Below are 288,358 nucleotides of genomic sequence, written 5' to 3' on the forward strand. Positions count from 1 at the left end.
TTTATATTTTAGTAACAGTATTCTGCATGCCATTTCAAAATCAGTTCTTCAAAGCCATTGACATGTGGCTGCATAGCAAATAGAAATCCTATCTATTCCATAATTTGTATAGCTATTAGTGCCACTTATGGAATAATTTCCCCTCTATGGTTGCCATGGTTTTTGTCCTTCAGCACAGAACATGTTAACAGTTGTCACCTTAACACACAATTCTCCAATATTACATGGACATCATTGAAAACACTTAAATAGATTGTCACGTTCCCCGGACTTTGTTATTGTTTTCGTCTCGTGCCATGTGTTCCCTGTGCCCTGCCTTTCCTCCATGTTAATTGTATGATTGTCTGCAGCCGTGTCTCGTCAGTGTTGTCAATTACCCCGTGTATTTAAGTGCTGTGTTTTGAGTTCTGTTTGTCCGAGTGTCAAGGTCCCTACCCGATGGCGATACCTGTGTTTATCCTGCCTGTCTGTTCTACCTGCCTGCCTTTTTGTATCTTTATTTTACCATTTTGGAGATTAAACCCATTTAAGTTTATTTTGAGCCTCGTCTCCTCAGTCTCGCGAAAGCGCAACCGTGACAGAACGCTCGGACCATCAAAGTGTAAATAGCGGCGTATTTTCCCCCTTATTTTTTTTGTTTTTTTTTGCCATGTTTGCCCAGTTCAAAGACCCAAACTTCCTCATCCGCCTGCTGGAGCAGGGGGATTGCTCTCTCGAGGACTATACAGAACTATTCCTCGAACTGGCCAACGACTCCCGCTACCCGGACTGCTCTCTGCTCGAAATCTATTTCCGCGGACTTAACACCTCCAGCCAAGCGCAGCTGTCCGGGAGCGGTCCTCGAGAGAGCCTCGCCGCATACGTCGAGTGGGTGCTGGTGTCCTGCAAATCAACCATGATGGTTGCGCCTGAGGACAACGACACCAGCCCCACTCCAGATCCAAAGCCTAGCTCAGCCCTTCACCGCATGGTCGAGCCCCAGCCTGAGCCCACCACTGACACGGGGGCGGAGTCGAGCGCGACCCATCGCCAGAGAGAGCGACAGAGCCGTGGAGCGTAACAGGACCCGAGCCGAATACGTCAGACCAGGTGCGCGAGCCAGCAACGGAGCTCCCCGCGGTGGAGACAGCCTACTACGATGAAAGCGCGGAGTGGAGTTCCGCCTACTGCACATCGGCTGAGGATGAGCTGATCATCCACCTGGGGCTGCTGGATCTGCAAAGGGAGCTGGATGATGTAGACTTGGACTTGGACTTAGACTGGGCACCTCCCCTGTATCCTGAGTTCCTGTTCCCGTTCAGCTACCCCGTAAGCCCGCTGGTTCCGCCCAGCCGTCCCGTAAGCCCGCTGGTTCCGCCCAGCCGTCCCGTAAGCCCGCTGGTTCCGCCCAGCCGTCCCGTTAGCCCGCTGGTTCCGCCCAGCCGTCCCGTTAGCCCGCTGGTTCCGCCCAGCCGTCCCGTTAGCCCGCTGGTTCCGCCCAGCCGTCCCGTTCCAGTGCCCGCGCCCGCCCGTTGCGCTGGTGTCCTGCCGTCCAGTTCCAGTGCCCGCGCCACGTGCGCTCTGTCCCGTTCCAGTGCCCGCGCCACGTGCGCTCCGTCCCGTTCCTGTGCCCGCGCCACGTGCGCTCCGTCCCGTTCCTGTGCCCGCGCCACGTGCGCTCCGTCCCGTTCCTGTGCCCGCGCCACGTGCGCGCTCCGTCCCCGCTTCCTGTGCCCACGCCACGCGTCGCTCCGTCCCGTTCCTGTGCCCGCGCCCTGTGCGCTCCTCCAGTGCCGCCTCAAGTTTTCCCACCCTCCCACCCATGCCACACCACGTCGATGGATCCCAGCAGCCCCTGCGCTCATCCTCAGCAAACCATCTGGAGCTCGCCACGGGTCTGCCGGTCTCCATCGCCATCGAGGTTGGAGGATCCCTCGCCTCACCGTCCTGCCTCCGAGACCCAGACTCCTCCTCGGCTCGTAGACCCGTCGGCTCCCCCTGGGCTCCTAGCTCCCTCCTCTACACCGTGGTCCGTCAGTCCACCAGCTCCACCAGGCTCCATCGTCCCTCCGGCTCCGCCTTGGTCTGTCGTCGACCATCCGTCGCCTCGGGATTCCTCTCCTCGGCCGCCTCGTCCCTCCATCCCACCGGCTCTGTCAGGCTCCTCCTTCCCTCCGGCTTCACCTCAGTCCTCAGTCGCTCTGGCTCCGCCGCGTCCCTTCCCGTCCCCCGTCTCCGTGTCAGTCGCCGAAGCCTGCGGCGTCGCCTTGGACCTCCAGCGCCTCAACGTCACCCTGGCTCTTCGGCTCTCCGTCACCACCTCAGTCTCCTCCTCCACCTGCTCCGCCGCCGTCGGTCGGCCCCATGGAGTCGATGGCTGCTCCTCCTCCATGGCTTCTCCCTCCGTCGGCTCCACCTTGGACCACCATAGCTGGGCTCTGGATCTCCTCCTGCTCCGGACTCCTCCTGTCTCCTTCCTGGCTCCTCCCTCCATCTACACCTCCTTGGACCCTTCTGCCTTCTGCCTGCCCCATCCTGGCGATCCGTCCTCCACCAGAACCTCCTCCCAAGACCCGGTATCCCCAAATCCTAGTCATTTTGGTTTTTGTTTGTTAGCCTTTAGGTGCGAGGACGCACCTTCCGGGAGGGGGGGGTAATGTCACGTTCCCCGGACTTTGTTATTGTTTTCGTCTCGTGCCATGTGTTCCCTGTGCCCTGCCTTTCCTCCATGTTAATTGTATGATTGTCTGCAGCCGTGTCTCGTCAGTGTTGTCAATTACCCCGTGTATTTAAGTGCTGTGTTTTGAGTTCTGTTTGTCCGAGCGTCAAGGTCCCTACCCGATGGCGATACCTGTGTTTATCCTGCCTGTCTGTTCTACCTGCCTGCCTTTTTGTATCTTTATTTTACCATTTTGGAGATTAAACCCATTTAAGTTTATTTTGAGCCTCGTCTCCTCAGTCTCGCGAAAGCGCAACCGTGACATAGATAAATAAATGGGTCCCACTTTATAAGGTGGCCATGGTAGTTAGGATGGCCTTAACTAGCATGTACTTACATTTAAATTGATCATTTGATACAATGCACTTATTGTGTACATGTTTTTACATTGTACTTTACTTTAAAAAACCTTGTTATGACATCTGCAATAATTACATGTAAAATTAAACTGTTGACCAGTCTCTCACAGATTAACCCACTCTTAAACCTACCCATACCACTAAACCTGTCCCTAGCCCATATCCACCTCAACAGCAGCGGAAGTGTTTTGAAGTACAGTATGATTACAATAAGTACATTGTATTTATTTTTTAATATAAGTACAGAGTAAAGGCCATATGATATAATAATAAAGGCTGTCTAATAATAAATGTTAATATAAAAAGAGAATTTATTATAATTTGTTCACAAAGACAGTATTGTATAAAATATTGTGTACATAATCAGTGCTCATTGTTGCAAAATAAACCCAGGCAGGGTAAATTATTTATTATAAACTGTATATTATCACATTTTATTGTAAACAGCAAACAAACAAACAACAGACAGACAGACACATATATATGAATGATAGATAGACAAAATGTTTTGAGTTTTATTTTATGATCAATATTATATCAAGAAGATAAAATGAAAGATAAAGAAAGATAAAATGTAACTATGTCATGTAAAAAGAAAGCGTTACTATGTTATATGCACTTATAGTAATAACAATGGATTAGGCTTAATTACAGTTAATTAACAATGAACCAAACCCAAACTCTTAACCCAGTGGTTCCCAACCTTTTTTAACTCACAGCCCACACAACCAAACACATATGTTTCCGCGGCCCACTGCAAAAAAATTTAAATGAACCTGTTATTTGTGTCGGGTTAGTAACTGAGCTCCCACACATGTGAAACCTAGCGCTAGGTACTCGCTGCTATATTTTCTTCTTTTAGGTTTATTTTGAGTCTTTTCTGTGTCCTGCTTACTTGTAGATGAAGTATTTTCCCTTTTCAGCGATCCCGTTGTCAACCATTTATCCATGTTTACATCTGTTTTGGCATGTATGCAGCAAAAATATGTTACATAGCCTATTACATAGCCTATTGTTTTTACAACAGCAGGTTGTTTTTAAACCAATCAACGACCTGGAATAGTGAACGCATAGTAACAGTTTATTATTATTTTTTGTTATTTAATTAATTATGATATTTAATTATTACTACACATTTTTACGTACATTAGCAATATTATTATTTCTATTGATAATAACTGGCGGCCCCCCTGCAATACCGTTGCGGCCCACTGGGGGGCCGCAACCCACAGGTTGAAAACCACTGTCTTAACCTATATCAAGTACATCAATCAATCACTTTTATTTATGTAGTGCTTTGAACAATACAGATTGCGTCAAAGCGCTGAACAGTATCAAATAGGAGAATAGAGTAATGACAAGATTAAACACTTTATGTTTTTAAATGCAGAGCCTGTCTGTGTAATCAAATCTACAACAATTTCTAGAAATTAAGTGTCTAGGCAAGGCAAACTAGGCAGGCCAGAGGTGAGAGTGGCAAGGAACCAAACCCCCATCTGTGACAGAATGGAGAAAACCTAGGGAGAAACCAGACTCAGGCTAATATGGTCATATATTCTGGTTCTAGTAAGGACTCTAGCTGCTGCATTTTAGAGCAGCTGTGGTTTGTTAATCAAGCATGCAGAACCACCACCCAAACCATTACAATAATCTAACCTTGAGTTCATGAACGCATTAAATGATAAAAATGCACAGATCACAATTTAGGTATGTTTTTGAGATGGTTTTACAGATGCCAGTCATGTTTTTCAAAGGAAAGATTGCTATCAAACAGCACACCTAGGTTCGTAACTGATGAAGAAGAAATAACAGGTGGGGTATTACATGTGGGGTTTTTAGATATGATAATTAGCATTTCTGTTTTTTTTTTTTTTCAGAATTTAGCATTAAGAAATTACTTGGTATTCAATTTTTTTATATCGACTATGTATTTTATGTATGTATTTGGTGTGTTTCACCAGGCCGGGAAGAGATATACAGCTGAGTATCATCAGCATAACAGTAAAAGCTAACACCTTGTCTCCTGATAATGTTTCCCAGAAATAACATGTAAAGCATGAAAAGTAATGGCTCCAGTACTGAATCATAAGGTCCTCCATATTTCACTTGTGATCTATATGATACCTCCTTATTTACTGCTACAAACTGATGGCGATCAGATAAGTATGATTTGATCCATGCTAAGGCACTTCCACTAATTCCACATTTTTTAGTCTATTCAAGAGAATGTTGTGGTTGATAGTGTTGAGTTTTTGGGGTCAAGATGTATGTTCTTATTTTATTTTAGTGCTTAAGGTTTTACAACAGCCAATTGGAAGGTTTTGGGAAAATATACTATTGACAATGATGAATTAATAATAGTCAAAAGAGGATCTATGACTTTTGAAAGCAACAATAGTTTAGTTGGAATAGGTCTAATAAACATGTTGTTAGTTTAGATGATTCAACAAGTTTGTGCACTCGTTTATTTTCTCAGCACACAGATACTCTTTCACCTAGATATCATACTATAGAGACTGTGTCTATTCCCCCGCATTAGAAAATTCAGAAAACGTCCAAACTGAATTAAAACAAATAGAAACTGCAAATCATAAAACTTGTTGAATCTCAGATACGTTTCTCCGAAAGCACTTTATATAAATTACTTGATCAAGGTTTGATTTGTTTGACAGAAACCTGGATAAACCAGACAAATACATTTACATGATTCTACCACCCAAAATTTGGATTTAAGTTTTGGTGCTGCATATATCATTCTCTAGAGAAACATGCTTGTGATAAATTCTGTCATGTTTGTACTGGCTACTGTATACTACTGTGCCACCAGGGCACCACACAGACTTTATTAAAGAATTTGCTGATTTCCTGAGTTAGTATTGGCTGCAAATAATATTGTCTTAATTGTTGGATTTTAATATCCATGTTGATAATAAAAAGGTGCATTAATATCAATATCTAGTCTTGTGTGAACTCTGTATAGCTAAAACTGTAAACCCTGCACCTTGTTACAAGTATTGTAAAACCATAACTTCCACCACAAAAGAATGCTTTGAAAGTAATCTTCCAGATTTATCTCAATTCCTTAGTGTATCCAACACTGCAGAAAAACTTGATGTAACAGAAAGTATGTACTCTTTTTTTTTTCTAGCATTTTAGATAAAGTTACTCTGTGGTGTAATGAGCACACTTGCACTGAGAGAAAGATAGCAGCCTGGAAAATTAAGCGCAGCTGAAGAAAAACAAAACTAGAAGTATTTCATTTAGCCTGGCAGGAAAGTACCCTATCGTGCAGTAAAGCATTAAAAACTGCTAGATCTGATTATTTTTTGTTCATTTTAGAAAAAAAAAAAAACCCCTGGTATTTATTCAATACAGTGGCTAAATTAACAAAAAAATAAAGCATATTGGCATTAATGGAAGTGCCTTAGCTAGACTCCACTTGGTGCACCACTTAGACATCCAGCCATTGAGAGAAAACAGTCTGATGTGTACCTCATCACCCCGGTAAGCAGGGAGGATTCTAGAGCTTATTACAGTTTCTGACATCATACTTGCAATATCTCTTTAATGTTATTTTTTAGTGATCTCCATCTGGTGATCTGGTGATGAACATCATTAGCACTAACGTGAATAACAATTTTACTAAATTTATGTTTGACATTAGCCAGCACTTTTAAATTTAACAAGATGTCAGGCACTAAGGCTGCTGGTAAACATTGGACTATGATGGCTGGTATCTCTATTTTCACGTTCTGTACAATAGAATCCCCAATCACTAGAGCGCTTTCAGTGGGTGCCTCATTGAGTGGGGAGAACCTGTTTGATGTTCTGATCGGAACGGAAGAACGGTGTTTTGACCTGTGACAATTCTGTCTCACAGTCACCCAGTTGCCCAGATGCATAGGCTCTAATGCTGGAACCGACCAATGTACATGATTCAATAAACAAGTCACATTCAAAGCAGTATCTACAGCCCTCACATTCTTACTGTCCTCAATTTAAACCTTTTCTGTCAGCCTAACTATTTCGCCTAAAAGGCGAAGGTCTCAGCAGACAAGAACACTTCAAGTACATTAAATTAATTAATAATACTATGTAGTTATTTTAATACTTACACTGTAATAATACCATTTTAAAATAAAGTTAAAATTTCTATTGATATATAACTATAATTTCTAATTGACTGCTAGACTTTGAAGAAAACAAAATTGGCCCTCATTCACTTTTTCTTTTGTCAAGTTTATTCGTTCAGTTTAGGTTGCAACTCAATTCATAAATACAAACTGTATACATTAAGGTATAATAAATGTAATATGGACAGCTGACATATTTATTTGCATCAATAGAGTTCTCTCTACAACCAAGTATGTTTTGCATAGAATATGCGAGGATTTCCGTCACTGTAAAAAAAAAAAAAAACATTAAAGAAGTTTCAAAAGTGTTTAATGTCACAGATTTTTTGTGAAGTGGTCACCAAAAGTCTGACCCAAACGACCCAAAACAGGATAAAATGCTGCACACAATTTGGAACAAAAATAAAAAAATAAAACAACAACAACAAAAAAACATTACTTAACTAAATATGTTGGGTTTAGGCTGGGGCTCATAACATTACAGAACTAAATGCCTTGGGTTTAAGCTGGGGCATTTAGTTATACAATGTTAGCTGTTCATGTAATCCAAAATCACAATTTATTTACACATACGTATACATTGTGGAGACTTGTCCAGTATAGCTGTCACACAATAAAAGCTAGGTTATGCTGAGGTGTAGTTTTATTATCAAAAAATATATGAAACATTGTGCTCCATATACAAAATTGTACATACACATTTTTCAGAATCGTTCAATGTCTGTGTTAAGCAACATCGGGAGAAAAGAAGAAACTAAATGCACTCTCTCTCTCTCTCTCTCTCTCTCTCTCTATATATATATATATATATATATATATATATATATATATATATATATATATATATATATATATATATATATATATATATTTTTTTTTTTTTTTTTGGGGTAACACTCTATTTTGATAGTCCACTTTAGACATTTTACTAACAGTAAGTAACTGCAACTATGTATAAGCTAGCAGTCATTCGATTATTAGTAGACTGTCAATTTAATATTTTCTAAGACCTTTCTACTTTGATGGCTCCTCAACATTCAACAGAACCTTTGTAAGTATATGTCACCTTATTCTACTAACCATTTTGAGTTAGTAGACATGCAGTTACAAAGTTACTTATAGTCAGTCAAATGTCTAAAGTGACCTATCAAAATAAAGTGTACACAATTTTCTGTAGATGAAACCTTTATTTTGCACAAAAATTCATTGAACGTGATATGAGCACATTAAACAATATAATTATCTGTCCTAAAGTCCTGCTTTTAGTTGATTTATTCAATAAAGGGGAAAACATCTCTTTACTATTACCTCAAAAAAAAAATCAACACTGGGCTGTCTTGTATGTCATTGGTTTCTGTCTTTTAGAATCATGCAAAGATTCATTACAAAAGCTCTCACACACACACACACACACACACACACACCACATCAAGTTTCTCCTGAAAAATCAAAAGAGAATGAATATGATTAAGCCCTTCTGTGATGCTGTGTTATTACCTACAGACTTTTTTCTCCTTTCACTACCTATAACATTTAGCATGTTAATAGGATGTCAGCAGTTCCTAGGGGCTTTAACTTTCAAACAATGAGCACAGATTTCACTCCTCATTGCTTCAGATTTAGTTGTCAAGTGGCTATGGATATATAATATTATATATATAAAATCCATTTTATTACTAGATTCAGTGTTTTATAGGGTCACTTGAGATCTACAAAGAGAAATAAAACAAAATAATACATATACACAAATTCCTGGGTGAGTTATTTTAAATTGTAATAATATTTCTTTATCGTGTTTTACTGTATTTGTGATCAAATAAATGCAGCCTTGCTGAGACTTTCAAAAACATTAGAAAATGTTACAGACCTCATTTTTTGAACATTAGTGCATATATGTATAAAAACAATCTTGGGAACTGTGATTGTTCCCAAGATTGAAGAAGTATGAATGCATAATGCCTATATTTTCAACAGATTCTTTTTATACGACAGAATGACAGCTTTACTTTGAATGTCTCTACTTTGTTTAGCACATTTTAGTGTTCAATTGTACAGTAAGAAGGAAGTTCATACATCAGAGTGTTTCTCCCAATTTCAACTTTTCTTCATTGTCTGCCAAGCCAACAAAAAACTTTAAAACTTCACTTGAAACAAAATCTGAATAATTCTGAATATTTTCCCACACATATTGAAGCAGAAATCAGTACATAATGTGTGATTTTGGTGTCACTGGTTTCTCAAAAAGGAAAAAAAGAAAAAAGGCAATTAAGCTGCAAAAATGTAGTTTGTTTGTGGGAGCAAAAGGCAAGTAACTTAAATGCAAGTATCCTTGTGTAAATTAAAGTGAGTGGGGTGTGCTTCTTGCCACGAGTGCATTGAATTAAGGCACAGGCGCTGTTCTTCTTTTTTGAACAGAGTGGGTGTATGGGTTTTATCCCAGTGTAAGCACAGTTTGGGTATAGGTGATCACCGTCTTGGGAAGCATCCCAGATGGAGAGTTGTAGATGTAAAATGTGAGCAATAACACAATTTAATGTAAAACTTTATTTTGGTAGTCCACTTTAGACATTCTACTAACAGTAAGTAACTTTGCAAATACATTTCAACTAGCAGTCATTAAAGTATTATTAGAGTGTCTGCTTAAAACTTCTCATTATTCTGATGGGTCCACAACATATTGACTACATACTGTAGTTGCAAATTAATGAGAGTTGACATGTAGTTAAAAAGGTACTTATAGTAAGTGGAAAGTGGACTATCAAAATAAAGTGTAACCCAAGTTAGTGTTACAAGTAGACACAAAAAAAACTGAAGAAAACTGTTATATTATTTATGTGGCATACACAAGATTAAGCACCCATGGTACTTAAAATACAAACAATTTAATAATAACAATAATTTATATGTTTAATTATTCTGATTGGACTCTGGTAAAAGTGATCAATGCATTGGAATGACAACTGTCACAATATGTCGAATGGTTTTCTGGTGATCACCTTAAAAGTTTCTTGTTCAAACATTGTTTTACAAAGTATTTTCATGAATCTTGAGGAAATCCTTTGCAGTTCTTGTCAACATTGGCTTCTTCAGGAAAAGAACAAGTCCTCTGTATGTGTTGTAATTGTGTGTGTGTGTGTGTGTGTGTGTGTGTGTGTGTGTGTGTGTGTGTGTGGAAGGGATTCTGTGAGTATCTAGAGGCATAAGTTGCTGCTGATCTGGCAAGTGGAGCCAATTCCTGCTTGTGATAAGAAGAGTTTTCCATTGGGACAGACACACACCTCAAAGACAGTCTGTCTAGTTCCAGAGGGGGAGGCTTTTCCCTCTGGCAGACGTAGGAGCTTGATTTTCCTGGCATCCAAGCTGATCTTAAGAGAAAAGGGAGAAGGATTTTACTTAATTCTTTCATATCATAGAATTTGCTGATCTTTCATAACATCCCTTCAATTAATTTATTCCATTTTCTATTTAAATATACTGTATGTTAAACCTTAAACAATCACACTGTATAAAAGTGTGAGTGTAATTTATATAAACATTTACTGCAGAATCAAAGTAAAATAATAGTTTGGGACCTTAAAAACTACATTTTCTGTAAATTAAATTAAGAAAAAAATGAGGAGGAAAAACTAATTAATACATTATATTATTTATGAGAATGATTTTTAGTTGTAAAATAGTAAAAAAAAATAAAACTAATTAGTAATAAAATTGTTCTCACTACAAATAAAGATGTAGGACTAAATTAATTTAAGTAATAAGAGGTCTAAACAAACACATACACACAAGGGCATTTCCATAATGGTGAATTTGAGGGTTGAGAGAAGACAAACTCTAGTTGTATAATTCTGACTCCCTGTGGTTGAGATGTTTATTCATAGAAATGCTTGTCTATGAGTGAAAAGGAGGAAAATTCAGTTTTTACAGGCATTGCATGGGTTTCAGAAGAGTCCTTACTGCATGTCACATACTTTTCACGTACTTTAATAAAACTGTCTTATCAGTCCTTTAGGATGCACTTTCAGGGGAATGTTGAGTGAGAGGGTTTACTGGATTATTCATTAAATACATAATGAATAAATGGGTATTAAATTAATTGGAATGCTACATATATCTCTTTCACATATCACCTCTTTCAAGCATTGTTGTCTCCTGTAGATAATGAATGATGAACAATAAGCAGGAAAGTCAGACACACATCTGGCACACAAGACTTGAAGCCTCTGGCTGTAGGTGCTTGCAAGAGGGGTTGTGGATGCTGTCAGGTGATGTGCTTTGGTTATATGTAGGAGGAGCAAGGTCCGGGTCCTCAAGCTTGTGCTGCAGGTGTTGAGGCAATGTTACCTGTCATATTGAAGTGAATTGGTCAGGTCAATTGTTTTAGGTATTGTTAACCCATAGGCTATTCGTGGTACCTGCGGTTTGGAAACGCTGAGTTGGAGCCTCACTTATGAGAGAGCAGGTGGTTCCAGGGGTCACAGGGAATGGTTACAGACATTTTGTAGTGCAAAAAGAGTTTCAGACTGACCTGATGGTGATGGTGACAGGGGGCTTTTAGTCCTCTGTTCCAATTGAACATCATCAGAAGACTGATGTTTGTGGTGTTGCTTTGCTCTTGTGGCTGCTGGCCTGAGTTGTGTTGGTAGAGGTTTTGGTGTTGGGCAGTAGGGTGTTGACTGAGGACTACAGGATGCTCCTTAATTGGAGGGGTCTGACGCTGTATTAGGTAAGGAGTCAGAAGTATGTCCTTCTCAGCATTTCTCAGTTGAGTTCTGTTCAAGGAACTTTAAAGTTACAGTAACTCAAAAGTACAGTAGGTGTGTCCAGCTGTCCTTGTGCAGCTTCCGTTTGGCACATGTGGACAGCCGGTGTTTGCGGGATCCTTTTCCATGACTCCTCCCAGTGGTTGGTCTGGTACCATAGCTGTTGCCATGGTAACAGTTATGTGCTAGTCTTTTGTTGCTCTATCCTGCTTGTTCAACAGATGTCTGAGCCTTTTGAAGTATTTTGATTCTGTCTTGAGTGTCAGTCTCTTGTGGGATTTGTTGAGTAAGGTTGTTTTTACCATCTGTTTCAGATCTGCTAAGTGTAAATTCAGTAAGATTGTTATTCACCTTGGCGCTAATGATGTTCGCCAATCAGAGATCATTAAAAACTTCGCCAGAGAACTTCGCCAGTCAGAGATCATTAAAAATCATAATAAAGAGGTGTGTCAGTCACTGTAATATGCTCTGGCCCCTCCCTACTTACTGGGGTGATGAGATACACAGCAGACTGCTGGGTCTCAATGGCTGGATGTTTAAGTGGTGCCTGCAGAATAACATAGGTTTCATGGACAATTGGATGAGTTTCTGGGGCAGACCTGACCTGTTAAAAAGAGATGGTCTTCATCCCTCCTGGTTTGGTAGCGCTCTTCTCTCTAGAAATATGGCATATAGTCTTCGTACAGACAGACCGGCTAAACCGACCATGAGCTAGCCGCCTAACATCACAGTAGGCAGTTAATTCTGAACACATAGATATTCTTTCACCAAGATATCACACTACAGAGACTGTTCCACAAATTAGAAAATGCAGAAAACATCCAAACCACATTAAATACAACAATTTAGCTGATGTTCAACAAATAAAAAAGAAACACAGAGAAGCAAATAAATCGTGGCTTACTAAATATCAGATCCCTTTCTGTGAAAGCACTTTACATAAATGATTTGATCAATGATTAGAATCTAGATTTACTTTCTTTGACAGCAAACCTGGCTATAACCAAATTAATACATAACTTTAAATGAGTCTACTATCCCAGATTACTGTTATAAACATGAGCCACATCCAAAAAGCAGAGGTGTCACTACAATTTATAACAATATTGTTCTCAGAAGGCAGGCTTTAAAGCAGGCTTCAAAACTGAAGTCATGGTGTTGCTCATAACATTATTTAGAGAAACACAAGCTGGTGATAAATCCCCTGTCATGTTTTTACTAGCTACTGTATACATGCCACCAGGGCACCACACAGACTTTATTTTAATATCCATGTTGATAATGAAAAATATGCATTGGGATCAGCATTCTGAGACATTCTGAACTCTATTGGGGTAAGACAACACGTATCAGGACCTACTCATTTTTAAAATCATACTTTAGATTTAACACTGTCACATGGAATTGATGTTAATGGTGTTGAAATTCTGCAGCAAAATGATGATATTTCAGAGTAGTATCTAGTCTTGTCTACTCCATATTCTCTGTTCATGGTTGTATCTCATTATTAATGTTTCATATTAGTCTGTTTCTTCCATATTCTGTTTCTCAGTTTATATCCAGATCAGATGGTGGATCAGCACCAAGAGATGACCTTCATCAGGAGACCAGAACATGTAGTTGAGCTCCATAGAGGGATCACCGAAATCAGATGCACACACATTGTAAGTCCTTTGCGCAGTCTGGCATGCTTTTAAAATTAAGTGCTGGGCGTCGAACTTTCTCAGTTCTATCACAGATGGGGTTTTGGTTCCTTGCCATTGTTATCTCTGGCTTGCTTAGTTGGGGACACTTAATTTGTAGCGATTATCGTTGATTTGATTACAGAGACCATCTCTGCATTTATTACAAAAAATTAAATGTTAATCTGGTCATTATATATCACCATCACTCTATTCTCCTATTTCATACTGGTCAGTTCTTTGACGCAATCTGTATTGTTAAAAGCGTTATATAAGTAAAAGTGATTGACTTCATTGATCTATGAGGTGGGCTATGGTTATGATTACATTGGTTGGCCCAGCATGGTTGTAACTTGATTCATGTGTTGCTGGTCCTCTTCCTTCATTGTCCAGTTGCATTTGGCTTTCGTGCTGCAGGCTGACAGCATCCCAGGGCTGTTCTGGGCAGATTTCTCACAATGGCTAATCAGTCCTATATTCAGAGTTCATAGCTAAAGGTTAAATGGTTCAGCTTTGGATATGATACAGATTGGTGTTTCAGGCATAGCTTGTAAGGCCTTAAAAAATGCACTGGACAAAATTATTGGCACCCTAAACTTAATATTTGGTAGCACCCCATCTGGAAAAAGTAACTTTCTGTAAACATGAATAAGTTTTTTACACCTCTCTACTGGAATGTTGGACAACTCTTTTGCAAACTGCTCCAAGTAATTCAGATTTGAAGGATGCCTCCTCCCAACTGCTGCTCTCTCCACAGGTGTTCTATGGATTCAGATCTGGCCATTTCAGAACTCTCCAATGAGAGTTTTGTTTCTGAGTACATTTCTGAGTGCTTTGTCAAGTGTTTCAGATCACTGTCCTGCTGGATCACTGTCCTGACACTGTGTTAAACCCCAAAATTGTTTGGTAATCATATGATTTTATGGTACTGTTCATACAGTCAAGCTATCCAGTGCCAAAAGCATCAAAAGAAACCCCAAAACATTTGAACCTTTGGACTGTGTTGTTTTCTTTGTAGGCATTATTTTCCTTTTCTGGAAACATCCATACCATAACATCCCTTTTTAATTGAGATAATGCTGACACTGCTGTACACTTAATCTGGGTACTTTATCCACCATTCAAAGAGTCCTTTGTTGTAATTTTTCATTATTTTGCTCCTCCGTCCATGTCCAGGGAGGTTAACTACATTGCCATGAGCTTTAAACCTCTAGGTTAAATTGCGCACAGTGGACACAGAAACATCAAGATCTCTGAAGATGAACTTGTAGGCTTGAGATTTTCCATGTTTGTCCACATTTTTTTCTCTCAAATTCTTTTTTTGTGTTGTTGCAGTACAAACAAAAACAGTAAGAAAGTGAATACCAAAAAATTTGCAATTGGAACAATTTTCTGAGAGAAGTGTTGAAAGTGCCAATATTTTTGGCCATGTCTGTATACGCTATCTGGAGTTGGCTTCTCCTGTGACAAATTATTGTCATGGAAATCAGTGCACAACACGGGAGCTTGTGGAAATGCCACACCTCTGGGCTCGAGGTGATCCAGAGTAAATAGAATCTATCTTGGTGGTTCATTCTGGTCCAAGACTGCAGATGAAAGTCAATGTCTCATTTGTGGGCATGGATGTCATGGTCTTCTGGTGTGAATGCAGGGATGTTTTTGGCTATTCAGTTGAGATCTTTAGGCTACGCCTCATGTGCTATTTCAGGGCTTACCTGAATTAATCCTTTTTCTTCTGCAGCAGAAAAGGTTTTCAAGAAGTTAACTTGTGAGGTGTCAAGCAGAGAGCTTTGGCTCCTCCCCTTGTATCTGTGTACAGGGATGAGGGAGTTTGTACTTATGGCTGTGATGTGCAGCAGGTTGTTTTTTTCTTTAATCCATGAACAGATGGTAGGACTGTTTCAGTTCCTTCTGAATCACGTCAGGCTCCTCTTTAATGTTGAAGAATTCAATTCAAAATCAGGGTTTAGACTTCAGTTCCCACTGCATGCAGATGGCCTTCTGGAGCCTTAAGTGTCGGGACACACCAAGATGACGGTAAGGCTTTTTTTGGTGTGTTCCTCTCACCGTCTCTTGTCGGGCACAGTTTGCCCAATTCATCAGGGCTGCAAGGACCCTAGTGAGCTTTCTAAAACAGATACAAGGAGCAGATCCTGTTAGTGGTGCTCTACTGTCCCACCTGGATTTGATGCACCTTGTTATAGCCCCTCCTTGGCTGATTCCTCTGAAGAAGGATCCTCTGACTCTTATGCTTTAAAGTGGAATCTGTTTATTGAGTGGTCTTCCTTTTACCAAAACAACCCCGAAGATGCCCAATGAGAGTTGTCGTTCTTGCAGCAGGGCTTGGAGCAAAGGCTGTCTCTCTGTACCATCAAAATTTATGGGGCTGTGATTGCTGCCAACCAGAATAAGGGAGGTTGGTAGGAAAGTTGCTATTGCTCATAGCACTACAGCAGTGCTCATTTGAGCATTTGTAGGCAGTAAAGGTACATTTTCATTCAATAAAAACTCTGCTCTTGCTTGCATTGGCCTCAATCAAGAGGGTAGGGGACCTGCATGCATTTTCAGTTGGCAAATCGTGGCTAGAATTTCAGGTAATCCTGAGGCCCTGGCCCATCTATGTGCCATAGGTTTCCACTGTTGCCTTCAAGTGGTGAGCCTGCAAAAGCTCCCCTGAGCTTTCCTCAGGGGAGGCAGACCCCGTCCTAACTTTCTTTGTCCTGTTCAAACCATTCAAGCTATGTAGACCGGACACAAGGTCAGCAGAAGGAGAATGCTGTCTTTAAGCAGATGATGGCCCATTGGATAGTCGATGCCATCACTCTGGCTTATCAAGCAAAGACTGTGCACTGCCCACTCAGGATGCAACACACTCTACTAGAAGTGTTCAGGCATTTTACCTTTCAGCTAAATGCATTTGATTATTGAATTCAGAGAAGTCATTTTCTAGCTCAGTTTAGATACATTGGTCTCTCTAAGTGAGATCCCAATTCGTTGGTCATCATCCAGCGTGATGTCTGTGTTCCCTCCATTAGGGCACGAGGGTTAAATACGTAAACAAGACACTGTTCTTTGTGTGACAGAGTCCTCTCTCCTATGCAAATAAGTGTCTGGGTGTAAAATGAGGCCTGCAAGACCTGTCAGCTGCAGTAGAACTGCAGGCTGAAATCCAAAGGTGAGGATGCAGAGATTGCTGAGAGAAATTACTGATGAAGGACATTTCTATGACTGTGAATTTCAGGGTTGAGTGAGGACAAACTCCAGTGGTTTTAGTCTGACTTATTTTGGTAGAGAGCAGATTTCTCAGGCTGGGGAGGCCGCATACTGCTCTAAATGTAGGGGCCTGCATGGCATGCCTATGTTGGCTCAGGCTCTCCATTAGTTGCTCCACACAAGCAGCAATCAGAAAATTTAGAAGAAGAGAGGTGGCACATCTCCTCACATCTTTTTGAGCAATCATTAACTGAGCCCTTTAGGCTGCTCTTTCAGAGAAAGGGTCCTTAGACCTTTACAGTTTGCTTGCTGAGTGATGGGGTTTGCTGGATTATTCAATAAATATAATGAATGACACGTCTGATTAATCCAAACGCTACACTTATGCAGTGATAATTTTTACATCCAGGTTTATTCTCCTCTTTTACCATTTAGAACTCTTAAACTGTAGTTCCAAAAATACCAGAATTGTCATTTCATTGAACAAAATATCTCATCTCACAAGGTGTTTGTCTACAGTCCAGTCCTCTAAACTCAAACCAATTGTAGCAGTTTCATTGACAAGCACACCAGTGAATCTCTATTAGGCATACTTTTAGCCCCTTCCCCAAGCTAAACCTGTCTCATTTTCACTTTCTATTTTTCATGGGACCCCTGAGAAAGCATGTATTACCAAGACTTGAGAGAGGAGCTAGTCAAAGTATAAAAAGGTAAGAGGAGTCATTACTGACAGCCTCAAGGACGCATTCTCGTCTAATGACCTGGAACACTTTTTAAGCAGGGGTCTTCCCCAGACATCTACTACCAAGCAATTCTGAGGGAGTTTTTTTTCCTCTGATGCACAAAACCTCTAGTGTAACTGAGGCAGGACTGTCAAGGGGGCCTCAAGCCAGTGGAGGTGTCTGTTTCTACTGGTAAAAAAGGAGTGACAAATGGAAATGCTGAGTGGTACTGGAGTGGAATATGCAACAGATGGGAGAAAGTCAAGAAAGCATAACATGAAACTAAACAAGAGCTGATTCAAGCCTGGTCCTTTGTCCTCACTGAGGCTCGTTAACTATCAATTTGCAAGTCAAGTGGCAAAACCCAGTAGTAGCTATTATACATTTTTTAACAGTGATGTCCTCCATCACTCTTAAAAAAAAATGCTACATTGGTTCCAATACTTTTTTGGCAGGGATAACTGTAACACTTTGGTTCTTTAAAATATTTTTCTTTGCTTTAATATGTCAGCATATATTAGCTGTGCTAATTACATTTTTACAATTTTTTCTTTTTACAATTGCATCTTAATTATGCTGAACCTAATTAAAATAGAACATGAGGAGGAAACATGGATGTGAAAGGCACATTTGTTTTGATGACAACAAATGACAGATGGAAGTGTCACAATTCAGAGTACATTAACTACAGTATCAGACCCACTGGCAGTAACAGCATCAGAACAGAATAAAGGACAGTTACCTCTCCGTCTTTTGACTCCAGGCGTAAATCGCTTCTACAAGTTGCTTGGAAATCACCTGCGTCAGCTTCTATTTTCACTCCTTTAGGCGCTTCCATGTATAGTGAACGTGTAGGAGACTCCAGCCTGAGCAGAAGACATTTACATTTAGACATATAGCAGATGCTTTTATCTAAAGCGACTTACAAATGAGGACAATGGAAGCAATTTAAATCAATAATGATCAATGCAAAGATATGTAAGTGCTATAATAAGGGCAGTACTATATACAGTGGTATGCAAATATTTGGGCAGCCCTTGCAGAATCTGAGAAAATAACTAATATTATTATTGTTATTATTATAACAATAATAATAGTAATACTAAAAATCTGTTTATGCTGCTGTCAAGAAAAAGAAAATGAACTAGGACTGGCTTGTAAGAATAGGAAAAGCAGAAACAAGGAAAAAGCTGATTATAAATAAATCATGACTGCACATCAGTAAAAATCGTAGGGGATATGCACTCGGTATGAAACGCGACAAAAAAAGAAAGAAGCATTAGTACGTCCTTATGCACCTGCACAAAGTTCATCTAATGATTTAGTAGTCTCCATTTAATGTGGGATGAAATGGAGACTACTAAATCAAAAATGATGATTTTTTTTAGTCAGAACTGTTGTTTACGTTTGTTAAAACATTATCCATTCATGTTATATGTATCTACTATGTTTACCCTGTTTTGTGATTCATTTATACACACATTAACTATTTTTATTCTTGTCTCTCATCAGAATATATACAGTACATTCTTGAGTTTTCTTAAATTCAGAGGATTCATTCAGCAGCACTAATTTGCGTAATTTATTTCTTGTTTACTTTGAAATAACTGAAATAGTGTTTCACCGAGGCATAATGTTAGCCTATATATAATCAAAAATTAAATATAAATCCAGTCTTATACAATGAACTATAGAAACACTTTATAATTTTTCCTCCTTTTTCTTTTTTATTCAGCAGTTAAAAAAGATGGGTGTTCTCTGTATGTTTCATGAATATGTGGACCGCTGGAACAGCTGATCTCTGTTGCTGGTGTAAGGAGGTGAATCAAAACCTGTAAATGCAATAAGACTAATCTGAGAAGGGATATCCAAAGGAACAAAAGGACTTCAAAAGGAGAGTAAACAACACCACCTCCCCCTGTTGTGTTTATGACACCCTCTTCACCTCTGCTCTTCCTGCTTCCCCTCCTTCTGCCCAAAGGACTTGGCTTAAAGTTCATTAGGAATAAGGCATTATATGTCATGTGTCTTATGAACCTATTGTTCTTCACTCTCATGTTTGGTCTCATTTGAAAGGTCTCAGTGCGATTGGTAAATTGATCTCAATTTCACAGTAATCACTTGTATTATGGAAAAGATTAAGAACTTGGTAGAACTGTGTTCTGCTGAGAAGGGGGTGTGTCCTCCTTTTGGGTCAGATTGGAGTCAGATAAAATTATGTATAAGGTCAGTACTATAATTGGAAAACCAAAAGATTAATAAATATTAGTGATTTTTAATGAGACACAAAGAAAAGACCGAACACGCATTGATCTTCCACCAGGGCCTCTGGATTCCATTCTGCAGGAAAAGGGGGAGCCTTACACTGGCTGACAATAAAATGATCTCTCTGGACGTACCCCATGGAGTTGTGTAAATAAGTGAACAATTGTGGAGAAACATCAGAAAACTCTCTAAAACATTATTTGTTGTTTTTTCCTTTTATTTTCTCTTGAAAATTCAGAACCTTGCCCTATCCAATGATAATCTTGTTGTGCTGGATTCTACAGACTTGGACAAAATTGTTGGTACCCTTTGGTCAATGAAAGAAAAACTCACAATGGTCACAGAAATAACTTTAATCTGACAAAAGTAATAATAAATAAAATTCTATAAATGTTAACCAATGAAAGTCAGACATTGTTGTTCAACCATGCTTCAACACTCATGAAACAGACCTGGACAAAAATGATGGTACCCCTAACTTAATATTTTGTTGCACAACCTTTTGAGGCAATCACTGCAATCAAACGCTTCCTGTAACTGTCAATGAGACTTCTGCACCTCTCAGCAGGTATTTTGGCCCACTCCTCATGAGCAAACTGCTCCAGTTGTGTCCGTTTGAAGGGTGCCTTTTCCAGACTGCATGTTTCAGCTCCTTCCAAAGATGCTCAATAGGATTGAGGTCAGGGCTCATAGAAACTTTACAATAGTCCAATTTTTTTCCTCTTAGCCATTCTTGGGTGTTTTTAGCGGTGTGTTTTGGGTCATTGTCCTGTTGCAAGACCCATGACCTGCGACTGAGACCAAGCTTTCTGACACTGGCTAGTACATTTCTCTCTAGAATTCCTTGATAGTCTTGAGATTTCATTGTACCCTGCACAGATTCAAGACACCCTGTGCCAGACGCGCAGCAAAGCAGCCCCAGAACATAACAGAGCCTCCTCCATGTTTCACAGTAGGGACAGTGTTCTTTTCTTGATATTTCATTTTTTCGTCTGTGAACATACAGCTGATGTGCCTTGGCAAAAACTTCGATTTTTGTCTCATCTGTCCACAGGACATTCTCCCAGAAGCTTTGTGGCTTGTCAACATGTAGTTTGGCATATTCCAGTCATTTCAACAATGGTGTCCTCCTTGGTCATGTAGTCCACTTTGAAAAACGACATGTGCGATCTGACACTGATGTTCCTTGAGCATATTTTGATCTCTCTTAGAATATTTATTAGAATATTCATCAATTTTCCTCCTGCGGCCACTATCAAAGAAAAAAATAATTCTTCAAGGAGTATGTTTATGTTTGCAACATGCTTGTCTATAATTTTCTTTCTGATCTCTTGAGACAACTTGAGGATCCTTCAACAAAAACACAGTGATTACCTGAAGCCATTATATAGAATGGCTGATTACAAGGTTTAGACACCTGTGATGCTAATTAGTAGACACACCTTGAATTAACATGTCCCTTTACCACATTATTTTCAGTGTTTTCTAGGGGTACCATCATTTTTCCATGCCTGTTTCGTGTGAGTTTATTTTTTTAAATAATTTTTTGAAGCATGGTTGAAAAACAATGTCTGACTTTCATTGGTTAACATTTATAGAATTTTTATGTATTATTACTTTTGTCAGATAACAGTTATTTCTGTGACCATTGTGACTTTTTCTTTCATTGACCGAAAGGTATCAACAATTTTGTCCAGGTCTGTATATGTTAAATGAGTCTGTGCATTTTGCAAATGAGTGCATTCTGAATTTTGTACACACACACACACACACACACACACACACGCACACACACACACACACAGATACAGATACATCAAAAAAAAATATATTTTAATATAGTGAAAGTTTTCTTTTTTTATAACTTATTTCAAAAAGTGAAACTTATATGTTGTAGACTAATTAAATGTAAAGTAAAACATTTCAAAAAGTTTACAGCTGAAAATCCAGTATAGGATATTTATAGAATATTTATTAGAATATTTCATACTATCAAAGAAAAAAAATAATTCTTCAAAGTATGTTTATGTTTGCACTTAATACTTGGTTGAGGATCCTTCAACACAAACGTGAAGCTTTGAATCTTTTACTTTACATGTAATGTATTTAGAACTCTCGCATACCAAAGTTTTACTTTTTAAAAAATTGTTAACTTACCCCCTCTTTTATTTGAGAGAAATATTAGAACAGAAGAAGTTAGCACAACCTGCATGTCTTTTACTCGGCTGAGGAAATACAACATTAGGCTGTGTTAACATTTGGCGTCTTTTCTGACAACAAAAAATTGCTTTATTAGAAAAATAAAACTGTGCTGCAGAAATGTCAAGGAAGTGTAAAAAGTTGGCTCTTGCATTGGCTTTTGAAACTAGCGTAGATAAAATGTAGATTCACAACGATGTTTCTTGTGCTCCGAGACTAGTATGGTCAGTTTATCTATCAGCAGCTTCTCCATTTTTTTCTTGCTGTTATGGAAACAACTGATCTAACTACTCGTGTGGTAATTGGTTAACTGTCAAAAGAGTGCTTGACGTAAGGCTTTTTTTTTACAATTTGAACTTGAAAAGACACTCTGAGTGGCAGAAAAGTAGTTCATGGACAAGCTGTGCAAAATCATGTTCATAATCAAGCAATTATTAATATGTATTTTTGACAATTTAATACTAATTTTAATACGTATGACAGAGAAAATGTCTGCTTCCATGTCCTGGAATGTGCGTGCTTCCACTTTCTGCACAAACTTGGATATACCATCATAATCTCACATTGATTAGTGTTGCAGCGTTTGACACTATTCATCACAACATTCTTTTAAATAGACTAGAAAACTATGTTGGCATTAGCATGGTTCAAATCGTATTTATCTGACCACCATCAGTTTGTAGCAGTAAGTCATGAGGTATCGTATTGTTCACAAGTGAAATATGGAGTACCTCAAGGCTCAGTACTAGGGCCATTACATTTCACATTGTTACCTCGGGGAGATATTATCAGGAGACATGGTGTTAGCATTTATTGCTATGCTGATGATACAAAAACATATCCAAATTACGACCAATGCTCTCAACATCAATTGAAGAAACATTAATTCACGCATTTATGACCTGGTGGTTATGAGTGGTACTGGCAGAAAGGCAAATACTTCAAATACTACCTGTGTGGCACACAATAAGAACAGATCATACGGCACTCCAATGGCTGATGTCCTTTAAGGAGCCTGAAGGTCAAGTGGCCCAGTGGCTCGAAGAACTAGTCCTACAAGTTTACAGTAGTGCATAGAGCTGGGTCTAGCCATACCAATGCTGATGCCTTGTTGCATCACGCTTGTGAATTGTCATATTAATCCTTATAGCAATTAGCAAGTATTTCCGTTTGTCATGCATCTGGCAAAATGCTTTTGTTGAGTAATACATTTACCCCTTGAAAGTTAAGGCAAATATAGCGTCCCTGTTATTTGAGCAGTGGTTTCCCTTTGAACTTGGCAAAAAGATAATCTATTTACATGGTCAATTTTTCAATTATTATTTGGTAAAGTTAGCGAATGTTTACACTCACCGGCCACTTTATTGGGTACACCTCTTTAATTGCTTGTTAACTCAAATTTTTAATTAGCATATCACATGGCAGCAACACAATGCACTGTGTTCTCTGAACATCTGAACCCACAACACGTCGAACCTTGAGGCGGATGGGCTACAGCAGGACCACACCGGGTGCCACTTCTGTCAGCTAAGAACAGGTCACTCCGAGTCACGTCGGATGACCAACGAATTGGGATCTCGCTTTGAGAGACCAATCTACTTCGAATGTATCTAAACGAGCCAATTGAAGATTGGCATGCGCTAATCGCATCCAGCTGCCGCTGATCACAGCGCGGGTATAAATAAGCAGCGGGTGCAGCGCATATTCAGCTTTTCGCTTCGGAGCCGAGTGTGCCTGTTCTGCTCCAAAGACGATCTACGAGTGTTGGAGTACGCGTTTCAGCGGAGGTCGTTTTCCTGCGTCGAGTGGATTGCCACAATCAGGCTGCACTACCCCCCTATTTGTGTGCAAAACGGCTATCCCCTGTTGCCTCAGCACTAAAAGAGCATTTGCGGGTGCGTCTTTTTAAAGACGACGTTACGTCTGGCAAACTCGACGCGACTTGGTAGATAGCGTGGGTCTTGCTTCAGACGACATACACCCGTGTGTTTCTGGATGCGGTTGTTACCTGGTGTTAGGTGATGGTCACAATCGTTGCCTCGTGTGCCTGGGATTAGCATGCTGAGGTGGCGGTTGTGGATGAATCATTTCCTTGCGGGGAGGTGGTCATCTCGGAGGAGGCAGACCCAGCCCTGATGCTGCTTGTCCCGTCCAAGCACTAAGATGCTACGTTGACCGGACACAAAGCTTCAGGACCTCAGTCCAGCTCTCGTTTGTCACAGAGGCCGGCAGAAGGGTAGTGTCGTCTCCAAGCAGAGGATGGCTCACTGGATAGTGGACGCCATTACCCTGGCCTGCCAAGCACAGGGTATGCCCTGCCCCCCTCAGGTTGCGATGAAGGTTCTCGATGAATCTGTGAGAACCGGTGAGGGCTGGGAGCCATGTAAAGTACCCCAAGAGGACTTTATGTATGTATTTCCACGGCATAGCCTTAGAGCCCCGTGTTTCCCCGGCAGACCTTCTGCCTGTCTAAGAGGGTTCAATCACCTCCAATTTTCCATATGCAAACTGAAATACTGTCCATATACGTATTCGTTCCAAGACCTCCTACGGGAAGGCTGGACTTCTGCACGTCCCTGTTCACTAGAACGTGGGACGTTTCCCAGTGTTCCAGTCTTACGAATGGGTAGTGTTTACAAAAGTAGCTGGCTTCTTGTGGTCGAGCCCCGGTCTACGCCGATAGACTGAGGGGGCTTGTGGGCTCCCACAGGACACTGGAAGAGGCACCGTCCATGGCGTTCATGGTAGGGATCCCAATTCGTCGGTCATCCGACGTGACTCGGAGTGACCGACTGAAAGGGAACGTCTCGGTTACGTATGTAACCCTTGTTGCCTGAAGAAGGGAACGGAGGCGTCACGTCCCGTCGCCACAGTGCTGCACCTCTGCTTAAGGGGCCGGGTCACTAACTCGGCTCCTCAGCGAAAACCTGAATATGCGCTGCACCCGCTGCTTATTTATACCAGCGCTGTGATCAGCGGCAGCTGGATGTGATTAGCACATGCCAATCTTCAATTGGCTCGTTTAGATACACTCGAAGTAGATTGGTCTCTCGAAGCGAGATCCCAATTCGTCGGTAATCCGACGTGACGTCTCCGTTCTTTTCTTCAGGGAACGAGGGTTACATACGTAACCAAGACGTTACAATTCGCACAGGCTCACCAAAATTGGACAATAGAAAATTTAGAAGAGGACAAACAAAAATGTTGTCTGCTCTGATGAGTCTCGATTTCTGCTGCGACATTTGGATGGTAGGGTCAGAATTTGGCGTCAACAACATGAAAGCATGGATCCATCCTGCCTTGTATCAACGGTTCAGGCTGCTGGTGGTGGTGAAATGGTGTGGGGGATATTTTCTTGGCACATTTTGGGCCCAATAGTACCAATTGAGCATTGTGTCAACGCCACAGCCTGAGTATTGTTGCGGACCATGTCCATCCCTTTATGACAATAGTGTACCCATCTTCTGATGGCTACATCCAGCAGGATAACACACCATGTCATAAAGCGCGAATCATCTCAGACTGCTTTCTTGAACATGACAATGAGTTTACTGTACTCAAATGGCCTCCACAGTCACCAGATCTCACTCCAATAAAGCACCTTTGGAATGTGGTGGAAAGGGAGATTCGCATCACTGATGTGCAGCCAACAAATCTGCAGCAACTGCGTGATACTTTTCCCCCTGTACTTTAAAGACTTGCACACTCAACTATTTGCAAAATGGAGCTTTGTGCTTGTGTATTCTACCACTCATTCGGCACAAATCCAAATATTTCATATTTTTATATTTGCTATCTAACATATCTAAATGCTAACCTATTATTTATTATATCAAATAAAAGTTTTGTTCTTCTGTTGCATTTTAACGGTGACACAGAGGTGGTGTGCTGATGTTTGCTTCACTGTATTTTATTTTGATGAAATACCAACTGAGTTGTCAAGTTAGCAATACTGGAACTAATGTGCGTGTGTGTGTGCCTACTGATGTGATCACTTCAGCTGTCTCCTTACCAGCAGAATCACCTTCAAATACTTTTGTCTTAATAATAATGCCTAACCATATAAAGGTCTAGTTTGATACATTGTGCTTTTATAAAACAATAAATGGATGTTGCTTTCTGCCACTTGAGTTTCCTTTCTTTGAATTAATTAAGCATATCACAAAATTAAATTTGAAACTGAGCATATAGGCTATGTTACCTGTCACACAGTTTTTTCCCAATTGTTAATATGTTAACTAAATCAAATATATTTCAATAATTTAATCCTTGTATGTATATGTACTGCAGATTATATATAACATTATAATGTAATATAATATTTGTATTTTCACATCTAGGTACTGTCAAAATAAATGAAAAGAAACCGAGCATAGTATTTGTTGTTTTTTTCCCTGTTGTACTGAAATCATATCAAACTTTTTATATATATAAAACACACAAGCTCATATAACCAATAAATTAAAACATCACTTGGGGAGAACAGTGTCAATTCTTTGCTGTCTGAATAATTTAAAGTCACTGTTTTTTGCTAACTTAACCAAATGCTTTTAAGGGTTAAAAAACAAAAACATCCTAACATGTCTTGCTGGTCTTAGCTGGTCCCTCATCAATGTCAAGCTGGAAACTGTGCATGCTATGTCTGTGATCTGGATATTTAATTGATAGTTTATCATCATAAGATGATTTACTAAATGTTTGCCCTCAAATATTGATGAAGATATTATTAAGGTACTCAAATTAATTACATGACAGTGTAATTGGATAGATAGAGACGGTGAGAGAGAGAGAGAGAGAGAGAGAGAGAGAGAGAGAGAGACAATGGATAACAATGATTGTGTCTGTTTACTGTAGAAGACTTGGCTTATTCATACAATTCATACAAACTAACTGTAATAATGTCTTTATGTACTTTTGGAAGCTAAAATTTTTTGGCTGTGTGTACTCTCAATGGATGGATGAAAATAATGAGGGAACATCTTTATTTCTGTTTTTAAGATCAACAAAAGACCTTTGCAAAGACATTAGGGCAAGTAATTGACCTTTGCTTCATTGGTAAAGAATTGCCGTCAAATTACACTGAATCTCCAGACTTCTTCCAAACAATTTAAACACACCATAGTTTGTACAAGTATTTAGGCAGATTTGCCAAAGTGTCCTTAGAGTTCCACCTCATTTTGATTGACTATTTGCAAATATGTTGTCCATGTTTATCACAGAAGGTTTGATAAGCAGGAACACCTGTCTGTACTCTCAGAACCTGATTTTACCAAGTGTGACTTTTCTGGATCAACACTTTTTTTTACCCTGGAACAATGTTGTGATTAACCAATCAGATCTGAAGAACCAGTTTATAGTTTTTGTGAGGTTTAGGCTTATACTCAGAATTCAATGCTTGCACATGAATGTCATTAATCTGTCATTTTAAGAGATTACCTTAAATCCCTTTTAAATTAGGTTAGGTTTAAGTGTAGGGATATGGTCAAGACTACATTTATGAATTAAAATGTTCTTCCAATGTTAACAAAATATGTAAATAACACATCTAACTCAAAATCAGGAGGTGCGTTTGTGCTGATGCCTTTACTTTGCTTGCTCCATCAGCAGAACAGATAGAACCGGGTCATTAATGAGTTTGTGTGTGTTCACACACGCTATTCTCCCCACAGGCCATTTATTGCTAATTATTTCCTGCTAAAGGTATATTCCCTGCCATATCTGACCCAGCTGCCAATGCTCTACCATTCTGCTTGGGGTATTGGCATTGCGCTTCATGTGTTTGTTGTAGTTAATGAGAATCTACTTTAATTAGATTTTGATGAGCATCCAGGCATTGATCAGGACAGGAAAGCATGCCTGTACTAGAGAAGGAGGTACCAGCTAATTGCACATCAATCTTCTTTTGTCTATACATATACAAAATTGCTTGAATCAAGCCCTGGTTATAACCATTATTAGGTTCACCATGGTTAAAATTTACTTTGCAGTGCCAGCATTTTCTCCAAATAGGCCTCAGATACTACATACAGAGAAATTGTTTTGATATTTGAATTCTACAAAGGTAGAAAATAACACTTAAATTGGCTGTAATTGCTTACTTTTAGAGCAATCAGCAAGAGTGATTAAGACATGATATTAGAGCAGCTAGAGAAGGTTGGAATTTTACTATTGCTACAGTGGTATTGGTTTCCTTGCCATGACACTGACCAATAATACATGTGCAACAATGTATCTGATTATACTCTGCAAGCCTGCGATAATTGGGAACATTTGTCTGAAGTAGTGTGAACATCACAACTGTATTCCTTTTTAGAAAAAAATGGTGTTTGCGAGGATTTCCAATCAGGATTTAGACCGTACCATAGACTGCTCTCATTAGAGTTACTAATGACCTGCTTCTATCGTCTAATCATGGTTTTATCTCGTTATTAGTGCTATTAGATCTTAGGGCAGCATTCGATACTATCGATCACAACATTCTCTTGGATAGACTAGAAAACTATGTTGGCATTAGAGGAAGTGCCTTAGCATGGTTTAAATCATATCTATCTGACCGCTATCAGTTTGTAGCACTGAATGATGAGGTATCATATCGGTCAAAAGTGAAATACTGAGTTCCTCAAGGCTCAGAATCTATACATGTTACCTCTGGGAGATATTATCAGGAGTCATGGTGTTAGCTTTCACTGCTATGCTGATCACTACTCAGCTCTATATTTCAGCGCAGCCTGGTGATACACACCAAATTGAGAATCTAACAGAATGCATAGTCGATATAAAAAAATTGGATGATGAGTAACTTCTTAATGCTAAATTCTGAAAAAATGGAGGTGCTAATAATTGTACCTAAAAACCCCACATACAGTATAATAATCTAGAACACAGTCTAACACTTGATGGCTGCTCTGTTAATTCTTCATCATCAGTTAGGAACCTAGGTGTGCTCTTTGACAGCAATCTTTCTTTCTTTCAATCTTTTCTGTTTCTAGCATCTGTAAAACTGTGTTTTTACATCTTAAAAATATATCTAAATTACGACCTATGCTTTCAACCTCTAATGCAGAAATATTAATTCATGCGTTTATGACATCGAGGTTAGACTATTGTAATGCTTTATTGGGTGGTTGTTCTGCACGCTTGATAAAAAAACTTCAGCTAGTCCAAAACGCAGCAGCCAGAGTCCTTACTAGAACTAGGAAGTATGATCATATTAGCCCAGTTCTGTCAACACTGCACTGGTTCCCTATCAAACATCGGATAGATTTTAAAAACCTTTTTAATTACCTACAAAGCCCTGAATGGTTTAGCTCTTCAATACATGAGCGAGCTCTTATCACATTATAGTTCTGCATGTCCGCTGCGATCTCAAAACTCTGGCCATTTGATAATACCAAAAGATAGAATATCAAAATCAACTGTGGGCGGCAGATCCTTTTCCTATCTAGCACCTAAACTCTGGAACAATCTCCCTAACAGACACACTGCCAGTTTAAATCTAGATTAAAAACACATCTTTTTAACTTGGCCTACACATAACACACTAACACACTTTTTATTATTCAAATCCGTTAAAGGATTTTTACTTACTTAGATTTGCTGGAACCAGGAACACTACTCCTAAAATACAATGTACTTGTACTTGTGACATCATAAAAATGGCATCTGCGCTAATATTAGTTCTGTCTCTTTCTCAATCTGTTTTCACAGTTCGTATCCAGATTAGATGGTGGATCAGCACCCAGAGATTATGTTCATCAGAGACCAGAACACCTAGATGCGCCCCGTGGACAGATCACCAGATCCTGATGCACACACACACACACTAAGTCATTTACACTATCTGACACAGCTGCGTTTAAAATTGAACTGGGAGTTAAGTGCTGGGCGTCCGGTCAGAGGAGAACTGGCCCCAACTGAGTCTGGTTTCTCCCAAGGTTTTTTTTTTCTCCATTCTGTATGGATGGGGTTTTGTTTCCTTGCCGCTGTCGCCTCTGGCTTGCTTTGTTGGGGACACTTAACTTCTAGTGATTATCATCGAATTGATTACAGAGACCATCTCTGCATTTAATAACAAATTGTTCACTTTCGTAATTATACATCCCTGTCATTGTATTCTTCTATTTTAAACTGTACAGTGCTTTGATGCAACCTGTGTTTTTAAAAGCGCTATATAAATAAAAATGATTTAATGATTGATTGATTGATAACCTGGGGATAATTATCTTAATTATTAACACAAAATATTTAGATTTGTTTTCAGAGAAAATATAGACTTTTCTCTCTCTCTCTTTTTTTTGTTTACCAAATATCACAGATTTTTGTTCAGTTTTTAGTGTAATTGTAGTGTAGTTCTCAAAGGCACGATAGTCATGGTTACAGAAAGTGGTAGAGAGTGCCTGTCTAAAAACAATAAAACAACAAAAACAATTATGTAGTTCATAAAATGTAACATTTTTTGGAATATCTGAATCAGAATCCAGAATTTAACAATGGCATTATATACATCAAAACTATCTTACCGTAATTCTTTGAAGGGCTCAGCTCTCACATGTGGGGTCTCCACTGAGTTGCTGAACACTGCACCCTCAGCTCCTGCAAACACATTTCGACATGTACAGTCTCAATTATGTTCTGAATGAAGCAGGAAGTCTGCATGCAAAAATCAATGGACATAATCTGTGAAGCTTCAGTATTGATCCATACACTCTGACTGTGTTCCTGAGAAGGTGGCCTAAAGTTCAGTCACCAAAACCTTTTCACTAGGCTTTGTTGAAGCAACTGAAAACATTATGTCATGAGTTACAGCCTCAGTTCAGATCAACTTAGGCATAAAGATAGAGATGCTTCTTGTAATAATAATTATAATTATAATTATAAAGATTGTAAACTTTACCTTGAGCTCATTACAAGTGTGTTATTGTAGGAATATATAATATATATATATATATATATATATATATATATATATATATATATATATATATATATATATATATATATATATATACACTCCTGGCACTGCATTGTGCAAATAACAAACGGTCCTCATAGTAGCATGAAATTTTGTGTGTATTTAGAAGTCAATAACGCACACTTAGTCTTCTTTGGCCATGAATAGGAAAAATAGTAGTACAGGCAAATGAGTGGAAACACGAGGTACAGAAGTGTATGTACATGGTAGCAAATAAGAAACACTGCTATGCTTAACAGTTGTTTATGCTTGGTAATTGGTTTGTACATACAGACAAGTATGGGTAAGAATGGTCACTTACAGGAAGTGTTTGAACATGGTAACTAATTAGATAATTTACTGTACTTACTAATGTATATACATGATAAATATGTGTAGTACATACAGACAAGTGTATACAAACAGACATATCCTTACAATATCTGTATGTGGTAATAAGACACATTAATGTATACGTTCAAGTATGTACCCGGTGCTTCTAGAAAAATAATAGTCTCTAAGGAAATTTGTGACCTATATTTCCACAATAAGTTTGAACATTCTGGGTATTTATTTATTTTGCATTAAACTAAATCGAAGCAAATTTACTTTTTGTTCCAAGATTTTGTAATGTTTTATTTTCATGTTCAATATTATTTTAAAATAATAAAAAAGAAAATATAAAAAAACAAACAAAAAAAAATGCATTTCAAAATTGGTAAACTGCAATTATTACATTAAAGTCCTATAATGCAAATTGGCCTTTCACATATTACATGGCTTGAATTAACCACTGAACATAAGTACTCCTGACCTGACCGCCAGGGAAGCAGGATGAATGTAAAGGAAACTTGCTTTATTATAATCAACTCAGGTAGTGGCGCTCAGCCAGCACATCAAACACAAAGGGTATACGAACGTAACGTAAAGCAGGAAGATAACACTTCTTTCCTCAGTAGTAGAAGTATCACAGGAACGGGTAGTGGTCCAACAGGCAGACAAGGCAGGCAGACAGACAGGTAGACGTATGACCAGAGTTTACGGCGTGTGTCCTTAAGTTCAGCCGTCGAAGGACTGGCGTGAGTGTCTTTTGAAGGGTGGTTGGTGAATGGCTGCAGGTGCGGGTAATTAGAACTCGGGTGACTGAGATCGTGACCAGGCGGTGGCTTCGGCTGATGATGGAGGTGTGGATGGAAGTGATGGTGTGACATTACCCCCCCCTCGATGAGTGACTCATGGCCCTCTGGATTGATGGCGCTGGCGGCCACGCCCCCTTGGAGCCGGGCGATCTGGATGGGTCTGGTGGAAATCATCTAATAAGGATGGATCAAGCACTTCGTCCCTGTCGACCCAGGACCTCTCTTCAGGACCATAACCCTCCCAATCTATTAGGTACTGGAGCCGACTGCCCCGCCGTTGGGAGTCAAGGACTTCTTTGATTTGGTAGATGGATTCGACGGATTCTTTTCAATTAGGACACATTGAAAAGGTGTTAAACTGGTTGTGCTTTGACGGAGGGAGTTTTGTGCATATTCTGCCCAGGGTAGGTACTGGCTCCAGCGCTCCTGGTGTTGGTGGCAGTAGACCTGGAGGTATCGGATCTCCTGAATCTTGCGTTCAGTTTGGCCGTTGGTCTGAGGGTGATAGCCGGAAGATAGACTTACAGACACCCCCAGAAGGTGGAAGAAGCTCTTCCATACCCAGGAGGTGAATTGGGTTCCCCGGTCAGAGACTATGTCTTCGGGGAGACCGAAGTGTCGGACCACCTGATGGAATAGAGCCTCTGCCATTCCCATGGCTGTGGGTAGACTGCAGAGGGAGATTAATTTGCAGGATTTGGAAAAGCGGTCTACAACCACGAGGATGGTAGTATATCGGTGGGAGATCAGTCGTAAAGTCTATGCCTAAGTGAGACCAGGGTCGGCGGGGAATGGGTAGTGATAGGAGCTTTCCTTCAGGTAGACGGCGGGGAGTTGAACTGATGGCACAAACTGAACATCCCTTCAAATATCGACCGACATCCCGGGCCATGCGGGGCCACCAGTAGCGATTTCGGAGGAGTGAGAGGGTTCGGTAGCTACCTGGATCCCCCCGATCCCAGAGAGGTGTGTACTGAGTCAAGCGGAGCGTGGATGGGACATACACCTTCCCTTCTGGACCTCCTGGCGGAGCAGGTTCGGTGGTTGTGGCTTGTCGGATTTGATCGTCCAGAGACCATAGAATGGGCGCCAGAAAGACTGAGGTTGGCAAAATGGGTTCGGGATCCTCTGGCACTGGGTCTGGCTGATGGATATGAGAAAGGGCATCAGCTTTGAGGTTTTTGTGACCGGGTCTATAGGAGATTTTGAAGTTAAACCGTGTGAAGAATAAGGCCCATCGGGCTTGACGAGGGTTCAGGCGTTTGGCTTCCCTGAAATATTGCAAATTTTTATGATCGGTTATAATGAGGAACTGATGCTTTGCTCCCTCTAACCAGTGTCGCCATTCTTCCAAGGCCAATTTAATAGCCAACGATTCTCGATTCCCCACATCGTAATTCTGCTCCGCCAGGGACAGCTTTTTAGAGAACATGGATGAAAGACAGGAGGCTCGCCGTGCCACTGAGACAGAATGGCTCCCACGCCCCTCTACCTTCTTGGGGTCCATGCTGACACCCGTGGGAGTGATGATGTACCCGAGGAAGTGGATGGTAGATTGGAATTCACATTTCTCGGCTTTTAGGTAGAGGCGGTGTTGTCGGAGCCGTTGTAAGACTTGGGTGACGTGATGACGGTGTGCTGACAGATTGGGTGAATATATAAGGATATCGTCTATGTAGACCACGACAAACTTGTGAATCATGTCTCGGAAGATTTCGTTCATGAAGTTCTGAAAGATGGAGGCTGAGTTGGAGAGCCCATACGGCATAACCTGGTATTCGTAGGGAGTGATGAAGGCAGTCTTCCATTCGTCTCCTTTGCAGATTCAAATCAAGTTGTACGCGCTTCTCAGATCAAGTTTACTAAGAGCCTCCTGAATGTATTCCGTCATGGCCTCTCTCTCTGGGACCAAAAGGGGATACACTCGACCTTTAGGTAATTTGGCTCCAGGTAGCAGGTAAGGAGGTAAGTTTGTGGTGGCAGATTTACTAAAGACATCCCTGAAGCTGTGGTATTCATGCGGAATGGCCGTGTCGGAGTGAGTTTCTGGGCTTTCAACGCTGGTAGATTGGCATGGAAGAGACGGTTTCTTAGTGATGGGCGGAAGACAGTTAAGGTGGCAAGCTTGACCCCACTAGAGGATTTAACCGGTTTTCCAGTTCGTGATGGGTTGGTGTCGTTCCAGCCAAGGACGGCAGAGCACAACATTCACAGTAGCCTCCTCTAGCATGAGTAAGGTGATGGTCTCTTCATGGAGAGCGCCGATTTGAAGGGAAAGGGGTGGTGTGATATGACGCACCATACCGTTTCCTAGGGTTTTGCCCTGGATGTTGGTGATTTTATACACCGTGGGATTTCGGAGTCGGGGAATGTTGAGGCTGGTTAGGAAGTAAGACGAGATGAAATTGCCCGCCGGTCTGGTGTCCACCAATACCTTGACTGGGGAAAGTTGATCACGATATTGTAGGTTAGCGTGTATATGAGACAACCATGGATCGAACCCACGATTGCATGATCACATGATTACATATGATTGTCAAACCACAATGCACTAAAAAAACTGAGCTACACAAAACCTGAATTACAGATAAAAGAGTACAAGGAAAAAGCATGAATTATTCTAACAGGAATGGGGCTGAAAAGTATATCCATTTGTGACTTGCTTGGATGACTCTAGAACTTTTAGTTCATATAAAGCATGTTCCAGTGATCAAGATACAGATTTGGCCATTCAAAATGTGACTATTTTCACGCTGCAGCCTGCAATTTGGCATGTGAGAGCACATAGCTCCCCGCAGGCATCTTTTCTGATTTTTTTTTCATCTATTGTCACAAATTCTGTCATTACCAACATAGTTAAATGATTCAGTGTTTACCAAAGCCATAGCTCAAATGTACATTTACAAACAGTGTCGCAAATTTATGTGGCTGGAACTATAGCTCTTGACCATCATATAACCCCAGTTTTCCAGTCTCTGCCCTGGCTACTTATTATGTTCTGTATCAGTTGCAAAATATTATTACTTACCTAGTATTTTTTGGTATAATACCATAATTCTTTGACTATGACAAGACTAACATTCTGCAGTTAAACACCCAGAAATGATTGACAATGGTCTAATTGTGCCACACTAAATAACTGAACAAACAAACAAGTAAATAAATAAATGTTTAAGAATAAAGTCATTGACTATTCATTATTGATGTGAACAAAGTCATAGTAATAAGATATCAAAGTCATAGTTGTCTATTGTGAGAATAAAGGCATAGCATTATGTACGACATTGTTTTAGTCCCAAGTTACAAAACAAAGATAATACAAGATAATATTTTCAGAAAAAAAAGAGAATAAAGTTGAAATATTTCGAGAATAAAAAAAAAAAAAGAATTAAGTTGTAGCAAAACAAATATGGCCAGGATAGTAGATTAACAAGCTTATGTATGCCTGTTAAAAGGATCATATGATGATATTTTAAAGATCATTATTTGGTGTAATAGAGTATGTTGACATGCTTTAATGCTCAAAAACACACAATGTTTCAAATGCTATACATTATTATAACGTCTTTATGCCAAACCTCTCTCAAATATGTGGTTTTCTACTGAGACCCTCCTTCTGACAAGCAGTCTGCTCTGATTGGCCTGACACAGTGCATCATGATTAGGCAAACCCCACAAGCACTCTTCAGAGCATGTCTTTCTTCTAAACACACCTCCATGACGCGTTTCAAAGCAATTTCACACACGACACAAAATGCGCTGTGCTGTAAACCCATTCATTTCAATGACTTGTGTCCTGTGAGAACAAACTCCACATATGAACAGTCAAAAGCAAATACTTAACAAGATTTAACGTTAACCTACTTAAAGTTGCTGATTCAGAAGTGCCAGATTGTCAGAGCAGAGACAGAATTGACCCATTCACTTCAAATAAATTGCTTTTGCTTTGGCACAGAAACATACAGCGTCTGATATGGCTGCATCACTGCTATGGTTACTGAAACTTTTATAAAGAATATATCTTTGAGTTTGACACTTTAGTCTTTGCACTCTTAGGGATCTGTGCACTAACGCCTTTTAAATAGCATTATATGACCCCATTAAATATATCCAAAACAAAATGTATCTCATGTTTAATCATTACAGAGTCATCTGAGCCAGCGGCAAATGGCAGAGCTAATGTATTGGTGGATACATGAGTACAGAGCCGTGATTGCCTTGAGTTTGCATCTCCGAAATCGACAAGAGAGGCAATTTTTGGGCTAGGAATATACCAAATTCTTTGGCTGAATAAGCGACAAGACTTGATGAGAAGAGAAGGAGGTGGTCTATGCTGGTTACTATATAATGTCCGAAAACGCAAAATGTAAAAACGGCAAAACATTGTATTACATGTAGGCCTGTTCTTCTAATTCATAAAATATTACTGTGCAACTGACACTGCTTCAGCACAGATATTCCTTGCATTTTGGACTTGGACCCCTGGCTCCAGGGGAGGTTTTAAACCAAATGCATTTAAAAATAAAATGCTTTAAAAGTGTGGATTGGGTTGAACTGACAGTGATTTGGTGAGGCTGGTGATTGATATGGTGACAGGCGATGACAGTGTCCCTGATACCCCCTCCTTCAGGGAAGGCTCCTGATGCCCTATTCCAGAGACAGAGTCTGCCTCGAGCACAAGGAGCGGTGCAGTCAGGGTGAGCTTGGTGGAAGTCTGTGAGTAGGGAGTCCAGCACATCATCTTGGAGCACCAAGGATCTTTCCTCTGCCCTGAACCCCTCCCAGTCAATGAGGTTCCATCTCCTGGATTCAAGGATGTCTCAGACTCGGTACACATGGGGGTCTTATGATACATCAGGAGGAGGAGATCTCCCGATTTCCTATATTTCCACTTAATCTGTGTCAAATCTATTTGTCTAGGTCTATAGACAGGTTAGACCAGGGACATTGAGGGATCGGGAGTGGTTTGAGTAAGCCAGATGGTAGTTCCTTTTGGGGGTCTTAGACTGTGCACACACTTGATGGGACTTGACATGGGTTGTGACATCATGAGACATGGAGGGCCACCAGAATGAATTTCGGACTAAGTGGACAGTTCTTGAAATATCTGGATGTCCAGCTGTGAGAGAGGTATGGACCCATTGCATGACACGTTGATGAAGGCTCTCTGGGACATAGTGTTTTCCAGGTGGGCACTTTGCAGGGGCTGGTTCAGCTTGTTGTTCCCCTTGAATCTCCTCCATTATATCCCAAGAAACTAGGGCTAATATCACAGTGGGAGGTAGAATAGATTTTACCTCATGCTCCAGAGGAAGATCATGGTGGCGTGATAGAGCGTCAGCCTTGCTGTTTTTGCTGCCTGGTCAATAAGTAATAAGTGGCTTGACGGGGATTCAAACATTTAGCATCCTGTATATATTCAAGATTCGTATGGTCTGTGATTACTTGAAATGGGTGTATAGCTCCCTCTAGTCAGTGGCACCACTCCTCGATTGCTGCTTTCATGGACAAGAGTTCTTTGTTACCCACATCATAGTTTCTTTCGTCGGCTGTCAACTTCCTAGAAAAGAATGCACATGGGAACAGTTTGCCTGGTTGACCCTGTCTCTGGGAAAGCACTGCTCCAATTCTACAGTTGGAGGCATCCACCTCCACAATAAATGAATTCTTTAGATTAAGGGAATGCGATTATTCAATGGAAGCTTGGTTGGCTTTCTTTTGAGCAGGAAAGTTAAAAGGGCAGCGACAGTATTGTCACCTCTGATGAATCTGTGATAAAAATGAGCAAACCCCAGGAATCGCTTGACAGTCTTGGGTTGTGGCCATTCTGTGACTGCCTTCACCTTGGTTTCATCCATCTTAACACCTTGATGGATGATATGGTAACCCAGGAAGGAAGTCTTTGAAACATGAAATTCACACTTCTCCGCTTTTACATAGAGCTGGTTCTGAAGTAGTCTGGAAAGCACGGTCTTGACATGGTTGACATGTTCTGCCTCTGTTTTGGAATAAACCAAAATGTTGTCAATGTAAGCCACCACATATTTGTTCAAAATGTCCTTGAAGATCTCATTGATGAATGACTGGAATACTGCTGGGGCATTGGCTAGTCCATACAGCATAACAAGATATTCGTGGTGACCCCCAGAGGTCACACTCATCACCCTCCTTGATGCGGATTTAATTATACGCACTTCTGAGGTTGAGTTTGGTATATATGGTGGCCTCTCTCAGTTGTTCCAATGCTGAGGATACTAGTGGAAGGGGGTAGCAGAGGCCTCTGAAGTCGACACAAGGACAAAGACTTCCATGCTTCTTGCTGATGAAGAAAACCCAGCCGCAGCAGGTGAGGTAGACGGTCGAATAAAACCATAACTGAGAGCCTCATCAATGTATTCCTCCCTAGCTTGACTCTCATTAAGAGACAGTGGATAAATCTTACTCTTGGGAGGCGTGGCATTTGGAAGAATGTCAGTTGAGCAGTGATCTCATACTTGGATGAATCCACAATGTAGAAAGTGACGTTCTCCTGATGGAACATGCCCACCTGTAGAGTAACCGTCTGCGTTTGATGTGTAATTCCCAGTCCAATGAGATTATCATTGATGGTCTTGATTTTGATAGGGGTTTCACGAGGACGGGTGCGGATGTGGTATTTCATAACTAGTTGGTGACTGACGATGTTTAAGGCAGCCCCGGAGTCAGCGTTCTTAACACAACAGGTAGTTATTGCATAACAGATAGAATTGGTCAATTTTCACCCAGGGTGTGGCAGCCATCTTGTGAGGACACTCTACATGCGGGTGCTTGACGCTTGAGATTATTGCTCCTTGAGATTATTGCTCTTTATCCTTATCACCATATTCACAAACTCAGTAAATGAGGAGTCCTCTCCTTTGCAGGCCAGTTCTTTTTGCAACTCAGCGGTAAGACTGTGTTGAAACATTGCCTTCAGAGCTACATCATTCCATCCACTCTGTGCAGCAAGGGTTCTGAACTCGATGGCGAACTTTGCTGCTGTGCGTTTTCCCTGCATGATGTCAATGAGTTGACTCGAAATATTCTTGCCCCAAGCATCATTCATTATAAAAGCACATTTCCTTTCCTCACTATCAAACCTCTCTTGTTGGAAATCGAAGTAAAGTCGAACTTGACGAATGAAGCCCTTACAATGCTTGGCAGAACCATCAAACTTGTTAGGGAGAGTAAAACTTACTGTGGTCGGCATAGGAGGAGGCATGGCCCGGATGTAGTGAGTGAGATGTTTGTTTACTGACTGCAGTTTGGTGAGTTGTTCTTGATATCCCTTGAGCATCTGAGAGACTTCCGCTGGATTCATGTTAGGCAAAGTATTCTGTAATGAGGACACCAATGACAGCTGTGAATCCATGTGCAGAAGCTTTTGGGACAATCCAAAAGAGAATAGTCAGATAAAACAGGCAGAAGTTTGTTAACAGTAAGGCAGTCAGATTGGCAAACAGATTCAAGGGATTTCAAGATGGTAAAACAGGCAATGGGTTGTAACACAAATATCAATCCAATCAGGTTACCAGTATACAAGGGTGATCTGAAGAGACAATGGTCAAGATAAGCAGGCAAGGTCATACACAAGATAGCAGTCAAAATAAACATGGGAGAAATGCTTGGTAAGGCAGTGAAGCCGGGAATACTTCGCAATAAGTGTAACATGTGCTCTGGCTTTATGCAAACAGGAAATGAACGCAGAGGGAGTGGACACGAGTCAGTACTCAGGCGATGGCTCCCTCAGCTGGCGTGGCATTACATTAACAAATTAGAACATGGTGATATACCAATCAGCTTATCAACTCAAAACACCTGCAAAGGTTGCCTGAGCCTTCAAAATACACAATTATGGGGAAGAATGATGATTTGACAGTTGTCCAGAAGATAATCATTGACTCCCTTAATGAGGAGGGTAAGCCCCAAACATTAATTTTCAAAGAAGCTGGCCTGTTCAGAGTGCTGTTTCCAAACATATTAACAGAAAGTTGAGTGGAAGGAAAAAGTGTGGTAGAAAATGTTGCACAACCAACTGAGAGAATCACAGCCTTATGAGGATTGTCAAGCAAAATTGATTCAAGAATTTAAGTGAACTTCACAAAGAATGGACTGAGAAACAAGAGACCAAAAAATGCAGATGAGCTGAAAGCTACTGTCAAAGAAAACTGGGCTTCCACACCACCTCAGCAGTGCCACAATTCACTAAAAATGTTTTTTATTGGTCTTATGAAGAATTCAAATTTGTTGAGATTGTGAATTGGTGGGTTTTTGTAAAATGTGAGCCAAAATCATCACAATTAAAAGAACCAAATGAATGAACGAGCGTATTTTGACGAGCGTCCCAAGCAACCATCAGCGTCGCCTTGGAAACCAACAAGGAGCACCTGGACACACCCATTACCGGCTTATCGGTCACAGCTGCTTCTGTCAAGTTAGCAATGCTCGAACTGATATGTATGGGTGTGAGCCGATGAGATCACTTTAGCTGTATGCTTACCAGCAGAATAAACTTTAAATGCTTATTGTCTTAATAATAATGCATCACTGTATATAGGTCTGCTTTTATTTGTTTGATACATTGTGCTTTTATAAAATAAATAAAACAGATAGGATGTCACTTTGTGCTACATGAATATCCTTTCTGTAAAAAAAAATCACAAGCACTTCACAAAAATTAACTGATACTCAGCATATATACGCTATGTTACCAATTTCTCCAATTTCTCCAATTTCTCCACTCGTTTATCTGTGTCACATTCGTGGTTTCGCGGGAAGGAGCACTCGAGAAGAAAATAAACAGATTTAATTTCGAACGGGCAAAATAATAATAATTACAGGCAGACAGGCAGGCAGACAGGACATAAACCAAGTAAGTAACCTCGTATGGACATTGACGTTCGGACAAACGGAATACAAACACACAGGACTTAAGCAAGGTAATTAACTAAATGAACAAGACACGGCTGAAGACAATAATACAATTAACATGAAGGGAAGGTAGGGCACAGAGAGCACGTGGCACGAGACAAAAACAATAACAAAAGAGTCCAGAGACGTGACAATCTGTTGATTAAATCAAATATATTTCAAAAATTCATGTATAACAAAAATTATAGTCCAGATGTAACATTTCATATTTTCACATATAGGTGGAAAAATCTAATTTGTATTAAATCAAATCAAAATAAATGAAAAGAAACCCAAGCATAGTTTTTTTTCTGTTGTACTGAAATCGCATTAAACCATGACACCCCTACTAAGGTGAGTGCCGAACCGACATCTGTGTATCATGCCACCCCTAAAATACATACATCAACATGCCATGTGCCTGTAATAACATTGGAGTAATACAGGAAGCAGAACATGCTACATTTGAGATCAGATATACATCTGTCTTGTGGCACATTAGGCGGGCTTGTTTGTGGAGAATAGTTGGAGGCGGGACATAGCAGATTCCCTCATGGTCCTTCAGTTCATCTAAAAATATAAATTAAGAAGCATAATTTTGGTAACACTTTATTTTAAGATGTCATAATACAGAGTAATTACCTAATTAGGTACTTAGTAGTAGCCTTTGTACTTACATGAAGTTATGGAACAGCCTTGTATTTACAGTTTTAAATTTAATTGTACATGTAATAGGCTTGATACAGTATCTTATGCCTGCACTTTAGTGCAATGTCAAAAACAAAATCTGTAATTTTTTTTTATCCAGGGGAAATTGCAGAATTACAGTCTATTTTATGTAATTATATAATTTTCCCCTGTATTTCAAAAACTAACAGAAAAAAAAATCAGTAAAATTCTGTAAAATAACAGGAATATTAATATACCCAGTAGTATGTTTATTATAATTTTTTTTACATTGACTGTTCATTAGCATCCTGCTTTCTGTGCTCCATTAGTGTTACATCATTCTCTGGCTGTCTATACTCAAATTAGCAGTAAACTTCCAACAACACCAGTTCAATAAACCACATGTGGAGGTTGTGGAGGTATTGACATATCTTTTTTTTTTCAATCCCCCACCTCATTACAACCAGCACTTTCAATGACTTACACAACTCAAAATGACTTTTTCTAAACAAACTCTTGCTGAAACTCTGCATAGTAAATTTCCTAAAAAGATTGAAGGCATAAACAATAAAGCCACTGAGATTTGCTTAAACTTCCACACATCATCCCCATCACAAATTATTTTATCATTACGTTTCCATTTCACTGACTTGTGAACCTTCTCTTCCCTTCTAATCAATTCTGGGGTTATTGCCCAGGTTATGAGCCAGTGCTCAAGTGTTCTGAGCACTCAAAGATTCACCTAATGGATTTGTCCATTGGTACAAAAACCACAATCAAATCTGTCCCATTCACTGGGAAGTTCTGAATCTGAAATGATGCTTTGTTTACTTATGAACCTGTCAGGTGTGGCACCACGTGAAATGCTTTGGAATTACTCTCTGCTGAGTGACCTCTGGATGACAAGTTGGCACACCTGCAAAATACACCTGTGTAAAATGTGCTATTCAGTACAGCTAAAATGTATAACTGCTGCATAAAATGTATAATCTTATAAATGTATGAGATGGCAAGGGGGCTCATGGAAATGCCTATGAATAAAAATATAAAAATGCCAAATAAAAATGAAAACTTGTCATATTGATATAAAAAATTGGACTTGGCATATATATGACATGTGTTTGGCGTACAAGTAGTACTTAAATTCTAGACCAAAATTATGTGGTATTCCTATTCAAATTGTTAGAGAAAATAGCAGAACATATACAATAGCAGAGCCTGTGTCATTGATGCTGAAATAATTCAGTTGGATGAGGATGTGTTGCAAATATTATTCGCCGAATATATTACCATTGAACTGACAAAAATGTATGCTACAGTTTACGTGCATTTTATGAAAATATAATATAATAATGTAGCAATTTATTAGTACTTCTGTTTTATTGTTGTTCCTTTTTTTTGATAATTTGGAATGAAGACAAAAATACAAAAAAACATAAAATAACAACATGCAGTTGTTCAGATATCCATTCAATATCTATTATTTCCAGAATGTTACTGATAAACTGATAAAAAGTAGATACAAAAAGTAGGCTACTGTACATATGCGTTTTCCTGTAATACTGTAAAAATGTTGTACTTTCTCCTGTTTTATTGTTGGTATTCTTTTCTTTTCTTTTGGAATAAGGATAAAAGACAAAGAAATAAAAACATGCAAAAAAGTTCAAACATCATTCCAATATCCTGAATATTTCTGGATATTATGAAATTCAAGATATTTATAGTCTCAAAAATTTATACAAAGGGTAACACTTAATTAATGTTAATTAATTAACCTAATTGTTAACTAGAGAAGTTATTATGGACTAAAAATGAACAATACTTCTAAATCATTTATTAATCCTAATGTTAATTTCAACATTTCTGCAACTAATGCATTATTAAAAATAAAAAAGATATGTTTCTTAACATTAGTTAATGCACTGTTGTAAACGCACTGCTGCTGATCATGCTATTGAGTTCCGGACGCTCGCTGCTCAAAGCGGCTGGAATGATATCGCACTCAAGGCGACTTTCAAGCGGAGTCTCGCGGCAGAATTACAGACGGAATTGACATGTAAAGGTGAGGACTTATCCTTTTCTGATCTCGTCAACTTAACTATCCGTATTGACAATCTTAAGCGCCAGGCACCACAACGTAAAGTGCCGTTTAAGATCACGAGCAAGGAAAAGGATCAAGTACGACACGAGTTAATGGGGAGACCGGAACCCATGCAAGTAGACTCCCAACGTATCTCTATTGAAGAACGTGAGCGCCGGCGTCGTCTTCAACTATGCTTTTACTGTGGAGAAGGAAAACATTATCAGGCTGACTGTCCTCACAGACCCACCACCGCCAACCGGGTAAATATGGATCATTTTTACATGCTCAGCAACAAGGCTCTCATGTTACCTATCATGCTTAGAATAAACAATGTAAATGTTATGTTGACAGCAATGGTTGACTCGGGCGCGGCCTTGAACATCATCAGTCGTGAGGTAGTCGAAAAGTATCACATTCCTTCTCAACCCTGTGAATCTGTTTTAAGGATTAAGACCATTAATGACGATGACATCGGAAGGGGCGTTTCTCATAGAACCAGGACTCTTACTCTCCAGGTTGGCATGTTCCACAAGGAAGCCATTACGTTCTATATTGTTGATTCATCCAAGTATGAAGTAATCCTCGGATTCCCCTGGCTCTCTGTACACGACCCAACTATATCCTGGGGTAGAGGTGAGTTAACGCAATGGTCTCACACTTGTATTAACAGATGCTTCGCTGTATCACCAAAGAACTGCCTCACCACCAGTATAGAGAGTCCAAATGATCAAAGGAGAGTCAAGATACCAGTATGCTACAGTCAACTTTCAGAAGTGTTTAGCAAATCAAGGGCAACAGAATTACCACCTCACTGACCATGGGACTGTGCGATTGACCTCCTACCTAACGCCATGCCACCCAAAAGCAAGGTATACCCGTTGTCACTCACTGAAAGCCAGGCTATGGAGGAATATATTAATGAGGCTCTTAGCTTTGGGTTCATTAGACCTTCCACATCACCTGCAGCAGCTGGATTCTTCTTTGTTGGTAAGAAGGATGGAGGCCTGCGCCCATGCATCGATTATCGAGGCCTAAATAACGTCACAGTCAAGTTCCGATATCCCCTACCTTTAGTTCCATCAGCTCTAGAACAACTACGTGAGGCAAAGGTGTATACTAAGTTAGACCTCCGTAGTGCCTATAACCTGATAAGGATCAAGGAGGGAGACGAGTGGAAGACTGCTTTCATGACGACTAGAGGGCACTATGAGTACCTCGTTATGCCGTATGGGCTAGCTAATGCTCCAGCTGTATTCCAGTCTTTTATCAACGAGATCTTCAAAGACATCCTGAACACATACATGGTGGCTTATATTGATGACATCCTCATCTACTCAAAGAATGAAGCCGATCACATTGGACATGTCAAAGAGGTTCTTTCCAGGTTACTAAAACACCAGTTGTTTGTCAAGGAGGAGAAATGCGAGTTTCATGTGTCTCAAACTTCGTTTCTAGGTTACCAAATCAGTCACCAGGGAGTGAGGATGGACGAGGACAAGGTTAAGGCAGTTACGGAGTGGCCTCAACCCACTACTGTCAAGGAGCTACAACGGTTTCTAGGGTTTGCAAATTTCTACAGACGCTTTATCCGAAACTATAGTACCGTTGCTGCACCACTAACCTCTCTCTTAAAGGGAAAGCCATCCAAGCTGAGATGGAAAAAGGGAGCAATTAAGGCGTTTTCCAACCTCAAGGAACGTTTCACCACAGCCCCAGTTCTCAAGTATGGAGGGCTTTCTGTAAACACCTCGACATTAATGTGAGCCTTACCTCAGGTTACCACCCACAGGCTAATGGACAGGTCGAGAGATTTAATCAGGAGATCGGGAGGTACCTTCGAACCTATTGCCACAGAGTTTTTACCATGGGCTGAGTATGCTCAGAATTCACTAGTCAAGCTAGCTACAGGTATGACCCCATTCTTCAAAGAGCGACATCAAGATGCGGCTACCCAGTAAGAAGCTAAGCCCAAGGTATGTTGGACCATTCAAGATAATAAAACAAGTGAACGATGTCACATACCAACTTGAACTGCCTACTAATTATCGTATATCTCCATCCTTTCATGTATCCCTCCTCAAACCGGTCCACCCGGGAGCTGACCCTGGCCATGAAGCCCCAGAACCACCGCCGCCACTTGAGATTGACGGGAACCCCGCATATCAAGTGAGAGGACTACTGGACTCGCGGAGACAGGGGGGTTCGGCTCCAGTACTTGGTGGACTGGGAGGGTTATGGACCAGAGGAGAGATCCTGGGTAGCCGCTCAGGACATTTTGGACCCATCCCTTATAGAGGAGTTCCACAGAACCAGACCCGATCGTCCAGCACCTCGCCCTAGGGGAAGACCACATAACCCACATAACCCACAACGAGATCCATCCCAGGATCAACCACGGCCACTAGAACAACCACGAAACCAATCACGAGATTCTGCCCAGGACCAACCACGACCACGGGGACGCCCACGAAATCAATCACGAGATTCTGCCCAGGACCAACCACAACCACGGGGACGCCCACGAGGTCGTCTACGAAAAGCTCCAGGAGTCGCTCCTAGAGGGGGGGGTTCTGTAACATCCAGCCAGCAGAGGGAGCCCTCTCCCGATTACTGACTCGAGCTGCTCCCTCTATCACCACTTCCTGTTTGGTGCTATTTAACCGTAGAGCACCATGTGCTATACAGTATTGCCAGCCTGTCTGCCTTACCGAGCGTTTTCCCATTGTGCTATTGACTATCATTGTGTATGACCATTGCTCGCTTTATCGACTCATGGCTTTACGGATCTTCCTTATTTGTTACGGTAACCGATCTCTATTGAACTTTGTTATTGTTATTGACCTTTGCCTTCCTTCGACTTTGCCCACGGATATCCCTTTGTGTATGTTTGCCTTCCGGACTGATATTACTGTTGCCAACCCTTGCTTGTCTTTGACCATTCTCATCTGTGTGTGTGTTTCTAATAAACATCTGCAAATGGAATCGCAGTCGGCTTCCGCCTCCTCCTTACAACTGTGCACAAACATAAACTACCAATGAACAACTGTATTTTTATTAACTAGCATTAACAAGTTAATTAAAAAATGAATCAACTAAAGATAAATACTGTAATATATTATCCAATGTACACTCATGTTAGCTAATACATGAAATGAAAATCTAATAAATAAAATCTTAAAATGTTACCATATAAATGTATGCTTTATTTGCATTGTTGCATCATGTGTTATTTTACTATTAATATTTCACCGAAATAAAGTGCAGATATAAGTTTTATACCAGTGAATGTTTTTCCCATCATTATCGCCACATCAGAGGTACATGCATTGCATTTACTTTTTTATGAACTTACAGGTAGACTATTTTTTTTCTGTTATTTGGAAAAATATCATATTATAAGATTATAACATTTAGTGCACAAGCTATTTGGCTGTGACTTAACAACAAATGATAGTGACACTGTGTCAAATGACACTCTTCTTGTTTCCTTATAAAACAAACAAACAAAAAACATTAGTATTTGTAAATATAGTGTTACTCAAGTAAAGAAAACGTGGTGCTTATCCAGTCAACAGTTATTTATTTAGAAACGCCTGAGGCTGTGATGTGATGTTTTGTTTCCCTTTTTAGGTAACCTTGGTTACATGTAACCTGGGATGTTTCCTATTAAATGGGAGCTTGCACTGCATCATCTAGAGGACACTTTGGGGAAAAGATATTGCTCTGTGCTTTGAACTCCTTGTCACTGTGTAAAACTAGGAATGGACACATCTCTCACAGAGTGGTCATAATTGGCCACCCTGCTCAAAGTCTGTGAAGAGGCCTATCAACTGCCTGGAGATGCTGGCCATGTATCAAGGTTTAAAACATTTACCCCCAGACCTGAGAGATCACCATGTGCCCGCAGAACAACATAGGCTTTATAGACAATTGGATGAGTTTCTGGGGCAGACCTGACCTGTTGAAAAGAGATGGTCTTCATCCCTCCTGAGGTGGTGCCGCTCTTCTATCTAGAAATATGGCATATAGTCTTATAGCTCCAACATGACCAACTAGTGCCCAGGTCAGGAAGCAGACAGACCGGCTAAACCGACCGTCTGCTAGCTGCCTCACGTCACAGAAGGCAGTTAATTCTCAGCACATAGAGACTCTTTCACCTAGATATCACACTATAGAGACTGTGTCTGTTCCCCGAATTAGAATATGCAGAGAACGTCCAAACCAAATCAAAAGCAATAATTTAATTAATGTCCAACAAATTAAAACTACCTATAATTCAAATAAGCAAACGACAAAACTTTCCACAAAAGCACTTTATATATATATGAGTTGATCAAAGATCAGAAGCTAGATTTGCTTTGTTTGACAGAAACCTGGCTAAAACCAGATGAATATATTACTCTAAATGAATCTACCCCCCAACATTATTTCTATAAAAATGAGCCACGTTTAAAAGGTAAAGGGGGAGGTGTTGCTACAATTTATAACAATTATTCTTAGTACTTCTCAGAGGGCAGGCTTTAAGTATAACTCATTTGAAGTTTTGGTGCTGCATATAACATTATCTACAGAATCATGTGTTAGTGATAAATCTTCTGTCATGTTTGTACTGGCTACTGTATATAGGCCACCAGGGCACAGCACAGATTTCATTAAAGAATTTGCTGATTTTCTAACTGAGTTAGTACTGGCCGCAGATAAAGTCTTAATTGATGGTGATTTTAATATCCATGTTGATAATGAAAAAGACTCATTAGGATCAGCTTTCTTAGACATTCTGAACTCCGTTGGGGTTAGACAACACGTCTCTGGACCTACTCATTGTCGAAATCATACTCTAGATCTAATACTGTCACATGGAATGGATGTTAAAATGGTTGAAGTACTGCAGCAAAGTGATGACATTTCAGATCACTATCTAGTCTTGTGTGAACTCTGTATAGTTAAACCTGTAAAGTCTGCACCTTATTACAAGTATGGTAGAACCATCACTTCCACCACAAAAGAAAGCTTTCTAAATAACCTTCCTGACTTATCTCAATTCCTTAGCACATCCAATACGACGCAAAAACTTGATGACAACAGAACAGAAACTATGCACTCTCTTTTTTCTAGCACTTTAGATACACTTTGCACTTATAAAAAGATAAAAGAAAACAATCTGACTCCATGGTATAATGAAAACACACGCACCCTAAAGAGAGCAGCCCGGAAAATGGAGTGCAGGTGGAGAAAAACTAAATTAGAAGTATTTCGTATTGCCTGGCGGGAGAGTATCCTGTCATTCAGAAAAGCATTAAAAATTGCAAGATCTGATTATTTTTCATCCCTTTTAGAAGAAAACAAACACAACCCCCGGTATTTATTCAGTACAGTAACTAAATTAAAAAAAAAATAAAACGTCAACAGGTGCTAATATTTCCCAAGAGTATAGCTGCAATGAGTTCATGAATTTCTTTACTTCTAAGATTGATACCATCAGAGATAAAATTGTAACTATGCAGCCATCAACTACAGTTTCACATCAGATAGTGAGCTTTACACTCTTTCTCTATTATAGGTGAAGAAGACTTGTACAAACTTGTTAAATCATCTAAACCAGCAACATGTATGTTAGACCCTATTCCATCTAAACTATTAAAAGATTTGCTTTCAGAAGTCATAGATCCTTGTCACGTTTCCATGGTTTCTTGGGAGAGAAAAGGAGCGCTCGAGACTCGAAAATAAACTTAAATAGATTTAATCCAAAATGACAAAATAAATATACAAAAGGCAGAACAAAAACCACGAATACAACTCGGGAAAAGACACTGAGTAACATGTAGTAACGTTGACGATCCGACAAACGTGAACACAAAACACAGGGCTTATATACACAAGGAAATGAACTAAATTAACAAGACACGGCTGAAGACAATTAAACAATTAAACACCAAGGGAAGGCAGGGCACAGACAGCACATGGCTGAAAAAAAAAAAACAACAACAAAAGTCCAGAGATCTGACAGATCTGACAGATCCTATTTTGAACATTATTAATTCATCATTGTCATTAGGATATGTTCCCAAAACCTTCAAACTGGCTGTAGTTAAGCCTCTTATTAAGAAACCACATCTTGATCCCAAAGACTTAGTAAATTACGGACCAATCTCTAATCTCCCTTTTTTGTCAAAGATACTAGAAAAGGTAGAATCCTCACAACTGTATTCCTTTTTAGAAAAAAATTCCATTCCAGGATTTCCAATCAGGTTTTAGACCGTACCATAGTACTGAGACTTCTCTCATTAGAGTTACTAATGACCTGCTTTTATCATCGGATCATGGTTTTATCTCGTTATTAGTGCTATTAGATCTTAGCGCAGCATTCGATACTATCGATCACAACATTCTCTTGGATAGACTAGAAAACTATGTTGGCATTAGAGGAAGCGCCTTAGCATGGTTTACATCATATCTATCTGACTGCTATCAGTTTGTAGCATTAAATGAGGAGGTATCATATCGCTCAAAAATGAAATATGGAGTTCCTCAAAGCTCAGTGCTAGGACCGTTACTTTTCAACCTGTACATGTTACCTCTGGGAGATATTATCAGGAGTCATGGTGTTAGCTTTCACTGCTATGCTGATGATACTCAGCTCTATATTTCAGCGCAGCCTGGTGATACACACCAAATTGAGAATCTAACAGAATGCATAGTCGATATAAAAAGCTGGATGATGAGTAACTTCCTAATGCTAAATTCTGAAAAAACAGAGGTGCTAATAATTGGACCTAAAAACCCCACATATAATAATCTAGAACACAGTCTAATACTTGATGGCTGCTCTGTTAATTCTTCATCATCAGTTAGGAACCTAGGTGTGCTGTTTGACAGCAATCTTTCCTTCGAAAATCATGTTTCTAGCATCTGTTAAACTGTGTTTTTCCATCTTAAAAATATATCTAAATTACGACCTATGCTTTTAACCTCTAATGCAGAAATATTAATTCATGTGTTTATGACCTCGAGGTTAGATTATTGTAATGCTTTATTGAGTGGTTTTTCTGCACGCTTAATAAACAAACTTCAGCTAGTCCAAAACGCAGCAGCCAGAGTCCTTACTCTGATACCTTAATATGATCACATTAGCCTGGTTCTGTCAACACTGCACTGGCTCCCTATCAAACTTCAGATGGTTTAGCTCCTCAATACTTGAGCGAGCTCTTATCTCATTATAGTCCTGCACGTCCGCTGCGTTCTCAAAACTCTGGCCATTTGATAATACCTAGAATATCAAAATCAACTGCGGGCAGCAGATCCTTTTCCTATCTAGCACCTAAACTCTGGAACAATCTCCCTAACTATGTTCGGGAAGCAGACACACTCTGCCAGTTTAAATCTAGATTAAAGACACACACCAACACACTTTTTATTATTCAAATCCGTTAAAGGATTTTTAGGCTGCATTACTTAGATTTGCTGGAACCAGGAACACTACTCCTAAAATACGATGTACTTGTGACATCGTAAAAAGAATGGCATCTACACTAATATTAGTCCTGTCTCTTTCTCAATCTGTTTTCACAGTTTGTATCCAGACTAGATGGTGGATCAGCACACAGAGATTATGTTCATCAGAGACCAGAAAATCTAGATGCGCCCGTGGACAGATCACCAGATCCTGATGCACACACACACACACACACATACACACACACTAAGTCATTTACACTACCTGACACAGCTGCGTTTAAAATTGAACTGGAAGTTAAGTGCTGGGCGTCTGGTCAGAGGAGAACTGACCCCAACTGAGTCTGGTTTCTCCCAAGGTTTTTTTTCTCTCCTCTTTCTCTCTCTTCTTGCTTGGGGACACTTAACTTCTAGTGATTTAACGTCGAATTGATTACAGAGACCGTCTCTGCATTTAATAAGAAATTGGTCACTCTCGTCATTATACATCCCTGTCATTGTACTCTTCTTCTACATTATACTGTACAGTGCTTTGATGCAACCTGTGTTGTTAAAAGCGCTATATAAATAAAAATGATTGATTGACACCACAGCAGTGGTCTCTTACATCAGCCTCCAGGAGCGTCTGCATTTGTGCCCCTTGTACAAGCTGGTAGACCAGATTCTTGTGTGGTCCCCAGAAAAAAAATCTTCTTGCTTCAATATGGAAGCAGTCCTCTTTTGTTCTCGCTGACTCATCCAGCTCCACAGGGGCTGAAGATTTACTTCACAGTGCATAGACCACCAGCTTGACAAGGCAAACTGGCCGATTGGTACAATAGTTTCTCTACCCTCCAGTAGGGTATGTAACTAAGGTTCACTCTGTTACACAACAGTCCATCATATTACAGGCCATCTGTGCTTTTCCTTTCAGTGAGCCTGACCAGCAGAGGCTTAATTGTATGTATCCAGCTCACTGGGCAAATACACACGCAGAGCTGCCTTGTGCTATAGTCCCCCTAATAGGGATCTTCCTGCAATGAACCAGAATAGGATTAAGCTGCAAGCTTTGGAGAAGCGACTACGGTGGGGATTGTGGTATATCCATGTGAATTGGGAAAGTCTGTGATGAAGTCAATGGCTATGTGAGACCAGGTTTGTTGTGGTATGGGGAGTGGATTAAGAAAGTTATCTCAATTTAATAATTGACAACACAGTTCCAAAAGAAAAGACCTTAGATAAAGTACAACATGAAACAGCAAAAACACTCCACACTGCAGAGATTAATAAAACAGCTTAAAGGAAGTCTAGACACACCTGAAGCAGACCATGTCATACATACACTATGCAAAGCTAAAGGCATTCCATAAGATGAGACATGAGCTCATAGCTCAATGCTTCACAGTCCTCAGAGGAAACACACTTGTTTTACCAACCTCTCTGTTTCAAAAAGCCATCCAACTTACATGTGTAGGAAACATGAGCATTGTGAAGACTAAAAAGATGATACGATTAAGATTTGATTCCCTGGTATGAATGCAGAATTAGAGAAAGCTGTGCAAGGATGTATTCCATGTCATGCAGCCATGTTTCAACATTATACAAAACCCCTTAAGGTCTGATATCTCGGTGGAATTTATTGGTCCTTTTTCATCTGGTGACTCCCAATATAACTAATAGAGCATGATGATCATTCTAGGTATCCACGAGTCAAGTCTACAGTGGCTGTGATTCCAAGGCTGGACATATATTTACTTTATATACCCAATGGCATAACCCAAAATAGTTAAAACCAGTAACAGCCCATCACTCAGTAGTCACTGCTTTGCAAATTTCAGCTCATATCTTGGTTTTAAACTGAGAAAAGTAAGTAAGGCCTTGGGAATTTTACCTTTATAAAACCATTTTATGCTCATTGTCTTTTGAATAAGGATATTTTAAAATATTTAAATAATAAAAAATACTCTGAATGTGAAATTAAAGTTGCCATTAGGTCACAGTAAGTCACTGTAAATAAGTAAATCATCACAATTGAACTGAATAATTTAAACGGATGATTCAGTTAGGAACCAAACATTGTCATGTTGCTCAGAGATGCAAAATAATGTTGTGGTTGGAATAATTTTTTGTTGTCAAAATAGTTCAAATACAGGAAATATGGTGTCTAAATCTTAAGTATCTTAATTAAATTCTTTATTCAGGGAGGGATTATGTGCATATAGCAAATCCATGCCTCTGTCAATCCTGCGATCGCACCTTTCTGTCCTTCAAGGTAGTTGAAGTAGGCATTCAGCTGCCACCTGTACTGGTTTCACTGTCTCAGGTAGCTTCTCCGCCGGGTCCATCCCAGCAGACCTCTCATGCCTCATGTAGTGACTGTCCCGTGTGGCTCCCCGGTGATTTGTCAGAGCCGCCTCGGGGTGGTTTTGCCATTTCATTTGAAGCGTAACGTGAAGATTGGATGTTGATCACAGCATCAGGGGAAGTGCTTTCGTCAGCCAAGGAAGAAGACTCGAAGGGCTATGTTTGCCCAGATCCTGCCTCAGACTGCCCGTTGCCGAGGGCGCCCTCCTGCAGCTTCCACATTGGCTCCTCCCCCTTGCTGAGACCCCGTCGAGGCTGGCGCATTGAGCCTCCGTCAGGAAGGTCACTGTCACATACAGTACCCTCTATTGCCAGCGGCCAGGAAACTATGGTGTCGGGATGCGTTGCCTTCCCATGTGGTTCTGGCCAGTCCCTTCGGGGACAAGGGCAGTGCTACTGTGATGATTCAGGATGCGATGCCTTCTGTTCCATCCAGTCTCACTGCCCACCCCTGCACACCTTGAGACACACTGCTGCAGAGCATGCGTTGGTTCGACTGTGATAAATGCCTTGGGCGTATACATGGACCACACACAGAGCTTCAGGAGCTCAGAGCAGCTCTTTGTCTGTTATGGTGGTCAGCAGAAATGGAAGGCTGTATCTAAGCAGTGGTTGACCCACTAGATATTGGATGCCATTGTTTGGGCGTACCACTCCCATGCATTGCCACACGCCGCCTATCTGGCAGACATTTGCAGAGCTGTGGGCTGGGCGACACAAAATACCTTTGCAGGTGTCCCTCACACAGAGATGCGTGTGCTTTTCTCTCTCGGTCATGGTCCCCAGACAACGAACCCCGGTTGAGCATCCTCCAGCACCCCCGGCAGTCAGACTGGGCAGAGCAGTCTGATGACAGGCCTAGTGTCGATGTTAGCTGCCTGGGCTCCGGGTCAGTCCTTGCACTGGGCTAGGTCTGTCTGTCTCCACTGTCAGTCGTTTCCCCCCTTGGGCAGGAGCTAATGCAGAGATCCATGTCACATGTTGCACTGCCCTGGCTGGGTCAGTCCAATCGGTGTCTACACATACCACCTCCCTTCATTTTGCCAAACTGTAACAGCAAATAGAGAGTTTGAAGCATCTCTTGAAGGTCGAAATTCCTTCTCTTAAGAATCTATTTCTATCTTAGGAACGGTTTGGCCTCTCCAGCAGTAATGTACTCACCGTTGGTCCCTGCGGGTGCCAAGGTCAACAAATTTGCTCTAGGCCATTGGGAAGGTTACAACCTTGCATAGCATTTGTAATGCTGTTGGTTGTCATGGGGTTCAGGTTGTTCAGGTCACAGGTCGTGGTTTTGTGTTTGAGCTCCGTAGTTTTGACTACTAATCTTCGTTTTTTTTCGTGATACATAAACATTATAACCGATTTATTCTTTCTCTGACCAAGAGTAAACATACTTGCTATATCTTTTACATCGAATCGCTTCCAAAAGTTGTATATTTGACAGTTCTTTTCCATTTTCAAGATCACCTGCTTCTAGCTTGTAGCCCGTTAGCACCACTAGCGCGGCTATCACAACACAGCGCACATCACAACACAGGGTTTACTAAATCCACAACCTAACCTCTGTCGTCTTTAATAATGTCGACTGCGTGTCTACCTTTGAGTGCAGGGGAGGACTCACTCGAGCTGCACTTGCTGGTGTCGGAGCTGGAGGCTATGGAGAAGCAGATCAGCGTTCTCCAGCTGAAGCAGGCCCAGCTCAGGAAGCGGATAGCTTTGCTTGAAACTTCCCGCTCTGAGGCCCGTGCTTCCAAGGTTAGTCCGCGGCGCGACACTAACACCTCCCCCATCACCTCGACTCCGTGTGCTTCTCTGTCCAGGCTCACTGCAACCAGGTCCCGGACCGCTCGGGTGTCGTTCACCCCGATGCCCGGGCACCGGGATCCCTCCTGGTTGCAGCCGCGACGACCGCGAGCCCGAGCCCGAGCCAGAGCCTCCCCTCCGCCTGCCTTCGAGATCTCGACGCAGAACCGCTTCGCCACCCTCTGCGAGAAGGATCCTGAGGCTGTCATCATCGGTGACTCCATCGTCCGACACGTCCGCGCCACCGCGGTTAAGTATAAGGTTCGAACACACACTGTTTTCCAGGCGCTCGTGTTAAGGATGTCTCTGCACAGGTGCCGGAGATCGTGACCGAGCTCACCGGCGCTGTGGTCGTGGCACGCGGGGTGAACGACATCCGGCAGCGGCAGTCTGAGGTTCTGAAGAGGGACGTGAGGAGCCTGGTGGAGGGAATCCGCAGCGCCGCGCCCGAGACGCAGATCATCATGTCCGGACCGCTTCCCACGCTCCGTCATGGAATAGAAAGGTTCAGTAGACTTTTTGGTTTCAATGAATGGCTGTCTTCATATTGTAAAGAACAGAAGCTGCTCTTTGTTGATAATTGGGATTCTTTCTGGAAGCGCCCTAGGTTCTTCCGTGCGGATGGTCTGCATCCCAACCGTGCCGGAGCAAAGCGTCTCTCGGACAACATCTCCACCACTACACTCCATTTGACTAGTAAGTAACGAATCACACAACAGCAGCTTTGACAATATGACATGTAATGTAAATGTTAGACCCGAGAGTATGATTACCCACATAGAAACTGTGTCTGTCCCGCGAAAAATCAGATATATCAGGAAATCCCGCACAGGCCTTAGAAATAACCTAGTCACGATCAAAACAACAGTTAAAACCGGTCAACAGAAGCAATATTTAAAGTTTGGTCTCCTAAACATCCGATCACTGGCACCGAAATCTCTCATAGTACATGAATTAATTACAGACAAAAGTTTTGACGCGCTCTGCCTGACTGAAACATGGCTGAAACCTAACGATTACATCAGTTTAAATGAGTCAACTCCATCAGGGTACTTATATAAGCACGAGCCCCGCCGGTCAGGTCGAGGTGGAAGTATTGGAGATATATATCGTCAGGAGCGAAATGTTACTCAGAGAACTGGAATTAGCTATAACTCTTTTGAACTGCTTGATCTTAATGTTACGCTTATGGATGCTACAAAGAAATCTCTGTTATCTCTTTCTCTTATCTCTGTGTATAGACCACCAGGACCTTATGTAGATTTTCTTAAGGAATTTGCTGTTTTTATTTCAGACTTAATAATTAATAAAGACAGAGCACTTATTATCGGTGATTTCAACATTCATGTTGACGACCCAAATAATACAGTAGGAGCTACTTTCACAAATTTATTAACATCTTTTGGGCTAAAGCAAAATGTAATCGGCCCAACTCACTGCTGTAAGCATACATTAGATTTAATTATTTCGCATGGCATCGATGTTTTAGACCTAGATATCTTACCTCTAAGTGACGATATCACTGATCATTTCCTCATATCCTATAAACTCTCTGTAAGTGAGATTAACCGAGCCGCACCTCGTTACCAACTGGGTAGAACCATTATCCCAACCACTGTAGATAAATTCACAAATAACCTACCAGATCTATATGACCTGCTCCGCAAACCTGAGAAAGCAGATGATCTTGAGCAAATGACCAGCAGTATGTGCAGTATCTTCACTCGCACATTAGATACTGTCGCTCCCATCAAGTTAAAACAGATTAGAGAGAATAAAAGTGTACCATGGTACAATAGTCATACACACTCTCTAAAAACAGCTACTCGTTCACTAGAACGTAAGTGGAGAAAGACTAGGCTAGAGGTTTTTAGAATTGCCTACAAGGACATTATGTGCACTTATAGACAGTCACTAAAAGCAGCCAGAGCCGAGCACCTCCGTAAACTCATTGAAAGCAACCAAAACAATCCGAGATTTTTATTTAGCACAGTGGCTAGATTAACAAATGATCGGTCAGCAACAGAACGCTGCACACCCTCTCAGTTAAGTAGCAATGACTTCATACAATTCTTCACTAATAAAATAGATAATATCAGACTTAAAATAACAGAAAATCAACCCTTAACTTCATCCTTTAGTCCAGCCTCACTCAGTACCCAGCAAATTCAGTTACAGTGTTTTGCAACCATAGGACAGGAAGAGTTAAATAAACTAAACACTAAGTCTAAATCTGCCACATGTGTATTAGATCCTATTCCAACTAAATTTCTGAAAGATATATTACCAGCAGCTGGTGAACCTCTTCTAAATATTATTAACTCCTCCCTATCGTTGAGGTCACGTGCCCAACCCATTCAAATTAGCAATTATTAAGCCTATGATCAAAAAACCACAACTTGATCCTAATGAACTATCTAATTACAGACCGATATCAAATCTCCCATTTATATCAAAAATATTAGAAAAAGTTGTGTCAGCGCAGCTATGCTCCTTCTTAAAGATGAATGATGTCTATGAGGAGTTTCAGTCAGGTTTTAGACCGCACCATAGCACAGAAACCGCATTAGTTAAAATCACTAATGACCTGCTCTTATCCTCCGACCGAGGCTGCGTCTACTACTCGCTTTATTGGATCTCACTGCTGCATTTGACACCATAGATCATAATATTCTCCTGGAGCGTTTAAACACCGCTGGTGTACAGGGACAGGCGCTAAATTGGTTTAAATCATACCTATCAGACCGTTATCAATTTGTAGATATAAACGGAGACCGCTCTACTACAATGCCCGTAAAGTGTGGTGTGCCTCAAGGATCAGTTCTAGGCCCCTTACTGTTCTCTATATACATGCTGCCCCTGGGGAACATTATTAGAAAGCACAGGGTTAATTTCCACTGTTATGCAGATGACACACAGCTATACATTTCATCTAAGCCTGATAAGTTATCAGAAATGTCTAAATTAACAGAGTGTGTTAAAGACATCAAAGACTGGATGACTAGAAATTTTCTTCTATTAAACTCTAATAAAACAGAGGTGCTTCTTATCGGACCGAATTCATGTTTACAGCAAATTTCTGAGCTCAAACTACAATTAGATGGATGTGATATAAACGTTACTCCGACAGTTAAAGACTTGGGTGTGATATTGGACAGCAACCTGTCCTTCGAACACCATATCACTCATGTTACAAAATCTGCCTACTTTCATCTTAGAAATATTGCTAAGCTCAGACACATGCTCTCTCTCTCAGATGCATAAAAGCTAGTTCATGCATTCATGACATCTAGACTGGATTACTGTAATGCGCTGCTCGCTGGTTGTCCAGCATCTTCAATAAACAAGCTTCAGTTAGTGCAGAACGCAGCCGCTCGAGTTCTTACCAGGACAAGGAAATATGATCATATAACCCCAGTTTTATCCTCCCTGCACTGGCTGCCTGTTCATTTCCGAATTGATTATAAAGTACGGTTACTGACCTACAAGGCTCTAAATGGTTTAGCCCCCATTTATCTAACCAGCCTTCTGTCTCGCTACAACCCGTCACGCTCTTTAAGATCTCAAAACTCAGGACTCCTGGTAGTTCCTCGTATAGCAAAGTCTACTAAAGGTGGTCGAGCGTTTTCACATTTGGCACCCAAACTCTGGAATAACCTTCCTGCAAATGTTCGGGATCAGACACACTCTCTCAGTTTAAGTCTAGGCTAAAGACATATCTTTTAGCAAAGCATACTCGTAAAGATTAACATAAACCTATGCTACAGTACATCGTGATTCCCAATAGTATGAATGGCCGCTACTCTAATTATCCTTTGTCTCCACCTCGGGATGTACATCCCGAGGCATCTAGTTACCGAGCCTCTCCAGTGGACCCAGTGAGGAGATGACCTTCCTGCGATGACGTCGAGGAAAACTCAACCTTCTGTCTGGACTAATTCTATCTTGGACTTTCTGCATTGTAATTCATCCTGCTGTTTTGTAATGCATCCTGTTGTGTGGTGACTTGCTTATGTCTGTGGAATGATTTGCTTTTGTTATGTAATATTTTGCTTTTGTGAAGCTGCTTTGGAACAATAGCCATTGTAAAAAGCGCTATACAAATAAACTTGAATTGAATTGAATTGAACAACATAACTCGTAGTGACTGATAGACAGGGAATATTTTGGTTATGTATGTAACCCTCATTCCCTGATAGAGGGAACAGAGATGTTATGTTCCCTTACCACATCCTTGAAGCATCGCTGGGGGGACCAGGGACAGCCCTGGGCTCCTCAGCAAAACCTGACAAGTGGTTACACATGTCGCACATTTATACTCATGTGACGTGGAGTGGCTAAGGCTTTGTTAACCACTTGCCAAATTTCAATTGGCATGTTCTCTTAATCAGACCTAATAAGGGCTCCAAGAAAGACCCCAGTCTGTCGTCACAACATAACGCATTGAGATCACTGCTAGCGCGCTAGGGGGCCGTGTGCATTTCACATTCAGAGTGCCCTCCTTCCAGTTGTTTGGGAGGGCAGAACTCGAACGGATTGTTCTAGGCATTTGATCAATGTCTTTCTGGACAGATCTGATTGGGAGCTTTTCAGACATACCACACATTACGTGATGACATAATTGGCCAGCAGTACAAACATGTTTAGGCCAAACTAGCAGAAACCACATCATTCAACTTCATCGCGTGCATTGATTGGCGCATCTGAGACATATTAGACATCTAAAAGCTGATATAATGTTTTAGCACAAGTAGTAACCAAAAAATCAAAATTAAGAACAACAAGGGCTCTGACGAAAACTGCCTTTGTTGGTTTAGGTTGCACTAGTTCCTCTTCAATATAATGAGGGAGTTAAATGCAGGGCCTATGAATTCTGTACTACATCATTTAATTGTCTTCATAGCATCATTGTAGAAGTTAAGACCACAATTATTTTAATGAAATTATAAATCTAATAGCCCAATTTAGGCAGACTTCTACTAAAATGTCTTAATTTTTGTCATCCTAATTTTAGCCTGTGATGAAAGTAATTTTAAATTTTGAAAATGAAGCCATAAAACATGTAATTTATTTTGTAATCAAAAGAGAGTTTTTTAATTTTTAAAATTAAAAATGGAAGAAATAGCGTTTTGTGTGATTATTGTTTTAAACATAAGTTGTAATTGTTGTTGTAGTAATAGTAGTAGCAGCAGCAGCTAAATTTATTTTTATTTTGAAGTGTTGCAATGAAGACCTGTGTGTAGTCTATGTCATATATCTATGTATATGACAGTAGTTTTACTCAAATGGTCAAATGCTCCTGTAGTGACTCTCAGAGCATACATACTTGAACAGTCTTTTTGCAGTTAAATATTAACAGATACTTACCAGCGTGAGTCGATTTAAGTGCACTGACCAACATTTAATTCATCCAAACTTTGACAAATATTGTGACATTCCACGTTATACAGTAAATTCCATTTATGCAGCTGGATTCCACAATTCAGCCAGTGTTTTCCCCACGGAAACCATAAATAGAAAAACTGAAGTGTAGCAAGTTTGTAATTGCCACAACAGTGTAGGGGATTGTGATTTATTGCAACTTAAGCAACGTCTGTTGGAGCCTTTGAAAGACAACTGACTTGTGATCACTGAAGCAGCTCCAATTAGAAAGCGCTTTCTGTGTGAGAGTGCTTTCAGCCTTGGCGTTGATTGGTTGGATACGTGGCTCCCAACAAATCAGATGCATGGTGGGCGGAGATTGCTCTAGACCAAAGAGTTGTTAGTTCCAACAGGCTGGATCTGAGCCAAATAGTGCATTTAAAAATTTAAGAATTTTATTGGCAAATCAGTTTTGAAAATGGTCGATGCCGATAATCACAAAAATGCTCAATATCGGTCAAACCGATAATCGGTTGACCCCTAATTGGATATGCACCTAATGGCATACATTCATCTAAGTTAAATGCTTGAACCAATATTTTGATATGCTCTAAGTATTAAATATTTATAGATTTTATTTTCAGGCAAGTTGGGAGTTTGACAAATGTCATTGTCTCATTTGATGCTCATAAGTTTCTTCATTTGCGTATCCTTACATTACATATTGCCGATTGCCGTGAACATCTTTGTCTGCAGAAGCACAAGTGTGACTTGATACATTTGGGCCATTTTTGCTATTTTACCTGTGGGTTAATTCAGGTTTACACCCATTTGTCTGGGCCTTCTACCCAGAAGGCTGTGCTGTATCAATGCCTTAAAGAGCTTACATTCGGATGCTATCTGGGACAGCTGAAAGGTTTGTTTGAGCTGTGCCCTCTACTATACACAGACAAATTCACATTTGCCCCTTAGTCTTAAAATGTTTTATATTTTCACTGTGTGTCACAAACATACACTATATGACATATGACACAAGCTTTTCAAGTCAGTCACAGATCATCATTTTCATTTTCTCAAAATACTTTAATACATGTGATTATATAAAACACAGGAAAACACATAAGCAAAAAAAATCAAATTTACCTTAACCAAACAAATAAATAAATAATCTATTTGGTGTTGGTCATTACTCCCAAGATTTTGTCTATTCATAAAGCATAGGACTGTTTTCATCTTGCAACACAGAAATACCATAAATAAGAGAGGTTACATTCATCACATGTGCACAGAAAAACTATTCCTTTTTCATTAGTGATAGTCATAAAGTGTCCACTTTGCATCTTAATGCAAGTTGGTCTGATTCTAATATGCTATTTGCTGCAGACAGATAGTTGCAATTGGCCACCTGCTTCTCTGACACAGTTGCCTACATTGCTGTTAACGGATGGTACCCGGTTGTCTCCATTAATCAGCTGTAACAAGCTGTTGTGCTCTGACCACACTCTGAGCATTATACAGTCATAGCAGCCTGAAATTCTACTTGTAATTTACTCATGCTAATGTGGGGCTTAAAGGCACAATATGTACATTTTCACCGCTAGAAGTCGCATTTTCAAAGCAATAACAGAGGCAAAGCTGAATGATGCAATGGCAGAGCATGAAACGTTGGGAGATGTCATTTTCACAAAGCATGTTCACGGAAGCAAAAGATAATTTATATCTATTTAATCACCTAATCACCTATACATGACTTTGAATTACTAAAAAATTAACAATTAATACCCAAAACAAAAGCTCTTTCATTATGTAATCCATAAAGATACATGTCTTTCTAAATGCACAGGTCCAGTGAGAAGATTGCAATTCAGATTTTTTATTTCATCTTTGCAACACTGACTCAGAAAACACTTTATTGCAACTTTGTACTACTTTTTTTATGGAAACTTGAATGAATAAAATCCCTGGCCATGGGTTGCAGATTTTAGGCTTATTAAAAAAATATACGGTTACTTGTTAGGGAAATCTGACAAGCAACTTTATTTATTTATTTATGTTTACTCTACTTTTTACTCTACTTCCCGTAATACTGTGCCTGGACGCATCATCAATTGCAATCACCTGTTTCTCATCAGTTCACAGCTGAACATTGATTATTAATTAGTTTAATTATGTTATATACAAAATTTCCCTGACATAATTCAAGATAAATCCTTTGCGGCAGTCCTGCTGGTGCACTCAAGTGTCCAAATTCACTCACTCGCTTTCATTCATTCCTTCAACAACATAAACAAACATTATTGCGCATTAGTGTTTTTGTGGCCCTAACTTAACCTCCGGTAGACATGACAATAGAATCAATAACTACAGCTACATCCTTGTAATTATTTTTTTGATAACAAGCAAAAGAATTTTCTGTGTTAATCATACGGCTTTATTAAAACAGCAAGTTCATTCTCTGCCAGCCGGAGGTGCATTAAGTAAGAGAATTGGAGGATTCCCCAGTGGCGGCTGTAGACAAAGCAGCTTCAAGCATACAAACGCTTCCTTACATGCAGGATGAAATGAAAACTATATTTTCTAAAGACAGTCCTTCATAAATAAAGTGATATAAAATCATCCACATCTTGATTTGATTTTTAAACATGCATTACATGATTATTCAATGAAACCTTTTGTAAATATCGAACAGTTTTGATATCATGGCAGGTCGCCACAAATAAATATATGTATGAGAAACACATCCCACAGCACAATAACCTGAGACCAAGTTTATTAATCATTATTAGCTGCTTTTTTTTGTAGTCGGCGATAAACAAAACACAGACCGGAATTTAACTTTGGGCCAGGCAAGTGCGCCAAAGGAAATATAGCTCTTCCATGGTTTCTTAGTTTTCTGTATTTCCTTGTCTCCAGGTTTTGAGCCCTGAACTGTTTTTGTTTATTATTGCCTTGCCATTGTTGTTTACTGTTACTGACCACGCCTGTTTGACCACGCTGTCAGTAAAGCCTGCATTTGGATTTGCGTATGGCCTAACAGAATTTGGCAATTTTTGTAGGATGGAATGCAATTAGATGATGAAGGGCTACATACACAGCAATTTATTCTTTTAAACCTAATTTATTTTTTGCTTTTAATCAAAGTTTTTTTTGTGTGTGTGTGTAATTTGCAGTATAAAAACAGAATTGCTCTAATTAGAGCAATTTTGTTTTACAAAATTAGTTATAGCAATAAACATTTAAACATTTAATCAAGAAACATTTTAATAGTGACAAATTTATTCCAATGAACTGTGCAAACAAATCAGACTTTCTAAACAAATCTGAAGTTTACGGCATAATTTGTCATTTAGACAGAATATACTGATATGCTAACATAGTTCAATGTAGCACTAACTGTACCTCGATTTATGTGCCTGATTGTATTGCAATGGTCACTCAACACAGCAAATTTCCCATCCATAATTGCATTATGTTTAAATAATAATTAGCCATTTTAATTCAGAACATTTTTGCTGTTTTAAATGTTTCAATAGGTCTATGTCACACAAAAGAATAAAAAAAAACATAAAAATAAATTATAAAAATAAATTAACAAGAAAACAACTTTAACTGCTGTATGTAATTAAGGATAATCAAATTACAATTAGAGCTCTTACTGTCATGGTTTATATTAATTTGGATGTCTGAGTTCTTTGCATGGTTGGCTGACATGTGGCAATGCTAAGGCTTACTTGAAATCCAAATCTGGCAAAAGCCGATTATTCCATATGGTTTGTGAGCCCAAAAAAGGTGTTGGATCTGGTATACTCCAGATGAAAGTATCTGATGTGAGCCTGATATGGGCCTCAGGAGTTGTGCTATCTGGGGTGCTGCGATTCTGAATTGTATGAAGAATAGGATGTTGTAGAAGAAAGTTTAACACTGCAAACATAAATGTTATGTTTAGCTGAAGTAATTTTTGCTTCTTAGTATGGTTAAATTGGACAATCAAAAGTCAGCACAAACACATTCCTTAATAAAATGAGGTTAAATACATTGAAATAAACATTTGTCATATTTTACATATTTACTTGCAGGTTTGCATGTCGCTGTTTAATTTATTTAGAACAATACAGAATCTGTCTTTGTGCAAGTAAGATGAGTAAGTGCATTTTCACATTTAGCCTATTACTAGAGTAGCCATTATATTTGTACATTGCACACAATGCCTTTGCATTAATTCCCTATTGCTCTTAACAGAAAAAAATGGGAAAATAAAGTAAAACCAGTTACTTTACTACTTACATGAAAAATAAATCTAATTATTTAACTCACATTACTGAGTTGAATTTTTTTTTTAAGTAATCAATATTACAATTGGCCACTGTGTTTTGAAAACGTCTATATAAAACCCTCATTGACATACAAATCATTGTGAAATCATCCACTTGCCGTTTAGAATGTAGCTGCTGTCAGTTCCAAGTAGTTGGGCTGCTTATTTCAAAAGTTTATTTGCAAACATATTGTGCCTCATTTACAAAACTGCTATTAAATGCTCAGAACAAACATAATACTCTTTCAAGGACTCCTCTGGGAAGCCATTAAAATAAATATGTACTGGCAGCTGTATACTACATCCAGTTTAGACATCTTCATTGATTATAATAGCTTTAACATAATACAATTTCCACTTGCATTATTGTGAACAGACAGTCACTTATCCTGTATATGTGTTTGATTAAACTTTTTTATTTGGATATTCTCGTCAAGTGCTCCTTCACCCCTAAACCACATCGTGACAGTAATCGATTGTGAGACAGCATTATTTTTGTGTCATTTTATTTTGTTGTTGTTGTTGTTGCAGTATGTTTATACAATTAACCTCCAGTTTTCTTCAATATAATGCTGCAACCTCAAACACACATTCAACGTCGTACATGAGCTTGGATGAACAGACCTTCTGTTAGGGAGATAACATCCTCTGCAGAAGGGCCATTAGTCATTACTACAGTGAGCATGGAGTTCTGGACTACGTGAGTATGTGCATTTGGGAAAAAGAGAAAAATCTGCCTCTGGGATAAAAAAAAAAATCTATACAGAAACGTTCATGTGGATGTAAGCACATGGAATATGATTTAATTCTTCAATTACAGCATATGTGGCACAAAAGCAATGAGGATGAATTAATTGTTTTTTTGTTTTTTTTTACAAATTTAGTTATAGCAATAAACTTAAATTTAATTCGAGAAACATTTAAATAGTGACAAATTTATTCCAATGAACTGTTAATTTGTCATTTAAACAGAATATACTGATATGCTAACATAGTTCAATGTAGCACTAAATGTACCTCAATTTATGTGCTTGATTTTATTGCAATGGTCACGCAACACAGCAAATTTTCCATCCACCCATGATAAAACAGTAATATCCAGGGGCCATATTTCCTCTTTAAAGGAATCTCCTGTACATACTGTTATAGTACTCATACACATGCATGCACATGTTAATCTCCTTCATCCTATTAAATGTCTTGAAATTAAAGATTTTAAAGAAGCAATTTGAACAAGCCTATAGATTAAATTTGCAGTTTTAGTTACAGTGTTAAATCCTGTTAATTGAATTATCTTAAAAATAAAAAGCTATTTTAATTCAGAATATTTTTACTGTTTTACATTTCAATAGTTTTCAATAGGCCTATGTCACACAAAAGAATAAAAAAAATATGGAAAAATAAATTTCAAAAATAAATTAGCAAGAAAACAACTTCAACTGCTGTATGTAATTAAGGATAATCAATGTGTGTTAATTACAATTAGAGCAAAGATTTTTTTTTTTGTCTTGTGGGACTGCTGCTAACTGTGAAGATACTGGTGAGAGGAAGCACTGCAAGCACAATATGACACAAATTTCCTGTCACAGCTTGATTAAATTATCACAGTAGAGCATTGTTATGTATCGCCTCAGGTTCTCAACGTCACTTATGTTTTCTAGTCATTCTCCAGTAGAACTCTGGGACAAGGAACTGGGGTAAATGTCAGTGGTTTGAATTCTGATAGATCATGCTGGAACAATTTTATGCAGTATGTGCTTTGTTTGATTAAATGTATTCCTGTACTAAAGTGATACAGTGCCTGAAGATCCCAAATGGATAACTTATAATTGTTGGCAGGTGAAAGCTACAGTAAATGGCAAGTAAGTCAAAGTTGTAGAAAGTTTAATGTTGCAGCATTCCCAACATTCCACACATTCCATTCTTGTGAAATATTTTGCCTATTTAACACATCATTAATCAATTCCACACTTTTCCTGTAAAATCAATATATAAAATCAGCAGTCAGAAGATTTTATCTGGCTGTGAACGCAGTTTAAACAGACACTTTATTCCTACTTTGATGCCGTATTTGTCTTGATCTTTATTTACACCCTCAGAAAACATAAAGTAAAAGATTATAGGAAAAGGATAATAAACTATTGCCTACATATTGCCATTCCTTAAAAACCATATGACATTTTAATGTAACATTACCCAATTAGTCAAACATTATGAGACTCAAAGCTTGACATACCATCTTTCAGGAGTGACTTTGTTCCCCAAGCAAACGGATTTCACCATTTACATATATGATTGTTCAAATGAATTACATTTTCCTGAATTTGGTCACATTTAAAATCATGAATAAATGAATGAATGAATGAATCAATCAATCAATCAACAGACAAACAAATACTGGCTAAGTAAAATAGTCACAATAGTCTTTCCAGTTCCACGTCTGTGAAGCAAGCCTAAGCAGATGTTGTAGGATAAGTCCTAATTTGCTCTTATTGCTGTTCCTGTGGAGCTGAACAAAATGCAAACTGAATTTGACAGCTCTCCCTCCCCTCATGAGACATTTTGAATTTCCTTGCTTGTTCTGTATTCTTCGGAGCTGACACCGATACTATGGAAGTCTTTCATCAGATGAAGCACTGCTTATCTTAAAAGAGTGGCAAAATACTATGATCGAATGTCTCCAGCTGGGAATGATTCTCCGCTGCACTACAAGTGCATAAAAAAAAAAAATTGAGTGAATGAAAAGTGCTTTTTTTAATGTCCTAAAAGATTTTAAGGTTGTAAATATTTTAAATGTATTATATTTTAAATAAATAAATAATAAAAAAATAATAATAAAGCCTCCAATTGAAATCAAAAGGGATACATAACAGTTCCACAAGAAACTCTCCATTTTCATACAAAATGTACTAGTTTCTCAGAGAAGTCAGAAAATATTACAACATCACAATTATGTAAACAAAGGGGTAAGTGCAATCTTTCTGTGTAATATTATACTCTTAATAAACAATTAAAAGATGAAAATGCCATTGTCATGTTATCTAATTTAAAAATAATATAGCAAAAGATTTTCTGTCTATGTATCTATCTCGCCAATGAAATAATATTATTTAATAAGACTTACATGAGGTTCTCCGGTGTCATGAGCATGAGCATGGCGTATGCATGAAAGCTCTGGACTCACGCAAAATCATTTTGACCATGCAAGTCTTTTATTAAACACTTTTCAGCTATGCAACATGAGTGCTAACTACTTTTTTGCCATCAGATCACATAACCAAACATTTCTTTAATTTGCACCGTTTATACTGTGACGGGAGGAGCCAACGACAGGCACAGTGGGCGTGGCGTCAGGCCTCGGAGAGGCTTTTTATTATCAAAACAGGTACAAAATAAAGTGTCCAGGGGAGAAAGTGTCCAAATAAACGGGGGAACTGGTGTCCTCGTCGTGCTGCAGGGGAAGTGCAGGTCAGGTAGTGCTCCAGAGGGAAGGGTCCAGGTAAGAGGCGGAGTCCGGCGGCCGCACGCGCTCCCTTCTCTGGTCCGGGGCGCGAGGGGTGGTAGCGGCTTCTTCCGCGACATCTCCGTCGCTTCTATCCTCCAGTCGACAGAGTTGAAGGGGATAAACAGCTCGGCATCCTGGCCCGTCAGCGGTACACAGGTGCAGTCATTGCCTGGACTACGGTGTCTGACAACGCGCTCCTCTGGCAGCGTGGCGAGTTCCTTCACGCACCCTTCCTGGACCCACGAGGACACCAGCGTGCTGGCACAGAGGGAACAGCCCGGTCCCCCGAGGAGAGGCACGCTCGGTATTTAACGGCGGCGGTGACTAGGTTCAATTCACTTCAGGTGTGCCTCATCACATGCCGCCAGACCTGACCAATACCACGCCCCTCCTCTCAGACACGCCCACTCCCGTCGGGTGCCTGGTGAAGGGCATCGAATAAAAGACGGGGTGATGATGACAATAAAGGGGAGGGGCAGCCGACTCGTCACAATACTTATACAGGCAAAACAGCCAATAGGAACAGAGGACACATTGCTCCTAACATGTGATTGGTTGAACCAATGTAAGAATACTGTCACAAGTTCGGTCTCTGTGGCTCTTCCCGATCACCACCGGAGGGCTCCCTCTCCTGAGTATTAACTCCCCCACGAACTCCATTTCCCATCACTCCCCTCTGTGACCCACTTACCTGATCACCTGCCAGGTGTAGCTCATTATCTGGGCTATATAACTCAGTCACCCTAACTCTCTCACCGCAAAGTCTTGTCCTGCCTTGGTCGACAATTCCAAGCGTTTATCCCTGTTCTCTGATTTCTGTGTATGACCCTGGACTGTTTACTGTTGATTCTGATTCTCTGCTGCCTGTCTCTTGGATATTGGACTGTTTATCGACCATGTGATCTTCTGCCGCCCGCCTTTGAAACCCTGCCTGGTAATATCGTTCCTAATTCTGCCTTGTCTCTGATATACCTGTTCACCGTTACTGAAACCTGCCTGTACGACCTTGATTTGCTTAATAAATTGCTGCAAATGGATCCGCACAGCTCAGACCCCGCATTACAAATACTATCCCATTTCTTTTTAAATACAAAATAATATACCAAAAACTGCATAACTTACTGTCACAGGGTAAAGAATCACACGACAAGGATAGCTCAAAATAAATGCCCCGGAAGGGGAATTTATTTACAACAACATGAAAATGACAATTCAAACAGGTGCTCCGGTGCTGTGGGTGCTCTCTTCTTCCTATCCAGTGCAGTGGGTCCGTGCTGTGCTGAATGCTCCTCTCGATGCCTGGGTGACTGGCATGTATGTGCAATAGCATATCTGAATGAAGGCTTGAGGAACGAAAATCTTCTCACTTTTGAAGATTATTCCACACAGGTATGAAAGCTCATCATGGTGGTTCCAGAATTCAGATAAACTCAGGTCACCCACTTTGTATGACTTCTTTCAGTATCTGAAACTGTAGGTCCTTTTCAGTTTGGGCTCTGATTTCCTCTAGTTTTGAGTGATTGAATGGAAGGCTGCTATACACTGTGCGCACCTAAAAATCCAAAGTCTCATATCCTGGTCAGAAATTGTTATCTGCAACAGGGATGTCCTTACCTGCTCAATGTATAATGGTGAAGTTGTACTTCTGAAACTGAAGGTTCATCCTCTAAAGACTTGGGGGAACTGATGCCAGAGGTTTCTGCATTATTAGATTCAATCGGCTTGAGGTCACTTTCAACAACGACTTGGCAATTATAAATGTATTGATGGAAGTGCTTACAGCCAAATAGTATAGCAAAGAGTTCTTTCTCTAGTTGGACATAATTGATTTTGCTCTCACAGAGTGACTTCAATAAGTAAGCAATAGGTCTTCCAGCCTGCATAAGTACTACCCCAAGCCTGTACTATGAGTCATCAATCTATAATCGGAGCTCTTTGTGAGAATCAAAGTAGGATAAGACCTGGCCTGGTTCACTTGTGAGTAGGTCTTTTATCTTCTTAAAAGCTGTGTCGTGTTGGACATCTCAGACAAACTCTGATCATACCTACTCTCAAGCTATCCTTTGTCTTTAGGCGGTTCCATGTCTCTCACAGCAGTGACTTGATGCCCAAAAAAACTCACCTCTGTTGCTTTTGTCCGGATTGAACTTGACTCCTTTCTCTTTTGAACACTGAAGCATAGTATGGAGGTTTTCATCATGTTTAGCTTTGGTCTTTCCATTAATGAGAATGTTATTGACTATCGCCATGACCCCGTTCAAACCCAAAAGACATTCAAAACTAAGACAGCTGAGTAGCACAAGAGTAATATGTTTGGTTGGATGAACTACTGGGGTTATATGCGGATCTAAATGCATTGTACACTCACCTTGAAACAGTCCCCTTGAAAACATCTGCAAACTTCTCTAAGACTGTCTGTGTTTCTGTAACTGACATTACCATGCATCCTTTTAGCCCTAGGAAAGGGGATGCATTTGTGCCGACTACATAAAATGTCATAACCGTCTCAATGTGTTTGTGCTTGCCTTTAAGGTTGCATTTGCCTTTTTACCATCAAGCGTTCACCACCATAACCATGCTGATTAACAAGGATATAGAAGCACCTAACCCAAACATAAGCCTAATTCAGATATTTTCTGAAATATTACCCCTCGATTCTGATTGGTTGATTGGAATGTTGTTCCAGGATCAACAAGAGTGTTGATCCAGAAACATCTTGGTAAAATCACACTCACTGAGGTGAACAACATACTTCTGCAAAATGGTTTAATTTACTACATATTTTGCACTCTTTTACTTTTTGAAGAGCACTGAGAACAATCAGTATGATGATGATGCTTGTTTCCCACAGTAACCACATCTTTTTAGATATGCTAAAGGATCTCTAAGCTGCAAATTGTTGTTTTATCCCTTTGTGTGCTTGGCGTTATGTTGTTTTAAAACTGAGCCTTTTGATGTGTGGCCGGAGACTGCATGCACTGCATGTTCACGTGATGTTTTCATGCTGCTTGCAATGGTTTTTAACTGTGCTTGAGCCAACTCGTGAGATCTAGCGATGCCTATTTCTGTTTTTTCAAGCATTAATTCAGAGACCACATTCAAATGTTTCTCTCTTACTTTCAAAATGCGATTTTGTATCATTGTGTCACTATTTGCACAGTTACAGTCTTTAACAAGTAGATGCAAATCTGTCACAAACTGCACGAAAGGCTCAGATCATATCACCAAACGTTTCCTTAATTTGCTTATACTGACAGGAAAAATAGCCAATAGGAGCAGAGGACACATTGCTCCCGACATTGGTCGAGCCAATGTAAGAATACTACATCTGGTCCTCAACATGATGGCTGGACCATGTGATTTTGATTTTTCTAAATCAAAATTCAGTTTTCAAACAAAAGCAAATTTGAAATATCCGGTTTATTGAAGTCACTGTATTACATTAGTAACAGATTTGCTCAACCGAAAAAAATGCAAGAATGAATATTAGAGGAATATTGGTCCTTAAAAATCTTGCTTAGACTGACAAGTGTTCTGCATGTGTTTTGATGGCAGCTGAAGTTGTGTTTACCCTAGACTCACTCTCAGTTGCCATGGCATTAAACATAGTCTTATTACATGGCAGGAGCTCTCAGGATTAATTCTAAGCTACAGACTCATAAAAGAAGACATAGGCATTTATCTAAGCATTAGAGTAAAAAGATTTGCCTGACCTTAAAACTTGTTTATCATCACTGCGTGGCCCACCAAAAGCCTTCACAATAATTCAGATGTCTAGCATCATTTCAGTAACACTTGAGATAAAATCCGAAAAAGGTATTCTAAATACCCCTGTTCTCACTGCAGTCTGTGCAGAGCTAGAGTGGATGTAAGGTAATGAACTGTGGCTTTGGGAAAATCATCTGGGGGAAAAAATGAATGTACACAGGCTTGAGTAATCAATTTAAAGGAGGTTTAGTGTTACCCCTGAGACAAACTCAGCACCGTGATCAAATACAGCAAAAAGCAACCTTGAAAAATATATATATTTTACTTCTTAAAAACCAAAAAAACAAACATAAATATATATTCTCCATCTGAGGTTTAATGTTGGAAAGCATTGCCAAGTGCTTTTTGTTGACATACCAAATGTGACCAGAAACCGTGGGGCCTTTTGGCTGTGGCAGCATTCTTTCAACATTCTAATGAGGCTTGTGGACAACTGAGAAATGTGTATATTTTAAATTCAATATGTTCCTAAAACAACAACAACAATAATAATGATGATGATGTTCTATTGAACTATTTTATAATATCTGAAAAATAGAATTCATAAATGTGTCAATTTAAATGATAACTTTAAACGTTAGTTAATTTTAAACGTTAATTAATATCGTGTGTGTGTGTGTGTGTGTGTGTGTTTGTGTTTGTGTGTGTATTTGAAACCTCATGTTGCCCTAGTTTGAAACCTGTATCATAGACAATATTATTAAACATGCAATGTTTGGTGAGTTAGTTTTCTGATTAAACTATTTTTGCAACCAAAATATAAATTACATTTTAGTACATGTTTTAAGGACACTGCTGTCAGTTTGCATAATATCTCACGTCAATCTGTGCTTAAAAGCAGCCCTTTAAGAACAATAAGCAATACATACAGATGACTTCAAGCTAGTTTATCGTTGTAGACTGGGCCAAATAATTGTTCACTTACCCATAACTCGTAATCTCTCTGCACCAACTACCACCTCATGGTCATCAGCAGAGAACAGCAGCTTTCCTGCACTTGACTTTACCTCCAGCATTTTGCCTCTTGCGTGAACACCATGGGAACCTGCCAAAAAAAAGAAATAAAATAAAATAAAAACTTGTAATTTCTGACCAAACACTTTTCAATTTAGCTAATTAAACACATGCTTGTTCTAACACTTTCATTTTGTTTTGTATACAGCTGTTCTAACATCATAATTCAAGTGAAAGTCACTTAGCTAGTCCATTTAGGGTAAAATTACTTTCATTAAAATAAAGACTTGCTATCACGTTATTAACCAGGACTTAATAGTACATGCATCTATGCACATGCAATTACTGCCTAATGAAGTCTTCATTCACGATTATAAAGGCTACATCATGAGAGAGATGAGACTAACAACCTAACTATCAAATAACACTCCAACTATTTCAAAATATTCATTTTACCATGTCCTTTACAGTCTAACATCAGCTGCCTGAATTCATCTGCCTTCCGTAAGTGGACTGACCCATCTTTGCCTCTTGAGATTAGTGAATATTAAATTTCATGCTATCTATGCTAAAATAAATGCCCACAGATGAGGCAAGAAATCTTCATTCCAATTTATAGTCTGTGAAATTGTGGTAAACAAGACAATTGCAATTACTTCCATGAGAGTTTTAAATGATTCTTACCCTAAGAGTGTTTATATTTTTGTGCTTACCTGCAATGAGTTGAGATACTAATTGTTTCTTCTCATTGAGGATGTTGACAGACACATTCTTAGATGACTGCAGGAACAATGGGCTTCCCTGGCATGACAAACAGGAGAATTAATTAATTAATTAATTAATTAATTAATTAATTAATGCAATCGTATTAAAATCTATATGAAACATTATACCAATAGGTCTGTTCGACTTGAATCGGCGCTGCATCCACCCATCGATATATTACATCAAAGTACAGCGAGGGAGTTTGACAGCTGATGGTTCCATATGCTCGTATATACGTTCTCGCGGTACTTTGATGTCACACACAGATTGGTTGATGCAGCGCTGCTTCAAGTCAAACACATACCGAATATGTCTCAGGGTGTGCTAGCGATTAGATCATGTCTCATTCTTGAAGCAAAGTTTTGAGAGAATGATAATTGGAGTCACTTTTTTGGATCGCTTCGTTTAATTTTGAGAACGAATGTACAGAATGGCTCGTTTGCTGTGCAGTAGAGTGACAGTAACAGCACGTGCCGTTCGGTAAGGAATTTAAATTCTGTAGAGGGCGCTGTTAGCCTACTTGTAATAAAATGAAAGTAAAATACACTTAGGCTACTGTCATTACAAAAGAACTTCATTAGAGGTTCTTGTTAAAAACTAACCAAAATTTTAAATAATGTGCTTATGATTTTTGCACAGGACAGTTTTGTTTTGTTTTTTTCAAACACTAAAAAGCAAGTGCACAAATGGTAAGCTTTGGACTCCCTCAAGCACAGTACTATGCAAACACTTGATAAAGATTTTGTTCTGTGCTTACGGACCAATCATAAATGAACACAGCATGTTGATTTTGAGCACTGGACAGATTGTCTGCTCTAAGAATCATGCTTTCAATAAGCCAGCCATTTGCATACAGCAGAAAATTGTGAAAAAAAACAATACAACTTCTTAATTAAGTCTTTCGAAGTAACGGCTAGGATTAAATAAAATTAAGATACAGATATCTTTCATAATCATTACAACAATAATTCATGCTCCAGTTGACTCTTTAATTAAGGGTACTAGGGTATTGCATATTAAAAGCTGGAGATACAGTATGTCTGTAATGTAAATTATGTATTGTGTTTTTGTTGCTTTCTTTTCACTCAAGTGGAAAATTTGTAGATGCTCTGGTTTTGCATCTGGTTTTCATATGAAAAAAAGGACAGAAACAGAAAAAAGTCTATTGAGTTGTGTGTGAGGCTAGAGGAATACAGTTCCCCTTCTGGAACTCAAGCTGCAAGTGTCCACACTGTAAGTGGTTTCTTCTGCATACTCTTTGCTTTCCGGAAGACTCTCTTTGAGAAGGGAGCCTTCAGTAGCGTTCCCTGCGGTGATGGTCCTGCTTCCTCCAAGGCAGAGTGTAGCATGCACTCATGAGGTTTGCATGCAGATCTGGTGAAGTGAATGGAAAGGGGCGAGTCCCTATCTTCTTCCTTACCTGCTAGATCTGCCCACTCTCTACGATTGGAAGCCCGTTCTGTGGTTTGTTCTTCCTACAATAGCAATGTTTCCAAGCTGACCTGCTTAAGGAGTTAGACAAAGGGTCCTGAGCAGCCTCCGGTATTGGAACAGAAAGTGAACAATTTGTTAAAAAAGGAGGCCACTGAGGTGGTTCCTCCTCACAACAGGGAATCTAGGTTCTACAGCATTGTTCAAATGATTTCACATGATCGTTCTTCATTGTTCCAAAGAAGGATGGGGAGCTGAGTTCAATTTTCTCTCAACTTTTAACATGACTTCAGGGCATCCGCATAGTCAATTACATTGACGATTGGTTGATTTCAGTTAATCAGAGCAGATGGTGGTTCGACATCAAGATGTCGTTTTCGCACATATTTAGGATTTGGGGTTGAGACTGAATGCCAAGAAAAGTATGCTTTCTCCATCACAGGGGACCACTTATCTGGGCGTAATGTGGGATTTGACCACGATGCAGGCCATCTGTGCCCTGCTCGAATTGAGTCGATCCTCACTGCAGTCACAAAAGTGAGAGAAAGCTGGTCACTCACTGTCAAGCAGTTTCAGAGTCTGCTGGGTGTGATGATGGCAGCTGCATCCAACGTAATATCTTTCAGCATGAGACCCCTACAGTGGTGGCTCAAAATCAGGGGGTTTTCCTTGAGGGAAAATACATTTTGCATGATCTCGTGGTGATTCCTACATGTGGAGAAAGCCTTGGTTTTTGTCTCAGGAAGCTCCTTGTTTCCGTGTACCGTTAGGAATGACATTCCTAGAAGCTGACGCCGGTTTCACCAACATACTTTTATGTTTCATGGTCATTTGTATCACCCGCCCACTAGACTGATTGCACATGTGTTCAGAGTTGGTCACACTGGAGGCATTTCCAAAGTGTTGTATGGCACAGCATCTTGTTCCCTTGGAGAAGTATGGTTACATATGTAACCTAGGGACATTTTACTAGAAACAATCTTTCAAGTGAATTATGTTTTATTAAATTCCTAATGAGGTCATAAGGAAATGTATTTAGAATATATCAACTTTTGATTAAAGGTGCAGGCGTACAAGCTCCACTGGTTCCCACCCAAACTGTAAACAGTTGTCTATCTTTAGTTATTCATATATAAAATAAGTTTATGATAGTCTATGTAAATATATGAAAAAAATTTAAAAACCCATTTTGTGTATGAATGTTTGTATGTTGTGTATTGTGGTTACTGTGCCTATTATTACCATTTTAGTGTGGCGATTGTCAAATTCTTAGAATTAGCATTTTTTTCTACTGCAGTGGATGGGAGTTTCCTCTCATTACCAGTCCCATCTTGCCATTGCTATTGATCTCATGTCCTCTGTTTGTTTCTCTCTATTACTCTGTCTTTCACTCTGTCCAGCTTCACCCTTACTTGACAGATGCGAAAACACCATTACACTACACCTTATCAAGCCATCCATGCACTGATACATATGCTTTCAACCTTTAATGCAGAAATATTAATTAATGCGTTTATGACCTCAAGGTTAGATTATTGTAATGCTTTATTCGGTGGTTGTTCTGCATGCTTGATAAACAAACTAGTCCAAAACGCAGCAGCCAGAGTCCTTACTAGAACTAGGAAGTATGATCATATTAGCCCGGTTCTGTCAACACTGCACTGGCTCCCTATCAAACATCGGATAGATTTTAAAATCTTATTAATTACCTGTAAAGCCCTGAATGGTTTAGCTCCTCAATACTTGAGCGAGCTCTTATCACATTATAGTTCTGCACATCCGCTGCGTTCTCAAAACTCTGGCCATTTGATAATACCTAGAATATCAAAATCAACTGCGGGCGGCAGATCCTTTTCCTATCTAGCACCTAAACTCTGGAACAATCTCCCTAACTCTGTTCAGGAAGCAGACACACTCTGCCAGTTTAAATCTAGATTAAAGACACATCTTTTTAACTTAGCCTACACATAACACCCCAACATACTTTTTATTATTCAAATCCGTTAAAGGATTTTTAGGCTGCATTACTTAGATTTGCTGGAACCGGGAACACTACTCCTAAAATACGATGTACTTGTAACATCGTAAAAAGAATGGCATCTACGCTAATATTTGTCCTGTCTCTTTCTCAATCTGTTTTCACAGTTTGTATCCAGACTAGATGGTGGATCAGCACCCAGAGATTATGTTCATCAGAGACCAGAAAAGGTGGACAGATCACCAGATCCTGATGCACACACAATAATAACAAATTGGTCACTCTCGTCATTAAACATCCCTGTCATTGTATTCTTCTACTGTACAGTGCTTTAATGCAATCTGTGTTGTTAAAAGCGCTATATAAATAAAAATGATTGATTGATTGATATTATTACAACTGGACATTGTGAGAAAGAATTAATATATGTCCTCCTTACACTCGCACTGATAGGCTCTGACGTGCACTTACTGGTCTGGACTGGATTTCTTTGGCATACAATGGCTGAAGGAATTCCGAATCACCCTCCAGTTTCAGGCCTCTTTCTGTGATACGCAGATGGCCCATGCCGTCCTGCAAAAAGAGATAAAATATTAATAATAACAATAAGATTTTAAAACTCTAAAGTAGGATTAAGCATGATAAAATCTGTTTGTGCTGATAAAGTATAATATTGTAAATCGTGTAGTAATTTATTCTATAGAGTGCTTGTATAAAGCGAGCAGTGCATATACTTGTAGCTGTTATGTGTCTTCTAAGTCTAAGTCCTCTTTTGAGGCACACACAAGCGCACGATGCACCCCCCACGATTACACCCCCCACAATTTAGGTCAGCAGTTTTTCAAACTTTGGATTTCAGATTTCAGTGGAAAGAACTTCACTTTTACTGAAAATTATCCTATTTTCAAGCAAACAAGTTACGTCCTAGAGCAAAAATAGTATTTCATTTGTACCAGTTAAACCACTTAGTACATAAAGTGAATAAATCTTGAGATAATCATATATGTTTCACTTTCTGTTGACAAAAAACAAACAAACAAAGATCAACAGAATCAACAAACTGTCAGCACATTTTCTGAGCCAACTCCTAAAAATAAAACGGCTCAGTTTTGAAGGGATTTCTATTTGAGCTGTGCTTCAAAAGCCTCTACACTGCTTACAGTAGAAAGAGAACCTTCTTGCATACAAAGTTTTGCCCAAATTTTGCTACATTTTGCTAATGTTTGCTAATGCTAACCGTACCTATACTGTAACCGTAGCACTTCTCTGAAAGTAACTATCCAAATTCATTGCATATTTAGTAAAATTAATATTAAGAGCAATGTTGGGGAAAGTTACTTTTTTAAAGTAATGCATTACAATATTGTGTTACTAATTATATTACTTAGTTACCTTTTATGGAAAGTAATGTGTATTATTAAAGGCTGAATTTTAGTTAATAATAGTAATAATTGCATTTTTATTCATTTGATTATGCAGTTTTCCAGTGTTTTGCAAGTGGGAGAACAAGTAAGCAGGTTGAAAGTAAAATTTTACTTTTATGGTGAGAGAATGTAAACTAACCAAAGATAAAGGAGGGGGGAAGGGAAGAAAATGAGATTATATGCTGTGTGATGCTGAATCTTTCCGGCTGTTTTTCTACACAAAACTCAAAATGGAATCAAAGATGTGGCAGATACAGGCAGAAGGAAAGTCGAAGAATATAATGAATTATTCAGGCAGGTTTGCAGGAGCTGACAGTAAGACCGAAAACTCTCAGGTGTGTCTCTGCACGATCTCATACAGGAATCAACAAAGCTCTTCTCTCATGCCACAGTTTATGCAGCATCAAGGAGTAAATTGATTTCCGACACCAGTGTCGCTGCTAGCTGTTTGATATTTATGGTGGAAAAGTATGTGTGAAAGAGGAGAGAAATAGGAGACAAGAATTGCAAAGAAGGGTCTGGTTTAAAAAAAAAATCTCCTTTATTTGATACGTAGACATTGAGGAAAGACAGAAGGGCCAAATATGCTGCTAGTATATCAAACCTCAAATATCAATATCATGATGTCTTTTGTTCTATATACTTAAAGGACAGAAGTACTTGCACTGTCCAATCTATAAAGACTGTATATTTCCCCTAAATAGTGAGGTTAAAATATAAACTTAATGCAGGATCTAGAAATAATCTGATCGTGATTAAATATTTTTAAGCTTGGGCTGCTACACACTAGATCACACAACCAAAACAATTATTTAAATGAAATGATTATAGATGATAGTTTTGTTATACTCTGCTTGACTGAAACCTGGCTCAAGCCAAATTACTATATTGGTCTAAATGAGTATACTTCACCAAGCTACTGTTATAAGCATAAGCCCTGTCAGACTGGTCATGGCTGTGGTGTTGCAACAATATTCTCAATGTCACCCAGAAAACAGGATAGAGGTTTAATTCATTCAAATTACTTCTGCTTAATGTTACACTGTCAAATAAGCAAGATAAATATTTTCTGACTACTGTGTATAGAGCACAAGGGCCGTATTTCTTAAATGATTTTGCAGTTGTCTTCTCAGGCCTATTGGATAATGTTGTTACAGCGCTAATTGTTAGAGATTTTAACGTTCATGTTGATAATACAAATGATGCTTTAGGGCTTGCATTTAATGACTTAATAAACTTTTTAAGCAAAAAAGCAAAATGTCACTGGGCCCACTTGTTGTTTTAATTATACACTATATTTAATTATATTGCATGGAATTGATCTTACTATCATAGATATAGTACCTCAAAATGATGATGTTACTGACTATTTCATGCATGTTGAATATTACTGATATTAACTACATGGGTCTGCGTTATCATCTGGGCAGAACTAAGTTCCAGCCACCAAAGACATATTCACAAATAAACTGCCTGATTAATCTCAACTGCTCTGCCTATCCATAAATACAGATGAACTAGACAAAATTACTAGAAACATAGGCACTCAAATTGAAAAAGGTTAGAGAAAAACATATAGAACAACTACAAAGTTTAAATGAGTCAGCAAACAGCAAAACAATAATCCTAAAAACAGTAACTGCATAATTTATTCTTGCCGCCATGCATGCTGGGAACCTGCAAAGCCTTATCATTTCAACAAGAGGAAATTCTATGTTTCACTAGTAAGGACAACATTTGGGGGAAATTTAGTTGGTCTGACAAGGGTTTTTGTCTAGTTTAAAAACATATTTTTTTGTATTTGAGACTTTTTTGTTATTTGAGGTTTTTGTTATTAACTGGAAAATGTGAAGTTAAATTTTTTTTTACATTACAGTAAAATTATAGTACCACAAGGATCTGTCCTAGGTCCTTTGCTATTTTTAGTAGACATGTTGCCGTTTTTGTAATATTATTACAGAACACTGGATTAATTTCCATTGCTATGCAAATGATGTCTGGGTGTTTTATTACACAGCAACTTGTCTCTTGAAAATCATATTTTCCATGTTACAAAAACAACATTCTTCCATCTTAGAAACATTACCAAGCTACGAAACATGCTTCCTGTTTCTGATGCAGAAAAGCTTATTCATGCATTCATGACTATTGTAATGCACTGCTAGCTGGATGTCCTGCATCTTCCATAAACAAGCTCAAGTCCAAAATGCCGCTAGAGCATATAAAAATATGATCATATAACTCCAATTTTACAGTCTCTTCACTGGCTACCTATTAAGTTCTGTATCAGTTACAAAATATTATTACTTATCTATAAGGCCCTAAACAGTTTTGTCACCAAGCCAGCAGAGGGAGCTCTTACCTCTGGGTGATCGGTGATCACTTCCTCTGCTGCTACTTCCTGGCAGTGGACTATAAATACTGCAGCAAGCCACTCACCTGCAGGTTGCATTGTTCGCCTGTTTCATTGTTTGGATTGCTATTGGTTTGTTTCTTGTTTCCTGGTTCCCTGGTTTTGACCCTGCCTGTCTTCTGAGTTTCTGATTGTTTGCTGACCTGTCCAGTGCCCGCGCCTCGTGCAAAGCCTCCAGTGCCCACGCCTCGTGCAAAGCCTCAAGTTATCCCACCCTCCCACACCCTTGCTACACATCATCGATGGATCCCAGCAGCCCCTGCACTCATCCTCTGCCCTCCACCTGGAGCTCGCCATGGGTCTGCCAGTCTCCATCGCCGCCGTGGGTGAAGGAGTTTCTGATTGTTTGCTGCCTGACCTGACCACCGCCTGTTTTTGGATTTTGTGTTTGCCTCGTCTCTGAAACTCCTGTTTGCCCTGTTTGACGTCTGCCTGCTATGACCATGCCTTTGTTCAATAAAAGCCTGCATATGGATCCGCACGCCTCAGATCCCTCAATCGTGACAAGTTTAGCTCCTGCATACCTAACTAGTCTTCTACCATGCTACAATCCAACCCAGTTCCTAAATTCTGGACTTTTGTTAGTACCTTAGCCATACTCTCTCTCTGTTTAAATCTAGAGTAAAGACACTTCTTTTGAGCCAAGCATTCACTTAATGCATCTCATAATATTGTACTGCAGTTATATCTGATTAAATGCACATTATTGTTCTTTAGCTTGGGTTCAACAAATGTTTTTTTGCTTGGATGAAACAGCAGCTATGTTAAGAATGTCTCTATTTGTATTTCTGTTTTTGCCAAATAATACAAATCTAAATTCTCCAGGTTTTAGATACTAAGATCAGGTTCCCAGTGAATCTACCAACCAAGGAAATGTGAAAAATGTGCTATGTAAATAACAGTGATTGATTGATATGTCACATTTAACAAAACATGACAACATAATATATCCAACTTTGTCCCTAGTTTATAACAGCTGTTTTCATAAAACTATTTATCTTTGAGTGGTTCATCACACATTTGAATGTTTAAATGCAAACAACTACAAGGCCAGTCTGTCAGGTGGTTTAAGCTACCTATTCTCTCAACGTCAAATGCAGAAATGTTAATTCATGCATTTATGACCTCGAGGTTAGACTTGTGTAATGCTTTAATGGGTGGTTGTTTTGCATGCTTTATAAACAAACTTCAGCTGGTACAAAATTAAGCAGCTAGAGTCCTTACTAGAATTGGAAAGTACCATATTAGCTCCCTATCAAACATTGGATAGATTTTAAAATCTTGTTAATTACTTAAGTCCTGAAAGGTTTAGCTTCTCAATACTTGGGCAAGCTCTTATCACATTATAGCCCTGCATGTCCGCTGTGTTCTCAAAACTCTGACCTTTTGATAATACCTAGAATATCAAAATCGACTGTGGGTGGCAGATCCTTTTCCTATTTAGTACTCAACTTTGGAACAATCTACCTAACACTATTTGGGAAGCAGATACACTCTGTCAGTTTAAATCTTGATTAAAGACGCATCTCTTTAACCTAGCTTACACATACACTCACACACTAATACGCTTCTATTATTCAAAACCATTAAAGGATTGTTAGGCTGCATTAATTATATCAGTCGAAACCAGGAACACTCCCCAAAACACACAATGTACACATTACATTGTAAAAGGAATGGCATCAATGCTAATATCAGTTTCTTGCTAATATCTGTTTCTCAGTTCGTATCCAGATCAGATGGTGGATAAGCACCAAGAGATGACCTTCATCAGAGACCAGAACACCTAGATAAGCCAGATCACCAGAACCACACACACACACACACACACACACACACACACTATAAGTTCTTTGCACAAGTTTTTCTCCATTCTGTTCACAGAAAATGCTTCCTTTCCACTGTCGCCTCTGGCTTGCTTATTTGGGACACTTACTTTCTAATAATTATCCTCAATTTTATTAGATAGACCATCTCCTCATTTAATAAAAGAGTTTAATCTTGTTATTATACCATCCCTCTATTCTCCTATTTAATACTGTTCAGTGCTTTGATACAATCTGGATTGTTAAAACACTATATAAGTGATTGATTGATTGATTGATTGATTGATTGATGAGTGCATACTAGTCAGGGCATTGTGAAGTTTCTGCATTCACTGAACTGAGAGGACTTAACTTGTGTTGTTGCTGCATCCAAAAGCTGATCCTTTTTTTGTCTGCGCCAAAACAGGTTGGTACCCACTCTTACAGTGTAAGTGAGGGGCCCGGTCTTAGAAAATATTTCACCTGGTTGCCACTTTTGATGTGATTGTCTATTGTCTCTAGCAAGCACATTCTGTCCAACTGTCCAAGATCCTGAGGACTGATCATTTTGAATTTAGTTGACTCTGCTTGGCTTGACATGTTGGAGTAAGTCAGTTTAAGTAAATCTAGACATGAACAGAGACTTCTGCCCATGAAGAGTATGGCTGGAGATTGACCTATAGTTGCATGCAATGAGTTCCTATAGGTCAGAAGAAAGTTTGCAAACTTTTCTTGCAGAAGGTCTTTTTCTCCTTCTATGGCCTCCAGTGACTGTTTCAGGGACTGAATAAAGAGATTAGCTAGGCCGTTGCAGGGTGTTAGGCAACAGATGTTGTGTGCCTAATTCCATTGCTCTTGACAAATGATTGGAATTTATCTGGCAAGCCGGTGCAGGAGAACAATGTGTGGAGCAGTTCTACAGTCATCATATTTGTAGCATTTTTCAGAGGAAATACCTCTGACCATTTTGAATATACGTCCACTAGTACCAGGAACATTGTCAGAAAAAGAAAATTCCCACACATGTAAAGGTGCTGCTTGTGGTTATTGCTGAATCTGATGACACCCAGAGCATGTCTTAGCAAGATCTTCAATTTGACGATCTAGCCACATCCTTTGTCACCAGTCCTGGTCATTATTTTTATGGACAGAATTTCTAGGGGGTCTGATTTGGTGACCACAGGATCTTGTCTCTGCTTTTTGCGAATGAAGTTGTCCTGTAGGCTGCATCAAGCCAGAAACTATAGCAGGCACTGAGGTGGTTTGCCGCCTAGTGTGAAGCGGCTGGGATGGGAATCAACAACTCCAAGTTTGAGGCCATGGTTCTCAATCGGAAAAGACTGGCTTGTCCCCTTCAGGTTGGTGGAGAGTTGCTGCCTCAGGTAGAGGAGTTTAAGTATCTTGGGGTCTTGTTCACAAGTGAGGGAAAAATGGAATGAGAGATCGACTGATGGATCGGTGCAGCTTCTGCAGTAATGCAGTCAATGTACTGTTCCATTGTGGTGAAGAAGAAACTGAGCTGCGAAGCGAAACTCTTGATTTACCAGTTGATCTTTGTCCCTACTCTTACCTATGGTCATGAGCTTTGGGTCAAGAATGAAAGAATGAGATACCAGATACAAGTGGCCGATCTGAGTTTCATCCACAGGGTGACTAGGCTCTCCCTTAGAAATAGGACATGGAGCTCGGAGTAGACCTGCTGCTTCTCCACATCAATGTCTCTCAACTGTTCTGGGAGCACTTATGTGTTCCCCTGGAAGAGCAGGAGGAAGTGTCTGGGGAGATGGAAGCACTTAGACTGCTGCCCCCGCAACCTTGCCCCAGAAACATGTATATATTTATTTTCTTATTATATAACACATTTTTCATAAATATTTAAGTGCATTGTGCTTTTATTTATAGAAACATAATAATCGATAGATTAATTATTTGACAGCACTAATTTCTTAGAGGAGGCAAGGGAGGCAATGTCTCCTAAAAAAAATTAATGAGAAAATAATTGATATTACTAAAATGAAACAACACAAATATTACAAAAAATATGTCACTTCTTTTTTTAAAAATAAATTAACACTGTCCAACAAAGACACCCACAGACAGAGACCCCTTAGCATGCTATGGGTTTAGTCTCAGCCTCAGACGTCATGCTCACAGACTGTTGGCTTAATGTTTGATGAATGCATATGGCTCACTTATCTGAAAACAGTTTCAGAAAAGTCAGAAATTGGTGTCAGAATAGATTTGCTACAGGGGGCCTTTATTCACACACCAGAGCTGTGTGAGGGATATTTTATTATGTTTACATACACATTATTTAACAAGTTAAAAGTGAACCACCATCACTGCAATGATGGAGCTTAGAAGTGTCAGAACAATTTTTAATACAACACCGATTGGATTCGTCTTAAAGAAGAAAGTCACATGCACCTAGGATGCTTTGAAGGTAAGTAAAACACAGCCAAATGTACATTTTTGGGTGAACTAAACCTTTAAGGTTAACGATTAATCAATATATTTACTGTTAATTTAATAGACAATTGATTATGGAAATTTAGAAAATTGACATCCCTATGGTGAATATATGAAATTAAAGTTGAAGTTGAAATACAATGCTACATGAACATGTTCAGTCACCAAGTCCCACCCCCAAAAGTTCCAGACCTTTAAAAAAGTACTACTTCGTGAACAGGGACTTTCTAAGAGGCATTAATGTCAGAGCAAGAGGATAACAATTACACTGTTATGTCAACAGTTTTTCCTTTTTACCTGAAGAGACTTCCATCACAGAAAAACTTAGTAACAGTGTAAGCAAGCAGGGTTAATTGGTGTCCAAATCAGTTAAGATCTTTCCGTATAAGTGCATTTATACATAAATTAAGCTGCCAAAATGCCACCAATGAAAAAAAAAAAACCTTTGCGATGCAAAAAATGTGTCTTTACATTTACAAATACTGTCACCAGTTAACACTAGATAATTTATTTTGCCTGTGTTAAACTGTTATGTTTAATTATATTTTAAATAGCAGCAGTCACTTCACAGTAAGCTAGTGTGGTTGATGATAGACTGTACCAATCTGTATAAACTATATCAGCTGCTTTGCATGCATGGCAAAGTAGAGATGCTGCCAATCATGAGATGTGTATCCAGGCAGAAGAAAAAGTATCTAAGCTGACATGACAGCTGCAAAGCTAGGTGTCAGTGTTTCCATGGAAATGCATTTGGTCTGAATCCTGTTCAGATTAAGAAGCAGCATTTAAATACACCGAAGGATTACAACATTTAATTCCATGCCAATCCACCTCCGGATTATTCTAAAGGAGAATAGTTTGTGATCATAAATAATGCATAGTTGTAGGTTTGAATTTTGTGATATTATAGAATCTGCAGAAGAGAAGATGCTACAATATATATATATATATATATATATATATATATATATATATATATATATATATATATATATATATATATATATATATATATATATATCTCTCTTCTGCAGATTCCTTTTGAAATTACCATTATTGGATATAATTTTGCTTCTGAGGTAATAACAATCAGCCAATATGTTAATTATAGGAATACTAATAAGCAACTTTAGATTTAGTCCCAATACTAAAGTGTTATCACAAGGAACAATTTAAAAAAGTAAGAAGAAAAGTAAATGCTATTGAGGATTTATAATAGAATGTATTTAACACAATTATCCTTTTCAATTGAATTTTATCATATATGAGAATTATTGTCATATGAAATAGTGTTTGCTTGTTTGTTTGTTTTTTTGTCAACACCATCAGACATTTAGCCACACTTTACCACTGCAGTACATCAGTTTCAGACAAGTTCTGGTAAAAAAGGCATTTTACATTAAAAGTGTTTTAACGTGTATGTAAATAAATTAATTTTATAATTAAGACATTTTTTTTTTTTTAGAACAAGTCTTTTGTCTTTGTGTTTTACTGTCTGGTTAAGTGCTTTCTTAAAGATAAGAAGTTGAACCCTCTTGGACAAAAAAAAGCCTTTTTGGATCACAGATGATAGCCATTTCCCTGCTGTAGCCTGTGTGTACCCTCTGATGGCTATCGATAGAATTGCCTCTCAGCTTGCTGGAGGCTCCATCTTGAGATTTGATCAAGTTTTTTCAAAGTTAAAGGAAGACACCTTTATATAATCTATCATAGGAATGGGTTTCATTCCTCAGGAGATGGAGAAAATGAGGAGTCTCAGATAGAGACTAAGATGTTTTTGTTGTTACTTTTTTTAATTAACAGGAAATGTTGATCCAGAATTACTTTCTACATTATTACTTGCTGTGGCCATATTTCCTATAATTCGCCATCAACCTTGGCAGCACAGTAAATAAAAGCATTCACCTGGGTTACTGAAAACTGTAGTACTTTTATCACATACAAGTGCAAGTGGTTTAAAACTGTTTGGTGGTTTCATAGATAGGGTTGAGAGAAGTTAAACTTAAAGATATTTCTGCAAAATGGTAAACCGAGTTTATAGGACATGTGCATGAGCATTCCACATCGCAAGTGCAATGTTGTGCCAGGCAAGCTAAAAGTCATTTTAGCTGAAATGTGTAGTGAATTGTATGTATGGGTAGCCTATGTGTTTTGAGAAAAATGTAGGGCCTTTTTTTTTTTCCAGTGAGCCTAGGTTGCTTTAATTATCCAGGTGAATAAACATGAGGATTCATTTGATCTGACCCATATACAGTAGATGAATGAGGCTTCATTAATGCTTCCCCAAAGTACTATCACCACAGAGCACTGTCAGATCTCATGGATTTTCTATTGAGTTCATATTACTTTGGACTGTGCTGATCTATCTGAGGCTCTCTATGGAAGTGCTAAATCAAAGGATTGCAGAACGCACATTTATAAAGACATTTCAGGTCAAAGGACTGTGAACATATATTGGAAAGTCAACAGAGCTCTACTGAGCTTTTTAAAAACCTTACCAGAGTACAATCTTTTTGCTGCCTTTCTTGATTGTGAATTAGACTGACCATCAGCTGCACAGAGATTTAAGGTCATTTTTCAAACCTAATGCAAATTATTGCTGACTGATCAAGTTCTAGCCAGCAGGTGAGTGTTGTCTCGCTTCAGTTTCTCAAATGCCAGAAAGCAATCATGTGAACTATGAGGGACAAGGCTGCTGATGAGACACAATGTCCTGCTGCTGTTTGGGTGTGATCGGTCAGCTGAATGGCAGTCACCCATTCTCTGGTGGAAAGAACATTGACTGGGGTTGTCTGCTCACCAAAGTCATGTACGTAGGTCTTTCTCCCTTTTCAATCTAAGACGGAATGATCAAGATCCTATAAAATTCTGTGGGTGGCAAATTTATGGCTCTCTCACCACAATGCAGGTCACTTTATTGCATCAGGGCACAGGGAGATTGAATAGCCTTGTTTTCAAGGAACAACATTAAAAAGGAGTGTCCACTTCAAGGTCTTAATAGATTTCTCCACACACTAGGGGGTGTAACTCAGTGGGTGTCAACTAAATGCAGTCACCTTTTTCTTTTTTATTTAATTGCTGTGACTGTATATTTAGTCTGGTTCTCATATACCATGGTGAACAGATGTATGCTACTGTTAAAAATCATACAAACAATGTAATGGTGTATATATATATTTTTTTTGTTTTGTTTTTTAAATTAAATTCTCAGCCCCTAAACTGAATTGTTACACATTTTTTATATGTAATGTCATAAAGTATTATATAAACTTTAGTAGTTCAGTAGTTGAAGAATACATATTTCAATTTATTTAAAAATAATCTTGTTGACCCTAATATATAGGTGTCAGCTGCAGACTGCAGACTGGTGACAGTTCACACAGGGCTGGTCTATATGGAATATCCACTACGTGGTTCTGTGTCAGATGTACCACACATATGTTTTTTTACACATATTTACACTTTGATTTAAATGAAAACAATGTAGACGTGTGGTACAGCTGTTCATGATGCACTCAGTGGATATTCTCTAAAACGGTGGAATGGAGTATAAAAAAAATGTAATGCCAAAGTATTTAAAATAAAAAGCTTGTTGAATTCCACAAATAAAAAAATGCATTGCAATTAACAGTGCTTACTATTTAATGCATTGGCTCTTTGCAGGCTCCATACCACACTGTGATGCAGCTGGTCAGGATGCTCTCAATGATTCTGTAGAAGGTGCACATGATGGGGGCTGGGGCTCAAGCTCTTCTCTGGTTGCGAATCCAGTAGAGACGCTACTGTGACATCTGTGAGTTTTGCTGCACAGTTTCTCAGAACACGCCCAGAATTGTTGTCAGGGCATTGATCCTACTGAGGGATCTCCTCACACTGTCTGCAGACAGCATGATTTGCTGGTTGCCAGGAGGAGGTGGAGACCTCTGTGCAGTGGTGATGTTTTGTGCTTCAAAGCACACAAAGAAGGCATTCAGCTCATTCAGCTGGGCGATGGTGCTGTCACAGGTCTGCAAGTGTCTGTGCCGCTATTGAAATGATGGGCTATGCTCCTGGAGTACTGTCTCTTGGCCTGCCTGATGCTATGGGACAAATTGGTCCTAGCTGTTTTTAGGTTCTCCTCATCTCCATTTCGAGATTTCAGGAGTCTGTAGACTTCCGCTCTCAGCCATGGCTTCTGGTTGACCTGGACAGTGATGGTCTTATATGGCTACTATAACATTATCATTGCACTTGCCGATGTAGGCAGTGACAGTCTCTGTGTACTCCTGGAGGTCTGTGGTGTCACTAAATGTGGCAGTCTGTTTGAATATATCCCAGTCTGTGGTGTTAAAACCTCTGACGACATTTCTGGCCACACTTGTTTTTAACCGATTTGGCAACATTGCATGGCATAACAGTGATGTGATCTGAGATGCTAAGATGAGGGAGAGGTAGGGCCTTGTTAGCTCCTTTCTGAGTCTTTTCTTTTTTCTTTCAGAGGTTGAGCAGTCATGAGATGTGGGAGAGAGCAAAAAGTTGAAGACTACTGAGGTGGGGCATTGGAGGGAAGCCTTATGAGGTCTGTAAAGGTTACACCTCTTGTAGGTCAAAAAGCCAATGATGTCTTGAAATTTTGTGTTACAGTTTTATGACTATTTTGTCTCTAAGCATGGTCATTTACATAAACAGTGGAATGGGGTTTAACAGGCAACTAGAAAATATTCTTATAACCTTAAAATATTGCATAGGTATCAACATGTAGTATACACTCTCAATCAGAACACCTCAAGACGAGTTCATAGATATCAAACATGGCTAAGAAGAGGTGATATTATCTTGTGATCTATCATCAACAAGCAAAACAGCGTATACAGTACCAAAGATAATTCATAAGAACAACAAAAATATGCTCAGTGACCTGAAGGATATGTGTGGTCATTCAAAGAAATGTTTTCCTATGATTTGATTAGGGAAAAAGTCTAAAAGAAAGAACTGTGCTGCAAACTTTTTTAGGCCATAAAGCAGTGTTATCAGTTGTTTGCCAAGGGAAACCTGGGTCTGTTCTTACTTTGGAGATGCATTTCGGGGGACGGGTCCACAGACCCATAGTTGTGCTTTCAGTAGCCCCTTGGTTGTAGTTTTAGAAACACACTCTTTACGTCTTAATGGTTAAAATCCCCAACCAAGATTAGAAAAGAATCAGGGTGGTTTTTCTGCTGCTCACTGATGTGTTGGTACAGTTAAATTAGTGCCTCACTTCTGTTGTTGTTGTTGGAACTAGGAGGGATGTATACAGCAACAGTATGGCTGTATGTTCCCTTGGCAGATAGAACGGTCAGCACTTAATAATCATAAACTCCACCAGGGGTGAGCAGTGTTTGCAGACAAGCATCACGGCACCAACCATCATTGATGTAAATATATTCCAATTTATTTTCCAAAGAGCGTACATTAGCCAGTGCGATGGTGGGGATCGCTGCTTTTTCTGGATTAGCCCTAGCCCTGATACCACTGCTCTTCTCTCTCTTTTGTTTTTTATATATTTATATATTATCTTTCTATATTTCCCTCATATATTAAACCATGTGTAGCACTCTAACACGACATAGTCTACTGCACACACTTTGAGCAACCTCTCTAATACAGTTCCCAGGATTCTGCTATTTCTAAAAATCCTGTTTGTAGTCATTCTCTGCATTGTTCCAAAGGTGGATCTAGTTCTCAACTGAATGTGCAAGAGAAACATTTGGCCAATAAAACTGTTAAAATCTAAATTTCTATATATTATTTTCTGCTTTTTTTAAATGTTTTTTAAAAATACAAAAATCCATAATCAAAAATCTGAAAAGAAGTCTGTAACATTTTACATGTACAGTTCTAATGGATCATGGACCATCTGACAGATGCCTCTTTAAAAAGAAGTAATTTTACATGATTATAATGAAAACGTTTAGATTTCGATTTTCACGACAAGAATGCAGAAAGCTTGTCATATTTTTTATTTTATAAAATACAAAAAAAAATTATTGATATTATGAGTGTACAAAAGTAAAAGTAGAGCCTTACAGTTCCAAATATTGTGTTACTCTTACCTTTAGCAGAGAAAATTATGATTTTGATTCTGCTTCCACTGAAAATAATGCAAGTGATTGCGCTGGTGTTCCATACTTTTCTGTGCTCAAGGCATCTACTTGTGCACAGTGGCATCTACCTGGCAGTCAATGGGATACTCACAAGCCTTCCGATTTTCATCTAAAATATTTTAAAAGTGTTTAAGTGTTTGGAACAACAATGGGAGTAAGCAATTAGAGGTTTAATATGATGCTATATTTAATATCATTATTTTGTGTATTTGGTGTGACAGAATATGTTGACATGCTTTATTGTGAAACTCATTATTTTTGAAATACTATACATATTTGTAATTCCTCTATGCCCTGCCTCTCTCAAATGTGTTAATTTCTACAAAGCCCCACCTTCCGACAAGCACAGTCTGCTCTGATTGGGAGCTGTCCCAGTGCACTGTGATTGGCCAAAACATTACCTCAAATACCTAGATAATAACAGACCGATCTCAAATCTCCCTTTTCAGTCATACATGCATACCTTGTATACTCAGACCATGTCTCTGTTATGCTAATCTCAGCATACAGATTTTAGCCCTAACAATTTTAGCGACAGTAAAGACATTCAGACCCTGTTGCATTCCGTTCAGATCATCACTGACTACAAGCCCCCGTCACAGGAGAGTGACAACGGTACATCCTTACCAGCTGCACTTAACCAGTCATGCATCACAACAAAAGTCCAGTCTCCCACATACACTAGACCCATTCCAGTTTGCATACTGTCCATATCCACCACTCTCCATCTACCTCTTAATCACCTGGAACAAAAAGATTCTTATGTAAGAATGCTGTTCATCAACTTCAGCTCAGCTGAAGTCAAAACAATAATAATCCCAAAATAGCTTATCCACAAACTAAACCTGCTGGACCTTAACACTTTCCTCTACAACTGGATCCTGGACTACTTAACTGTAAGACCACAGTGCCGCAACACCTCGACCACTAGCACACTGAGCACAGGTGCCCCTCAAGGCTGTGTGCTCAGCCTGTTTCTCCTCAAGCTGCTGAACCATGACTGCACTGCCAAGTCCAGCTCCAATCATATCTTCAAGTTCACTGATGACACAAATTTAGTAGGTCTCATAAGCAACAACAATGAAACGCATTAGAGAGAGGAAGTGGCACAGCTAACTGAATGGTGTGGTGCTAACAACCTGTCCCTCAATGTGTGTAAAACAAAAGTCTGACTACTCAACAGCTTTTTCCCCAGGCTGTAAGAGCTCTTAACTATTTTCCTGTCCTCCTCTGAAACCATGGACACCTCAGCCCCCCTTCTCCCCCAACTCATTAATAATGGTTGACAAACCTATGTGCAATTCTGAGTATACTACACACAGGTGAGTGGACTATACAAACCACCTGTGGAAACGCACTCATCCCACTATATGCACAGTATATGCCTGTGACCCATTGACATCACCAAGCTTTTCCAGGCTTTCAGCACAGCCTTTTTCAGTCATTGTTTGTGTTGGAGGGTTAAATCTGGAGATTTCACATTTTGCCAAATTTGAACTCCTTTGTTGTTTTGGCAGGGTGTTTTGGGTCATTATCTTACTGCATGATGAAGGATCTTACAATAAGTTTGCATCTTTCTTTAAATTGGAAGACAAAATGTTTTTGTAGACTTCTGAGGTAATTTTGCTGCTATATCATCAGTGAAGATTAATGAGTCCGTCCCAGAAGAAGCTATGCAAGCCCAAGCCATGACATTACCTCCACTGTGTTTCACAGATGAGCTTCTATGTTTGGGATTATGAGCAGTTTCTTACTTTCTCCAAACTTTAGCCTTTCCGTCACTTTGGTAATCGTCATCTTTGTCCTTTTTGGCAAATTCCAGCCTGGCCTTCCTATTCTTTTTGCTAATGAATGGTTTGCATCTTCTGGTGTAGCTGTACTTGTGATCATGAAGTCTTCTGTGAATAGTAGATTGTGATACCTTCATTCTGGAGGTTGTTGCTGATCTTACTTAGAGTTATTTTAGGGTCTTTCCTGACAGCTCTCAATGTTTCTGCCATCAACTGCAGTTGCTTTCCTCTGTCTACCTGTTAGATGTACTTAGTACACTAGTGCCTTCTGTCTTCTGAGGGCATTCCAAATGGTTAAAATGGCTATGGCCAATGTGTGTGCAATGGCTCTGATTGATTTTTATTCTTCACTCCACTTCACAATTGCTTGTTTTTCACACATAGACAACTCACTGTTTTTCATGTTGGTTACAATTCTTAACTATAAATGCAGTTTCAACAAGTAGAGTGTAGACATGCAGTGCTAATTATTGTTTGAATAATCATTGTAATAGGATACACCGGAGCAACAAAATACACCTATCAGTCACATATTCCAGTACTTTTGATTGCATTAAAAATTAGTTGCTTCAAACAAAGGGTGCATTCGTCTAAGTTGTCTAAGTGTCAGATACATATATAAATGAATAAAAAAATATCATATAAGATATTTACATGCCAGCTTTTAGTCACAAAAATAAAGGAATTGGCCTCACTGTCCCAATTCTTTTGGAGGGGAGTGTATGCTGTTGACATCATGCAGAAATCGTAATTCATGCATTTATGTACCATACATATGCTTTATTGTATGGTTGTGCTGCATGCTTGATAAATATAACCATATTAGCCCAGTTCTGTCAACACTGCACTGGCTTCATATGAAACATTATATAGATTTTTAAATCTTAATTACTTATAAACAGCTCCTCAGCACATCCTCCACATCTGCTGTGTTCTCAAAACTCTGGCCATTTAATAATACTTAGTAATAATACAATCTCCCTAACACTGTTTGGGAGGCAGACGCACTATGTCAGTTTAAATTTAGATTAAAAACCCATCTCTTTAACCTGGCTTAGAGATAACACACTAATACGTTTCTAATATTCAAATCCGTTTTTTAGACTGCATTAGTTAGATCAACCGGAACTTAGAGGACTCCCCATAACACAATGTACTTGTTACATTGTAAGAAGAATGATATCCAGGCTAATATTAGTCTTCTTTTGAATTCAGAGGCCACCGTAGCCACCCGGATCTAGTCCTTATCCAAATCAGATGGTCAGTCAGCACCTAGAGATGGTAGACCGGGATTCCTTTACAAAGAGAAGATCTGGCCCCCTAACTGAGCCAGGTTTCTCCCAAGGTTCTTTTTCTTCTTCATTCTGTCACCAATGGAGTTTTGGTTCCTTTGGTTCCTCATGAAAGGGAAGTAGAGTCACGTGATAGACACAGCACTCATATGTATTTGCAATACACGTCAGTAAATTCTGACTTTGCCTATATAATCTAGCAACTTTTTTCTTAGAATTATCTTAGAATCTTAGTAATCTTAGAATTATCTATAGGAACTGAAAAGGCTATTAACTTAAAAAAGTAAAGGTATTAAATTAAGCAGCTAGGTTCATTAGCAGTAATGTGGTTCAGTCAAAAGTAGACTGGACTACTGAAATGCTCTGGATGGACTCTTTCTTCTACAAATGATTAAGAATGCAGCAGCATGCACCACCTGGAACCACCAAATAAATTTTAAATGTCCATTAATTATATACATACAATAAGAAAAAACAATCTCCATCTGTTTTAAAACAATCCGAGCAATATACCAAATAACATGCTTTACAATTATACTGCACATTTTTAAGAACAAATCAGTGTTTATTTTTAAGTGTTTTATTTTATTTTATAAAATTACTCCAGTACAACTTACAACTTAAAAACAACTTTGGTAAAAGTATTAGAATATCTAATTTTAACAGTACATACGTATTTTGCTTTACTAAATATAGGCTCAAATATGCACTAGTTTAAGAGACATATATGTAATGTTGTGGAAATGCAAGGATCTATATGCATATATATCATGGAAAAGCTAGAACAAACAAGTCAAAAAAAAACGCAGGGAACAGAGAACAGAATGACGGGCAAACAGACAACCATTACCTTCAACAACTCACAAAGAACAAAAGGAACACTAGGGCTAGTTATTAGATCACATCAGCAGTGTGGCACATTCTTGAAACAAAGTTTTGTTTGAAAATTCAATGTGAGAGAGTAAACATCAGCACGAACAGTAATAGAACATGCAGTGGCCGCAGAGGCAGCCTCTACTGGTTCCAAATGTTTGGAAAGGAATTTAATCTGTAATTTAGACACAAACTAAACTTTCAGCTTTAGACTCAATGGAAATTTGTGTTTTAACTAATAGATACTATTTTAGCTCAGGGTGTCACAAGATGTCTCCTCCCAGTCCTAAATCGTGAATGTCATCTCAGTCAGTCAAATGGTCTGAATTTTCCCACTCTTGAAGAGTATAATTTTGGATGTGACTTCTATGACATAAATATGATACATTTGACTTAACTGATTGTAAGAAACGTTTTAAGCAAGGACAATAAAACTCACACATACTAAACTTGACCATGTCTGTAAAAACAATTTCATAATTATTCAAAATGCATACACAATGAGTGATTAGTACATGATAGTTACATGATTTTGAGCATGTATATGGATGAAAAGGCAGTTTCTGTGCCAGTTTGTCAACGTAAGAGCATTTCTGTGAAGACCACGCTTAATAAACAAACTTCAGCTAGTCCAAAACGCAGCAGCCAGAGTCCTTACTAGAACTAGGAAGTATGATCATATTAGCCCGGTTCTGTCAACACTGCACTGGCTCCCTATCAAACATCGGATAGATTTTAAAATCTTATTAATTACCTATAACGCCCTGAATGGTTTAGCTCCTCAACACTTGAGCGAGCTCTTATCACATTATAATCACATTGCATCCCGTCCGCTGCGTTCTCAAAACTCTGGCCATTTGATAATACCTAGAATATCAAAATCAACTGCGGGCAGCAGATCCTTTTCCTATCTAGCACCTAAACTCTGGAACAATCTCCCTAACGCTGTTCGGGAAGCAGACACACTCTGCCAGTTTAATTCTAGATTAAAGACACATCTTTTTAACTTAGCCTACACATAACACACCAACACACTTTTTATTATTCAAATCTGTTAAAGGATTTTTAGGCTGCATTACTTAGATTTGCTGGAACCGGGAACACTACTCCTAAAATACTATGTACTTGTGACATCGTAAAAAGAATGGCATCTACGCTAATATTAGTCCTGTCTCTTTCTCAATCTGTTTTCACAGTTTGTATCCAGACTAGATGGTGGATCAGCACACAGAGATTATGTTCATCAGAGACCAGAAAACCTAGATGCGCCCGTGGACAGATCACCAGATCCTGATGCACACACACACACTAAGTCATTTACACTACCTGACACAGCTGCGTTTAAAATTGAACTGGAAGTTAAGTGCTGGGCGTCCGGTCAGAGGAGAACTGACCCCAACTGAGTCTGGTTTCTCCCAAGGTTTTTTTTTCTCAATTCTGTATGCATGGGGTTTTGTTTCCTTGCCGCTGTTGCTTCTGGCTTGCTTGGTTGGGGACACTTAACTTCTAGTGATTTAACGTTGAATTGATTACAGAGACCGTCTCTGCATTTAATAACAAATTGGTCACTTTCGTCATTATATATCCCTGTCATTGTACTCTTCTACATTATACTGTACAGTGCTTTGATGCAACCTGTGTTGTTAAAAGCGCTATATAAATAAAAATGATTGATTGATTGATTGATTGACCAGAGAACCCTTTGGTCTCATCACAAATGTATTGTGTTGAGTGGGGGAAAAGATCAATCCAACAAAATTATTTAACCAATTATTTACATTTACATTTACATTTACATTTACATTTACATTTAGTCATTTTGCAGACGCTTTTATCCAAAGCGACTTACAATTGAGAGTACAACAGCGATTCATTTTTTGAGAGACAAACAGACAGAGTAAGTGCTTATATCACCCAGTCACAGGGAGTGTTCAAATTAGTACATGCCAGAAGGGAAGGAATAAACAAGGGGGAGGATAAGTGAGACAGAGACAGTGAGAGTAATTTTTTTTTTTTTTTTTTATGAGGTCAGGTATTGCTGAAAGATGTGAGTTTTCAGCAGTTTCTTAAAGAAAGTTCTGGAGAGTGATTTCGAGCCTCTTTGAGATGGTACCACGAGGCGTCACTCGCTAGCAGATCTCAGACTTCTAAAGGGTGTGTAGATTTGTAATAGTGAGTGGAAGTAGACCGGTGCCGAGTCTGTGGTTGTTCTATATGTAAGCATCAGTGCCTTGAACTTGATGCGAGCTGCAATCGGTAGCCAATGTAAGGAGATAAAGAGAGGTGTAACATGGGTTCTCTTGGGCTCATTGAATACCAGCCGTGCTGCTGCATTCTGAATCATTTGTAGAGGTTTTATTGTGTTTGATGGAAGTCCAGCCAGAAGAGCATTGCAGTAGTCCAGTCTAGAAATGACAAGGGCCTGGACAAGTAGCTGAGCAGCTTGCTCTGTTAGAAAGGGCCTGATCTTTCTGATGTTGTGTAATGCAAACCTGCAGGATCGAGCAGTCTTTGCAATGTGATCTTTGAAGGTTAGTTGGTCGTCGAGGATTACACCAAGATTTCTGACTGAGGTTGATGGGGTAATTGACAAAGAACCTAGCTGGATGGTGAAGTCATGCTGTGTAGTCGGAGTGGCAGGGAATACAAGCAGCTCAGTCTTTGTCAGGTTGAGCTGTAGGTGGTACTCTTGCATCCATGCCGAGATGTCCGCCAGGCAACCCGAGATCCGAGTAGCTACCGTTGGATCGTCTGGATGAAAAGAGAGGTAGAGCTGTGTGTCATCGGCGTAGCAGTGGTAGGAGAAGCCGTGAGCCTGTATGATGGGGCCTAGTGATGTAGTGTAAATGGAGAAGAGGAGGGGTCCAAGAACCAATCCCTGAGGAACCCCAGTGACCAGTTGATGTGCTGTGGATACTTCTCTTCCCCAGGCCACCCTAAAAAACCTACCAGTGAGATAGGATTCGAACCAACGAAGTGGGATCCCAGAGATGCCCAGTGATGAGAGGGTAGACAGCAGGATCTGATGATTCACAGTGTCAAAAGCAGCAGATAGATCCAGCAGAATGAGAACTGATGATTTGGATTCAGCTCTTGCAGTCCGCAGGGCTTCTGTGACTGAGAGCAGTGCAGTCTCAGTTGAATGGCCGCACCTGAAACCTGATTGGTTATGGTCCAGTTTGTTGTTTTGCGAAAGAAACAGTGATACCTGGTTGAAAACCACTCTTTCAAGTGTTTTCGTTATGAATGGAAGAAGAGAGACTGGCCTGTAGTTATCAATAAGAGAAGTGTTTAAAGTGGGCTTTTTGAGCAGTGGGGTTACCCGAGCCTGCTTAAATGCTGTGGGGAAGGTGCCTGTGAGGAGAGATGTGTTGATGATGTGCGTGAGTGCCGGCAAGACTGTGGGGGAGATTGCTTGCAGAAGATGAGAGGGTATGGGGTCTAGCGGACATGTTGTTGGATGGCTGGAGAGGAGAAGTTTGGATACTTCTGCCTCAGTGAGGGAGCAGAAGGAGAAAGTGGAGGAATCGGTAGTCGATGTGGTTGGTTGAAGGTTGTGCGTTGGGGGGGCTGAGAACTGGCTACTGATCTATTTATTTATTTAATTATTTAATTATTTAGTTTTTTTTACAGATGTACACTGTTTTATTCATTAATATATGAAAAGTTTTTTTTTTATTTTTACAACTCTTTTGCTTTAGACCATCTACAAATGTTAAAATAAATGTTAGGGTTAACACTGAATCTTTCTGAGGTGAAAATGCAGTGCTGTATATAGTATCACTATATAGCTTATTTATAGTTTTTTTTCAAAACTTTAATGTACTGGAAGAAAAAAAACCCTTCATTATTATATTGTTTATTTAATTCTAAAAGTTCTTCGAAAAACTTAAAATTTGATTTCTTCACAAGAGAGACTTGCTGTTGTTTCCAAATAAAAGGAAATATATTGATATTTGGTACTGGCCAAAATCCAATATTGTGTATCCTTAGCAGTCACACTTATTTTCTGAAACCAAAATAAAATTGACATCTAAATTGCAAAAAAAAACAAAAAAACAAATTGATTCATTGTGTATTCACATACTAAATAATTGGTCTACATTTTGAACACAAAAAAGGTAGGGAATACAGCTTTAAGTAAAATTAAAAAGTCAAAGTAGTCTTGCACTGGACGTGCTGGTTTCAGTTGCAGTCATGTCCTCATCTCATATATAAAACACAAGAGATTCACAACTGCTGGCTAAGGAACTCACATTCATGTAAAGTAACTTTGTTGACAAGTTTGGGTAAGGATAGAATAAATGAATTAGGCATTTATGTAGCGCTTTATTGTGTATTGTCGGACACCCAAAGCACTCTACAGTTATGTGGGGGGCCCTGTCCTTAACCACCATCAGTGTGCAGCACCCACCTAGATGATGTGATGGTAGCCACAGGAAAACAGAGCCAGTATGCTCACAACTCATCAGCTACAGGTGGTGAGGAGAGAGAGAAATAGAACCAATCAAGTGGATGGGGACCATTACACCAGGGAAACTCCTTTTAATCTTTATGAGAAATGCCATGGGATTTTTAGATTTTTAATCAGTGCTTTCTAACAGTATAGTGTCCCTGTCAGGATACTGGGGATTAGGACCTAAATAAATAAACAGGGAGAGCACCCCCTGCTGGCCTCACTAGCACCTTTTCCAACAGCATCTCCTATCCAGGTACTGACCATGCTCAACCGTGTTTAGCTGCAGTGGCCAGCCAGTCTTAGGCTTCAGTGTGATATGGCTGTGGCCATGCACAAGATATAGTAGTGTCAGTGCCCTATAGTTGGCGATGTAAATTTTTTTTCCAGCAGAAATGAACTGCTGCAGAAAGCTAGCTGCCGTAAAATGTTTTATTAAAATATAATTTATTATTATTATTATTATTATTATTATTATTTTAATAAATAGGGACAAAAAGAAAAAAAACTAGCATGGTTTTAGCCCACCACTTGTGACAGCCTCAGTGGGCTCACAGAGAATCCATTCTCAATGTTCTTTTGGTTGGTCACTTAGGGGTTAACTGCTTCCTCCCTCGGGAGTCTCTCAACCGCTTTGATCTACATTTCAAAGGCATCCTGACCTATCCCAACTCGTCTTACGTATATATATATATGTGTGTGTGTGTGTGTATGCGTGTCTGTGTTTTATGCATCATCTTTTTTGGAGGTACAAGTAAAGACTTGATCAATGGAATTGTATTCTGCAAGAGACAAAAAGGCATAGAGCTTTATGCTTCTGTTTTTCCGTAGAGACACAGAGACAGGCTAACGTCCCCGCCTGCTAATGTTGGCCAGTGATGGAACAAAAGCAGTCAGTTGCATCACTCTTTTGTTTTTGATTAGAGGGAGAGTGCAAGAGCATATCATTTTAGTAACATTTAAGAGAAAAAAATCTGAATACACAAGCATAAGTACACAATAATAAGGTTAACGTTTAAAGAAGGTTTGACATAGTGGTTAGTGTAATGTAAGGTTAACTCAGAAATGAATTTCTTTGTTGAATTTATGAATTAATTTATGTAATTTATAAGTTAATTTCCAGACCTTTGTGACTTTTCTCTATTAAATACCTTGCCTATTTTTCAGTATTTGTACAATAAACATGAAGCATGACTGGCATTGTCAGATTCAGATTTAAATTTAACAGATTCAGATAAATAAATAAACTTGAGAATCAAAAGTAAGATGATTACATTAGAAAATATTTAAAAAATATATATTAAATCTAGTTCTTTTCTTAACCCATAGTGGTCTACCAGTATAGACCTTTTCGATGGTACATGTTGATATCTTAGGACGTATCGCAAAACTATGGACTTTTGTATGTTCACCTCCAGAGGTCATTATTCACAACATTGATTCTCACACAGACTGTTACACTATACCCTTGACTACATTTTCCATCATCCATTGCACTGATTACACACACAGCTGCAACCAATCAAACACACCTTATAAGCCATGGAGATTTTGAGATTGCAGAGTATTGTTTAGCATTTATCACTCTCCTAGAGATACAGTGCATCCGGAAAGTATTCATAGCGCTTCACTTTTTCCACATTTTTTTATGTTACAGCCTTATTCCAAAATGGATTAAATTCATTTATTTCCTCAAAATTCTACACACAATACCCCATAATGACAAGGTGAAAAAAGATTTTTTGAAATTGTTGCAAATTTATTAAAATTAAAAAACCTGAAAAATCACATGTACATAACTATTCACAGCCTTTGCCATGAAGCTCTAATTTGAGCTCAGGTACATTCTGTTTCCACTGATCATTCTTGAGATGTTTCAGCAGCTTAATTGGAGTTCACCTGTGGTAAATTCAGTTGATTGGACATGATTTGTAAAGGCATACACCTGTCTATATAATGTCCCAGGGTTGACAGTGCATGTCAAAGCACAAACCAAGCATGAAGACAAAGGAATTGTCTGTAGACCTCCGAGACAGGATTGTCTCGAGGCACAAGGCTGGGGAAGGTTACAGAAAAATTTCTGCTGCTCTGAAAGTTCTAATGAGCACAGTGGCCTCCATCATCCGTAAGTGGAAGATATTTGGAACCACCAGGACTCTTCCTAGAGCTGGCCGGCCATCTAAGCTGAGTGATCGGGGGAGAAGGGCCTTAGTCAGGGAGGTGATCAATAACCCGATGGTCACTCTGTCTGAGCTCCAGCGTTCTTTTGTGGAGAGAGGAGAACCTTACAGAAGGACAACCATCTGTGCAGCAATCCACCAATCAGGCCTGTATGGTAGAGTGGCCAGACGGAAGCCACTCCTTAGTAAAGGGCACATGGCTGCCCGCCTGGAATTTGCCAAAAGGCATCTGAAGGAGTCTCAGACCATAAGAAACAAAATTCTCTGGTCTGATGAGACTAAAATTGAACTCTTTGGAGTGAATGCCAGGCGTTACATTTGGAGAAAACCAGGCACCGCTCATCACCAGGCTAATACCATCCCTACAGTGAAGCATGGTGGTGGCAGCATCATGCTGTGGGGATGTTTTTCAGCAGCAGGAACTGGAAGACTAGTCAGGATAGAGGGAAAGATGAATGCAGCAATGTACAGAGACATCCTGAATGAAAACCTGCTTCAGAGTGCTCTTGACCTCAGACTGGGGCGACAGTTCATCTTCCAGGAGGACAATGACCCAAAGCACACCGCCAAAATATCAATAGAGTGGCTTCACAACAACTCAGGGAATGTCCTTGAGTGGCCAAGCCAGAGCCCAGACCTAAATCTGAAAATGGCTTTACACCGTCGCTTCCCATCCAACCTGATAAAGCTTGAGAGGTACTGCAAAGAGGAATGGGCAAAAATTCCCAAAGACAGGTGTGCCAAGCTAGGGGCATTATATTCAAAAAGACTTGAGGCTGTAATTGCTGCCAAAGGTGCATCAACAAAGTATTGAGCAAAGGCTGTGAATACTTATGTACATGTGATTTTTCAGGTTTTTTATTTTTAATAAATTTGCAACAATTTCAAAAAATCTTTTTTCACCTTGTCATTATGGGGTATTGTGTGTAGAATTTTGAGGAAATAAATTAATTTAATCCATTTTGGAATAAGGCTATAACATAAAAAAATGTGGAAAAAGTGAAGCACTATGAATACTTTCCGGATGCACTGTAGCTACATTACAGAGTGAGTTCCCTGTCCTAGTTCATAGTTCCTAGTCTAGTCTTGTCTTGTGATATCCTTTTACCTGATTTTCTACCTCGGATTTCTCTCATCTTATCCTTTGGACTATTGCTCGTGTTTCAATTACCCACTCTTATCAAGCCCTAGGCCATGTCTTAAAATAAAATTCTGCGGAACGACCTGCCTGCTTTCTTTGTTCACTCCATAAAAAAAGAAACCAGGGTGGCCAATTGCTAATGTAAAGTCAATACAGAAATTTTTAATTTAAAGGGGTCATCAAGTTAATATGATTCTTTAAGGTCTATAACATAATTTGGTTAGAATTTAGTGGTAGTGTAAATAACACCTTTATCCTGTCAAAATCAGCTTTTCATCATGTCATTTCAAATATTTATTTGCTCTGCTGACCTTGCGTATGATGACCTTGATATGTGTAGATGCCTTGTTCAACCACTCCAGATATGCTGAGGCATCAGCCATCATAGAATGGTCAATCTGACATCTGAAATATTCAATCTAACAGATGGACTATTCTAACAATGTCTTTCTTACTTTTTTGGACCTTGAGAGTGTTCATTACTTGGCAATCAATGGGAAAGTCTTGGGAAAGTTTTTACATGTTTGAGTAACCCTTTAAGTCTGTGGGAAACATTGTAGTGGTCTTCTGTAGCACTGTAGCACAAGAAGTGAATGGGTAATATGCTTAGAATGGAGCCCTGGTAAGAATCAGGCTGATTTTTATTTTTTCTTTAAATCTCAAAAATTACTTAATAAGCCACTAGCACCCTAATTGCAGTGCAATGTCCTGCCCAGCACTAATGGATACTATACTATTCTCTGCAGTGCTACAATATCAGTGAAACTTTTATAATCTGCCTATTGTTCTAAGGTTAAATTAACTACTTTACATATTATAAACCAATAAGTGAGTTTATTGCTAACACTTTGTGATATAAGTGCATTAATGAACATATTAATACCTGAATTAATACATATTTCAACGTGAATAAATATTTCTCATTCTTGATTAATTCAGACCTTCACTAGTTAGTAGTTAATTTAAAGGGATAGATCACCAAAAAATAAAATAAAATAAAAGTGCCATTATTTACTCACCCTCGTGTTGTTCCAAATGTTTAAAACTTTTGTTCATCTTAGGAATACAAATATTTTGACACTGCATGGACAGCAATGGTACTACTATCCTTTCCCCTAAAACTAGTTTACTTCTCTGTGGTCACTAATTTCTTTATAGCTTGGCAAGCAAGCTATTTGAGCAAAATAAACAGAAATATCTGATCATCCTCCATAATGTGGTTGCTATTTACATCTTGAACATATGTAAACATTTGCTTTACCAAGACAACTACGAATGTGTTTGTATTACAAGCTTTGATATCAGTCCCACAGTGGAAAATAAAAACATTTTCATGCCTACTGGCCCAAATCGTCATAGAATGGAATGGCAATCAACAAGAAATGTTCTGCCCAACAATGGAAAGTGGCTTAAGATATTTGAAGATGTAAATTGAAAAAAAAAACTCTGCAATTGCAATTTACAGGATTGTCAACCTCACCATGAACAATAATTCTGCACAGTGTCATTAAGGACACAATTGTCATATGTAAACAGATGGTGTAAGCCATCTGATCATTTCCCTAAGGATTGTTTATTTGCTCTGCATCTGGTCTGCCATTATGACAAACACCCCTGACACTTAATCTCACATAGCTGTCATAGCTGTGAAAATCAAACACTACAGTGAGCTGTTTGGCCTCCTCATTTCCATTTAGCTCCCAAAAAAATAATTACATTTGTCAGGGGACTAAAATCTGTTACATTTCCCTTTTGCTCCTACGCCTGACCTTTTCATGCCACTGCTGAGTGGGATGGGGTTTTTTTTCTTTGGCTGCAATACTGCAAAGAAAAAAAAGGTCTGAATGAAAAAGCACTAAAACCAGCAATGCTGTGCCTGAGCTCTTTAGATGCAAATTGGATGAATTCATTCTGAATAAAGTCAACAAGCTTCTTCAAAGAACAATTGTTTTGTAAGCTTTTTCTATCTGCCAATCTGTCTTTTTCTTTTTCAGGCAAACGGGAAATGTGAAAATGGACAGAAGCTAATCAGGCTGTATTGAAAGTGTTGCATTTTCCCCTGCCTCAATAACTAACACTAAGCGACTTCCTCTCAGGGAAGTCTGCAAACTGTGTTTTTAACACAGAGAAATAGGTGGAGTGAAATAAAAGTAAGGTAACACTTTACAAATCGTGTTTACAAATGTAAATAATAAATTGCATAGTATAGGAAATTTCCATGAAAAAAGGGGTAAAAGCTTTAAAAAAAAACTTTCACTTTATCAAGTAATGTCAAGTGCCCTTTTAGCTGACATAGTCAGTTGCCTCTTCTTCACTCTTTTTGGTCTGTCCAAATTGGGACAATGCTGTTTCTTTTCTCATTCTCAGCCCTTACCTGCTCAAGACCAATAAGCTTTAGTCGACCTCTTCCTGACTTGCATCTATTTAGTAATCACATCTGGGTTATAGGCTCAGTTCTTTAGCGGCACCTTAGAGACACTACTTGCTAATGAGATGAGAGGCTAGAAGCAGGGCTACCAGAGCAACTACTCTCCTGAAGGGATTGCCATCTGTGCTCCATGAGCTCCACATCTCTCCATCAGACAGCCTGAGCAACTCCTTGTGGCATTGGTAAAGCTGGAATGGTTTTAGCTAATCCTTTAACTCCTCAGCTTGTGCTGATGTCATTTTATAATTTATTGTATTATTTACATTTTGAAATTTTCTGGCATTATGCCTTTTTAAGAGGATTCTAAGCAAGCAAGTTTTTTTTTACATCAGTATATCAGATTTCATGCTGCTGTGTCCACTACTTACATAGCTGTTTACCTTATGAAAACAGATCAGGGCTTTAGAAGAACCCATAACACATAAATCCTATATGTTATCCTGTAGTAAATAAGCTTCAAAAAGCTAATATCTGCTTACATCAATTAAGTTATGTGTAATTGCGATTTATAAGTGCTATTAAAGGGTCAATCATTGTGTCTAGAATATTTATGGATATGTTAAGGCAGCATGTGAGCTTTTCCAACTACTCTAATGATGACTCACTATTGAAAGAGCTTTATGAGATGATGTGTCTGCACTTCTTATCTAGCCCGGTAGGGGAGGGATTTAGAGACAGTTTTGAGTATGTGGCAGTTACAGGCTCAGTGTTATTTTCAGTTAATGGATGGGGTTGAGGTGCCACAGTGCCAGCTCATGTTTGTTGGCACCTTGAAAGTATGCCATTGCTTAATGTGTCAGGTCTAGCAATTGATATTTTTATCCTCGTGGGCCCTGGAAAAGCCTGTGGCTTTGGCACAGAATGTTGGATTTGTTCACTTTTTATTGTGTTGGAGTCATTATTTCCAAGCTTACATTAGCTGTTTTTACATTTACTGGGAGTACAGTGATATAAATGAACGAGGGGACAAATTCAGGTAAAGTGAATGGGAAGACAACATATTCTCACTCCTAACTCGTCACATATTGATGCTTTTTCAGGACCATTTGACATTACTTTGTAATGCACAGTAATTTTCATTGTGCAGGGTCCTCCATTGCTTTCATGAATTTCTTTACTTCTAAGATTGATACCATCAGACATAAAATTGTAACTATGCAGCCGTCAACTACAGTTTCACATCAGATAGTGAGCTTCAGATCCCCTGAGGAAAAATTACACTCTTTCTCTATTATAGGAGAAGAAGACTTGTATAAACTTGTTAAATCATCTAAACCAGCAACATGTATGTTAGACCCTATTCCATCTAAACCAGGGGTGCCCATTATGTCGATCGCGATCGACTGGTCAATTGCAAAGACATTGTGGGTTGATTGCATGGCATTGAAAAAAAAGTGCATACAACTGCGCTAAGTGCTGCAAAACTCAGTAAGTGAGTAATAGCGACAATAACTTTCCGGACATCCTCAATTACCATTGTATTATACACCAACAAGCATTATGTGCGAAAATGCACAACATGAAAGAGATAATGGATGTGGTAACAAAGATCGCCTATTCTATTTGGGCCAGATCTCTTCAAAAATGGCTGTTCCATGCACATCTGGAGAAGGCTGAGTGCGACCACTCAGAGTTGTTGTTGCACACCAACGTGAGATGGCTAAGTCGGGGAAAATTCCTGCAAAGATTTCGAGAGCTGTTGCTGGAGATCAAGGAGTTTTTCCATGAAGGTAAATATGCAGATAGCCAACTAAATGACCATCAGTGGCTGCTGGACTTGGCATTTTTAACCGATCTGACCAACATGCTGAATGACCTTAATCTAGACCTGCAAGGAAAGGACAAAACTGTGATCAATATGATCAGTTAATGCTTTCAAACGCAAAATGCAACATCTCTCCTCAAAGCTCCACCGCCATGATTTGGCAAACTTCCAGAACCTCGCGGCAGAGCTGGAGACACAAGAGCAGTCATGTGCGCAGCTTGACAGTGCACGCTACACAAAGCAAATTGATAGTTGTATGTTAGAGTTCGACAGACGCTTTCAAGACTTTGCTGTACTCGAGCCAGTAGCTACATTCATGTGCTACCCTTTCCAGGAAGATGCTGAGGTTGTTTCACTGGTATCAAAAGTTGCAACACTGTTTCATCTGAACTCTTCTGGAGTGGAGGATGAGATTCTGACACTTCAAGCCAACATTCAGCTGAAGGCCAGAGCTCATGGACAATTCTGGAACTTACTCGCAGAGGACAAGTACCCCAACATCAGGAAATGTGCTAACTTCTTGACTGCATTATTTGGCTCCACTTATTTATGTGAGTCAGCCTTTTCCCACATGAAGATCATTAAGTCCAAGTACTGTTCCACCATGACTGATGAGCATCTGGAAGTCTGCTTGAGGCTGAATATCAGCAGCTACTGTCCGGACTATGCATCCCTGGCTGATTTCATTCAGTGCAAGTCATCAAAGTAAGGTAATGACAAAAAAAATGTACAGAGTTGTATTGTGCAATATAGGTTGATGCAGTAATGCAAGGTACACCAGCATATACTATATAAAAATAATTCTCAATATATTTATAAATAATGTGTTTTGCATTTTTAGTGGGCGGTAGATCATTTTGACTTGGTCATGTCATAAGTAGCTCTCGGGTTGAAAAAGTGTGTGCACCCCTGATCTAAACTATTAAAGATTTGCTTCCAGAAGTCATAGATCCTATTTTGAACATTATTAATTCATCATTGTCATTAGGATATGTTCCCAAAACCTTCAAACTGGCAGTAGTTAAGCCTCTTATTAAGAAACCACATCTTCATCCCAAAGACTTAGTAAATTACAGACCAATCTCTAATCTCCCTTTTCTGTGAAATATACTAGAAAAGGTAGTATCCTCACAACTGTATTCCTTTTTAGAAAAAAATGGTGTTTGCGAGGATTTCCAATCAGGTTTTAGACCATACCATAGTACTGAGACTGCTCTCATTAGAGTTACTAATGACCTGCTTCTTTCATCGGATCATGGTTTTATCTCGTTATTAGTGCTATTAGATCTTAGCGCAGCATTCAATACTATTGATCACAACATTCTCTTGGATAGACTAGAAAACTATGTTGGCATTAGAGGAAGCTCCTTAGCATGGTTTAAATAATATCTATCTGACCGCTATCAGTTTGTAGCATTAAATGAGGAGGTATCATATCGCTCAAAAGTGAAATATGGAGTTCCTCAAGGCTCAGTGCTAGGACCTTTACTTTTCAACCTATACATGTTACCTCTGGGAGATATAATCAGGAGACATGGTGTTAGCTTTCACTGCTATGCTGATGATACTCAGCTCTATATTTCAGCGCAGCCTGGTGATACACACTAAATTGAGAATCTAACAGAATGCATAGTAGATATAAAAAACTGGATGATGAGTAACTTCCTAATGCTAAATTCTGAAAAAAACAGAGGTGCTAATAATTGGACCTAAAAAACCCCACATATAATAATCTAGAACACAGTCTAACACTTGATGGCTGCTCTGTTAATTCTTCATCATCAGTTAGGAACCTAGGTGTGCTGTTTGATAGCAATCTTTCCTTCAAAAACCATGTTTCTAGCATCTGTAAAACTGTGTTTTTCCATCTTAAACATATATCTAAATTACGACCTATGCTTTCAACCTCTAATGCAGAAATATTAATTTATGCATTATGCCCTCAAGGTTAGATTACTGTAATGCTTTATTGGGTGGTTGTTCTGCACGCTTAATAAACAAACTTCAGCTAGTCCAAAACACAGCAGCCAGAGTCCTTACTAGAACTAGGAAGTATGATCATATTAGCCTGGTTCTGTCAACACTGCACTGGCTCCCTCTCAAACATCGGATAGATTTTAAAATCCTATTAATTACCTATAAAGCCCTGAATGGTTTAGCTCCTCAATACTTGAGCGAGCTCTTATCACATTATAGTCCTGCCCGTCCACTGCATTCTCAAAACTCTGGCCATTTGATAATACCTAGAATATCAAAATCAACTGCGGGCGGCAGATCCTTTTCCTATCTAGCACCTAAACTCTGGAACAATCTCCCTAACACTGTTCGGGAAGCAGACACACTCTGCCAGTTTAAATCTAGATTAAAGACACATCTTTTTAACTTAGCCTACACATAACACCCCAACATACCTTTTATTATTCAAATCCGTTAAAGGATTTTTAAGCTGCATTACTTAGATTTGCTGGAACCGGGAACACTACTCCTAAAATACCATGTATTTGTGACATCGTAAAAAGAATGGCATCTACGCTAATATTAGTCCTGTCTCTTTCTCAATCGGTTTTCACAGTTTGTATCCAGACTAGATGGTGGATCAGCAACTAGAGATTATGATCATCAGAGAGCAGAAAACCTAGATGCGCCTGTGGACAGATCACCAGATCCTGATGCACACACACACACACACACACACACACACACTAAGTCATTTACACTATCTGACACAGCTGCGTTTAAAATTGAACTGGAAGTTAAGTGCTGGGCGTCCGGTCAGAGGAGAACTGACCCCAACTGAGTCTGGTTTCTTCCAAGGTTTTTTTTTCTCCATTTTGTATGGATTGGGTTTTGTTTCCTTGCCGCTGTCGCCTCTGGCTTGCTTTGTTGGGGACACTTAACTTCTAGTGATTATCGTCAAATTGATTACAGAGACCATCTCTGCATTTAATAACAAATTGGTCACTTTCGTCATTATATATCCCTGTCATTGTACTCTTCTATCTTATACTGTACAGTGCTTTGATGCAACCTGTGTTGTTAAAAGCGCTATATAATGATTGATTGATTGATTGATTGATTGATTGCTTTAAATAAGAACCCCTGGAGTCAGTATGCTAATGCATCAGAAATTTCATCGTCATGATTAAATTATATGTTGTGTAATAATATTGCCATTATTGCATACATGTTGGGGTGTGATTTTCAGTGTAAAATGTCACAATTGTTTTATTTGCATTTATTTTTTATTTACTATTTATTCATTTATGAGCACATAACAGCTTCATCCCTTCCCATAGCAACATTGACATCTCAGCCATTAGCCAAGTACAATTAGTAGCATAGCTACCGCAAGTGATTTTTAGTGCTGGAAATCCTTTTATTCTTTGCTGAAACTTTCATGACTTTATGGAAAGCAAAGATCATGGTTACTACTAAGATCATGGACAGCAGAGCGTTCAAAAAATGTTTTGGAAAAACATGCGTTTTCCACATTTTTTTAGGTGTAAACAACTCCTGTTGATGCTACTTTTTTCATAACTTATATTTTCATATCTTATATTTTTCTGTTTTTAAAAATGTATGCAACAGCTAAAATCAATGGAGGACCTTGCACATCAAAATGTGACATTAAATGGATACACCTGTCCATTTAATTGAGCATCAAAAAATTATGCCAGGGGATCCTGACTAAGTGTCAGTATGTGATGACTCAGTATGAGAAGACTCTGTCTGACCCTGTGTCACCCAGCCTGCAGCTATGCAAATGTCTGCCAGAGAGGCACCGTGTATAAGTGCAGAAGAGGAGGCAACACTCGTAGGTGGCAAGGTTCACCTTGGGCCTGGTACACCATCCAGTGGGCCAACCTCTGCTTGGAGACAGCTTTTCATTTATGCTGGCCTCCATGGTAGACAAAAAGCTGCTCAGAGCTTCTAAATCTCCAGGTATACATGTAGAGCTCTGATAGGACACAGCAACGCCAAGGCTGGATCTGCCTCCTCCGTGGGCAGTGCTTGCAAGTTCACCACCTGATCATGAAAGGCCATGGTAGGAACCTTAGGAACATATCCAGACCAGTTCGTCAACAGACTCTACTTCAGGGCATAGGCTTGCCTCATAGAGGGAGCACTAGCCTGGGTAATAGTGTTCACCAGAGCCTGTGGTAAATCAAGTCTGCCGCGTCCCATCCAGGAGCCATCCTGGAGTGTTCGTGGAGCGAATCTTGTCAGCATCACGAATCTTGGCCAGGTTGAGGTTGGCCATCAAAGTGGACATCGCCTTCATGAGGGACCACGCCATGACCTTCGTCACTCGTAGAAGTCGGTCGCCATGCGCAGCTCCTGAATCAACCCTGAATCGGGGCCACCCTCTAGCAGCTCATTCAATGCCTTTGCCTGGTGAACCTGCAGGATCACCATGGCATGCACGGCAGAGATCCTACAGGCTTTGGATTGGAGCCTGTGATGATTCCGTGGCGTTTTGCAGGCACAAATACACCGCAACCACTCTTTCCACATGGAGAATATCCACATAACCCCTTGATGCCCCTCCATTGAGGGTGGTGAGGACGGAGGAGAACGACGCGTAGCTTCTGGCTGAAAAAGGAGCCATCAACCATCAACATCTAGTCCTCCCTTGATGGCCCCTCTGGGTGACAGCAGAAGGTGCCAATCCAATTCAGGGCTTAGTAAGTTTGATGATTATCCAGATAATTACTTGGCTTGGAAGTCGTCATTTATTAATGCATTAAAAGGACTATCACTCACTCACGTCTAGAAGAAAGCTTTGGGAGTGTAATTGAGAAAACATTCTTTGCTAATCTGGACAGTTTCCCTAAGGTCAGCTACAAAGAACCACAAAAATTAAGAGATTTTAAGATTTCATTTAAGGCAGGGTTTTTCCTGAGTAAAACAAATCAATGTGACTCTCTGTCAAATTTAGTACTGCATCTGGCTGGTGACAAAAAATGTGGTCACATGCTCCTGTACTCCTTTACCACACACTTTCTGTTGCAGGTTGTCAAACTTTTTAACAAATTTCCATTGCACAAATTTACAAATCTCTTATAATGAGACTCATAATTAAATAGTTTTCCACCGAAATAATAGATTAACTGTTTTCAGCCATATTTTGCATTGCAAGTGCAATGCAAAATATGCATGCTATGGAACAAAAACTCTTTAAATATTGTATGTGGATTTTACAGGTTTAACAATACATCCAAACACAAACAATAAAGCTAAAGTTTGGGATTATTTTAACCTGTTTCAGCATGTGGTAGTTTATTAAAGTTGATTGCAGAACTAGCAACAATATCTTTACAGGCTTTTAACAATACATCCATGAACAAACACTGAAAACTAGTTTCAGAATTATTTTTCATATGTTTTATATAGTATGTTTTCAAAATAAAACAGTTGTTTTACAAAATCCTTTGATTTTTAAATTTTTTTACAGTGTTTATATAAATGCTAATGTGTATGTGTTGAAAGTACAATGGTGAAATGTCTCGTTATCAATGTTGATTTAATATGTTGATGGTAAAACAACATCACAATATCAACATTGATCCAATTTGCTAAATCGAATGGTTATTCAATGTTAATCCGACGTCTACAGTCTACCTTAATTCACCAGTGCTGAAGGTAAGACAGTTCACCAGTGCTGAAGGTAAGACAGTAAAACAGTTTCACAATTTTAACGGTGAAACGACGTCATAATATCAATATTGAACTAATTTGCTAAATCAAAGGTTATTCAATGTTGATTCAACCACGGTACCTGAAATTAATTCACAGTTGGATCCTGTTGAAATCCTGCCTAGGATGTGGTTGTGCATCACACGTAACGACTACTAATGAAGTTGAAGAAGTAAACAAATTTGTTTTCATCTAGCCACTAAAAGTAAGCACACATCATAATTATGAAAAACAAGGTTGTGGTTATTCAGAAAATTATTTTTTGTATCCAACTCTGCTAGCATTGTCAGATTTTGAATGGATTGTTAAATCGGGTCATTTCAGTTAATCATTTCATAAAATCATCTAAATTAAAGAATGCATGAAGAAACATGCATTTGTCATTGAAATGACTCTTGAGTCTATTAAAACAGGTAGGTCTGACTGAACACTTGAAACTGCAAACTTTCTTCCTCTACTTAGAGCTCAAACTACTGACATGGAGGGCAGGCCTCTAGGGAAAGGACAGGGACATCATCAAATCATCACATGGTCATTTAGAGACTCCGCACTGGCTTTTGAACTGATAGTTATTGTTTTCCCCCAAAGAGTTCAGTTAATTCTGGTTTGAGTTTCGCTGGAGGCCAAGAAGAGCTGCAATGTGTATGTGTAAATGTTTGAGTTGTCTAAAGCTCACTGATTCATGTGCACAATTGACCCATGCCAAACACAAAACCCATGTGACAGGCTGTTGGTGGTACTCTTAGAAGTTGAGACACACATTTCCATAAACCTTGAGTACAATCAATGAAGGAGTATATCTTTTTTTTTTTTTTTATTACAATTATGGTGGTCATTGTTTGATTTAGTTGGGCTCTTGACACTTGACTCTTGTTTTACCAATCTGTAGCTGTGATCAGGTGTTGGTTGTATTTTAACATCAACACAATATGCCCTGAGTCTTGGTGTTGAGTGTATCTTATCGTTGTAGCCTTCCTCTGACAGCACCCTGGGCTCACCGCCAACCCTCGCAAGTGTCATCTTGCGCTCTCAGAAGTCAAGTACATGGGTTTAAAGGTCAGGACGGGCCTCATATGGAGAAAAAGTCGGCACGGACCCACTGCACCAGACAGAGAGAGAGCGAGAGCACCACCACCATTAGGCCTGTATAACATTTTCATCGCTTAGAAATACATATTTGATATGAACTTTGTGGTATTTTATTGTGACACACACACACCACACAGGTGAAGCAGGTAACTACACCTTTGCCATAGTTTTGCTCCGCAGATGACAGTTTCCCGGGAGAAGTACGTACACGGATGGAGAGAGCACAGTTCACCAGACCACTGCGAGAGGATGGCCCCCACTCCTAGGACTGCCGCATACATTTGTACTATGAAGGGTTTTGATGGGTCTGGGTGTCTGAGGATGGGAGCTGTGGTGAACTGATGTTGGAGATGGTTGAAGGCCTGTTGGTCTTCGGACGTCCAGTGTAACACTCATTGACCACCTTTCAGTAGGGAGGTTGGAGAGGCAGAGTGAGGACTGTAGGTCTTGATGAAACAGCGGTAAAGGTTTGCAAAGCCGAGGAAACACTGGAGCTCTTTCACCGTCCTGGGCTCTATCCAGTTAGCTACAGCATCAACCTTGGTTGGCTCCATGCAAACTCCCTTTGCAGAGATCACTTACCTGAGGAAGGAGAGAGTGGACTGGTGGAATTGATCTTAATATTGTTGAAATTCTGCTGCAAAGTGGTGTTATTTAAGATGACTATCTAGTCTTATGTGAACTCTGCATAGCTAAACCTGTAAACTTTGCACCTTATTACGAGTATGGTAGAACCGTCACTTCCACCACAAAATAATGCTTTCTAAAATAATGCTTCCAGTCTTCTCAATTCCTTAGCACTAGCACATCTAATACAACACAAAAACTTGAAGATATAACAGAAACTATGCACTCCCTTTTTTCTAGCACTTTAGATACAGTTGCTCCTTTACACTTACACTTTACATTTACAGAAAGACGAAAGAAAACAATCTGACTCCATGGTATAATGAAAACACTCACACCCTTAAGAGAGCAGCCCGGAAAATGGAGCACAGGCAGAGAAAAACAAAATTAGAAGTATTTTGTATTGCCTGGCAGGAGAGTATCTGGTCATACAGAAAAGCATTAAAAACTGCTAGATCAGATTATTTTTCCATCTCTTTTAGAAGATAACAAACACAACCCACGGTATTTATTCAATACAGTGACTAAATTAACGAAAAATAAAACGTCAACAGGTGCTAACATTCCCCAAGAGTATAGCAGTAATGACTTCATGAATTTCTTTACTTCTAAAATTGAAAAAATTACACTCACTATTATAGGAGAGGAAGAATTGTACAAACTTGTTAAATAATCTAAACCAGCAACATGTATGTTAGACCCTGTTCCATCTAAACTATTAAAAGATCTGCTTCCAGAAGTCATAGATCCTATTTTGACCATTATTAATTCCTCATTGTTATTAGGGCCTTCTATGTAGAGGGCGCTCTGGAGTAGAAAGCCATTACAGCAGTTCGGGTTGCCGGAGTAACACATGGGAAGAGAGAGAGGTGAGCTACATAGCAGGGAAGCATTAGCTTCAGTAGCAGGGGGTATAGACTGCATGGATTGGCGGAGAGTGTTCACCATTCCAGCGAATGGGTTGGACGAAGCTCCGGTAGCTGCAGCATTAACATCCATGGGAGAATGGTTTTCATTTTTGCAGGGCTGGAATCTTTGTTGTGACACACACACACAAACAACACAGGTGAAGCAGGTAAGTGAAGTTTCAAGCACGTTTCTTCAAACGTTCTTCGAACAGGTAAGTTCACGTTCATAGAAGGTTCTTGAATTAGTAGAGTCACTTCCCTTGAACGATTGTTGGTTTTTCCACAGGTTCACAAAGGTATCCTCCTTGGAGCACAGGGGCAAAAGCACAATGAAGAGAAGAACCACAGAACAGTGTCCATGCAACGATGATTCCAGCCGGTGAGTGAATGGCAGAGGTGATTATATAAAGGGTGAGGGTGACTGCGGGTGCAGGTGTTGTCACTTAGTATTCTGGTGATGATTGCGGGTGCGGTGCACTTGGGATTGAGTGGGTGGTGACTGATCACGGTGACTGTGGCTAAGGGAACGTGTTGAGAATGTGACAATAGGTTAATCACAAATATTGCCTACTTAAGTATATAATAATTATTCAATTACACCTCATTCAATACATTTAATACATGTCTACATTAATAATGTAATAAAATTAGACACGAATACCTACATTTACTACCATGGTGCAGATATTGTTGCTATAGTAAATCTATGGTAAATTAAAAAGTCTTCTGACTTATCGTTACAAAGTGTTTCTCCTGTTTGTCAGCGTTGTATCATCTGGCTGTAAACAGACTTTTTTTATATACTTGCTAAATTCAAATGCTTCATGTGCTTTTCACTCACAGTGTGGTTTAGTGCATACGAGACTCATCAGCTAGTAAGAAAGCCTGCACAAACCATCCTCAAGCTCCGCAAACCAATGAAATGAATGGGTTCACTGTTTGAACTTGGATCCGAGCGGATTAACGATCTGAATGTTGTTATATTATCTCATATTATCTGAGATAATATGAGATCATATAATTTATGATTTTAGGAGGATACATATCCAACACCCAAGCTAAAATAATATCTATTGGTTTAAATGTGATTTGGGAGTTTAAACACTCAGGACACATTTCAAAATTCACTCTATTTTATTGGGTGGTTGTTCTGCAGACTTGATAAACAAACTACAGGTGGTCCAAAACACAGGAGCTGGAGTCCTTACTAGAACCAGGAAGTATAACCATATTAAACACTGGATAGATTTTAAAATCTTGTTAATTACTTATAAAGCCTTGAATGGCTTAGCCCCTCAATACTTGAGCTAGCTCTTATCACATTATAGTCTTCTTCGTCCAAGTTCTCTGGCCATTTGATAATACCTAGAATATCAAAATCGACGGCAGGCGTTACATCCTTTTTCTATTTAGCACCCAAACTGTGGAACAATCTCACTTTTCAGGAACCATTAGACATAACACTCTAATAAGATTCTATTATTCAAATCTATTAAAGGATTGTTAGGCTGCATTAATTAGATCAGCCGAAACCGGAAACACTTGCCATAACACACACTATACCTGTTACAGTAATACACGCACAATAAGTGCTTTACACAATCTGACATGGCCGTATTTAAAATTGAACTAGAAATGAACTGCTGGTTGCCTGGTCAGAGGAGAACTGGCTCCCAACTGAGCCTGGTTTCTCCCAAGGTTTTTTTTTTTTTATCATTCTGTGATGGATGGCTTGCTTAGTTGGAGGCACTTCATTTGATTACACAGACTGTCTCTGCATTTAACAGAAAAATAAGTGTTTAATCTAGTCACTATTATTATATTCTCTTATTTAATACTGTTCAGTGCTTTGACACAATTTGTATTGTTAAAAGTGCTATATAAATAAAGTCCTTGCCATTAGGGGACAGGCAGAAGGTGCACTGGTCCCACTTATGGAGATGAGCACCTGTATTCTCAGCTATCTTGACGACTGCTCACTCAAAAGATCTGTTGTGCGAGCACATGGATTTGGTGCTACAGCACCTCAGCCATCTGGGGCTTCAGGTCAACTGGGAAAAGAGCAAGCTCTCCTCTGTGTAGATAATCATCTTTTCTCGGTATGGAGTTGGATTCATTCAGCATAACAGCTTGCTTTACGAGTGAGCGTACATAGTCAGTGCTGAACTGACTTGGTTCATTCAGGGGCAAGACCTCAGCCCCTCTTAAACTTTTTCAGAGGGTCACGGGGCATATGGCAGCTACGCTGTTACATATGACACTGCTTCAGCATTGGCTGCATGGCTGAATCTCGAGATGGACATGGCATCAGGATGTTCTCCGGGTCGGCATTACCACAGAGTGTCACCATCTTTTCAGCCCATGGTCAGAATGTATGTTCCTACGGGCAGAGGTGCCCTTAGGACAGGTGTCAAGACATGTAGTAGTCAACCCATTTAAAAATTAACCATTACCATTTAAAATAATGTGTTTCTATTTTAATATACTTAATAATTTATTTCTGTGATGCACTGCTGAATTTCCATCAGACATTACTCCAGTCTAAAGTGTCACATGATCCTTCAGAAATAATTCTAATATGCTGATTTATTATTAGAATTATCAATGATTGGCAAAGTTGCAAATATACTTTTTTTCAGGATTCTTTGATGAATAAAAGTAAAATAAAAATCATAACATCCCTTATGACACATAACGCACACTATATATATATATATATATATATATATATATATATATATATATATATATATATATATATATATATATATCATTGTATATGTAAGCAGATGAAGTGATTTATTCTTGATACAGCAGTACCTTGAGTACCTTATTGCTTTTATAAAATGGTTACCGCACAAATACGACATATTAAAATAAAAAAAATATGTATTGAAATTGATGCAAGTTCATTAAATGCAGACATTTCACTAAAAAAATACAGTAGTTCCTATCAGCAACAGTAAATGGCAAGAGATAAAATAATAACAGAATATCAGAGAATAGCTTATCATCTGCCCTACAATTTATTAACACATTTTCTCACACATATTCATCTGATTTCTGTCTATTAGTTTCAAAACAGGCTGATTTACAGCATTGTAACCGACATTACAGTGTAAACTGATGGATATGTATAATCATACTAATAATACACTAATATCCCCTCCTCACTTTGGAAACTGCAGGCTTTCAGACAGATGCACACAAACATCAACAGAGAAGAGCATGGTCTCCAAATTAAAGCTAAAAGATGCAAAATAACTCCAGCAGGGGTCACTCATACTTCATTAAATAAATAACAGACTTAACAGATTTAATTTTGCTGAAATAAAAATTACACAGAACAGTTTTAATGCTGTATTATTGATTTTTTACATTGCCGGTGTTTGGTATGGGTTTTGCTCAGTGATGCACATGTATAAAACACTGACCGATCAGAATCAAGGAATGGAACAGTTCTCTAAATGTATACACACACACATACATATATATATATATATATATATATTTTATATATATATATATATATATATATATATATATATATATATATATATATATATATATATGATGAGTAAAAAAGCAAAGCGCTTTCTCAATTCCTTCACAACCTTGCAAAATTTTGCATATTCTTGCAAAACATAATGGTGGCATTGGTTACAGAAGGATTACTATACTTCTGAAAGATCCATTGAGCAATGTTGGGGCCACAATCCAGAAGTGGAAAGAACATAATTTCACCATAAACTGGCCACAACTAGGTGCTCCTCATAAGATATGACAGAGGAGTGAAACAAACTATTAAAAGAGTTGTCCAAATGCCAAGAACCACTTGTGGAGAGATTCATAAAGACTTGGAACTAGTATGTACAATTGTTTAAAGCAAAACAGTAAGTAATGCACTCAACCGCTGAGGCTTGTATGCACACTCAAATCAGGTTGAAGCTTATTTAAAGTTTACTGCACAACAAGCCTGTGGAACACTGAGAGAATATAATGTCTGATCAGATAATACACTTTGGATGTAAAAGCTGTATAGATTTCTTTGTATAATTAATTGGGTTGTTGCCAGAGGTGTAAAACTATTTTAAAAATTTAAATACTTAAAATAAGTAAAAATAGAGAAAATTTGACTACATTAAAAGTACAAGTATCAGGCCAAAAACATACTTGAGCAAAAATAAAAAGTACAACTTTAAATTGTACTCAAGTATTAAAAAAGTAGAAGTACAGACATACAGAGGTTTGGTTAAAGGAAGAAAACGAAACATGCAATGACAGGTCAAACAAATATATCTAGTGCAACATCAACAATTAAATTACTTTCATTAATCAGATTAACACAAACTAAATTCTAAATCATCAGGTATGGGACATTCAAAAATGACACTACACAAAGTGAATGTGACAGTAAGTCATACAACCCCTGTTAATGAATCAGTGTCTTCTTAAGAAGATTACAAATACTAACATTTTAAACTTGACCATCATGTTCACTTTGTACAAGAATGGGATGAATTAATGAGAAAAGTCACATTAAAATATTTTGAAAAGCCATTTTTTTGTGCTGTCTATGTCACTGTCTAAAAAGGATAATTTACCTTTACTTCTTTTATTTGGTTTTATTCAGCAAAAATTGCTACATAATATTTGTGATTAATGATATCAATTAATGAGAAAATCATGTAATTATTAAAATTGAAAAAAACTAAATATATTAATTGAGAGTTCAATTTCCTACTCAGTGTATCTTGTAATTTTGCAATAAAGTACAAAAGCTGTCACTAGGGCAGTACCTTTTCAAAAGGTACATGTTTGTACCTAAAGAGTCCATTTTATTATGATCTTAACTAAAACTGCCAGTAGCTGATGGCAAAGAAAAGAGTCATGGAATCATTGATAGTAGTGATAAAAGTAACAAGTAATAGTAATAACTTTAAAAAGCACTGTGGATATACAGTTCACTTTCAGTCGGTCTTCGCAAGTATGCGTTTCCCCCAATGAGCCTTCTTGCACAGACAATGTGCAAGGTCAGAGAGCATGAGGAGCAGGTCCTGCTAGTAGCACCCTACTGGCCCACGAACACCTGGTTCCCAGAGCTTGTGCTCCTCGTGATTGCCCCTCCTTGGCCGATTCCTCTGAGGAAGGATCTTCTGACTCCGAGACGGGGCACCCTTTTGTGGAGGCTCTAGGTGACCTACCTCAAGGTAGTTGACACCATTTCTTCGGCTAGAGGGCCGTCCATGAGACAAGTCTATGCCTTGAAGTGGAGCCTGTTTGTCGAGTGGTGTTCTTCTCAAGGAGAAGACCCCCGGAATTGCCCGATCAGAGTCGTGCTTACTTTCTTGCAGCAAGGGTTGGAGCGAAGGCTATAGTTTATTTTTTTGGGCCCGCAGATTCCCAGGTAACATTGAGGGCACGGCCCAGCTACATGCCCAAGGTTCCAACTACCCCATTCAGAGACCAGGTGGTGAACCTTCAAGCGCTGCTCCTGGAGCAGGCAGACCCAGCCCTGTCATTGCTTTGTCTCGTTCTGAGCACTAAGATGCTACGTTGACCGGATACAAAGCTTCAGGACCTTAGACCAGCTCTTTGTTTGTCACAGAGGCCAGAGGCCAGTCTCCAAGCAGAGGATGGCCCACTGGATAGTGGACGCCATTACCCTGGCCTACCGAGCACAGGGTACGCCCTGCCCCCTCAGGTTATGAGCACACTCAACAAGAGGTGTTGCATCGGCTTGGGCATTGGCTCGTGGCGCCTCGCTTTGTAGAGCTGCGGGCTGGGCGACCCCTAACATGTTTCGTTGATTCTATAGCCTACGTGTGGAACCAGTATCCTCCTGTGTTCTCACCTCAAACGCGTAGAAACACTGAGAGGCACGGTTTTGGGTCGGACTGTTAACCGTTCTAGAGCATCCATACAATAGACCCTGTCGAGCTCCTCCATTCCCCTCAGCAGCTAGATGTGGTGGAGCATCTGGTGCCAGGCCCTCTCGATGAATCCGTGAGAACTGTTGAGGGCTGGGAGCCATGTAAAGTACCCAAAGAGGACTTTATGTGTGTATTTCCACAGGATAGCCTCAGAGCCCCGTGTTTCCCCGGCAGTTCTTCTGCCCATCTAAGAGGGTTCAATCACCTGCAATATTCCATATGCAAACTGAAATATTATCCATATGCGTATTCGTTCTGAGACCTCCTACGGGAAGTCTGAACTTCCGCACTAGAATGTGGGGCGTTCCCCAGTGTTCAAGTCTTACGAATGTGTAGTGTTTACAAGAATAGCTGGCTACTTGTGGTCGAGCCCCGGCCTAGGCCAATAGACTGAGGGGGCTTGTGGGCTCCCGCAGGACACTGGAAGAGGTAGCGTCCATGGCGTTTTGGTAGGGATCCCAATTTGTCGGCCATCCGATCCATGATTTGGAGTGACCGACTGAAAGGGAACATTTCGGTTGTAACCCACATTCCCTGAAGAAAGGAGCGGAGACATCACGTCCCGTCGCCAACGAGCTGTACCTCCGCTGAAGGGGCCAGGTCACTAGTTTGGCTCCTCAGCGAAAACCTGAAGTGTGCCTAAATGACTACCGCCCTGTAGCACTCACACCCATCGTTATGAAGTGCTTTGAGGGACTAGTCCTGTCACATCTGAAGGACTCTCTGCCTTCCACACTGGACCCCCACCAGTTTGTCTATCAAGGCAATAGGAGCACTGACGATGCAGTCTCCATCGCACTGCACTCCGTACTCACACACTTGGACAATAAAGATACTTACGCACGGATGCTGTTTGTTGACTTCAGCTCAGCATTCAACACGGTCATACCCACTAAGTTAATCACCAAATTCAGAGATCTGGACATTAACACCGGGACAGGCCACATCTGCTCCACTACTGTCACCCTCAACACTGGTGTACCACAAGGCTGTGAGCTGAGCCCTTTCCTCTACTCCCTCTTCACCCACGACTGCAGACCTGTGTTTGGATCTAACTCCATCATCAAGTTTGCAGACGATACTACGGTGATCGGTCTCATCAGCAACAACGATGAGACTGCCTACAGGGAGGAGGTCCAGCATCTGGCCACGTGGTGCAAAGATAATAATCTGCTCCTTAACACCACCAAAACCAAGGAGCTCATTGTGGACTTCAGGAAGGCGAGAAGAGGCACACATGATCCCATCCACATTAATGGGATTGCTGTGAAGCCAGTCTCATGCATCAAGTTCCTGGGAACCCACATCTCGGAAGACCTGTCCTGGACCACCAACACCTCCAGCCTGGTCAAGAAGGCTCACCAGTGCCTTCTTCCTGAGGAAACTTAAGAAGAATCAGCTGTCCTCAGCCATCCTGATGAACTTCTATCGCTGTACAATAGAGAGCATCCTAACAAACTGTGTCACAGTCTGGTATGGGAGCTGATCTGTTGCTGAGCATAAGGCACTGCAGCGGGTGGTGAAAACTGCCCAGCGCATCACAGGATCTCCACTTCCATCCATTGAGGACATCCAGAAGAGACACTGTTTGCGTCGAGCATGCAGTATTCTTAAGGACTCCTCTCACCCTGCCCACAAACTGTTTTCCCTCCTGCCATCCGGCAGGCGATTCAGATTCCCCCGGACTAGAACAAGTAGACTGAGGAACAACTTTTTTACCAGAGCTGTCTCACTACTGAATTCTACCCCCACTGATGTCTGCCCCACCCACCCCATTAAAAACAAAAATACAAAAATGCACTGTATAACATTCATTGCACTCCACTGTACATATACATATATATATATATATATATATATATATATATATATATATATATATATTGTAAATGTATGTACATATCCACTGTACATACTCTTGTAAAATTGTCTATACATATCCTGTATATCCTGTTCTTTTTTGTACATAACCATCTGTAAATTGTTTACACATACTAACTGTAAATTCACCCTTCTCATCTGTAATTTAATTTGTACATATTTATTACATATTTATCTTTGTAATTTATATTTGTACCTATATCCTGCACTTGCTGCTTATTGCACTCCTGGTTAGACCTAAACTGCATTTCGTTATCTTGTATTTGTAAATTGTGTAATGACAATAAAGTTGAATCTAATCTAATCTAATCTAATCTAATCTAATATGCGCTGCACCCGCTGCTTATTTATACTCGTGCTGTAATCAGCGGCAGTTGGAATGCGATTAGCGCATGACAATCTTCAATTGGCTCGTTTAGATACACTCGAAGGAGATCCCAATTCGTAGGTCATCCGACGTGACGTCTCCGGTCTCTTCTTAAGGGAACAAGGGTTACATACATAACCGAGATGTTTGACACCATAAAGGCTGAAGATTTCTGTGTTTATGGATCGAAATATTATAAAATCACCTCTGACAGTTAAAACATGCCTCATCAAGGTACTATATTTATCACATTAATATAATAATGTTAAATACATTTTGTCTAGAGAATGACTATTGCTTGAAAAGAAAAGGATATGCAATCTCAGTTTCTAATACATCCTCTTGTGATATCAACATTGATATGCACCATCATTTGGCATCTGAAGACACTAAATATTTAATTCTGTTCCAGCCCTGACACTACAGCCTACACCAAGCTGCCACCAAGCAATTTTAGGTGACATAAATCAGGGAAACATGCAGCTGCTCATCTGCGTCTACACTCTGTACAGACCTGGGGCCTTATTTATAACTGTTGCGTATGCACAAAACCAGCCGGAAAGAGCTGAAAATTTGCGTACCCGCACACAAACTCTGACCCTTGCATACAAACTTTTTCCTGGAGCGATATGAAAGAATGAATCGATATATAGTACGTTTTTACATTAAATATTCAACTCTCTTGAAGATAAGCACTGAAATTACATAAAGCCATTACACAGAAGTTAAACCAAAATTATATGAATTTAGACATTTGTGAGGGATTGGCTTATGAGAAAATACTTTTTAGCAAGAACAATGATCAATAATGCACACTGAAATTGATATTATTTAGGATACTGCTAATTTCTCTGGTGGAGGTGTTGATGTTGTGTGAAGGCATCTCTAAAATATTATGAACTACTGAATGCTATCTGTTTTCACTAAAATAACTAAATGATGTTCACCTTATCAGCAAAACTGCATAAATGTAATTTGATTTAAAACAATTTAAATATTATGTGGCCAGGAAAAGATCCATGGCTCCTCCCTCTGTCTGTTCCTCCTTGGACCCTGTTTGCTGGTCCCCTCCTGGGGGTCAGTCCTCCACCTGAACCTCCTTCCAAGCTACCATCTGCCCCTCCCCATGTTAATGTGTTATTTTTTAATTGCGAGGACACACCTATTTTTTAATTGCGAGGTCCCAGGACTGTTTGTTGTTGTTTTTCCATGCCCCATGTGCTCTGTCTCTTTGTGACATAGTTTCTGTCACCTACTGATTGTCTTATTGTGTTCAGGTCTGTCATGTTAATTATGTCATTTTCTGTCCCTAAGTTAAGAAAAGTTCCTGTTTGCTCAATGTTCAGTGTCCAGCCTACTTTGTCTTTTCCAGATGATATGTATGATTGCTCCTGTTCAGCTTGGATTTCTTTGCTTGGATTAAAAATAATTTTTGTAGAACTCATTCTCCTGGAGTTTCTCTGCAATACAATTAATATTTATGAGATCTCAACGTCATGACATCACATCTCTTTGAGTCTCAAAATGCCACTGGGACATTCCCAAAAAGACATGAAAATTACATGAATAGCATTTAAAATGTTCCTGCTTCCAAATAACCTGTTCTCTAATGTATTACTATTGTTGTTCTTTATTTATTTTGATTATTTATTTTTAAGAAGTCTCTCTCCATCTTTAATACATTGGTAAAAAGACAGTATGTCATTCTCCAAGAAGACACACACATACACACACACATGCACACACACAACCATGACTCATCACAGGTCCTGAGGATTACTACAGCAATAAATGGAGACTGTCTACGTGTCTAGAGATTCAGTGCATGGAGCAAATGCCAACAACAACAAAATAACAAGATATGGGTTCTTTCTTTTGGATTATTATTAAAATAAGCTCTGTGACCAATAAAGAAGTTACATGTTTTGTTTATTATGATAATCCTCACAAATGAAGATGGGTATGAATTACCAAATGTAGAAAGAAACGTAGCCTACAAATGTACCACACCACAGTTGCATGACTACAACATCACCCTCAATAAGGTTCTGACAACTCATTCTTTGTTACTTACTTTGAGTGTGTATAAGAAGAGCAGAGATGATTTGGAGCATAATATCACAGAACACTGTGGCCTGTCTATCCTGTCAATCATTCTGTCACAGTTAACATCCTTAAATACACACAATCCACATTCCAGTCAATGAATTTACATAAATTCCAAATGCAAAAAGAACATTAAATATTCACAACAATCTTTTTTTTTTTAGAAAGTTTTAATTCTAAAGGTTTCTTATCTACATACATGAACAGATAGCAATATGTTTCCACATAGTTCCTCTGTATCCTCCTGTACCAATTCTATAAGGATGTAAATTCTGTGAAATACTAAATCGACAAACAAATGTTATATGAAGTTTTCAAGAATATGTTTACAGAGGGTGTTGCATCAATGGGTGGGTTTTGGTTCCTGTGACATTTCTGCCCCACGGCCCCTACTTTGATCTGGCACTGCTGTATATCCAATTAATCAAGGCCCAAAACACAGTATGAAAAAGGTGAAAAGATCAGTAAACAAGTGGACGGAGAGAAGGCAGCTGGTCTCTGAAAACTGAAGCTATGTGTGAAAACCTGAACAGATTGACCACTGAGAGGCAAATGAAAGCAATAGTTTGCCTACTGCTCAGAGAATTCTTCTCAGAGAATGCACGGAGAGAATTGGCAGATCACTACGATGGAGACCTGTTATTTTTGCTCACTTCTAAGTCGGTCAAAGAATCAATGCCCAGCAGGTGGTAATGCAGGCCAGAGTAAAAGACTGCACTTACTATAGTGAAGTTCATAACTTTGAGGATCCAGATGGTGAGAGCAAGGTTGACCACTATGAGGATCATGAGGAGTAGGACAAAGAAGTAAAGGCAACGTTTCCGCCAACCATAGATCCCCACTTTATACACTTGTGGTTTTTCAGTACTCTGGACATTGTTTCTATGAGGGCACTGTTCCTGGGTCATCTGCAAGAAAAAAAGAGTTAATTACATTAACTGAAAATTCTCTCAGAGGTCTTAAAACCTTATTTAGAGACTGATTACTTTTTGGTCCTAATATATTATTTACACACACACACACACACACACACACACACACACACACACACACACACACATATATATATATATATATATATATATATATATGTGTGTGTGTGTGTGTGTGTGTGTGTGTGTGTAAAAACACTAAGAATGCAATTATTCTACATACTGTACAACATACTTTTTTAAAAGCAAGGTGATGTCCATCAAACTGCAGAATAATAAACCGAAAATTGGTCAAGAAAAATAAAGTCAAAGACTATAGAATATATAAGACATGTTACTCATATAGTTTTAAATGGGGAAAAATGCGGAAAAACGGGGAAAAACCACTTAAAGCGGTCGATCAATCACAAGAATCCCCACCTTCTAAATAAAATATATATATATATATATATGTGTGTGTGTGTGTGTGTGTGTGTGTGTGTGTGTGTGTGTGTGTGTGTGTGTGTAAAAATATATAAAAGCTTTTTTACAAATCACCATGTTAAAATACATTCTGAAAATATTGATGTCCCTAATCTTAAAGGTGCAATGGGTAGCAGTCGATTGGCTATCCCTTAAGCCCCTGCACTTCTGTACTGATAAAGCTTATTAATAAAGCTAATAGTCCAGTGACAAAACAGAAAAGGCACTGTACATTTCAAGAGCCATAATAATTGACTAATACCTTTGCACAGAATACAATTTACTGTCGACAGCATTTTGAGCAGAACACTTTGTTGGCAGAGTCAATCGCATTTGACAAGCACACACATTCAGGCAGCACTGAAACAAATGACTTGAGACAGCTCTGTGAAAGTTCCAAGGTATAGGAAAGCAAAATGGAAAATTCAATGAGTTTCCTGTTCTGCATATCATAGGGATTTAATACCTATTCTGTCCTGATCAACTTCTCATATTGTATAATCACCCTCATTTTAAGTGCACAATCTGTCATGATATAGTACTAAGGAAAGGAAATCACAAAGCATGTAAGGCATGTTGTTCAATTTCAATTGTATTTGAGAGTGGGGAATTTGAAAATCTGCAATATGTTTGAACACTCTTGCCCTTTTCAGCATCTTCTCTGTCTTATTGTAACTATCAATGGGTGTAAATGTTTGTAGTAATGGCACTACAATATAGAGCAGCAGGGCCACTGGGATAGTATGTCACTTTTGCCCTTATTTAGAGTAAATATTGTTAAACCCAGGCTCATTTGAAATATGTGCCTCTAAATACATTTCTGCAGCACCTGTAACGGAAGGGCCTCAGTCAGCTGGTATATAAAAGTTGGTATTTATTTTGACACACAGATGAGCAATGATCTTGTGAATTGGAACTTTAGATGGATGGTAAGTGTGACCGAGGTGTGTGCTTTATAGTGCCTGTGGTGAAGTGCAGTGATTGCTGATAGGTGAGGGTAGTTAGAACTCCGGTGATTTGAGATCTCTGTGGCTGTGTGAGTGTAGAACCTGGCTGATCAATTACAGCACCATTATGGAATCAGATTTTTACCAATTAAAATGAACATAATTTTGCAGGAAATGTGAAAATGTTATCAGGATACTCACAGTAAGTTGTCTTGATTTAGCCCAATCATTTCAGGACCTGGTTATCTACAGTTAAAGTCTTCAATTATATCATATTTGCTTAGATCAGTTCATATTTTCCCCAGAACATAGAGCAATTTACTTAGTTTACTTAGTGCTAAATTTACAAATTCTGACGATGATCAATACTATTTTTCAAGTGCATTGTCAATCACTGTGCTGTCGAAATGAAAATGAAAACCTAATACGTTCAAATAATTAAAACAGCAATTAAAACTAAAAACAGTTTCTAGTAACAATCATGATTATATAAACCTATACAGCCTTCTAATGGTTACGCAACAATATTACAGATGATTAATAGTGCATAATTTTGAGGTATTTAATTCTGAGTTTGTCAATTGCTTCGGCTCAATTCTCAAGTGATTATTTTTTAGATTTGTGAACAATTAGCTTTTTTTTACATAAGATTGGAATTTCTTATTGATTTGACCAAAATTGCATGTGCAAACAGTAAGTTTAATTATCTGTAGTTTGCACAATACCTTATTGCATATGGCTTGATGATCAAAACTCATGAGTCGATTCTCACTTAAACTGTCAAACTCTTCACAACTTCTCAAAAATGTTTTCATTGTGTAGGTCATCAAATTCAAAACAATCCATTCAAATATGAAAAATATTTCACAGATTTCACAAAAATAAATTTACTGTATAAATACAAATGTTCATAAACTTTTTTTCTATGTACTATTGAGTATTCTCAACAAATGTCTATATCTATCTAAATATCTATTTTTATAAAACCTTAATTTCCATGCTTGACTGTGTAAAAACAACAAGCAATTGGACCAGTGTGGCTTACACAATGACAAAATACTTCATATTTTGGTGGCCTTGGCTAAATTACTGACATGATAAACATAATAGGTTTTGAAGCATGAATGAAATGTTTTGGTTGAGTAACCTGAGTAAATTTTGCAGACATGCAATAAAGTTCTGAAGTTTCAGAAAACAGTTGTGACATTTGCACTCACGGTTTAGAGACTGTTAAGACTGTTAAAAAGTTAATGCTCTATCGAGTTGGAAATATACTCTACACCAAAAAAAACAAAAACAACCCTAAACCTACTTGATAGTGTTCCCAAATACAAAAGTGATACAAAACCACATTCGTCGAAGCAGCCCTGCTATTTTAACTTTCTTACACAAATATGACTTATTTGTTGGACAGTCAATTCATAGGATTTGACTTCACTTGCAAACTTATCAAAACTCATGCATATGAATCATGCATATGAATGTGATATGTTATGCTAACATTCGAATATATCAGTTTTCAAATGCCACAGCATGTTAAAATTGCTTTGAATTTACAACATAATATTCCTCAAATAATTATGCAAAGATTATATGCTTTATTAATCAAAGCTGTGGATAAGCAAATAAAAAGGAATAAAAGTTGTGGGAGTTTTACTGCCTCTAGTATTCATTTCAACTTGAAACCGCAGCATTTTGAATGTATAAGTTAGGATAACATCAAAGTATTTACATTTAAAATTACATGTCTGTTTTCTGATCAGATGCTTGGTGTATCAGTGCAAGAATGAGGTTTCTGAGCCTCCATTTACCAAGACAAAGATTTAATGTAAATGAGAAGTTGTGGACTGACTAATGGGGATTAAGAGGAAAAAAAAACAACATAATTCATTTGCTAATACTGTTCTGCAGGGGTAAGGCAAATTGCTGTGTATTTCTTTAACCAGCAGTAGGCATACACAATATGTACAAAAGTATTGGGACACCGCTTCTAACAGAGTTTAACAAGGTTGACTACTTTAGTAATTATGTAATAAAATCAGATTTTTATTACATTTTTGACTCAAGTCACACCAGAACTGAAGTCACACCAGTACAGTAATACATTTCATTCTAACAATTTCTTAATTATTCAAAGTGTTTGCCAGGTTTCTTTCAAATGCATTTAAATACACCCTAAAATAAAACTAAAAACTTACAACTTGAAAACATTGTAAAGACACTCCTGGGCTTAGAAAACTGTAATGGAGTCAAGGACAAGTCAGGTGAAATAAAAGCACCACTCTGCACTGCTGGTTCCTCGGGGAGAGGCTGAGATGGCAAGTTACTCATCTGTGAACTGAAGTGTTAGTGTCCTGCCCTTGTCAGTGGCAAACACTACAGATGTTAGTCTGTATAGTAACAGGGACTGGTAACAAAATAAAGGAAAATAACTTAAAGATAAAGCATAAGAACTATTTAAAAAAAGGATGATATAATACAATAATGAATATGCCAATTAGCATATGCTGTTATTTAGACTAAAACATTTAGCAACATAAAACATTTAGATATTGACTGTATTATTTTCATTAAAAAATCAAATAACAATTATTTGAATTTACAAAATATTATTATTATTAATTGGGTTAATTGGGCATAATCATATACAGTCACAGACACAAACAAAACCTTTATATCACATCCTTAACACTGTGAATGGAACACATAATGTCTGTAACTGTATTTACATAAACAACTGGAAAAGATCAAGTCTATAACTATATAACTATAATTGTTGAATCAGATGATGTCACATTCCACAATCTTATCATCTTATCAAACTGCAAACAGCACACATAATGGACTTAAAGGCATTATAATGTACTGTAAAGATATTGAAAGATGGAATTTAGTTTTACCTTTTTGTAAATCCTTTAAGTGATTGATTGATAGATTGATTGTACTTATAACTTACAAGTTCCTAATTGAGAAAACATTAATTATCAACAAGTAATGTGTGTAAATAAATAAATAAATAAATAAAGGGTGAATTCATGCTGTCTTTAAATATGCTGAGACCACAAAGCACAGATCTGCGGGGGACAGCTTGAATTCTACACTAACAGTTGTTTTCAAGGCTCAGTGTAGAGTGTGGAGGCTCAGGATTTAAGACTAAATCCTGCTTTTATAACAAATGTCATATGTACCCTTTGTTCTTTTTGTGAGTCTGGCAGGTTGCAGTGCTTGAAATTTTAGAAGGGATGATGCTTTACTGTTGGCTCTGAAAAAAAGAGGATTGTCAGAAAGCTGCAGAATATGAAACACCTGCTTGTAGTTTAGCCTCCCTCCCTGGTGCCTACACATATTGGCAGCTCACTGCAAGAGCTGCAGGCCCATGCTGTCACCTTTAAGAGTAGTGTTCTTATGCACTCATCCATTCCTCTGTTTCTCTGCATTGCTAATAGCTAAAAGCTAATACATTAACCATTTAGTTTGTTCTGTTAAATATTTATCCAGCACAAAGTGTATTTGTTTGTTTGTACATTTAGCATTTCATAGATTTTGTCACAGAGACTTCTAAAGCCACTTGTTTCCTCTGGGCAGTCTACACAGATTTATATAGATTTTTCTCCAAAATATCATTACCGAGTACAAGAAGATAAGAATGAAGATGAATGTGACATTCCAAATATACAGTTAATTTTAAAATATATCATATATAAGAAATTACACACAGACACACACACACACACACACACACACACACACACATATATATATATATATATATATATATATATATATATATATATATATATCATTTCTGTTAATGGCAAAGTGGTACATTTTTCTGCTGTCATTACTTCAGTTTGTAATATCACATAATCCTTTATAAATCATTCTCTTTAGAACAGTTGAGTACACATCATAAAGTTGAGTTGAGAACACATATCATAAATATATCATAAAATTTGTTGTTTGTAGACTCATGCGAGCTGCATCTTTTAGTGTGTTAATTTTATTAGAAGATTGAATTTGTTGACAATTTGAGCACTTTAGCAAAGCATTCAATGTAAATATGGCTCATTAGTTTGCTAAGGTAAACTGGTACTTTAGCTGATGTTACTGCAGTCCACAGGTAATATTGGTTCTGATTAAAATTGAGTGGTTGTGAAATAAAATGTGCTTTCAGTAATTTAGTGTTTATTTCGGTAAATAAAATTGGAATCTTACAACATGGGTTTACCCAGCTTGAAACAGGTGCTATACAATACATTCAAATTCCAAAATATTTCCTGTCATTCTAAAACATCATGTGGCATAAAAATATACTAAAACAACATTCAGCTAAATGTATGCACAGTATAAATGAAAGTCAAATAAAAACAAGATTTTACAACTAAAATAGATAAAGATGAAATCCGAACACATACAATGATAAAATGGCATTAGTAATTCTTATAGTGTTTTAATTTTATATTGTTTTAAAGCTTCTGGAACAAAACTAACTTGTTTTTTATAAACAATTTATAGTATTTTTATATTATATTATATTAATTTTTATATATTATTTATTTTATATATTATAAGAGTTGAGGGTAATCACTTGTTTGTTATACTTGTTTTTGAAATGTAATCCAAATGATACAATTATTAGGAATTACTAATCAATTTTCTAGTATCAAATCAGCTGCATATTTTATAATAGTAAAGCAAAAAACAAGACAGTTAAAGCAACATTACGTTACAAATATCTTCTATGAGCCACATTTTAGTCATTTCAAAAAGCCAGGGCAAGCATAGCTGAGAGTGCATGTCATTTGAATTCTACATTGATTTACCTAATTTTCACCATTAAAAATTGTTTAGCTACACTGAACCGCAACAGTTCAAAACAAACATATAGCAATCTATTTCTATACCTCAAAGCTCAAAGGAATTTTAAAAAGCTTTCAGTGGCTGATCTCAGCCCATTTCAAACTCTCAGAGGCCTGAGATCACATCCGAGGTGGGGAAAGCTGTTTTTGACTCGGACACTAAAGGGCAGACAGTAACCAAACATCCCATAACCTTCACAGCTGTTTCCTTCACTCTCTAGCCAAAGTCCCGCCCCCTCCTTTTCTCCTTATCTGCCCTTCTCACTCCAACCTGGCATTATCACAGCATTATCACAGAGAACTGCAGCAAACACCATTCTTACAGTATCCATTCCTCAGAGGAGTGTGACGTTTAAACAGCACCATGAACCCTGTCTGTAACTCTGCAATCTTTCCACAGTGAACCCCGTTGTTACTTATTTATAGTAGCATGTTTCCCAGAGGGCCAAAGTAATTGAAACCAAATGTGTGGAGGCAGTGAGATGGGGAAATAGAGCAGCGGTAGCATCTGGACAGGGGAAAAAGAGAAGGAGATAGAAGCGGGAGGGACAGGGAAAACCCTTTGTCTACTGTCGGGACACTAACTCTTTGGCTTCCAATGAATACAAGACTTTTTCAGAGAGCACAATGCACTGACAGAATAAAACAAATATAATGAAACTGAAACTGAAAGAAAAGGAAAGGAAAGGAAAGGAAATCAGAGGAAATAACTATTTTTAAAATAGTTAGATTTTTAAATAACTATACTATAACTACTTTTCTGCCTTTCTTTCAGTTCCATTATAATGGTAAAAATAGCCCACAATCCCAACTAGTCAGACCGAAAAATTCCTAAAAGAAAAAAATGAAGTAGCAGTTCACATTAAGCACAGCCCTGTCTTTCTGCTGCCAGGAAGTCACATGTGTTTCCTTGCACGAAGCATAAGTCAAAAACAATGAAATAAAACTTACCATCCTAACCATGGCTCTCAACTTGAAGTTCAGTCTAATGCACTCAGGGTGTGACAGGCAGATAAAAGTTGACCAAGACACTCTTTAAAAATGGCATGGGGCCTATTTTCTCTGTCTTTCGCTCTCTTTCTTTCCGACTGACTCCAGGCAGTTACAATCCCCACTTCCGACACTGTCAGCTTTTCCAATAGTAGACACGCAAGCCAAAATCCCTGCCCCAGAGTCTGCCGGAATTTCCTGGACTCTAAAACCAGTTTTTGCAGCAGACACAGAACTACAGTGAACAGCGTTTGAGTCTCGCAATGCTCTGCTACCGTCTGCTTGAATAACTGCCCCCTGGTTTCTGGCCAGATATAGTGCTATGAGACACATGGGGGAAGTTAAGGGGTAGGCTAGGGTTGATATGTGAGGCGTTGTTTTTTTTTAGCACAGCCCCTTGTCCTGCATGTGTGTGTGTGTGTGTGTGTTTCAGCATGCAGCCATGGTAATTGGAAATACACATTAAGTTTTCCACTTGATGTTTGTGCCTGGCTTTCTATGAGGGATAAAACTGCCACAAAGCCTTTCCTATATAGCATTTTCTGCAGGCATGACGTCATCAGACTGATGAATAATAGTAATCATTGTTTAGGTCGCCTCCTTTAACTGGCTAGTTCAGCATTAGCAGGACATGCCATAGGGAGTGTAAAAGCAATCGTGCTTGTAAGACCACATGTGCAATCAATACAAAAACTCCCAGGACGATTAATCAGCATGTACATTGCTAATGCTGGTGGAGTGCTGGACTATGGTGCGAAGGTACAAAACATTAACATAAATATATTCATACTGCGTTTTACCTTGCTGCAGTGACAAAGAATTGTGTTTGGGGTGTTTAGGCTTGAATTTATTCAGGCAGTTGTTTGCTTCACACTCTTTGACAAGGGTTCGAAAACAACCAATTAGAGTCAGAATTCCGAATCAGGGTTTAGAGGCACCATTTCCATGTAACCTTGCTGAATAATGTTGTTGTCGGGTTGAATAAATTCACCACCAAAACTTTTTTGCATGACGTTGTTTTAGAGAAGGTGTCTCCTATATTCTACTTGCATATATACTGTAAAAGCAGTTTACATAATAAATTTAATTATATTAAAAAGAAGTGAGTGCAGTTATTTACATGTTTGTCTATTAGCTGTAAAAAACACTGTAGCCTACTTTATACAATAGCTGCTATTTTCTACAAGAGCTTTAACATAGTCTTTTATTGTAGTCTGCAATTTTATTTCACACAAATAATATTTATTTATCTTCATCATCAAGTACTCTTTATACACAAAAGAGATGCAATAGTAGGTAAAATACTAGGAGTTTTGTCATTCAACTATTAGCCTAAAAACAAATATGATATATTTTATCTACTACTACACAATATGTTAACCTGCCGAATAACTGGCAAAAATAGCATTCTACTCCCAAAAACAACTTTCAATATCAAGAAGCCAGTTGGTCCTTTGAGGGCAGAACCAATACAGCAAAAGTAACTAGGACTTTTTATATATATATATATATATATATATATATATATATATATATATATATATATATATATATATATATATATATATATATATTTATTTATATTTATTTATTTATTTTTTTTATTTATTTTTTTTGTTGTAATAAAATAAACATTTATCATTTGGTATTGGTACTGCTTAGATCTTAAGAACTAAAACATCAAAATAACATTAAAACAACTCTTGTTGATAATAACAAACTAGCATGTAATATCATATATCATTACAATTATGTTATGTTTTACACATGCTCAGCTGTGAATTAATAGATGTGTGCCAAATAACATGCTATGCACTATGTATTCTACCATCCAGTGCATAATTGCATCTTGTTGGATTTTGTTATTTGAACAGCAAAATGGCATAGACTCTTTTTAAGTGTTCACATTTTTGCATTCAAATTGTAATAGGTTGTAAAAGTGAACTCAGACCTTTTGTCCAGTTCAAATGTGATACTGAATAATGTTCAACAAGAATATTACATTATAAAAACAAACTATTGTAATATAATTTATTAATTAAGGAAATAACATCAAAGACTGCAAAGCAAACTCAAAGGACCTACAGAGATGTTACTGGAACATGCATGTCTTGTGCATTTTGTTCCAAAACATTGTGTCTATACAACTATACAAACCAGAGTGCTTCACACACTGTATATGCAAATTGACATTTAATGCATACATATTAACTTAGTTTTTTGTGATTTAACATTAGCATTAGAACCACAATTTCTAACTCAACAATTACATGCGATAAGTTATTCCATCTCTGCATCACATTAGCAGCCGAGATGGTTACTCTGCACACTGGGACTTGTTGTGTGTCTCCATGCACACACGTGATGTGTAGGAAGGTTTTATTCTCTTTTCGGGGGGCCAGATCGTGAGATTATGAGGCTAACCACACTTCCCGTTCACCTTCACCTCTGCTTCTGGAGCTCCGGTTGGTGGGTCGTAGTGTAGGATGCAGCTTGCCAGCCACGTCCACGCGGGGTCCTCTGTGGGCATAGGCTTGTCCCGTGGTGAGGGAGCTTCTGGCCTGCTCATTGGTTGCTGGGTACCCTCTGGCGCTTGTCGCTCCATGACCACCCTACAGGTGAACGGCGGCGCTTGCTCCCCAGTCTCCTGTTGTTGGCCTGTATTCGCCAAACTCAGCAGTTTCTATGAGCTCCAAGGTGGTGGTTGGGTTTCACATGCCGACCCCCTTGTCAGTGAGATTGAGGGAGGGCCTGGAGAAAAAGGTCCACGACGAGGCGTTCAGCTACCTGGCTGGCCGATGAAGCCCCTTCCAGCAGCTGGCAGATGGGGCTTGTACTCCCATTCATGGAAGTATCGGGCTACACAGATGGGAGATAACCCCAGGCGGACCAGGATTTCCTTCTTCACGTCGGCGTATCTGTCAGTCGAATCAAGCTGGAGCGAGAAGTAGGCACATTGGGCTTCACCAGTCAAGTGAAGGGGAGCCAATACCCATGCACAGTCATCCGGATGCTATCCCTCAGTAGTCGTGGTCATCTCAAACATCTTCAGATACACCTCCATATCATCGTCGTGGGCAGTCATTTTGGATGGGATTTTGGTGGCTTGGGCACAGGGGTCTGGCAGTGAGTTCCTGCTTGTGTTCCTGCCCTGGCAAGTGGCATAGTGCTCGACGATTTGCTGCTGGTGGATGCTGACCCGTTTGGATATTGTTTGCTGCTTAACTGACCCCCACTTGCCCTCAGACTGTTTACTGTTGTTTTGACCCCTTCTGTATTTCGACTTTGCATACTATAGTTTTGCGGATCCACCACTAAGGCAACTGATTAACTCCTCCACCTTGTTATCTTGTTTACTTGTTATTCTGTCTATTTAAACCACAGTTTGTGTCTTTATATATTTTGGTATGTATCTCAGTATCAAAGTTAATACTAATTCAAATCAATAATTTTAGCAAAGTTTGTATGTAAATACCCTGTCATGTTTGTACTGGCTATTGTATACAGGCCACCAGGGCACAGCACAGATTTCATTAAAGAATTTGCTGATTTTCTAACTGAGTTAGTACTGGCCTCAGATAAAATCTTAATTGTTGCCGATTTTAATTTCCATGTTGATAATGATAAAGACGCATTAGGATCAGCTTTCTTAGACATTCTGAACTCTATTGGGGTTAGACAACACGTCTCTGGACCTTCTCATTGTCGAAATCATACTCTAGATTTAATACTGTCACATGGAATGGATGTTAAAATGGTTGAAGTTCTGCAGCAAAGTGATGACATTTCAGATCACTATCTAGTCTTGTGTGAACTCTGTATAGTTAAATCTGTAAACTCTGTGCCTTATTACAAGTATGGTAGAACCATCACTTCCACCACAAAAGAAAGCTTTCTAAGTAATCTTCCTGACTTATCTCAATTCCTTAGCACATCCAATACGACGCTAAAACTTGATGATATAACAGAAACCATGCACTCTCTTTTTTCTAGCACTTTAGATACAGTTGCTCCTTTGCACTTAAAAAAGATGAAAGAAAACAATCTGACTCCATGGTATAATGAAAACACACGTACCCTAAAGAGAGCAGCCCGGAAAATGGAGCGCAGGTGGAGAAAAACTCAATTAGAAGTATTTCGTATTGCCTGGCGGGAAAGTATCCTGTCATACTGTCAGAAAAGCATTAAAAATGGCAAGATCTGATTATTTTTCATCTCTTTTAGAATAAAACAAACACAACCCCTGTATTTATTCAATACAGTAACTAAATTAACGAAAAATAAAACATCAACAGGTGCTAACATTCCCCAAGTGTCACGCATGTGATAAGCAGGAGAGCATACAACGAGTATAAATGAAAATAAAGAGTTTTAATCTACTCAGATGACGAAATAAACAATATAAATACAGGCAGGCAGATAGATAGGATGACAGGACAAAATCACACGCACATAAGGAGGAATTGGACAAACGGAACTGAAAACACAGGACTTAAATATTCAACGGAATCACTTAATAAAAAAGACACAGGTGTAAACGCTGAGACAATTAACTAAAAGTAGGTCAAACGGAACGTCTCGGTTACGTATGTAAACCTTCTTCAGGGAACGGAGATGTCACGTCGGATGACCAATGAATTGGGATCTCACTTTCGAGAGACCAATCTACTTCGAGTGTATCTAAACGAGCCAATTGAAGATTGGCATGCGCTAATCGCATCCAGCTGCCGCTGATTACAGCGCGGGTATAAATAAGCAGCGGGTGCAGCGCATATTCAGGTTTTTTCGCTGAGGAGCCGAGCTAGTGACCCGGCCCCTTCAGCAGAGGTGCAGCACCGTGGCGACGGGACATGACGTCTCCGTTCCCTTCTTCAGGGAACGAGGGTTACATACGTAACCGAGACGTTCCCTTTCAGTCGGTCACTCCGAGTCACGTCGGATGACCGACGAATTGGGATCCCTACCAAAACGCCATGGACGCTGCCTCTTCCAGTGGGAGCCCACAAGCCCCCTCAGTCTATCGGCGTAGGCCGGGGCTCGACCACAAGAAGCCAGCTACTTTTGTAAACACTACCCATTCGTAAGACTGGAACACTGGGAAACGTCCCACGTTCTAGTGAACAGGGACGTGCGGAAGTCCAGCCTTCCCGTAGGAGGTCTCGGAACGAATACGCATATGGACAGTATTTCAGTTTGCATATGGAAAATTGGAGGTGATTGAACCCTCTTAGATGGGCAGAAGGTCTGCCGGGGAAACACGGGGCTCTAAGGCTATGCCGTGGAAATACACACATAAAGTCCTCTTGGGGTACTTTACATGGCTCCCAGCCCTCACCGGTTCTCACGGATTCATCGAGAGGGCCTGGCGCCGGATGCTCTGCAACATCTGGCTGCTGAGGGGAATGGAGGAGCTCGACAGGATCTACTGTATGGACGCTCTGGAGCGGTTAACAGTCCGACCAGAAACCGGGCCTCTCAGTGCTTCTACCCGTTTGAGGTGAGAACACAGGAGAATACCGGTTCCACACGTAGGCTATAGAATCTAGCGATCGTGTTGGGGGTCGCCCAGCCCGCAGCTCTACAAATCTGTCAGCGAGGTGCCACGAGCCACCGCCCAGGATGATGCAACACTTGCTGAGTGTGCCCGCAACCTGAGGGGGGGCAGGGCATACCCTGTGCTTGGTAGGCTAGGGTAATGGCGTCCACTTTTCAGTGAGCCATCCTCTGCTTGGAGACGGCACTCCCCTTCTGCCGGCTTCTGTGACAAACGAGAGCTGAACTGAGGTCCTGAAGCTTTGTGTCCGGTCAACGTAGCATCTTAGTGCTTGGACGGGACAAGCAATGTCAGGGCTGGGTCTGCCTCCTCCAGGGGCAGCGCTTGAAGGTTCACCACCTGGTCTCTGAAGGGGGTAGTGGGAACCTTGGGCACGTACCTTGGGCAGTTGATGTGCCATTGCAGTTGAGGGCCCGTCCAAACCCCTGACACTCCATGCCCGTTGTACGTGGCCCCCCAGCCAGTGGTGGAGGCATCCGTGAAACCACAGCACAGAAGAGTTTGCTCTTCTCCTTGTTGACCCGAAACCCCAACTGGCTGAGGTGCTGTAGCACCAGATCCCTGTGTTCGCACAACTGAGGTAGAATGAGCCAGTCATCCAGTTGGTTGAGAATGCGAACGCCTTACTCTCTCAGTGGAGCAAGGGCAGCCTCCTCGACTTGCATGAAGACACGTGGCGACAGGGAGAGCCCGAAGGGTAGGACTTGTACTGATATGCTCGACCTTCAAATGCGAACCTCAGGAATGGCCTGTGGCACGGAAGAATCGACACATGAAAGTACGTGTCCTTCAGGTCGATCGCTGCAACCAATCCTGGGGACGGACGCACTGAATAGGCGTTTCTGTGTCAACATCCTGAGCGGCAGTGCTCGATTCAGGACTCGCAGATCCAAGATCGGTCGTAACCCATCGCCTTTCTTGGGCACTATGAAGTATGGGCTGTAAGCCCCGACCTCATATCGGCTGGAGGAAGCGGCTTTATCGTGCCTTTACTAGAAGGACAACAATCTCCACACGCAAGACAGGGGCACCCGCATTGTTCACTGACATATAGCGGATCCCACTGAACTTGGGGGGACGCCGGGTGAACTGAATCATATAGTGGAGTCGAAGGGTTCGCAGGATAGCCTGAGAAGATTCAACCAGGCATCCAGAGACCAAACTAGCGGCTCGAGCGGAACAACCAACACGCAGGCGATGGGGCAGCAAGGTGGAGTGCAGGGACCTGGCTAGGGCGTCTCGTGGCCGGTCCGAAGCGGGGTCTGAGTGTGTGCAACTCTTACCTGCATCCCCGCAGAAGTGAGGCGGGTAGGCCGTTGGTTCGTCCTCCCAGTCTTCCCACTGCTGCATATTAGCCCATCAGCGGCTGGGTGGAGGCAGCAGCTGCACGCCGAGGCAGGATGTTTCTTATTTTTTTCTAGTCACCTCAGTCTGCTTTTGGGCAGCGGAGAACTGCTGGGCAAAGTTCTTCACTGCGTCACCGAAGAGGCCGGTCTGGGACATGGGGCCTTCAAGGAACGTGTCTTGTCTACCTCGCGCATGTCGACCAGTAGCCACAGATGGCGTTTCTGGACCACCGTAGTGGCCATCGCACAACCCAGAGACCGCGTTGTGACCTTCGTCGCTCGTGGCGCGAGGTCCATCACGATACAGAGTTCTTTCAGAACTTCCGGGTCATGACCACCCCTGTGCAGATCCTTCAGTGCCTTGGCCTGATGAACCTGCAACAACGCCAAAGCGTGTACTGCAGACGCAGCTTGTCCACAGGCCGCACAAGGCACTGCCGTTCAGAGCCGACGAGTACCTGCAGGCCTGGGAGGGGAGCACAGGATCACCGCACTAAGCGGAAACGGCATTGGGAAACAGCTGCATCCCAACTGACCGCTCCACTGGGGGGGCGATCACCGTATACCCCTGGCTGTGCCGCTGTCAAGGGTGGTGAAGGAGGAGGAGCCACTGGGGCAGTTTCTTTGCAGAATTTAAGCTTTGTGTCACAACCCGAAATGGAGCCCACCTGTCTGCAGCCAGGATGAGAACCAAGTCGAGCAAACACAAGCTCCGCCTCCTTTTTTCAAGGTGACAGAGCCCGCCCATCACTCCGAGATGACCATCTCCCCTCAAGGAAATGACTCATCCACAACCGCCACCTCAGCGTGCTAAGCCCAGGCACACAAGGCAACGATTGTGACCATCACCTAACATCAGGTAACAACCGCATCCAGAAACACACGGGTGTACGTCTCTTGAAGCAAGACCCACGCTATCTTCCAAGACGCGTCCGAGTTTGCCAGACGTAACGTCGTCTTTAAAAAGATGCACCCGCGAATGCTCTTTTAGTGCTGAGGCAATAGGGGATAGCCGTTTTGCACACAAACAGGGGGGTAGTGCAGCCTGATTGTGGCAATCCACTCAAAGCAGGAAAACGACCTCCGCTGAAACGCCGTACTCCAACACTCGTAGATCGTCTTTGGAGCAGAACAGTCACGCTCGGCTCCGAAGCGAAAAGCTGAATATGCGCTGCACCCGCTGCTTATTTATACCCGCGCTGTGATCAGCGGCAGCTGGATGCGATTAGCGCATGCCCATCTTCAATTGGCTTGTTTAGATACACTCGAAGTAGATTGGGAAGTAGATTGGGAACACATGGCACATAACAAAAACAATAACACAAGTCCAGAGAACATGACGCCAAGAGTATAGCAGTAATGACTTCATGAATTTCTTTACATTTACATTACATTACATTTAGTCATTTTGCAGACGCTTTTATCCAAAGCGACTTACAATTGAGAGTACAACAGCGATTCATTTTTTGAGAGACAAACAGACAGAGTAAGTGCTTGTAACACCCAGTCACAGGCAGCGTTCAAATTAGTACATGCCAGAAGGGAAGGAATAAACAAGGGGGAGGCGAAGTGAGACAGAGACAGTGAGAGTATTTTTTTTTTTTTTTTTTTTTGATGAGGTCAGGTATTGCTGAAATATGTGAGTTTTCAGCTGTTTCTTAAAGATTGACAGAGATCCAGCATTCCGGATATGTACGGGACGATCGTTCCACCAGCCAGGAACAGAGAACGAGAAAGTTCCCTTTCAGTCGGTCACTCCGAGTCACGTCGGATGACCGACGAATTGGGATCTCGCCTCGAGAGACCAATCTACTTCGAGTGTATCTAAACAAGCCAATTGAAGATTGGCATGCGCTAATCGCATCCAGCTGCCGCGCTGATCACAGCGCGCGTGTATAAATAAGCAGCGGGTGCAGCGCATATTCAGCTTTTAAGCCGGGCCGAGCGTGACTGTTCTGCTCAAAGACGATCTCACGAGTGTTGGAGTACGGCGTTTCAGCGGAGGTCGTTTTCCTGCGTCGAATGGATTGCCACAATCAGGCTGCACTACCCCCCTGTTTGTGCGCAAAACGGCTATCCCCTGTTGCCTCAGCACTAAAAGAGCATTCGCGGGTGCGTCTTTTTAAAGAAGGCGTTACGTCTGGCAAACTCGACGCGTCTTGGAAGATAGCGTGGGTCTTGCTTCAGACTACGTACACCCGTGGGTTTCTGGATGCGGTTGTTACCTGGTGTTAGGTGATGGTCACAATCGTTGCCTCGTGTGCCTGGGCTTAGCACGCTGAGGTGGCGGTTGTGGATGAATCATTTCCTCGCGGGGAGATGGTCATCTCGGAGTGATGGGCGGGCTCTGTCGCCTTGAAAAAAGGAGGCGGAGCTTGTGTTTGCTCGACTTGGTTCTCATCCTGGCTGCAGACAGGTGGGCTCCATTTCGTTGTGACACAAAGCTTAAACTCTGCAACCAGTGGAGCTACAAAAGGGGCAGTCTGGACCCTCACGTGGGGTATCAGCTGTACCCTCTTGGGCTCCCCCTGATGATCAGAAGTCAATCGCTGCATCGGAAGGTGAGCCAGACATTTCTGGAAGTGAAGATCCGGTTGCTCTGCGTCTACCAGGCGTTGAATGTACTGGATACAGATCTAGAAATGGTGGCTATGCTTGCCCAGGCCGCCGAGGTGATCGGGATCAAGTGGAAACCTCCACTGCTTCCCAGGCCCTCGAGGCTGGACGATTGGTATTTAAGGGTGGCTCGCGCTGGTTCTCAGGGCCCCACCCTGGTACCTTTCTTCCCGGAAGTGCATGAGGAGCTTACTGGGATGTGGAAAGCACCTTTCACTGCCAGAAACTGCCCCAGTGGCTCCTCCTCCTTCACCACCCTTGACAGCGGCACAGCCAGGGAGTTACGGTGATCGCCCCCCCAGTGGAGCGGTCAGTTGGGATGCAGCTGTGTCCCAATGCCGTTTCCGCTTAGTGCGGTGATCCTGTGCTCCCCTCCCGGGCCTGCAGGTACTCGTCGGCTCTGAACGGCAGTGCCTTGTGCGGCCTGTGGACAAGCTGCGTCTGCAGTACACGCTTTGGCGTTGTTGCAGGTTCATCAGGCCAAGGCACTGAAGGATCTGCACAGGGGTGGTCATGACCCGGAAGTTCTGAAAGAACTCTGTATCGTGATGGACCTCGCGCCACGAGCGACGAAGGTCACAACGCGGTCTCTGGGTTGTGCGATGGCCACTACGGTGGTCCAGAAAGCGCCATCTGTGGCTGTGTCTGGTCGACATGCGCGAGGTAGACAAGACACGTTCCTTGAATGCCCCCATGTCCCAGACCGGCCACTTCGGCGACGCAGTAGAGAACTTTGCCCAGCAGTTCTTCGCTGCCCAGAAGCAGACTGAGGTAAGAAACATCCTGCCTCGGCGTGCAGCTGCTGCCTTCACCCAGCCGCCGACGGCCCACCTCAGCCAGCTCATCGCCGAGGGTGCCCCCTGCTGCCGCCACCGCTCCCGTGCAGCCAACGCAGCAGCCCCCATCTAGGCAGCACCGTGGAGCTGGCAGCAGGGCAGCCACCCAGCCTGTCCAGGCTCCTGCCAAACCTGGAGGAAAGCACAGGTGCAAGAGGCCCTCAGATCCGGGGATGGAGGGAGCTGCTCTGCCGGGCAGAGAATGTTGCCGCTACCTAAAACCTCGACAAGGGCGGTTTCCTCTGTCTCTGGGTCCGCGCCACTCGCGCTCTCCTTGGGCTAATATGCAGCAGTGGGAAGACTGGGAGGACGAACCAACGGCCTACCCGCCTCACTTCTGCGGGGATGCAGGTAAGAGTTGCACACACTCAGACCCTGCTTCGGACCGGCCACGAGATGCCCGAGCCGGGTCCCTGCACTCCCCCTCGCTGCCCCATCGCCTGCACGTCAGTGGTTCCGCTCGAGCCGCTAGTTCGGTCTCTGGATGCCTGGTTGAATCTTCCCAGGCTATCCCGGTGGCTCCTGCGAACCCTTCGACTTCGGCTATATGATTCAGTTCATCCGGCGTCCCCCCAAGTTCAGTGGGATCCGCTATACGTCAGTGAACAATGCGCGTGCCCCTGTCTTGTGGGCGGAGATTGCTGTCCTTCTAGTGAAGGCACGATAAAGCCGCTTCCTCCAGCCGATATGAGGTCGGGGCTTACAGCCCATACTTCATAGTGCCCAAGAAAGGCGGTGGGTTATGACCAATCTTGGATCTGTGAGTCCTGAATCGAGCACTCCCGTTCAGGATGTTGACACAGAAACGCCTATTCAGTGAGTCCGTCCCCAGGATTGGTTGCAGCGATCGACCTGAAGGACACGTACTTTCATGTGTCGATTCTTCCGTGCCACAGGCCATTCCTGAGGTTCGCGTTCGAAGGTCGAGCATATCCGTACAAGTCCTACCCTTCGGGCTCTCCCTGTCGCCACGCGTCTTCATGCAAGTCGCGTAAGCAGCCCTTGCTCCACTGAGAGAGTAAGGCGTTCGCATTCTCAACCAACTGGATGACTGGCTCAGTCCCGGGCTCAGTTGTGCGAACACAGGGATCTGGTGCTACAGCACCTCAGCCAGTTGGGGTTTCAGGTCAACCAGGAGAAGAGCAAACTCTGTCCAATGCAGAGGATCTCTTTTCTTGGGATGGAGCTGGATTCGATCGATCAGATGGCACACCTCACAGAGGAGCGTGCCAATTCGGTGTTGAACTGCTTCAATATGTTCAAGAGCAGGACGGCGGTCCCACTGAAATATTTTCAGAGGCTCCTGGGGCATATGGCAGCCGCGGCCACAGTGATGCCGCTGGGACTAATCCATATGAGACCGCTTCAACATTGGCTACACGATCGAGTCCCGTGGCAAAGTGGCACTCACCGGGTTCAAATAACACCGGCCTGCCGCCAAACCTTCACCCCGTGGTCAGACCTCTCGTTCCTTCGGGCCAGAGTGCCCCTGGAGAAGGTCTCCAGGTATGCTGTGGTTTCACGGATGCCTCCACCACCGGCTGAGGGGCCACGTACAACGGGCATGCAGTGTCAGGGGTTTGGATGGGCCCTCAACTGCAATGGCACATCAACTGCCTAAAGTTGCTGGCAGTACATCTCGCCCTAGGCAGTCTCGAGAACTGCCTTCGAGGCCAGCATGTACTAGTCCGCACAGACAACATACTGACCGTTGCGTACATCAACCAACAAGGTGGTCTACGCTCCCGTCGTATGTCGCAACTAGCCCACCACCTCCTCCTATGGAGTCGGAAGTTCTGAGGTCGCTTCTCGACATTCACATTCCAGGAGTGTGCAACCAGGAGAGACTCCATCCCCGGGCGGTTCAGCTGATTGGGAACGTTTCCGAGCCACTCAGGTAGACCTGTTTGCCTCTCCAGAGACTTCTCATTGCCCACTGGCACACAGCTGGCTGCGGGGCCTTTGCAAGTATGTATTTCCCCAGTGAGCCTTCTTGCACAGACACTGTGCAAGGTCAGAGAGGACAAGGAGCAGGTCTTGCTAGTAGCACCCTACTGGTGAAGACTTGGTTCCCAGAACTTGTGCTCCTCGCGACAGCCCCTCCTTGGCCGATCCCTCTGAGGAAGGATCTTCTGACTCAGAGACGGGGCACCCCTTGGCACCCGCGTCCAGACCTCTGGAAACTCCATGTCTGGTCCCTGGATGGGATGCGGAGGCTCTAGGTGACCTACCTCAAGGGTAGTCGACACCATTTTTTCGGCTAGAGTGCCGTCCCACGAGACAGGCCTATGCCTTGAAGTAGAGCCTGTTAAATCGAGTGGTGTTCTTCTCAGGGTGAAGACCCCGGAATTGCCCTATCAGTCGTGCTTATCTTCTTGCAGCAAGGGTTGGAGCGAAGGCTGTCTCCCTCCACCCTTAAAGTCTACGTGGCTGCAATCGCTGCAAATCATGACCCCATAGATGGGAGGTCTGTGGGTAAGCATGGCCGGATTATCAGGTTCCTGAGGGAAGCCAGGAGGTTGAATCCTCCACGGCTCCCAACAGTACCCTCTTGGGACCTGTCTGTAGTGCTGACAGCACTGCAGTAGGCTCCGTTGAACCCTTGCCAGCAGTTGTGCTAAAGTTCTTTTATCTATGAAGACATTGCTCCTGCTCGCATTGGCCTCCATCAAGAGGGTAGGGGACCTGCAGGCTTTTTCGGTCGACGATTCGTGCCTACAGCTTGGGCTCGCGGATTCCCAGGTACCACTGAGGCCACGGCCCGGCTCGTGCCCAAGGTTCCCACTACCCCCTTCAGAGACCAGGTGGTGAACCTTCAAGCGCTGCCCCTGGAGGAGGCAGACCCAGCCCTGACGTTGCTTGTCCCGTCCGAGCACTAAGATGCTACGTTGACCGGACACAAAGCTTCAGGACCTCAGTCCAGCTCTTGTTTGTCACAGAGGCCGGCAGAAGGGGAGTGCCGCCTCCAAGCAGAGGATGGCTCACTGGATAGTGGACGCCATTACCCTAGCCTACCAAGCACAGGGTATGCCCTGCCCCCCCCTCAGGTTGCGGGCACACTCAGCAAGTGTTGCATCGTCCTGGGCGGTGGCTTGTGGCACCTCGCTGACAGATTGTAGAGCTGCGGGCTGGGCGACCCCCAACACGATTGCTAGATTCTATAGCCTACGTGTGGAACCGGTATCCTCCTGTGTTCTCACCTCAAACGGGTAGAAGCACTGAGAGGCCCAGTTTCGGGTCGGCTTGTTAACCGCTCCAGAGCGTCCATACAGTAGACCCTGTCGAGCTCCTCCATTCCCCTCGGCAGCCAGATGTTGCGGAGCATCCGGCGCCAGGCCCTCTCGATGAATCCGTGAGAACCGGTGAGGGCTGGGAGCCATGTAAAGTGGAGGACTTTATGTGTGTATTTCCACGGCATAGCCTTAGAGCCCCGTGTTTCCCCGGCAGACCTTCTGCCCGTCTAAGAGGGTTCAATCACCTCCAATTTTCCATATGCAAACTGAAATACTGTCCATATGCGTATTCGTTCCGAGACCTCCTACGGGAAGGCTGGACTTCCGCACGTCCCTGTTCACTAGAACGTGGGACGTTTCCCAGTGTTCCAGTCTTACGAATGGGTAGTGTTACAAAAGTAGCTGGCTTCTTGTGGTTGAGCCCCGGCCTACGCCGATAGACTGAGGGGGCTTGTGGGCTCCCACAGGACACTGGAAGAGGCAGCGTCCATGGCGCTTTTTGGTAGGGATCCCAATTCGTCCGGTCATCCGGCGTGACTCGGAGTGACCGACTGAAAGGGAACGTCTCGGTTACGTATGTAACCTCGTTCCCCTGAAGAAGGGAACGGAGACGTCACGTCCGTCGCCACGGTGCTGCACCTCTGCTGAAGGGGCCGGGTCACTAGCTCGGCTCCTCAGCGAAAACCTGAATATGCGCTGCACCCGCTGCTTATTTATACACGCGCTGTGATCAGCGGCAGCTGGATAAGATTAGCGCATGCCAATCTTCAATTGGCTTGTTTAGATACACTCGAAGTAGATTGGTCTCTCGAAGCGAGATCCCAATTCGTCGGTCATCCGACGTGACGTCTCCGTTCCCTTCTTCAGGGAACGAGGGTTACATACGTAACCGAGACGTTCTGGAGAGTGATTTCGAGCCTCTTTGAGATGGTACCACGAGGCGTCGCTCGCTAGCAGATCTCAGACTTCTAGAGGGTGTGTAGATTTGTAATAGTGAGTGGAAGTAGACCGGTGCCGAGTCTGTGGTTGTTCTATATGCAAGCATCAGTGCCTTGAACTTGATGCGAGCTGCAATCGGTAGCCAATGTAAGGAGATAAAGAGAGGTGTAACATGGGTTCTTTTGGGCTCATTGAATACCAGCCGTGCCGCTGCATTCTGAATCATTTGTAGAGGTTTTATTGTGTTTGATGGAAGGCCAACCAGAAGAGCATTGCAATAGTCCAGTCTAGAAATGACAAGGGCCTGGACAAGTAGCTGTGCAGCTTGCTCTGTTATGATGTTATAATGGTTCCTTGCCGCTGTAGCCTTTGGCTTGCTTTGTTGGGGACACTTAACTTCTAGTGATTATCATTGAATTGATTACAGAGACCATCTCTGCATTTAATAACACATTGTTCACTCTCGTCATTATACATCCTTATTGTATTCTTCTGCTTTATACTGTTCAGTGCTTTGATGCAACCTGTGTTGTTAAAAGCGCTATATAAATAAAAATGTTTGATTGATTGATTATTTTCTGCTTTAAAAAAATATATAAAAGAAAATCATAGAAATTAAAAAAAAAAAAAATAATTCTATAAACATACTGCCATTAAAGTTTTAATAAAAAAGAAAGTAAAAAAAAATACAATACAATACAGAAACAAAATTATTTTGGATCACCAGCAGTAGGTTGAATGGCTTGTGAACATTTCTAACCTGAAAAGTTGCCCCATATATCATTATCTTAACTGTAATTCAAGTCATTTGGGTGGCTACTAAATTCAAGTAGGCATGACCAAAATTGTTATGGGAAGAAGAATTTGATCATGTGTCAGTAGCATGTCAATATTAGCATGTCTTCCTTCAAACAATCTTCTCCCAAAGTGATGGCTGTGAGATAGAAAACCCAAACCGAAACTGCTTTATTGTGGGTCAGTATAACCCTGCAGATAGCAAAAGATGATTCCAATTCATTAGTCCTCACTTTTTGACAAACACACTGCACAGACTACAGCAGGCAGCAAACTAAACAAGTGCGTTCTGTGCCTGGATGAGAGTTAGCTGTCTATATCAGCAGCTATCAATAGTAAATATTTATCATTCAAATGTAGAAACCATAAAAAAGACTGCTCTCATTAGAGTTACTAATGACCTGCTTCTATCATCGGATCGTGGTTTTATCTCGTTATTAGTGCTATTAGATCTTAGCGCAGCATTCGATACTATCGGTCACAGCATTCCCTTGGATAGACTAGAAAAGTATGTTGGCATTAGAGGAAGCGCCTTAGCATGGTTTAAATCATAACTATCTGGCCGCTATCAGTTTGTAGCACTAAATGAGGAGGTATCATATCGCTCACAAGTGAAATATGGAGTTCCTCAAGGTTCAGTGCTAGGACTGTTACTTTTCAACCTATACATGTTACCTCTGGGAGATATTATCAGGAGACATGGTGTTAGCTTTCAGTGCTATGCTGATGATACTCAGCTCTATATTTCAACGCAGCCTGGTGACACACCAAATTGAGAATCTAACAGAATGCATAGTCGATATAAAAAACTGGATGATGAGTAATGCTAAATTCTGAAAAAACAGAGGTGCTAAAAATTGGACCTAAAAACCCCACATATAATAATCTAGAACACAGTTTAACACTTGATGGCTGCTCTGTTAATTCTTCATCATCAGTAAGGAACCTAGGTGTGCTGTTTGACAGCAATCTCACAGACTACAGCAGGCAGCAATCTAAACAAGTGCGTTCTGTGCCTGGGTGAGAGTTAGCTGTCTATATCAGCAGCTATCAATAGTAAATATTTATCATTCAAATGTAAAAACCATAAAAAAAATATGAGACAAATGCAAATGTAAACAAAGCATCTCTTGAATTACCATTTTGAATTTCTGTAACCTTGATAACTTTCAAAATTTTACGCTCTCATGTTGTTATGACAACGTTTACATTTTTAAACACTCGTGTAAGACCAAATTTCATGAGGAGAAGCGGTATACAAAGAACATCAAATGGTCACTGGGTTTTCTTAGGATCAGCTCTTGGACCCCTCTTCTTCACCATATACACATCTCTGGAACCCTAGCACACAGTTTCTCCTACCATTGCTATGCCAATGATACACATCTCTATCTTTGATTTTAACCTCAATTCAACAGTATTTCCATGGATCTTAAGCTGCCTGGCAAGCATCCTGACATGGATGAAAGAACCTCACCTACAGTTCAACCTGTCAAAGACTGAGCTTAATTTTTTAGGCCACTCTGACTGTACAACATGATTTTATTTGTACAATTCAGAATCCAGCAGCAAGAATGGTCTTCAACAAGTAAAATGGTTGTCATAACTGAAAAATATATCTCCTCAAATTTTGCCTGGTTTCCTCCATCACTGTTATTCCTCATTATTCTGTTTTTCAATTTTCGCTTCTCAATTCTTATTTGTGCATCCTCGTTTCCTTTCCTCACTTCTTTTCTTGTGCCTGAGCTCCACTCCCTTTGCACATGAGGGAAGGACTTATATGTATAATTATTATTATTTTTTTTTTACATATGCAAACATACAAGGATCAATTGTTTGCAACAGTACGTATGTTTGTTAGCCCAATAGTATTATTAATTCAGTTACATCATTGGTGGACTTCTAAAAGTATCAGGCAACACCACAGTAAAGCACTTTAAAATGTTAATGTGTTGCATTTTAATTCCTGCAGGCATAAACTTCAAATATACTGTGTAAACAACACATCAAAATGAATTAATTACATATCTAAATTAAAGCAATTCTCTGTTAACCAATATAAGTGGCATTAATTTAAACATTAAAAGCAATAAGCCACTAAAATCAAGAGACCTAAATTAATCATTAAAACTGTGCTGAAAAGTACACTTTATACATCAAAATTAAAGGCATTGTCAAACCAAACGCACATTTACACTAATACTCACATTTTTGTAAGTGTTTATATCTTCTGCCATGGTTAGCACTTGGTGCAGATGTAAATTTATATGTGAGTTACGTTTAGTTGATAAAACATTTCTGCATAGAATTCACCTCGCTCAAGATTCCTCAAAAAGCCTCCTCACTCCTCAGTCCTTGCCTCCTTGCTGTGCAATTAGAGAATTGAGAAGTCCTGTAAGATGGCTGACATCTATGAAGGTAAAACAGTATCAAAACTCGAGAGCTTGAATGTAAGAAGTACCACCTGCCAGAGTTAATCCACCTACCACCTCAACTGCCAGAGTTGCCCCTTGCCCATATTCACAATGCATTGTCTCTGGGTGCTGCTAACAATTTGAAGTCACTGAAAGTTGACCCTTGCTATATGCTAAATTACTGATAGTACTGTAGAGTAGGAAAGCTATTCTTCCTTGGCCAGGAAAAAAACCTTTCCTAGAATTGATAAATAATTATATTGTCTGCTCGGTGGACAAACAGATTAAATAAATGTGACGTTAATTCTGCTACAGTTAATTCTGCTACAGTTAATTCTGCTACAGTTAATTCTAACATATAATCTAAATATGTATTATTAATTATACCTAGCTATAATTAATTATATATATTCCCCATTTGAGCTAATTCGTTACACCGTCTACTCTAAGCTTCAAAAATGCTTTTCAGAAACCTATTATAATGATCAGTCCCCTAGTAGGTCAGAGTAGTGAATCCAAGTACAGATTTATTAAACAAAAGTGATATCCAAAATACAAACAGATTTGACTTGACTATGGCTTGACATAAAGTGACAGCAGGGTGAAATAGACTGAATACATTGCAAGAGACAATGGTAACAAATAGGCTACGGCTATATAAATAGGTTATGACATGAACCAACCAATGGGAAGTAGACACAGGGCAACAGCTAAAGTCTGTCTACCCTGGACATGACAAAGTGACCATTAAAATTAATTTAAACTTTTTGTCAGCACGTTATAAATAGAATGAGGCAGCAGTTTTGTTGTGTCGTGGCACACATCCTGATTTTGTTGATCTTGGAAAAACATTTTAATCCAAAAAATGAGTTTTGATCATACCTCTCATACCATCTAAATCTAACCTTACCCATGAGTAATGCCTAAAATAAGAGAAAATGATAGCTAAATGACACTGCAGTACAAGCACCAAACACTGATTCTAAGCCTAAACTTCCCATGCCATGCCACATTCAGTGTAAACAGCATCACTGAATATAATGTGTTATATTGTATTTTGCATCTACTGTAAAATGGTTCTCAGATCTTATGTCTGTATTTTAGAAATGTGTAGCATTAAGAAGACAGATTTCATATCAGCACAGCTGAGGACACAACCTCGGCCGTTCTATCAAAACAACCCTGCAGGTTGGAAATGCTATTAGCCTCTGTTAATCAAAACGCCTGCCACTGCATCAGGCATTCCTCCCACAGTTTGGGCAAAACATATTGCCATCATTATGCAAAGCTGCTTTTCTGGGTCGAAGTGCTGATTGTTCCTCAGAAGCTGTGAATGATCAACATGACGAGTCTGGCATGGCAAGACAAGGCAGAGTCTGCGGGCGAGTTGACTTGGGGAAGAGGATAAAGGGGAGGCTTGAAAACATCCAACAGTTCAATGCAAGTGAAGTCGTTGTATAGGCGGTTTAGCTGCTGTTGTATTGTTTCTTGGCACTGTAACTATTGTTTAAAAATTCAGTGGGTCAAAAATAAGAGGGGCCTTTTAGATGATTTGATCATTACAAGGATGAGGAGTCACCTTCCAGGTTTTGACTCAATCACACGTGACTGGCTGAACAGATATAACTGAGCACTTATTTAGTAAATATGTGTATTCCCAACTATAAAGGCAACCCAGGTTCACTGGAAATACGATATGCACCTGTGAAAGCATTTTAGAAAAATTATGCTATGTTGCATGTTTTGTGAAAAGTAAAATGTCTAGTAAGTGGCTCTAAGGTGAACATGAATCTGGCATTTGGAATCTTTTCTTCCAGTGAGCCTTTGATTTATAAGGCTGTTTTAAGGAAGATACTTTAAAACTGTAGTTTGCTTAGCTACAAGCTAATCAGTTACTTAATTAAGTCAATCAACTATTTGAAAAAAGCAGTTAGCTACTTCATGCTATAAGCTACAAACAAAAAGTAACTAAACTTAACTAAACTAGAAATAACTACATGAAATATTGACAACAAAAAGTTTCTTAAAGGGCAATGTTTTATTTTTATTATTTATTTATTATTTATTATTATTATTATTATTATGAATAAATATATCAAATAATATAATTAATAATGGAATGAATTACCATAATTCTGCTAAAAAAAAGGAGGGTCCTTTTAGGACCCTTGTATAAAAAACCTAGTTAGCTGCACTGTTATCCACTGCCTTCATGAGCAGCTTCCTTTGAAGGCAACATCTTAATCATCACTCAACCATAATATACACCTCTTTTTCAGATGCAAAATCAGTCAATCGCAAATAATTTTAAACTTGCTCGCAAATTAATGGTTTCAGCTCTATGCCTAAATGACTCTTAATTAATGTCATGAACATATAAAATATCACCAATCATCATAATTTAGAACAGTAAGCTGCAAGAGAAGCTTACATTTTCAAAATCCTGCGATACTAAGTGTGTATGTCTGCATCCCTGACGTGATGCTATGCACTTAGATAAAAAAACTAAACAAAAACAGTTTATATGAATATGAGGACTGGCATGGATTTAAGTCTATGCACACTCTAAGATCAAATTGCTTTATAAATGAGGCTCCTTGGGGACTGATTGGATTAAGTTCCACACAGGACTAGCTAAAATAACACAGTTTAGCAGCTATTTTTGTTTTTAACTGCTTTTTTTATTAGAAAAGATACATTTACTGCTCTTTAATTTGGCTAACATTCAGGACAGCTTTCTTGCCAAAGGCTTGCCTATTATACCTTAAAAGGTTCACTAGGTTTTGGAACAAAATTGTAGCAAATCCTCCATGCCATCTGCCTTAACCATATGTACTTTTACTCACTCACATGCATATGTTTAGGCCTACAAATTCCAACTCACCTTTATTTCAACATCTGACGCAGTACAAATATAACTAGGTACACAGACCCTAGGGAAAGCAATCTATTTGAAAAAGGCCAATCGATCGCTGAGCAAATAGCATCTCTGGCATCAAATCTTTTTGGCAGTGGTCTGACAAACCTGACCATGTCAAAGAACGGGCTTTCACATCCAAAAGCATTCAATAGGTAATTTAGGGCCAGCTAGGGAAGGAGGAGGAAATGTTAACAAAGACCCTGGAGCAGAACCCAGTGTGTGAACTAAAGCTCTGCTGGTGGATAAAGACAGGAAAGATATTATGCTACCTAAATGCCATAGGGCTTTCCCTGGGGTGTGGGGTCCCTAGTCCATTTGCACTTCAGTGTACTCACATATTTGTTTATTTATTGTTGTTGTTGTTGTTGTTGTTTTTTGTAGCTGAACGCAATATAAAATTGCACATTCACAAAAATTCATTGAACAATTGTGTTGTTGTTGTAAACAGTATATTAACTCAAAAACTTGCATCTTATTCATTAAACCTGCTATATTTATAATTAATCAAAGTGGTAAATATGCTGAAATAATTTTGCCATTCTTCGAAGTGTGAATTTACATTTATCAATGTAAATTATTTTAATAACATTATTTTTTATTGTATAGAATACATACTCTTAAAAATGCACCAGAGTTTAAGGTACATAGTGAATTCCCATTAGAGATACACAAAACTCTTACTTGGATTTTGTACTTGTTCTCCTCTGGTATGTGTAAATGTATTTACATGTACCTGAAAACTGTCTTTTTGTTTCTTCCAGGGTTTATTTTGTTAAAAGAAAAAAAAAAAAACATAACCAAGCCAGATCAGCTACATGCACCTACATGTCAACTAACTTTTATTAGAGTATTAGTAGACTGGTAAGGTTAGGGTTGGAATAAGTTGACATTTTTAAAAAGTAACCTATAGTCAGCAGAATGTCTGCTGGTAGATAATCACAATAAAAGAGTTAGCAGATAATAATCAGACAGTACTAATAATTTAATGAAAGTTATTTACTTATGTTAGTACAACGATACTTATTGTCAATGTTACTTATTGTTTATAAGGGACCATCAAAATAAAGTGTCACCTGAAATTCTGCAATAAAAGTGTTCAATATAACCAAATATAATATTGTTTAAGGTAGAAAGAGTAAAAGCTGCCCTTTAAAAAAGTGATGCCAGAGCAAACAAAATCTATAATACCTGGAGAATACTCATCAGTATTCCCATACATTCCAGTGACAGGTGCTTGACTAGAACAGAGCCCCCACTGTAAATGCAAAATTTGAAATCTTGACATATAGGTACTCAGTTCTGCAGACATTTGTTTATCTTTTTTTTCTGAGCCAATAACCTGAGCCACAAACAACATGTGTAATCACTCTGGAGCTACAGAAGACGACATCATGACAACACCAATTAGCTGATGGCATCGCAACAACACACAAAGTCCCCAGAATTTAGCACACATACAAAATCTATATTTATTTATTTCTTAACACAATTCCAGCATCTAAGGCTATATTCATGGCAAGAACTGCTCAATCTATACGCAAGTCAATTGGTAACATATATTCTATAACAGTGACATTTTACAGATTTCAATTAATCTAACATGCATGTCTTTGGGCTATCAGAAGAACCTGTAGCACCCAGAATAAACCCATGCAGACACAGGGAGAACATGCAAAAGCCAGGGCTGTTGACCTTCTTGCTGAGAGACAACACTAACAACTGAACTACCATACCACCTGTGCATGTTTATATAAATACAAGGTAAAATGTAAGACAGCTCTTCAGACAGAAAATGTGTGCCTTTACAGTGTAGCCTAATTACTAGTAACACATAATTTCATCATCTATATTCTTTCTTTCTCTCTTTCTCTACATTCTTTACAACCTCCCACCATGTGCAGCACTGTAAAATTCCTACTTTGCCTCCAAAGGTTGTAATTAGACTCTATTACACTCCAGGAGAATCAGAGCTTGATTGAGCTAGAAGACAGACAACAGATCTTCTCTGAGGTGGCCTTTAAAAACTTTGAATCACATAAGCATGAGCAATGCAGGAAAGAGGCTCATTCTCTCTGATGGCTTTAATCACCTTCCACAAGATTGATTTGTGTTTATTTTGCTGACAAAACATTGATTACCATGACTGCACTGAGCCTCAAAAGGCTGAGCAGATTGTACTTGGCTGCCTGTGTGGGTATACTGGCATCTTTTTTTGGAAGGAAACGGGAGTCGGTGGAGTTTGAGGCTGAATGGTGATTACATGTTATGAGTGGATTATGAGTGAGTTGTCTAACTCTTCACTGCTGATTTTTTCTTTTCACATAAAAGTTCTGGATGCTCTTTATTGAGCTGCACAGCTGTTACATAGTGTAAATTATGTCAATCAGTTTGCATTGTTGAAAAAGGAAGCATTCCACTTTGCAAAAGTAATTTAATCTTTTCTTTTCTTTTTTTCAATTTATTATTATTATTATTATTATTATTATTATTATTATTATTATCATCATCATCATAGTGATATCAAACATCATTAAATAATATCATTTAAGAAAGTCCATTCAAAATAATGATAACTTACAAAGTAACAGTAAATTATGCATATAACAAAACAATTACATTCACTTTATATTAAGTAGTCCATTCTCAATGTGGGTCTACTCTTTTTGTTTTTCTTTATAGCCTAAAGGTCGGCACATGAAATGTATCTAAAACAAAATAAGGGGTGACAAAAGTGATTTTCTTCCAGAGGGTTTAGAAAGGTCCTTCGATGTAGAGATATGGTCAAGACTAAATGTGTTGATTAAAATGTTGTTCCAGGGTCACCAAAATATGTTGACCTAGGAACATGTCCAACTCAGCAAAATCAAGATGCGCGCCACTGGCAATACTTTCCCGCTGTCTACATGACCACATTACATAACCAATTAAAGTGGAGCCATAAACATCACATATGGGATGACAGCTAGAACCACCCCCATACAGCAAACTAACAACCTGGAACAGACATTCCACGTCTACATTCCTTGATGCATCAATTAAAGAAGCCCTCAGTAACCTTGGACATAAGCACATTAGGAATTCAGCTTTCAAGTGGATTTGTCCTAAAGGGCATTTTTAACAGCTTTCATTTCTAAGCCATAATAACAGTCTGCTCTCTTTCTTTTCTCTCCCTCTCTGAAACACGCACAAGCACTGAGAAATTCAGTGTGCTTCAAGAGTTTCCCACGGATTCTTCCACACATCTGAAAGTGCTCTCTGCATGGTGGTGATGTGTCTAATCTCCTAACTCATCACCACAATGAGATTCAGTGGTGAGACATTCATAAGGTACTCATATGTAATATTAGTTAGTTAGTTACTAAGTTTAATTCATTCTCTCTGCCTGTGCAAGTTCACAATCAGTAACATCCACAAAAACATTTGAATGAAAGTGAGGAGTATGAGAATTTGTTGCTTTATTAAAGGAAATCGATTTGATAGTCTAAACTTTAAGACATCCGTCTTTCTGGAATAATGAATAACTTAGACCCTGTGAACCTTGCACTAGTAATACTACTAAGTTAAGTGCACAAGTTACTGCACAAAAGGCACATCAGCTTGCAATATTGTCTAAATCGAATGGTTATGAGGTAAGTGCGACTGAATGTTTATCTTCTTCTTCAGAAAAAAAAAAACACATGCTACATATACTCTGTATTTAAATTCTAATTAAGTTAATTAGGTCTAATTTGAGTAATTACATAAAAACGTCTCAAGGGAACAGAGACATCAAGTCAGATATGACCAACGAATTGGGATCTCAAAAGACCAATCCACTTTAAGTGTATTAAAGTGAGCCGAGGCACATTGGCATGCGCTGATTGCATCCAGCTCCATAAATGAGCAGCTGTTGCAGCGCATATTCATGCTTTCAGCGCATTTCATGCACTATTCAACGCATATTCAGAGCATTTCCAAGCCAGCGACCCAGCCGCTCAGTAGTGGTATAGCACTGTGGTGATGGAGCATAGTGTCTCCAGTTCCCTGAGGAAGGGTTACATATGTAATCGAGATGTTCCCTTTCAGTTGATCACTCCGAGTCATTTGGGATCCCTACAAAAATGCCATGAATGTTGCCCCTTCCAGTGTCCTGTGGGAGCCTCCCAAGCCTTTACAGAAGTCCTAGCCTTTCCATAGGAGGTTCCAGAGTTTATACTCATAAGGACAATATTTCAGTGCATATGGAAAACAGGAAGTGATTGAACCCTCCATCAGTAACAGAAGGTCTGCCAGGGAAACACAGGACTCTGAGGCTATACCGTGGAGATACCCACATGAAGTCCTTTCAGGTTACTCCACATGGACCCCAGCCCTCAACAGGTTCTCGAGGATTCATCAAATAAGGGCCTGACGCCAGATGTTCCGCCAGATCTGGCTGCCAAGTGGACAGAGGAGCTCAACAAGGTTTACTGTATAAACACACTTGAAGCAGGTAACAAGATGACCCGAAACTGAGGTCTATCAGTGCCTCTACCCAAGGTAAGAACACAGAAGGATACAAGTTCCACAACAAGGCTATAGAATCTAGTGAACGTGTTAGGGGTTGCCCAGCTCTAAAGATATTTGACAGCAAGTCACCATGCTTACCAACAGACCTGCAATCTGCAAAAGAAAGCCTTCACTCCAACCCCTGCTGTAGGAAAGACAGCAGTACTCTGATTGGGCAATTCCAGAGGTTTTCTCTTTGAGAAGAACATCACTCGATGAACAGGCTCCACTTTAAAGCATAGGCACGTCTTGTGGACGGCGCACTTGCTGATTAGATTGTGTCAACTACCCCTTGGGGTTGGTCACCTAGAATCTCCGCTTCCTATCCAGGGACCAGACAGAGTTTCCAGAGGTCTAGATGCAGGAGGTATGGTCACAAGGAGCATGAGTTCTGGGAACCACTGTAGGGCCCCACTGACCTTGCACAGGATCTGTGCAAGAAGGCTCAATTGTCGAAACCTATACTTGTGCAGACCCTGCGGACAGCTATATGCCAGTGCCTCCATGCCGAGTGTTCTCTCAGTCAGGGAGAAAAACAACTGGCAGTGAGAAGTTTCTGGAAAGGCAAACAGGTCTGCCTCCGAAATGCTTGATAAATTTCTCTTAAACAGCTTCAGATAATTCAGTGAATACAATTACAAACCAGTTAAGACTGTTTAAGACCTTTTGAATTCATGAATTCAGGCCATCGCTCATTCTCCAGAAATACAGAGACAGCTATTCTGCAATAAACTATATGCATTTCTTACAGATTTTGTCAATTGCTTTGGCTCAATTCTCAAATAATTTTTTTCTTGAAAGGATACATTCAGATATCTGCACAATTAGCTTCTTGTTCACATCAGATTGGAATTACAATTGTCTCTAGTTTTCACAAAAACAAATTGCATATGGCTTGTTGATCAAAACTGAAGAGTCGATTCTCACCTAAACTGTCAAACTCTTCACAACTTCTCAGTCATTGTGTAAGCTATCACATTCAAAATGATCCATTCAGTTATGAAAGATTGGTATACACACGTATATTCTTCTATTATCAGATATTGACATTGTTTGTAATGTCTGTTGAATTTACAAATGACTTGTGTATTTGTGGTAACAAAAGAAATAAGAAATGTACAGTATTTTTTATTTTATTTTATTTTATTTTACTTGTAATACATTTGTACAAAAATAAATGTACCGTATAAATACAAATGTTCATATACTTTTTTTCTATGTACTATTGACTATTCTCAACAAATATCTATATGTATCTAAATATCTATTTTTATTATACCTTAATTTCCATGGTTGACTGTGAAAAAACAACTAAACATTTTGACCAGTGTGACTCACACAATGACAAAAATACTTCATATTTTGGTGGCTTTGGCCAATTTACTGACACGATAACTAGGTTTTGAAGCATGAATGAAGTGTTTTGGGTGAGTAAATACATTTTGCAGACATGCAATAAAGTTCTGAAGTTCCAGCAAACAGTTGACATTTAGACATTTAGACTAGTTCAGAGAATGTTAAAACTGATTTGAAAAATGTGCCGTTAGCGCTTTATTTTGATGGTCCCTTATGAACATTCTGTTCACAATAAGTAACTTTGCACCTACATGTCAACTAACCTTCATTAGAGTATAGGTAGATTGTCTGATTATTATCTGATAACTCTTTATTGTAATGATCTATCATCAGACATTCTAATGACTATTGGTAACTTTTCAAGAATGTGTCAACTTATTCCATCCCTAACCCTACCATTTCTACTAATACGCTACTAACACTGTAATGAAAGTTAATTGACATTAATTGCAAAAGCTACTTATTGTCATCAGAATGTTTATAAGGGGCATCAAAATAAAATGAAATCAATGTGCAAAAGCAATTGAGAAAAACTGTAACATGTATTGCATGTAACTACATTTAAATCTACTTTCAAAAGTTTTTCAGAAAATTTACAGAACATTACATCTAGGCTCGGTGTGGAATTCAACCACAATGCAGACACGGTTGTTTCCTGCTTGGATGCCATCATTTTTTGGCCAACAGTTTTTGGTCAAGCTCAGGTGGACCTCTTTGCCACATGAGAGTCTACGCAATGTATCCCTCTGGTACTCTCTAGTTTATCCAGTTCCCCTGGAGTTGGATGCCATGGCACAGACTTGGCCGAGGCTTAGCCTTTACGCTTTTCCCCCGATCACTCTGCTCCCAGGGGTTCTGGAAAAAGTGTGCCAGGATGATCCTGTTTACCAAAATGGGACCCGGCTGTGTTTTTGGAGGCTTTCTTCAAACCTCTGTTTGAACCCAATGAGGAGATTGCAGATCGAGTTTTGACACTAAAGACTGTCTTTCTTTTAGCAATTACATTGCTCAAAGGAACGAGATGCTGTATCTCCTGCCATAGTTTCAGCTTCCCTGCCAGCGCTTCCTTCATTCTCCAGAAGCTGCCGCTGTGTTCACCTCACTTGCCTTTTTAGCTTCCTGGTCAAACGTCATCCTGTCCATGATGCACTAAGCATCCGTTGGTCTGATTACACACAATGTCGTAAATTTAAAATGTATTTATGCTGGGGGCGGTTTCCATTTGCGTTCAACACAGTGTCTCTTTCCTTCAAGGAACTAGGGTTACATACGTAACCTAGAGACATTTACCTTATTTTATCTTACCTCGTAAAATACTCTATGACCTTTTACACACCTTAGTTTTCAATTAAAGTGCTTTTTCAAGAGGGCAATCTTATATGTGAAACAAGATTGTTAGGGTACTATTACTAATTTGCTAGTCCAAGCACAAGGATGACATTTCACTCACAAGCAATACATACCAATCTGGACATGATTACTTCCATAATCTATTAGTGGTACACATGACACAGCTGAGACTGCTCATCTTTTATTTGCTGAGTGAATTAGCTTCCAGGGACTGGGAAGGTGACATTGTGCACAACAGAAGAAGGTGCCCCAAGGTCGATTATTACACTAATACAATTTCCACATAATTAGAGTTAAACTCTCTTGTCCTCTGGCCTGTCCTTGAACTACGCATTTGCAAAAAATGGCAAATGGCAAATGTGGCCTTCTCTAATGCCACACTATCAAAAAGGGGGCTAAATCACAAAACAAAAACCAATCAGGGAAAAAAAACTATGCAGTTTAATTTTCACATCTCAACTGACCTCTTATTTTCTTCTGACAAAGGAGAGCGTTTAGGCAATCATCTGTTGTTTGTACCTGTCTACAGTCCTAAATTTTCTATATGGTTTATAAGGCCCTGCACTTGGTCAATACTTATTTTCCTCTTTACAAAGTGCTCTCCTTTATTTTCTAACATAAAAGTAAAAGGCTTAACCAACAAGTATTTTCTTTTCCTATCCTATCTCATTTGTTATTTCGGTCTATGGTTCCAGACATTTTGACAGCAGGTGACTTTCACACCAAAATACAAACAAATAGATCAAAGTGAATAGAGCAACAATTATGCTGCCTGACAGAAAATGCTTGAATTTTTTCATTGTACAAAGGAATCATTTGTGAACAACACATACAGATGTCAAAGTGCTCATAAGTAAAAGTATGCTTGCGTTGCAATAGAGATGATTGCAGCATGCTGTAAGAGGGTATTGATAGTCCTACATGAGCATAGATGTCACAATTGAACTGCCAAGTGCTAAATCATTTCACATCCATCATAAATTTACCTTAAACCACTCTTAAGCTTGTGTGCTGGACGTTTTGTTTGTAATGCAGGTTTAACATAAAAAATGTGCAGAAAAGGAAAAAGTTCAGACAACCTGTCTAGAGAGTAACAGGTAGTACACACACTGTTAACCTTTCTACATCAGAAATTATGAGTGTATTTGTAATATTTGCATAACTTTCCAGACCAGAAACATTCCAACCACATCACTCCATCAAGTGTCATGTTTTTTTTGTTTGTTTGTTTGTTTGTTCTTTATTTACGCAGTGATGCATACTTGTGTTTATTCTGCTTTAACGCTAATGGAGAATATTTGTTTTCTTGTGTCTCCTAGAGGAGTTGTCTGACTGTGATAGCTGTTCCTCATGACAAGCCATGAATATGATGCAAACTTTCATCACAGGTGGGATGGGATTAAAATAGGTAGGCGTGAATTGGAGCTCACTGAAGCCTTATGCTGATCCATTAAACCATCTACATTGGCCAGTATGCTGGGCTTGCATACATTGTGTAAAACTGCTGTACATGGACAGTTACCCTGCATACTGTACTTAAGTCACATATGTTTAAAAGTTGATAAATAAATAAATTGATTTATCAATATGTAGTTTAATTTATTTGCCTACTTTTACAAAGTATTATAATATGTAGAAGCAGTACAGTAATAATTATTATTATTATTATTATTATTATTATTATTATTATTATTATTATTATTGCCTGTATTGTACATTGTAGGGCTTATTATGTAGAAGGTCTCAAAATACAAAGTGGAACAATTTTGATGCTTTATTGGTGGGGGCATGATATTGAGAGGTTTGCTACAAGGTATGCCTTGAGATGACAAATGATTTGTAAGAAGAGTTTTCTCCCTAATAGCCAGTAGGCTTCACTGCCAGACTACCCTGGTCAATGAGGGAGCGTTGTCTTCAAGAGCAAAACACACACTTGTACGTTCACTTATTGAGTGTCACTCTCCCTGCCTATAACTCTTTGTGCATGCAGTGGCACACAACACATGTCAGCATACTCCTTCACTACTGCCCTTTAAGGCAGTTACAGTTCCATCTTCTTGTCACTCTAGAGGGGCCCTCCTTGCTTCAACTTAATTTGGTGTGAGAGCAGCGCTGAAGATTTTCCACCAGTCTGACAGGCCCTTGAAGGAACACTTAGGGACAGCAGAAGAGAATCTACAATCATTTGCTGAAGACATAGATCTCCCTTCAGGCCATGTCCCCAGTGTTGTCGCTTTGCATCTGGCACATACACAATAGTAAGCTTGACCTTACTGTGCACTGAAATGCTTTATCTTGGGAGACAGAGGCTGAGTAGATGAATCAAAGCTTATATATAAAGGTCAAACACATAGTTAATCTATTGCAGTGTTTTAGTGGACACAAAAAAATACACAAGCTGGACTTGAACAAGTACAAGATTTTAAAATGTAAGCATTTGCTTTTCTCAGAATTATAATTTTTTTCATTCTTTTTTTTCAATGACTAGATGATTTCTTTGTGGATGTGTAAATGGCAAAGCATCCATAGAACTGCAGGACAAACCTATGAGTTTTTTCATGTGTTTCAAAGCCGTAAATATTTACATGACCTCTGGAAAAAATAAAATAAAGCTATGTGAACAAAGGTTTGGGCCATTTGTAATACATATTAAGCACCCACAGCAATCTTGCAATCATTAAACAGTGTGAAAAACTACTTTTATTACATTACAATTTAATGCAAACTGTTAAAAAAAGTAAAGCTTTGTTTTGCCCTGAAGGTGGACGTTCGTATAAGTGTGTGATGTCGCATGAAAACTTACAATAGAGTGAAAACAGGTTCAGTCCCACCAAATGCACACAGAAGATTCAAATGTGTACGCACGTATGGCAATAAACAAAAGCAAGTGATCCACATGGGAACAGCAATCCAAAATCCTACCTTACATCATGACATAAATGTACCATAAATCCTGTGTAACTACAGTTCTGTGTAAAGGAAGTTGAAATGGCATGGTTACATCATGTAGGACCTCACTGAACAAACACACAAGTTACAAAAAGGACCACTTCTTAAAGGACCTTATGTGTCTTCCTAGAAGTGTTCCCAAGCCATAAAACTGATCGAGCACCCATTGCGGTGCCTTGCTGTCTAGAGAGCACCTCTATGGCTGTGATAACGATCCAATCAGAAGAGGAGAACCCAACAGCTACGTCGGAAGTAATGCCTGATGGTCTTGTAATGTGCTCCCTGCTTGCACACATGCATTAAACACAACATGATTTACATAGACTTCCCTCATTTGGATAAACACAGTGCCCGGAAAGCGCAATAACACAACTCAGTCAACAGATCTAGGATCAGCAATAATCAGAGATGCCGAGGTTAAGGTGTGATCCTTCTCAGCATGAATTGACAGATAAATAAGTGTGTGCTTGTAATTTACGAGCAGGAGTGGACATCGTAAAAATCTACAGGCTTCAGTGGGAATCCTTTTGACTTCTCATGTTTTTCCTCAAACATCACAAAAGCGAGCTCTTTTGCTTTTAACAAAGAGACTTGTCAAGTTGCTAAGGACTTCTAAAGAGGATGACCACAACTATTAGAAGCAAAGAGGTGAAGAGTTAATCCACTATCCTCCTGTGTGTTTGATGTGTTTATGAAAACCATTTTAATCTATGCATAATCATGTGATATATAGCAGATGAAATGAGTGCTACATATGTCATGTTTGGTGTCAACTGAGAGTTTTCCTCCATTAGAGCAGTGGACATTCCATTACAACAACTCCCCAAACTCGCTGCACGGAATGACCGGAAGCTGCCAAGGACCCAGCGTGAACTGCCACAACGTGAATCACCAAACTGCTCCAGCATTCCTTTAGCAAAAACTCCATTGACCCTCTGCAGCTTCAACTCTGGAAACCTCCAAAGCTGAGCAGCCCAACGACGAGAGACTTTCACAAGCGTCCATTCAAATCGCCCGGGGAATCCCAAAGACATCATCCAAAACAAGCGCTGTGACCAATCAGAGAAGCCAGGATTCCTCAGAAAAAAATCCTCATTTTACTGATCACAAAATAAACAGAATTGGTAAAATACCTTTAATTGTGCTAAACTCTGGACGGATTAGCCAAATAAGTGTAGTCTATACATTTTATGAAACTTGAATTATCAATATTCATTTCCCCAAATAATAATTACAGAGCTAATTCATATTAAGAAACAGATTAAAATCTTACAATCAACAAATTATTTTTTTAATCAGTTTTGCATTAGGTTTAGAGTTGTATTTGGTGTAGGGTTGGTATATTTCCAAAACTTTTAGCAACTGTCCACAGATATTTAAATTCTGAACCGTTGCAATACATACCTATATCAATGTAATAAAGTAAACAGTGTAAAAATGTGCTAGGGTTCATGTATTGAATCTGTGTTTTAGTGCCACTCAGTAGACATTGTTCTTTGAAACAGTGGCAAAACATTCAGTACGATACAAAAAAATGTTGCACAAAAAGTGCACAGAGAAACATATTTTAATTAGACCAGTTTGCCAAAAACACATGCAAGGGATCCACACATGCTGCACTCAAAAATGTAATTTCTGGTAGAAAACTAAGAACCACAATTGTATCATGCCATAAAGCCGCCATAATTAACAAATATGTACAAATCTGTCTCATACATAAGCAAGATGATGACGTAACTTTGTGGTGTCATTCTCAGCCTTATCAGCCTTCATGCAAAAACCTATTTTTATGTACATTTTAGTAAATATAGTTGGGTTTTTTTATACATGTAAATATAAAAAAAAAACAAGAGTCATCTGATTATTTAACAATTGCAAACTCACTATATAAAGTATTTTAGTGTAGCGGCAGTACAAGATAAAAGAGTAGTATATACTACTAGTACACTGATCTTTGTATACTTATTACATAAATAATACCTAAAAAATATATTTACTTAAGTATACTTAAAATAAGCGTAACAATTTTTTTGTAAGGGATTTTAGAGTTTTCCTGTTTTTCTTCTTCTTTTCTTATAAAGTAATTTTTCCAGACTTTTCCAGCTGTAAAGTAAGCTAGCTTTAACAGGCTTTACATAGCAAGGTTTAGAAACAGCTGGAAATCTGCCCTACAGACTTATTCTGATTGAACTGCAGAGAGAATTCCAGCTGCTTCTAAACTTAAATACAAGACTGGACCTTTCAGAAAACACACCAAAAGGATTCATGACAGACTGTTCTCATAAATAAAAATTTATTGGCTACACAACACCACAATAAAATTAGAAACCTTAGAAAAACCCCAAAAATGTGCTCAATCATTACTTAGGTAATGATGATTGTTCACATATGTTGATTACCAAACTGAACTTTAAGGGTATTTAAATAAATATAATTAAGCATTTAAGTAATTGTTTGTTTTTTTGGTTTTGTTTTGTTTTTCCCTAATAATTACAATATTATTGTGACAAAAAATGTTAAAGCATCTTTGGTTTTATTTAGACAGACTCAAGTGGCTAGAATGAGATGAGTGAGATGAGGCAGTGCAGTTTCAGCTTTTTTTTTTTTGCTTGTTTCTCTAGTGGCCTCATTAGTTGTCTCCACTCCCTCAGCAGTGCTGCAGCTGCAATGTGGCCAATGCTGACAGTTGTTGCTCCGTTCCAGTCCTATGCAGATCAAAACCATTTCATTCCCTTAAAGTTGTCTCTCCCACTGGTGTGTCCAGGGAATGTTGAACAAAACCACACTGTCCCAGATAAGAAGTCACTAAAACATCACCATTAGGCTCATCAAGCCGCCACTCAACAACCAGCGGCATCTTAAAATAATTTTCTTGGTGCTGATAGTGCCATCTTAGTTGATAATGTAGCCCCAAAGACATTTGTCTGTTTGTTAAGTCAACATTGAGTATGTATCATAGTTTTCTCTTAGAAATTCTCTTTGCTTAATTCCAAACAGTAAATCGTAATCCATGCCTCTGTCAGAATTAACTTTGGTATTAACTCATCACATGTTTTTTTTCTTCAAGCCAGTGGAGACAAAAGCCATTAAATAAGTTGCACTGTATGCTGTACCACAATGCAAGCAAATGTTTCCTAAAAATCCACCTGGTTTTTCTTAAGGAGAAAGAGAACATTTACTCATTGCTAATCGGAGAAGATTCTCAAACTAAACATCACGATAAGTCTAGTCCCTGATAAGCAACACTATCTACAGTCTTTTGAGTCTTTTATTGCCTGATAATTGTGGCTTCTCCATTTAGTTGTCCAACAAGTTGTATTCTTAGCTAAGCATACAGGCTGCAGTAGATATATGTAAAAACAAGACAAAAACAGATATTGCAGAATATCTAAACTGTAGCATTCTGGGATACTAATGTTTTGAGGAAGGAGCATAACCAGAAATTTTAATGTATTGGAAAGTTTTGATGAAAATGCACAGGCAAGTTTGCCTGTCGGTGAGTTATAACTGCTGTTGACTCATCATTTTTCCTTCTCATATGCGACAGCCGTAAAGTCACCCAGGCAGAAAAAGCTGACAGTGTAAGAAAAAAAGGCAGCGTTTGGCTTTTTTTCTGTAATCATAATGTTGCATATCAATACAGGTATTTGTCATAGCCTGAACTCTTAAAACTCATTCATTTAGACTTTTAGAAAGTCTTTCAGGACCACATATTGAATATTTCTGTTAAATGATGATAAAAAAAAGAAAAAAGGTCACCACTTATGCAATACAATGCAATGCATATAAGTTAATAAATAAAAATTAATCACCCTATCTTTTTCTTCCCCTGTGATTAATTGAAAACAGAAACTGGTTTTAACCTTGGAAACATCATGTTTCATCTTCAGTATTAAAGACAAAAAATAAATAATAAATGTCTTAATAAATGCCCCAAAACCCATCAAGCACCAGAAAAAAACAATTACAGATGTAAGTGTATTCTAAATGTAGTTTAGCATCAGCAAGTATTTTATAATTTGAAAAATGTGAACACACACATACAGATTAGGGCTGTCAATAGATTCACATTTTATTTAGTTCTTCATTCTCAATATATCCGGAATCATGCATCTCTACTTGTTCATTTAACTGCATGTAATGTAAACAAAAAAAATACTTTAATTTAAAACATTACACTGACATGATGTGGTCAGTGAAGCTCAGTATCCCAAATTATCGGTGGTGGTGGAAGCTAAATAAGCCTGTTATATTTTCTAACCCTAAAATATCAGTTTAGGCCAGTAATTTAAATCTTTATGTAGTATGTTCGTAGGGAATATCAGTTTACATTTATAAGCATTACAGTAACCTGATTTCCAAACAATACAGAGTAAACCCAGAAGACCTGTGGCAACAGAAGACTTTAAGTGTCTTACTACTGTCTTTTTTTCTTTTTCTTTTTCTGCCATTTAATACTATTAAGTGATATTTCTTACAGAGACACTACAACAAAAGATAGAAATAACTATTAAAACTCTTAAAACATTTTATTCATTTATTCATTCATTCATTCCTTTTTTGGTGACAATACTAATGGTCCTTTGCACTACACTGTGCATAAAGAGAGAGAACATGCATTGTGACTCACAAGAAGAGATGAGCATGCATGTGTAAGAAATAACGTAACAGGTAAAATTATGTATGACCACTAATAAATAAAAAAGAACAAAAAAGGAAATTAATTAAAGGTAAGTAACTGAAGAACTGTAGTTTTCTCCTTGTAAAAAAAAAAATCTGCTTTATACGAGCATTACATGCAAACATGTTTTCTTCTTACTGGGGACAGTTTGAGATATTTTGGAGATTTAAGATTACTGGGGTTCTTTAAGATCTCATTCAAGTCTAGAATATATCTGGAATTTCACAACACAGGCATATACAATTGCAATTTAAAGACAATTAGTGCTTGAGTTGAAAGCAGCTCAGAGTGGTCCTCTTAGAATATATTTAATGGCCTTCTCTAACTTTCAAAAAGCCCTTTCTTGCTCTGTCTTTCTCTCTCTCTACATCCTCAAGTCACTCACTACAGCTTCATGGATACATAAGAAATAAGACTGTAATACTTTGCATTTCTTAATGGAGCTCCTGGCCTTCTTCCCTCAGTCTTTTCATAGGTTGCCCACCCCTTAATTAAGCCATGTGGAAAGCTCTCAAAGCATTGTGAGAGGTGGAAGATCTCTACGGGACATGCCTAGTTTCATAAAGGCCAAAATTCAGCTCTGATACATCTGATAGGAAGTTATTAGGTAGAACTAATTGAAAAAAAAGCAGCAGACTGGGAGAAGAAATCAAGACCATGAGCAAACAGCACTGGGTGAATGTGAACAATGGGTAGACAGCCTAACCAAAATGCCACGTATAGGAGACAATGAGAGCTGGAACTGCTGTTTTGTCTCATTTCCTGCTGTGGCCTTTTGATGAATGTTGTTTGACAGTGACCTAACACAATGGATTTAAGACCTGATTGCTCATAATTCCTTCCTCAAAGGAGGAATTTGATTTGATAGCAGTGCTGGGGATGCAGAATGGTATGAAGAAGAAAAAGGAAATGGATATAGATCTGACAACAGAAAATAATGGACTGAGTTATAGTCATTGACTCAGAGAAAGAAATTGATTGGCGTTATAGGAAATAAAAGCAGTACAGCTTTCAGAACACCTTGTATCTGATGACCATTCCCACAAATCCCATTTGGCAGAAATGCAAATTAAAAGTTAATCACCCTTTCAGAAAGCAACCTTTTTTCTTGTTCTTCCCCTGTGATTGATTGAAAACCTAAGTAACAGAAGCTGGCCTTTATCTCAGAAACATTGTATTTCAGCTTCTATATTAAAGACAAAACTAAATCAAAAGAGATTATTTGAAGTTTTCTTAATAAATGTCCCTAAATTCATAAAGCATAACTTATAAACCTGAGCGAATCGAAATGCGTGTGTGCTGTATATGTCATATGTAGAATGTTTCAGTAGAGGTATATATATATATATATATATATATATATATATATATATATATATATATATATATATATATATATATATATATATATATATATATATATATATATATATATATATATATATATATATATATGTATATATATATATATATATATATATATATATATATATATATATATATATATATATATATATATATATATATATATGGTATAATATGTTAGCTTATTTGCTAATGAATATAAATGCTATATTATAATAATTCATTAATATAACAAGGTATTCAACTTTAAGAATATTATGGAAGTTAAATGCGGAGCAAACTTTGTTCGTTTTCAACCATACCAGAGATGTAGAGATGCTTCTGAGACTCTTAAACCTCATATAATTGCCAGCTATGGTTATCCAACGCAATTGCGCACATAAGTACCTGTTCTTTTACAAAGTTGGCACTTTTTATAAGAAATTGTATTTATTGTGCACTATCATGGCAGAAAATCTATATTTTAAATGACGGCCAGTGAGATTTGTGGGAGGCGTCTTTTGCTAACTAGCACAGTTGTTTCTGGAGCCATTGATTTTGAAAAGGCCTATTGATGGCAATCACACTACCCACACCAGGGCAGCATGATGATTATAGAGTTCAGGAGTTAGAAGCAGGCATTGAATGTGGAGTAATCGCTCCTGAATGCTCAGTCACTGATAGAAGGCACCAAATTGGGAGGGTTCATATTCCACACAATCATATGGCTCACGAGATTACTGCTGGTCCATAGGGAAATGAAGAAACTTCCCTTAAATTATCTTATTCTATCCTAAAATCCTGGTTGTCGCTGGAAAGCTTTATGTGACACCCTCAAATAACGTGGCCTTTCTGGTGACCTTTCATAGCAAACTGACACAATTAAAATTTTGAGTCAGTGTTTTATTAAGCTCTGGTGATGAACACAAAGTCACAGAACATTTAAATGCTAACTTGTGCATGCCTAAGCTGTACACCTCAAAGGCCTGAGAACTATGTACTGGTTTATCGGAACTTAAAATACACCCTCACAGCCTTAAGGGTGGTAACAGTGCGTTTTCTAGAATTTCATCAAATAAATGTTTAAAACATTGACAAAATGTTATTTGTTGACATTTACCCACAGAAAGTCCCAGAAGCTTCAAGCTTGACAGGCTACTAGGCCAAAGCCTTTAAAGAGTGCCAAGAATTGGTAATATATATGCATGAAACACTAAACCCTTTTTACATTGTTCAAGGATTCCACAATGTTTGGTTAAAGTAGGGCTGCTTTACACACCATGATTGCATTTTTCTTCTGTGCACCTTTGACAGGTGAAGCTCTCTACATTAAGAAGATCTTAGCATCCTCCCTGTGTCCATCTGAAGTCATTGATACTGTTTTCCTAGGGCTGTCATATTGATTTCTAAGATTTATGAGAACTAGACACCAGCATCGAGGTTCCTCTTTGTCTATCCGCCTGTAGCAGTCATTCATTTGAATAGTCTTTGACAAGCTTTGTCCAAATCAGTCCACTTTTTCTATGTACCTTAAATAAATATTGTAGATTGTTTTCAAATTTGAGTCCAATTGCTATGCTGTCAATTATAGACAACAAATGCCTTTCAGTTTGCATTTACTTTTTGACGTTGAGTCCATAATGTGTAGCTGTCAAATAACCATTATTAGTAGTATTTAGCTTTGTTTTATTTACCAACTATCTTTGATCCTATAAGAACTCCCTGCAACTTGTTTTTGGACCACTGGAGTAGATTTGAAATATACTCTTTGGGCTCTATCATACACCTGGCACAAGTAGTTTTCCTATAGTTTTAGACCAGTGCAGTTCTTATTTTCCCATCCTGCACCATGTTGTTTAAATAGCAAATGCATACATTTGTGTGCTGATCTAAAAAAGAGGTCTGTTCATTGTTGGCATTGTCGCACTGTTGGCGTGTTGCTATTTTGAGGACCTGAAAATAGTTTTTTAGTCTTTAGCCTTTTTGTTACGCCCAACAACACACCCATTACTTATTAAGAACAGGAACAAACCTTTTATACCATGCTCCAGGAGCAATGACCATTTTTTGTTGTTAAATTTGCAAAAGTGGATTTGGTAATGCCTCTGCAAGTGCATCTGCAAAATATATTTTGAAAAATTATGATGGATAAAGATGATGGATATGATGGAATGATGGATAAAGAACCCTGATTAACAAACAAATACAAGTTGTTCTGCAGACACAAAGTACAACAGTGTCAGTTCCCACACTCCATCACTATCTAAATAAAAAGGCGTGCTATAGTAGGAGACTCAGGAGGACACCACTGCTGACACAAAAAAATTGAACTGGAAGTTAAGTGCTGGGCGTCCGGTCAGAGGAGAACTGACCCCAACTGAGTCTGGTTTCTCCCAAGGTTTTTTTTTTCTCCATTCTGTATGCATGGGGTTTTGTTTCCTTGCCGCTGTCGCCTATGGCTTGCTTGGTTGGGGACACTTAACTTCTAGTGATTATCATTGAATTGACTACAGAGACCGTCTCTGCATTTAATAAGAAATTGGTCACTCTCGTCATTATACATCCCAGTCATTATACATCCCTGTCATTATACTGTACAGTGCTTTGATGCAACCTGTGTTGTTAAAAGCGCTATATAAATAAAAATGATTGATTGATTGATTGACAAAGGCATAAAAAAGCAAGACCAAATATTAAGTATCAGATGTTACTTTTTGTGGAATAAATAAATGAATAAATAAGCATTTTCAACTGCAATGGTTTTCTTAGAGATGGAATTCATATATCATTTATGTATATATTTGTAATATATGTATTTTAAGGTAAAAAAAAAAGATGATCCAAAAGTATTGATTAATTCTTAATATACTATATTAATAATAACTTACAATATTTTTATTACTATATTGAATTATTAATTTCGTAATTACTTAGTATTAATTCATACACAAACCTGAACCTTGTCTTGCCTTGCCTTGTCTTCAAATTATCAAATATTAAATATAACTTTTCAAATCTCTGATACATAGTTATAACGGTCTTCGCATGACTGATGGTTATCATTCAGTATTAAAAATTAGATTTCTCATGTTACAAAAACAGCATTCCATCTTAATTGCCAAGCTTTGAAACATGTTTACCTGTTTCTGAAGCAGAAATGTTAGTTCATTCATGACCTCTAGAAGGGACTATTGCAATGTACTACTTGGTGGGTGCCCTGCATCTTCAATAAACAAGCTGCAGGTAGTTCAAAATGCAGTGGCTAGAGTCTTTACCAGGTCAACAAAATATGATCATATTACCCCAACAGTCTCTGCACTTGCATATTATACTCTCCCTATAAGACTCTTAATGGTTAATCTTCTTAATCTTCTGTCTCGCTACAATCCATCCTGTTCCCTAAAGGCTTGTTTCTGCCATGTACACCAACTTGAAATACTCACCACTGATAAGTTATTACTAATTATTTTGTAGAAATGCAATTTCCTGTATAGCTGCTTTGCAATGATTTGTATTATGAAAAGTACTATATAAATAAACTTAAACTGAATTGAATTGTGCCAATCACAGGATATGATGAATATTAACAAACTCTACAGTGTACACAGTCTAAAAGGAATTGCCCCTTAGAGTATGTCTAAAAGACCAACTGGTAATAACAATTGCCAAAAGTATGCCATTTTGCTTAGCAGGGTAGAAGTTTTCCAAGGTCTACTGGATAAGAACCGGGGGAAAACCGAATCCTACATGACCTGTTGTGTTGGGAAGCCAGGTCTGTCAAGCCCTATCAAGTGTAATTGCTGCAATATCAGTCACAGAGGGTTTCCAGCTCACTTGTCAATGTGTTGTGTATCTGTGGAAGAAATGGGTTCAGCAAGGAGCTTATGTAGGAACCAATGGTGCTATCAAGAGAGGTCATTGTCAAGTCTCCCACCACCCGGCAGCTGACAGCTTTAGTTTAGTGAGTGCAGATGACTGGCTGGCTTTTCTTCACTGCTGGACTTGCGTGGGCTACAAGAGTCATCTCTGGGAGAACCAGAATCTTTCAATTAACTGGATTATCATTGAGAGACCGTGACAGTCATTGAGCTGCAATAGAGGTTACCAGTCTTTCATTTTCAACATGCAACAATGTGACTGACAGTATTAGAACTGTGCACTTCTTTTACTAAATCACATAAAATTTGATGTGGTGTGTCTAGATTTTTTTAGTTTGTGTTAACAAGGATAGCTCATTTTTTTTTTACCCACAATTGTACTTGTTCAATTCTGTCCCACCCAACTATAATAAAATCTTTGAAAAACCACATGCATTCATTTAACAACTTTAACATATCTGTGTGTGTGTGTGTGTGTGTGTGCATATAAAACTAATATCAGATAACACACAAACAAATAAATGTCATGCATTTATTGAATGAAACCCATTTATATCTTATCTACCTGGTTCTACCATTCTTTTTTTTATCTTTGTTTTTTTTTTTTGCATTTGTTTATCCTATTGATTATCTTTTTTTTTCTTAATTTATTACTGACAAAAATGTATGTATGGTGAAAGATAATAAAAATTTATCTTTGAACTAAATCACCAAATGAACTTATTGTGACTGTAAGCAATATACATCCAGGGCATTGTTTGCCACTGTTTTTCTTTTTATTGATGTTTTACAACATCTAAATTCTTTGCACTCTGATAAAGCGAAAGCAAAGGGTCATAAGCTTTTTCATGCTGTATTAATCATAGAGATGTTTTCTGGAGAAAGAGCTGGTAAGTTTCAGAATTAATCTTTGTAGTTAAAATGCCAGCCTGTCAAGGCAGACCCTGTACTTCTGACAGGCAGATTTGTCACTGTACTGGGTGGCCCAGCAAGTGACACAGTGATGGATTGTGGGATAGAAGGCCAGGATGTCGAGGTGCATGAATAGGGTGCAGGTATTCTTCTTGCTCTATTTTGTCTTTATTATTATTATTATTATTATTATTATTATTATTATGCCTTTGTGTGTCATCATCCTCTCATCTTTGATCTGTGGATGAGGGGAGTGACATTTCCCCACCCTGCATGTGTTCATAGACTTTTGAGAAGCCCCAAAGCCTTTGTTTTGTGATGTTGGGGCACAGAAGGTGTCAAAACATCCAGAATCAAAACATCCTTGTTTTGATGTCCATTAAATGTGAAAATGTCAAATGTCAGGAGGGATGAAAAAAAAGACAAACATAATTTGCTACAGATTGTAGTAAGACCTTTCTTACAGACCAAATCAAACACCATACCCAAGACCAGTCCTGAAAAGGTCTCAGTTATAAAATGTATATGAAATATATGAGTTTCAGCATGAAGAAAAAGTGACACACCACTGACAAAAGCTTTCTGAATGCAGAAAAAATGTTTTTCTTTGTTGGATAATTAGTTCTTGCTTTCCAGCGGAGTCGTGTGTCACACAATCAGTGTCGCACGGCTGGACCACAGCAGTTATGAATGGGGAGAGAGTGCCCTGCTGGATGAGGGCTTGTCAGCATGATCCAATTCATCTCATCAAAACCAAACACTGATCTAATGTGAAGATTTTCTGAGAGCTGTTGTAGTAGATTTTACACTGTTCATTCTGTGCAAGCTGTTCATCAAAACTTGTACAGCTAAATTATGACCTTCTAAAAATTTGAGGGGTGTTTCCCTCTTTTTTCAGTCATACAATGCAGAGCAACAGGAAATTGAATGTTCCTTAAACTTTCGTGGCTTTGTAGAAAATTAACTTTTTAAAAACAATTTTTAGAAGCTTATACATAGATTTGTTTTATTCATATGAACATTTCCACCTCTCATTTGTCTATAACATCACCTTTGGGGTGGAAATGATGGTGACAGAAACAAAATGTTTATGATTCTTATATATATATATATATACAGTATATATATATATATATATATAGTATCAATCCTACAGTCTTCATCATACCTGTGCAATTTAAGTGGTACTGTCATGATTCTGGTCCACGAACTTCCACTCACTCACCTCCAGATGTCACCTCCTCTCCACATTGACTCTTTATTGTATTTCACTCTGGATCTCACATTGTGAAGTACACTTTTTGTACCTCATTTGGATTATTACTCACTCCCCTATAGTCTTGCCCCATTGGATTATGTTTGCTGTTGACTGACCCTCACTTGTTTTTTGGACTGCTCTATGGTTTACTAATATATACCTGTTTGCCATTGTTTTGACTGCATATCTCTGGTCTCATCAACCCTTTTACAGGTACAATTCAGTTATTATGTAGTGTTTTCTTATAAATTATTTCATTATTCAATAAATGTTATTTTTTTTTTGAGTTTTTTGTTAAATTTTGCTAAATGAAAAACATTTGGTTTTTGTATGTTGGTAAAAAAAAAATTCATGACTGTTACCTGGAAATGTAGAGCTGTCATGACTAAATTGATATGTAAACTCTATTATGCTCTGTCAATACATTCGTTCATTTTTATTTTATTTTATTTTATTTATACCATCTTCCCCACAAACATAGAGACCCTCGGTGGTGCTTCTTCATTTGGCAGATCAGACCCTACAGTGAGTGAAGTGGGCAATACGCCTACATTAGATGAGGGGACTCTCTACGAATCAAAACGATCAAATATCAATGGCTCTTTGTGCTGCTCTCCTTTGATGTGATGAGTCGCAAGGGCTGGGGCAACATACCCTCTCAGGAGCATATTCTGTGCAGCCATGAAGCGAGGCTGGAGAAGTAAAGGCAAAAATAGAAGCTGTCACTGCCTCTGACCTAATGGATCGGAAAACAAATAAACAAGCGTGAAGTGAGGGGGGGAAATAAAAATGAATGAATGCATTGGAAGGCAGTGTTAATGAACCCCACTGTTGGCATGGAGAGGGGCTATCATGTAGCTTTTATAAGACTGTTACAGCATGGATGAAACCTCAAGAGGGACATAACAGCACTCCCTTTGTACAGTGCAGGGTTTTTAATCATATGCATCTTTTGAGCCATATGAATCTTTAAATATTTTAAATGAAACAATAATAATGCAATAATGAATTTAACATGCAGACTTAAATCACTTTTTAAAGACTTTTTATGCATATACTTATTGTCCCATTTAAATAAAAATAAAAAAACACTTATACATATATTTGTGGATTGACCCTTTGACTCAGTCTTATATAAATTGAGGTGTTACAGGAAAATAGATTTTATTTAAAAATATTTTAACATTAATATTATATAAACATTAATAATAAACATTTATTAATGTATTTGTTACATATTATTTGTTAAAATCAGAAGTATGTGATTATATTATATAGCCAATATTCATTCCAGACAAAGTCTTTATGAATACACCAATATCTGATTAAATCTGTACATGCTATATTTATGCAAAAATCATGTTTTAGTAAAGCAGTAAATGCATTAATTTTACACTTTACAATCCCTTATCTCACATTTTTTTTGCTATTGTCCAATTTTGTTCAGGTTCAGTAGGTTTGGGTCCCACTGACAAAAACAGTTGGTTAACTACCTACTAGAGTGGAACACACACACTGTAAAATAATCAGACTCACTTTGGGCTGATTCCTCCCTATCTAACAATCATATAGGTAAAGTCCTGATTATCTTGATGGTTCTATATATTGTCTTATCAAATTTCCCTGTGGTGTTAGGAATAATTAGCTCTGGTCTGATAAATATTTAACATTAGAAACCCTGTTGTTTGTGTGGGAGTGGATCCCTGGGGACAAACTCTGGATTGCCATGTGGAGTGAAATTATCGAATTAGAGAGTGAGCTGAGGACAGGAATATTACTCTACACCTCGCACTGTAACATGTAAAGAATAGGTTCACACCGTCTATAGAACATTTTTTTCTTTTATTTCTGCAAATTCCAAATACTAAGCGAACAAAACTGTTAAATCTATGATTTTCTATTTTAATACTTAGTCTCTCACATTTTGAAAATCTTATAATCTTTTAGCATTTTAACCTGAGCAGAACTGACTTCATGCACAAAGAATCACTACAACTCAGTCTGATTAATATAGCAAAATGGTTATAGCAAAATGGCTTAGAAGGGTGGAGTTAGTTTCTGCTGATCCCTTCTTTGTAATTGACAAATGTTGCACCAACATCCCTTAATTTGCTGTTTTAAGTCTAGGAGTTCTACATGATCTAAGGGATATGTAATACCCACACAATAATTTAAATGTCTTTTTCATTCTTCTTTTTTCTCTCTTTTCCTTTTTTCTCAGTTCACTGGCATTATTATAGTATATTGTAGTAGCAACATAAATATAACCTCTTTTTATATAAACTTGTTCCTGGGAGTCTTCAAGTGCCATACTTTCTTTAGGTTTCGATGGGAAGGTTAAAATCTTTTTATGCAACACTGCTCTCTTAAAAAAAAAACAACAGCATTGTGCTTATTTTGCTGCTGTCAAGGACCTGTCACTACTCCCACCAGGTAGTCCTACAATGGAAGACATGAGCAACAACAGATGCCATGTGGTGACATCTCTCTCAAGTGCCATTACCTAATGAATGTACATGGAAATAAGATTCTCTCTATATTGTCTACTCATCTAAAGGTGTCTATCTTTGTTGCACTATTTTAAAGAAATGTAAGCAGTAGTAAGAGTAGTGTATTGTCAGTTTAGCACACTAACCAGTACTTCCTCTAGCCATATGATGGTTTTCTTTTAAACCACTGCCAACATCTGCTGCATTGTCCCTGCTGTCAATCACATTTCAACTCAGCTACCCTTCCCTTGCTGTCCTCCAGAGCTAGGTTCTATCTCAGTGCTTCTCTGAACTATAGGACTTCACTGCTGGGTACAGTCGTGATTAATGGCACAGTCATAGTGTAATCAGCCAAGAACCATGTTTGACCTTCCTCTATCATGGCACAGAAGTCCTAACAAAAGCTCTAACATGGGAAAATTCAATTCTGATGTTGTAACTTGAGGGCATAGTGACCTTTCTGTCTTGTTTCAGCACTTGCACTGTACTAATACGACAGAGACATACAGACATTATTACGCAATGTTCATTGGAGAGAAAGTATGAAGAATACCTCTACAGGAGACACTTTGTAACAATCAACCATCCATTTATCACATCATTTAAAATTTCTGGAAACCCATTAGCTTTCTAATTTGCCTCAAAATAACTGCAATGAATCACCTAAGAGTCATTGTTCACTGTTCTGAGAATCAAAAGCACCATTTAAGGAACAGTTCACCCAAAAAGGTGAATGATCAAGAGATCGTGAATTGGTATATTTTTTATTGGTATATTTATTTGTTTACAAATGTGTTTTTGCCTCCTTTTTTAAGCTTCTTTCTGTTAATTGTAATTGGAAAAGAGCTGCAAGACAATACAACCTTTTTGATTTCCCTTTGAGAGTTTCCCATTGTCAAACCTACACTGTTCCTGATAGCAAAAAAATGTGATGTGATCCCTCTGACATGAACTCCAATGCTTAACAAAATATTAATGCACTTCACACTGTAGAGAAGAACAGAACATAACAGCTACAGCAACTATAAACAATTAATGAGACAAGCACCATGGCAATTCAAACAGAGGAGCAGAAGTTGCTTCAAAGTGTCAAGAATATAAACCACCTGCTGTTCTTTAGATGCTTCTCCTATACACAGAGAAAAGGTACAAGATGGGAGAAAAACTGTTCTGGATCGTTACATGAGAACTGAAGTGCATTATTATTTTGACTCAAACATCAGTTAGTTTAGGAGTAAATTTCCCATCTTCAGCTGCTAAAACCTCACCATCTGATGAAGACAAATTATACCGAACTTAATACCACATTGTTTCTTCCAGCAATCCTAACTTTTGCTACAAAAAGTTTTAGCTTATGACATGTACCAAAATTGATGGATGGGACTTTCTCATGCAAAGTATCCACATAATAATACTACAGCTTCATCTTTGCTAGAATTTCATTGAAAAGTTTATTTTTCCCCTCCTAAATGTTTAGAAAAAATATTTAAAATGCAAATGCAAACATATTTATTAAAAACTCAAAGCCTGTAACATTTTCATATGACTGCGTGTTCTCTGTTACAATTTGCTAAACTTTTCACATATTAAGTGGTCAACATACCTTCTCAGAACTGTAAGTTAGTATCAAACAATAAAAAAATATTTAATTACAATATAATAATTATTTATCATCAACAAAATAACAAAATAATGTCATTCCTCCTTAAATTCAAGGGCAATTATATTTTCCACAACACAAACCTTTAAATTGGTAAGCAGTGAAGTCAAATTGTTAATTTCTTGAGTTGATTTCTAATTTATTTTCATTGGTCTGTGCACCATTATTTTATGCAGGTCAGTAGACTTGATGTAAAGTGTACAATTTCATTGAATCTTTGGACCTGAGGATATTTTCTAAACACTTTCTAAATTACATTTGCCTGTAATTTAATTTTAAGGTTAGACAGTAAACATCCACTGAGGGTAAAGCTTAACGATTTAACTAAAAAAGTCAAACACCTTGTCAACAGTCTACAGTAGTCTAGTCCTGCTTTTTGTGTCTATTATGTCAGTGCTCCTTGACTCCGTCTCAACTCTAGACTGCATATTCCCTAAAGAGATATTTATGTTTGTCTTTTGTTTTGTTTTGTTTTGTTTTGCACCTTAAATAAAACCCATTGTCTTCTGGGGGTCCAGTTTTTGCTTCTCTTCCTACACCCTCACCTGAGAGATAGCTCAACAGTTAATATGTTTATTAAAAAATAAGGAATAAACTGGTGTCTCTGAAATTACATGCTTTATTTTAAAATGAATCATTTGAATATTGGTTTGACAGATCTATAGAAATATCTCACATATAACACTGGATAAATTGAATCTGGGGCTGTCCTATCTATATTTGTCTGAAGTGAGAAAGTAAAGGATTTTTTTTGTCTCTCTATCAGCCCGTCAAGGGAAAAGCAATTCCCAGATTAATCAAGCATAATGCATATGTGCATCAACAAGCTTGGCACCTTCTCAGAGAGCATGCACTTTACGGCTGTTGCAGCTAATCAGCCTCCAACCAGCTTGAAGACAATTTGCGATCCTTGACTTTGAATGTTTTCTCCAGTCCCTAGTTCTCTGAGCTTCTGATTCCATTTTAGATGTTAAAGCTTAAGATTCTGCCTGTATAACGTCCTTATGATCCTAGATGTATAAAAAGCTTAAAGTACAAAAAAAAAGAAAACTGACTGATTTATTTATTTCAATTCAGTTGACACTTAATCATCACATATGAAAATGCGTATAAATAGTACACTAAATATAATCGAGAACTTTTTACCATACATATGACACGCATGTGTTTAGCATGCATATAATACACAGTTTTCATGTGTATATGATAGCAAATTTATTGCCATGCATATGATATGCAGTTTTCACATTTTCATACACATCTACCTCACAAACCTATTCTTACCCATCATATAGCATAAACATGCCAACGTTTTTTTGCTAATCTGTATCACGAGTTTTCATTTTTATTCGGTGTACAATTTATTCGCACATTCTTGGGATCAGGTAGCATAATCAGACGTATTGAAAAAGGTGCCACTCCATTCAAATAATGTAACATTATAGATTTCCATTATCAATAATTGCTCTTGTACTTAATTAGCAGTTCTCAACATCAATCTATATTTAAAAGTAGGTCCTCAGACTGCAAGCTTGAAGATAAAGGATGAGCAGTAGAGAAAATCAAGGGATGAACTTTTTGTTGCTGCCCCGACTTTGTACCTTCGAAAATGCTGCGTTCTAACTTTTCAGTGCCTAATCCTATTAGAGAGCATAACCATGCCTCATTATGACAACATTATCAGCCATTGCACACATATTCAAAACCTTTTGTGCTTTTACGGAACTCAATTTCTGCTCTTTTTTATTTTTGTTGCCAAGCACTTTTGGAATGAAATTAGAATAGCATCCACTTCAAAAGCTTCTCGTCTTGCACTGAGTGATTTCTAAAGCATTGTCTAAATTTGGGAAATGCCCCAGTGCTGGTATTGACTGAACTCAGCCTTTTCTAATAAAGCCACACAGGCAGTACTGAAAAAGTTTTTGGTTCAATTGGCTTTATGTCTGGATTTAGATTTTATACTTGTTTGTTATTTGGATGTACACATTGAACTGTGCAGTATTAATATTGCTACAGCTTAAACCCAACACTTATTTGAGTGAGTTAGTGCATGAGAGAGTGAGTGAGTGATGTACAGTCAAGTACTCATAAATTGTGCTCTGCATTTTAACCATCACTCCCAAATTGTCACACATTGAAGCTTGGTCAGAACAACTTGGCACCGCTTAGCATAATTTTTCAACGTGAAGGTAGTCCATTGTTTTCAATAGTTTTTATTAGCTTATTTATTTGCATGTGTTTCTAAACAAAACAAATCTATATAAATTCCATTAAATTAAAATAGTTTCAGTGGAGCACCTAAACCCTACCCCTACACTAAAACTACCCACTTCTGAACAACATAAAACGCACATAGTGCAGTCACAGGTATTTATTGATCAAAAACTGATCATAAGGAGTATAAAATCATTACAAACAAGTCGTGTTGCATTCCAAGTCCTTCTGAATCCATACAATGTCTTCATGTGAAGAAGAGTAAAACATAAGGTGAAAATAATCCCATTAACGCTCACATTTCTTTCAAAAAGATGCTCCTGTCCTGTAGAATGATGTAATCGGTCATGAGACACACAAGAGCCAATAGCATTTCACAACCAAGGCTAACGTAAGGTGTCTTCTAGAGGCATTTTTTTAATTTGCACAGAGACACTGCAATGCAAGATGAGCTTTATGGTGGATGGAGACAGTGATCGCATCTATTCCTCTCACAAATTGCCTCAGAAGACTTGAAATATTCAAAATTTTTAAATAAGTAATGATGATAGTTTTATTTGCCTGTTATATCTTGTGTTTTATTCACAAATGGTAGGTTTAGGGGCAGGGGTTGGTTTACTTGCTCATAAATGTGTAAATAATACATAAATACTGTTGTGACTGTTTAAAATTAAAATATCAAACCCCAACACATATGTCATAATGGCAATATCATAATTTAATCATTAAGATAATATTCACAATATTTGGCATCTGCACATTGATGCCAAGGGTTTCTTATTTAAAGCAAAGGAGGAACTGCATGTCGTAAAATGACATTAAAGATATATGCTTTGCATAAAAGTGACACCAAATCCTTATCAAGTCTTTATCAAGTTTGGAGTGAGACCAGTTTGCATGCAAAACCTGATTTTACAAAATGAATTTAACTGCAATTAGTTACAGTTACTGAGAGAAAATGTGTCATTCAATTACAGTTATTTTTAAAATGTTAATGATTACAAAGGGGGTTACATCTGAATTTTCACACACACACACATACAATGGTACACCAATGTTTCTGCAATTTAGGACATATGCTTATTCGATAACTGTTTTATTTCCTATTTGGGTTTATGGCATATGCTTTATTTTTTTTAGATTTTATTGATATAAGAGATAGGCTTAAGCCTGATTTTGTGGTGTCTGTGCTTTAAATTAAGTTTTTACATCTGTGAAATGCTTGATTCTGACTGGTCAGTGGTGACATTCCAAGGTACACATGTCATTCCCCCGATAACAACAGGTAAAAGCTAATAATACAGACTCATAAGTTGGTTTTATACACTTGCTAGGAACAGTTTTGTTTGGTGTAAACTTTTAATTTGGTTAGCTAATAAAATATTAAATCTCAGTTCAAATATGTGTACAATTTCCCAATTCTATCATCCTTATATCGCTGATTTGCTCTCTCATTTCATACAAACACTGCTGCTGCCATTTTGTTTTGTACACTGTAATGGATTGTAATGGAGTGTTGGGTGTGGTTATCCATTACGTTAATAAGCAACTAGTTCACAGATGAAATTGGTGCCTAAACCTTATTTACAGAATATCCAATTTATTTGCAGCTAAATGAAAAAGTGTAATTCATGCAATAATATATGCATATATGCATTTGTTTCTTCCCCTGATTACACTTAATGAGTGGGTTGTTGAATCATTCACTCAGTTAATTCATTCAGGAATACTGTTTCCTATCAGGATTAAAAAAGTGACCATCTTTATGAGTGATCCTTAAATCTTTCACTCATGTAATTTGATCAGAAGGCACTAATTCAAAACACTGAATCATACCTGCAAACCACCAATTGAAACCCACTGAACTAAACAATTTCTTATGAAATCAAGCAGACGATAACTGTTTATCTAAATAGACCTAAGACACAGCAGTTTTTAAAAGCTGTTAGTTGTTTATCAGCCCATTTGGCAAGCTCCATTGATGACAAGAAAATAAGTGCAGCGGCTAAAGGTGTATTGATCCCAATCAAATAAACTGCCATCAGCTTAGTTCTGTGTTGATGACTCAATAATGCTGGATTGTCACAGAGGAACATTCAGCTTGGACATTTGGGTTCTACTAGTGCAGAGAACACACTTCTACCACTGGATCTATTAAACCAATTTGACATTCTTTATGGTGAAACCCATTTCAGTTCCCTTTTATAGCCGCTTTTATTTCAGCTGAGAGAAGGGCTTAGCATACTTATAAATGACGGAAAGTACGAATGTGAAGATAATGGCTTCTGCTTGACTGTCAAAGAATAAACAAGCAAGAAGACTTATGTATTCAGAGTGACTGCAAATCACAGAGTGGAGGCAGAGCCTATAAATTGAAGTAGAAAGGCCCAAGAGTGCAGAGTCAGGAGGCAGACAGAGTGACAGGTGTGTTTTAAGTCTGGCACACATTCAAATATGAGCACAGACTCTGTAGAGATCATGGGGACATCACAGAGACAGATAGAGCATATATCATTTCTAGTGCATCGGTAGTAAATGTTTCTTCCAAACTTGACTTCTTTTTATTCATCTCTGGGGTTATGTTTACGTTTATGCATAGGTGTATCATGCAGATCTATGGGTAAATCAACCATCCCTGGGTAACCCAGTTTGTTTTACAGTTTGCATCAATAATAGAGAAATGCACTGAAAAATATTTATTACAGCTAATTCTTGAATTCTGTGCTTGTTTCTAAACATCCTTTGCATAAATATGAGATAAAATCCATTAATACCTGATCAATATTGTTGGAGGCTGATAAAGAAGTAGGTTTGTCATTTAAATTAATTGGTTTGTAGCTGAATATATAATAAATATTATATTGTATCATATTACATTAGATATTATTATAGATATTAGATATTATTATGTTATATTTTATTAGATTAGATTGAATTATATTAGATTAGAATCGATAAGAAGACTTCTGATATTTATTATAGCAGTAATATTTCTAATTATTTTAATGAAAACTTAATGTTACTCTGATGTTGTATATAGAACAAGTGTACAAGGATGTAAATCTTCTGTGAAAATTGGATACCTCATTCGATGGGACAGCAATTTGCAACACCTTCAGTATTTGTAGTCTCTCCATCTGGATAGCAAATAATAGATTCACTTTTTTTTTTTTTTTAGCCCAACAAGTGTTCATGTTGATTGTTTTCCTGGCACAGCTGGTCGTCTCCTTCTCTCATTCTTTCTTTGAGCTTCTAATGAGATGCAAAAGCAAATCCCTAGAGTATATGCTCTGCATTCAGCACAGCATTCAGAGTGGAAGGAAAGCCTGATATTTGCAGCCGCTTCACTCCAGTCTCATTCTGCAAGGCCAGACAAGCACCCCGGCCATCACTTCTCCTGCCTCATTGTGCTGATCACAAAGTATTCTTCTCATAACCCTGTGTAGGACTCCTACAATAATTACAGCAAATTCAGAACATATAACAATTAACAATTTATTTATGTGCATGTGTTGTTTTACTATAAATTTTTATACTTTATTATTATTATTTTATTATTTTGTAGTTTAGTGTCTTAGTGTATGTGTAATGTTGTGTTTGGTTGTTTTAATCATGTATTGTTACCCATTGGTTGGATTGGGTTTTGTCATGTGACCTGTCTTGTTTGGTGTTTATAAATACCATTTTACCATTGTCTTTTTTTTGGAGTATTGTTTGCATAATCCCTGTTTGTGAGGTTGTTCCATTTTTTTTTAATGATTTTTAGTTCATGCCAAGCCATGTCTTTGTTTATTACGTATTTGCTCACTTTTGGATGTCATTAAACTGCACTTGGGTTTCATTTCAACTTGCTTCCGTGAACTTCTTTACAGAAAGACTGTTGTCTGGATTGCAAAACAGAAATCAGAACAGGGATATGATGACAGTTGAATGCTTTGGAGACTAAAATCAAGAGTGAAGTGTGAGTCACAAAGTAAGCTGCTGTGACAATTTTCATTTTGAGGTTATTATTTGTCTTCTTAATAATGTAGTACTCACTCTCTAGAGATAATGAAAGCAAACAATGTTTACAAATCAAATATGCGTCATTTCAGCTCATGACAATTAATTTCACTCCAGAGAATGTCATAGTACATCTGATTCATGAGGCATAGAATAGGACCAAGTATAGGAAACTTTAGCGCATCAAAGAAAAAGAAAACAGGCCTGAAGTTACTGAAATCTGGCCTAAAACAGAAATGTTCTTTCACACACAAAATATTGCTGTTAACCCACATTGAGTGAGGACGGGACACGCACACATGTAGCTCTTGGAGGAAACATCATTTCAAGCTTGAGTGGCCACTTCACTTGTGTCATGCCAAATCGAAACAACCGCAGTATTTCAAATTTCCTGACCTTTCTGATTTATTCCCCTAACCACTGGTCTGTGCACACTGTCCTCTAGTCAATTTTCTCGTAATGTGAGCCAGTTGGTTGCTGGACTGAATAGGTATCAAGTAGTGACCAACACTTTAAAAAAACTGTAGTGATCACTCAGAAATAAACAACAATAACAACAACAAAAAAAAAATTCTTAAAGTAAACCATTTAATATTATATATTGTACCCTGTACAGTTTAGTTCATGGCATTTGAGGAGTGTCAGAAAAAAAGTCTATGTTGGCATCTACTTAATTAAGCAACCTGATCTCATAGAAATATGTACCTCAGTGAAATGTTCACTGAGTGGCACTAAAACACAAGTCTAATATGTGAACTATCGTAGATTTTTATTACCTTCACATAGGTGAGAATTGCTGTGTTTTTATTGCATTGCTTCAGTTACATATCACGAATGGTTCAGAACTCAAATATCTGGCGACTTTTGCTAAGAGTTAATGTTCTATCATTTGTGAAATTTGCCCTACATCTAATTCAACCTAAATGTAACAGATAGTGTTAACAAAGGTAAAACGGATATAAAATACCATTCGTTGAGGCAACTGTGCCATTTTAACTTCCTTTTATGCAGATTTTAACTGTTTTGTCAAACCATTTTACACAGGTTTCAAATGGGAGCTTTCCAGCACCTAACAGCAAATCACGTGAGCTACTAAGTAAAGCTACCGTCTTTGAAAACTATATGAGACTGGAAATGTGTGATGCTAACGTTCAAAAGCATCAAATCTTTTTTCAAATTTCCCAGCATATTAATATTGTTTTGAAGTCATAACATGATATACTTTTAGTAAATGTGTGAAAATTATGCTTTATTAATCGTAACTCGTAATCTGTAAATATGTGTCAATAGGAATAAAAGGTGTCAGAGTTTTACTGCCTTTAGTTTTCATTTCTTTTAGAAAGTTCAGTGATTTAGTTGTTGGTTTGTATTTACGCATTTCGTTAAAAAGTGTGCCCTGTTAGGTAAATAAATGCCATGATTATTGTATGTACAGTGTCATTCAAATGTTTTGGTAAAATGTTGTTAAGCTGTTTTCAGTCTTAACTTTCAGTCTTCAGAAATGATTGTAGTTTTAGCGAGAACCTTTTCTGCTTATTATAAATATAGTAAATATTATGTTAAAATAAATTTATCATAAAAGAACTGATTTAGGGGCTGTGACTGCTCCTCTAATCATATTTATATATTATGTCAAACATATACGTAATCAGTCACAGCTCAATACCCATGTCTAATATCTGCCCAGATGTTGACTGCCATGCCTGATCTTGCAAAATAATTAAAACCAAAGAAGAAAACAGCCACACTCACTCTTTTCTCTCTCCATGTTGGCCTTGGATGACCTAGTAGCCGTCCTCTCAGCGCAGGGGGATTGTGAGGCAGTAATAGCCCACCTGTTCGTCCACACGACCCTTCCCTGTTAGACCTGAGGGCCTGTCGTCCTGCCATGTAATAAAACACAGACAGAGGCTGGTGCTGTCTTCACTACGGACCTTCATTAAAACTCTGGAGTTGTTTGAAAGTCAACAAGTTTGGGGACACAGAGTAGTGGCTGGAGCTACAGAAAAGACCTCTGATTGGAAGAGTTTTAGGCCAGGGAGGAACAATCATCCCGAGTGGGAGTTTACATGCCCCATAGGCCAGTTATGGAGACAAAGGTTCTATGCAACTCAATGGGAGTTGAATTAATACAAGTCCAAGAGCCAGATCCCAGTGGGCTGTGGCATTTGAATAATATGGACTCATATCAACAAGCCTCAGTGTGCTGTGGGCTTTCTGCTTGTTCTGTCAATGGCTTTGTTGTGTAGAAGCATCCAGGGTCATAGAGAACTCTAGATATTTTCATACATTCAGCACATAAATGGGGACATAAAGGATGACAAACTGTAAATGCCCAAAACAAAACAGTAAATTTGTTGCAATGACATTTTTTTACAGTATATTTGACATCCTTCAGCCTTTTTTCATTATCATTAAATTGTAATTACAATTTAATGTGCCTGTGTGGGTTGGGGGTGCACAATAATTTAGAAAATCGGTTGAGGTTTCCAAATATTAACACACTTTGCAACAGTAACAGTATGTTTTTGAAAGATGCCATTTGCAATAATGCGAGTGATATCAAGCAGAAAATTAGCTGGCCCCATCTGGCCCAAAGTCAATGGCCTCTGATTTTTTTCCCTTCAGAGAACATGCTGTTCAAATATAGTCGTGAAGCCCACACGTTGTACCATCTCAGTTATCACGATTGAAATTCATGATAGATTTCACACTCTAATTCATCTCATCCTTATATTTACATAACATTTCCAAGCAAAGTGGAATAATCTTCCTGCTTTGCTTACCCTTTGTAATGCTGACAGTACAAGGTGCTTAATACCTGTTGAGGAAAATGAGAATTTAAAAAAACCCACTAAGCTCTATGCAAACACCATGTTGAGCCACACAGTGCTGAATAAAACTCGGCTTTGGAGAAACAATAATGGCATAGATTACCCACCAAATGTCATACAAGCAGGCAGGGTTAGGATGCTATGAAGTGGGATCGACTGCAGGCTTGGCAAACAGAGGTGCACTTCTCGCCTCGTTTGATAAATACGCATTTGCCAAATTGGATTTAGATAGGATGTTCTCTATCTAAGGTTCTACAGATGCTCATTTGCATGTAGGTTCAGTGTGGAGGCAACAGCATGGAGGAATGAAAGATTTTCCCTCACAATAATGTACAACCGGCCCCTGCACCTGCAGTCACTTGCATTTTTATATACTATAAGGTGGAACAAATACTGCCTGACGGTAAGAGATATGAAAGACAAAAGTTAACTAGCATCCATTGCCTTATATAATAAATGGCTTAAAAAAAAAAAATCAACCCACCAAAATTGCAATCTTAAGTTTAATAGCTTCAATTTGAGCGCTAAAATTAGTTACAACCTGCAGTTCACTTTTTTAAACACTAGAATTTCTGTTGAAGAAATTAAAGTTGAAACACTGAAAACTTGTCAAGTTTTCTAAAATTAAGCATTATTAATAAGTTCCCCAATTTTGGGTAAAAAAAAAATCTAATAAAATTGTGTTTGTTACTTAAAATGCAATTATTTAAACAAACAAAAATTCACACTATTACCTAGTTTCTTATTAGCATGCATATTACTAGGATATTATCTATTTATTAGTACTTAAGCACAAATTAGTACTATATTCTAAATCTTCACCAAATTAAAACAGTACAGAAACAAAAAAAAAAAAAAAAGAAGAAACAGGAGATATATACTTATATATATATATATATATATATATATATATATATATATATATATATATATATATATATATATATATATATATATATATACCTAATGCAGGGTGATTTTGTGAATTGTGCAGTCCTAAGAGAAATTGTGACAAGGTAAATTGAATGAAACAAAGATGATGATGAAACAAACAATGTGAACATTCAGTGTGATGTTAGACATAAAAGTATGCTTTGTCACAAATTTGTATGGATTGGCTTCCAATTGACCAAAATTTACAATATTTTGCATAACCATCTACTGCTTTAGAAGTTAAAAATCAATATTTGATTACAATTTAATTTTAAGGTCTAATAATTAAGAATTATTAGTATAGTCTAAATAATATAGTGTTATGATCCCGGTGGGTTAACCTTTGGCGCTTACTACTGCACCACTGAAGCAGGTGAAACCCAGTTGCGGAGGAAACAAACAAGAGACTTTGAGTTTGACTCTTTAGGTATCTTTTACTCACAATGAACAAAAAATTAATTCCAAGAACCAGAGTACAATATTAGAGTCATCGCATCAATACAGACTATTAATAGACTATTAACTATGACTTTTGCCTCAATAAACTCTTAAATTGCTGCTTATTAATAGTTATTAAGTCTGTTAAGTTTAGGTAAATGAGATAAGATTAAGGGATCTAAATTATGGTCATGGAGAATAAGCCATCATGTATTTTATAATTAGTAATAAACAGGCAATATACTAGTAATATTCTTGAATAAATTAATTCTTAAGCTTATTTTTGCCTGTCCTTGTTAATTAACTAGATTTGAGCCCAATGGAGATACAGTACAGTACAGTTAAGAGAAAACACAATTAAAAGCTACACAATAAAACAAAACAATTTCTGGAGCATGGTTTCAATCAATGGGTATGTTGAACCAAAACATTTAAAAATAATTAATTTCTTTACATACACTACTGAATCATTTTCAGACTTAATGATGACAATGATGGGAACATTTGGAAGACGACTGTAAAGAGGCTTTACACAAAAGTGAACAGTGGTACAAGATGAGTGAAAATATAGCAAAAATAACAGAAATGCAATAACTTATGGCAAGGCCTCTGAAACAATCAGGCCTTCACTTTAGGCTTTTATTTCTTTATGAGTGTTTATTTTTCTAAAGGGGGAAAATTCCAATTTCCAAGCAAATATCTTAGATCTCAAAATGTAACGGGTAAATATATGTTTTACAAAATAAAATGCAACATGCAGAAGTAAATACTGTCTTGACTTTGTATATTCAGTGCATAGTCGGGTCAGAGCGGTATGCTTAAAAGTTATTCATGACATATTAACTACTAGAATCCATTAAATGTGCCATTAATAAATCATAAACTATTAATAAATTATTCTATTTCTTTGCATATAAATTTCCTTGTTATGAATTGTGTGTCAGATAAATGAGACATACAAAATGTGCAGTGTTGGGGGTGCCCAGGACCAGGGTTGAGAATCATTAAAATTGTGTCTAATTTGAATATGCTACATATATGATTATATGCTATATCAGGGAACTAAGGGAGCTTTGAGGGTGTAGGAGTGCAACAAAAACATTACAATTTGTTTACAACAGTTTTAATAGGCTTTAGAGTATGTGGAGAAAAATACAGACACAAATTCAGAGGATAAGAGATATCCTAACTTATTCTAACAAACTTTCAATTATTCTGTATAATCCATTGTTTCACAGAAGTGCAATGATCAGTTGATATGTAAATGGTGAGTTTATGTAAGAATATTATTTATTTTTCACTGATAAGATTTACATTTATTTTACCTGAAGATTTTTACCCTGTCATGTCATTCTCTTTTTAGATTACCATGGCACTGATGTTCACAAGCAAAGACGTGGATTTAAAATAAAGAAGAAGCATAAAAAGCCCTGACAGTGAAGCAGAGACCGACTTGACAATACAACAACATCTAGAGCCTGCTTTAAAAATAGCTCAAATATGCATTCAAAGACAAACATCCATCAAAACTAAAGGAGATTGAAAGGGCTGAGATTACATGTCTTAGTGCTTCATTCTATACAGTCAAAGCTGTAACTGACAAAATCATTCTAAAATTGGTGCTTTTAAAAACTAAATTGAAATTCAGTTTGACACTAAAATGTTGTCTAGTCCTACAAAAGATGTTCCTCTTCAGGAACTCGAGCTGCGTCACAAACGCTTTGGGAACGCCTTCGGCGTGAGCCGTTCTGAACCACGTGTGAAATCTGTCCAATGGAGGGGAGCGACGTCATGGACGAGATGACGTCGCCGACCAGGAAGTATAAAGTCACGCTCTGCGATGCCGGCACCAGCTTCTGTCGTTCAGTAAGCGCTCTCTGTGATTCTGTCTGTGATTGTTGTCTGTCTAGATAAATGATAATATGTCTGATAGTCAAGGAGAAAAATTAAAGAGAAAGAGTAAAAGCAAGCACGCTGGTGATCTGCCGCGTTTCAAGCGGTGTGCTGATCCCTGCCCTCGCTACATCACGGGCGGGGATACACACAGCTTGTGCGTGACGTGCCTGGGAGCGGAGCACGCGGCGTCAGCCCTCGAGGGGACTGATTGTCCGCATTGTTTGCAGCTGCCGCTGCGAACACTCCGCTCCCGGAGGGCTCTCTTCGAGGAGGGAGCCTTCACCAGCGTTCCCAGGGGTGCGGGACCCGCTTCCGCCGAGGCGGAGCGGCGAACGCACGTCTGGCGATCGCAATCGATCTGACGGAGGAGATGGAGACGGGCTCGTCCCTTTCTCCATCGGAATCCGCCAGATCGGGCGCTCAATCCCGTGTGTCCGAAGCCTGAACTCCGGCTTCTTCAGCCACGGGGGAGACGTCCACTCGCGCTCACTCTTCCTCCGAGGAGGTTGATGTTGAGGTGGTGGACGACGCGCCTTTGCACATGCCGCAGTATGAGGAGCTCTTAGAGGTGGTAACTCGTGCGGTTGCCAAATTAAACATCGATTGGCCCGCCGAGCGATACGCTGAGCCTCAGAAATCTAAATTGGATGAAAGATTTCTGAGAGCGAAGCAGCCACCTCTGAGACGGAGCCTTCCGTTCTTCCCAGACCTCCACAGTGAGCTGTCGAGGTCCTGGGGAAGGCTGTACTCCGCTCGTGTTTTCTCCCCCACCGCTGCTAGTTATTATGGCAATGTGGCGGGAGTCGCGGAGTGCGGCTATAAGGCGATGCCCCGGGTAGAACAGTCTCTTGCTACCTATCTGTCCCCCGGTGCGGCATCGTCTTTGAAGGCTCCGACCTTACCATCGAAGCCGCTGAGAACAACGTCGGCTTTGATGGCTAAGGGGTTGCAGGATTGGCTGGGTCTTGCATGCACACTATGGCGGTGTTGCAGGCATACCAAGCCGACCTGCTGAAAGAGATCGATGAGGGAGAGGGGGTCAGGTCCGATGACATCGCAGAACTGCGTCGGACGGCTGACCTCTGCCTCCGCGTCACTAAGGAGACCGCACGTGCTGTGGGGCGGTCTATGTCATCCCTTGTGGCCGCGGAGAGGCATCTCTGGCTGACCCTGTCCGACATGAAAGAGCGGGACAGGGTCTGCCTATTGGACGACCCCCTGCAGCCTTCTGGCCTATTTGGCGACTCTGTTAACGAGGTCGTCGATAGGTACCAGGAGGCCCGTAAACAGGCGGCGGCGTTCAAGAGTTTCCTCCCACGTCGGTCTCAGGGGGCATCGGGACGAGAGATGCCCCCACCGCGTGCCAGCTCCTCGTACAGGCGAGTGCAAAAACAGAGCGTCGCCTCTCGTTCCCCCTCTAAAAAACAGCAGGGGGCGAAGCGGCGCTCTGGGCCGGGGACTTCCGGGCCCAAAGACCTGAGGGCCTTTTTGGACAGGAAGTCCACAGCCAAGAAGCCCTGATATGAGTGGTTCAGGGCTTCTGAGGGCTGCCCCTCCTGGGGAGGATCAGGTTATGCCTGGTCAGACGGCAACCGTTCCTCCTCAGGGCCCTCAGGGAGTAACTCTGCTACCTCTGCCCTCGTGCCAGAGCGCGGAGGCTTCCAGCACGCTTCCCAGCCGGATTCACCCGAGGCTGCGTCACTGCCGGGAACACGCCACCCCTGCGGGGGTCCCATTTACAGCTAGCCCGGTGTCTGCCTGCCGGTCAACCGCTTCAGGCCACCGAGTTACCTGTATCTCACACACCAGAGGTCAGCCTCGAGAGGCTGATTCCCTTAGTAGATTATTTAGCAGCGTGGAAACTTCTGCCAAATGTATCTCAATGGGTCATACTGACGATAGAGAAAGGCTATCGAATTCAGTTCGGTTCTCCACCACCGACATTCAGTGGAGTCGCACCGACAGTAGTCGGCCCCCAGCAGGCTCTGGTGATGGAACAGGAAGTAGAATCCCTGCTCAGGAAGGAAGCCATCGAGGTGGTCCCTCCTCATGCTGTGGAATCTGGATTTTACAGCCGCTACTTCATTGTTCCGAAGAAGGACGGGGGGTTGTGTCCTATCATAGATCTGAGGGTCTTGAACCGCTCAGTCAACTGACTGAAGTTCAAAATGCTTACCATCGGGCATGTGGTGACTCAAATCAGATCCGAGGACTGGTTTGTCAACATAGATCTAAAGGACGCATACTTCCATATATCCATCCTTCCTCAACACAGGAAGTTTCTGAGGTTTGCTTTCGGGGGCGTAGCATACCAATATCGAGTACTTCCGTTCGGCCTAGCACTCTCACCCCGCACATTTACGAAGTGTATGGATGCAGCTCTGGCTCCACTGAGACTCCAGGGCATCCGCATACTCAATTATATTGACGATTGGTTGATATTAGCTCAATCAGAGCAGATGGCAGTTCAACATCAAGATGTTGTTCTGTCTCACATGGGGGAGCTGGGTTTGAGACTGAACGCCAAGAAGAGTGTATTGCGTTCCGCTCAGAGGACCACATACCTAGGCGTGGTGTGGGATTCGACCACAATGTGGGCACGTTTGTCTCCTGCCCGTGTGCAGTCAATCCTCATGTCAGTCGAGAGAGTCAGGGAAGGCCAGTCATTCACTGTCAAGCAAGGGGTTGACAGGGGAAACCCACTCCGCAAAAATCAAAGTGTCACGCCGTGCAGTTCGGGCCTTAGACTTGTGGAGGAAGCCTTGGTTCCTGAATCAGGGCCCAAGGTTGGGAGCTCTATGTCGCCGTACCTCCCTTGCGACGGATGCATCCCTAACCGGTTGGGGCGCAGTATTGAACGGGCGCCCGGCCCACGGTCTGTGGAGTGATCACCACCAAGGGTGGCATATCAATCTGCTAGAGATGTTAGCGGTATTTCGTGCTTTGAAGCACTTTCTCCCAGACCTCAGAGGTCACCATGTGTTGGTGCACACCGACAACACAGCGGTGGTCTCTTAGATCAACCACCAGGGAGGTCTGCGTTCGCGCCCCTTGAACAAGCTGGCGCACCAGATCCTTGTGTGGTCCCAGGACAAAATCTGCTCGCTGAGAGCGACCTACATCCCTGGGCATCTCAATACGGGAGCCGACACCCTGTCGAGACAGGGGTTGAGGCCGGGGGAATGGATGCTTCACCCCGACGTGGTGAAGCAGATCTGGTCGAGATTTTACCAGGCAGAGGTGGACCTCTTTGCTTCTCGAGGGAATGCACAATGTCCCCTCTGGTTCTCTCTAGTTCATCCAGCTCCCCTGGGACTGGATGCCATGTCACAGGCGTGGCCGAGGCGTCGCCTGTACGCATTTCCCCCGATTGCCCTGCTCCCTGGAGTTCTGGCGAGAGTGCGCCAGGACGGAGTCAGACTACTGCTGGTAGCCCCGTTCTGGCCGGGCCGAGTATGGTTTGCGGACCTCATCGGCCTAGTAGACGGTCATCCGTGGGAGATCCCCCTGAGGCCGGATCTACTCTCTCAGGCGGGGGGAACAATAGTTCACCCTCGCCCGGAGTTATTGAAGCTGTGGGTGTGGCCCCTGATGGGGCACAACTCATAGCCTCTGGTCTTTCAGCTGAGGTTGTTGAGACCATCCTCCAATCCAGAGCTCCCTCTACGAGGAGCGTGTATGCCAGGAGGTGGGGAATGTTCACTTCCTGGTGTGGAGACCGCCACTTAAACCCAGTTAACTGCCCAGTAGGTTCAGTGCTGGAGTTCCTTCAGGCGAGATTCTCCACTGGGTTATCCCACTCCACCCTAAAGGTCTACGTGGCAGCTATATCTGCGCATCATGACCCTATTGGTGGCCACTCAGTGGGCAGACACCCATTAGTTACACGATTCCTCCACGGTGTGCTGAGGCTGAGACCTCCAGAGCGGACCAGAATTCCCCCCTGGGATTTGGTTGTGGTGTTAGAGGCTCTGTGTAAGGCACCCTTCGAGCCCCTCGAAGAGGTTCCCTTACCTGTCTTATCTTTTAAGACAGCATTTCTCCTCGCCATCACCTCTCTGCGGAGGGTGGGAGATCTGCAGGCCCTCTCAGTGGCCCCTACTTACCTGGACTTTGCCCCAGGCATGTCCAAGGCTTTTTATACCCACGAGTGGGTTATACACCTAAAGTGCCCTCTGTTACACCGCAGCCGATCGTACTGCAGGCCTTCTGTCCTCCCCCCTTCCAGGATCCAGACCAGCGGAAGTCCAACTGCATGTGTCCAGTGCGAGCACTGGACACTTATGTGCACAGGACTGCGTCTCATGGAGGTCGGACCAATTACTTATTTGTTTTGGTCCGACGAATAGGGGTGGCGCTGCTGCTAAGCTGACTGTTAGCAGGTGGATAGTTGAGGCTATCCACCTGGCCTATGAGGCCTCTGCACTCCCATGCCCTCTCGGGGTCAGAGCGCACTCTACCAGGGGTATGGCGGCCTCTAAGGCCTATCTTAGCGGTGTCCCCCTCGGGGACATCTGCAACGCTGCGGGGTGGTCCACGCCCTCCACTTTTGCCCGGTTCTACAACTTGGACATGAGGGCTGCTCCTGGCTCCTCTGTCCTTTCCTGATGGGTGGTCTGAGGACCCGCTTCAGGCAGGGCCTTGGAATTATGGCGGCGTGGGCATCTCGTTCCCAAAAGCGTTTGTGACGCATCTCGAGTTCCTGAAGAGGAACGTCTCAGGTTACGAATGTAACCATGGTTCCTCTAGGGAACGAGACGCTGCGTCCCGATGCCATACTTCCCGCACCCCTGCCGGCGCTTACTTCACTACGAGGCTGGTGCCGGCATCGCAGAGCGTGACTTTATACTTCCTGGTCGGCGACGTCATCTCGTCCATGACGTCGCTCCCCTCCATTGGACAGATTTCACACGTGGTTCAGAACGGCTCACGCCGAAGGCGTTCCCAAAGCGTTTGTGACGCAGCGTCTCGTTCCCTAGAGGAACCATGGTTACATTCGTAACCTGAGACGTTATCTGCTATATGTTTTGCTCTTTCTTTCTTTCTTTCTTTCTTTCTTTTAACTTGCATGGTTTATTGTCTGACAAAATTGGATAATCTTACATACATGTCATCTTAAGAAATAGAATTTATCAAGGCAATAGGATAGGATTTGTATCAGATAAATGCAGCCTTGATGAGTGTAAGAATATACTATAGATTATTCCAGCCATGCAGTATTGTACTCAATATTCTAAACTCTTTTAGCGTTTCAAAGAGGAACTCCAGGATGTCAGCAATTGTTTATCACTCATGAAACCACAGAAAACAGCTCTGCCAGTTTTTTTTCTGGAATTTGCATCTATGATGCTTTGATGTCTCTATTGTGATTAAACATAACATAATTTTTTGTCTCATTAATATTTGATCCAGAGCAAATAATTTTGGCTGAGGGCAAAGTTTTAGAATTTCATATTTTATAATTCATGTTCATATTTTCAGTTTTAGAATTTCATATTTTTTTATACTTTAATGTTGTATCAGACTGCTACCTTTGAATGAATTGCTTAGCATTTTTTTACAATGGCTATCGTTGCGTAATTCATATTATTGTCAAATAAATAATATTTACATAATTACTATATTATTTATTAATAGTATTTGGTATTGAGAAACTAACAATTTGGCTTCAATACAGGTTATTTCGTTATGCCATTAAATGTTGAAAAGACACTGTCTTTATGAACGAGTGATCAGCAAAGACTTTTTGGAAGTTATCTTAGGAGTTTCAAACTTCCACAGGCTTTAATATCAGCACAAGAGCTGTGCGATTAGAGCTTCATGGAATGGGTTTGCATAGCCAAACAGCTGCATCCAAGTCTCACATCACCAAGTATAATGGCAAGTGTCAAATAAAGTTTTGTAAAGCATGCCTCCACTGGACTCTAAGAGCAGTGGAAATGTGTTCTGTGAAGTGACCAATAACGCTTCTCTGTTTGACAGTCTGATGAGCGAGTCTGGGTTTGGTGGATGCCAGAATAATGTCACCTGTCTTGACTGCATTGTGTCAACTGTAAAGTTTGGTGGAGGAGGGATAATGGTATGGGGCTGTTTTCAGAGACTGGTCTAGGCCTCTTATTTCAGTAAAGAGAAAACCTTAACCCAAACCAAATCAAATTAAGAACCAGTTTATAGTTTTTGTGAAATTTAGACTTAAAATCAGTGTGTGGTGATTATACAGCAGTGTCATTCATCTATAATTTCCTATAATTTTAGGTTAGGTTTAAGTGGAGAGACAAAATTTTTGGATTAAATTGTTGTTCCTGGGTCCTAATGTGCATTGCTGCACATTACAAATACTGTACTGGACAAATGGACTTAAATTCCCACACCAAAAACTAAAATATGCAAATTCAATATTGTAGAAGGCCTTCCCAGTTATGGCTACAAAAGTCTAAAAAGATGGACTGCACAATATCTTTGTGTATTTAGAATTCAATGCCTTTGTTAGTCTAATGGTCAAGTCTCCCAACACTATATACAGGTCTGGATAGCAGCACTGTATGACAGAATGCATGTTTGAGATGATGGCTACCACCGTCTGCCAAAGCAGTCACACCTCATTTGCATCAGGTCAGCCTACTATGCTCATTTGTCTCACTTGTGCAGTGACCTGAATGCAGTTTAATTGGTGCTAAAATATTCCATCTGTTTTATTAATCATGTGAGTCTTTTTATCCCACCTCCATATTTGTCCAAAACTGAGTGATTATTAGCTGAACAATTTTAGAAAGTCTGCATAAGTCTGCCTAAAGTGCTAGGGTTAATTGATTCCAATTAGCTTTGATATGCATACAAATGGAGTGTCGCCTGGGCTTCACAAGGGGTGTCTGCTGTTTGAACGTGAACAATTGGTAACAGGCTTAAATAACCAAAAGATAAACCCTTTTTCAAACAGTGGTTGGTCCTTGCAACCAAAAACACAAATTGGCTTGTGCAGTCTTTCCTTTTTTTATGGTTGATCTGTCAAAGTACATCAGTTTTCAGCCTTTTCCTTCTTGAACAACCAGAATTATCATCTTAAAATAAATTGGTGGGATAAAACGATTACGCTCCCTTGGGTTTCTGGTGTTCCCAGCACCCTGGCACGTTTGATCTGGAATAAAGCCTCAGCGAAATGGGAAGCCCCCCAACTGTACACTGGTAAGGGAGAAAGACAGCCGTTTAAATTAGGTTTCTTATCAACCAGCTGTTTATTCAGTCTGCCTGCAGCCTATTGGGATCCTGATAATTCCACCCACACAGAAAAGATGTTATTTAGGGGGCCATATGGGGAGCATGGCCCTCAGGACTACCTTATCGGGTGACAGGGTTATAATGCCGTAATCGTAATCACAAAAAGCTGTTAACCTTGCCCATGCTCACTGAACTTTTTTTAAGAGAGGCAGAAACGTGAACTAAACTATTTTAATTATGGGCAGCAATCACAAAATTACAGTATTTACATTGTGCTGATTACAATAATAATTGTATAGTGACAGGAATTCATCAATGATCAGAGCTATGCTTGCACAGCAAAATCACACACAAACAAATAAACCAGCAATTACATTTAAACAGCGGTGATGTTGAATACATATATTTAATGAAAGCATTAAATTACAATTTGAAATTAATTGCTTGCTTATGTACAAATACGTTACAAATACTATTTGGGGTCATTGTATGTCAAGTTCCTTATGGGCAGATGAAAAAAAGCGTGTCAAAGAAATAATAGTGTTATTAAATATTTAAGTTTAATTAATCAGTTTAATAAGATAAAAAAATATATAATGTGCTTGAAGTTATTATGATTCTTTAATAAATATAAACAGCAATTTTGTTTTACAAATTATTTTATTCAGACAAAAAATAAATGGTGTTTATTACAAGTGCAGTGATGTGAACCCAACTCTTTTTATGCTCCTACAAGCTGCTGTATAATTAAATAAGAATGTTGGATTCTAAAAGACCCAAAAATACTCCTAGCACCTCTCACAATAATTTTGAAAACAGTCTCCACTCCAATAATCTAATGACCCGTAACGGTACCCTGGTGCATGCCAGCAGCTAAATCCAGTCGCTCCTTTTGGCAGTGCCTTGAAATAACCACTGACACTGACGGAGTAGGCCAGGTGGCACCAGCTGGAATAGATGCCACTGTTGATTGATAAAATGCCACCGGTGTTGCCGGACCAGCACTTCACTCCTGTCCTCTACACAATCCTGTTCTGACCATCACAGGGTCAGCCAGGCCAGCCCCACCAACACAACACAGAAGCTTGAAGACATTGTGATTGCCCTGTTGAGATGTAGGTCTAATGTCCAGACCCAGCATGAGCAAAATAATGACAGAAGACAATGAGGCATTAAAATGTCATTTGGAGGAAACTGCTGTGTGGTCATAGAAGTCCAGTTTAGTCCAATCATTATGACACATCATTCCACCCTGCAAATTGGAAGTTAAAATACTTTAATGGCCATTATACAAAAATGTTTGACCTCAGCATGTAGATTCAAGTACTGCAGAGAGCCATGTAATAATGAGTAAAATGTAATCTGGCGTTGACTATACATTGTCAGAAAAAAGGTTCATACAGTTGGTGCCAGCAGCCTTGTGGTTACTGTGCTTGAAACAAATAAAAAAAAATATATATAATCTTTTTGATATAATTTTTTTAGGTATATAATAAGGTAAATAATGAATTTTAAAAACATTGTTCTTTTTTATTAACATCTGCAAATACATTATTTTAAGATAATGAATATATTTTAAGTCATTCACATGGTTTATTTGGTTTACTTGTAATAAATTCACTGCATGTCGTACCATGTATGTGTGTGTATGTGACAAATAAAATTTAAATTTGAATTAGAATTTGAAATTAAGGTTATTTTAGCTAGTTGCTAAGGCAACATTTTTCATTTTCATTTAGCTTAAATTGAAGTGCAAAAAAAACGAAAATGAAAACGAAAAGCTAAAATATATTAATAATAATAATATTAATAAGACAAAAATACAAAATTACTATAATGTTAACTAAAATTAAAATGAAAACCGAAAGTGTGTGTGTGTGTATGAATATATATATATATATATATATATATATATATATATATATATATATAAATATTATATATTTCTAAAAACATCTGTAATGTATTAATGTTACTAAAATAAGATATTCGCAGGCTTAATGTAAAGTATTGCCTTGATCATCATCAGTGCTTGTGACATTTTCATAGCTTTTTTATTTAGTTAAATGCTTGCCAGGCTTCTCTTAAACAGCAAAACAGAAAAATGCAGTCTAGAAAAGACAGTCCAAGTATTACACCTGGTGAATGTAGCGTCAACCTAATGTGAATTCTGACTGGTTGGTGAAAGCCCAAATGCCTTTGAGGCAAATTGAATCGATCCTGTTTTTTCAGGTCATCTTCTCAATCAATCAGAGGTGATAGACTCAGTAAAATCAATATCAATTTCAAAGCACTGTTACATCCTTTGTTAAAATACATAACACAAACACTGTTGAAACATGCAAAAAAGATAAGCATATAATATAATATTGCATATAATATAATGTATCCAGATAATTTATTTGTTTGTGTTTAAAATATTGTACACTTGTGTTTATGTGTGTGTTCGCCAGCTATTTGAAGAACCACCTGCTTGCTGTCTGATATTGACAGCGACGTCACAGTGACTGCACAAGAAAACTGGATTCTTGAATTTAGTTGTATTTGAATCTTACATGCAAATCACAAGTCAGCTTCTGTTAATTAGTTAAGAGATAAAAAAAACATACTTGGAAAAACCTAGGAAAAACAAAAATTGCTGTACTATTTTTTATGATGCAATAAATGGTTCTGGGTCTTTGGTTACTGGACACCTCACCAATGTTCTTACCTTCAAATATAAAGACTATATGGAAATATAAATAATAATAATAACAATAATAATAAACAAATATAGTAAATTTGCCCATTGATTGTTCCATCAAAATGATCTCTGAAAAATAACCGAATCATCAGTGACTCCATTGACTGAGAAAACAGCACAGCAGTGCAAGACTATAGTAGGATAAACGTCAAGTTTATTGACGTTGTCATGTTGTCACTGAAGTCACTGTACAATAATTTTCATTCAGCTTCCCTAGACTGAAGATATTCAGGTGAACACTGCAGTAAAACTCACTAAATCATTCATTCATGTTTCAATTCCACATTCTGATTTATGAAGTTGTTTCAAATTAAAATAAATTCTTATTTTTGGTCTTATTTACAAATGCTTAAACACAGCATGTCAGAATTGAAGACCTAATGTTCCAAACATAAAATATTGCATAAGGCATCTAGTCCTGCAACAACAGCAGCAAAAAGTATTGAAAAATCTCTATATAAAATAGTGAGTGAGAGAGTGAATATGAGAGAATATGTGGAGCAAAAAAAAGAGGGAAAAAAGGGAAAAAAAGAGGTAGGGGAGAGGAGTGAGAGTGTGTGTTGTATTGTGTGTTATTTTTTAATGTTTTTTGCTTTTACACATGTGGAACATATAAAACCATATTCTGCCACTGAATATAAAGGGTAAAAAGGTAATTGTGGTTCTAATTTAATTTTTGCATTGGGAACCTAATTTTTCTTGCCAAGAATGAACACATTCAACACTGTAAAATGGGTTTTAGTTGAAGATAAACTGAAGGCTAAAGTTTTTTTTTTATATTGTCTATAATATGCAGATAGAACGTCTCGGTTACACATGTAACCCTCGTTCATCAAAGGAGGGAATGGAGACGTCTGAGATCCCTATCAAAGTGCCACGTAAGCTGCCCCCTTCCAGTACCTGTGCAGGTTTCCTGGTCCTTCCTATAAAAAGGCAGACAACAGGACAGGGCTTAGAAGGTCAACTACTGCTGTTCCTCGAGCAACCCAAACAGTAGGACTGGATAACACTGGGAAGCGTGCTCTTCCACCCAAAGAAGAAAGGGGTTAAGCAACAATTACTCATGTGAAGTAGCCCTTTATGAGCCCATGCACATGAAAGTCTTTGAGATGGCAGAAAATGGTCTGCCAGGGAAAACATGGCCCTAGTAAGTGTTCCATGGAATACACAGATGGGATCCCAATAGGGCCAATCATATGGGCTAGCCTGACACCAAATTAAAAAAAAAATCATTAGCTGAAAGGCCTGGTGCCAAATGCTCCGCCACATCTAGCCATCATAGTGTTGAAGGACTCAACAGGGTTTGCCAAGACAGGGAACTCTCTGGAGAATTGCCATAAGGATGCCACAAGGGCCTCTCGGTGCCACTACCAAGCTTTGTCTGCTCTCTCTACTATACAGTAGGCCATCCTCTGCTTGAAGACAGTATTCCCCATTCTCCTATCCACTGTAAAAGACAAAGACCTGTTCTGAGGTCCTGAAGCTCTGTTTTCTATATTGTTGCAGTGCACATCCGAGACAGAGCAAAGCTAGGGCTGGGTCGGCCTCCTCCAGGGACAGCGCTTGCAGATTCACCACCTGGTCCCTAAAGAGAGTGGTAGGAACCTTGGGCACATAGCCAGGCCATGGTTGCACTGAACCAGCTGGACCAAACTCAAGGCATGATTCGACAGCCGAAAAAGGCTGCAGGCCTCCCACCCTCTTGATCAAGGACAACGCAGTTCTCCATCCCTATGGAAGTGCTGCTCGGAACAGCTAGTTGGCTGCCAGATTGAACATTTACAGGTTGTGGATAGCTTGAAGGGACCTCAGATGCTTTTCACTCCAGAGGAGGAGTTGCAACATGCGATGGAAGTGTAAACCACCTTGCCAGTGAAAATACACAACAGTTGCAGTATTGTCCCACTGAGGTGGTTCATGGCTAGGGATCTGACCACAAGCTGAAGGTTCAGTGGTAGGCCGGTGTAATCTGAACCTGGTGAGTCCCGCGTCACCACAAATACCTTGGGACTTGGCCATGGAGCCGTGTCATATGTAGCAGAGCGAGCAGGACTACTGCCGCAGCTGCTGCCATATGCCCCAGGAGACAGAAAGGGGCAGGGTCTAGGTGTGTAGTGGAACAGGCATGTAATGCTCTAAAGCGAGGACTTGCATGTTACAACCTTTACCTGGTTCCACAAATGGACAGAAGAGGTGATTTTGGGCAACTCATTGCTGTCTGTTGGCAAGAGAGGAAGAGGGGATCAATCTCTTTATGTACAGATCACAACCCTCTTCCTCTTGAGACCAAGAGACTGAGGAAACTGCTCTTTTCTTGAGGTTTTGGGTACCACTGACTGCTGGGCCATTGGACATGCATGGCCATGGACCATTCCACAGATGTAAAGAATCCATGGGTGAAAAGACATCTTTTAAAAAGACGCAAACACACATGTTGCTCTTTTAGAAGTGCTGTTTTAGTGCTAAAGCAAGCAGGCTAGTTGGCCACTGCACACTCCTGGTGTGGCTGTCTGCACAAACTCTTTTGAGATAGGCTTGAGGACGTGACCACCGATGCTGTTCCTGTGATGCCCACACTCGCTTGTTCAACAAAATAGAGAGCAGTAGTGCTTCACCACCACTCGGCTCTGAAGCAAAAGAATAAACCATGTGTTCATCAGCTGCTCACTTATACTCACACTGTGATCAGTTGCAGCTGGATGTAATCAGCGCATGCCAATGTCAATTGGCTTATTTTGTTACACTCGAAGTAGATTGGTCCCTCAAGCAAGATCCAAGTTCATCGTTTACCATTGTGACTTGTAGTGATCAACGGAAAGGGAACTGAAACATGAAAAGTAATGTGATTTTGTGAAGTCATCATTTCATCAGTCCGTGCACTACGACTGACTATATGTTCCTGTTGGACAGAAAACTAGAGTTAATGTTTTGAAAAAAGTTAGTATATGTAAAAAAAGGTATTCAGCATTTTGAAATTTAGAGTTTGTATTTATTTAACAAAATGTGGTTTTGGCCAAAAAATTTGCTGTTTTTCTTAACTTTGCTGTGTTTCTGTGTTAAGAGTTTAGAAAAAGTACTTTAAACCTTAAACTTTGTTAGCAGTTGTAAAAAACTATAAGTTGAAACATTTACATTGATTCTTGCATTATTTGTATCCTTTATTTAACTGAAGACTGCCATTACAGTCCTTCTGCATGAAGATTCTACAAAACTACAGTATATTAAATTTAATTACATAAAAATTAGGACAGAGTGTTATTCATCATTTGTTTCTTGATTTTCATTGTAATTTCTTATTGATGCAGAAGCATCAGTAACATGATGAAAATGAATTATCACCTGTTACCAAGAGCCATTACCATTTTAAGTACCATTATACAGTAGCTACTTTTTTTGATGATCTCTTTTAAAAAAACGCAGGGATTTAAGCTTCCTTCTGCCATCCTTCTAGTCTGTCAGATTAGATGCCTGGCCCCTTAAGATATAGACAAGTTTTTTGGATGGTGAGATCTCCATCAAACCAAAAAAAGTTTGGAAATGATGAAGAGGGTTATCTGTCTTAGCCAACCTCTGACATTTCTTATTTTTTACTTCCCGTAACCAAATTTCTTTCAGCAATTTGGCTTCTATAAATTTTGCTGTGAAATTCATCAAATTCATCAAAAAATGCGTTAATGTTAATGCATTAATAAATTAATGGAAGGCTTAAAAATGTGTTAATAAGTCAAATCATTATGCACAACATTTGTTTTCACAGCAGGTTTTCTAAATAAATGTTTTGCACCAAAAAATTATTTGTTGGTTCTGATACATTTGTATCAATGAAATTCCTCACCAGATGGTTTCAAAAAGGCATGCATCTTCCTCAAATCTATAACCGCAAAAAAAATTTTTTTAACTTTTTTTCAGCTGAGCTGCACACTGCACTACCACATCTTAACATAATACATATTGTATTTAAAAGTGAAGTGAAAATATAAGCCTCAAAAATACAGTTATTTATAAATGTCACTATGTATGCAGAACTGTCCTGTATACCATTTTATCTAGTTCCAAAGTGGAAGCACAATAACACATCCTATTGAAGCCAATGATTCACAAATTACATTCTCACACTGGGAACAGTAGGGGGTATTATAATAATAATAATAAATATAAACAACTAATATAAATGATACTAATTAGAAAGAGGTCACAAAACAAAATATGATTGCATTGCAATATTCCAAATCAATTCCAAACTCAATGGGGGCCAGTTCTCCTCTAACCGGACGCCCAGCACTTAACTTCAAATGCAGCTGTGTCAGATAATGTAAATGACTTAGTGTGTGTGCATCAGGATCTGGTGATCGGTCCACAGTGCGCATCTAGGTGTTCTGGTCTCTGATGAACATAATCTCTGGGTGCCGATCCACCATCTAAATATATAAAGATATTGATCATCTACGGGACAATGACTGTCCATCATTAAATTTTTACATGTATGTAGCCTACACAATATTATTATTTTACACTTTAATCTTTTAGTTTTTAATATTTGGCATGTGTGCTACTGTCCATCCCTGTGTGTAATAAGCAGAGTCAAAGTGCCTGTGGACCCACCCAGAGGCTCATTTTCTACTAACACACTTTTTAAATGACAAAAAAATACTGCGTCATCGACTTTACTTTAGACCAGGTTTGAGTTGGTCTATGGCACAGTCTATTTTAGGTTCCACCTATGTGCCTGAACAACCTCTTTTAGACCAGCATGCCATGGGCACAACAATGGACACAAATGCATTTGATAGTTTGATGACATCAACAAAAAAATGAGACCTGGGTCAAACTGAAACTAGCCAACTCAATTGCGTTGTGACTTGCGCCAAATTGCGCCAGGTGTATAATAGGGCCCCAAGTCTTTAGAGGGTCAAATAAAGATAAAAGAGATACATTTTTAAAACAGACTGAGTTAGGTCATTCCACCAAGAGGGAACTGTTATTGTAAAAGTCCTTGATTTTATGGGGATAGCACAATAATGTACTCTTCAATTGCAGAGCACAAGTTTCTAGAGGGCACATAAAATATCATTAAAAATAATAATACAATATAGTATAATATAATAGTATATCAGTACACTAGTATTTTTATACGTATATAAATTAATCAAAGGTCAAATAGGTCATAGGTCAAAGAGGAATAAGAAAGCTTATCGTCTACCAATCAATGTTTAAATGACAAGACTGGAGAGTACAATACATATTCATAATGATTAATAGTTTCAAACAGCCAAGGCAATGATTGACAGGTGATATGTATGGAAGGTGTTTCTGAGCCATTGTTTCATAATATCTACCAACTTCCATTCAGACAACACAATATTCCTTCAGTTAATTGCTTGTCAGGAAAACACACAGGTCTGAGACAGTGATATAATGCCTTTGCTTTGTTGACTGGCAACAAGATCTGTCTAAGAACCAGCTAATGAAATAGATGCAGGAAATTTCCAATTCAACAAAGACTTACTTTTTCTTTCTTTCTTTCTTTCTTTCTTTCTTTCTTTCTTTCTTTCTTTCTTTCTTTCTTTCTTTCTCTGTAATTAATTACTTATATGCACAAATGCAGATGCACTGGTATATTAACATGTATCTGTTTTAAGCCAAATTTAGCTGGAACTGTAAAGAATAACACCTGTGGAATACTGCAGATGGTGCTAATGAATCAATATTGAATTACAATATTGTTTAAGTTGTATTTATGTTTAGAAGTCAGAAAGAGAGCTGTCAAGAAAACTCTTAACTGTTAGTGAATGTATTAGATTTGCTTTAACATCTCTTGTGTGATCTGTAATTATTATAGAATTTGCCTCACAATGTACCATATAATTCACAGCTTGCAATTAGATTGTTGTACAAATTGACATTAACAGCTGCTAGCTATTTCATAACAAACATATGGTCACCCAAATGATTAAGGGGGGAAAAAGAGCTAAAAAGTCAGATGTATAAAATAGTGAATCATCTGAACAAATGTTAGGTGAAAACTTCAGTTAAAAAAATTAATAAATAAAAATAAATACATACATAATATAAATGTAAATAGCAATTAGTACATATTTAAGAACAAACCAAAATATTTTAGAAGATTTTTTTTGTTTCCTTCTGTATATAAAAATAAATACTCAGAGATAGATGAACATGTTTGTGATAATAAACTATAAAAACAATACACAGCACACATTGTACATTGAAACACTGTCATGCATACCTTCTGTACAGTAGCTTCTTTACTGTAACTCAGGAGTTTAAGAGTTACCTTCTTTTAGCCTCAAAGTGCTTATGCATTGCTGAAGACATTAATCCTTCCTTGCCTTAGAGAACCATATATGTCATTTATTAAAACCTGCTGAATAAAAGTGATAAATATGTCCAGTTGAACTGTTAAACACTTAGCATCTCTTTTTGCACATTCCAAGCAGAGAAGACGACAGCTTACTAATGCAAAGACCATGTTTTTCCTTTAGAATACACAAGGGAAACTTAACCTTCTCAGATGGATCTTGTTAGGTCATTTGTTGATGTAACTGTTTCTATGCACTTCAAAGGCACCCTTGATATCTGCAATTACTGCCGACCTGTTTTTAACCACTGAGCATGCTGGGATATAATAATCTATCCTTGCACCCAATGTTCATTCATTTCAGTCACATTCACGTATAAGCCCAAAATATCTTGATAATAATCTGAAAACTAATTGCAGGCTTCAGCAAACTATGTTGCAGTAATCAATTCCTTTCAGTTTTATTAAGCCCTCTATTCTTATAAAATATACACATTTAAAAAAAGTCATCATCTTTTCTAACTGATAAATGCTTTAAAACATAGAATGTAATATAATAAAAGTTAATAGTATGGTTGCTGAGAGAGCTCAACGCACTACAAGTGGAAATACACATGCAAAAAAAGAAATTAAAAAAGCAACACCTGCAATTTACAGGGGGTTTTTTTTATTGTTAACAAGCATTGTTCAATACTGAAGCCACATTATCAAAACTGTTCACACACTGATACAGAAAGGAAGTGATACAGAGGTCTATGAAATTGTGAATCATTTCTCATTGTTTTCAGACAAAATGCATACAATAACCACATTTTTTTAAAATTCACAAACACTTTTGTCATACTTCGCTTAATTTTAAAGATAAAAGTTCATAGTTTTCTGAATGAGAATTTTTCACAGTGTTATGATGAAATAAGCTAATTGTAAAGGAAAGACCCATATGAAGTTTTTTGTTTGTCTGAAGGATGAATAATTTGGTCAAGATTTATGTTGGTAGTACAGACTGTATGAACAGTTTTGAAAATGTTGTTTCAGTATTGAACAATGATTGTTAGCGAATGTAATATTATGTCAATGTAACAACATCCTTATGTCGTGGCCTCAAGATGCTATGATGAGGGAACAACATCCCTTTCTTTTATAAACAAACCCACGTGACCATAGCAACCCTGGATTATCAAAGATGGATAAAAAATGTTTATTAACATTAAACATTTTATTTACTATGTCTATATTATTATTATTATTATTATTATTATTATTATTATATAAACTAGTTATGGTTATATTTTTATATTTATTTAATATATATTATTTATTTTCCCTCTCAATTCAGCTATCCCTTTCCCTATGCTAATATTTGCTAAATAGGCTAGTGTAAACACCTGACAATTATGCAAATACTTTATGATTGTAGCCTATTTATGTCTGTGCATGAAGATAAATGAGCGTATAGTGTTTTCATTTACAAAGGAAAATAGTGAATAATTCATTCCTCAACGAAACACTAGCATTCAACTATTTTTCATAATTATTAATTCACAGAAATAAAATAAAATATGAAAAATTCTAAACTCCAGTCAGCATAATCAAAGCTTTATTGGCATTTAAAAAATTATGTGAAGAAATTGAAATTAATTAAAGTAGCAAAAAACTAATATAAAATATATGGATATAATAATTTATATAATAATTTATTGCTATGATCACAGGTTTGTTTACCTGTGCAATAAACGCAATAAATGGATGTTGTTCCTTTAACATAGTATCTCGAGACATGTTACCTTAACAAAAATATCTCATGGCCATGACAAAAGTTATATGACAGTCCCACAAATTAATATCTTGTGGCCACATCATAATTTTCCATGAATTAATATGTCGTGCTCACAAAAAAACTTAGTGAACCGAACCCAGCACCTCGTGGACACCATAATTATCATTATTATTGCTTACATTTTTTTACAATTACATTTTGTAAATGTTGATGGGATTTAGGGGTTTTTTTGTATATAAAAATATGATGTAAATGTTGCTTTTCTTATTCATGCTTTTCTAATTCATTCTCTGTTATGAGTAGGTAAAATTAAAATATGTTATTCTTATTCAATAATTAAACAAATGAGTGAGCATTTGTAGTATGTTTTTGTATTTGGTTATGTTGCAAGTATTTGCAGTATGTTCTGTAAACTGATAAAGAAGTTTTCTTAATTTGCATGGTGTTTTTTGTGTTTGCATGTGTTTTCATAGTTGCAGCACATTGAGCTCTCTCGACCACCATAAAGCAGGATTGAAAAGAAACATCATCGTTCAGATACAGGATTGAAAACTGGATCCAAATTACTTTCACTGGACAATATAAACAAACATTTCTCAAAACATAAATGGATGGAGAGGCATGAGTCAATCCCACATCAGGAAGATGCTCACTACAGCAGTTTATCATGCTCTGCCAAACAGCATATGAGTGAACATAAGTGACGTTAGCAGTATCACCACAGGAGTCCAACATTATTCACAAGAAATAAAAAATGCAGAACTTGTTTCTGTATAATCATATTCACTCCCCTATAACCCTGACCCAAAAAACTTACAGGGAGCTGACTAAATGATTGCAGTAAGTTATGCAGAAAATTATGTATAGGAACTTTTTAAAAAAAATTAAAATGTAGGTATAGGCACTGGTTTCCAATGAGCCTATGTTGCAGCATTAGGTTTATAAATACAATACAAAATATGAAATAATCAAAGTGTTTTTTTTCACAACATTGTAAACTCAATATCAGAGTGGCTAAAATGAAAGGGATGTTGTTCCAGGAGTATGTCCTACTTGGGCAAATCACATTAAGCCCAGTGCACAGCCGGAACACCTCTGCACATTAGCTGCTAAACACTGTGCTGTAGCAAAGAAACACTAACATATGTAAAGACCAGATAAATCCCTAATTTAAATCCAAAATTAAATGCAAACATAAATGTAAAAAATAGCATTGTGGAAAGAAAACTAGAAAAATTCTACTGTCTCCTTGACAGCATTTGTTCTTCTCCCACATTGTCAGTTCTGTCAGGCTTTGCCAAAATATGTTTACTTTCTTCATCTGGTCCATGAGCACACAAGTAAACTTCAAATTAAGAACAGAAAGGAAAAAGAACACCATCAATAAGTCTTAAGACAGCTGACGCAAAAATGTTTCAAAGATGACCCCCTCCCCCTCACACATACACCTTTTTCCCTCAATTGCTAGGTCTCATCATTTTCACCATCCTCACTTATCTTCCTCATATTTTTTTTTTCCATTCATACACTTTCATTTTATTTCTTTATTCTTTTCTTTTGCCCCTCTCTCTCCTGACAGGGGAAAGATGTAATTCTGGGTTGAAAAAAAAGTGGTTGACAGTGCAGAAGAGAGAGACTCTGACAGCTGGGCATAATGGGTCTACATTTAGCACGTTTGTGTAAACCAGGTGATCGTTTTTGATTTTCATCTGCCTTGACCACCAACGTTCAGTCATTAACACACTACATTCTGGAATATGGGAGAGTCAATCAAGTGTCTTGATGAGAAAACGGACCTGATCGTTTTAATGATGACACAATGCCCTTTCTATTAATTCAAGTTTAATAAATCACTCCATTCGGTTCAATCTTAAATGGAGTGTTCAATCTTATACCGTTTGATTGTTTTTTCATTATTTATTAAATAAATAATAAACTACATTAGACAGTAAACAGAGGGTATTCTTCACAAAGGCAAACCTTTAGGACAGAGACAAAAACAGAGAGAAGAAGAAAGCAAAGACAGAGCTTCACCAAACGAGAGGGAGAGAGATGAGAAGAAATCAAAAGGCTTAGGACAAGAGCCAGAAAAACAGAGACAGAGGCTGTGAAAGCGCATCAGGGATAAAAGAGAAACATCATTTTCCAAACGTGACAACATAATTCAGAAAGGAAGGTTTCTCACACCCTCTAGGGCTCCTCAACATGTGAAACCTGCAGAAAATGTGAAATACTAGGCTTTTTATCAGTATCTCAGGGTTTTGACTTGTCTCAAAGTAAAAATATCAAAATATATTTTCGAAAAAAAAATCTGAGAACCTAAATACCTGAGAAGCAAATTGCATACGAAATCAGCTTTTGTTTTCCAAGAATATATTTTGAATAAAGTTTATTTCTTACTCCATTAGCATTTTATTATTATTTTAAAATACTTTATTTTTATGTTTTATTTTATAAACTCTCTGATTGTGTCAGATTGTATACATAAAATCTAAAATTTTAATGGCAACACAGTAAGATATATAGGGTGTTTATTCAGCAGTTTTCATACAAATGTTGATAACAAATAAATTAATGACTGCATAATACAATATAATGCAGAATCACAATTATGTGTGCATTTAAAATATGATCTTGACCACATAATTACATTAACTTCATGCTATGAAATGTTCAAGCATCTCTATCCATGGCAGACAGCTGAGGAAAAAACAAAAACAATAAAAGCAAAAAAATAGCTATACACTTAAGATACACGAATAGCCAGTCTGTCATCTCAGAGTAATAAAAACCTCTGCTTCTTCTGTGCCTATATATTTTATGATATTTCAGCTACTCTCAAAGCTACTGTGTGATTATTATGCAGCCACTCGATCTTACACCCAGGACAGCATTTATGGGTTTCTTTTCCTGCTAACATTATCCTCCAGAGGTGATCTGACTGCTATACACAGAGCCCATGAAAATGCTCTTATTTGCCATAATCATTTCTCCTAGGACCATGCCAGGCTTGTTTAATTGGACTCAAAAGGCACCCTTTCCTTAATTTCGTAGTCATGAATATGAAATCAATAAGCAATGAAAAGGAAAGGAAACATCAGGCTAAATTAGTAATCCTTAGACATGGTGCTAACAAGAGGAATTCATAAGTCTAGGCTACCCAGGGTAATTACAAATATGCTCAGACCTATTCATTGCCTTGTTATGTAATTAGCAAGATGAGGAAAGTCTAATACAATGTAGGTGTCATGCCACCATGGCATATGGGCCTCTACACAATATTAAATTACACTCTCACACGAGATATTGAATGTGCTGTAAGTGATTTTATCTGCAATACCAAATATAAACTGTCCCTGCATGAGAGATACCACTGAAATAGGTGACTGGAAATCATATTTGCCTAGGCACTTGGTTCTGTGAAAAATTTGAAAACAAAAAAAGGTAACAAATTATTTTAGGTTTCCTTGTTACATATGTTAACTGTAATTGTTATTATGATAACAGTTAATGATACATAATTATATGCCAGTAACCCTAAGCCAAACCGTAATCCTAACCAGTATGTACTTAAATGTATAATTATATTTTTTTTAACAGGGACACCTTAAAAAGGTATAACCAAAATGAAATACTTGAAAATAAATAAATATAAACACGCTCATTTTTTGTTTGCTAACATTTTTCCTTGCTAACATTTGGTTTGCTATAACATCAGGTATACTGACATACCTTTGGAGGGAGAGTTTTAAGGAAAGTAAATGAGCAAATTCAAATTTAGTGGCTAAAGGCTAGTTCACAAAAAGGAATATAAATATAATTATAAAGGACCAGATATGCAATATATTCAGCTGCAAAAATAACTGTCCATAATTTTGTCTCTAGATTTTTAATGTGTGGCTTTGGTGAATACTCTTTTTAACACCACACCACAAGTCCACACCTCAAGTCCAATGACTGCTTAGAATAAACTGAACTTTATCGTCCAATGGTGTATACTACAATATAGTCATCATTAAAATTATCTTATCTTTGTGAACAGATGGGCTAAATGGGCAAATTTCATTTAATATTAGGGTTGGTAAACAAAAACTTTGTTTAGTTCCCACAATGTGTTCTAATGAATCAGTTTTAATTTACTGAATCAAAAACATACTGCAATATGAATGTATCCAGACTACCAACAAATGATTCAAATGAACTAGTTTTTCATACAGTCAATCCACCCAGTTCTTTTTTTAAATGCCCAAAATTAATACACGCTTTCTCAAATCAAGCTACTTTCATATTCTGGCTTCATGTGTATCACACACACAGACCAAGGCCCCGTTCCACAACTATTTACAAACACTGCCGTTTTAGCACAGACACACCTTGAGATCAACAGTCAAGAGTCCGCCATTGTTTCTACCCCGGAGCAGGTGTAAGCAAGAATGCCTCATAAGCGACTGAGGTGTTTTGCTGTTGGATGTAATAATGAACATAACAGTTGTCATTTACAACAGACATCTGAACCGCTGAAGACACTATGGATTATGTTTGTTAGTGCCTTAGTATACCTAAATGCCTAAATACCTAAACCTATTTTTGCACAAATAATTTGTGATCCATTCATTATTTTTTCATGAATCACTGCAAATTGCCTTTCCTAATAATGTGCTAGCAAGTTTCACAATGAATGCAACTGAAGTTTAGTCTGTTTGTTACCCCACAGAAGAGAGCAGCAGGGTAAGTATTTGCCTTTAAAGGAACATGCACCCAAATGGCTCTTTATGTACAGAGCTATTTTTGACAAGGTAAAAAGAGTGTTGTTTTACACTATTGAGTAATTTTAACCAAAGTATGTTATAGACTTTTCATGAAGATGTTAAGAATCATATCAATTTGTGGAAAATGGCATCTAATGTCCCCTTTTAAAATACATGATTGAAATTCATTTGTTTCCGAAAAAACAAGATCCATTCTTTCCAAATATTCTCACACATTTTTCTTACTGAAGATGAGAAACAAAACAGTTTTTTTTTTTCACAAAAGAGAACCACGGCTAGATATTTCCTAATAGGGCACACAAATAGTTATAACCCATTCAACTTGACTGTCTGACTGTCTCTTTTAAGGTACTCAAGATTGGTTTTAAACCTGAATTCTCCATCTTTTCCACCTTTGTATTGTGTCATTATGGAGATGCAGAGTGCTGTGGGCCCAAGGGATCTGTTTGTTCAGAATCTGTGGCACGACAAAAAAGAACCAGCAAGACAAACGACAGAGCTACTGAAAGCTCGGCACTCAACCTGCCAGCTGGCTCCAAACAGCCTCAAATTGGCTAAAAAGAGCCCTGCGTTAGTTGCCAAACATATTTCTTCAGCCGAGGACAACACAATGACGTCCATCCAGCATCTGATACAGTTCTTATTGTTCTTTCTGACTGAAATCATCATTTCCTGTGGGGGATATTGTACAGTGAGAAAGCCAGCAAGGCAGATGAAGGGTGAATGGGCTGTCTGTTCACTGTCAGAACGCGCCTCACGTCCACTGCCAGAGCTTGCGGCTGGCCTTAAATGAATCTGTCGGCGTAATTGCTCTGTGAGTGTGCCGCTGTGTGAGAAGACTACATTCCATTAGGCTGAGAAGACCCTGGGGGAGATGGCGGAATCTTGGCTAGATGTGTTTGTGTGATAGGGCAGGACATTGTAAAGTGAGTGTTGTAATGTCTAGGGACTAGAACACATAGGACCACATGTCTGCTAGTTGACAGAAAGCAGGCAGTCCAGTTTGTGTAGAAATGTCATTCATAAAATTAAAGCATTCCCAATGATACAGTCTGCTTTTTAATGGGATTTGTCCAGTTGGGTGGGGGACCACATTTCATGTTTTCTTTCAACATTAGCAATATCTGGTTACATCAACAACCTTAAAGCTACATCGACTTGAGGTAGACATCAGATTGAGTCCCACAGTAGTATAGAAACATTTTCAGCTTCTGAGTCAGCACAGCTGCAAAAAGGAAGGACATTAGCAATCAATTTTGCTACCATTGTGTATTTCAGGTATGTTATTTATAGTTTTGGCAAGCACACATTTTCAGTGCTTCAAAAAAAAAAAAAAAGCTTCTCAGCAACAAATCTGACAGGTTTCAGCAGTTAGACAGGACACCTGAGGCTGAAGGTGCTGGTGAACCATGATATGAGTCTATGTACGTGCACAAGACAGCAGTTCCTCCAATATATTTCAGACATTCCCAAATTATATAGATAAACTGTGCAGAGATCAAAGTCATATATAGAGGCATTGGTATTTGACAGCCCAGACTATTGATTCTGAAGCTTGTCAGTCCAGTCATTTTTAATTAAATCAGGTTTTTGTATCAGCTGCACTCTCAAAAATATAGTAATTTCCAACTTTTGAATGGTAGTGCAGTGTTTCTATATATGTAATTTGAATCATATTAGATTTTCTACAGTGCTGATATTAAAATTATGTTCACATGAACAAAAATAGCTGCAGTTTGCAACTGTAGCCCATTTAGATGTTAAATATTTTCAACCATCAAACACTAAAGAATAAAGGGTTAAAAAAAATCTAATTCCAGAAACTCATTAGTCAATGCAACCAACCGTACAGCAGGTAAATATGACCATCACTCACATAGACAATATTATCCATAATCCATTTGCTTACATTAACATACTTGAAAATATGCATAAAACCCTGATTACTTTTGTATTTACAAAGGGCTCCAATTGGCTTATTATAAAGAAGTGCTTTGTGTGCACGCAAATGAAACACATTACATTAACAACAACATTATTTATTATATATATGGGCTGTTGACGTATCAGTGTGTCCTTTGGTGTGACAAAAAAAATCCTCTAACATTGAAGATAAACCTATCTCATGCTACTTGTAACTATAAGAATGAAGATACATTTTTCTCATGTAATTTTTTTGTTGTGTTTTGTTTTGCTGTTATACAATTTTTATTTGTCAACTACCCATATATAGATTGTATATATAGTATATATATATAAACTTTTGATATCTTCTAAAATTACTAAGCATATATATACTTTTGACATCTGCTAAAATGACTAAATATATATGTGTATATATACTTTTAGCAGATTTTAAAAGTGACTTACAAGGACAATGGAAGCAATAAAAACCAACAATGGAGCAATTATGCAAGTGCTATTATATATATTTTATTAAATAAATAGATAAAAAGAACACAAAATAAAAGCAAAGAATAGAGCAAGCTATAGAGTTACAGGTTTGTTTGTTTTTGGCTTTTTGTTAATTGTTAATTGTTTATTTAATAATAAATAAAAATAAATATAAAATAAAAAGCATAGAGAAGCTAGTGTTAATCAGTTTGTTTTATTATTATTATTATTATTATTATTATTAATCATTATTATTATTGTTTATTTAAAGGTTTCTTTTATGCTTTCTTTTCTTTCAAAATTGTCTCATGCAAACCATATTGCATTTTAGCTCTAGTTTTTTTTTTTTTTTTTAGATATACCTATTTTATAGGTTTAAGGCACTTTAAGATTATCTAGGCTTTTGTTTTGACTTCCTTTGGGGTGGTTCAAACCCTAATTGAGGTGGTGAGACCCTTGCAAACTCCCCTGTATAATTTGCACCCTTTTTTACTGCAAATCATGAGTTGGAGTATAGCAGATGTCGGTAATATAATAAGGTGACCCTCATTCTACATTATGTGTCAGTCACGGAGGATCACCCTTAAGCTGAGCCCCAGAGCTCAGTTGCGTAGCTGTGCTGGTCTGCATCAAAATGATACGCAGAGTTATTGTGTACTTAATGCCATGCCGGAGGCCCACATGCCACATTTATTATGACCAAGAATTCAGCAGACGTAACACATAAGATGGCAATCAAATAATGAAAGCTTCTGCACACACATAGTGGCCGCTTTTCGATAGGACCAGACGTGTCTACGTGGGAGTCGATTCTTCATGTGGCTCCTTCCAAAAGGTACAAGAATCTCTGTGACACACACAGGGAGGTTGACAGAGGTTTCATTCTCCTTCGTAGAACAGCTGGACAGCTTTGTGCAAGATAACAGATTTAAATAACCAAACAGAGAACAGGATGACTTCTTTTCACAGGAAGTAGAGGTGTTTTAATAGACAAATGTGACAGTTTTGGCAGTCAAAATGGATTCACATGCTAACCGCTATGGGGGACAAAAAATATGTCAAATGTTGTTCTCCTGAATAAATCCTCAAAGGCAAACATAAGACTTCATAGGAAGAGTAACATATCAATTTAAGTTTTGGTTGAGAAAGGATTTAAAGAATAGTACAACAACTGGCCTTTTAGTGTTCATGAAATTTGACAGCTAATAAGTGAATGCAATTTTTTACTGTTGGGTTTTAGTAGCCAGAAATCTGAATTGAATTAGCTAATCTTATTTTTTTTTTATATTTCAAAACCGATACAATCTGCAAATGTTATTTTACTGTCAACGTTTGTTTCACTTGTATAGGTTTACCACAGTTTTTTTTTTTCTTTTACCAGAGTTTACCACCATTTTATTTTCTTTTTTATATAAATAAGAAACAGCAGCTGATAAATATTTGAAAATAAGTTTTTGTAGTGCATCTGCTCTAGACTGCTTGAATACCCGTCCAAATGCATCAGCATGACACAACATACAGTAAGAAAGACAGCCTGTGCTTGTGTGCGAAAAAAATCTAAACAATCTCACACATAGACGTATCTATGTAAATGTGTGCACCCATATGCGCATTCAGCTGAATTGAAACGTAAATCACAGCAACCAAATTGGGTGTACATTTCTGAGCATTTTCTTAAGAGTCAAAAGTGTCTCATTTTTAATGCATCATAGTCCTGTAGGCTCAGATTACATATTTATTCAAACAGATCTGTGTGCACAGACCCAGCTCCTACTGGATTCACATCCTGCCTCATCTTTTCCTGCACCACTTCAAAAGAATGTTGACGGATTGTTTCGTTTTTTACATATTCATTTTGTTTCACCCTTCTTTTAGCCTTTTTTACTTCTCAACACATCAAATGCAAACTAGGGCCACCAATTAAGTTGGAGCTTGTAGTAGACTAATTAGAGTGCAAAAATAATCCTCCCGTTTCCTGTCTCTGTGGAGTCTGCTGTTGATATACATGCCTCCCACCCAAACAGAATTAATAATCACTATAGAAGCCCTTTTGCTGATGTGCTGTGTAGCACAGAGCTCTTATGCTAATAAAAGGGATTTTAACAGGAACTCATTTCACACAAGTTAAAGAAAGCAGCAGGGACAGAAATGTACAGCTGAGCCTTAGGGAACAACAGGGATAATTGTAACATTTAATAAATGTAACAGAAGATATTAAGAAAAATGTCTGTCCTTTTTTTTGTTTTGTTATTTTGTTGTTGTTGTTTTTTTTCAAAAATTTTGAGAGTAATATTGCAATTTTCCTTTCAGCATCAATGTGTCAGCTGCCTCTAGGCTGTTGGAATGCACATGGAGAATGGTCAGAGGGCATCCCAGAATGTATTTGCCATAACTTTTAATATTAAAGGCAGGATGAATGTGTATATTTTTTTTAACTCAATAATTTTTACTCTAAGGCTTAACTATGCATATGGCATATATTTTTATATTTCCATGTCATTATTTTTTGTCTAGCTTGCTATGTTTCCATTTATTCTGATTATTATATTATATTATATTATATTATATTATATTATATTATATTATATTATATTATATTATATTATACTATTAAAGTCTGTCCTTCAAAATCTTAAAATATTTTTGCCATTTAAGATGTTATTTAATTATTCAAATCTTAGAACTTTATATAATTTAGATTCATCAAACTTCTAAACTGTTTGAGACTAGTCAAGTTAAGGCGACCCAGGGTAAAAGGTGCTTTAAGATTTATTAAAGTAAATGTCATATAACATTAAATAACAGATGGCTGGCTTCTCCATTTGTTGACATGACATGGTTAGATTCAGATGGTAAATGTCATATATTAAGTTAGGTGTCTATATTACTCTTTTTTTCTTTATTTATTTTTTAAATCTTACATTTTAGCCAAAGTAAAAGTGTTCTTTAGTCCTGCATTCAGTTGACTCAAGACAGCTCTTGCATTTCAGGATAACAATATTTGTATAATATTGAAAACAATAAAGTTAAGGAACTTATTTTTATTTTATTTATTTTTTCCTCAAAATATACATTCTATAAATGTTGCAAAAATGATTATAAAAACTACCCCATTTTTAACTATCATACTTGTCACAAGCATGAAAGCAAAGCCAGACAGTATGCCAACCTGCCCTGTACTAATTAGATATTTAACACAAATGATTCCTTGTACTGTACATCTTTTTAGTCTGTCTTTGCTTATAAACTAATCATTGCCACACGTGGCCCTGTAAGTACACATCTAAGATGCCTGCACACTTCCAGAATTACCTTTTAGCATCAAGAAGTGCCTTCTTAAGTGGGAGAAAAGGGGAATATAGCACTTCAAGAGACATGTGGGTAAGAGAGTGAATATAAGCTGAATGGCACTAAACAAGAAATCTTGGACACCAATGTGACAAAAAGTGCCTTCTGGCTACATCAGATCTTTAAGATGTAGCGACAACTCTCTGAACACAAAGAATCTGCCATACAACAGTTTTACAGAAACCAGATAAACATTCTGCCATAGAGTATAGGAAATACACCACGTTGTGTTTCGAATTTGTGAGTGTGACAGAGAGGTTTTGGCAGAGCAACAAAACTGGTTTCAGCCGATGTGTAGCCTCAGTCTCTTGGCTCAAAGTAATGAGCTACCTCAGCAGGCTCACACATCACCTGCGTCCACAATATTGCAAGAAGTCACCATGTGGGTCTGCTTAGCAAGTATAAAGCAACACATATAGCTGAAAGGAGGGTTCCTGGATGTATTTAAGTCTCTTCTAACTCAACAAAGCCTTTTTTGGCATTGATGACACTAGTTGGGGTTCTTCCTATATTTTACAACAGCTATGGGATAATGCAAAGTGAATGGTATCAAAACAGATAGTACTACAACTTTTAATCTTTTCATTTTAAGTTTAATGCATTGAAAATGTTCCAAAATACCACACTGCAGATCCATCATGTGCAACAAAAGTACAAAAAGTGCAGTCAAAAGCATAGAAAACACTCAATTGTGGAGAATCAAATTAAATATGTTTTGAAGTCCTACCTCTTTATCAGATGCCAAAAATCACAGCCTCGATAAAGTCAGAAAACCATGGAGCTGATCAGCTGCCAGTGTTTCTAATCTATTTGCCTCTTTGTCTATTGCCAAGCACAAATGTGAAGTGGACCATCTAGCACAGGTATGGACTCCATGAGCGTCTCTGGCTGGCTAAATCAGTGGAATTCTGGCAGATAGGTAGAAACAGTGAGAAAAGTCCAGTAGTCCTCGCTTTTGGTACGGAATAAGCACCGTCAGAACAGAGCATCCTTCAGTGGGCAAGAAATCCAGAGGGAATGTGTCGGTAATCCCCAGACTGGAAGCATGCGCTGAAAATAAACAGGGGATAGTTGCCTCAACATTGTTCTTTTTCCAAAGGCAGCAACATCTTTCTTCTCCCACATCCTTCTGACGCTATTTATTTATGTGGGACCGGAGTGTAGAGAGCTTGAGAGAGCGAGAGAGAGCAAGAGAGAGAGAGAGAGAGAGAGAGCAAGAGAGCGAGAGAGCGAGAGAGAGAGAGCGAGAGAGAGAGAGAGCACGCAGGAGAGAGCTTGCAATGTCAGTGACTACATTAGCAGCTCTGAGTAGGTGGAGTTTTCTTTGCAGCAGAGGGGATCATGATTCGAAATCCAAAGGAGGGAGAGAGAAAAAGACAGACAGAGAGAACACAGCATGAACAGCATAAGAAGAAGAGAAAGGTGGCACTGAGGCTAAAGAGAGACTAAAAAAAGGAAGAAGAGAAATACATCATGGGCTCACAAAACTGTCGACCAGTCAGTTAGTTCTGACACCAGTGAACATGTCAAGAAGGTTTACAGTTTTTTTTTTCTTTTTTTGCAGAATTTGTTGCTCTCATAAAATATATTTTGCTTAGTCAATCGAAATAGGGTGTTGTTACAGTATTCAGAAGCATGGTTTGTGTTGACTTGTCATATCATATGGCTTTATGTGCACTTGCAGATTGTCTCAGTATCCACACAATACAGGGTCTTTGAGACGTTATCAAAAACAAAACAAAAAATGAAAGTCTGGCAGAAAAAAGCTAATTTGAGAACCAGCCATATTTTACTCTTATTAAAAGTAAATTGTCACTGCAGACAACTGAGTCTGAATTCATTTAGAGTAGATACAAGACAGAATTCTACTGCAATAAAATGTCAAGTGTCACAGAACTGATCAAAATTCATCAGCACATGAAGTTTGTTGACCATTTCATGCATTGTATGCAGCTCAAATCTGGCAAAGGAGATAAGCACACTTCCATTTCTTAACTGCAGCATCTCAGCTGCATGTACATTCACTTCTATTAACTCCTCATCAACACAGCTAGGAAACAGCTAAGATGCAGCTAAAGCTCAATAGAAGATCAGACAAGACCAATCAATTATTTCATTATTTTTCAGAAAGACTGGTCAAAGGGTAAATTATTTAAGCATTCAAAATCTGTGAGTTCACAATATGTGTCTAATAGTATGCAAATTATCATCTGTAATGTTTACATGAAAGCTTTGTAAGTTTCATATGACTTTACAATTCTACAAACATCTCTCATCTAAGAAAAATGTGCATACTTTATATAAGTAACATAATTCTGAATAACTAAATACAAATGATTAAAATTGTATTAAAAAAAAAAGTTCCATATGCAAAATTATGATTTTATTCAACATGACTTACAAGGCACATTTATAGAAGCAGCACCCCTAAAACAACTTCATGTTAAAGGGGTCATATGGTGACATTTAAAATTGTCCTTTATCTTTGGGGTATTACAAGCTGTTAGTTTTGCAAAGACTAAAGTGTCAAACTTTAGATATTCTTTATAAAAGTTACTCATTCACACACCCCTAAAATGGCTAGTTTAAACATGCTCCCACTTCTATATGTCAAGAAGTGGTAATATTTGCCTAATGCAGTCCAAATGGTGAGGCAAAGAAAGAAGGTGTGGGTTCAGTAACCCAGCAGTGTTGATGCAGCCATGTCAGGAGAAGCTGTGTGTTTCTGAGCCAGAGCAAAAACCCCGAAAGTAGAGTTTTATAGTTGCATTGTGCAAGCGATTGAAATGAACGTGTTTCATAGTGAAGCACGTTTGTCACATAACTCTGTTCCCTTTTTGGGCTTGAGCTGATGATAAAACTACTAAGGACAATAATAACTGTCTTTGCATTTATTTTGAAAGATGAACTTGCTGTATTGTAGGAGACAATAATAAGTTGGAAATTGGAAGGTTCCATTTTAAGATACTGGCCAAAAATGTGGAAAAACTATGTATTTTTTTTTCTCTTTTATTAGCTAATTTCAAAGAACAGAAATTCAAACATAATCTCACAAAGTTTTGTAGTCCAGATAATTGAATGAAGGTATTTAAATGTATTAAAGTTGACTTAAGGATATATAAGGATAAGGTCTTTATCCCGGTACTATCCCTGTATTAATTATGAACTATTTCACCCATGTGTTAAACTTTAAGCTGTTTTGTGCAAAATGAGACTAGAAAAGGTAGTATCATCACAACTATATTCTTTCTTAGAGAAAAAATTGTATCTGTGAGGATTTCCAATCAGGATTTAGACCGTACCATAGTACTGAAATTGCTCTCATTAGAGTTACAAATTAACTGCTTCTGTCACCTCGTCGTGGTTGTATCTCCTAATAAGTGATATTAGATCTCTGCACTGCGTTCAACCACAACATTTTCTTGAATAGACTATAAACCAAGTTGGCATTAGTGGAAGTGCCTTAGCATGGTTTAAATCGTATTTATCTGACCGCCATCAATTTGTAGCAGTAAATGAGGAGGAATCACATCATGAAATATGGACTACCTCAGGGCTCAGTACTATGACCATTACTTTTCCCACTTAACATGTTACCTCTGGGAGATATTATCAGGAGACATGTCTTACCTTTCACTGTTGTTACATTTCACTGCTATGCTCATGATACTCAGCTGTATATTTGTTTGTGGCCCGGTGATATAAAAATCTAAGCAGGGACACCCAGACTTCCCTCTCCCCAGACAGTGAGCTTCTCAACAACCTCATTGACCTCAGCCAGGGTGATGGTCGAGTCCCCTCCCGGGTCCCCGGGCTCTGCTCCATCAATGGAAGACGTGTTGGCAGAATTGAGGAGATCCTCAAAGTATTCCTTCCACCACCCGACAATATCCCCAGTCGAGGTTAGCAGGTTCCCACCAGCACTGTATACGGTGTTGACAGGGCACTGCTTCCCTTTCTGAGTTGTTGGACGATTTGCCAGAACCTCTTTGAGGCCGTCCGATAGTCCTTTTCCATGGCCTCCCGAACTCCTCCCAGACCTGAGTTTTTGCCTGCACAACCACCCGGACAGCGGTCCACTTGGCCTACCAGTATCTGTCAGCTGCCACAGAAATCCCACGAGCCAACCAGGCCCAATAGGACTCCTTCTTCAGCTTGACGGCATCCCTTACTTCCGGTGTCCACCACCGGGTTCGGCCACAGGTCTTTACGGCCACAGGTCCGGACGGCCGGGTCGACCAAAGAGGTAGAGAACATAGTCCACTAGGACTCAATGTCTCCAGCCTCCTCGGGTCCGGTCAAATATCTGCCGGAGGCGGAGTTGAAGATCTCCCTAACAGGGTCTCTGCCAAATGTTCCCAGCAGACCCTCACGATACGTTTGGGCCTGCCAAGTCTGTCTGGCCTCCTCCCTGCAAACAGATCCAACTCACCACCAGGTGGTGATCAGTTGACATCTGTTGAGATCAGATGATACAACCACAAAGTAGATCATCGACCTCCGCCCTAGGTGTTCTGGTGCCACATGTACTGGTGGGCACCCTTATGCTTGAACATGGTATTTGTTAGGGACAAACTGTGGCTAGCACAGAATTCCAACAACAGAACACCACTCCGGTTTAGATCGGGTTTAGTTCCTCCCAATCACGCCCCTCCAGGTGTCACTAGCATCACCAACGTGAGCATTGAAGTCCCCAGCAGGACGATAGAGTCCCCAGTTGGAGCACTTTCCAGCACCCTTTCCCAGGACTCCAAGAATGCAGGGTACTCTACACTGCCATTCAGCCCGTAGGCACAAATGACAGTGAGAGTCCTCCCCCAACCTGAAGTTGCAGGGAGGCGACCTTCTCATCCACCAAGCGACCCTCTCGTCCCACCAGGGTAAACTACAACACATGGCGGTTAAGCTGGGGGACAGTGAGAGTCCTCCCCCCAACCTGAAGTTGCAGGGAGGTGACCCTCTCGTCCACCAAGCGACCCTCTCGTCCACCGGGGTAAACTCCAACACCTGGCGGCAACACCAGAGTGGTGAAGAGTCCACCCCCTCGAGAGAGATGGGTTCCGAGCCCAACCTGCGTGTGGAGGTGAGCCCGACTATCTCTAGCCGGTATCTCTCTACCTCCCGCCACCTCTAACTCAGGCCCCTTCCCCAGAGAGGTGACGCCCATGTCCCTAGTTCCTATGTCCAGGGATGGGTTGCTGAGGTCCCTGCTTTCGACTGCCGCCCAAACCACAAGGCACCGGCCCCTTACGGTCCCTTCTGCAGCTAGTGGGCCAACGGGAGGATGGCCCAACGCCGCTGTTTCGGGCTGAGCCCGGCCGGGTCCCATGGGGCAAGACCCGCCACCAGGTGCTCACATGCTGGCCCCAACCCCAGGCCTGGCTCCATGGCGGGGCCCGCGACGCCTCAACTCTATTATTATTGTTATCCATAAGGGTGGGGTGGACCACTTTTTGTCTGGCTTGTCACCTAAGACCTGTTTGCCTTGGGAGACCCTACCAGGAGCATATAGCCCAACAATATAGCGACAACATAGCTCCTAGGTTCATTCAGGCAACAACAGTGCCTGAATTATGATATATTTTAAAATATAATTTATTCCTTTAATGACAAAGGGGAAATTTCAATAGTCATAACCCCAGTCACTGTCATATGATCCGACATTAAACATTATCTTATGATTTTTGTAAATTGTGGCAATGGCAATGTTTTTTTAGTTTAATTGATGCATTTATTGCAGCAGTTTAGAAATAAACTATCCTGTCAGTAGCATTAAATGTTTAAAGCTCTGTTGTGTTTCAAAATAAAAGTACCATCCTAACGCGAGACAAAAGAGCACATTAACTTACTGTGATTCGTGACATGCATCCACACAATTTCTTCCACTTTGTAAATAAAGGTTGCCACAAGCAGACTTGGACAGCACTCTGCTGCATGAGACAATGTGCAGATGTTCTGTTTTAATTGAGCAAGGAAGCAATAAGTTAAGCCCGTAGAGTGAGCTACCTTAACGTCTTATCCAACTCAATTAAATTTCACCGGTAATTCTTGGCTCCAGCCCACCCTCAGGTTTTGTCACTAAAGCACAAAACAATAAATCACCTCAACCTTGTTGCATCCCCTGAAATCTAACTGAGACAAAGAACTTTCATTTATTACATGGTTGGAGTTTGAAGCAGGTGTGGCCACTGCCTCAATTTCCTCACCAAACGTCCAAATCCAAGTGCTGGAGCTTTATTTGTTGATACAAACTATGGAATATAAAGTGATAAAACTCAATGGCAGTTTTTTCAGGCTGCTGAGTACCAGGAAGAAAGTATATCTGATTTGGAATGGATATTGAGAGAGCAGTAGGAGCTAGCTATAAACCGTACTCTTCAAACTAAATAATTCGAAATACTGAACTTATACGCTCCTTTTCGTTCATTTTATCTACCCAGTAGGTTTCTGCTTATTAAAGAATTATGAGGTCAGTTTTCAATGGTTGTGAAATTAGCTGGCTTACAATAGGCTTGATTTGAAGTGTTAGGGATCCGTATGAATGCTTAAACCGTTAAATTACACAATAAATTGACTGTCAAAGACTCTCTGCAGTCATAATGTGCTGCAACACATCTCTCGAGGACTTAAAATGAATTTATAGTGGCATAAAGATGATGCAAGAATGTTCCAATTCTTCATTAAAGAAATAAGACACAAGAGCAGGCAGAGCTTTACAGTGTTTTTTACCATAGGCTATGGAATGTTCTTAGTCATTATAGAGGACCGGAAATGTCACATAGACGTAAAGTAAATAAATTAATAATAAAGAATTTATTATAAATAAATTAAATAAATAAATAAGTTTTTAAATTTGACATATGTTTAAAATAGTTAGAACCTAAATTAACCAGCTTTTCTATGCTCTTTGGCAAAAGTTTGTTTTATTTGTCAGTAAAGTTAAACATTCAAGTGTGTGTTACAGTTCAAGCTAGACAAGGATATGTATATATATATATATATATATATATATATATATATATATATATATATATATATATATATATATATATATATATATATATATATATATATGAAATAAATGTCACCTGTCGGTAGGTGCCTCTTGATGGCATGAACAAAAATATTTTTCCATAAGGGGGTCTGTGGGGATATGTCCTTCTGGACAGAGGAGTAAGCAAACTTTCATTCCTGATAATGCTAAAAGCTAAAGGGTTGGAACACTGAGGTGTACCTACTAGAAAGAGAAACCCTTGCAACTGAAGTGCTTCCAGAGGTGGGATCCTGTAAAAATGCCAGACGAAGGCAGACCTGGAGAGATGAGGGACCACGAGTGTCACAAGTTCGAGTCCCAGCTCGCAGACCTTTCCCCAATCCCGTCCCCTTTTTGTCTCTAGTGCTTAGCTTTCCCGTAAGCTATGAGCTGTCCTTTCAAATTAAATACAAAAAACCACCAAATGCATTAAAACCAGTCAATGAATTATAAAGTTAACATTTTTACATTTTAATATTTGTTCAATTTAACAAATATGAATCTATATTATGTATTGATATATTTAGTTAAATTTTTAAACATTACAAAAAAAACTTACTGGTGATTTATTTTGATTTACAATGTTTTGGTTTTAGTTAATCAGTTACTCAGTCAGAATTAGAATGCACGCTTTATAGCTTTTTGCACAGTACATTTTTGTAAGCAATTATGAGTTGGTATAGCTAAAGAATATTGTAGGTATGTTATAAATATTTATTATATGTAAAGTTATGAACTTTAACAGCTGCACAGTGCAGAGACTTTAATGATTGACAGCAGCAATAATCAGCCCACCTGGAAGTGTTTAAATCATAAAATTAATTCCTTTAACTTTAGTATTCTGAAGATAAAAAGGTGAAAGCAGGAACAAAACAGAAAATAAAAAAATAAATAGATAGATAGATAGATAGATAGATAGATAGATAGATAGATAGATCAGGAGAGATCCTGATCCTGATCATGCATCTGTGCATGCGCAGTCCTAGGTGCATGTCTCAGATTGCTGACTGTTTCTGTAGCAACAGGAACTTCTAACAGCAGATGCATTGATGACTTGGCTATTTTATTGAGAAGGCAGAGCTTCCTGCGATTGATCGGACATGTTAAGCATTGCATTTTTTCCACTCAAAACAATACGAGTGTCAGTCAAATGGCCTACTGGACAGACCATGGCCAATAAATGCTATCATGTATTCCAGACCTTCAGCCGTCAGTCTGAAGCTTGTTATGTGAGACTAGAGGCAGCATAGAGAAGAACGATGTACTGATGAATAATGTACTATGATTCAGAAAGTGAAGTCGCAGACGATCAGAATAAACCACCTTGAATGTAAATCAGTCAGATTAATAGGGCAGTACATTAGATCAGTATATTAATTTAATTACACATTGGACTAGGGGAAACAAACCAGATTAGAACAAAAAGAAAATAAATAAATTTGGTACTGCAACGTGTATTTTTAAAGCGTGGCAGCTCCTGATATCATTTACTTTCAATGAATGGGGGAAAAAAGCAACTTGGGCATTCTTTCAAACATCTTCATACATCAATTATACATTTCCCTCCCCTTTCTTTTGGGTACTCTTGTGGGCTTGTGGTGGATTCGACTGAGCATTTAATGATGGTGTGAAGCATGCTCAGAGCTGTTCTGTTGATGTGGTGTTGATAGCTCAGAGATCAGGTGGCACAGATGAGTCAGAGCAATGGTCAGAAGTAATTAAAAACAGAACTGGTCATCAGTAGGGACTTTGGGAAAAAGCTGACAGAAGTAAACATCTTTTTCTTAAGCTCATTCACCTTACAAACATACACATTTACTTATGTATGAAAAGTTGTTTCTAAAACACAAGTTTTGTACTGAAAAAACTTCAAAAAAGAGAGCAATTATTCTTTGTTTGAAATCATTTGCAGCTGATGTGTTATATTGATTGGACAGTTGTAGCAATTGCAGTCTACTTGCAACATTGAAGTAAAAAAAAATTGTATAATATAATGACATAATGTTGTGGTTTTCGCAAAACAACACCCCACCATTAAATTATGACAAGTACTCCATGAAAAGCACCTTACTATTAATCTTTGTAGGGCTTACTCACTATAACAGTCAGATAAATACTTTTTTAAAAGGTTTACAGTGGCTATTTTAATCATCTGCATGTTTTACATCAATCATCAACAGCTGCTTTTGATTAACACCATCAACAAACTCTTGCTTTGAACTGGACATTTTCAGAATAAATAATTTTGTTTCTGTGTTGAGGAACACAGGGCATATTTTGAAGTAAGTCTAGATATAACTTCAGCGGTTCAAATCATAAGCAGTGGTAACAGCATGACTCTTGTAGGTGTAGGAGTGCCCTTTTAGCTAAGATTATAACTAAAGGTAAAAGAAAAGAAGAGGGGGAAAGAAGCACACATTACTGCGGGTACCATTCAGTGAATGTTATCCAAAGAGAAAAATCAAAGGGCTGTCTGGGTCTCTTCATCTTCCCACAGAAGTGTCTGGACAGGTGGGGTTGATACTACCTCTTCAGTATGGCTGTAGGGCTGTAATGATTTTACACAGACAGTCCACCACTCACCAGGTGCTGATACTAGCACAATGAGTGTAGTGATGAGTCATGACACTAAAAAAGGCATAAACTGCATTACATTGTTGTAAAGAGGTTGTAAGGTGTGCATGATTTCTCTAATAATTCAACAGCTGAAAACATTTGATTCTGGTACCCAACTGTACCTTTTCCGGTGTTTTACTTTGTGTAAAAACAAAAAAAAAACAGTTATTTCAAAACTCAAAACGGTCAATTTCAACATTTTGAACATTACGGTCCTTTTTTCTTGTAGAAATTCTAATGTGTTTTATTTTTTTCACGAAAGACATGAAACATTTATTTATTTTTAATCAAATGAAAATTAAACCCTTTTATTTTTTGAAAAACAAAATGTTGTTACTGTTAATACATTAATAAATACGCTAGTTTGTATAACGATTCGAGGAGTGAAGTGACAGATTTTTTATTCATCCAAAAAGACGAATTTCGTGGCATTCCGTGCAATAGAGTAAATTCTGTTTTTATGATGGACTCCGCCATCCCGTCCGAGTTTTCCATAAAAATGTAGGCACACTTTGGAACATTTCAGGTTTGCCATGTGTGTTATGTTTTAAAGAGTTGCAGGTCTCTCTTTCTCTCCCTCTCTCTCTCTGTCTCTGTGTAACATATGCGATCAGATGTGTTCTCTTTGGTATCGATTGATTTAATGGGAATCTGTATTCTCATTTTGTTTTTGGGGATTTTTAGCAGAAGATGAATAGTTTACAATTTTAATAATATTTTTATTATTTTTTTTTTTATTATTTTTTTATTATGAATTAGCTTGTGGCTTTTGGTTCTTGACTTTGGACAAATTATTTGATTACTTTTTTTTGTATTGTGTATTGTTATCAAGACCTACAGCACCTGAAATTACTTAACAGTGTTTTTCCTAAACAATAACTGCACACATTAGTGACAGACAACTTAACGGGGGTTAATAATATGTAATACTTATCACAGACATTACATGATAATAAGATACATATTACTGTAGCATATGAACAAAGCAGTCCTGTTCAGGCAAGTTAACTGGATTTTCATATTGTGTGTTCTTAGCTTTAAGCGTCATAGCTAAATAATGACTTTGAAACTGTTTGATCGCCATCATTGTTTAAGTGATGAATTTAACACTTCGCTACATGTTAACACTTTAAACAGTTGACAATGACAGGGGTACAGTATTTGCACAAATAATAATTATTAGGATTAATAAAGATTTGTATCATTTAAGAGGCCATGCCATTTAAGAAAAATGCTGAAATAACTGAAATACTCCATTGGGAAATACTTGTGATTTTTGTTGTGCATGCAGTATTCATCTGAAAATACTGAATTGACATTTTATAATTACTTTAATTTGCAATATGAAACACTCCAGAGTAAAAATCCTATTGAAATGGGAACAAGGAGACTGACCTCTAGGATACACATCAAACAGCACATCCATACTATGTGCAGACACTCATAAACACACACCTCCTTACACAGGCCATTACCACCTAACCAACTTGTCTGAAGTAGCAAATAACATGTCAGAATTCCCCATGTGGCCACCATATTTACAGCATTAGAGCCCGGCACACTCTAATGATGTGTTTTATCTCGCTGCTTTTATGGCTGACATCTCTCTGACACACACACATATAGACACACACCTATCCGATGCTTGTCACGCATCTTATCTGATCAGCAATAGTAGGCACTCTCTTGAGTTGACCTTTGATGGTGGATGCTTGACCTTGGCTTTTCTTGTCACTCAGCCCCTAATTCTTCAGGAAAAAGCCTATGTTTATCGGAATCTTATTTAGACAGAGTAAAAAATATAATGTGGTCCAACACTCAGAGAGAGACAGGGTGAGTGGTGATGGCTTTTACAGCTGGCTGTCTGACCTAGACTTATTTAGAAAATGAGGCTAGGAATTGCTGGCCATTGTTGGGATGAGGCACAATGGTCAGTTAGTCGTCTAGTTATCCAACAATTAACCTCCAACAGTCTACATATGTTTAACTTTTGATACTTAACATGCTGTGTTTTGGCTGTAAGTAAATATTTTGTAAATATGTAATGGTGGTTTGCATATCGCCAAACCCATTCCCAAGCAGTCACCCGAGCAGGTTTACTATACTTCCTAGACTGTCTGGCTCTGTACAAAGATGTCCAGCTTATATTACTCATGAGATCACATACCTAAAACTGGAGCTTATGTCTTATCGGAATCTAAAATGACAGCTGTACTACTTATGTGTGAGGTAAAAATAAAGGTTATATCAAAGATATTTAGTGAGTGTGTTAACCAATAACAAGAAATTGACTGCATTTTCAAGAGTAAAATAAGTATTTGCATTAAAGTGCAAATGTAATGCTTATTGGCCTGGCCATATGGCCATTTAATTTAATAATTTTATTGTTTGTTTTTTCAACTCTTTTTTTTAGAATATGACAACATTTCTTACATAAGGCAAAATGTAAAACATTTAATTCCAGCAAGTTAAAAATAGAGTGTGCAGCATACACCTCGAATAATCAACTTGTTGGTAAGGTAACCAATTCTGAGCATTACAACATTTTCGCTGAGCACAAGTATTGACTTCTTTCATGTTTTTTTCACATAAAATTACAGTTACCAAAATGCAGTGGAGCCTCACAATCATTTGCCAGCAGAGAGCACTGACTGAAATGTAAAACTCTCTTTTTTTCTTTATCATTTTCTTTCAAACACTTACCACTCAAGCCCAGAAAGCTTACAAATGAAACAAACTCACTTTCAAGCTATGTTAAGTTCCCTACCTTTTGATGTCTTGTATATTAAATTCCTGGTCTTGGTGATCTTGACTGAGTTTACTGCCTGACTGGCTATTTTTAGCCTTTCCTTCCTAAACCGTATTTGGTGGTCTCCACCTCCGCATGCTAATTTACCAGGCATAACAACAGTGTAAAGCTGGACTCAGCTGTCTGAAGTTATCACCATGCTTGAGTGTACAGCCAGGCTTCCTGACTGGGCCAGTAGGCTATTTAAAGGAGCTTATTATGAAACATGGCTCATTTTGCCAATGCAGATGTTTCCTTGCTAAAATCGTTCCAAAACATACCAAATACACAAAATTGTACTCAGTAGTGCTAGAGTGTTTATTTAACTTTAGAGATTTTTAAGGAATGCCCCATACTTTGTGTGTGTGTGTGTATATATATATATATATATATATATATATATATATATATATATATATATATATATATATATACAGTTTGATGCACTTCTTCAGCAAAATAAAGGTTTGTGCATTTAATTTTATTTCACTTATAAAGTGTTTACTGTGCTGTGAATTATGGTACGCAACTCATTAGAAGGATGAGATGTCCTTCAGCAGTGGTCATTTCACACAAATGCTTTTTGACTTGCATAACAAATGGATTTCATTGCAGTTCGTTTGGGCAGGTGTGAATGTAGCAATTGCACTCGGGTGTTCATCAAATAAGCCTATTGCTCGATTCCAAATGGACTCTGCTAGCAATCCGACCCAACAAACCAAGCAGTATTATAATTCATAATAATAAATATGTTATATAAAAAAGCAGGCACCGTCTTTTGTAAATGTGAGTGAGAATTTATAAGAAACTGTGATTTTATTAGTGAGAATATTTGCTACAGCAGTTGAAAACCAAGTGTATTTTCAAATGGAAATGCAAATTGTATTTTCAATCGCGTTTTCAGTATGTCGACACATAAATTGTGACATAATCCAAATGCAATTGCAAATTTAGCATTTTCACTTTTATAAACGAGCAGTGACTGCCATTTGCAACTGTATTTCTTACGAGTTATGAGCCCTGTCATACTGTCACGTCTTTGGACTCTTTTTGTTGTCGCTTTTGTCTTGTGTCATGTGCTCTGTGTGCCCTACCTTCCCTTCCTGTTAATTTGTATTATTGTCGTCAGCTGTTACTTGTTAATTTAGTCAATTACGTTGTATATTTAAGTCCTGTGTGTGTTGTATTCAGTTTGTCCGATCGTCAAGGTCCATACGTGTGGTTTTATGTTCTGCCTGCCTGCCTGCCTGCCTGCCTTCTGCCTGCCTGCCTTTTGTTTGTTTGTTTGTTTGTTTGTTTGTTTGTATATTATTATTTTGCCCGTTTAAGAGGATTAAATCTGGTTACGCTTTATTTTACTTGTCGAGGTGCTCCTTACTCTAAACCACAACCGTGACATATACATAAATAGCAATATTAATTGCCACGTTTGCTTTTTTTTTTTCCGTAGTGCATGTAAAACTGCCAAAACACAAATACAATCGCAATTACTTTTGCATTTGAATTTCCAATGTCTACATCAACGCTGTCAATCAAAGTGAGGGGCGGGGACAATACTGGGGGCGTGCTTGGTGATGTCAAAGACGACAGAGCCGTATACTTTGCTCTTGAGGTAGTAGATAAAGACAACTCTAAATACAGCTGCTAATCAGATTGGTGCCTGAGTGAACAAACAGACAACCTTCTTGGCACAATGCATATTTTAGTATGTTTAATACCACATACAGCAATTATATCCTGCTGACACGCACAATAGTTCAATATTCACTATTAACCATTATTATTAATATTGCTTCATGTCATTGCTTACCACTCATTAAACCATAACCAGGTCAGGTTTTTTCAGCTGCATTGTTTGTCAATAATGAAAATAGTAACTAAGGAGACGGATCTTTGCAATTAATTGTTCTTTTCTGCGCATTTTAAGAATGCTTTCTGGACAAAAGGATTGATTCGCACTGGCTTTAACTATATATTGTGGGGTCATTTGGTGCCATTTGAGTCCCTATGAATGTGGAATATTTTGTATAAACATGTTTTAATACTCGTTTCTGAATGCTAATCTTACAAGTCACTGCCCTTCTACAATCAAACACAACAAAAAGATGTGCTTAAAAATAATTAATTTACACTAATTACTTTTATTTTTATGTCCCCAAGTAAGCTTACATAACAGCCGCCACAAATACAAGTAATACAAATCAAATAAATAAAACTTTTTTCAATATTGATCTACATTCTTATTTATAACCTCATTAACCTCATTAATTATGATTAATCTTTAATTTCAAATACTCGGTGTTACGTGTTCGTGTTGTGCCGTGTGTTTTTTTCTCCCTCTATCTGTTCTTCGCACTTTAACCTCTTAGTCCCCGATCATTGGTTCCCGTCACCCGTCAATCATCATCAGCGCTGACGTCACACATTATGCAGTCTCCAATCACTCAAGACCACCTCAAATAAAAGAGCCCGCCAGACCACCCACAAGCCCCCCCATTTTGTTTTGCTTTTTTGCGCGCTACTTCTTTGATTACTGGTTATGATTGTATATTGCGTTTGTTTGATGTTCGTTACTTGCCACCCTGTGTATTGTTTTTCCGTTCCCGATTCCGCTCGTATCGTAAGTTGTCATGCGTTGTGTTTATAAGGCCGGGAGAAGTGGACAGGTAAGAACGTCACGTGGCAAATTACAACACGTAGGAATCTGTCTTGTATAGTACATCAGGTTAGGGGCGCGTGCCACCCCATGTACTTTTGGGTTTTGGATAAGCAAGTGTAGCTTAGTTAGGGCGTCGCGGACGCTGAAGACATTTTCTTTTCACATATAGTTTCTGTTGGTAGATAGATTAAGGGGGAATTAAGTAGCTGGAGACTGTTTGGATTTATTTTCTTTACTTTAGCACCTCCCTCGTCTCTACTTCCCGTTCCCTCCGTGTCGTGTTTTGTTAATGTAAATACTGTAAATATTGTACGTGTATATACCTTTTTTTCCTTTTTGTCCTATCACCATTACACCTCTTGTATTTAATAATCACCTACACAAATAAAAGTCTTATCTTGTACATTAGTTTGCGGTGTTTTCTTTGTCCCACACACTATACGCACGTTCTTTAATGTTTGTCTTTTTAAATGTTACACCCCAGTACCCCTAGACCTACGTGGGGTCGTAACACTCGGATTCATACAACAAAACATTTTCTTATGTGTAGTTTTATGACAAAATACATTATGAGAGAGAATTGCACCTGTTCTGCAGCAGCATTAGGGCTAACATTAGCATCATGCTAAAGTATTAAGGAAATTAAATGAATAATTAATGAGATTAATAGTACACTTTTAATCAAAACTAATTAAACTATTATCAAGTATTCAAGTATCCATGGAAATAGTTGCTAATGAGGCATCTACATCTATGGTCTATACCATAGATTTAGATGGATCATTAGCAACTGTTTTTAAGGGATGTGATACGCAAGACACTCACCATATTGAGTCTTGAGTTGACGTCATTCTCCATAGTAATTATTGAATATTTAAAAGATGCCACAATCCTGCATAGAATGGTTCAACGTGAATGTGAATCTACAGTACGGTGAATGACATAAAGTTCACCCTTCCAACATGGCGGCTGCATCTACATGGCAGGGGGCTCATTTATAAAACGTGCATTTGCATTGTGCATATGCTTAAATCCATCTTAAATGCTCCTACTTATAAAAAACGTTTTTGACGAAGAAAATTGCTTAGCATCACATCAGGGTCTGAGCAGACTTTTTTGTCAGAGTATGCAGGTTTTTGAAAATGTTAGCTGTTCTTGCAGGATATTTTATGTATTAATGATATTAATTATGAGTCCTTTAGGAGCAGAGAGCTAAAACCATTAATTTGCATGCAAGTTAAAGATAATTTGCAATTCATAGATTTCACATCTGAAAATGAGCTGTATGCGTGATTTCTATATGTACGTTCAAATTCAAATAAAAAAAAAAAAATTCAAATTTTATTTGTCACATACACATGCATACATGGTACGACATGCAGTGAAATGCTTTTTACAACCGTTCAGCGTCGAAATAGAAAACAAAAAAAGACCCTCTGCCTGAACTACGTTTATGATTGTTGCCCTTGTGTCTAATAATAAACGTCTGCACATGGATTCTACATCAGCCTCGGTCCCACCATTACAGAATACTTTGCCTCCCTCGAATCCAGCGGAAGTTTCTAATCTACAAGCGGAATTCGCCTGAGCAGTAAATGACCCAGTTTATCCGCAAACTTCCCCCCAACCCATCCACAATAGTAAGCTTTGCTCTCCCTTGTAAGTTTGATGGCTTGGCTGAGCAGTGCTGGGGATTCGTTCACCAAGCTAAGTTGTATATGCGCCATGAAGAGAGTAAATTTGATAATGAGGAAAAGAAATGGGCATTTCTGATGTCCTTTCTCACAGGCAGAGCGATCAATTGGGCAACAGCTGTTTGGGACTCAGATGCTAGATTTCAATGTTCCGTTGGGTATTTCCTTCAACAAATCTGAGAAGTGTTTGAATATCCTGCTGAGGGTAAAGGTAGTTCCACGCAAATCCTGCAGATTACCCAAGGGAACCGATCTGCCGAATTTGCCATAGAGTTTAGAATGCTAGCCGCTCAGAGTGGATGGAATGATGTTGCTTTAAAAGCCATGTTTTTTTAGAAGCCTAAACTTTAAATGACAGACCGAACTGGTCTGTAGGGGGGAGGAATTATCTTTCACTGACTTTGTCAGCCATCAAAATAGACAACCTAATGAAACTTGGTCTCTCTTGACTTTCCAAAGACGAACACCATAGAGGCTGGGACAACAAGCTATGTTTTTAACTGAGGAAAGGCAGGTCATCAAAGTCATGGATGTCCACTCAAAGTACCAGTCCCCAGGGTGAATATAGAGCACTTTACATTGCTTTGCAATTAAAACTTCACTTTACCTGTGACAATCAAGGTTAATTCACTTTCCATTGAAACCTTATCGATCAGAGCCTTGTTTCAAAGTTCAACATCCCCACTCAGTCCTGTCATCCCCAATTCAAAGCTATCAACAATACACTAATAGGAAAAGGCATCGTGAATCAAACCCAAACCCTCACCTTGCAAGTCTTATCAAGAGTCAATCTCCCTTTACTTCAAGACTCACCTAAGGTAATTCTTGGTTTCCCATGGCTATATCCCCACGATCCTAGCATCTCATGGCACAACGGAGAGGTCCCCCTGTCATGACATTCTTAAACCCGTGTCCTGTTGTACCACCAGCATTGAAAGCCTAGATAACCATTCCCTCCTGTTATCATGATCTTCAGAAAGGTGTTTAGAAAACTGTGGTGGCAGACAATATACCACCTCATCGACCCTATTGACCTGCTACCAATGCCATGCCCCCAAAAAGTAAAGTATATCCCCTATCCAGAACAGAAAGTCAGGCTCTGGATGAACACATTTCTGAGGCCCTTCAATCAGGTTTCATCCATCCTCTACCTCACCTGCCTTACATTCTTCTTTGTATAGATGAAAATGGTTTACAGCCGGGACATCACCGGGTTAACAATGTTACCATCAAGACTCGATATCCCCTTCCACTCATTCCTTTAGAACAGATGACATCTTAAACTAGATTTGAGGAGTGCCTACAACCTCATTCAGATCAAAGGTGAAGAATGAAAAACGAACACACCAGGGGCACCCAATCTGTTATGCCATAGGGACTTGTCCTCACCTGCCGTCTTACAGTTCTTCATAAATGAAATTTTCAGTTTGTCATAGCCTACAGATGACATCTTGATGTATTCCAAATCCGAAACTCCATGTGAATTCCATGTTAAGAAAACCTTGTTCTTGGGTTACCAAATCAGTTATCATAAAGTCAAGATGGACGAAGTTAAGGTCAAGGCAGTGACAGAATGGCCCCAACCATCAACAGTAAAAGAGCTACAGAGGTTCTTGGGATTTGCCAACTTCTATCAACTTCATTAGAAATTTCAACCTGATTGCATAACCTCTGACATCATTGTTAAAGGGTAAACCTGCCAAGCTCAAGTGGATCCCCCGAAGCAAGTCAAGCCTTTCAATCTTTAAAGGAAGGATTCACATCGGCACCCATCCTAAAACATGCCAACCCAGAGCTACCATTCATTGTAGAAGTCGATGCATCAGACAGTGGCATTGGGGCAATTCTGTGTCAAAGATCCCCAGAAACAGGCAAAATCCACCCATGTGCATTCTTCTCCCAGAAACTCAATTCAGCTGAACGGAACATGACGTTGGAAACAATGAGGTCCACTATTAAGGAGTGGCACTACTGGCTGGAAGTTGCTGTCCACCCTTTTTAAGTCATCATTGATCACAAGAGTCTTGGGTACTTCAAAAGTGTTAAAAGACTGAACCCACGTCAAGCTTGATGGTTCCTTGTTCTTCACCAGATTCCAGTTCACTGTAACCTATCGACCAGGAGTAAGAACAGTAAGTCTGACGCATTATCCAGATGTCATAATCACCCCACGAATGCTCCGATCCAGAACCCATTCTTCCACTATCAGTTATCCTAGCCCCAGTATCTTGGGACATCATGGATGAGATACCCAACAACAATAGCCATCACCCCACCAATGCCCTTTGAACAAACAGTATCTACCATCCACTTTACGACAACGTGTCATGTAATGGGTTCACATGTCTCTCAGCGCTGTCCTCCTTTCTGTTTCCGTGTCTGGATTTACTGCCTGCTAAAGACCCATTGCCTGTTTCTTGATATCTGTCTCTTGGATTACCCCTAAACTTGTCAGCCTCTCGAACTATCTTAACCCTAATGACCCTCTGCCTGAACTAAGAATATGTTTGTTGCCCTTGTGTCTAATATTAAACTATTGCACATGGATTCTATGTCGGCCTTGGGCTCCTCATTACGGATACCCTAGAAACATAGATACAGACAAAAACAAGCTAAGAACTTTTATAAATGTATTGCTTTTGTACAGATTAGACAATAAAGACTTTGTTGGTTATTTCAGTAACATGAAAAACTAAATGTTTATTCAAATGGAAGAATAGATTAGGCCTAAAAAACTCTTGTTATGATCACAGCAGTCCATACTGCAAAAACAATGTATCTTCTGCTGCTTTGCTGTTAATGCTGATGAGAAAAATTGCCAAAATTCAGACTGAGACAGTGAACACATGCACTGAACAACTTACTATTCCCCACAGTGACAAATCAAAACACCTCAGATTGATATCGCATTCATAATCTCAATCAAAACGGTAGGTGTAAACCATGTTAAAAAAGAAATCTAACTTAACCAGATCTGCTATAAATGTAATCCCTGTCTGCACCTTGGTTGCCTGAGCAATTAGATCTGCCTTGGCTCTCCATGGGCTACCTTACAACCAGCTCCACCTTTGTCAGTCAGGAACTGGAGTGTCTCACACCTCCTCCTGCTCTGGGCTCCTCACTGGTTCCTCTCAATGGTTTATGTAATTTAAAATATGGATATTATTCTTATACAAATGCAATGATTCACTTCAGAAATTTTGTCCGCATGAGAAACAATCAAAATATACTTTATGTTTTAATCAAGTCAAGTCAAGTCAAGTGGCTTTTATTGTAATTTCTACGACATATAGCTGATATAGTGAAATGAGACGTTTCTCTAGGACCTGGTGCTACATAGACTCACATCACACACAAGACAAAAGTTTCTGTGTCTACATTTACACGTCTACATGATATTCATTTTGTTAATTGATTTGGTCTGTCTATTTAAGCTCTATGCTCTTTCTGTTCATTAACAGTTCTCATCACATTTTTGCTAGGTTGATTCTGTTCTCGTTTTCTTTTATTAAACCTTATACTGATATTGATTCTGTTGAGTACAATGTGTTCCTATGTCAACATATTTTGTTGACCCTGGAACAACACTGTAATCCAACAAGTTTCTCTTGACCATATCTCTAAACCTACCTTTACCCACGAGTAATACCTAAAATGATAGATTTGATGATAGATGAATGACAATGATGCACCAAATATTGATTGAAGCCCAAACTTCACAAAAACTAAAATGCACAAACAACATATAGGGTCGTTTTTTGTTGGAGGACAGGATCAAATCTCTGAAAGACATATTTAGCAGTAATGCATTTTATTTTTGAGATTGTGCGCTTGCGAAAAAGGCGAAATTTGACCAAAACAGATTTTTTTTTACTTATTTGTACATTCCAACTGATTTGCCAACAAAGGTCACATGTAAGAAAAAAATCTCACTTATAATTGTGCATTCTGAGACTATGAGCTTTACACATGAATCTGTCACTGTCACATGAATTTTCTGAATCCATTTTATTTTTGGCCTGCAGTATTGTTTCCTCTCTATCTGCCTCACTTGGTGGGAGCCGTGCCTCTCCTATTAATTGTCAGCGAGGGCTGGAGGGCCAGCACAGGCAGTGTCTGGTTCATTGAATTATAGACACCAGTCTTCATTCTTATGCCTAGAGGTACTTGGTTGTAATGTCAAGATGAGGGGCCAGAATTTCTGTTTCACTGGTGTTGAGAGCAACATGATACAGTTCCATTGATTTGTCTCAGTGTGTCTACTTATAAGGTGTCAAATATCATAAAGAGACATTATCAGCTTCCTTTGGTCTTTAATTTCAACAAGTTTTCTTTTTGAGAATAGCACAGACTTAATTGTTTCCTCATTTTACCCCAGCAACATTTAAGCATCCAAAATGAAAATGAGGTTACTATGGTTTCAAACTGCTACATGTACACATTGCTAAGTCAACAACCTGCAGATAAAAGCCAAAAAAGCCTTCAGATGATATTACTGGCCTTCAAATCACCACATCTACAGTCATGATTACGTGCCAAAAGCATGGGTGTGAAATGGAGTGCTTCTGGCACTGTGGCAAAGCACACCTGGTCTTTACTGCAGCTTGTCATTGATGTCATGTCCTGCTCAGAACCAGTTTTCTTGTGCATGCACAAACTGACCTTGAGCTTCGAGACACAACTTAATAAATTATTTTCTGGCCCTGCATTACTAGACCTACTGATCTCTTCTACAAACATTTTACAAGTTTAACATGGATTGCAGTAGTTCTTCATAAATGCGATGAGACATCCATAAGACTTTATATTTCCATTACAAATAGTCTGTTATAATTTTGAAGAGCAATTAAACAAAATAAAAAGAAAAATGCAAAATTCTAAACTGACACTGTAGGAAGCAGGATGAACCACATTATATCAGTTTGCAAAACATTTTGCTAAATATACATAGTATAATGGTGATATAAAACCATTTTTACCAATTCAAAGCCAAATGTTCATTTGTAAAAACCTGGTGGCATATCCAGAAGGAAATGTCACTGCTTGCAATGCAATCAAAGAACAATTGCTACAAGTTTCAGGCATAAATCAAGAATGACATGAAAAATGTTCTGTTGTAACAAGATTACCTTTTCTTAAAAACATATTGGCTATAATGTAAAAACGTACACATACACACATACAAAATAATAGATTACCAGTACGAACGTAATTCGTGTTAAATGCTTTGGACTAAATTATTCAGGGATTTGAGCAAATTGACAAATCTTGTGGCCTGTTTAGGAGAGGTGTGTTATTAACTGAACTGTAACATAAATTGTGCAAAATTATCAGCAATTATATAAAGTTTTACTGTTATAATAAATACTGGTGGTTTTCTTAGGGTTTATTGTACATTCTAAAAAGACGATATGCTTACTTTTTTTCTTTTTAGTTTTTTTTCTTTTCTTTTGGCCACCTAGATAACAGCTTTTGTCTCTGTTGCTTTGATGACAGCTTTTAACACGGCCCTATAAAAAAGCAATATTTTTGAAGCAGCGACCATAGCTTTGCTGATTCTGTTATTTTCTCCTGTCAGCTGTCACGACTGTTGTGAGAGCTTGAGGTAATATAAGGTGGGCTTTTGTCAACCAAGGAATCCTAACGAGGCTCTGCCCGTCAGGCTTGATTTATCTAACACATGTATAGAATTGGACCAGCATGGGCTTTCTGTCCTTTATTCAGGCCTTGTTTTTCTAGCAACTATCCAGCAGTGGCAGACAGAGAAAAAATAGATATGCATCTTTCTATGGAACAGTATTGAGGTTTCATCACACAGAAAAGTGTCAAAACATATTAAACACATTCATACCTGAGATAAAGACAATTTTAAAGAAGATTATGATTATTACAGATGTACATAATCCTTACTGACATTTTTGTAGGAAGCATTCCATGACACATATTACCACAGTCATTTATATTAGATCATATCTATTCTCAGAGGGTGTTTGTTATGGATTAGGATATAAGCAGTGAAAAGACGGTGAAAGCAAATACTCTGTCCCTGTGTTTTAAAATGTCTTCTTGCGATTTTCAGCCAAAGATGTTTTTTAAGCTCCACCCATATGTTTTGAGATTTTTTCTGTGTAAATTCTTACTTTATCTCTTTGCACACAGCAAAAAACATGAATAAAATAATGTTGTTTAAAAAATGTTGTTGCAGTTTCCTGCATTTTTATTTATTTATTTTTTTTGGCATGCTAAATGCTTTGAGATTTTTTACAGTGACCTTAAGTTATTAGACTGAAGGCTAATCAAACATGTAACTCAGTATAGCAGCATAGTTTGGGCATGTACATCTGTAATTGCTTTCTCACCATTTTGCACTTCCTCATTAAACGTTAATGAGCGTGCAAATGGTTTCTAATAGACACTTCAAAGAGATCATCAAAGCCTCATCTAACAAACTACAGTATGTGCATATTTTATCAGCTTGCTAACAACACGGCATACAATATAAAGCACTTGCAAAACTGCTTAGAAGTCTTCATTTCACTGCAAACCATACTCACATGGCCTTGTCAGCTCACACCCTCAGGTTATATGTAACTATGTGTTAGTGATGCATGTTCAGCATGAACTACGTTGAACTTTGTTAGTGTAGTGCCTAACACAAAAGATAATAATGTCCTTTGCAGATGTCCGCTGATGGAAGATGACACTTTCGGCACTGCTCCTAGGCTGCACCCTTATAGGCTTCTCAGTGCCCTGCCGTGCACCATAATTTGTTTCCTACTAAGCAATTAGGCAGCCTCTGTGAGAGCTGATCACTATGATTTCGCAGCTGATTAGGAAAATGACTCCCACCAACAGAGTTATTTATAAATTATCTGTAACAGTGCTACACATTTAAGATACAAGATGTGAGTAACTAGAGGTACTTTTAAATCATTGATGAACAGATTTAAAATTTAATTTTACATAAATATATATATATATATATATATATATATATATATATATATATATATATATATATATATATATATATATAAAAACAAACATTTGCTATCTGAGGACCTTTTGTAGTGCCCTCTTATGAGGTATGTTGGAATTCTGCTGGCAGATACAGGGCCCTGCTAATGACAAGGTGTTAGACATGACACTTGTAAACATTAATCCAATAAATTTAAAAAAAGATCTGATATGAGATGTTGATAGGTTTAATATGAGTGTCATTGTTCTATCGTTATCTGTTTTGCCAGATGTTATATCGCTGCATATCCCATCACTAAAGCGTGATGCGCTAAACAATGCAAGCATGCAATGTGTGAAATAAAAGAAAAAAGTACAGTAACAATAAATTCACATAACTGGTGTGTTAACTGAGAAATAATTACATGAAATCATGATATTCATTCTATTCATGAGTAGTTTCCATGTTTCATTAATAGTTTATATATATAGTGCATTGCAGCTCGATGATCATGGCAAAACACAGGTCCCAGGGCCAAACCAGTTCAGAACCATTGGTTTAAATAAAGGCAGGCCCTTTTAAAGTGTTCCCCAAGCTATACCTTAGGAGGCTCCTTAAGGTATACATTCATATCTGGAACATTACCAGATGCTGTCCACAGCGGTCATGCCAAATAGGTGATATTGATGGTTCTATAGTTATACACACATGTAATATGTAATCTGCAATAGACAGTGAAAAGTAACCATTCCACCTTGCATGAGCACAGTCTGAAGCACAACTGAAGCACTTCTAAAGTTAGATTAGCCTCGCCAAATTTGACAAAATTTCCAGAATTAGAATCATATACTCTATAAGGGACTAATGACATATTTACAAGAAGCACTGGTTTATATTGCCATTTATTAAAAAAGAAAATCATCTGTTTTATTACTGCAGTACAGTACAATTCATCATACATGTTATTTATAAACGTTCAAAAGTGTTAAAAATTCTCAGCTCGTTAATTATTTAAGATAACTGGAAAGGTATCCTAACCTAGTTAGGAGATGCAGAATGGCTCTGTTATGCACACAGGCGCAGGCTGCACACTTTCCAAAACAATTATTGTGTTGGAATGGTATTATGACTGTGATTTGGGTCAGCATGATTCATAGTTGAGAGACCAAGTCAAAATCAACAGCTTATTATTTTTTCCATCACTTTTCATTTCATGAATACATTAATTCATATATACTCATATGTAGGAAGTGTTTAAATGGGCAATGTCTTACCTTTCTGAGGGCTATAACAAAACAATTAACAAAGAAAATAGAAAATAACAATAAATATTATCAACTAATATGTATGCATGTGTGCTTTGGCAAAACATCCTCTATCAGTGACTATCCTCTATCTATTTCAAGCTGATTTTAAATATATATATATATATATATATATATATATATATATATAACACATTTCAAATAAAATTTAATTTTACAGAAGCTATTCTATTGAAATACAGCTATGACCTTAACAAACAATCAGCTCATATTTGCCATAATGCCTTTTACTGAGTTCCCTACATACAGAAAAAAGTGCCTTGATCAGTTTACAGAGAAAACATTAGAGCCCGAGTTTGCTGTGACCACTGAGCCATTGCCAGAGAGAATGACAAAGCGGAGGATCGCGACAAGACCCGAGCCGATATTGTCAGACCAGGCCGTGCGTGAAAGCCTGGTGCATCAAGAGAGCGGAGTGGAGCTCCACCCACTGCACCAATGCTGAGGGTGAGCTAATTATCCATCTGGGGTTGCTAGATCTGCTGGTCCACCATGGGCCATTATCATGGCTGTGCTCTGGATCCTACGGATCTCCTCCTGCTCTGGATTCCTCTTGTCTTGTCCCTGGCTCCTCTCTCCGTCTGTTCCTTCCTGGACTCTGTGTTGGTTGTTGGCTCTGTTTGCCAAACCCCTCCTCCGTCCTCCACCGGAACCTCCTTCCAAGTTCCCATTCCCTCCTCACTTTTGTTGTTTCATTTTTAGGTGTGAGGACGCACCTTTCTGGAAGGGTCACATGCATGGACTATTTGTTGTTGTTTTTCATGTCCCATGTGCTCTGTGTGCCCTACTTTCTGTCCTCTGTTGATTTGTCTCATTGTGTTAAGCTATGTCTAGTAATTAAGTCATTTCCTTTGTCTTTTACAAGTTCCTGTTTGTTTTGAGTCAGGTTGTCCGGTCCCATCATTGTATGTCTCAAAGATTATATTTCTGATGTGCAACAAAAGATAATTGAGCTTCACAAATTAGTGAAGTGGCATTAAGAAAAGAGCTAGACCAGTGAAAATGACCATTTCCATCATCAGGGCAATAATTAAGAATTTCCAATCAACAACTGTCTGGAATAGGATGTTTGTCTAGATTGTTCTAATGCATGGTGAGGAAGAGAGTTTGAGTGCCTAAAAACTTTCTAATGACCACGGCTTGAGAACTGCAGAAAATAGTTGAGTCTCCTTAAAAACAACTGTCAAACAGTTCTTATAGCACCACATGTTGTGAGGAGGATTTTAAGAAAAATTCTTGCTCATTCAAAAACAAACTCCAGCAATATTTATTCATTATCATACACGACTAAGACTTCAAATGGGACTGGCTTTTATGGTCAGATGAAACTAAAAAATAGCTTTTTAACACTAAACACTCAAGATATGTTTGGTGAACACAGGGATAAAAATACAAATGTGAATAAATGTGTAAATAAATGTACTAATAAATGTATACAATTAAATATACTATATATATATTTTATATATATATATATATATATATATATATATTATGTTGTGGGCCTATATTTCTGCTGGAGGTCCTGGAAATCTTGTTTAGATACATGGCATCATGGATTCTATCAAATACCAACAGATAAAAAAATCAATAAGTGATTGGCTCTTTTAGATATCTTATAATGGGCCGTGTTTGGATCTTACATCTGTACAATAATTCAAACACAAGCCTCAAAAACAACACAAAAATAGGTCACTGAGCACAAAACCAAGCTTCTGCTATTGCCATTCCAGTTCTTTGACCTGAACCCTGTAAAAAAGGAGTGGGGTAAAGTGAACAAGTGAAGCACCAACATGGAGCTAGGAATCTAAAGGATCTGGAGTGATTCTGGATGAAGAAATGGTCTCTGACCTCATCAGGCATTATAAGAGAAAATTTACAGCTGTCAAGTTTCAAAAGTTATCAAAAAGAATTGAATAAAGGGTGCCAATAACTGACCAATGTGTATTTACCAAGGGTGCCAATATCAGTGAGCGGCACTGTAGATCCATAACTGAACTCTTATGCTGACTAGACTGCATGCTGCTTATTTTTAAACCCAAAACCCATTGTTCTACAACAGGCTTTCAGATACTTACAAACTATTTTGAGTCTGACAGCCTATGGCACATAAGAACCATCTGAACAAATGTGCAGTTTTGATGCCAGAACACCTACATACCCTATAATAGCTATAATGATAGCAGCTCTCAAGAACTTCAGAGAATCTTTCTTTCTTTCTTTCTTTTTTTCTTTTTTCTTTTATTTTGCTGTCTCAAAAATATGTTTGAATGATAACTGGTAATGTATAATCTACATAGCCAAGATATTTTGTTTCACAGCTCAAACCCTGAGCTTTAGTTTGTCTGTAGTATCAATCTCAATTATATAAACAGTACATATTATCAATCCACTAGTGTCTTCTACTTTTTTAATGTTTCATATACAATGTGGCTAAGTAAATGCATGAAATAATACTGCATATCAGTCCTTTAACATGCTAACATGGCAATTTAGGGGGGAAAGGAAGTAAAAGAAAAAAATATAAGATGGGGCAAATGAAATGTTGGAGGATTTGCGCTTGAAATGTGGAACTTTGTTAATTATTGAGTATGGCTCACAAGATTCACACTGTCTTGGGAGTGAAGTGTGCTATGAGTAAATAATTAAAATGTAGCTAGAGGGGGTAGAAGACATTTTCTGCCAAACACTGAGATGTAACCATAACCAAGACATTAAGATATTTTTACCCAGCTTAACTGCATCGAAGTGGAAAGGTTGTATGCTAGTAATGTAACCCAATGAGAAACGACATGTAAGTTATGAAGTCAAATGGTCAGATGAAGGACATAAATGCATTAAATAGTCTTTTTTATTATTTTGACACTACAGAAAAGCCCTAGTGTTGATTATGTTAACTAATTGCAGTTAAAATATTTCATCTTTAGGGGGGCTTACAGAGACCTCAGACCTCCATTAGATACAACAATGCAAATTACCTAAATAAACAGGTACTGTCATTATGAAATCACATAATATTGTGTATTTGCTTGAGAAAAAAGTGTTTGACCCAATCTCTTGAAAGAGCATTTCAATGGCACGATTTTCTGTTTCTATTGTGCATATGCATCATAATAGTTCGGTATAGGGGTTGGGAAAGTGCATATCATAAGAATGTTAAAGTCAGTTTCTTTGTATAAATAGCAAGCCAAATAGAAACAGAAGACATCGTCATGAGACCAGGCTGCTATTTGGTCCTGGCATGCTATCCATGCAGTGCTTCTCAGTGTGTGCTCTTTTCATTCAAACGAATGCATGCACAGTAACAATCTATCACAGTGCCTGAGTACCACATTGAGATCAATAAACGAGCAAGAATGATAAACTTTCTTGAGGAAGCAGTACTGGCCTGATCGTTCAGATAGCTGATTATAGTTTTAGGGGGCGTGAGTAAATTGTAAATACAAGCTTATTCACACAATAACACACAAATTAAATTAACATTAAAATGCATTTTTAAACAAAGCTAGTGTAACTTTAGAAAATATACATATAATCACATTTGTAATAAGGATGAAAACTTAGGGATAGGGATTTTAGAGTTAAATTACTAACATTAATGACATAGGATTTTATTTTCCTTAAAGTATATATTTGCAATTTCTCAGCCTTTGACTTAGACTGCTTGATTTAAAACAAGAAAACTGGCATAACCTGCATGGTATTTAAGAGTTAAAATTAAATATTCATGAGAGTAGCAGTTAAAAGTGTGATTTTCCTTAGCAAACATGTTAATAGACAATAAATAAATAAATAAAGCTAATTTCCTGTAAGTGTAGCACTGTTTAGGTGATACAAAGAAACTGCAAAAGCCCCAGTGAAGAGACACGTTTTCCTGACATGCAAAGCAACGATATGAATAAAACTGTCAGGAAGAGAGTGTCAAATTAGAATTTACTCGCCGATTCTAAGTGGTTTTTAATTCTAACTTTTCAGCTGTTACAATCACCGGCATAATAGGTGAGACAGAGAATCTTTTCACAAACCTAAGTGCCTTCTCCTACACTCATTTTCAGGTTCAGATTGAATGGTCCTGTCTCTAAATATACTGTGGCATTCTTTGCTATATTGACACCATAATAAGCATACAAATGTTTAACTGGCACCCACACAGTGCGTGCAGGAGCTGAGAAACAAATGCTTTCGGAATGAAAACGGATAAACATGCCCAACAGGACAAATGCACATGATTTGATTGAGTTGCCTCAATCCATTATGTTAAATCACCCCTCTGCTATTGTTTCCTTGAGAGTTGCTTTTTCAATTCCATTCAAATGTGTGAATAAAATTGTAGCAGGAAGGAGAATATCTCATTGCTTAGGCATAGCGAGAGTAGACAATGGCTAAGCGCTAAAGGGGTATGACATCTCCCTATAAGAGACTTCTGGTCTATTTCCAAATATCTGTACAGACAACATGTGGCGGGGACTCAGCTAAGCTTACCATGAATTTGCTGCGCACGTACCTTTGAGATAAGCTTAATGTGATCTTGCCAGTTTGATATTCTGTTGCTTTCTGAGGAATGAAAAATGTTGTCTGTGAACAATAAAACCTTGGTGTTAACCGTAATAATTTAAAATAGCAATCATAAAAATTCATCAACCTTTTTTGATTCAAATAAGATGTAGCTGAAGTTCATCTGTTTCATTATTCTGAGAGCTGTGATCTACACAGTCATATTTTGAAGTATCTACACAATCAAGATAGCACCCATTACCCTCACTGCTATCAGATCACAATTATTTTTCACGCCTTCTGTTGTACAATAAGGTGTGTATTTTCACACATTCTAGCTGCATAGATATTGTAAATACATTAAAAATTACATTGAAGGAAGTGCTCTTATTTTTGGTCAGATGCTCAAATAAATTGTTGTAGGATTGACTTGCAAAAAGCTTGAAATTCTCAGAGAAAAGGCTAGTAAATTTACATCAAATTAAAAGCCTATCCATAATTATAAGTTAAGTTTACTTGGGAATTCCAAGTAAATGTTATTGGCTCTTTGTTTGTACATTTCATTTAAGTATCGCTTGCCATAGAAAAATAACTCACATTCACCAAATAAAAAAACATAAATCAATAAGTATACTCAAGTACTTTTCACTCAGTCACAGTATATAAATGTAGTACTGGAAAAAAGTACAGCTCATTATTGTTTTAAGATAACATGTCCACTCAATGTAATTATTATCCAATTGAACACTGAGACCTCAATACTTAGTACACCATACACTATGACAGTAACAATCAGTGCCTAGTGTATTAATGGGTAATTTTGAGTAGAGAATTTTCTGCAGATGTCACAAAACATTAAGTTCTTAACCTAACAACAACAGCAAACTACTTAGCAATAATATATGCTTGGACTGACAGGCCCTTGTGTCAGGACATTACTGCATTACTATTTTAAGATACATTTTTGCTAGTCATAATGTAATGGACCAAGACAAGGAAGTGAGTAAAATGATAATAATGTTTATTGACACAGCTGAAGCAGCGGAGATCAGTGGCAGGTGAGTAAGTCTTTAAGTTGTTTAAAATGATGACAGCTGGAACTTGACTTGATATTCTTTCTTGCTAGAAACTGAACACAGAAAGACAGGAACACAATACAGACTGGGAACTGGGAACTGGGAACATACAGGAAACATGCTGGAACCGGAAAGGAAGACAAAAGGCAAGTTTCAAGGTAAGTAGTCGTTAGGCTTTGACTCAGTAGCACTTCAGCAAAGGTCCTTTCGTGTAGCAACAGAACCAGACACTGAGTGAACTGTGGCGTGTGCTTTAATGCCGGTGCTGATGAGATGATGATTAGAATTCAGGTGAATGGGAACTTTGTGGTTGGCTGACAGGTTTGCTGGATGGTGGTTGGCTGGTGGAAGAGCCTGGCAGATCCGTAACACATAATTTGTCGAGAGCAATAGCATAGATACTGAACAAAGTTGAAGCTTTCTAGAGTGCGTGTCATATGCGTGTTTGGCTGGTACTTGTGTTATTGTTGTTACCAGAAAGTAGTTTACCAGTACAAGACAGATTTGTAAAAAACTATACTATAAAACTATAAAAGACTTCCTAAACAATATATACCGTAATGTCACGCAACTGATTGAGCTGTTGCTGTGTCAGGCTAGATGGGGTATTCAAAACAAAGTAATATTTTGGTAAATTAATAGGGACATCTATTATGCTATTTGGAGAAAACAACCTTCAAATAGCTTACTTACCATATACACTGTATTTTTTTAACTGCATTATATTAAATAGAAATATTAAGGGTTGCAAGAAGAAAATTCTAGGCTTTTTTTTTGTTTGTTTGTTAGAAAAGGGAAGAGAATGAAAAATGAGACATGTTCAACATAACTGCAGATTGACAGTTATATGTACAGTTTTTCCCCTGAACCTTAAACCAGAATATATGTTGGACATGCTTGACTATTTCATTTTAGTCAGAGCTTCACAATTAACAAATGTTGGTGTCACTATATGACAACTTCACTGCTGAAAGCAGGTGAGCCAAGTGACAGAAAGGTCATCTGCCGGTGGGCACAATGTCTACTTGCCAAAGCTTCACTGTAAAAAAAAAGTGGTACTATGCTATTTTTAGGTAATATGTTGCATTTTTGCAATATATTCTTGACCATTAAATTAAAATTCAGTGCAGTCTAAAACAAAATTGCAAATTGCAGATGCAACTGGCATTCACTGGATGAAACACTAAAACTAAATATAATGTTTTGTGTTGCACAGAACAAAGAAAATCATACAGGCTTGGACAACATGAAGAGTGAGTAAATGATTACACAATTGTGAAATAAATAACAAATAATTATAAACATTATTAACATTTACAGCTTTGTGTCCTGAAAGCATGAAAGCACCCATAGAGATATGCATACATGGTATATCTTGGGACTATTCCATTGTGCAGCATGTCCGTTTTCTGCCCATGTGAGCGATCCAAAATATTTCATTGATAAGTTGGAGCGAGGAGGCACAGAGGAGAGTCTTGCCGTCTCATGTGCCATGTGCCTCATTGCTTGCTGATAGGAGCCAAGCTTGAACAGTCAATGGTCACTGGGGCTGCACCAGGGGCTGCGTTCTGCATCAGATCCCTGGAGTTCCTTTTGGTTAAGTCACCTCACCTAAAAGCAAGGGTAAAACTGTCTGAACTACACATCTTTTGCAGTATCTTAGAGGAGTGTTTTGACATTCACGACAGAGTCACTTTGCTTTCTGCCTCCTTAAGGCAGTGGAGAGTCTCTTAGGGCCAAGCCAGACAGACAGAGTCAAAAATCTCATTAACCTTTAAATGCTTCAGATGAATATGCTGTCCTTAATTTGTGAGTATTCGCTCTAAATTAGTTTTACTTTTTTGCTGTGTGTGTGTGTGTGTGTGTGTGTGAGAGAGAGAGAGAGAGAGAGAGAGAGATTGTGTGTGTATATTATATAGACAAAAATATTGGGGACCCATTGCCACAAGTTTATAAAATCCACTACTTAGATATGCAGTCTGCAATTTACAAACTTTTGTGAAAAAATTTTCATTCTGAAGCACTGACTGAATTAAGGCATAATATTTTGATAGGATGCCACTTTTAAAAATTTGCTTGTTAAATTTCATGCCTGATAGTTATCTCATGGTCAGATGTATTAAAATATTTTAGTAACAAGAGAAATTCAAAAGTGAAAAACCTTGTAAAATCACAGAGAAAGGTCGTCAGGTTGTGAGATGTATCCATACAAATATATAAAACTTACATTGCTATTAATGTGAGCTCAAAAACTGTGTGGCAGGATCTTCCTGTGGGTGTCCAACACTGAGCATTTGCATACAAGCCTCATATCACCTAGTACAATGCCAACAATGTTAGGTGGAGCAAGTGACTGATTTACAGTCTGATGCCAGGAGAATGCTACCTGCCAGACTGCATTGTGACTACTTTACAGTTTGGTTGAGTACGGATAATGATATAGGGCTGTTTTGGGGGGCTGTCTCCTATTTCCAATGAAGGGAAATTTTAAAGGGGTCATGAACTAAAAAGCCAAAATTGATGTTTTTACATATAAGAGGTCATTGTACAGTAAAGGTAGCCAAAAACAACAGCTTGTGGAATGTACGGCTCTATGATGTAATAGTCTGGTTAAACACAACCACCGCAGAAGAAGACACTTCTGCAGCTCTGCCTGTTTAGCCCTGCCCACCAATTCACGCATGTAGTGTTTCCAAGAGAGGTGAACGTGAGCAGTGCCAACTTATGTTAAACAGAATATTTTATATGAGGGTTTATTTAGTTTTAATCTAAATCACAGCAGCCAATCATAACAGTTGCCATTTATGGATGAGTTTGGCTTGAAAGAACTTTACTGGCCCACACAGAGCCCTAAACTCAACCCTGTTTGTGATGAACTGGAATGGAGCTTATGAGACAGGCCTTCTTATCCAACATAAGTAGCTGTTGCCACAAATGCTCTACTGGATGAAGGGGAATACATTCTGATAGAAGCACTCCAAAGTCTTGTGGGAAATTATATAAAAATGTATATCATGCAACTCTGATATTTTAGGTTTGAGATGTTTTGACATAACATAGTTCCCTTTCAGTCAGTAACTATGACGCTACATCATTGACTGACATCAGGGGATTCCGCCTGGGAACCCAGTCACCTCTTAGCTTAATAGAAAAAGCCAATAAGAACTGACGAGTGGAATTACAAGTGAGTGTGAGGAATTACGAGGCGTGTGAGGATTACAGTCAGGAATGTTCCACCGGGCCAGTCCGAATGGACATTACGTTCCCTCTCATCATTCCCCCGTGGAGCTCTGGAGAGGTAATGCCGGTCCGTCCCATGGAGGACCCAGTGTCTCTTTCAGGGCTCCAGAAAAGGATAAGACGTTGATCGCTGCATCAAAGGAGGGGCTATCGTCTTCTTGGACCGAAGAGGACTCTGAGCAGTTTACAGTGTTGTTAATCATCTGCTATCAAACTTAGCCCATTCACTATGATTGTCACATCTCTGGACTCTTTGTTTATGGTTTTTGTCTCGTGCCATGTGCTCCCTGTGCCCTGCCTTCCCTTCATGTTAATTATATCATTGTCTTCAGCTGTCTGTAGTTAATTTAGTCATTTAACCTGGTGTATTTAAGTCCTGTGTTTTCAGTTCCGTTTGTCCGATCGTCAATGTCCATACGTGGTTTTTGTCATGCCTGCCTGTTCTGCCTGCCTTTGTATCTTCATTTTGCCGTTTTGGGATTAAATCCATTTAAGTTCATTTTAAGTCTTGTGTGCTTAGTATCAAAATCTGACAGAGTAGCACAAATCAACAGAACAATGTTAATTCACAAATTAACTTCCTGTAAATCTTTGTCATGTTTCACACAAAATGGTTCTGAAGTTCTTTAAAAAGATAGAATGTATTTTACTCTAATTAGAATATAAATACATTCCCCTGACAAAATGTGATGTGTGACTATGGTGGACTGAGAGACAATAGGAGAGCTGACATTATGTAACTTTGTAAAAAAAAAAATCCTTTATAATTTAAACACGTCTTGAAAGCATGCAGTATAAATTTTATTTCCAACAATGAAACAAAAAAAAATTGCATGTATGAGTTTCTGTTTTATATTTATTGCACAAACAGTGCACTTTTCTAAATATCAGCACAATATGCTATTAATTGTATACAGAGTAACACTATGTTCTGTTCCTTGAATGAATCTGATTTTGAAAGAATCGAAACACATTTAGCAAAACATTTATTTATTAATATTGCCAATAATTGATCAATTTCAGGCCAAAAAAAAACCTTACAAACAATAACTATTTTAATAATTTTATATGAAATAAAAAACCTTTTAAAATATGGGACAAATTTTGCAATCAATAGTAGAACTTTTTTTACAGTTCAACATCTGCCTGTAATAAGGATTTATATTTATACTCATTCTGGCAGTTACTGCCGTGCAATATCTTGGTACCTGCATGTTTTGTCATAGATATACACAGAGAGTAGCTCTGGCCACAATATTCTTCCGTAGGTTTGAGTTGCACGCTGAAAAGAACCTTGACCACTAGTACAAGCAATCATTATGCCTCCATGGAGTGCAGCATGTCTTTTTGGTCACCATGATTCTGACATCACACTAAATGCTTTTATTCCAATTAGAAACAGTAAAAATTAAATAAATCTAAGTTTAAAACAGGCAATGACATTTGAGATTACAACTAAAACAGCAAGCTCCGCCTCATGACTGACAAAAATGCAAGTGTTTGCACGGGCAGGTGAGAGATCGAGCACAGGAATGATTTGTATTGCACGCAGATGACATGTCACACACGCGTGAGGGCTTGAAATGAGCACTGATGTGCCAGCATCAGTGATGTGCTTTCTTAATAATGCCATAGATTTGCCATCATAGGATACATAAATGTTCCCCTGGTGGAGCATGTGGTTGCAGTGCATTTATGCCCACAAAATGCAGCCACCTGCAGGAATCATCCACTGCTCCTGTCCATAGCCTGTAAGCTGTTGTCAGTTCTCACTGTCAAAGCTTACGATGCTGCAGGCTATGCCGCCTCCACCCTGCACGCAATGGCTATCCTGCAGGTCCACCAAACAAAAGCACTCAAAAAGCTGCACAAAGGTATTTCTGACCCAAGCTCAATGCAAAAATTGTGCACTGTGACTGATTTTGCTAGGGCGAGGAAAATCACGTCGCTGTCCCTCAGTCAGGTGATGTCCAAAATGGTGGTACAGGTGGATCAACCTCTGGCTCAACCTCTGGCTCAACCTGACGCAGATGAGTGACGCAGACAAAGTGCGTTTTCTCAACGTACCCATCTCCCAGGCCAGCCTCTTTGGTGACACTGTCAAGGACTTTCCCCAGCAGTTCTCGGCAGTACAGAAAAAGACGAAGGCCATCAAACACATCTTACCCTTGCATAATACCAAAGCGTCAGGTGCTAGGTCTTCGTCTAGCCTTCAATGAGGGCAGCGCCCTGCAGCTTTACACCCCAGGAAACACCTAAGGAGACAACCCCTCAAACCCAAGGACATCCCATGCGGAACCCCATGATGTCAGTCAATGACACAATGTATCCATTCCCTCCTTCAGAGAACAAGGGTCACATAAGTAACCAAGACATTTAGTGGGATTTGTACAGGAGCACCTCTTAGGAGAAATACCGTATCACATGAATCTCAGAGTAGAAAACTAAAAAATGTCAATGATAACAGTCCCAATTATTAGTTAGTTAATAGTGAGAATTGAATACTAATGTCACGAAACATGTAGCTGAGAAACATAAGGAGAGGGAGTTCTACAAAAAGTAATTTAGTAAATCCAAACGAAGATACTGAACAGTAGCAAACACACGTAACATCTAGGGAATACAAAGTAGACCGTACCCTGAACATTGAACAAACTGGAATAATGCCAATTAGCACGAGACAGAAACTAGGTCACACAGAGACAGAGCACATGGGTCATGAAAAACAACAATAAACAGTCCAGGGGCATGACAACCAAGTGTGACCCTATATATTTTGTGAAAAGGACCAAAGGTTGTTCGAGTTTTGCTGCCTAATGTTTTCAGCTGGAAACTTGTCAATTGTATGAACTCTATAGGTGTACTATGATGCATTAGCTTAAATGGATTAGGATATATCCAACTTTTAGTTTTAGAAAAGAAATGAATAGAAAAGAAAAGGGAAAAAAAAGATTGCGATTATGTTGACTCTGTAATATTACAATGTGGCATAGCTTTTCACAAAATTAGCCACACCTCAATAAAATGATTTTGTACAACATTGTAGCTGAAATAACAAACTAAAATAATTATAAACATGCTTTGATATAAGTTTCATATTTCTGCTTTTAAAACCTCTGGCTATCTTTTTGTTGTAAGTGAATTACTGATTCAAAAAAACCCAAAAAAAACATTTAAAAACCAAGAGAAATTATACCCTCTAGTAACCCACCAGAAATGTTAGGCCATAACTTCATTCTTGTATAACTTCATTATTGTTTTTTTTTTCTATCCATATTGTTTGTACTCCAATTTTTGACCTTCTAGCACTCTCAATTCTAATTCTCTATTATATGTCTTCTTTATATATATATATATATATATATATATATATATATATATATATATATATATATATATATATATATATATATATATATATATTCAAATCTAATGTTTCTTAAAATTAATAATACATATATATATATATATATATATATATATATATATATATATAATGTGTGTATTATTTATGAATATATGTTCAAATTAAGTTATAATTATATAAAAAAGAGTTCATAACATGAAGGCTATAATAAAAAAATAACAATGTTTAAATATATCTCAAAATTAGGAATAAGTGAACAAAGAAAATAAGACACTGTGCTCTTGTTTTTTTTTTTTTTTTTTGCAGTTTAAGTAGTGACAAAGTCAGTTCCTCAGCTCCAAGTCATTACAAACGTGGGCCGGTTTGCAGATCCCCTGGCTAAACAATGACACAATTTATGTAGAAAATCTGGAGCAATGGCTCGTTTCCCACAATATTCTAAGAATCTGTTCTCTAAAGCAGAACTTTTACATAGTACAAATCAGCACTTTTCCTGTTGCTAACGTTTAACTAAGGGAATGTGACACATATAAAGGCTTGCATTATTTTGTATAGAGATGCCTGTGCTTCACTCACAATCAAACAGCATGCAGAGTACACAGTTGATGGTTTACTTACACCCCAAAATGTATGAAAAAGATATTACAGAAAGCAGAAGGAAATGGAGCACAAAAGGATTCCAGATGCATAATTTATAACATAATGTCACTATCAAATGCTTTTAAACACAATGAATAGCATATAGTTTGTTTTTCTCTTGTTTTTTCTGTATAGAACCTGTGCCTATGAAATGTGGCAAGTCTTGTATCAGACATACTGTACAAGTATGTAATGGTTAGGTGAAACTAATTATAATTTAATAGGACAAAATCAGTTAATAGGACAAAACAACAATGATAAAGGGAGTCACGCTGAAGAAGTCCTAATGATAGTCAGCCACTGTAATATATTAACAATTTATTATAAGATTCCAGCTACTGTATGTAAGTAACTGTCCCGGGTGTGGTAAGCAGGAGAGCACACAACTAGCATAAGGGTAAATAAAAGGCTTTAATCTACTCAGAGATGAAATAAACAATATAATTACAGGCAGGCAGGCAGGTAGACAGGACGAAACCACACGTACATAAAGACGAGATCGGACCAACAGAACTGAAATCACAGGACTTAAATACACCACGGAATTACTTAAACTACACACAGCTGAAGACAATGAAGACAATTTACTAAAGTGGGTTAAACGGAACACATGGCAAACAACAAAAACAATAACGCAAAGTCCAAAGATGTGACATTACCCCCCCTCCCGGAAGGTGTGTCCTAAAGAGTACCAACACCTAAAGAGTAACATCATAAAACAAAAAACAAAACAACTAGGAATTGGGGATACCAGATCTTGGGAGGAGGTTCTGGTGGAGGACGGCCCCCAGGAGGGAGTAGCCAGACAAAGTTCAGGGAGGAACAGATGGGAGGAGACAGGAGGAGTCCGGAGCAGGAGGAGATCCAGAGCCCAGACATGATGATCCACGGTGGAGCCGACGGAGGGAGGAGCCATTGCGGAGGTGCGGCCATGGACTCCATGGGGCCGACCGACGGCAGCGGAGCAGATGGAGGAGACTGAGGCAGAGGCAGAGAGCCGAAGAGCCAGGGTGACGCCGAGACGCTGGAGGTCCTAGGCCGGCGACCGATGCGGAGACGGGGGACGGGAAGGACGCTGCGGAGCCAGAGCAACAGAGGACTGAGGTGGAGCCGGAGGGAAGGAGGAGCCTGACAGAGCCGGTGGGATGGAGGGGCGAGGCGAAGCTGGAGGAGAGGAATCCCGAGGCGACGGATGTTCGACGACAGACCAATGCGGAGCCGGAGGGACGATGGAGCCTGGTGGAGCTGGTGAACTGATGGACCGCGGTGGAGCGGAGGGAGCTAGGAGCCCAGGAGGAGCCGACGGGTCTATGAGCCGAGATGGAGTCCGGGACTCAGAGGCAGGACGGTGGGGTGAGGGATCCTTCACCCATGGTGGCAATGGAGACCGGCAGACCCATGGCGAGCTCCAGATGGTGAGCTGCTGGGATCCATCGTCGTCATATGGTAAGGGGCGGGAGGGTGGGAAAATGTGCTCTGGAGGGAGTGCACAAGGCGCGGGCACTGGAGGGAGCATATGAGAAACAGTCTCTAGTGAACGCTCTTCAGGACGGCTGGACGGAACCAGCGGGCATTCATGATAACGAGGAGGTGCTAGGTCTATTTCCAGATCCATGCCCAGTTCCTCTTGTAGATCCAGCAGCCCCAGGTGGATAATCAGCTCATCCTCAGCCGAAGTGCAGTGGGCGGAGCTCCACTCCGCGCTCTCATGGCAGACGGCAGTCTCCACCGTGGCGAGCCCTGTTGCCGGCTCACGCACCTGGTCTGACGTAGTCGGCTCGGGTCCTGTGTCGCTCCACGGCTCTGTCGCACTCCTCGTCGATGGGTCCGTGGTTGCGCTGGACTCTACACCTGTGTCAGCGATGGGCTCAGGCTGTGGCTCAACCATGCGGTGAAGTGATGAGCTGGGCTCTGGATCCTGAGTGGGGCTGGTGTTGTTGTACTCCAGCGTAACAGTCATTGACGACTTGCACGGCAAGTCAGCAGGAGGATGAGAAAGTTCTTGTCGTTGTAGGGGGAAAACATTATGAAAATAAAAGGGGATAAACACCGCTATTTCTGTACTTTTGTATGGTCCGATCTTCTGTCACGGGTGTGGTAAGCAGGAGAGCACACAACTAGCATAAGGCTTTAAAGGCTTTAAACTACTCAGGATGAAATAATATAATTACAGACAGGCAGGCAGGCAGGTAGGTAGACAGGACGAAACCACACATACATAAAGACGAGATCGAACCAACAGAACTGAAATCACAGGATTTAAATACACCACGGAATTACTTAAACTACACACAGCTGAAGACAATGAAGACAATTAACTAAAGTGGGTTAAACAGAACATATGGCAAACGACAAAAACAATAACACAAAGTCCAAAGACGTGACAGTAATCTCATTGTACTATATTTTAATAAATCATTGCTGGATGTTAATCTTGAGGGACACACTTAAAATTATGTATAAAACAGAAATACTCAGTATTATTAAAGGAATAAATCACCACAAAATTGTGTCATCTACTTTCCCACGTCACTTAAACATCATGGCTTCAAACTGTGACTACAGTAATCAAAAAAAATTAAAGACAATTTTAAAATGTAGTTTATCCTATAAGATCTTTCCTATACTATTACAGAGAACACAAGTATTTCTTCAAAAGCAAAAGCAAATACAAGCATTGATTTGGAAAAAAAAAGAATAAATAAATGAATAAATACACTTCTCCTCTAATTTGGTTGGAATCAGGTTTTCATACTATAATATACTATACCACATATACTATACCATATATATATATATATATGGATTTCCCATGTAAGTTGGGCTTTATATATAAATTGTGGTTGGTGTCCAGAATTCTCAGGAGTTACCATGTAAGTACACTGGTATTGCCAGTTTTGCAAGTTGGGCTTTATATATAAATTGTGGTTGGTGTCCAGAATTCTGAGGAGTTACCATGTAAGTACACTGGTTACCATGGTAACTTACATGGTAACTTACTTACACCGTCCATGTAAGTTACCATGTAAGTAACTGGCATATGAATTGCCAGTTTTGCACCAACTTCTCTCACTTTACATATCCCTATTTGTTCAAATTACTCTATACATGTTGTTACAAAATATAGTTATGTCCTGTTACACATTTGTATTTACACATTCTGACAGTTGTTACATGTGTGTAAGTTATAGAAATATTACAGCTGTAAATGCTATCTACCAACATGTATTACACTGCTGTTACATACAATATTACATACATATCTAGTTACTATGTTAGTACACAGGTATTAGGGACACTTAATTTAAAGTGGGACCAAAACTAATAAACAGATTCAGTCACTAACTTATTTTTTATCTGTTGATAGAAACCATGATGCCATGTGTCTAAACAGGAAATCCAAGACTCCAGCAGAAATATAGAAATATAGGCCCACAGCATCAAAACTACAGCAGTATATTTAATTGTACACATGAGGTACTTTTTATCTCTGTGTTCACCAATATATAGATAAAGACACATGTTCTCCTTCAGACAGTTTCATAACCTTTTTAAGTTGATTGGATATTCTAATATATATGTATAATATAAGTATTGCCCTGATGGTAAAAATGGGAATTTCGATGTTTTAGCTATTTGTTTTTTTGTTAGTTTTTTGTTTTTGTTTTTATCTTAAAGCCACTTTACTAATATGTGAAGCTCAATTATACTTTTTGTATATCAGAAATATATTATTTGTTTTTATCTTTGTGATGGATGATTAAGGAATTTGGGCTTTGTTTTCCTTATTTATATTTCTGTGACAATAATTATGTCCAATGTGTATTTGAAAAAACATCTATTTCATAATGATATTTCCCACTGTCAATAATAGGTTACATTTTAGTGATTTTTAAAAAAATTAAAAAAATTTTGGCCATGATTGTGTGTGTGTTTTGAGTTTCACTTAATTTTATGATTTGCCATTTTAAATGAATTATAATATTTACAAATTCCACAGATTATTAATTCCAGCCACAGTTCATTCGTTAAAATAAAAATATTAAAAGTAAAATACACTATTAAAAGAAAATTATTTTGAAAGGAATTATAATATTATAATATTTTCTGGTACCACTGGTGCACAACAAGAAAGTTTATATAGATAAACTGTCAAAAATGTGCCAGTAGCACCTTAGCTTTTTGTTCCTTATAAGGTCTGGGACGTCAAGCTGAATTCTCATCTGAACAATTAGACTGGCCGAGCTGCTGAAATGGGTATCGCAATGGCAGAATGTAATGTGATGAGCTAGCTCTTATCACAGCTCAAAAACTTTAAAGAAAAGAGGAAACTCATTTCAAACAGCCATAATTAAATGACACAGTTGACTTGATAGTCCTTGGACCATCTGAAATTTAAATTACATAAATTAATGGGGAAAAAATCTCTCTTTATTGGCATATCGAAGATGGGTGCCTTTTGTGATGGTAATGGCTAGCTCTTCTGAAGATTTTTTTTCTTAGGGCATAGTCTTGGAAATGAGAGAGATAATCATAAGAGAAATTATATTTTTGAAATACGATATTCATGTATGCTCATTTGAGGAAGAGCAATGATCAGAACTGTTATGGGTGCTCAAGAAGCAAAAACTTCAGTTAAATACAGTTATGCTATTCAGAACATACAGCACAAGTCAGCATCTAGAAAACAGATGCATAAAAAACAATAACCATAATTGTCTTGTTGACTGCAAGTCCAGAACTAAATTCTAGAAGGTTCTAAAGAAGTAGCTTTACGATTAGAGATATATAAATGTATTTTGTTTGGATAGTGGTTTTATGTAAGCTTGATAGAAAGTTGTTTCCTTGAAATTATTTCAAACACTACTCATCCGTCCTCCTCTCTCTGGAATTCCATTTTATATTGTCATATAACCTAACTGTAAAGAAATATGCCACATTGCCATCATCCTACAGCAGGTTCTTTATTTAGTTCTTATGTGAAACAGTGCTGATCTAAAATAAACTTGTTGCTTTCTGCCTAAATTATGGCTCCACTCAGTTTTTCTTTTCTGGTTCTTTGCCATTGCTGAGGTTCCCTTCAGATGAAAGTCTATTTTGAGTGAATAGTACATCCGTCATTCTGCTATGATACCACAGGCATTATTATTGAAAGCAAAGCAATGAGGTCTGTGCACATTAACAGTAATACAGATATTTGAGACAGGGCATAAAATTATACACTTCATGTCATATAAACATTTATTTTTGAATGTGTCATAGGTGAAATGAACATTTTACAAATAACAGATATTTGATAGAAAAAATCACACCAAAGTTAACATTTAATTTAATTTTAAGATTGAAATAACCTAAGGCCTTCAAAGCCATTCCATTCTGTGTTTCCTAGTTTCTCTGTGATTTGACCTTGGACTGTTTCCTTGCTTCTTTGATTGTTTGCCACCTGCCCTGACCCTTGCTTGTTTAATTGGATACTCTTTTGCCTTACCTGGATTTTACTGTTCTGCTGGTGTTTGACCCTGGCTTTTAGACCACATCTATAATCAAAACTTTTGCATTTGAATCCACTTGCCTCAGACTCCTCCATCACAGAATAATCAGTCATCCCTGGATCCAGCAGGTTTATTTAAACAACTCTGAGCAGACATTGCCAATAACTCATATTCCCCGACTGAGCACTCTTTTGCCATAGACTTAATGAACCATTAAGATCTGTGCTCATACGTACTGGTCCCCGAGCATTGCTAAGTCTTCTCACTGGGTCCTCTCTCACTGTAAGAGATACTGAGGAGACTTTCCATGAAATGTGTAGAGTCTAGTCAAATCATACTTTATAGTCACGAGCCAAGTCAAGCCACAGTCGATCCTCATGAGCCACGCTGATCATACAAAGTCTGCTCACATGACGTCTGCCAAGCCAAAGCCTGCTAACATCATTCCTGCCACTTAAGTCAGGGTTTACTCATGTCATGTATACCAAGTCAAAGGTTGATCACATCATGTCTGCTAAAATAGAGTTTACTCATGCGTTGCCTGCTACTCTAGGGCCTGTGAACCTCATGTCTGCTACACTGAAGATTCTTCATGTCATGCCTGCAAACCCAGAACCATGGCACAAGATGGTGGCCACGCCTGATTACCCAGCCAAGATGGGCCACAATAGAGCCCTGTCATATCACAACGGCCCTTCCTGAGTCAAGTCAAGTATTAAGGAGTTAAGTCAGATCATTGGTGATCTTCACAAGTTAAGTCCAGCCATTACTGATCGTAAATATCATCACTCATTTTGCCAGAGTCACATCAGCTCACTGCTGGCCTGCCAGAATCACTTGAAATCTCCAAACCATGGCTTATCCCTTTGAGTTCTTCAGCTCCTGAACTAATTCCCATGTTTCTCGTCCTGCCCTGTCATGGCTATGGAAGTCGTTTATTAATTTTTTTCTGCACTGTCCCAGGCAAGGAGTCTGTCACTGGTTTCTCTGTCGATCCTGTAACGGCCATAGATGCTATGTCTGTCTCATGTGTCTGTGTTCCCTAGACGTCAGTCCCTGTCAGGGTGGCCAGCTCCTCCTATCCTGTTGAGGGGGTCTTCAGTTCTGTTTTTGTTGTTTCCAGCACTGCCTGCTCCTGACTGATGGTCCTCTGTCTTACTCTGGTGGTCGTCTGCACCACACTGGAGGTCTCCTCACTCTGCCTGCACTGCCATGCCACCCCACTCTGCCTGCACTGGCTGCTCTGCCTGCTCCCCCAGGGTTTTCTGCCAGGTGCCCTGCTTTGCCTCTGTCCCTCAGCTCTTCACTACTGCATGGACCTGGCCCACGATCCCTTGCCCTGTTCTGCTACACTACCCTCCTGGACTTGAACTTTTGTTTGTTGGAGTGTCTGGAAGTCACTCATTTTCAGGGGGGCTCTATTACGATTTCAGTCTGTGTTCCCCCTATGTTAGTGTTCATGGACTCATGCACTTTTGAAATGTTTGCTCCACATTGTTTCTGTGTTCCCTGCCCCCATTGTTATTCCCTTTGGTAACTGATTAGTTCTGCCCCCCTTGTTAACTTGTTATCCTGTTTATTTAAGTTTGGTTCAGTTTCTGAGCAAACGCTGAATATTGTTTAGTCATTACCTAGTTCTTAGTTCTGTCATTTCCATTATGTGTTTCCTAGTTTCTCTGTGTTTTGACCTTGGACTGTTTTCTTGTTTTTTGTTATTATTGCTGTCTGCCCTGAGCCTCATTTGTTTAATATGATAATCTTTTGCCTTGCATGGATTTTACTGTTTTGCTGATATTTAACCCTGCCCTGATTAAAGCTCACCTCAGACTCCTCCATTACGATAGGTTTGTGTGTAAATGTCTGTTTTGGATATTTTTTTCTCAGTGTCATTAATTTGTCATCACTAGCAAGACTGTTTATTGGAATTTCTGGAATTTCCCGCTTGCTCAGATAATTTGTTGACAATTTTCAGTTTTGATGCTGCTTACTTGTCACCATCTAGCTTAATTGTGAAACAAGATAGCCAAAATCAACATCACAAAAAACTCACACTGTTTCTCAATAAGAAATGCTATTTTTATTTCTATAAAATATCATCTACATAGAATAGTAATATTTAATTGACAGCAACAGTCATTATAAAAGTTGTTAGGCAATTAATTCAAAAGTACAAAGACAGTGCTCTGATGTACAGCATTAAAGTTACATAAACATGGTCAGACAGTTTTGACAAAATCTGTTTATGTAACTTTGTAGAACTGCCTTTGTACTTTTGACTGAATTGCCTAACAACTTTTATAATGATTAATAAACAAAGTAAGTTATTTTTACTTTTAACAACAACTCGTGACAAAGCCAACAAATGCACTGAGCAGCACTGTCATCAGAAATTACCCCCAGCAGATGAAAGAATCATGCAACAAAGTAGTATCACTTTCCTCAGTGCAAACAAATGTTTTATTGGTAATATAAGATTGAGGTAAAGAAAAAATGCTGTGTTGGACAAAGGTCTCTCTCTCTCTCTCTCTCTCTCCCTCTCTCTCTCATAATATTATACTCTACATAATGCACTGCTTTCAATACAATAATTACAATAACTTTTAATGAAGCAACTCAATTTTCCTTTGTTATCATTCTAAATTAAATTAGTTATAAAGTATAAGGTCTGTTTTGTGGATCATCATAGAGTGAGATTTATAATGCAGCAAACTAGTCAACAGGGTGGAAGTGTTAACTATCCAAGTCAAGTCACCTTTATTTATATAGAGCTTTTAACAATACAGATTGTGTGACAGCACTTAGCAGTATCAATTTTGAGAATAGAGTTGTCAGTAATGTATAATGGCAAGATTAAACACTCAAATTTCAGTTAAAGGCATCACTATCTAGATAAGTTTAGTTTAAATACTATCTGTGCAATCAAATAATACTAGACAATAATAGTTAGAAATTAAGTGTCCCCAACTGAGCAAGCCAGAGTTGGCCTAAACTATTATGTAGTTTAGGTATTTTATTATATTATTAGTTATTTTCAATAATAATAAAGACGAAAAATCATTATAAGCACCAAAAATAAGAGACTCTTTAGTTCTGGACCACATGTCTCCAATGAGAAGAAGAAGGAGTGGTTGCTGCTGGTTGAAATGATAAAATGACCTCAAACAAATAGTAAATAAAAAAGCAGAATTAGAACTGTACGATATGACGGTATCAGATGAACAAAATAAAAAGTCAATTTCATTATAATTTTTCATATCATATATTTTTTTCAATATAATTTTTATCATTTGAATGAGTGTAACCTTTACACTGTAAAAATAAAATACAAATTTACCTCACAACTCAAACTTTTCTATTGCCTCTTAAATCAAAATTTTTACATAGGCCTAATTGAATTTTTGCACTGCCCTGCACAATTTTCTGTGCAATACATTCAATTGGGCTAATGGAAAAATTTTAATGCAATGAGAATTTTTAACAGATTCTGCCATGGGGCGTGAAGAAAAGACAGAACTAGATGGAGAATGATCAGTCAAGACAAAACAAGGAGCAAGTTCTTAAACGAGGGGCTCAAATTTAAAACAAAAGTTTTTCTCTTTGAATATATTTGAACATTTTGTTTACTCCTGTGAAACCTGTATTTTTTTAACATCATTACATCAGTCTTCAGTGTCAGAATTTTCATTTCAGTGCATAGTATAAAGGCAATATCACACTCAAACCCATGAGATATGGCTGTATATATGTATTGCATATGGCTTTATATTTGTATATCACATATTGCTCATATAAAAAACTGCACACATTTTACAGCACAGACTTATTTCTAATCAGCAAAATCTGATCACTTGGGGCTATGCTTCTCATGCTGGGTATACTACGAATTAAAGTGGATTTGACTACATGGAAATCATGTTATGAAAGGTTGAAAAAGACATGGCATGTTTTGAATTTTTAGCTTTGTTGTCTTTGTTTGTAAAATGTGTAGCTTGGAGATCAGACCTTAAACAGAAGAAATTATAGATTATTCATAACCTCCTGCATAATATGGTTTGTATTTGCATCCCATTCAAATTCTTTCAAAGGCACTGCACTACAGACTAATTGAAATTTCTGTTCTTTGTTTTTGGAGTGTTCTGCATAGTCTTCTCATTCTACACAAAGTGAAGTCAGAAGCACTTTAAATTATTTATTTTCATATTGTGCTCATTGAGCAACACACACTAAGGTGAATCAATATGTTCATACAATTGTGTCAGATTGCTTTTTGTACTGTGACTGGATAGTTTGTATAGTAGGAAATTGCTTTTTGAGAGCAAAACATATGCATATAACTTGAAAACATCATGGGAAACATTTAGGGAACAACAGTGGTGATGATTTTCCTCAGATATGAGCAAAGCTCCAGTGTAAACACATCTTGATATTGCTGAGTTTTATGTATTCCTGGGTTGACATATTTTGTTGAGCCTGGAACAACATTTTAATCCAAAAATTTAATTTTGATCATATCTCTAAACCTAAACTTATCCTTACCCATGGGTGATAGATGAGTGACACTGATGTACAAGCACCATGACACACACTGATTGTAAATTATAAACTGGTTCTTCAAATCTGATTGGCTTACAGTAAAAAAAAAAAACAGTAAAAATGTAGCAAGCAAATATAAAACATGAAACATGTTATAAAACATGTTTAGAGGGAGCTATAGGGCAAATAACAACATAACCCTTACAAAAATTCAACCCAAAAACTATGATTGCAAACCATGGTTGCTAGTTAAACCATCATAACAACAATTAACCATGGTTTTGCCATACTAACTATAGTCTAACCATGAAATGTGTAGTAAAACTATAGTTGTAAAAAAAACTTTACTGTAATAAACCATGGATAATTTTGGTAAGAGAAAAATGACTAAAATGATAATGCAACAATGTACAGAATTAGAAGAGTGACACTAAAACAGGTAATAATGGGTACTTTTTACTTAAATACATGTCAGAGCCGGTACTTCTGCTTTTACTGTAGTATTTTTAAACATGAGTATCTGTACATTTACTTGAGTGAAGGTTGTGTTTACCTTTGCCATCTCTGGACAATAGGTATATTTTAGAATGTACAAACATGTAGGGTAAATGTATATTTAAATTCATATATTCATACTGTAAACATATATTCATATATTCATACTGTAGGCATAGTTTTTGTTTGTTTGTTTGTTTTTAATGTGGAACAAATGCTAAGAACATTGGAATATATACATTGTAATGTATATATATTAATTTACTGTCTGTAGTTATATTGTGTACTAAGACTGGAAAAGGAAAATTGCCATTTTGTAGGCTGATATGAATAGGAACTATACTCTCATTCTGGCATAACAATCAAGGAAGTCTGCTGCCGTACCACTGCCTATGCAGGTGCAGTGACATCACAACTGTTTCTCAGAGATATTTTTTTTCACTTGCATTGAGGAGCAGATAGGGGAAATTGGTTATACCGATGAAAATTTCTAAAGTAAGTGTTTTATTTTATTTACAATATGCATTTAATAAGATTATATTACTTTGTGACAATATTTAAATGCTGTATGTGCCTAAATGAGCCTAAACATTTATCACAGATTTGAATTGCTATGCTGTGCTGACGTGGAGGGAACTTAAGGAAAACACCAAAAGTAAGTGTTTTATTTCTTTTAAAATATGCATTTTCTAGCATCATGATTTACAGTGATATTTATGTGTTGTGGACTCCAAAACTTTCTCAGAGAGAGACTTTTTTCACTCGCGATGCAGATTAGGCAAGGAAGTTGGTTTTAACAAGAAAACACTGAAAATAAGTGGTTTCTTTTGTTAGTTTTTTTGCTGACCTTATATGTTGTATTTTATAAAATAATAATATAATAATAATAATATTTGTATGCTGCGCGAGCCTAAACAACAGATGAAATAACAACAGATAATACGCAGATGAAATATCAGCAATATCAGTAATGTTAATGGTTTCTTGTGATTATATGAAGCAATAATTTAATAAGTTTTCATAATGTGTCACTGTATTAGATGCATAGGTGTCATGCATGTGTATTCATATATATTTGAAAAATAACCTTTTAATGCACTCAAACTCAAAAAATTGTTCACCATTCAAAGTGAATTTATGCCCTCACACAATATACTTGGTATATGACACATGAGTAGCATGATCTATAGATCAGATGTACATTTTTGGTATGCCTTTAACTGTAATTTATGATTTATTTTGATAAAAGCTGATATAAATTTGTATTTATTGACATAATTTGTAAAAATGTAAATTTCAAAACTTTTACCCTTATGCTCCCCCTATGGGGTTTTGTGGTCCAGTGTCACATTTGCTGGAGGTCTTGGGTTTTAGACTGGCTGGTGCCAACTGAACACATTAAGTCATTGGTCTTAAATTTAATTCCTGGAGGGCCACAGCTCTGCACAGTTTAGCTGCAGCTAATAAAGGTCTTCAGTATCACTAGAAACTTTCAAGCTGGTGTGTTTTGAAGCTGGTTCCAGCTAAACTGTGCAGAGCTGTGGCCCTCCAGGAATTGAGCTTGAGAACAATGCATTAAGTAAAGTCTTACAGCTAAGTCCCCACTAAGGGACTATAGCTCTGGCAGGCAGCCTCAACTGCTTAGTTCCATGAATATAGAGGATGCTTTCCTATAGAAACCCTGTCAATCAAAGAGTGGCAAGCTGAAATTGCAACCAAGATTCCTAAAGTACCTGGACACGAAACAGATTTTTGCAGGAACTCCAGCACTGACACAACTTGCAAGTGAACTGGGTCTGCACAGTGTGTCTTTTGAAAATGTGCCATTTGTGGGCATAACTTCTTCTAGTAGAGGGAGTCCTCGCACTTAGAATAGTCTGTACTACATTGGCTGGAAGGATCTTTTAGTTGGTCCCCTTAAGTTTCAGAGCTTATGTTATGGATAAAATACCACCCCCTGTGTCTGAGATAGGAGATCTCTTCCGATTAAAATCACCCAGGAAAGTTGTTGAGGAGGGATATTAGGTCTAAGAACCACATTTTGGTTAGCCAGAGAGGTGCTATGAGTAAGAGGCAGGACCTTTGCACACAAACTTTGGCCAGGACTCCCAGGAGCAAAGTAATCAGTAGAAAAGAGAAGTCTAGGACACATATGGGCAATTGCATCCAGGCCCAAGGGAGGTGTATAAGTCAGAGGGATTTAGAGAGACATTGTGCTGTCTCTTGTAAAGCAAAAGAGGTTGACCTCTGCTCCGTAGAAATTTTCCTAAATTTGTCTGACTAGTTCAGGGTGGAGTTTCCCATGCATCACAGTTTGTCTGGACAGCATGTTTGCTCCCACTTTCAAATGCTCCAGAATATAGATCGCCCTGAAGGACAAGAGCTTGTCCTGTGCCCAAAGCAGAACCTATTGCACTAGCCTGTTAAGGCTGTGTGAATGCAGTCCTCCTTGGATGTATGTAAGAGACTACAGCAGTGTTCTCCAACTGCACTAGGGCATGGTAGCCCCTTAACTGCTGGAGGAAGTATTTTAGGGCCCAAAATACAGCCATCATTTTGCAGCAATTTATGTATCAATCCAGAAGATTTACTCTCTGGCAGGGTCTAAACCACACAAAAGAACACAGAAAAAATTACCATGGAAGCACCCACCATCAGACCTAGAACCTTCTGAAGGTAATGGACTGTAATTTTTGCCATAGCCTGGTATTATTTCAAGAGGAATCAAAAGGAATGAGGTTTATTGAGTGAGATAAAACATAAATAAATGAATAAAATAAACTGTGATAAATAAAACTCTGTGTCTGGGGTTCTCTTGCTCCTGTAGCCAGTCAATTTTGGTCTGGCCACTACTACTGTCACCATTTCAAGTAATTCCTCAAATGATTTGTTGTCATGTAAGGTGCACTCAGTGGCATTTCTCTCAATTTCCATATCACTGGAAGCAGGAGAACTTGCATCTTCAGCTCACTCTGAAGAAGCACCTGGGCACACTTCAGCAATGGGCACGAGAATGATGCAGGGATGCCAGCTCAACACACAAGCCCATGATCCTAACAAGATGCAGAGGCTCACTCTTCCTGAAAGAAGGAGAGCCTGGAGCAAAGCACTCCAACTGGCAATAACTCTTACTGGTCACGCTCAGCTCTTTAATGGTAAGAACAATGTGTTGTTCCACCCTGTCATTCCAAACAAAATGCATTCAATAAAATTACGGTTAAACTGAATTGAACAATTTTACAGATGTAAAATTTCCTGGAGCTCTGAGATTTAATGAAAAATATCTTATTTTTTTGTTTCATGAGGGTGAGTAATTAATGACAAAACCTTTTTTTTAATTATACCTTTAATGAAATCCAGCAACAAGTGTAGCATTTGATAGGGAACAGAAAACTCTACCATAGCAGTAAAAGCACAGTGCTCATTGCCTAAATCAGCGTTGTGTTCCACAATCAATAAGCAAAAAATTGTTTAACTGTATTGTAATAGATTTGCAATTTTATTTATTTAATTATCTACAAAGTTCTGTTTAGTGTTGTTTAATAACACTTTTTTATACAGATAGTAAGATGTACATATACATTGGGTGGTTTTACTCTGGTGAAATTAGTCTGTCCTAGAAGGCAGACAGAGCCTGTCTGGATATGTAAGATATGATTATGCAAGATCTAATCACGAGTTCTGTGCTCACTACACTATTAATGCCATAAAACTGCTGAGTGCTTTCCTCAACTAATGAGACGAGACCTTAGCCCTGACAACTGTGTCTTAAACAGATGGTGCTACGAATATCAAGCTGTCATTGTACAGTATTTTCAACCTCACATTATTCTCTTAATAGAATAATTAATGATCATTTGAGTGGTTCATAAAGCCAAGATCATTTCTAACCATAAATGATGAGTTTCTTCCTTCAAGATGGAAATTTCATGCATATTTCATCATTATCATCTTACATCCATAGGTGGTCATGTGTTTTATTAATATTAGTTTTAAAACAGCTCTAAAAATGCTTGGAAATCAGCACCAAGCTTTGAAATCAAGGAGGAAGTTTAAAATTCTTTGCACAGCTAGACCTACAAAAATAATGTTTCATGATAATACATAATTATCCATTTTGACCCTCTATGTAATAATTTTTAATGCACTTGTGCAAAACCTTCATATTTAATGTCTAAGAGTTTGTTTGTTTGTTTTTATGTATTGCAAGACATTGTAATCATCCATCCGTGTGCGTACACATTTTACCCAAACTTCCATGTTAATTAAGCACCATTGTGTGCACAAATAGCTGAAGAGAGAGTTATCTGTTAACATCCCTATTCATCACAATGGCATCTGAATAGTCTAGTTGCAGCATCTATCAACAGAACTAACTAGATTGTGATAATTATCCAGAATTAGCCAGAACATGGCACTTAATTGATCTTTTTATACTATATTACCAGCATATATACTAATATACTAGCAATTTAACCCACTGGGGTCTGAGGTGATTTTGGGGTCCTTGAGATGTTTTGATATATCCTGATATTTGTGCTTATTTCAGCTACTTATAATTTTTTGTTGCATTCAGCACAAACTATGCTACAATAATATGATATGTGACCAAGATAGATGCATTTTTTTGAACAAAAAATATTATTATTAATTTAATTTTTTTATTAATATTAATTTTGTACGTTTTGGGGGCAAATGTAGCTGAAATAAGACCACAAAACTCAGACGAAAAAGAAATACTTGCATGGGCCAAGCCATGTTACTTTTTGTGTATGTAGAGTGAACTAAATGTGGTAAATGTACATCATGTGTGTTTCTGGGTCATAGAATCTCCTGCAGGTGGACATAAAATCAATGCAACTGTTTAATTATTGCTGCAGTAACAAGTAGCCGAGTTTCCAAACAAATGACCTTCACTCTTTTTTAGTAGCAAGTGCACACTGTGCTTTACAATGACATTGTATGAATTATTAAGGCCCTCAAGGGCTATGCTTCTAGCCATGTCTCTGTGTTGTGCTCAATGACTCAACATGGCAAACAAAGGCACGACAAAGGGTCCCTTTTATGGAGGCCATCTGCAGTGCTGGCGTTAACAATAATTTTTCCTGGTTCGAGTTGTAAGCAAGATAAGCATTATATCAGCAAGTGCACAAAGACACCTTTTGCTTAAGACTGAGCATCTCTGAGGGTACAAGCAGAGTTAAAACTGCTTTCAAGCCTACCAGTAAAAAAAAAATGCCTCTATACAGATACAGAACAAACACTTAAACATATTTTATGTATCCACTGTGTATTGCAAGGTCATGCAGACACGAATGCTGCAACTTTAAAAAGGAAGATTTGCTGCTCATATACAATTGGTTTTTCATTGGATCAGTCCAAGAAGGGAAAAAAACTTTTATTTTTGTGGACCACAGGTCCTGTGAGTTTACATAAAAGTTGCAATCTGATATATGGTCAGAATGAGGTATTAGTCACACGAATACATCATTTTTTTCAATTTACATTGAGCCAAAAGGTTTATAAGCATTCATTCATGTAAATGACAAAATATGCTATGTATTGATATAACATCAATAAATACTTTGCTAAACAATTTTTGTTGTGAAAGTGAAATAACATAATAATAATAATAATAATAATTATTATTATTATTATTATATACATTTTTTATTTCACTGACTTTTACCAATTATTTATTAGCTAGATATATTTTGAGTGTTGTGACCTATCTTATAGTCCTGTTGATATTGCTACATTATCAACATATGGTAATTACACATTATGATCTATTATACATTTAATTGCCTCAAATGTTGCTAATCTCATTCTGAAAACAGGATTATGGATTCAAAGTACAAAATTACAGATTCAGTGTACAAAATTCAAGTCTACCAGCCATACTGCACACCATTATCATTTGCTACTCAAATTCAAAACTAGATTGTCAGGATGGGTCATACACACAGCTCAGTTTAATATTCATTTCCCTGTATTGGGGACAGGACAGCTATCACGGCATGTTCAATTTCTGAGGTCTAGAACCGTGCAACCTAAGCAACTGAAGATAGATCCATGGTCCTCATCTCATATTCCAAGCTGCTTGCCTTGTCTTCCCGACCAGAGAAATTCATTAATCAGAAAGTGTTTTGCACAGCCAATAGTCTCATATGCACCAACGCTGCTGACTCACCTCCCCTCAGCCTAACCTCGAACTGTGAGCCATGAACCTCACCGCTGGGACCAGTCAATAAATTCTGGGATTGTTTAGGCAAAATTTCCAGAAACTTCACTCACTCAACTATTTCTAATTAACAATTACATTTGTTTCTTTCTTTCTTTTGTCCAATTTATAATAAGATACACTTTTTAATTTATTAATTTGTTTGTTTAAAGTATTGAAATTTTTTTTACTTCTATTTTGCGATTTTAGTTAATGTGTGTGTGTTTCTGCTATAGTTGTGTGGAACAATTGTCCCCACAAATATAGTAGAATCTGACATTTTTGTGAGGACATTTGGAAAAATTAGGACATTTGGGGAAAAAAAGGAAGGAAAGAAAAAGGTTAAAAGGGAAAAAAAAATCTAATACTAAATTAATTTTGTCTTAAAATGTAAAAATGTGATGTATTTAGGGGTATGGTTGAAGTCAAGATCTCATTGTAGGGCAATTGTAGGGCAATTAAAATATTGTTAGGTCAGTATAAAAAACATAAAAGTCAATCAAAGTCCTCAAAAATATAGCAAAACAAACATGAGTTTTGAAATGTAATATGCTGTAAGGAGGTGAATCAAAACCTATAAATGCAATAAGACTAATCTGAGAAGGGATATCCAAAGGAACAAAAGGACTTCAAAAGGAGAGTAAACAACACCACCGCCCCTGTTGCCTTTATGACACCCTCCTCACCTCTGCTCTTCCTGCTTCCCCCTACTTCTGACCAAAAGACTTGGTTTAAAGTTCATTAGGAATAAGGCATTATATATCATGTGTCTTGTGAACCTATTGTTCTTCACTTTCATGTTTTGTCTCAATTTCACAGTAATCACTTATATTATGGAGAAGATTAAGAACTTGGTAGAACTGTGTTCTGTTGAGAAGGAGGTGTACCCTCGTTTTGGGTCTCTGAACGTGTTCCAGCCAGGTGTGACTCTGGAGCACGGGAACCTAAACACCAAAAGGTTTATACAACTACATTTGGGATCTCTTTGTCTGGTCTGAGTATATAAGGAAAGTGACAAAACACAACAAGGCACGATTCTGTATCGTTTTCCGCATTGTTGGCGTGCTAGGGTGAGTCAGATCAGCGATCAATGGATGGAGCAGGGGGCACGTTTTTGAGATCTTGACTTCTGGCCACCAAACTGGCTTAGCATGCTATTACTTAGGGAACGCATAAAAAATTATTCTTTTTGAGTCTATTGAGGAAATGGCTGCATTAAGGTAAGCGATCTACGGAGTAGCCGCTGACTAAGACCTGGACTAGCCCAGATGTGTCGTGAGTCTGTTCTGGCCAAACAAGGTCTCTAAGCGACCCAGACTCCTAACGAACGATAAGTTGAAACTAGGAAATATTATAGTTAATTAATGATCCAAATTTAATCACAACTAGAGGGATCAGTAGTTACATTTAAATAAATATAACTAAAATCACGAAAGATTGGAGTCAGATAAAATTATGTATAAGGTCAGTACTACAATTGGAAAACCAAAAGATTAATAAATATTAGTGATTTTTAACGAGACGCAAGGAAAAGACCGAACACGCGTTGACCTTCGACCAGGGCCTCTGGATTCCATTCTGCAGGAAAAGGGGACCCTTACAATGCTAATTAAAATATTTAAAAAATGTATTTATTCATGTGATGGAAAAGCTAAATTTTCAAGTCTTTACTCCAATCTCCAGTCACATGAATATTTATAGATAATTATAATTTGAGATTTATTAGTGATTAACCTTAATATTTTAGTAGGTAACAGGTTGACACTGGAACACTATGTTATCATGCAGATTAAAAATTGTGGTTGTATTTATGGATCCAATTCTGTTTCATTTTTTTAATTCAGGATATGCTTTATGTTCATTGTTCAGAAATGTTACCAAAGTCACGGGTTACTGATCTCAGAAAAAGAAAACATTTTTCTGTCAATGCTGTATGAGCTAGGCCAAAGTAAGTGATGTTGATCAAAGGTAGCTTGATCTGCAAAAAACTCATTGTCAGTCATCCAGGCATTGTGACCCACTCTAGCCCTGCCAAGAAGTCTGGAGTGGGTATTAAAGGTATCATTCTCAGGAACACTTTATCTTCGCCTTTGAGTTCACTTCATGTTCTGATTCACAGTGCCCTGTTGTTGCACCGCATGACACATCACTTTGTCAAACCTGCTCTGGTACCAGACACATTGAATAGAAATGAATAGACTCACGGGTATACTGGAGGCAGGGGAGACATAAACCAGCTTTGTCATCTTTTGATTCTTGGATAATATAATATTTCCTCAAGAAAAAATGTCTATATATATATATATATATATATATATATATATATATATATATATATATATATATATATTTATATACATACATACATACAGTGCTCGCCACTAATATTGGCACCCTGGTAAATCTGAGCAATGGTGGCTGTGATAAATCTGCATTGTTCATTGTTCCCACTCATATTCACAAAACTGAGCACCCCAGGGTGATTATGAACATGAAATCTCTTAACTGATGTTGTTAACTGTGTTAAGAACACTCCTACTGATCTTATTGTGACATAGGACTGCCATAAAATTAGATTTTTAAACACAAATTTGCTAAATAAATGTATTTATTTCTGAGTGGTGATTTAAGTTACATGATAAATTGAAAATGCAACTGAAAGGAGTCATGTGACTATACTGTAGCTCACTGCAGTTTGAAAAGTTATTCTTGTGTTTATAACATACCATTTTATAGAAACAAAAGTTATAGGCAGAATATTTACAGTGTGCCATATTAAACCAAGAATTTTAATAAATAGACAAATTAGGCTTTAAGGGAGAAAGCCAGACTATTAGACTAAAAATATACTTGAACTTAACTTCACTCTCCTGCCAGATAAACTGGTTTTGACTAACTAAGGGCATGCACTTTACTGAACCCTAATCACCTTCCACAGGACTGTCTCATTACCAACTCTGGCTTGTGTAAACATGTTATTTTTATTTATTTTTAATAACTGTGGCCATTTTGATTCCACTCAGGTGTTTGATCGTTTTCTTCACCCGTAGCCAATTATTTATGTAGAAACCATTGAGTGAGTTAGCTGAAGTGCGAGAGCAGGAGGGAAGGGTGAGTACATTCTGCTTCATGCTAAAAAGGTCTCTGTTTATTCCAAACATAATGTTAGTTGAGCAGTCGCCTCCACTCCAGACTTCAACCGCACTGAACTCTCGTCTCTGGTTTTAATGAGGGCAATCCATGGAAATGAATTTCAAAAGCATCCAAATCAAGTCTGTGTATGGCAATTTAATTCAATGTCTCTCAAAAGTGATGAATCACTTTTCTTTTCTCAAACTTTTGTTAGGAGCCTGGGCTTTTTGATATGCAAAACTAAATCTGGAGTCTCATATTTTTTCAATCTGTAGCAGTTTGAGGGTTTAACTTCCAAATAGACTTACTAGCACCTTCTTGTAACTCAAATTTAAGCTAATAACATTCATAATTGAAAACTGTCTTGGATAGAGTTTCATGACAACGATATCATAAATGATAAATGGTAAAAGATTGTAAATGTTTGGCAAATTATATTATTGAAGTTTACATTTTTGGGAATCATGGGAATCAAACCCATTGCATAGTGTCATACTCTACCAATTGAATTACAAGAACAACTACAATGTTGTGATACAATGCTAATACATGAATGACTTTCTCCACAACAATGTTGTGTAGTTATATATTGACTCCTCCTATGTCCAAATTTAGTCAATTTCATATTTTTTTCTACAAATCGATGCTATGGGTCAGTCCCCACATGGTCTGTTATTTTTCACAAAGGATTAACCAATTCAACATGTTGAAAATAGCTTGAGAGCAAATCTCTTTGGACATTTCAACTGTCTGAGAAGTCTCGTAACTCCCCCTCTTCTTCGCTCCACGGGAGCTTCGCTGCATGTCTCCTCAAGATTGAGAGTTGCAACAAATCCTCATCGAGCAATGCGTCCTCTAGTAGTTAGGATAGATATATTGAGTATGCCTGTTTTGTTAAAAATCAATAGCTGTAATGCTTCAGTGCAGAAGGAAGCCTGTACGTGAGCCACAAAGGTAAGTTTGCGAGCAGATTAGGCAAATTTCCACTTATTAGACAGCCTAATCAGCTCACAGTTTTTTGTAGTGCATCACTTATGACTCTTAAACCTTAAAAATTGAGATTAGGAAGATGTATGTAGTCGCTAGCTTTGGTTAACTATTGAAGCCTTTTCTCTTGTAAAAAGGCTCAATGCAACCAACCAAAAATAAAAAATAAATACGAACTCATGAGGTGTTGTTTACAAACACAAAAAAATTTGGATTTTTTTTCGCACCTGTAGCAAGCATTTTGATTGGAAAGGATAATGAATCTGAAAAAACGCATACTAAAATCTTGACTCTGTATGTAATGACCTGTAGGCTACTAGCTTACAGCAATATTTAACACTGATTACTCACACTTTTACAGTGCTTTATCCCTAGAATTAAGATTATAATTTATTTTTTTAAAGCACAGGCACAGACAAACAAAAAAAACTATTGAAATCATAGTTACTAATAAAAATTGTTTAGTAGCTATGATACTGTTTTTGAAATCAAATCTTTAACTATGACAGACATTAGCACCTAACAATGGCTTGAGAAAAAAAAATTATCTTAAAAAAGTATATTTCTATATATATATATATATATATATATATATATATATATATATATATATATATATATATATATATATATATATATAAACAAATAGAAATACGACTATTAACAAATAAGCATATTCTGTTCTATATTAGAGCAGGCACTACAATGTATATGACAGAAATTATTAAATATGTGTGTATTAAATAAGATGTAACCCCCTTTGTAATCATTAATTTAATTACACTTTTTTCTTAGTAACTGTAACTGAATAGGAAAAAAAAATTGTCATTAAATTTACATTACATGTACAAACAATAAACAAATTCATCCCATTTGTGATCTAACACTATTGAACTCTCGAGCAAGGCACTGATCCAGGAGGAACAGTGCAAAATGTTATTAATATAGCAAAAATCAAAGCAACATAACAAAGTCCCATTTTTAAAGTTGCATTGTGGGAATATTATGTTAAAGCTCTCCTGCTGAATTATCTTTTGCTGTGAACAAGAATAAAATCTATTCGAGATGATTCACCCCTACAGCTGTATAAATGCCATAGTGTTCTCTTCAACATGTTAAACATTCCATAAAGCACTGACCTTTGATGCAGAGATTGCTTGATATTTGCAATGACCAGTAAAGCGTTGTTACTGCACTGTGGATTATGATGCAGAATCATTGTAGCAGCACATGAAAATGTTTAGCACACACAACCCCAGGGCACATGAAGAAAATCTCCTCCCCTTTAAACTGTGATCGACGAATTGCTGTGCCACTGACAGTGAAAACCAACAACCCTTAACCAGATTTTTATAGTAAAGACTGTAATATCTTTCAGCTAGAAATGCTCTTCAGAGGGGAAAAAATAAATACAGACAGTTTACTTAAAAGTCAGAACAGATGGAGCCCTGATAGCACATGTTTGTCACTGGAAGATGTCATTTTGAAAGCATATGCTCGTTTACTATCTAAGTCTCATCAACTGACACACGCTGGCTGAAATCACCATTTACAAAGCTTCTGAAAATAGATCATGCTTTTTTCTTTTTTTTTTTCCTCCACCGTTATGACTAGAACAAAAATGGATAAAAAAAACTCAAGGTCAGTAAGCCTCTTACAATGAAAGACAATTTGACCTTTAAAGACAATGCCTGATTTATTATAAAATATCACGTGATGTGATAAAATCATAATGATACTGTACTGAAAATATATTTTAAATTTTTTTCTGTCACTTTATTGTGACTTATGAACCTATTCAAGTGCTTGATTCATACATGATACTAACTCATTTGGTCCTTAAGTTGAATTTATGGAATGAATGGATTTTGGCCACTACCAGTTGAGTTGCATCTAAGAAATTGTCTGTATTTTTGTCCATGCATTCCTCCAGTTCAGCGAATATTGAAATGATGGTGTCGTAACATATCCAAGCATAAAAGCTCCATTGTGACTCACTAAACTCTAAAACTTAAGCCGCTTAATGGAAGACAAGAAAAAAATCTTCAAAAATATGTATTTAAACTGTACAAAACCGAAAGCCTTTCTGCTTGTAGCCACAGAGAACATGGAGGAGATTCAAGAGCTTTTGTAATGCGGCCGTCGGATTCCCTTGGGTGATCAGAACGGGCTCCATCCACCTGCATCACTTTTTAAAAAGCTGAGCAGCTCAACCTCCTGTTCAGATCAAAGCTCTCATCCTTTTGTCCTATATTAATATGGAAGGATGAATGTTATAGGTTTTGCTTTTCCCTTTTTCTTCATATCAGATGTGCTGTGGGGATCCAGGGCTCTTTATACTTTGTGTAGTGGTTCATGCAGTGTGAGCAGTTTTGCGGGGAAAGAGGAAATGAAGAAGGCTGAAACAGGCAAGACTGCAATGAAATGATCTTTTTCTAGGTTGGCTGAGCTGCTAATCCTTTTTTCTGCTTCTTCTTCTCCTTCTTCTTCTTTTAATCTGTGCCTGAAGCTGTACTGTAACCCGTATAATGATTAATACTCATTAATACTCATGGTGACTGGTGCATAGCTGTAAGTTTGTAAAAAACTAAATATTACTTATTTCATTTGCTATTAGTTGTTAAATTATTATTTACTCAATTAGCCTATTCTTATACAATATCTATTTAAGATTTATTCTTAAAATATTATGACTTAATTCTGACAGCAGAGATTTGTAGGTAGTAAAAACATGTTGTACAGTTCCATTTTGATACTGACAGGTACAAGTTAAAAGCTTATAAATACTAAAAACACTGACAATTACATATAACAATTTCAGTATTTATCATTCATTTATGATTCATAGATATGGGGTGGAGTTAAGTGATCTAGACTATGGTCAGTGTGTCCGTCCCCAGGATTGGTTTGCATCGACCTGAAGGACGCGTACTTACATGTGTCGATTCTTCCGCACCACAGACCATTCCTGAGGTTCGCGTTCGAAGGTCGAGCATATCAGTACAAAGTCCTACCTTTCGGGCTCTCCCTGTCACCACGTGTCTTCACGAAAGTCGTGGAGGCTGCCCTTACTCCACTGAGAGAGCAAGGCATTCGCATTCTCAACCAACAGGATGACTGGCTCATTCTAGCTCAGTCCCGGGCTCAGTTGTGCGAACACAGGTATCTGGTGCTACAGCACCTCAGCCAGTTGGGGTTTCGGGTCAACCAGGAGAAGAGCAAACTCTGTCCAATACTAAGGATCTCTTTTCTTGGGATGGAGCTGGATTCGATTGATCAGATGGCACGCCTCACAGAGGAGCATGCCATTTCGGTGTTGAACTGCTTGAATATGTGGGACTACTCCATATGAGACCACTTCAACATTGGCTACACGATCGAAGTACCGAGGTGGGCGTGGCAATGTGGCACTCACGGGTTCAAATAACACCCGGCCTGCCACCAAACCTTCACCCCGTGGTCAGACCTCTCGTTCCTTCGGGCGGAGTGCCCTGGAGCAGGTCTCCAGGTATGCTGTGGTTTCACGGATGCCTCTACCACCGGCTGGGGGCCACGTGCAACAGGCATGCAGTGTCAGGTGTTTGGGCGGGCCCTCAACTGCAGTGGCACATCAACTGCCTAGAGTTGCTGGCAGTACATCTCGCCATAGGCCGTCTCAAGAACCGCCTTCGAGGCCAGCATGTAGTAGTCCGCATGGACAACATACCGACTGTTGCCTACATCAACCAACAAGGTGGTCTACGCTCCCGTCGTATGTCGCAACTATTCACATTCCAGGAGTGTGCAACCAGGCAGCCGACGAGCTGTCGCGAGCTGCACTACCCAGAAAATGGAGACTCCATCCCCAGATGGTTCAGCTCATTTGGGAACATTTCGGAGCCGCTCAGGTAGACCTGTTTGCCTTCCCATTGCCCACTGGCACACAGCTGGCCGCGGGGCCTTCGCAAGTATGTATTTCCCCCAGTGAGCCTTCTTTCACAGACACTGTGCAAGGTCAGGGAGGACAAGGAGCAGGTCTTGCTAGTAGCACCCTACTGGCCCATGAAGACTTGGTTCCCAGAACTTGTGCTCCTCGCGACAGCCCCTCCTTGGCCGTTTCCTCTGAGGAAGAATCTTCTGACTCAGAGACAGAACACCTTTGGCATCCGCGTCCAGACCTCTGGAAACTCCATGTCTGGTCCCTGGATGGGACGCGGAGGCTCTAGGTGACCTACCTCAAGGGGTAGTTGACACCATTTCTTCGGCTAGAACGTGGTCCACGAGACAGGCCTATGCCTTGAAGTGGAGCCTCTTCGTCGAGTGGTGTTCTTCTCAAGGTGAAGACCCCCGGAATTGCCCTATCAGAGTCGTGCCTACCTTCTTGCAGCAAGGGTTGGAGCGAAGGCTGTCACCCTCTACCCTTAAAGTCTACGTGACTGCGATCGCTGCAAATCATGACCCCATAGACGGGAGGTCTGTGGGTAAGCATGACCTGATCATCAGGTTCCTGAGGGGGGCCAGGAGGTTGAATCCTCCACGGCCCCCTACAGTACCCTCTTGGGATCTGTCTGTAGTGCTGACAGCACTGCAGCAGGCTCCGTTTGAACCTTTGCCAGCAGTTGGGCTAAAGTTGAACGTCTATGAAGACGTTGCTCCTGCTCGCATTGGCCTCCATCAAGAGGGAGTAGGGGACCTGCAGGCTTTTTCGGTCGACGATTATCTGCCTACAGTTTGGGCCCACGGATTCCCAGGTAACATTGAGGCCACGGCCCGGCACGTGCCCAAGTTTCCCACTACCCCCTTGAGATACCAGGTGGTGAATTTTTAGCGCTGCCCTGGAGGAGGCAGACCCAGCCCTGACGTTGCTTGTCCCATCCAAGCACTAAGATGCTACGCTGACCAGACACAAAGCTTCAGGACCTCAGACCAGCTCTTGTTTGTCACGGAGGCCAGCAGAAGGGGAGTGCCGCTCTCCAAGCTGAGGATGGCTCACTGGATAGTGGACGCCATTAACCTGGCCTACCAAGCACAGGGTATGCCCTGCCCCCTCAGGTTGCGGGCACACTCAACAAGAAGTGTCGCATCGTCCTGGGCATTGGCTCTTGGTGCCTCGCTGACAGATATTTGTAGAGCTGCGGGCTGGGCTACCCCTAACACGCTCGCTAGATTCTATAGCCTATCGCTGAACTGGTATCCTCCTGTGTTCTCACCTCAAATGGGTAGAAGCACCAAGAGGCCCGGCTCGGGTCGGCTTGTTAACCGCCTCAGAGCGTCCATACAGTAGACCCTGTCGAGCTCCTCCATTCCTCGCAGCCAGATGTTGCGGAGCATCTGGCACCAGGCCCTCTCGGCGAATTTGTGAGAACCGGTGAGGGCTGGGAGCCATGTAAAGTACCCCAAGAGGACTTTATGTGTGTATTTCCACGGAATAGCATTAGAGCCCTGTTTTTCCGGCAGACCTTCTGCCCATCTAAGAGGGTCAATCACCTCCAGTTTTCCATATGCAAACTGAAATACTGTCCATATGCATATTCATTCCGAGACTTCCTACTGTTCACTAGAACGTGGGGCGTTCCCAGTGTTCCAGTCAAATGCAATGGGTAGTGTTTACAAAAGTAGCTGGCTTCTTGTGGTCGAGCCCCAGCCTACGCCGATATAGACTGAGGGGCTTGTGGGCTCCACAGGACACTGGAAGAGGCAGCATCCATGGCGTTTGGTAGAGATCCCAATTTGTTGGTCATCCGACATTATTAGGAGTGACTGACTGAAAGGGAACGTCTCGCTTTACGTATGTAACCTCGCCCCTGAAGAAGGGAACGGAGACGCCACGTCCTGTCGCCACGGTGCTCCACCTCCGCTGAAGGGGCCAGGTCACTGGCTCGGCTCCTCAGCGAAATGAATATGCATGCGCTGTGATCAGTGGCAGCTGGATGCGATAAGTGCATGCCAATCTTCAATTGGCTCATTTAGATACACTCGAAGTAGATTGGTCTCTCGGCGAGATCCCAATTCGTCGGGTCATTCAACGTGACGTCTCTGTTCCCTTCTTCAAGAAAATGAGGTTTACATGTAACCAAGACCTATTGTGTGTGCAGAATTTAAATTGTTAATTACTAAAAGTATTTGGTCAGAACCAAACTAAAATATACAATTAAACTTATAGATTTTTCCTCTCTTTTTTATAATTTATAATTTAAATAATATTATCTTTAAATAAATGAATTTAATAAAAGGTCCATATGCTAAAATCATGATGTTAATATCATAATGATCATGTGTTTCAATTAACTAAAAATAACTGACTCTGACAAGAAGAAGAAAAGACAGTCAGTGTAGAAATTTCACTATAATTAAATTCATATTCATTGTGAAACACACTGGCATATTCTTTTTATGTTGGAGAATTTGAAAACATAAAGCATATGGAGCTATGTACTGTAACTACATATGAAGATGTGTGTTAAAACTGGTTTTCTGTAAGCAATCTACAAAGAAATTGAACGTTGACCATGACTTGTTTTAAAATAATTCCAGGCTTCTGTTCATTTCCTTCTACGCTGCCTCATCTCATTTCTGCTACAATCTGTCAGCTAGTGAGAAAATCTTCTCTTCTACTAGGGGTCAACCGTTAGGGAATGATTAAAAGTGTTGTAAGTGCAACCAAATGCACACCTTTAAATGTTTTTATTGAAGTACCATCACATCAAATATCCATTACAAAAATAGAACAGCATAACACTGGGTCATTACCCTCAAAGGGACACCTTTATATCTTCTTTACCCTAGAGGTGCATTGTAGTACATTAGTACATATTAGTATTAGGATCTTAAGTTATACTATGTACTCATATGGTATTATTATGAACCACTTAGGGGTAACAAAGGTGACAAGCCCCTTATGGTACAATTTTACATTTTTTTTTAGTACATAACAAGGGGGTACAACAAGGCACAGGTGGAAATAACACCTATGAAAACAAACTGGTGACAAGAACAAATAGTACAGGAACAAAAAATATAAAAAAGCAAAATGCAAAAAACTGCCCATGAAATATGAAAAGTTATGAAAAAAAAATGTGAAATACTTTTGATTTAGACAGACTGTTTCACAGATTTTTCTCTCTCTACTATATTGCAGGGAAGAATGCATTTTTCTACTTGCTATCATGGCATAAACCTATCTTGGTGCACTTTTTAGTGAGATGCGTCAGTAGTACATCACTGCAGTTTCCAAAAGAAACTACAGTAGAGGCATTAAAAC

General features: G+C 38.7%; 1 protein-coding gene across 4 annotated transcripts; it reads right to left on the bottom strand.

The window, feature by feature from the left end:
- Positions 1–8,083: 8,083 nt before the first annotated feature.
- On the bottom strand, positions 8,084–234,866 carry sgcd (sarcoglycan, delta (dystrophin-associated glycoprotein)). 4 transcript variants are annotated; one of them, XM_043234619.1, is made up of 8 exons: positions 234,784–234,866; positions 126,961–127,146; positions 77,944–78,045; positions 74,012–74,099; positions 73,270–73,389; positions 30,551–30,623; positions 18,310–18,433; positions 8,084–10,555 (listed from the first exon to the last, which is right to left on the bottom strand). In XM_043234619.1, the coding sequence occupies exons 2-8, from the start codon at positions 127,144–127,146 to the stop codon at positions 10,382–10,384; spliced, it is 867 nt and encodes a 288-aa protein (XP_043090554.1). In that variant the 5' UTR covers positions 234,784–234,866; the 3' UTR covers positions 8,084–10,381. The 4 variants fall into 4 exon arrangements, with proteins under 4 accessions (XP_043090554.1, XP_043090556.1, XP_043090555.1 ...); XM_043234621.1 differs by lacking the exon at positions 234,784–234,866 and adding an exon at positions 223,095–223,520; XM_043234620.1 differs by lacking the exon at positions 234,784–234,866 and adding an exon at positions 189,454–189,584.
- Positions 234,867–288,358: the final 53,492 nt, after the last annotated feature.

This window comes from Puntigrus tetrazona, unplaced genomic scaffold (assembly GCF_018831695.1).
Source record: "Puntigrus tetrazona isolate hp1 unplaced genomic scaffold, ASM1883169v1 S000001181, whole genome shotgun sequence".
Taxonomy (NCBI): Eukaryota; Metazoa; Chordata; class Actinopteri; order Cypriniformes; family Cyprinidae; genus Puntigrus; species Puntigrus tetrazona.

What these genes read in the sequence shown, in the direction of transcription:
- sgcd (XM_043234618.1), bottom strand. An exon ending in AAGAAATCCAGTCCAGACCA is followed by an intron (nt 74,100 to 77,943) that starts GTAAGTGCACGT and finishes TTGTCATGCCAG; the next exon opens with GGAAGCCCATTGTTCCTGCA. An exon ending in AGTATCTCAACTCATTGCAG is followed by an intron (nt 73,390 to 74,011) that starts GTAAGCACAAAA and finishes TTTTTTTGGCAG; the next exon opens with GTTCCCATGGTGTTCACGCA.